Source organism: Pinus tabuliformis, chromosome J, assembly GCF_031772625.1.
Source record: "Pinus tabuliformis cultivar Carrire ecotype Pingquan chromosome J, CPIR1, whole genome shotgun sequence".
Classification (NCBI taxonomy): Eukaryota; Viridiplantae; Streptophyta; class Pinopsida; order Pinales; family Pinaceae; genus Pinus; species Pinus tabuliformis.
Genome location: NC_142295.1, coordinates 800,935,402 through 801,223,759, shown reverse-complemented (window position 1 = coordinate 801,223,759; position 288,358 = coordinate 800,935,402). Strand labels below are relative to the sequence as shown.

Genomic DNA, 288,358 nt, shown 5'->3' with positions numbered 1-288,358 from the left:
TGAGATAGTTATCAATCCTTTCATACTAAGCCCTAGGGGTTTGCTTCAACTGATAGAGGGCTTTCTTCAACCTTTATACATGTGCCTTATGATCTTCAACTTCGAACCCCTCATGTTGTTCTACATAGACTTCCTCTTTAAGCAAGCCATGCAAGAAAACTTTTTTGACATCCATTTGTTGTAGGCTCCAACCTTGTTAGGTAGCAAGGGCTATGATCGAGCAGATGGTGGTATATCAGGAAACTGATGAAAATATCTCATCATAGTCTACTCCTTCCTTTTGAGAGAAGCCTCAAGCAACAAACCTAGCTTTAAACTTTTCAGCACTCCCATCAACTCCATGTTTGATTTTGTAAAGCCATTTTGAAGTGACCATTGACTCGGCCCTGGGTCTAGGAACCACATCCCAGAAATCATTCTTCATGATCGACTCATATTCCTCATTTGTCACATCCTTCCATACTTGGTGCTTCATGACTTCTTTGAATGTACATGGCTCAAATTGAACTATGATACTCATAGCAGCTAAGTATCCTTGGTATTTGTTCGGCTTCTTGCTTTCACGAAAAGTCCCCCTTAGTGCAAAATGTCTCTGAGCATCTTCAAGAGTATCTTTGAGCCACAACAGTTTTTTTTTAAGAAGAGGGATCACAAGGAGGTGGATCAATGGGATCCATTGAACCTTCAACATTGGGCATCGAGTCATCAATCGGAGGTTCATCCTGCTTTCCTGTGTCATCATCACTATCCTCCCTAGGGATAGGAATATCTTGGACTTTCCCAAGGGCATAATCTTCATCGAAAGTGAAATCATGACTTATTTCCACTTGTCTTTAACCAGGCACATAAATTATATATGCTTTCGAAGTTTCACTATAACCCAAAAATGTTCCTTTCTTCCCAAATAATCTAGCTTATTTCTTTTCTCTTTCGACACATGAAAATATACGGGATAGCCAAATATTCTAAAATGAGAAACTTCAGTGTTGACTTGATGGGGATTGACCCAGGATCAGAGTTAATTAGCCAAACAAATCCCTACACTACTGGCCCTTTCGACATCAGCCCGTGGAGTGCGCACTGAAGTTTCACCCGAAGCAGTATGGGGGGGATGCTAGAACCAAGTTTCTGCACCCTTGAGATGTCTGAGGTGTCAATTTAGTCCAACTTTGCGTACCTTCGCGCAGGTCACTTCACACACTTTGCTTACTTGTGAGACCTTTGCGATCTGCTATAATCTTCTGCGTGCAGCCCTAACCAGGGGTTGAGATGCTTTTGCACTACTATGGTAGTGATCTGCATTATTTCCCTAGATTATACCACGGATCTTACTTATCTTCTTAAAGATTTTAGTTAACTCCGCGTAAATAGATACCTTATCTCGCATTCACTTAATTAACACAATCATATATGTTCGTGCATCATATAAACAATAGAAATACAATTCATTCCCGATACATTCAATACAGAAAACATGAAATAAATACACAAGAATGATATAAAACTTCTCTTTATTAATGCTTCAATAGTTACAGACTCACCCTGCCCTGCGCACTCAGCTGCAGGGTCCCGCACACTCAACTGCGGACTACTAGGCCTCTGCGCACTTAGCTGCAGAGCCTTCTCCTACTCTATGACCCAAAGACTCGACTTTACCCTTAGATCTTCCGCTATGCTTCTATTCCATGATCATTAAATTCATTTTTCTACAACTTAGAGCCTCGCTCTATTTATACAATCCCATGGTCCACGGACCATGGGTAGATCTCTATAGCCGACATTACATTACAAAATTAAGGGCAGACAACCCTATGACTCATTTACAAGCTACGCACTCCGCGCCCACAAAATGCGGAGTCTTTACATCAAAGATACAATTTATGACCAAAATCTGGGCTCTAAGCCCCAAAACTTTCCTTGGAGGATCTTGTGCCCAACAGACGCGGGACACAAACATCATGACTGGCCCTTGAATCACTCTGTCGGTGCAGAGATCTTTGCGCGAAGGCCTCCCAACTCTGCCTGGACTGTTGGAAGATCGACAGCGCACTGAGCGGCTACCTGCTGCACTTCCTGGACGCGTTGTTCAGAAACCGTTTTAATTGAACTGCTTCCCTAAACCTGTTCCTGTGTGCCCTGCATATGCGTGAACTTTGCTTCAATAGAGGCTGTAATGACGAATGCTTCATCAATCCATGGTTGTACGCGCGCCTTCAAAACGGCTTCCTTGTGTCGAGCAGCATCCACCTACTCCTTGAGCATTTTTACCTGCTACATCCGTGCGAGCCTCTGTGTAAGGGAAACCGTCTGGGTGGTCCCTTTTATGTCATCATATTTATACCGCAGCTCGTGCTCCTCTGTTTCTAAGCATTGTATGTTCAGGTCCTCCTGTAGAGTGGTGAGAACCTCGAACGACTCTTCAAATAGCCTGGTGCAATCTTTCACTTCATTGTTGACCTCTGCAATGGTTGTTGTTATCACGCTAGCGCGTTTTTCCTTAACCTCCGGCGGTGTTGAAGGTTGCGCCTTCAAGTATAGCTCGGCTATCTGAAGGTTCAGCGGGAGCCATCTCTTCCTTCGCCTCGTGCAACCCTACTATTAGTTTCTGGATGTGCGCCTCTGTTGGTTCCTCTACTTGGATGGCCAGCTCCAGGACCATCTGGAAAGCTTCGTCGACCACCTACACAATCTATTGGTTCTACACCACTACCTCGTCGCACTGCAGGCTCAACTGTTCGATGTTGATGCGCTGCTCACTCATGACCTGGAGCGTGCGACCCTCCCTAGCTCGTAGTTTTGTAGTAACTTCGTCCTACAAAACATAGAGTGTCTCCCAAGGGAGCGCAACATGTTTTTCCAGATCCCCTTTAATCCACTGACCATAGGCCTGTCGGCCTCATTTTTTGTCAAGAGTGCTCTCTCTGGCAGCACTATGGTATTGGTCATGTGGGCGCACAGCGTTCCCTCAGTTGCTATCGTGCCTAGTGTGAGGCTGGTTGACACAGTACCAGCCTGTGGAGTGCGCACATGCAACTCCTGTATCTGCGGTCAGGGGGCCCCCAACACCATCTAGTGTTCCTCCGCAAACTACTGGAGGGCTTCCGCGGTGACGTCCCTCACCATCTCCCCAATGTCATGTAGATCCCCCTCAGTGAGGGTGATCAGGTCAAAAGAAGTTTTTGAGGCCTTCGACATCCTCCGCGGCCCCACCTACTCTCTGGGCATTGTCGCTTCAACTATGTGGACGTTGTCTGCGGGTCCGCACCAACTTCCTCTAGATCTGTTTCCTGTTCGGGTGAAGGCGACTTCTAGCCTTCGCATTCCTTCTCTGTTGCCTTCCGTTCCTCTTCTGCCCCCTCACAGCGTCGCACACCTCCTGCGCCTTGGCTGTTGTTGCTTCGTTCCTTCTCTTCTCTGCCAACTGCGCCATTCGTTGTTTTTCCTCCTCATTTTTCCTTTGCGCAACGGATTTCTCCACTTCCACCACAGAGCTAGCTAGAGCACGCCACTTTAGTGGCCACACTCAAGGACGGTGAATATGACATCGTCCGTCACCAAATAAGGTAGCTCCTTCCATTACTTCATGGGGTCCTTCCTCGCCTTGATGTACACGTGATGAAAGTCCGCCTTGAACTCTGCAATGCTCTACAAACTTTTATAAACCGTGGGCGATAACCACAGCGTGTAGTTAATCCCAATTCTGACGTTCATCTCCATGAACACCTAGAATATTTTGTTGTCTCTGATTCTCTGCGCATCTTTGGTTGCCCATAGCGAAGTGTACTTCGCTACCTCCAGAACATCCTGTGCAATCGCTAGGAATTGGCTGTCCTTGCGCAATTCCTAAGCCAACAGCGCTATGGATAGCAGAAACCATGCATAGTGGAAAGTGTTCCCCTGCTTCTGTGCCTCGCGGCAGTTCTCCAGGAACTCTCTGCACAAGTGGTCTACCTAGTTAAATTAGACCCCTTCTGCGCATTGCGCAGCAAGTGCAATCACTGGTGTGAGCACCTCATCTGCGCAGCACTTCCACATAACCTTCCTAGCCAGTATTTGCATCGCGAATTTGACCACCGCGTTGTTGATGCTGGAGATCGCGTACCCTCTTTTCTTCTTTTCCAGCTTGAATTTCTTCTTCATGGCCTCCACGATGGCCAAATCATCACTGTTACCCTCCGATCTATTCGTTGGATCCTCTCCTTTGCAAGGAAGCCAGGTAATTATGTGAATCAGATGATCCGTGATGGGGATGGGCTCCTCCAGCCACAAACACCCATCATGCCCCAGGCAGAGCAACTTCCTGATGACGAAAATAGTTACTGGGGCACAATGGTAATGCGGCACCCAGAGAAAGTTTAACAATCTTGCTTTCTCTACACCTCGCAATCACTAGCGCGGCTCCAAATCTATAAATCCCAGCAGTGTGTTTTTCTTCTAGCACATGAGCTGTGTGGTTGCCAAATGTGGGAATTTCTCGTGGTCTGTGAGATCCCAGTCTTCAAATTTTAATACCGGCACTCGCCCCAAGTGTGCTCCGTAAAAAATGATGTCATCAGGGAGCAGCGGGGTTTGCAGAGAGCTATTGTTCTCATCTATGTCCTTGGGAACCCTTGCTTTTCCCTTCTGCGGGAAACCTGGTTAGAGGGTCTGCATCCTGGGTTTCCACCTTCATCTCTACGTCCTCTTCCCCCTCTACCAGGATCTCTTCAAAGTCTTCCTCCTCCTCATCGGCTTCCAAATTAATAACCTTCCCCTTTTCTTCCATAGTAAGCCTCGTTCTCAGCAGGTTTCCAGGGGACACAGACACCGGTACCATATGCTGCTTATCTTTCTTAGGTCTCGACATGCACGGTAATTTAGGGATTTCTGCCACTATCCTGACACTTTATGGGGCTTCGCTTATCGGCAAGGCCTACGCAGCCTCCTCAGCGGTCATTGCTCCAATATCCATGGCTTCCTCAGGTGCTTCCATACTGCTATTCAACAATTCTCTCAACGGCTCGGGTAAGTGCTCAAACAATGCCTTCGAATTCAAAAGATCAAACAAATCTGGCTTCATGAATCTCTAGGCGCGCAACAGCTCAATTCTCAAATGGCCAAGTGTTGTTTGCTGGGCAGCCCTTTGTAATTTATAGCACCTTTTGAATTCGAATTCGACTGTTCCCACCATTTTCGGTCCATTAATGCTCCCTTGGTGGTAGATTTTCCAAAATCTAGCCCATAAAGTTCGCCTTAAATGCTTGCCACCTGCTCCATTTGGTCTCAAACCAAGCATCACATCATGAATAGTGATTGTAATGGTCACTTTCCAGCCAACCCACATGGCATCGTAGCTACCCTCGCGCTATCGCGGACCCTGTGACACTTCACTACTATGCGCATTCCTGTCATCGCGCAGCTCTCGGGCAGAGTATTTTATAGTCCCACGCCTCCTTTCAGCTGCTTGGAGCTCTAAGACTGTGCTTCCTGTGGCTAGTGAGATGGCCAGGCCACCTGTGCATAGCTTCAAATGACTGCCATTGATTTTTCCTGGAAATAGTTCTCTGTTTAACTTTACCAACTGCACCGCGCCACCATCTGTGATCTCCTTAATAACATACGGTCCCAACTAATGAATGCTGAGCTTCCCTCGGAATTGATCAAACTTACTATCATATAGCAACACCAAATCATTCGCCTTGAAGGTGTGCAACTTAATATGTCGATCGTGACAAGCCTTTTCGCGCTGCTTTTGCACCTGCTGGTCGAATCCAGCCAAAAATCGTTCTTCTTCGAGCTCCTCCAACTGTGCAAGCCTTTCCTCAGGGCTCCGCAATCTGTCATACCTATGAGCGTCGTTATGCACAGACTAGGCATGGTGTATTCCATAGGCATTACAGCTTCCACTTCATAGACAAGCCGGAAAGGTGTATGTCCTATCATTTTCTTGCATTTCGTCCTATAGTTCCATAATATTGCGGGTACACACAAGTCCCAATCACTTCGGTGTGCATTGCATACCTTGGTCAGCGTAGTCTCCAGTACTTTGTTAAATGTTTCCACTATCTTGTTAGCTTGTGGGTGATACGGTGTGCTTTTATGATGATACACCTAAATATCTTCTGTCAGCACATTAATAGTCTCGTTCAGGAAATGTGTACTGCGATCGCTCATCAAGATCTTCGGACATCCGAATCGCGTCAATACATGTTCAAACAAAAAATTCGTAGCCGTTGTGGCCGTGCAATCTTTCACTGGTTGCGCTTCTACCCAATGAGTCAGGTACTCTGTCACAGTGATACTATAACTTCCGCCTATTTTTCCTTGAGGTTTGATAGGTCTTACAAAGTTGATTGCCCACTTTTCAAAGGGATACAATGTCATTTACAGATTCAAAGGCATCTCATCCCTCCGCAATGGTTTACCTATTCTTTGACATACATCACAGGCCATGCAATGTGATTTTGAATTGTGATGAAGGTTCGGCCACCACAACCCTGAGCAGAGAATCTTCTGCGCGGTCGCTCTCCCTGCATAATGTCCTCCCACAACGCCCCCATGAGCATCCACGAGGATATTGCTTCGTTCAAATTCAGGTACATACCTTCACAGTATCTCATCATTCCCCATCTTATATAGGTGCCCCGCAATGACAGAGAAATCTGTCGCGTGCACCACTAGTTCCTTCTTCTGTTGGACAGAGTACCCTTTCGGCGTAGTTCTAGTCATGAGAAAGTGAATTATATCTTCAAAATGTCCATCCACTACATGCACAGCAAAGAGTTGCGCATCAGGTAATCCTTCCTCCAGACTAGTAGGTTCCTCTCCTATCTCAATGCGCGACAGGTGATCTGGTCCCACGTTCAATCGTCCAAGCTTCACAACAACTTCAAAATCATATTCTTGGAACAATAAAAGCCATCTACATATGTGCCCCCCAACACAGGCTTATTGACCAAGTATTTCAGCGCAGAATGATCTGTATACATCTTGAAGTGTCCCCCTAGCAAGTATTGTCGATATTTCTGAAGCGCATACACCATAGTCAATCCCTCGCGTTCAGTGGTGGAATAATTCATTTCTGCTTTATATAATCTGTGACTTGCGAACATGATAGGGTGATCCAAGTCTTCTCCACCCTCTTGTGTTAGTACTACACCCAGCACTATACTCGATGCATCAACATGGACATGAAACTCTTTCTTCCAGTTCGGGAAGACCAGAATCGGTGCAGTGACCATCTTTTCTTTCAATACATCTAGGATTTTCTTACAATCATCGTTCCAGTAGAACGTGACATACTTTTTCAACATCTTTTCCATTGGCACGGTGATTTGGGCATAACTTTTGATGAACTTATTGTAGTGCCCCGTATGCCCCAAAGTAGCACACAGTTGTTTCACACTCCGCGGTGCTTGCAAATTCAAAATCATTTCGATTTTCACGAGTCTACCATCAGCCCTTGTCTACAAACCACATGCCCCAACAGGTTCCTAAAAGGAATTAGAAACGTACACTTCTTGAGGTTGAGCGCGATTTGGTATCTTCGGCATGTATCTAGCATCAAGCGCAGGTTCTCTACATGGCACCTAACTAGCCCAAATATAGTCCAGACGTCAAAATAGACCTCCAAGAATTTATGAATATATTCCCTAAATGTTGCAACAACTACACGCGAAAATATAGAAGGGGCATTCTTTAATCCAAATGGCATGACAGTGTATTGAAAGCAACCCCACCTAGTGGTGAAGGTTGTCTTGCTCCTATCCTCCTACGTGATTTTGATATGGTGGTACCTTGAGAACCCATCAATGAAATAATATGCTTCCTGACCACCTACATTGTCTAATACCTCATCTGTGAATGGAGTTGGGAATGGATCATGTACACACGCATCATTCAACTTTCTGAGATCCATGCATATTCTTATTTCTTCCAATTTCTTCTTCTCTTGTACAACCATCGGGCTTACCCAATCAGATTCCTCCACAGGCTCAATGTGCTTGTCGCGAGCATCTTGTCTAGTTCTACGTGGACCTTCTCCTTGTGTTTCGGATTTAAGCGATATGGCCTCTACTTAACTGGCTTCGCGTCAGGTTTTAATGTGATCTTCATTACCCCTAAATCTCTGGTTATTCCCTTCAAATCCGTAAACTTGTTCGAGAATAAGTCCTGATATTCGTGGATTACTTCAGTGACCTTACCCATCGTCGGGTCATCCCAATAGTCTCCAATCTTCACAATTTTAAGTTTTTCCTCCGTACCAATATTCACCTGTTTAGTCTTCACCGACGCAGTTATGTCAAGGTTCTCAATATGTGGTCCCTGAACCTCGCAGTGGCCTTCCATCTCTGGAATGTTAATTTTCCGCGGATCTTTGTCTTCTTCTTTAGAAATTACATTATAACATTCTAGCGCATAGCTCAGCTAAGTAGCCCATTCAGGCTGAATCGATTCTACCGGTTCCTGTGGTATCCTAAAGATCGTTGCTTTTGCCTCTTGTAATGCTTCATCAATATTGTCCCATTCATCCTCAAAATTGAAGGTCATTGTTACACAGCAATTTGTCACCGTTTGTCACCGTCCCTGTTACCCCTCACCTGTACACTGGATGACTCATTCCGGGACCTGTGAGAAGTGACATGATTTGAAACCACTTGCATTATATTCCTCTGAGTATGAGTTTCATTTGCCCTGAAGACATCTCCTGCAAAATACTCATGAAAACAGCTCTTTTTGCATTAGCGCGGGTCCACAGTTCACTGCCCGCGCCAATGAGGGAAATCCTCTAACAAGGGCGTGCCATTGGTGCTCTGTCTCAGAGTCGCACTCGTGCCAACCGAATTGAGTAAAGTTTTCAACCACCAAACTCCCGAAGGTTCTCTTTAACCCATTCACAAACTAAATCTATGTTGAGCTAGGATGGTTTGGCTTCAAATCTCCATAGAAGGGAAAGTGGTTTGCCACCTTTCATGGAAGTTTCCAAGTGATAAATCCAATCCCATGAATAATGTGGTTGATCCTATCTCTTCCCTCTCTATCTATAAAAGCTTGTCTCTATGCCTTGAGCAAGCTAGTTACAATAGTTACAGTCATAATAGTCAGTAGTTCCAGGAGTTCAGGAGTTTGAAGCTGCAAGAACCTTCTTTGCATCCATAAGGCCAAATCTAAGTAAGGAGATTCTTGTCACCCAAAGAGAGAGAGGCTTGTTCCTCATCCCAACAAGCTTTGCAAGACTTGTGTAGCTGACTACCCAGCCAAAGGAGGATTTGACGTCAGAACAATGGTTGTATTCTTCTTTGTTATTCATTAATAATAGATGACTATCATTATGGTTCCACTCTCATTGTCTCATGTTTGATGTTGAGTTATATCTTTTCTGACCGATATATAATTGCATCTACTAGATTTTACGCTTGTTTTCATGTTGTTCTTTGCATGTGCAGGTATCCTATCACGGAGATCGTGCGGATCGTGACCGGCCAAAGCAAAGGAACGAAGGCGACATCTCTTCGACGAACACTAGCGTTGGAATCCAAGTAGGTTCTCACCATCTACTTTCTATTTGCAATTAGGAACTTGCGTGATAGCATTGTGTGATTGTTGCTAGACCCGGTCTGGGCTAGTAGGGATCGTCTTTGTCCGCAGAGAGGATTTACCTCCACAACAATTTGGCGACTCCAGTGGGGAGATCTTGTTGTTTGATTTGTAAACTTTAGACGGATCCTGAAGTACGGCCAGGTAGCCTTCGAAACGTTATTGCTTTGCATTAGCGAAGTAGATCAACGCCACTTCAGTCAATCTCCGATTTGGTTTACGAACTAAACAACTTGGAGTTTGTCTTATCTCTTTGCTTGTTCTTTCTTTGATTGCTTAGATAGCTTTCTGGGTCAAATTTCTTGCTGTTTCTTGCTTCCTGGTTTGCCTAGATACTGTTCTCAAGCCCTGGGTCACTTGCTTTTGTTTTGATTTAGTTAACTTGATTAGCGCGCTTTTTAGCCTAACAGTCACGCTATTGGCGCAAGTTGCTCAAAGACAACCCGCGCCAATCCTATAAAGGCGCGAGTTGCAGCCTGACAGTCGCGCCAGGCCTGTCAACTTTTCAAGTTCGCTTGTCCTTAAGCCCTCTGAGCTTGGATTTGTGTCTGGCTGTGTCTTTTTCAATTACTGGAGTGTGTTTGATCCTGATTTGACTGGTTTTAGACCTTCATCATTCGGGTGTTTGCTTTTTTCTATCGGTTTCACATTTTAGCCCTAGGGCATCTAGTGGCTTTGTGCATCGAGCCTCCCGGAGGTGTTTTGTGTTCTTTGATCATCCGGTCAACATTGTGGTTATTCCTTTGCATTCGCTCAGTAGTTGTCAAAGTTTTTTCTTGTTATTCAAGTGATTTGCTTCTTTTTCGCTTGGGTTTCAATTGGCTTCGTTTGAGCTTGGATCACATAGCTCATAAGAGGTCTTTGTATTTTCTTTCTGGTTTGAAGGACTGCCTTGGTATTTCGGGGACTTGATTGTGTTCTCATTGAGTGAAATTTGTCTCTTTTGCTCGGTGTTATTATCTCTCAAAATTTGTTTAGTGCACTTTGCCATTGAAAAGAAAATAAACAATTTTTTTTGCGTTGAATTAGTTAATTGAAATTAGAAGCTTTTCATTGATTAGTGATTTAAAACAAGAGAAAAAGTTTCGTTTATTGCCATTAGCTGCATTAGAGTGGTTCTTGATTGTTTGTGGTCATTTTGTTTGTTTGAAAAATTCTCAACTCTCTCGTAGTTAGTATTCATCGAACGAAATGATATTCTTTGGCATATAGCTTGCATTTAGGGAATTGTGAGAGATTACATACGGTAGGACCTAGAAATCGAAACTTAATTAAAGATCAACCGTAAAATGACTGAGTGAACTTAAAAACGCATTAGAACATAATGCTCACTGTTTAGAGGTCTAGGCTAGAGACGTGCTCCGGTGTCGTTAAACCTAGTCACTTTTGTTTCACTTAAGGATGGGTGATTCCTCCTTCCGTGACGCAACAAGTGGTCTAGCATGGACTTGAGCTCCCACGTACCGTCGAGTATATGGGGAGACCCCACTAGGTTATCATCCTTTATCCACAGGAAGTTGTGTCTGCCACCTTACAAGCCGTAACGCACCGAACACAGCATTCGGGAAGATTGACTGCCGTACGGGAAGTCCTTGGTTTTCATATGACTGCCAAGGTGTATATGCAGTTTTACGGATTTGTTTGGTAAACCCTTTGCCTAGTCTCTCCAGAGTAGTCACTTTTGATCCTTTTCAGACTCCTTAAAATAAAAGGCTCACTTGAGCAGTTTGTCACTTCGGGCTCACAAAACATTCGAAGGCGACTAGAGTCACCTTTTTGTCCTTTTCTCGACTCTTAAAACATGAAAAGGTCAAGTTCAGTTCCTTTGTCTTAAAATTTATTCGGCCGCGTTCACATTTACCCGGTTAGATCTTGTTTGCGTTAGCTTGAGTAGGCTTCTTTTCGTTCCCGATCGCAACCTTTCCGGGGTTCACCAACCCAGGGATCCCCTCTGACGGGAACCCTGGTCATTTCGCTCCTTTTGGAAAGGTTGGTGCTCCTTATATGGCGACGTTGTCCCTCCCAGGGTTAACTGTTGGGTTGCCGGTTTTGTTGTTCTCAACCTCTTTGGTCCCTGCCGTCTCACCGTCTAGTCAATCCATCCCTCCACCTGAACAACATCATGTTGATTCTAAGGTGGATCTCTCCCCTTCTACACCCACTTCTACGTCCTCATGTTCTACTTCACCTGGTGAAAGTCTAGATTCGAGTAACCAGGTGGCTAAGAAGAAGAAGAAGACGAAGAAGAAGAAGGCTCCTAAGGGAGAGGTTACAAGTGCAGCTACCCCCTCGAGTACACCTGAAGTCGAGCCCCCTCCCGCTCCTTCGCGGAAGGTCAAGTTTCCTTGTCGATTGTGCAAGGAGGACCATCTTCTTCGCGATTGTCCTGGCATTCCCAGGGTACTAGAAGTATGGTCTCGCGATCCGGCCCGCCCCTCATCATCCTCTGAAGCTCACGACGATGCTACCTTATCAGTTGGGAATGGTAAGGGAAAAGGGAAGATTCGAATCCCCTGTAGACTTTGTGAAGGCAATCATCCCCTTCACCTTTGTCCACTCATGGATAAAGCCTCCATTGTCTTGGAAAGTCTTACAGCTCCTTCACCCCAACTTCCCATTGGTTATCAACGTCTCTCTGTAGCCGCAGATCGTTCCCCTGCTGACAAAGAAATTGATTCATATTCTTCTCTTGTCCAGCCTCCTCTTCCTGACCCTGGCTGTGCCCAGCCTGTTCCAGACCAACCATTGGTCAGAAAGAGTGTCGACTCGAGTTCACCACCTGTCGATCACTCTGTTTTGGACGAGCATCACGCCCATGTTCTTATCGTCTCTTCAGATTCTCCTGAGCCCCGAAATGACTCTCCTAACCCAGCTGCTCTCGAAGTTTCTCCTTCGCTTCCTTTAGCACATGGGGGCAATTATACGATTCCCCCACCAAGTAGTCTGGTCGCTTCCTTTGATTGGAATCGCCTGATCGCCGGTCGCCTTCCATCCCATATGCCTTTCCAGATCACAGTCCATGCATGTGCTAAGGCAGTACCTGGCACTGTTTTGGATGAAGGGGCGTCTGTCAGTCTTATGTCGTACACTACTTGGCAAGCTTTAGGTTCCCCGCAGCTTGGGCCAGTCACTCAAAATCTGTTGGCCTTCGACGGAGGAGCCTGTCCATCTCTAGGAGTTCTCCTGAAGTTCCCTATTACTTTGGGAGGCAAAACCGTCTATATAGACGTCTTGGTTACCCAAGGTGTTTTAGACTTTAGTCTTCTCCTTGGTGCGACTATGTTTACACCATGGAGGCCCTCGTTTCTTCGCTTTTCCGTGTGGTTTGCTTTCCGCACGATGGAAGAATTGTGACTATCGATCAAGTGTCATTCGTTAGTCCCCCGATACCTCCTACGCTGTTGTCGTCCCCTCCTAGTTTTCATCCACCAGTTGCATCTACCCCACCACAGATCAACTACGTGGCCACCTATCCCGTGCCTAGATCCAGTGATGCCGTCGTCGTGCATAGTGTCCTAGAGGCATTGGGCCCTGACTTCCAAGATGTTGGCCTTCCATCAGGAATGGCACTCTTGGGAGCCTCAACTTCCTATTCATTATGATGAAGTTCGGGTCTAGCATAGTTCCTTTCCGGTGTCAAGCTCCTTAAAAAATGAAACTAGGTTTGGTTGGAGCATAGTTCATTTCCCTGTGTCAAGCTCCTTAAACAATGAAACTAGGTGTCGGAGCACAGTTCCTTGTCTTGTGTCAAGCTCGTTAAAAAATGAAACAAAGTGTCCCGAGGATAGTTTTGATATTGTGGCGACCTCGTTAAAAAACGAAACAAGGAGTCAAGCATAGTTCCTGATCTTGTGTCCAGCTCATTAAAAAATGAAACAAGGGTTATGAGGATAGTTCTTTTACTATGTCAACCTCATTAAAAAATGAAACCACACCCCTTTCCCAATCGAGTCTTTGATTAAGATCTCGTAAAATCCAAGTCGAGGCTTTCCAAGATCTCGAAAGTGAACCTTCATTCCATCCACCTCGTTGAATGCAATGAAGCTTGGGGGGCATGTACCTCGATTTTCGTTATTATGCTGGGGGCATGCAAACTTATAACAAGCATAGTTTTTCGTTTTAAGCTTGTGTAAACATGAAACCGAATCCAAGCAGAGTTCTCTATGGTTCAAGCTTGTGTAAAAATGAACCCATACTCGATTTACATCTCCTGATTTCCGTTTATCCGCTAAATTCTGCTAGATGAGCCTTGGTTGTTTCATTCCATTGCCACCATCTCTTTGGTTGATCATATGCTTTCACTTGATTGTTTATCCTTTCTTGAGGAACCGTAGCGATGAGTGGTTTTACTAGCCAGCCTCTTAACCATTACATGTTTTGAGCAGTTCTGCCATTGCTGGAACCAGTTGCTACCCTTTATACCACTCGTTCCTCTAGGACGAGTCTCCTTTAAGCTCTTTTCTGACTCGTAAAATATGAAAAGATTCCTGAGTATTTTCCCTTTTTGACTCGTTAAAGAGAATAAAAATGGAGGTCTGCTTTTAGCTCTTTTCTGACCGTCTAAATATGAAAAGATTGCCGAGTTATTCCTCTTGACTCGTTAAATGGAAATAAGAGGCGGTCGTCTTTAAACTCTTTTCCGACCGTGTAAAAACGAAAAGATCGTCGGACCCTTGTCGTTTCAGGTTCGTTAATAGTTACGAAACGACGTGATGTTGATCGCTTTTTTACTTTTTTCAGATCGATGTCACTATAAATGAAAAGTACTCCTCGATCGTAATGGTCGGGCGGTTCTTTCGAGCATTGTTTTATACTTTTTCGGGCTCAGGAGACACAACTTTACGAAAAAGGATCCCCCTGGAGTTTTCTTTTCTGCTGTCTTTTCAGACTCTCTAAACAGGAAAAGACGCCGAGTTCTTCCTTTGTCAGACTCGTTAAAACTTAATGACATCGGACTCCGTCGAAATGACGCTCACAAGCACATGCTATCCCCATCAAGCTTGTTAAAAATAACTAGGGTACTCGCCAGAAATGGTGGGGAAAATGGATCCATAATTGTCGTCGTGTCGGCAGTATGTCGCTCTTGAACATGGCACTCGTCTGCGTTCGTGTCGGGGTGGGGACATCTCATTTTGTTTTACACTAGCCTCCGTGGGTTTGGGTTATCCTATTCAGCCTCTCATCTGCTCATTGCCTTGTCACCATGACCTCTGCTCATTTGATGTCAAATACTGCCAAATCCACTGTCGTGCCGCCGATATGTTCAAGAGAAGTTGGCCTCTGCAGCAATACAACCTCCTCTGATACCTCACATAATTTTGCATCACCACGACATCTTTCCTCTGTCTCGTGTCAATGATGTGGGAAACACTATGGCCCACCTTTGATCAAGGTCACTTCCTGTCGACTTCAACTCATTATCCAGGAAGCTGATCTAGAGACTCCCTTCCGGTGCCTTGGAGCCTGCATGCCTCAATGGCAGGTTCTTCGTGTTCGACGAGAGGTTTTCATCATTGGCCTCCGATCGAATGATTCTACGGGTGTTCGACACCAGCTCATTGATTCACACACCGTAGATTGTACCTATAGTACCTTGAGGGCCATTGTCATTATTGGTGGTACCTCTCGCGTCTGTTAACAGTTTTCATTATTGACTGGTAATCAGACGATGTTCATGCATGTTCGACTTCAACTCATGCATTCGCATGCTTGAACTTGTACTCTGTTCAGGTCGAGATGGAGCGCAAGACCCTGGATTTTGTCTATTGGAATCCAGGCTGCGATTTGTGGCTTATTATGATCATTACATGACTCATTCACTGGATGGCTGCGACCATGCCTGAGTCTATTTATCGATCCTCTCTGGATGGCTGCGCCCATACCTTGGATCTAGATTATTATGTACTCTATTATGGATGGCTGCGCCCATACCACTTCTATCATGTACTTGAGATATCAGTTGTACTTCTTTACGCAGGTTCTCCGGCGGCCGTGTTTTCAGTCACGCATGTTCTTGTAAAGCATTTCACCCCTCTCTCTCTCAGGCCTCATGCTTTAGGGGGCATCTGTTACACAGCAATTTGTCACCATTTGTCACCGTCCCTGTTACCCCTCACCTGTACACTGGAGGACTCATTCCGGGACCTGTGAGAAGTGACATGACCTAAAACCACTTTCATTATATTCCTCTGAGTATGAGTTTCATTTGCCCTGAAGACATCTCCTGCAAAATACTCATGAAAACAGCTCTTTTTGCATTAGCGCGGGTCCACATTTCACTGCCGGCGCCAATGAGGGAAATCCTCTAACAAGGGCGCGCCATTGGCGCTCTGTCTCAAAGTCGCACTCGCGCCAACCAAATTGAGTAAAGTTTTCAACCACCAAACTCCCGAAGGTTCTCTTTAACCCATTCACCAACTAAATCTATGTTGAGCTAGGATGGTTTGGCTTCGAATCTCCATAGAAGGGAAAGTGGTTTGCCACCTTTCATGGAAGTTTCCAAGTGATAAAGCCAATCCCATGAATAATGTGGTTGATCCTATCTCTTCCCTCTCTATCTATAAAAGCTTGTCTCTATGCCTTGAGCAAGCTAGTTACAATAGTTATAGTCATAATAGTCAGTAGTTCCAAGAGTTCAGGAGTTTGAAGCTGCAAGAGCCTTCTTTGCACCCATAAGGCCAAATCTAAGTAAGGAGATTCTTGTCACCCAAAGAGAGAGAGGCTTGTTCCTCATCCCAACAAGCTTTGCAAGACTTGTGTAGCTGACTACCCAGCCAAAGGAGGATTTGACATCAGAACAATGGTTGTATTCTTCTTTGTTATTCATTAATAATAGATAACTATCATTATGGTTCCACTCTCATTGTCTCATGTTTGATGTTGAGTTATATCTTTTCTGACCAATATATAATTGCATCTACTAGATTTTACACTTGTTTTCGTGTTGTTCTTTGCGTGTGCAGGTATCCTATCACGGAGATCGTGCGGATCGTGACCGGCCAAAGCAAAGGAACAAAGGCGACATCTCTTCGACAAACACTAGCGTTAGAATCCAAGTAGGTTCTCACCATCTACTTTCTATTTGCAATTAGTAACTTGCGTGATAGCATTGTGTGATTGTTGCTAGACCCGGTCTGGGCTAGTAGGGATCGTCTCTGTCCGCAGAGAGGATTTACCTCCACAACAGTCATCACGAACCCTTCGCGCAGAACATCCTATTCACGTCTCGTGGTGGAGCTTTGTATCTATATACCATTTCATTGATATAACATCCAAGGTATGACAGAACAATTGTACCCACTCAGGTTGTGGCTTTTCCCTATAGGCTTGCGTCCATTTGGCCAGATTCATGCGCCGATCATCCAATACATTGTACTTATCTGTCAGTCGCACCCTAGGCTTCCCAGATCGTAAGCACATCATTCCCATACATTTGCGCCAGTTTTCAAAGCTCCCCTTTTGCATACCCCACCACCTCTCGGGCGTAGCACACAGTACCCAATCCAAGGCCTGGAAGCGTTGCTTTTCCCGTACCTCCCTTTCAAATTTATTCAAGGAGGTGTCTACCTCACTTAGGCCATCATAAGTAGGTAGATCCCTCACTTTTGTCGATATGCAGCGCAGTGACCTCGTCATCATATTACAATTAAGCGTGGTTACCTCGTGTAACTGATTCTGCCATCGCTCTGTCTCCTCATCTGAATCTGAAGTATAGGAGCTTTCGCACTCCCATGCAAGTCGTCCATCTGCAGTGGGATTCACCTAATCCTGGTTTCACATTGTTATCTTATAGATGCAGTCCAAATCATCATCACTTTCATAGTCGCGCACCGGCTCTGTATAGCGCGATCCTTCAGCAGGGTCCAAGGGTATAACTATGCGTAGTGACTTCTTCTCAAAAATCATCTTGTGCTTCTTCATATTAATCACCCCATTCATGTCAGTGGCCCAATCAATTCCTAAGAGTGAGGGATAGGTATTGTTGTCATCAACAATATCTATCACTTAAAAGTCTTCTAGCACGCTTACTCCCTCAATATCCACAGTGATTCCCTGCAATCGCCCCATGGGTATTATCTTCTGTTGGTTCACCATTTAGCGTTGAATAGGAGACCACTATAGTGTAGGTCTCCCCATTCGCGCCCATGTCTATTTTGGCAGAACGTTCGCATCTAATCCTAAATCCAGAATTATTTGGTCCATCTCATATTCTCCAATTTGCACGGTTAACCTCATTTCTCTTCCCGTCCGTGTCTTATGCTTTCCAATCATTCTGACTATGTGCGGTTCTCCTAGCACAGTCCCAGCGCATTTGTTAATGAGTTCATGTAACCCTTTGATCGCCTTACTGTCGCGTAGTAACTTCATACATGTTTCCAAGAACATTGTGAGCATGGATGGATCCATCTCTGGCTCCGGTCTATCTTTGCTTCCTAAAGTGGAGGCCTCCGCGAAGCTCTTCTTAGCTTCCATGAAGGTTTCCCAAGCGCGCTTCAAATCAAACTCCGCTTCTTTTGCCGGATCTTTGCAAACCCAACTATCCTCTGGTTGTTTGCCTTTGTCATCTCCCGTTGCGATTCCACTTCAGATCACAATGTTCACATTTGGATCTTCCTCGCGCGGCTCAGACCTCATCATCTGCAGGTTTTGAGTCGGGGGAGGCAGTAGTGCTCCTTTGTCGCGTATCCTAGCTAACAACGTAGAACAATCTTCGGTCTCATGATCAAACAAGTTGCAATACAAACATGACAAACGGGTTGTGTTTGTACAATTGTGGGCATAATGTCCTGGCCCTCCGCAATTGTAGCATATCAACTATCTATGACCTCTTCCAGGTCCTCCTCCACCTCAGCCTCGTCCGCGCCCCTGAAATCTTGTTCGTGCCACTCTTGCATTCTGGTCTAGGGGTCGCGATTTGACCTGAACTCTGTAGGTGGGAGTTCTATCCATCATCAACTCAGAGCTTCTATAAGTGCACTCATCGTGTCCCACCGACCTACAAAAGTTATAGAACAATTGTTGCGAATTTTGTGTATACTTCTGTAACAAATGGCAGTTGTCTATAGCATGTTTTCCTCCTATTTTACAAATCGTGCACCACAAAGTAGGCGTTGCACTAGGCCCTGGTTTTACTTCCAGCCTTAATGGCATCGGCCCTCCTCCTGCGAGGTAATTCGCAAAAACTGGGCAATGGTATTTATCATGACCTTGACCTTTGCATTTTACACACCACACCTCCTCGCGCACTTCTAGTCGAGTTGTCCTATCCTGTTTCAGACTCTACATCTCCAAGCATAAATTCTTCAGGTAAGCGTGGATCTGCTAAACTCCCAAGTTAGGATCCTGCATCAGGGTCTCATGCAGCCTCATCACAATCTCTAAGGCCTCTACCTGAGTCGTTAACTTCTGTTGCGATATCGTGCTCCTTAAAAGTGGTGTTAGTGACGCTACAAACCATTCACGATTTTTCCCATCTGTCAGATTCATATTATCTTCATGAATCGTGCATTTTAGTGTCTGATCCGGCTCCCAAGGAGTCTCGCCTAGTAGCATCATGGTTTCTTTGAATCCAATGATCGACTGTGCTTTTGACTTTAGCCTGCTAAATTCTCTGTTTAGCGCTGCTTGGATATCCGCAATTCCCGCATTTGGATTATCATTGGAGTGTTTAATATACTAGCTCAGTGCGCGACCCTACAGGGTGCTAACCAGTGTCGCTTTCTTTATATTGTCATCTGTAACTCCTTGTGCCTGCCATATGACTCTTACAACGAACAAAAATTGGTTCGGATCCTCATTTCCCACTCCCTTGAACACAGGCAACTTTATCGTGCTTTCCATATTGAATCACGATGGTGGCATAGGTGGTACGGGCGAAGATGGAGGTGATGGCGGCGAAGTTGGTGGAGGTGTGGGTGGGGGTGGCATTCATGGAAGTATTTTCCTTATCAAATGGATCACACTTCACAGCGAGACCTTCGCGAGTTCTTCCTCGTCCCCTCGCGGAGGTGAAATCAAGGGGTTGTTTTCTGGTACCTTATTTCCTTCATTCCTCTACGTTTTTCCACTTCGCGTAGTGCCGAACATCAAGGTAACTGCAAAACCCTCTTTTCGCACAATAGCATTTTAATCCAAGTATTCAAAGACTTTATGTACTTACCTCGCAGTCCTTTGAGAAAGTGTCGCTCTGCCTTGCTGTAGCTAACCAAGGTGTCAACTGTGAAATCAGTAATGAATCCTCTTATAATCCAATCGAGCCAATGAACAACAGCGTGCATGATCTTATCCTCTGATGCTTCCAACCTTCGCACTAACTCTGGGGTCCACACAATAGGACCGTCAAGTTTCCACCTTCCTTGGCTATCTGCTAGCTTCACGATCCACTCATACAACTTAGTAGGGAAAGATGCAAAGAAGATTTCGTGGATCTCTGTGTACAGGTAGCAGTCTAACCACTCTTCTTTTGTTAGTCACGGGTTCCTGTTCTCCTGCGCCGCAAACTCGTGAATTCTTCTGTCCAACCAACCTTCAATTTCCTTCTTAGTTGGATTCCAATGATACGACATCAGACATCTCTATGCAGATTTCGGTCCCGGCAATGGAACCATTTGTTGGCTTGATGGGGCCTGACCCAGGTTCGAAGTTAATTATCCAAACAAATCCCTACACTACTATCCCTTTCAGCATCAGCACACAGAGCACACACTGAAGTCTCACCCGAAGCAGTATGGGGGGATGTTGGAACCAAGTTTCTACACCCTTGAGATGTTTGAGGTGTCGATTTAGTCCAACTATGCCTACCTTCGCGCAGGTCACTTTTCGCACTGTGCTGACCTGCGAGACCTTAACGATCTGTTATAATCGCTTGCGCGCAGCCCTAACCAGGGGCTGAGATGCTTTTGCGCTGCTATGGCAGTGATCTGCACTATTTCCCTAGATTATACCGTGAATCTTACTTATCTTCTTAAATATGTTAGTTAACTTCGCATAAAAAGATATCTTATCTCACATTCACTTAATTAACACAATCATATATTTTCGTGCATCATATAAATAGTAGAAATGCAATTCATTCCCGATACATTCAATGTAGAAAATAGGAAATAAATACACAGGAATGATATAAAACTTATCTTTATTAATGCTTCAATGGTTACAGACTCAACCTGCCCTGCGCACTTAGTTGCAGGGGTCCGCGCACTTAATTGCGAACTACTAGGCCTCTACGCTCTCAGCTGCAGAGCCTTCTCCTACTCTACGACCCAAAGAATCGACTTTACCCTTATATCTTTTGCTATGCTTCTATTCCATGATCATTAAAATCATTTTTCTACAACTTAGAACCTCGCGCTATTTATACAATCCCATGGTCCGCGAACCATGGGTAGATATCTATAGCTGACATTACATTACAAAAGTAAGGGTGGAAAACCCTATGACTCATTTACAAGCTACGCACATCGCGCCCACAAAATGCGGAGTCTTTACATCAAAGATACAATTTATGACTAAAATCTCGGCTCTAAGCCCCAAAACTTTCCTTGGGGGATCCTACACCCAACACTCAGATTTCTTACTAGTGAAAACTTCTTCAGGTGCCTTGAATTCCAATGTTTGATGTGGGCATCTATTTTGAACATACATTGCGGTGTTGATAGCTTCTCCCCATAAGAACTTCAGTAAACCTTAGTTATCAAGCATGGCACGGATGGCTTCTATGATAGTTCGATTCTTCGTTTTAGCAATTCCATTTTGCTCAGGAGTATATACAGTAGTGGTCTCCCTCTTAATGCCAGCTTCTCCATGGTAGTCATTGAATTCATTTGACTTGTATTCAGTTCCATTATCAGTCCTCAATATTTTGATCTTCTTCTCTATTTCATTCTCGACCAGGGATTTGAAAGAGCGGAACCATTTGAACGCTTCATCCTTCTCCTTTAAGAAATAGATCCATGTTTTGCGAGAGAAGTCATCCACAAAAATTGCATAGTACAAATATCCTCCCACAGACATTACGGGCAACATACCTGATAGATCATAATGGACCAATTGAATAATATCGGTAGTTTGACTTTTACTTGAGGGGAATGGTCCCCTTGTATTTTTTCCAGCTACACAACCCTAACATACTCCTTCATGATCTAAGTTGAATTTGGGCATACCTGTGACCATCTTCCCTACATCAGGTAAGGCTTTGTAATGAAGGTGGGAAAACATTCGGTGCCATAATTCGGATTGAAGAAAAGTATCGCAAGTCATTGCTCCAAACGGACTTCCTCCAACCTGATAAAGACCTTCAACCCTAAATCTGAGAGTGAATGCATATTTTGTTGCAAGTAATGCTTCCATGTTATGTGTAGTTGTCATTGTGAGTTCCTAGGCGTCAGTCTAGAAGGTGTTGATTCCAATGTATGAGTTGGAATCATTATCTAGAGATGTGTCAAAGTAAGTGTATTATGTCCTATATATTGTAACTGTTGTGAACAATAATAAAACAATGTGTGGCTGATTTGTGTTGTATGCAACCATTGTCTCTCTCACTGCTCTCTTTAAATTTCTAACATGGTATCAAAGAAGGTACTGGCTTAACTCCTTCACGAGAGGACCAGGAAAATGTGAGAAAGCCTTGAGATTATTTCTATGTAAATACATAGTGTAAGAGAGTGTTTGATATATTGTCTTGTGTGAGTAAATTTTAGTTTTTGCTTCTAAATCTTTTCATTGTGTGTTTGAGCTAGATTGGATCTCAGGCTAGAAAAAAATACTTGATGTTGTGCTCCCAGTAGCTTATAAAACTTGTCAATAGCAGCGTCCATAATGGTGGCCCAATCCATGCATATTTGAAGGAGTTGGTTCTCGTCCCTACACTAGCATTGAGTTTGACCTAAATTTCAAGTGGGATCTCCTAAATCCAAATGAGAAGGTGGTATTTGACCCAATTCCTACCCCTATGAAACTTCATCCATAGCGATACACATATAGCAGTGCTCTCACTAAGTAATACACGTATGAGTTAGGAAAATGGTCAGTCAAATCTAGTGATACCAAGAAATCCACTGACTCCACTGTATCAATTGTTGCACGAATGACCATGTAGAGGATCTTTCATAAGTCGATTGGTTCAAGCACCATTCCAAGGATTGTGGACCAAAGGCCACAGATCTGTCGCTAGCCATAACATCAAAGGGTCACAGGGCATTCATTTGCAAATAAAAGATCACGAGATCGAATGTGGGATGCATCGGTTGGCATACCAATCACATGCTTGTTTCTGCAAGGTGAACGAGGAGGACATAAGTTGCATAATGGGATCTGAGTATATTCAAACTCAGCAACATGAAATAATGAGTTGCTTGCATTGTGTGCATTGTTGGTAGCTGTGGGGAGGCGGATCTCATTTTTTTTACGTCTGCAGGGACGATATTTTTGCATCATCTTGTTGCGGGCTCACTAAAATCAGCGTGGCAGAGCTTGGAAAATATGGAATAGAGGGCATGTGTAAAATAAATCAGAACTGCCTGAAAGATACATCTGCAGGGATCTATGCTAGAGAAAATCCAGATCTTTACTTAAGTAGATGTCAATGGCAATCTAGTTCTATGCATTGTGTGCCATTTGGGCATTCAAGGAGCCTCTAGGTGCGTGTTGGTATGACAAAGTTCGGAAGTTAGCAGCAAATGAGCAGGGTATGATTCTCATTCTCTGCTTTCACGCTTGTGGGCATCTGGGAATTCAAGGAGAAAGATAAAGCATGGAATTTATATGTCTAACTGTTATCTGATTGTTCAAATCGTGGTTTTTGTGGTAGTTTTCTATTCTGGTTATCAAATAAAAAATAAAAAATAAAGAAGTGTTGGTGGTTCTTACATTGGAAGCCCCGGTATTCGAAACATCAATTCTTGTAAGGTAAAGTTGTTTGATCAACTCTTGAGCACATTCAATATCCAGAACTCCGTCCTATCCACTGAGGATAGCCAAAAGCGAAATATCCAACAGATGGTGGTTGGCCCATAGGATGGTTCATTACTTGATGGCTCTTACTGCGGAAGCCCCGACGAGCCAAGTTGTCAATATTGTTGATCCTACAAAGTTCATCAACGACGGTCAGAGGCAGTTACGTTTTAAATGGAGGTCAAGTGACAGATCGAAGATGTGGTGGTGAAAGAGCAGTGTTTGCGAGATTTCAGAGTGGATGTGGGTGTTGATGAAGACCAGTCAGACAAATATTTATTTATTGTTGTAATTTGTGTTTTTCTTGTTATCCATGTAAGCATTAAGGGAGGGTGTTGGAAGTAATCCTTCCATGTCATCTGTAGTTGTCATTGTGAGTTCCGAAGCGTCAGTCTAGAAGGTGTTAATTCCAATGTATGAGTTGGAATCATTATCTAGAGGTGTGTCGAAGTAAGTGTATTATGGCCTATATATCGTAACTATTGTGAACAATAATAAAACAGTGTGTGGTTGATTTGTGTTGTACACAACCATTGTCTCTCTCACTTCTCTCTTTAAATTTCTAGCATCTTTCAAGTTCCTTTGCCAAACATAAACCTTCCCATCAATGAATGTCGCCTTGAAACCTTTATCTTCCATCGCAGAAATAGAGACCAGTTTCTTTTTCAGATCAGGGACATACAACACTTCTTCTAAATGAAGGGTTTAACCTTGATTTAGGTGAAGAGTAACAGTCCCATTTCCTTTCATGGGATAAGTGGCATTATCCCCAAGTATAATCTCCATATTTGTCTTCTTTTCAATTATGTTTGAGAGGGACTCATTGTACCCAGTAAAGTGCCTTGAGGCACCACTATCAATCAACCAATGACTCAATGTATCCGAAGGAGAGGCAGTGATGAGAGCAGAAATAAGATAGAATTCTTTTTTCTTTTCTACAACATTAACTTCTTCATACCTAGAGTTTCTCAACTTCTTGTGAGGACGACCATTTCCACATCGAGCAATGAGAGCATTCATCTTTCCTTTGTTGTTGAACCTATTGTTCCTTTGATTACCATTTCCTTTGTAGTTGTTGTTATTGTTGTCATCATCTCTTGGAGTATCCTTCTTGTGAGGACACTCTCTAGCAAAGTGGCCAACCCTGTTGCAATTGAAGCATATTCCTTTTCTTCCTTCTTTGAAATCTGGTTTGAACCCTTGACCTTGTCTTCTTGGACCAACATTATTCTTCCTTTTAGCATGAGCGGAGAAGGCGGTAGGATTGTTTCCATTTGAGGGCTTGTCTCTTTCCATCATCCTAATTTTTTCTTGAGTGTATCTAGCCAATAATTCATCAAATCCCGAAATCTGTCATTATTGAGGATGGTAGTGTTTAACACATTTCATTCTCTTGTAAGGCCTCCAAGTGCAATAAGTGTGAGCTCCCTATCACCAATAACTTCTCCAACAAATAGGAGATCATTTTTGATATTGATAATCCTCGTGAAGTAAGATTTAATGGATTCTCCTCTATCCATCTTGATGTCTTTCAATTTGCTCTTGAGAAAGAGAAATTGATTTGCATTATTTACTTTGAACATCCCAACTAGCTTGGCATACATCTCCTTAGATGTTTCCAAATTAGAAATATAGGCAACCAAAGGCTTTTGAATAGAATCAACAATAATTTTCTTAGCTTTAACCTCACCTTTCCTATACTTTATTTGTGCAGCAGCGGAAGCATTTGAAGGAGGCTACACTACTCTTCCTTTGACATAGTCCATGGCATCATTTTCTTCCAAAGTCAAATCTAGAGACATCTTACATGCATGATAGTGAATTTTTCCTTAAGCTTGTCCTCGAATTCTCCTCTATCCATCTTGATGTCTTTCAACTTGTTCTTAAAAAAGAGAACTTGATTTGCATTATTTACTTTAAACATCCCAACAAGCTTGTCATACATCTCCTTAGATGTTTCCAAATCATAAATATAGGCAACCAAAAGCTTGTGAATAGAATCAACAATAATTTTCTTAGCTTTAACCTCACATTTATTGTACGTTGTTTGTGCAGCAACGGATGCATTTGAAGGAGGCTCCACTACTCTTCCTTTGGCATAGTCCATAGCATCATTTTCTTCCAAGGTCAAATCTAGAGACATATTTCGTGCATGATAGTCGAATTTGTCCTTAAGCTTGTCCTCATATTTGAAGTAAGATGTAGTCGTCACTGGGATTAGTTCCAAGTCCTTGTCCAACAACTTCCCTTAGTGATTTCTTTTCCTCTCTCTTGTTTGGGCTTTGTCTTCAGTTGGGATCTGATACCATGTTAATTTTAGATAACAATGGTATGTTCTATGCTTAGCACAATTTACTTCAATGTTCCTTTAGCGACTCAATGACAATTTCCAATTATTTCCAGTAGCAATCACATTGACAGTAAATGTAGATAAAACATAAAAACATATGCAAAAAACAACCCAAGACAAGAGGACACCAGATTTGGAAGATGCCAAGGAAAAACCCCAATGTGGGGAAAACCCTTTAATCAAATATTCTTATTATTATTCAATAGTTCAGTAGATAAAAAAAGTACATAGATCAAATTCCATTGGCCAATACACACTCAAAACAACACTGCCAAAATCAGTAGTCAAAAGAATTCAACTTTAGCTCTAACTAGAAAGTCAACATTGGTCAATTCAGCGACAAAACTTCTCCCTTGCAACTCGGTCAAAGGTACTCAACTTGTCCTCCAAGAAGGGTCAAAGTCATCCCAAAATAGTCCACCCAACCTTAATCAAACTCGGCCAAAATTCAGTCAATGTTGCAGTGAACGCAAGTCAAACTGCCCCAAATACCTCGATTTATGTGCCAGCAAGTACGGCCTCAAGAAATCAGAATTTTTCCCAAGAAATTGCAGTCAAATCAGCTCAACCTAACCTTGGTCAACACAAGTCAACATTGGTTTGAAATCTGGAATTTCGGCCCGCTCTTTGTCTCTGAAACTTTCAACCTCCTTGACACGCATGTGAGAGAGAGAAGATCCCAAGTTGTACAAACCAATATGATGTGGAGAGAGAAAAGGATGTTTGAGTGACTAATGTGAAAATGAGGAGAGAGGTCACCCTTATTTATACAATTTGTTGTGGGTGAGGAGACACATCCATTAGGATTCTTGAGCCTACATTTGACTGAGGTCGGCCTTGAAAATTTGTGCATGAAAGAGAATAAATTCAAAATTCCACTTCTTATCTGAATGAGATGATCTTTATATCAAACTTGGACCTCTCAAAAAGAGGAATCCAATGTAATAATCATCTGCATCATATGAGTTGTCCAGAGGTGGAATTTGGTCCTAGTTGCTAATTTTAACAACTTATCCCTGACAATGGTGCCAAAAATATTGTGGCATTGATGGGACAATGAATGAGGGATGAAAAATGATATGATAAGAAATGATGTCATGACAACCAAGGACAAAAAAAAATATCCCTGACAACGGCACTAGAAAATGTTATCGCTCAAATTGTACAGGCACCGCGATAACCGTTCAAGATAGGGGGTTGTCACTCTAATCCCCGCCCACTCTATTCTATATATCTCCAAACAGGCTATGGTGGGTAGTCCCTATGGAAATGAGGTGAAGGAAAACAAGTTAGAGACCAACTTGTTTGGGAGATACGGATGAGTGGACTAGCTACTTGGTTAAAATTAGCAAGATTAATGATTAGATTAGATTTTAAGTATGAGACCAATGCCTTATGGAGTCACAATTCTTGCTTAATGTAAATTAATGTCAAGTAACCGGATGGACGCCCGCTGCTTGATATGATAGACTAACCTATATGGGATGCAAGTCCTAAGAACTAGGTGTGATGCAAGAATGTTGGTAAATTTTAGATTAAATGTTTATTCTAAGTTGAACCTCTCCTTTAATTGTTTTGAGAAACAATCTTCAAAGTAGGTTATGGGATGGAAGACAACGAGAAGCAGGGAAAGACCTGATTAACGATACCTCCCCTTGTGTTCCAACCACTTAGTGCCTCTGGCACTACAGAGACTGTGCCTTTGACGATTGCAAGGTCATTATGTTAACGACTGAGAAGGGTTGAATCCCTCAAGCTAATTAAAAAAGGGTTGCCTTAGGAGTTTATCAACCTAGCTTATACTAGGAGGTAAGTTTTTAATGCAAGTTAGATCCTAAAATGTTCATGCAAAGATGATGAGTGAAATTACTTGAGTTAAGATTGTTTAATTGTTTAAGTACTCAAATTATGATTACTCCTTATGACAACAGTACTTAACAATAATTAGAGGAAAATATTAATACAAGGCAAGCACTTAAGGATACAAGTGTTAATGAATCAATCCACACAATACTCAGAATAAATTATCCAATTTTTCAATTAGAAAATGATTACACGATGCCAATAAAATTTACTCGAGATGTTCTTATCACAATATCAATTAGATTCCAAGTTTCAAAGCAACTTAACCAACAACAAGATCATAAATTTAGAGCTTAAATGTATGAGTGCTTTAAGTGTAAAATTCAAAATTCCTTGTAACTTGAAGCAAGACAAACAAGTGTTCGATCTCAAATACCCAAATTAGCAATAATATTTCAGGAAATTCCAGCACTTATTAGACTTATGACAGCAGCAACAAAATCACTTTAGATCATGCAATTTAACAAATATATGAAACAAAAAATTCCTTGAATGAGCAAATGTAACTTTATAAATTTAGCCCACTTTAAAATGGAGTATTCAGTGATATGTCATATCTGAAATAACTTATTACAACAGTAAACAAATCATCAGATCAGCAAGTTAATGATGCTACAACAAATGCCCAATATGCCCAAAACTAGGAAAAATTTATCAAAATTGAAAAAATCAAGTTTTTAGGGCTTTTAGAATGTGATATTAAGAAAATATCATATCTGAAAAACTTGTTACAACAGTGAGGAAATCAGAAAACTAGTGAGCTATTAGTGCTTGAACAAATGCCAAAAAATGCCCAAAACTTGAAAAATTTTGTCAAAACTGAAAATTTGAAATTTTAAGTCTTTGAGGTGAATTATTCAGAAAAAATAAAAAAAAATAAAAAAAAAAAAAACAAAAAAAAAAAAAAAAAATAAATAAATAAATAAATAAAATTCAGATATGATATATTCAGTGATGCTGTAAAATTCCAACAAGAAAAAAATCATATTTAGGCTAGATAACCAATGCCCAAATGGCCAAAATTTAGGAAAATTCAAAATTTTCAATTTTGAGTTATTTTGACCAAATTAAATGTGATTTTAAGGCTTATATATCACTATTAAAACTAAAACTTACAACAGTGGTAAAACAATGAAAAGCTAGAGTTCAGATAGCAAACCAAGAGACCTTGGGGCCTTGTAGATGGCTATGAAAACTTGCAATGAAGACCACCTGAAAACACAATGTTAACCCCAAAATCATTGCAAAACAAATTGGTAAAGATAAAATGTCAATCCCTTGAATAAAATCTTGTTGGCAATAATATCTAGCCCGTGTATGGCTTATGGCCTTCTTAATACTTGCAAAATAGGTCCCAAACACTAGCCTTTTAGGTTGGGTAAGAGTTAGGACCTTCAGAAAATGGGTTTCTTCCCCGATTTGAAAATAAGCAACCTCCAAAAATAGCTTGAAAACCCTAGATATTTAGGGTTTTTGAGGTCTCTAATGTTACTTTCTTCCTCAATCTTGAAACAAATTTAGAATAGAAACCCAAATATCCAATATAAAAATAAATTAAAAAAAAAAAAAACAACAACAACAAATTTAAATTTCAAAACCTCAAATATATACAAAATTTCAAAAAACCCAAAACCCCAATTAGCAAAAATAATTTACAAATTATTCACAAAATTTACAAATGTACCAAGGGTTTTGAAATAAATTTTTCGAGAAATAAATATTTTTTATGAAGTCTTTTCTTTAATGAATGGCTAAAAATACTTTAGAAACTAATTGCACATTATAGCCTTAGCAAATATTAAATCCACAATACAAATATTGGGATCCAAGCAAAATAATTCTTGCCCATGTTTGTGAACTTGGAGGCCAAGCACTGAAGTCCCTGCAAACAATATGTATTTATCTCAAAACAATATGTTAATCATATGGGGAATCAAACCACTTAAGATCATCTCAAAACTATCAATAGCATGATTGTATCTCCATCTAATGAAAACAGATCTTACCAATAATCAACACAACATAGAAAATCTCGTAGTCAGTACATGCCACAAATCATGAACATGGAAAACCTTGAAATTGCACCCCAAAGTCTTTATTATGATAGAAAAGATAGTTCCTAGCGGGACAATAGTTTATGTGAAAGATTCAGAAGCAATTTTCTAGCCAGAGATCATCCTGCTAGAGACTCAAATGACTATCTAGTTTATAACTGAATCCTTCAATTGAAAAAATAATGGCTAGCTTCTTTGATCCTTGTCAAAATAAATTCGGTCGTTGATAAACTCTTGAAGATCTTTTAATCTTATGCATTGAAATTTTATTTTTGAAGAATTTTTTAATTTTTCATTTAACTCCACATTTATTTAGCTCAAAATAAATTATTTTGAGTTAATTTCCTCAAAATTTTGAGTTTGAGTTAACCACCAATGTCCAAGAGTCCAAATTTTCTTGAAATATACAATAATCTCTTGGTGGAGGACCTTCAAAAATAACTTCTTTAAAACCAACGAATTTTTCCACTTAGAAAATTAAATTTCCTAACACAATTTAATTTGACTCTAATTAATAATTTTATGGCTTAGGATTTATTTAATTTTTTGCCAGAAAAATCAATTAATTTACACATGAGGGGATTTAATATATTTTCCACCCTCTAATACATAAGAGTTTTATATTTACAACCCTCAAAGGGGGAATACACATTTGGTGTAAATCCTCAAGATGCATTCCCAATTTTGCGACACAACATAATCTGGTAGACTAGTTGGTAAATTAAGTCCTTAATTTACTTCTTTAATTGTCAACGAGGATTCGTGTTCTTTGAAGTGTATGTGCACTATATATGCTAGGATTTATTTTGAAAATTTAGTGATCTAAAAATGAAACTAATTTTAAAGATGAATGAATTTTTTTTATACAAATTGGAGAGAGTCAACGCACATGTTCTTTCAATCTAGAAACTTATCTAAATTGAACATTTTGAAAATAAATAATCTTATCTATATTACAGAAATCCACACTCAATTCTAACTATAAAAAAGGAAATGCTTGAAGATTAAACATGAAAAAAAATGATCTAACTTAACTGTTACATAATTGAACTCATTCTGCACTAATTACTAAAAAGAAATCTTTATGCTAATTGACAAATATGAAAGATCCGATAACAAAATTTAAATTGTGAAAAGATAAAGTTTGCTTCAAACAGGGAATGATAATGAAATACAAAATGCAAAACTTTAACTCAACACTGATTACTAATGCGCACATCCACCTAGCTATGAAACCAACTCACAAAAAGATAGAAAAGATAGATCAACGACTTAGAAATCAGCCTCTTTGAGGGGGCAACCTCCTTTACATTACACAAATGAATAATTCTTCGATGATACAAATGACAAAACCTTCTTTCTATATATAGGAGTCTAAGAGGTCACAATATAATCAAAGCCAACATAACAATAATAATATAAGGGCAAAAAATTAACAATAGTGGGCTTTTATGGGGCACAAAATTAACAATAGTGGGACAATAGGGGCACAACAATAACAATAAGAGCTACAATGACAATAGTAATGGGGGAATCACTAGTGTTATAGGGACCTAACATGCCCCTCTCCTTTAAAAAAGTGTTGTCCCCAACGCTTGAGTAGTTCTTGATGCTTCTGTATAAAATTCTCATCCTCCCATGTGGAACCTTCAGTGGGTAAGTTCTTCCACTTGATGAGATACTCTTAAAATTGATCAATTTCATAGCTATTGAGTTCTTGTTTCTGTGACTGCTTCAGGTTCCAATATTATTTTTCCTTCCTCGTCAAATTCTGGCAATATTGTTTGAACCGGGAGTTTGTCACCTATAACCTTCTTTAAGCATAAAACATGGAAAACTAGGTGCACTCGAGAAGCTACAGGAAGCTCCAATTTGTATGCCATAGTACCTATCTTTTGCAACACCTTGTACGAACCATAATACTTTGGTGATAATTTATCATCCTTCTTAGCTTACTTGAGGGACATTTTTTTATATGGTTGTAATCGTAGGAATACTCAATCACCTACATCAAAACTTCTTTCGTTGCGATGTTGATCTCCCTGTTGATTCATTCTATTCTACGTCGAAGTGAGGTTAACCTTTAAGAGTTGGAAAACTTGTTGTTGATGCTCGATGTGATCTTCCACCACTTGAACCTTAGAAGTTTCTCTTAAATATGATGTGATGGACGGTGGATGATATCCATGAAATGCCATAAATGGGGTCATTTTTGCTACAATATGGAAGGAATTGTTATACCACCATTCAGCCAGAGGCAACCATTTGACCCGTTCTGTATGTTTATCAGATACAAAGAAACAAAGATATCCTTTCAAACATTTGTTTACTATCTCAATTTTCCCTTCAAATTGAGGATGATAAGATGATCTATGAGCTAACTAAGTACCAAGACAAGAAAATATTTATGTCCAAAAATTTCTAGTGAAAATGGGATCTCTGTCGCTTACAATAATCTTTGGATTTCCCTATAGCGTTTGAATTGTTTCCATAAATGCAATAGAAACTATACTCGCTTTAAATAAATGAAATAATGCACAAAAGTGTGCATACTTGGTAAGTTTGTCAACTACCACCATGATAACACTCTTTCCTTCAAACTTGGGTAAACCTGTGATAAAATCCATTGAAACCTCCTCCCAACGTTAGTTTGGAATGGATAAAGGTTGTAATAGACCTGGGGTCTTAATTGTTTCAATTTTATTTTGTTGGAAAACCAAACATTCCACAACAAACTTTTGAATATATGATTTAAGGTGTTGGGAACAGGTCCCCTAGGGTCATTTTTGGGGTTAAAAGCCCAAGTTTTGGGGCAGAAAGCCCAAGTTTTGTATAATAAATGTAAAGTCTCCACATTTGGTGGCCGCGGAGTGTGAAGATGTAAAGAGTAAACAAGGGATCCTGCCCTTCTTTTATGTAACTTGTGTCGGCTTTAAGAGATCCACCCATGGTCTGCGGACCATGGGATTGTATAAAAACGGAAGTCTTAGAAGAGTCTAAGGCAGTTCAGTTCAGTTGAGTCTTGATATGTTTTGAGTCATTAATGGGTTTGTGAGAGCTAAGAGCGAAGAGTCTTAGCGTAGGAAAGAGGCTCTGCAGCTGTGTGCGTAGAGGCCTAGGGTAGAAGTTTGCAGCTAAGTGTGTGAACCCCTGCAGCTATGTGCACAGGGCGGTTAGAGTCTGTAAAGAAGATCTGAAGCATAAATAAAGAGAATTATTCTGGAATTATCTGTGTATGATTTGTTTTACTTGTACATATGATTATGTTATGATGAATACTAGGTTTATGTTTTAATGTTGTATTGATGCGCAAATCCATATGTTTTGCTTTGTTATATGAACGCAAGTAAGAATATTTGTTTACGTGAAGATCATCTCAACGCCTATGAAGTTATTCAATACTTAACCTAATCTGGGTAAAAACAAAAGTAAAGAGTAATTATAGAGGTGTGTAAGTGTCTGATCCACCTATCTAGGGTATGCGAAGGACGATCATAGACCTTTGCAGAGGTCTAAAGGATGCATACGAGAAGTATATTGATAAGCCCTAAAAGGCTTATCGACTGCCGCGAAGGAAGGTTTAGGGTATAAGACGACATCACTACCATCTCTGGGTGCGGAAACTTGGTTCCTACATCCCCCCGATACTGCTTCAAGTGAGACTTCAGTTTTCACTCCATGAATTGATGCCGAAAGGGCCAGTAGTGTAGGGATTTGCTTAGCTAATTAACGCTAGACCTAGGTCAGAGCCCATCAAGCCAATAAATGGTTCCGTTTCTAAGACCAGGGTCTACATAAAAGATGTGTGATGTCGCATCACTGGAATCCAACTAAGAAGGAGATCGAAGACTGGTTGGATAGAAATATCGACTAATTCATGGCGCAAGAGAACAGGAATCCGCGATTGACAAAAGAACAGTGGTTGGACAGATATATGTACACAGAGATACACAAAATCTTCTTATGTTCCTTCCTAGTCGAATTATACGAGTGGATCACGAAATTGGCAGATGACGAATGAAGGTGGAGACTTAGCGGTCCGGTAGTTTGGACCCAGGAGTTAGTGCAGAGATTGGAAGCCTTTGAAGACAAGATCACACGTGTTGTCAATCATTGGCTCAATCGTATCATAGGAGGGTTCATGACAGAGTTCGTCGTCGATACTTCGATTAGTTACAGCGAAGCAGAGCGCCGCTTATTCAAGGGACCATGAAGTAAGTATTAAGGTCTTTAAATACTTGGATTAAGATACTCTTGTGTGAAAAGCGGGTTATGCAGCTACCTTGATGTTTGGAGCTACATGAAGTGGAAAGATCTTCAGGGATAGAGGGAAAATAGGCCCTAAATATAGACCGCTAATTTGACCTCCTCTGAGTGACGATGAGAAAGCAGCACAGGCTTCTCCGCAAAGCGCTTTTCAACTAATAAGACAAGGGTTCCCACGAATAACCCTTCCACCCACACCACCTCCATCTTCACCTCCACTGCATATGCCTTCACCCACACCACCGCCACCTCTGCCACCATCCAATATGGCAAATTCAGTAAAATTACTTGTGTTCAAGGGGTCGGGAACTAAGGACCTGGACCAATTTTGGTTCATCATGAAGCTTGAATGGGAAACTCAAGGTATTACAGATGATCAAATGAAAAAAGAAACGTTGGTTACTGCTTTACAGGAACGTGCGCTAACATGGTACATTAAGTACTACATTGATAATCCGACAGCTGCATTAGCAGATATTCAGACCGTGCTGAATAAGGAATTCAGCAGGCCTAAACCTAAAGCTCAATCAATTGTGGGATTCAAAGAGATCATGATGAAGCTTGGCGAGACACCTTGGGATTTGGATTAGAGGTTGAAGTGCACAATCCACGAACCCAACATGAATCTTACGGATGGGTAGCAATGTGAATGGTTTGTGGCTTCAGTCCTGCCTCATCTAAGGGTTGCTTTGTCATAGCAAAATATTGGAACCTAGGCAGAAGCCTTGGAGATTGCAATGAGATTGCACGAGACACCGATGCAAGATGCTAATTTAGGGGTTCAGCAGATTCATGCGTAGTTGCAGAACCTGTGCCTAGAATTTCAGAGTCTGAAGAAAGATAGAACAACTCGGCCAGAGGTGTGCAAAGAAGTTTGGTGCCTGAAGTGCAAAAGTCAAGGGCATGACAAAGATCATTGTCCAGTCTTCGCGAATTATGTTGCAGCAGGGGGACCAATGCCTTTGAGGCCGGAAGCTCCAGCAGGGACAGGTACAGAGCCTACGCTATGGTGTGCTATCTGTCAGGTAGCTGGAAAACATGCAATACACAATTGCCATTTGTTGCATAAATTTGTACAAACACCGCAACAGCTCTTCTACAACTTCTATCAATCGGTAGGTCATGATGAGCGTAATTGTTGTAGTTATGAGCTAATGATGGATAGAACGCCCACATATAGGGTGCAAGCAGAAACCCAGCCTCGGGACCAAGGCGTTGGGGGAGCGCGAGGTGAATATCAGGGACGCAAACAAGGCTGAGGTGGAGGAGGACCTGGAAGAGGTCGGGGTTAGGTAATTTGTTACAATTGTGGAGGACCGGAACACTACGCACGAGACTGCCCGAACCCAACACGTCTATCATGTCGATACTGTACTCAGTTTGACCATGCGACAGAGGATTACCCTTTATTATTAGCTAAGATACGCGAAAAGGGGGTGCAGTCTGAGCAGGAAACTCAGAACCTGCAGATGATGATGGTTGAGCCTCATGAGGAGGATCCTAAGGTAAATATTGTGTTGCGAAGTGGAATGACCACTGGCGAATATAAGGGGAAGCAGCCTGAAGAAGGTGAATGGATCCACAAAGCGCCAGAAAAGAAAATCGGGTTTGATCTAGGGCACGCAAAGGAAACATTTATGGAAGCAAAGAAAAGCTTCGATGAGGCCACTACCTCAAGAAGTCAGGATAAGCCAGCTGAAGAGATGGACCCTTCCATACTTACTACTTTCTTGGAGACATGTATGAAGCTGTTGCACGATAACAAGGTTGTTAAAGGACTACAAAAGCTGATAAATAAGTGCACCAAAAAGAAAATGCTCTTGATGGATCGCGCGTAGTCAAGAAGATTGGTAAGCATAAAGCGAGAACGGGGCGTGAGATGAGGCTCACTACGTAGATAGGAGAATATGAGATGGATCAAATTATTCTAAATCTGGGGCCGGACGCGAATGTTTTTCCTAAACAGACATGGGAGAGGACGTTGCAGTGGTCTTTGATTCGGTTAAGAATGGAAAATCAACAGAAAATCATCCCCATGGGAAGATTGCAGGGAGTGATAGTTGATATTGAGGGCGCAAGCGCATTGGCTGATTTTGAAGTGATAGAGATTGTGTATGACAGCAATACCTACCCTGCGCTCCTTGGGATTGATTGGGCTACTGACATGAATGGGGTAATCAATTTGAAGAAGTGGGAGATGATATTTGAGAAGAAATCTTTCCACGTAGTATTTCCCCTGGACCCTGCAGAAGGACTGTGCTATATTGAGTCGGTCCGCGATTATGAAAGCGATGATGATTTGGACTAGATTTATAAGATAATAGTGCAAGATCAAGATTGGGTGAATACGATAGCAGATGGATGCATTCCTTGGGACCGTGAAAGTACATCAGATTCAGATGAAGAGTTGGACCACTGGCAGAACCGACTGCATGAAGTATCTACGTTGCGTTGTAATATGATGACCAAGTCGTTGTGTTGTGTATCATCGGAGGTATGGAGTCTTCCCTATTATGATGGTTTAACAAATATCGATAAATTTTTGGATGTATTCGAAAGGGAAGTGTCAAAGAAGCACCGCTTCCAGGCCTTAGACTGGGCACTACACACTACACCTATGAGATGGTGGGGTATGCACAAAGACAGTTTTGATGATTGGCACGTGTACAAAAATATGATGAGATTGGATTTTGGTCACCCACAAGTTTGGCTAACAGAAAAATATGATGGAAGGAATGACCCACACGAACACTTGGCCAAATGGACTAAGGTTTATGGAGCAGAGCCTCAGCCTAAATGGGTGCATATGTTTTATCATACTTTGGATGTAATACCGATGAGCTGGTACTTGGAAACAGAGCTCTACCATGGCACGAAAGAATGGGACGTTTTGAAATAGGGATTCTTGTTGACATTTAGCTTTGAGGATAGGTTTAAAAGTATTGATAAGGCATTTCAAGAAGTCAAGGCAGCAACCTTCAGAGTACCGTAGGATCACTTAGACTTAATTCAACTGGATTGGACCACCCAGCTACACCACGCATTGGAGTGCTACAATGTGATTGTCGAAGAAGAGGACGAGGACCCGAGGAACATTAATATACTAGAGACTGAAGGTCACCGCGAAGATGAAGGACCGCAAATCGAAAATCCAGATATCACCGCACCGCTAAAAATAATACAAGTGAACATTGGAGCAGAGGCAAAGCCAAAATTTGCAAAGATTGGGGACTACTGGGATGACGCAACAGTAGATAAGGTCACTGAATTTCTCTGCGAATACCAAGACTTGTTCCCTACGAAGTTCTCAAACCTAAAGGGGATAATAGGGGACCTGGGAGTTATGAAAATTACGTTGAAACTAGACGCGAAGCCAATCAAGCAGAGGCCTTACTGCCTCAATCCGAAGTATAAAGAAAGGGTCCGCTTAGAGTTGGATAAAATGCTTGCAGCGGGTATTATTGAACCAATAGAAGAGTCTGATTGGGTGAGCCCAATAGTAGTTCAGGAAAAGAAGTAGAAGGATGAAATAAGGATATGCGTAGTTCTCAGGAAGTTGAATGACGTCTGCATACATAATCCTTTTCCAACTTTGTTCACCGACGAAGTGCTGGATAATGTAGGAGGACAAGAAGCATATTTGTTCACGGATGGATTCTCGAGGTACCATTAGATCAAGATCGGGTCGGAGGATAGAAGTAAGACGACCTTCACCACGGAGTGAGGGTGCTTTCAATGCACTGTAATTCCTTTTGGACTGAAGAATGCGTCGGCGATCTTTTCGCGCATAGTCATCACGACGTTTAATGACTTCATTCACAAGTTTCTAGAGGTATACTTTGACGATTGGATAGTGTTTGGGCTGGTGAAATCCCATGTAGCCAACCTACATGCTGGAGGTATCAAATTGCGCTCAATTTGAAGAAATGTTTGTTTTGTGTTCCTTTCGGAATATTGTTGGGCCATGTGGTGTGCAGACAAGGATTAATGGTCAACCCAGCTAAGATAGCAGTTATAATTAACTTAGAGGCACCAAGAAGTGTGAAACAATTGCGCGCAACGTTGGGGCATACGGGATACTATAGAAATTTCATTGAGAAACATGCCCAAATTACCGCACCGATGGAGAAGTTTCTAAAGAAAGATGCTACATTCTACTAGAATGAAGAATATCAGCAAAGCTTAAATGTGTTAAAGGAAAAGATGATCACCATGTCGATCCTAGTCTTCTCAGATTGGAAGAAGGAATTTCATGTGCATGTGGACGCATCCTATATTGCGCTCGAGGCAGTACTAACACAGGCCGATGAGGGAGAGTTAGATCACCCTATAACGTTTGTGAGTAGGAAGTTGTCTAAAGCTGAGAAGAATTATTCAACGACAGAGCGAAAAGGCTTGGCTATGGTGTACATGCTCCAGAAGTTCAAACACTACTTGCTAGACGGACACTTTAAGATGTATACAGACCATTTTGCATTGAGGTACTTGGTTCACAAGCCTGTGTTGGGAGGGAAGATATGCAGATGGTTGCTACTGTTTCAAGAATATGATTTCGAAGTTATTGTGAAGTCAATACAATTGAATGTCAGACCGGATCATCTGTCACGCATTAAAATATGAGAGGATCCTACTAATTTGGAGGAAGTATTGCATGACGTGCAGCTCTTTGCAGTGCATGTCACGGACAATCACTTTGCAGATATCATACATTTTCTGATGACAGGGATAGCTTCGAGGGGTATACTAATCAACAAAAGAAGGAGTTGGTGGTGCGCGCGACAGACTTTTCTGTCATTGCAGGACAATTATATAAAATGGGGTCGAATGAAATATTGTGACGTTATGTGCCTGAGTTTGAACGAAGCAGCATCCTCACTAAATCTCAGGGAGGAGTTGCAGGAGGACATTATGCATGAAAAGCAACAACGCAGAAGATTTTACGCGTTGAGTTATGGTGGCTGACGCTTCATAAGGATTCCAAGGCTTATTGTAAGGCATGTGATTCATGTCAGAGGACGGGGAGGCCATCATAGAGGGATGAGCTGCCTTTGAATTCGCAGTTGTCATTACAGCCATTTGAGAAGTGGGTGATTGATTTTGTAGGACCAATTCAGCCTCCAAGAAAGAAGACAAGTGTGGTACATCATCACCGTGACAGAGTATTTGACCAGATGGGCAGAGGTGCAGCTTGTGAAGCACCGTACCGGGGAAACAGCAGCAAAGTTCATCTTTGAGTATGTGCTGACTAGGTTTGGTTGCCCGAGGATTTTGATGGGCAATCGTGGTACGCATTTCCTTAACGAGATGATCAGCGCGTTGATGGAGGAATTCCAAGTTTATCACCAAAAGAGTACGTCATATCACCCGCAGGCTACTGGGACGGTAGAAGCATTTAATAAGATATTGGAGAACACGTTGAGGAAGGTTTGCAATGCACAAAGAAATGACTAGGATGTGTTGTTAAAATTGGAAACTAGGGCCAAACTCCATGTGGGTCACCTTATTCATGGCTGATAATATTTTTCCTAGATTCCTCTCATCGAGAGGCGTAGGATTGATCTAAAGGTCATCCGATTCCGATAAGTATTTATGGAGATATGAATTTATTTTGATTATGGAATAATTATCAAGCCGACTAGCAACTCATGTAGGCTCAGAAGCCCAACAGACACATCTTTCATCATCAACATTTGTATATAAATATAGGAGGTCTTTTCCTCATTTGGACAAACACTTCTCATCCATCTCTCTCTCCTTTGTGCAAAAAAGAGTCTCTCTCTCTCTCTTGCGCAGAGAGGTCTCTCTCTCACACATGGGAGGAAGGACGCAGTTGATGTCGGTGATGCCGATGATGTTGATGCTGGGGATGTCGATGATGCTGATGCCGGTGATGTCGATGATGCTGATGTCGGTGATGTCGATGATGTTGATGCCAGTCATGCCGATGATGCTGATGCTGGTGATGTTGATGATGCTGATGCCGGTAATGTCGATGATGTTGATGCCAGTGATGCTGATGATGCTGATGCCAGTGATACCGTTGATGTTGATGCCACTGATCTAGGGTTTGTTGCTGCTAATATAAATCAAACTTTTGTATTATTTCTCTCTGCTAAATTATTGAAGATAAAAGAAGATTTGATCAAAGGGTTTCCCCATATTGCAGTTTGTCCTGGCTAGCCACCACATCTTGTGTCCCTTGTCTTGGCTTGTTTTCTGTTGATCGTTTAATGTTCTATCTGCACTTTACTTATGTACATGTGATTGCTAATCTGTGGATAATAATAAGAAAGATAAGTAAACTGCTCTAAGCATAGAACATACCATAATTTAACATGGTATCAGAGCTGAGGTGAAGACAAAGCCCAAGCAAGAGCAAGAGAAATCACCGAAGAGAAGGTTGGGAAGGCTATCTAAAAAGAACTATGGGGTCCTCAACACTCTTCCCCGCCGAAGACAAGCTCCGTGAAAAGTCTGACTATCACAGATGGAAGATGTCTCTCGATCTGACTTTAGAAGATCAAGAAGTGTTGGACCATGTGAGAGGTAATATTGTTGAGCCTCCATCAAATGCATCCACTACTGCCAGGAACAAATGGAAATCCGGAGAAGTCAAAGCAAAGAAGATCATCTAGGACTCTATCGACAAGCGCTTGGTGGCCTATGTTTCTGAACTGAACACCTCCAAGGAAATCTACGATAGACTGGATGTATTATATGTACCTGATCTCAAAAGGAACCTGGTGTCCATTTCGGCAATGGAAGACAAAGGCTACAAGGTGGCTTTCAGCGATGGCAAGGTATGTGTATTGAAAACAATATTAAAGATGCCTTCACTCTTGGGTTTTGAGTTGATTCATTATATCAGGTTGGTGGAAGTCCGCTAGGTGTCATGTCCTGTGACACATCTCTTCAGTCCGAACTTTGGCATCGGAGATTTGCCCACCTTCATTATAAAGCTCTACCCGATGTAAGACAAATGCTGACAGGGATGCCCGAATTCTGAGTAGAGAAAGAAGGTGTATGTCTGGGATGTGCCGAAGGAAAGTTTAAAAGGGGATCATTCCCCTCAAGCCAAAGCAAGACCTCCAATATATTACAGTTGGTTCACTCAGACATATATGGCATGATGCCTGTGAACTCCATGGGAGGATATTCATATTACCTTACTTTTACAGATGATTATTCTCGAAAGACTTGGATATAATTCTTGAAAAAGAAGGATGAAGTGTTCTCCTGGTTTTGACACTTCAAAGCCTTGATCGAGAATCAAACCGAAAAGAAGATCAAGATCTTAAGAACTGATAATGGGACTGAATATTAATATAATGAGTTTCATGACTTTTGTAAAGAGGCTGGAATTAAGATGGAGACTACTACACCGTATACTCCTGAACAGAATGGTGTGGTGGAAAGGAAGAACCGTACGATTGTGGAAGTTGTCCATGCCATAAGACTTCCGAAGTTTCTATGGGCCGAAGCCGCAAACACCGCCGTATATGTACAAAACCGATGCCCTCATCAAGCATTGGGTTCCAAGACTCCTGAAGAAATATTCACCGGTAAGAAACATGACATATCTCATTTTAGAATTTTTGGAAGCCCTGTATATTTTCATGTGCCAAAAGAGAAAAGGAATAAATTGGGTGCATCTGGAAAGAAAGGAATCTTCGTGGGCTATCGTGAAAATACTAAGGGCTATAAAATCTGTGTAGCCAGTCCAAGTGAAGTCATGATTAGTCATGATGTCACCTTTGATGTAGATATGGCTCTCAGCAAGGTGAACAATCTTCCTACTTTAAGGAGCTCTCAAGACGCTGACACCAAGGAACCAAAAAAAAGGGATGATGTAAGAATGCCCGATGTGGATGAACCCATGGATCCTATTGATCCACCTAAGCCTTCCTCTTCTAGGAAGAGGCCCTCTTGGCTTAGGGGGCTACTCGATGATGCTGAAGGACACACTGCACCCCAAGGAACCTTCCGTGAAAGTAAGAAACCTAATAGGTATCAGGGATACCTGACCATCATGAGAACGATCATACAAAATGAGCCTTCATTATTCTCAGATGTCGTCAAGCATCAAGTATGGAAGGATGCTATGACCAAAGAATATGAGTCTATTATGAAGAATGATGTCTAGGAAGTAGTTCCCAGACCCCAGGACAAGACAGTTGTCACTTCTAAATGGCTTTACAAGATAAATCATGCAGCAAATGGATGTACAGAAAAATATAAGGCTCATTTTCTCGCTTGTGGTTTCTCCCAGAAGGAAGCTATAGACTATGACGAGATATTTGCACCTGTTTCCATATATACCACCATCCACTCGATCATAGCCCTTGCAGCTTCGCAAGGATGGAATCTACATCAGATGGATGTCAAGACCACATTCTTGCATGATTCGATCAAAGAAGAGGTCTACGTGGAGCAACCCGAAGGATTTGAGATTTATGATCAAAAATCTCATGTATGCAGGTTGAAGAAGGCTCTCTATGGGCTAAAGCAAGCACCCCGAGCATGGTATGAGAGGATCGATGGCTACTTGATGAAGTTGGGATTCACTAGGAGTGAAGTTGATCCTAACCTTTACTTTAAGGTTGAAGATGAAAAACCTCTCATACTGGTGTTGTACGTGGATGACCTCTTTCTAATAGGTGCAGACCCTCTCATTCACAAATCTAAGAGAGAGTTGGCTTCTGAATTTGAAATGAAAGACCTAGGACTGATGCACTATTTCCTAAGACTTGAAGTCTGGCAGAAGCCAAGGGAAATTTTCCTATCGCAAGGAAAATATGTGGTGAAGATATTGGAAAGATTCGGTATGGTGGATTGCAAGCCTGTAACTACCCCAATGGAGCTTGACTTTAAGAAGTTAAGTGGTAGCACTGCTGGACCTATTTTACGAAATGCCACCAAGTATCGTCAACTCGTCGGAGCATTAATGTTCTTAGTGAACTCCCGTCCAGATATATGCTTCGCAGTCAACACGTTGAGTCAACATATGGTTGAACCTCACCACATACATTGGATTGGTGCCAAGAATCTGTTGAGATATCTTCGTGGCACAATTACTTATGGGTTAAGATACACTGTCAGAGATGTGAGACTACTTGGATACACTAATGTTGATTGGGCAGGCAGTGTGGTGGATCGTAAGAGCACTTTCGGGTGATGTTTCTCCTTGGGATCTGCTTTGATATCCTGGATGAGCAGGAAGTAGAAGTCGGTGGCTTTGAGCACCGCCGAGGCAAAGTATATCGTTGTTAGCATGGCCACCTGTGAGGCAATCTGGTTATGAAAGCTCTTCAGTGAGCTGTTTGGATTTACATTGGATACCACTGTGATCCTAAATCACGTATCTCATAATCTCTCCAAGCATATTGATATCAGGTACCACTATATTCGATATATGGTGCAGCAGGGAGCTATAAGGCTCCAACATATCGGTACAGGTGAATAGGTCGCTGACATTCTGACAAATCCCCTAGGAAAGGTCAAATTTTTTACTTTCTGAGAACGACTTGGTGTCATTCAGAAACCCTCTGAATAGGATATTGTATGATGTATGGAGCTCTTGGAGCTCTAGGGGGCGCGGGGTACTTCTTGGAGCGACATATGACCACAGGGTGACTCACCATCCCCTAGTGGTGTACGTGTACAAGGTAAAAGAATCAAAACTTTCCCTGTAACACCCTGTGGCAACTATGTAACATGATGATTAGTTCTCCTGTGACGTCTGGATGATGTGTTCTCCATGACGATTGTGTAGCAAGATGATTAGTTCTTCTGTGAGGTCTGGATGATGTGTTCTCCATGACGATTGTGTAGCAAGATGATTAGTTCTCCTGTGAGGTCTGGATGATGTGTTCTCCATGATGATTGAGTAGCAGGATGATTAGTTCTCCTCTGAGGTCTGAATGATGTGTTCTCCATGACGATTGTGTAGCAAGATGATTATTTCTCCTATGAGCTCTGGATGATGTGTTCTCCATGACGATTGTGTAGCAGGATGATTAGTTCTCCTATGAGGTCTGGATGATGTGTTCTCATTGACGATTGTGTAGCAGGACGATTAGTTCTCCTATGAGGTTTGGATGATGTGTTCTCCATGACGATTGTGTAGCAGGATGATTAGTTCTCCTGTGAGGTCTGGATGATGTGTTCTCCATGACGATTGTGTAGCAGGATGATTAGTTCTCCTGTGAAGCCTGGATGATGTGTTCTCCATGGCGATTGTGGAACACGATGATTTGCTCTCCTATGGGCCAGAATGATTAGTTCTCCGTGGCATCCATTGGACAGGATGATTTGCTCTCCTGTGGACAGGATGATTAGTTCTCATGTCGAGGCATCCTACCCATGCAGTCTGGGACTCATGGCAAGTACCTCTCATCTGATCAATGATCATGGAAATGAGGATAGGGACCATAGTAGTACCGATGGACGCATCACTGTATCTACCGTACTCCATATGCTAGGATGACCTTTATTGATCTGGGATTAATGATACTGGTCTGGGACTAGTGATAGGAGTTGTACCCACTATGACACTGACTTCGGGTCGGTCGAGGACTGGTCTGGGACTAGTGGTACACACTCTGAGACTGATTTCAGGTTAGTGGAGAATGGTATGATACATCCTCGATCACTTATTTTTCGTATTCTTCATAGTTCAAGCAAAGCAAAACAGAGCAGAGCATAGCAAGGCAAAGTAGATCATAGCAAGGCAAATCAAAGTAGAGCAAAGTAGGGGTCAAGTTGTTCAGGGCAGTGCATTTGATGGATGAATAGTAGTGACAGTCAGACGAATTGCAGATGGAGTTCTCCCTAGTTGAGAGGGAGTGTTAAAATTGGCAACTAGGGCCAAACTCCATGTGGGTCACATTATTCATGGCTAATAATATTTTTCCTAGATTCCTCTCGTCGAGAGGTGTAGGATTGATCTAAAGGCAATCCAATTCCGTTAAGTATTTATGGAGATATGAATTTATTTTGATTATGGAATAATTATCAAGCCGACCAGCAACTCATGTAGGCTCAGAAGCCCAACAAACGCATCTATTCATCATCAACATTTGTATATAAATACAGGAGGTCTTTTCCTCATTTGGACACACACTTCTCATCCATCTCTCTCTCTCTTCTACGCAGATAGGTCTCTCTCTCACACATGGGAAGGAAGGATGCAGCTGATGCCAGTGATGCGATGATGCTAATGCCGATGATTCCAATGATGTTGATGCCAGTAATGCTGATGATGCTGATGCGGTGATGTCGATGATGTTGATGCCAGTAATGCCAATGATGTTGATGTCGGTGATGCCGATGATGTTGACGTCGGTGATACCATTGATGTTGATACCGCTGATGCCGATGACATTGATACCGTTGATACTGATGCCATTGATCTAGGGTTTGCTGCTGCTAATATAAATCAGACTTTCGTACTATTTCTCTCTGCTGAATTATTAAAGATAAAAGAAGATTCGATCAAAGGGTTTCCCCATATTGGGGTTTGTCCCTGACTAGCTGCCACATATTATGTCTCTTGTCTTGGCTTGTTTTTTGTTTTTTGTTGATCGTTTAATGTTCAATCTGCACTTTACTTATGTACATGTGATTGCTAATCTGTGGATAATAATAAGAAAGATAAGTAAACTTCTCTAAGCATAGAACATACCATAATTTAACATGTGCGCTTACCCGTGGTGCTATGGGCTTATAGGATGACTTGTAAAAAGCTAACTCGACAAATGCCTTTCAGGCTGGTTTATGGTGTAGAGGCTGTGATGCCGATGGAGTACATTGTACCTAGTCTGCGCATAGCGGCATTTACAGGAATGGCAGATCGCAGAGCCCTGGAAGAAAGGCTCACGCAGCTGACAAAGTTGGAAGAGGATAGATTTCTTTACTGGATTCCATCGGCAAGTTCAAAAGGAGCGCGAAAATGCATGGCACGATCAGCACATCAAACTGCACACCTTCAAGGTAAATGATTTAGTGTTATTATATGACAGAAAATTTGATAAAATTCCAAAGAAATTTCGAATGCATTGGCTGGGGCCCTATGTCATCAAGGAGATTACCGATGGTGGAGCAATTCAGCTGGTGAAGTTGAATGCAAAGCCATTTCTAGAGAAGGTAAATCGCAGTCGATTGAAGCCATACACTAGGGATCCGATCAGATGACTATATGGTGGAAGCACAGTCTTAGTGCTCCAGACAGCTGAAAGGAGGCATGGGACTATAAACTACACTGCCCGGGTTGTAGAGCTACACGACTAGGGGACTGCATGGAAAGGAGGAACATCACAGTATCAGCAGAAGCACGAAGGGAGTTGCGCTATAGGAGGAGAGACCGCGTAGGGCAGCCAGAAAGTGACCGTTATGGTCACTATTCATGAGTTGACAGTGAGAAAATGGCTAAGTGGAGTGGGGGGCAACATTTAAGTCAGAATTTAAGAGCGAGATCTTTGAAAATCTGCTGCCAATCTAGCATTTATGAGCGGATTTTTGGGGGAACGATCAGATTCGAATTCGAATTTGCCTATAAATTACAGATGGCCGCCCAACGAAAAACACTTTTCATTCTGAGAATTGAGGTGTTGAGCTATCAAGCGCGCATGAACCTTGAGAATTTCGAGGCTTTGGTGGCTAGTTCAGTATTTGACAAGTTGCCTAAAGCAACCCAGGAGCTTCTTACTAGCCTCATGTCAGCGCCCGTGGAAACTGCAAGTGCTGGAGGATCAATGGCATTTGAGGGAGCTGCCCCAGAGATCGTGAGTGTGTAAATGCCCACAGAAGCGCTGAAGTTGCCAAGATCACCCAGGTTGAGGCCTACGCCGACCAGAGGGTCCTAAGACAAAGAAAGACAAGTAGAAAGTAACACAGCCAGTGTGCGAGTCACCAAGAAAGCACCAGAAGAAAGAGAAGCCTACCACGCAGGAGAAAGGAAAGGTAGTAGACCCAGAATTCGATGAGGGTGTGGAAGACGCTAGTATGGGAACATAAGATATCGATATTGAGCGGGTAAACCCTATTTCCAAGTTACTAGAATACATTCCTCCGCGCCGAGGCAAGGTGAAGGTCCCAAATGACCCGAATGAGGGAAAATTCTTACTTAACACACCGTTGCTGCCAGACAAGATCACATTGAAAGGTCCGCACTTGGCACACGTGCCACATCTGAATTTAGAGGATTGGGACTTGGCGGATACTGAGCGGTTCCCCCACTTGACAACTAATACGGTTATGACCTGTGTCTTCTATAAATACTCTGGTGTGACCGCGTTGGAGCCGAGGCAATTGATTAAAGGGGTGGACAAGGCAGGACTATTAAACCTGCTATGGGTGTTGTATTACAACTGCGCACCCATAACATTGATCGTGATCAAACAGTTGTTAGGTATGGCGCACGATGAGTGCCTATGGTTAGGAGAACCGATATCGATCACTGATATGCTGATCCACAGGATCACATTGTTACCACACTCAGGGTTGAATTCGGCCAAGGCATTTGGCGAAAAGACAGGTGAGTGTGACCTCGCCAAAAGAATGAAGGACAAGTTTAATCTTTCTAAGAAGCCGCGCGGATACTCCATATCAAGCATAACCGACCCTGTGGTCAAGGTAGCCACCCAGATTTTGGCTAGGAAAATAATGAGGAAGTGTCGCGCAGATGGAGTGTCGGCACCAATTGTGTCAGTAGCGGCCCAATGTGTAGAGGACGTACAATTCAATTGGGCATGCTACCTCTACAGTGAGTTCCTCACGAACTGCAGAGAAGCACAAGACCATAGTAAGACCTTCCATTATGCATGGCTTCTGTTATCAATCGTATTGGTCATGTGGGAATTACCAGAGGACAGTCAGTTTCCTCCGATCACATCAGATCTACCAGAAGCAGCGAAGTTCGCTTCACTCTGGGCCACAAAGGACCGCGAAAGGTTCAAGGACAGGGAGATCTTTTGGGTGCTAATGGAATCGAGCATCTGCGCCGCAATAAACCGCAAGCCGCGGCTATCACCAATTGTCTTTGAGAAGTTGGTAGAATATGTGGAGTTCAAGGCGGACTTCCATTGTGTCTCCATGCGGGCACGGAAGGACCCTGAGAAGAAGTGGTATGATCTCCCATACCTCGCAACAGACGATGCAATCGCAACGGTCCTCGATCGTTGGCCAACAAAGTGGCGCACGACCTCAGATTTGTCAGCAGGGTCCAGTAACTCCAAAGGAAAGCAGCAGAAGGAAGAGGCATGGTTGAAAATATAGTAGCTGGTCGAACGGAGGAAAAAGAAGGGTCACAGAAGAAGTCCAAGGCCAGTAAATCATCGCTTGACCTGATCACTTTGATGGAAGGTGATCTAAATGACATCGGGGAAATAGTAAGGGACGCGACTGCGGAAATATTGTAGCAGTTTGAGCAACAGCAGAAACAAGCCCTGGTCGCCATTCAGGCGGGTCTGCGCGAGCTACAAATCCAGGCTACTCAGAACGATGTAGGGCAGGGAAACGCAACATCGACTAGTTTGGCGTCGGGAACCTCGGAAGCAGCGGAGATGGTTCACTCTATGGATCCCCGGGATGTCGCGTTGTCGGATGGAGCATTGACTGCAGAAGCAGAAGCTGTCAGGGCCACCGTCAGCACTCTAAAAAGGATTTGGTTGAACTTGCTCGCGCTTCCAAGTGAAGCCCTTCACACCCTGCAATACGTTGTGATTGCGGAACTTTGGGCCCAAGAGCAGCGTGCGTTGAATGTGATCAGCGAGCAAAAGGTTAACAATGCCCAATGTTTGTAGAGAAGAATTCTGTGATTGATCTTCTTAAGAAGATTCAGGAGAAGAACGAGCGCACCACATCCGTGGTAGCTGAAGCATGCAGAACCGTTCCGGAGCTACATGTCCTAGAAGATGCACCGCTCGACGCCAGGACAGAGCTGGATAAGGTTCAGTTTGAGCTGAACCTTAAAATTACAGAGCTTGAGTTGAAGGCCCGGCCTTAGACTCCACCAAAGGTCAAAGAGTAGCATGAGGCCACTATCAAAGATGCAGTTGCAAAAGTCAATGTCGCAGTGAAGGATTCCACTGCGCCCTTCGAATAGTCGCTCAAAGTAGTTACCAACCTGCACAGATTAGAAATCGAGGCGAGGGAATTACAATAGAGGTACGATGAGGTCAGAGAGACGATGTGCACTGTCACCATTACATAGAGATTGGAAAAGTTGTAGGAAGAAAAGGCATTGAAGGAATAGGTGGACGCAGCACAGCATAGGGAGGCCATCCTGAAGGCCAAATTGGAGCCTTGGCTAGATGAAGCCTTTGTGCTCATAACCACCATTGAAGAAAATTTGGCGAACCTGCAGGCAAGACAGCAGCAAATCACAGCAAATAGTACAAGACCAGCAATGAAGCAGCTCGTGGAACAGGTTAAGCAGACGACGACGCAGTGTGCTACCAAAGTTGTAGTGGTACAAGTAGAGATGGGAGGTCCTCACGACAAGATCTCCGTGCCAGCATAGTGACTCAAGGGCAAGTCACCATATTTGTGTTGGGGGCCTGTTGGGAATGGGTACCCTAGGGTCATTTTTGGGGTTAAAAGCCCAAGTTTTGGGGCAAAAAGCCGAAGTTTTGTATAAGAAATGTAAAGTCTCTGCATTTTGTGGCCATAGAGCGTGAAGATGTTAAGAGTCAACAAGGGCTTCCACCATTCTTTTATGTAACTTGTGTCGACTTTAAGAGATCGACCCATGGTCCGCGGACCATGGGATTGTATAAAAAGGGAATTCTTAGAAGAATCTAAGCCAGTTCAGTTCAGTTCAGTCTTGATATGTTTTGAGTCATTGATGAGTTTGTGAGAGCTAAGAGCGAAGAGTCTTAGCGTAGGAAAGAGGCTCTGCCGCTGTGTGCTCATAGGCCTAGGGTAGTGATCCAAAATGGATCCAAAAACCCTCTAAGTCTTCAAAATATTTTAAAAGATCAAAACTATCGCATGAAGATGAACTCTTAAAACAGGGGGAAAACACTATCGGCAGCGAAAAACATGAAGAAATAAGTGAAAACAGGGTTATCGGAGGTTTAAAGTAACTTTGAATCGGAGTCGTCGGATCTGGCCGATCAATGGTCCAGATCCGATCAGCGAATCGCAATTGCCAGTGGCAAAGGGAGGCTATCGGTGGAGACCACAAGGAATATGCAACAGCGATCAATGGGGTCAACAAGGACCGTCGATCAAGCGTGTAGATCGATGGCCCAAGTTGAATCGCGATATCGCAATCAGCGATTGCAGAGGAGCGGGGCCGATATAAATATGGCTTGCAATAGCTGGACCCGATAACCTTATAAACGAGATTTGATATAATTTCAAGTCCGGTAAAAGGACTTTTTTAATGTAAATCACGATTTTTGTTAAATAAACAAAATACAAAGGATAAAGCGTCGATGCGATATTATGGGCCCGAAAGGGTTTATTAACATTGTTATATATGATTTCAAGTCTAATAAAGCCATTTTACGAGGTTTTTTAATGTTTTTAATACAAAGGGAAATCACTATATGAGCAGGATTTCGGGCGGGGCAAGGGCAGTAATGGTTTGGGCCGAGCTCCGCCCGATCCCATACAATGGCTGCCACGTGTCTAGGTTGGGGAGAGAGAAAACCACCCTCATTAGGCAGTTAACCACCATACGAAAGGGCCGCCTGAAATGAACCATAGACGTTGGATCTAGATCTCCCAGATCAATGGTGGAGATGCGATGTTGGTGTGCAAGCGGACCCGATAGGAGTTATAAGGCAGATTCATAATGTTTCAAGTCCAATAAACGGAAATTTGGCGGAATTCCAGAGTTTTGAATGTATTTTTCTGTGTAAACAGAGAATGGTTATTTTGGGGATTTCAAAGGCCCGATGACCCATTTCATTACAGTACAGGTGGCCACCAACCCTAGAAGCATTTAGCAATGATTTCTAACGCTCAGAAAGGGATCTGAGCAGACAGAGGTCGGGAAGCCAGAGAGCCCGAGAAGGTGAAATGAACAGACAACACAGATTGGCTTTAAAGCCACAAACAGAGAGCAAACAGAGGCAGGCAGTGCTGAGACAAAGCAACAGAGACAAAGAGTCAGTGAAGAGAGTTTGTGTACTCAGAAGAGACTTGGGGGATCCAAGTAAAGCCTTATTGTTCTTGTATCTATTGTGTGAGACTCAAATTGAGCTCACTATTGTAAAACTTTGTTTTCGAAGACATAATAGAGAGGTCACCACTGAAGTTTGGACCAGGAGATGTAGCCCAGGAGTGTTGGGTGAACTCCTTATTAAACTTGTTGTGTTTATGTGTGTTGTCTATTATGTTTCTTTTACTGCTTCATTGTCTATGTATTTCGCAATCTTATCGATCCATTTCACAAAGTAACATAGGCACATCCATGCACATGAGTCTGTAATACCTTAATAGTTGTCCAATATCATATATCAGATCAAGTGGTAACAAAGCTTTAGGTTTTCTAAGGTTAGACAAGCTTGTGCTGGATTGTTCAATGCTAACTAGGTCAAAGCTCAAATTAGGAGAAGGAGAACTAGTTGAGACTAACCCGGAAATAGGAAGAGTCTATCCCAAGAGGAAAATGGCAAAAGAAACTCCCTTGGAATCAGACTCTCAGTTCATGGACAGTTTCATGACCATGAGAGCCGTGGTAGAAGAGATGTATAGAGAATTTAAGAAAGTTCGAAGTGAAAATACTTCAACCTCCAAACAAGACAAAGGAACAGAGGAACCTCTTCTAGATGGTCATTCAGAAGGCAAAGGAAAAGGGAAAGAGCCTCCTCTATGAACACCTCCTTCTAGCCCTTTGATTAAATTAGATGTAAAATTTGATTTGCCAATATATGATAGAGAGTTAAATGTAGAAAAGCTAGATAACTGGATTAGATAGATTGATGTATATTGCAGGGTGCATAACATCGATTCAGAAAGGAGAAAGATTTAGCTGGCCAGCCTTTGCCTTAGAGGAACTGCCCTAGTGTGGTGGGAAGGCAGGACATAAGCTGATTTGAAGAAGAATGGTAAAATTCTTTCTACCTAGAGTGAATTTGTTTCTGCCATTAAAAAAAAAATTCTATCCACTAGCTTATATGCAGCAAGCAATGATGAGTTGGCAAGCTCTTCGCCAGCTAAGAGGGCAAAGTGTACAAAGCTATACCCAGGAATTTAGAAAAAGAGCTTTAGTTCTAGGCATTTCTTTAGACTCACTTGAAACTTTGCTGAAGTATATAGGTGGTCTACACAGCTATTTGAGGCACACCATTCTCATGTTTAACCCTACTAGCATAGATGAGGTATATGTTCAGGCTACACATCTATAGGTTAGAGGCAAGAATGTGAACCCAGATATTGGGGGATCATCAAAACCCACTGCAAGAAAGAACAAGGAGAAGAAAAAGCAAAAATGGAAGGAGAGGAAGACAAACACTGTACAGAAAGACAAACCTTCATGCACTCACTGCAAGAAGGTTGGACATGATGATGAACATTGTTGGTCTTTGCATCCGGAGCTGAAACCCAAGAAGTTCGATGGCAAGAAGAAGAAGATTGCTATTGCTATTCAGAAATATTTGGGGTCAAACTCAGGTGATGAAACAATAGTCACAACCACAGGTATAAAAGATAAAAATTCTAAAGCATCTACTAGCAATTTTGCACAATCTATTGATAATGAAGAAAATGAAAGGAAAAGACATGAGCTTTTTCATATTAGAGTTATTTCCAAGCATCAAAAGATTGATACTTTATTTGACAATGGTTCACAAGTAAACTTGATTTCTAAAGCAATTGTAAAGAAGTTGGGACTACTAACCACACCTCACAAGAAGCCATATCCATTAGGTTGGGTATGTGATAAAACAAAGCTACAAGTGATTAAACAATGTAAACTTAGGTTTGCTTTTGGGTCAACTTTTGTAGATGAGGTTGAGTTAGATATAGTTCCCCTAGATATATGTGGTATTTTTTTAGGAATTCCCTACTTGTATGATAGAAAATCCATTTTCTATAGAACTGAAAATAAGTATCAACTCACAAAAGATGGAATAGAATATATTGTAAGAGCTCATCAGCTCAAAAATAACTACACTCTCATTAACTCAAGGCAGATGAAAAGAATTGTAAATTCATGCAAGCAATTTTTATTAATGGTTGTAAAGGAAAAGACCCCTGATAAAACCAATGCATTTGAAGGTTGTGATGCTAAACAGAAAGTTAATTTCGAAAAAGTTGTTTCAGAATATGATATCCTATTTCAAAAACCTAAAGGTCTGCCACCCAAAAGGGAAATTGTACATGATATTCATTTGCAGCAAGATGCTCCATTGCCTAACATCGGAATGTACAGGTTATCCGCTTTAGAGAATGCAGAGATCAAGAAGCAGGTACAAGAGCTGCTCGACAAAGGGTTCATAAGGCCAAGAACATCACCATGTGGATCTCTAACCGTATTGGTGAGAAAGAAAGATGGTTTGTGGAGGATGTGCATTGATTATAGAGCACTAAATAAAATAACAATCAAGAATCGTTATCCTCTCCCTCGCATAGATGATCTATTAGATCAGTTGAAAGAAGTTGTTTACTTTTCCAAGTTGGACTTGCGTAGTGGCTATCATCAAGTCAAAGTTGCAGAACAAGATGCATGGAAGACTGCTTTCAAAACAAAGCAAGGGCTGTATGAATAGTTGGTTATGCATTTTGTCTTAACTAATGCTCCTACCACTTTCATGAGAGTGATGAATGATGTACTCAGGCCTTCTATTAATGATTTTGTAATTGTATATTTAGATGACATTCTTGTTTTTAGTAAAACATGGGAAGAACATTTGAAGCATGTAAAGCAGACTCTAGATGTTTAAAAAAAGGAAATATCTATGTTAAATTATCAAAATGTGAATTTGGTAAAACATCTTTGAATTATTTGGGTCATATTGTAGGGGGTGGTGAATTGAAGATAGATCCCTCTAAGGTTGAAGTCATTGTGAATTGGCCCAAACCCAAATCTGCTACAGAAGTTAGGAGCTTTCTAGGAGTAGCACAATATTGGAAAAAGTTTATTGCTAACTTTTCCTTGATTGCAGCTCCCTTACATGCTTTAACAGGATTGAACAAGGTGTTTCAGTGGGGAGGCAAATAGCAGAAAGCCTTCGACACCTTGAAAGAAAATATTAGTACAGCACCAGTACTAGCATTGCTAGATCTTCAAAGACCATTTGAGATTGAAACAGATGCCAGTGACTATGCCATGGGAGCAGTGTTGATGCAACATGGTAAAGCCATAAGTTATCATTCTAAGACATTTAATTTTGTAGTAGTTTATTATCCCACATATGATAAAGAATTGTATGCATTAGTACAGAGTGTGAAAAAGGTGGAAACATTACCTATTGGGCAAAGAAACAGTTATACATATTGATCATCAACCACTTCAATATTTACACTCACAAAATAAACTGCAGCAATAAAGACACTATAGGTGGATGGGGTTTCTACAAAAGTTTCATCTTGTCATCAGATATAAGAAAGGCATACACAATAAGGTTGTAGATATGTTATCCAGACCAATTATAAATGCATCTACTATACTTAAGCATAATTCAGTATTGCATGAAAGCTACATTGAACAATATGCTCAAGATGTAGATTTTAAAGATGTATATGCAACTTTAAGTCATGGCAAATAAGTAGAAGAATTGGATTATCATGTTAAGGACCAGCTCTTATATCATTTGGGAAAGTTATGCATTCCTCAAACTGAAAGAGTTAACATAATCCGAGAAGCACATACTTCTCTAATATCAGGTTATTTTGGTGTAAGTAAAACACTTTCACAGCTACAAAGGTTCTGTTATTGGCCAAGAATGCATGAAACAATGTCTAGATATAATAAAGGGTGTACCATGTATGCTAAAATCAAGCCCAACAATAGAAAACTAGGCTTGTACACTCCACTTCCAATTCCTTCTCATCCTTGGGAAAGTGTTTCCATGGACTTTGTTGGGGGGCTGCCAAAATCTAGAAAAGGTCATGACTATTTATATGTTATTGTACACAGATTCAGCAAAATGTGTATTTTAATACCTTGTAACAAGCATATTACAACTGAACAAACAACAATGTTGTTCTTTCAACATGTACGGGTTCATTTTGGATTACCCACTTCTATTGTCTCTGATCGAGATTCCCGATTTGTTGGGAAGTTTTGGTCAAGTCTATGGGAGATAATGGACACTAGATTGAAGAAGAGCACAGCATTTCATCCACAAACAGATAGCCAAACAGAGGTAGTCAACAGGACAGTGATCCAGTTGCTTAGGGGCTATTGCAGCAAGCATTCCAAGCTTTTGGATGAACATTTATGTTATGTGAAACATGCTTACAACCGTGCTAAACACTCTTCTACACAAAGATCTCCTTTTGAGACTTGTTTTGGTTTTACACCAAGGTCTCCCTTGGATTTTGTCTTTAGTAAAGGCATAGCAGTTGATGGACACGGTGATGTGGACAAAACAACCAAGTTCATTGAACAAATCCAAGAAATTCACAGGCAATGCACGAACAGTTGGAAAAGAGCCAAGCCAAGTACAAGGCAAGGAATGATAAGCATCGAATTGAGCATAGCTTCCAAGTTGGTGATCAAGTCTGTTTGTACATCAGCAAAGACAGAATGCAAGGTGAAGGTAAGAAGCTGAAGCCAATAAGGTATGGGCCTTTCAAGATACTTGAGAAAATTGGTGAGAATGCTTTTCACCTTGATTTGCCAGCTTACATGCACATCTATTCAGTAGTTAATGCAGAGAACTTGAGACTATTTGAACCTTCATTGATTGAAGATCCCAAAGAGCAAAGTCAGTTGCCTTCTATTGATGATCTGTTGCCTGAATATCTCAATGAGTTGCAGGAAGATACAGTTCTGGACAGGAAGGTGAGAACTACGTGCAGAGGGGATGTTGAGTACCTCAGAATTGGACTCAAAGGTTCAAAACCAAGCAGTGCAAGATGGATAGAGATTCAACAAGTGAAGAAGCCGTATCCTCACTTGATTGATGCTTAAAAACCAACTTTTAGTGGTCCAAAATCCTTTTCAATGGGAAGGTGTGATCCAAAATGGATCCAAAAACCCTCTAAGTCTTCAAAATCGTTTAAAAGATCAAAACTATCGCATGAGGATGAACTCTTAAAACAAGCAAAAAACACTATCGGCAGCGAAAAACATGAAGAAATCAGTGAAAAGAATGTTATCAGAGGTTTAAAGTAACTTTGAATCGGAGCCATCGGATCTGGCCGATCAACGGTCCAGATCCGATCAGCGAATCGCAATCGGCGGTGGCAAAGGGGGGCTATCGGTGGAGAACACAAGGAATACGCAACAGCAATCAGCGGGGTCAACGAGGACCATCGATCAAGTGCGAAGATCGATAGCCCAAGTTGAATCGCAATATCGCAATCGACGTTTACAGAGGAGCAGGGCCGATATACATATGGCTTGCGATAGCCGGACCCAATAACCTTATAAACGAGATTTTATATAATTTCAAGTCCGGTAAAAGGACTTTTTTAATGTAAATCACGATTTTCATTAAATAAACGAAATACAAAGGATAAAGCGTTGATGCAATATTAAGGACCCGAAAGGGTTTATTAACGTTGTTATATATGATTTCAAGTCTGATAAAGCCATTTTACATGGTTTTTCAATGTTTTTAATATGTTTTTAATACAAAGGGAAATCACGATATGAGCGGGATTTTGGGCGGGCAAAGGGTGGTAAATGGTTTGGGTCGACCTCCACCCGATCCCATACAATGGCTGCCACGTGTCCAGGCTAGGGAGAGAGAAAACCGCCCGATGATACGAAAGGTTCGCCCAAAATGAACCATATCCATTGGATCTGGATCTCCCAGATCAACGATGGAGATGCGATGTTGGTGTACAAGCGGACCCGATAGGAGTTATAAGGCGGATTCATGATGTTTCAAGTCTAATAAACGGTAATTTGGTGTAATTTCACAGTTTTGAATGTATTTCTCTGTGTAAACAAAGAATGGTTATTTCGGGGATTTCAAAGGCCCGGTGACCCATTTCGTTATAGTACAGGTGACCACCAACCATGGAATCATTTAGCAATGATTGCGAACACTCAGAAAGGGATCTGAGCGGACAGAGGTCGAAATCCAGAGAGCTTGAGAAGGTGAAATGAATAGACAGCGCAGATTGGCTTTAAAGCCATAGACAGAGAGCAAACAGAGACAAGCAGTGCTGAGACAGAGCAAGAGCGACAGAGAGTCAGTGAGGAGAATTTGTGTACTCAGAAGAGACTTGGGGGATCCATGTAAAGCCTTATTGTTTTTGTATCTGTTGTGTGAGACTCAAATTGAGCTCACTGTTGTAAAACTCTATTTTGAAAACATAATAGAGGTCACCACTGAAGGCTGGACCAAGAGATGTAGCCCAGGAGTGTTGGGTGAACTCCTTATTAAACTTGTTGTGTTTATGTGTGTTGTCTATTATGTTTCTTTTACTGCTTCATTGTATATGTATTTCGCAATCTTATCGATCCATTGCACAAAGTAACATAGGCACATACATGCACATGAGTCTGTAATACCTTAATAGTTGTCTAAGATCATATATCAGATCATGTATAAGTTCGCAATTAAGTGCGCGAACCACTGCAGTTGTATGCGCTTGTAAAGAAGATCTGAAGCATAAATAAAGAGAATTATTCTGGAATTATTTGTGTATGATCTGTTTTACTTCTGCATATGATTATGTTATGATGAATACTATGTTTATGTTTTAATGTTGTATTGATGTGCGAATCCATATGTTTTTCTTTGTTATATGAACGCAAGTAAGAATGTATGTTTACGCGAAGATCATCTTAACGCATATGAAGTTATTCAATACTTAAGCTAATATGGGTAAAAACAGAAGTAAAGAGTAATTATAGAGGCGCATAAGTGTCTAATCCACCTATCTAGGGTATGCGAAGGATGATCCTAGACCTTCACAAAGGTCTGAAGGATGAATAAGAGAAATATATTGATAAGCCCTAAAAGCCTTATCGACCGGTGCAAAGGAAATTTTAGGGTATAAACGACATCACTACCATCTCTGGGTGCCGAAGCTTGGTTCCTACATCCCCCCATACTGATTTGAGTGAGAATTCAATCCGCGCTCCGCAGATTGATGTTGAAAGGGCCAGTAGTGTAGGGATTTGCTTGGCTAATTAACATTGAACCTGGGTTAGGGCCCATCAAGCCAACATAAGGCCATCCCAAAAAAAATCATCCTTAACCATGTGGTAAGTTTTTAGAAATGTTGAGTGACCTCCTAAGGGAGAGGTGTGCAATTCCCTAAGAATATTTTATTTGAGTTGGGAATTCTTACATAGGTATAAGCGATCTTTGTACCATAACGAATCATTTTTCTAGCTAAATGTCTCAGATGTACTGGGATTTTGTTGTAATTTTTGAATGAGTGCCCACACTTCTTCATCATTCTTCCATTCATCCCTTGCTTTTTTTATCCAATCTGGTTGGATAATAGAAATGGTGCAAAGAAATGCTACCACATCCTCATCCTTTCTTGAGAGTGCATCTGCCACAACATTTTGCTTTTCTTTTTTGTAGATGATTTCAAAGTCATAACCCAACATCTTTGTGACCCATTTTTGTTGCTCTTCTGAAAATAATCTTTGTTCTAAAAAGTATTTAAGACTATTATGATCCGTTTTTACCTTGAAGTGTCTTCCCATTAGGTAGGGTCACCATTTCTTAAGTGCATGTAGTATTGCCAACATTTCCTTCTCATAAATAGCTTTGTGTAAATACTTTACTTTGATTGGACGACTTTCAAAAGCAATGGGTCTTTCTTCTTGCATTAAAACAACACCAATTCCATTTCCTGAGGCATCACATTCCACAATAAAGGTTTTTGTGAAGTCCGGTGTAGCTAAGACCGGTGTTTGGCACATTGCCTCTTTAAGATGTTCAAAGACCTTCGTTGCTTTTGGAGTCCATAAAAATGCATCTCTCTTCAATAATGTTGTTAAAAGTGCTGCTATTCTCCCATAATTCTAAACAAACTTGCGATAATACCTTGACAACCCGAGAAATCTTCACAGATGCTTTATGTATGTGGGTATTTTCCATTCCTTAATGATTTTAATGTTGCTAGGGTCTACCTTAACACCTTCATGAGATACAATATGACCCAGATATTCCACCTCTTGTACTCCAAAGAAACCTTTGGAGTTTTTTGCATATAATTGTTTCTCCTCCAATAGTTTGAGAAATCTATCAACATGTTGAACATGATCCTTCCAAGACTTGTTGTAGATTAGTATATCATCAAAAAATACTAACACAAATTTTCAAAGGAAGGGTTTGAAAATGGAATTCATCAAACCTTGAAATGTAGAAGGTGCATTAATAAGGCCAAAAAGCATGACCAAAAATTCATAATGACCCTCATGAGTTCTAAATGTTGTTTTCGGAATGTTTTCAGTCTCCATTATGATTTGATGATATCCTGAACGAAGATCCAACTTGGTGAAGTAAATTGATGCATGCAATTCATCCAATAACTCATCAATGACAGGAATGGGAAATTTATCTTTAATAGTGAGCTCGTTGAGCTCCCTATACTCCGGACACATGCACCATGATCCATCCTTCCTATGAACCAATGCTACTGGAGTAGAGAAATAACTTTGAGTGGGTTGAATTATACCAGCCTCTAGCATTTTTGCAACCATACGTTCAATTTCACTCTTTTGGGCATACGGATATCTGTAAGGCCTGATGTTTGGAGGAACACTTCCTGGAATCAAATGAATAGCATGATCATGATCACGAATAGGTGGGAGGCTTTTGGGAGTCTCAAATACCTTGAAATGATTGTCCAAGACATTTTGGAGATCTGGAAAAATAGATGATTTCGATGTGGAACCTCTAACGAACATAATTGTGCAATTATGCCTCATTCTTTCTTTAGAAGCATTGTCATTCCATTAGAGTCTATTATCTTTCCCGATTTCCCTGCAATACCCCTTAATTCAACTTCCTTTCCTTCTAAAGAAAATTTCATGAAAAGTTCTTGAAAATTAAAAGCTATTACCCAAGGATTGTAGCCATTGGACTCCTAGTACAACATTAGCACCACCCATTGGAATGGCAAGCATTGGGCTATTCAATACATATTTTCCCATGCATAGCTTGATATTATGGCACTTTCCAGAGCAATTTATGGTTCCTCTACTTGCAACCATCACTTGACACTCGCGTGTTGGATATAGGAAGCAATTCAATTCCTTGGCTATCTTACAATGAATAAAATTATGGGTATTGCTTGAATCAATCAACACTATTAGCTTTTTCTTCTTGATATGTCCTTCTATCTTGATAATTTGAGTGGTAATTCCGGCCAATGCATTACAAGCCATGGTCAGACTTGTTTCTTCTTTCTCTAGGGTTTATTCCTAGTGTATATCCTCTTCGTTTGACGTTTCTTGTTCCTTTTCTTCCTCCTCTTCACAATCTATGTAAAATAATTTCTTCTCAGCACACTTATGACCTTTAATGTATTTGTTATCACAACTGTAACAAAACTCTTTTTCTCTTTTTTTTCCAATAGTTGTGGTGTCAACCTTATAGGTTGTGGAAGGCTAAGGGAAACAACACTTCCATCTTTATAATTGTGAGTGGTAAGCTTCCTTGTTGCCATAATTTTGTTTTCCATTTTTCTTTTCAACCTGAATGCCTTCTCCAATGAATCAGGTTCCCAAAGGCGAACCTCATGTTGGATGTTATTATTTTAATTCCCTATGAACACATCAATCTTATGCTCATCTGGAATATCTTTTACCCTTATATTCAATTTTTGGAGTCCTCAATGTGCTCCACCATTGAACCCTTTTGTTTGAGATTTATCAATTGGCCAAAAAAAGTGTTGATTTTGTATCCTCATAATGCGCTATCATTTCATCTGTAAAAATTGCCCAAGTGACAATTTGTTTACGAAAACAAAGCCATCAATACCATACAAACCGATTTGGTTCCAAATATAAAGTTGCAATGTGTACCTTTTGTGTGTTTTGCACATTATGGAGATCAAAATTTTGCTCCATCTGTAGTATCCATGTTACGAGATCCTTGCCATCAAACCTCCTCATATCGATCTTTGGAACATTGTGGGTCTTAAATCCAATGTTAGAGTCTATGAAATCATGATTAACATTTATTTTGTTCTCATCATGAGTTTCCTTTATTACCCTTTCGCCATTAGTAAGCATTTCTTGTAGAAACTTTGTTAAATCTATCTTCAATTCTTTAATGTTGTCTTTAAGTTTTTCTTTTAAACCATCCATTTTAGCTTCTATGCCTTTCTTGAAACCATCCATCTTAGCTTCCACGCCATCCATCTTAGCTTCCATGTCATTCATATTAGCTTCTATGCCTTTCTTTAAACCATCCATCTTAGCTTCCGTTACATTTTGTGAGTGAATTTTTTTGCACTTGGTCTTGTAATTTTGATATATCATGTTGCATTTCTTCCTCTTCTTCATGAGTCATGCTAGAGCTTTGATCCAGGTGGCTCCAGAGAGACACACGGGACAAAGATGGCTCAAAAATCAAAGTGTTTGGATTATGCTCGAAACAGGTTCATGTTAAGTATCTTGTCATCGTAATCATGGAGGTGCGAACGGTTCATCAAACCGAACTCGTATGCGAAAGAGCTCTTCAAAGTTTGACATGATAGGAGAAAGTGGGGCCCACAGTGTGCCACATGACATCCTAGTAAGCAGGTGGGACCCACATGGCATCCCATCAGCCATTGACACTTAGCGTTCTTTCATTGGTCTCCTAAACATGCATAAGAGACAAAAATCATTTTTTATATGGTTATTAAATAACCATGAAACAAAATTCATTTTAATATAGTTATTAATGTAACTATATAAAAACAAGTAAATACATGGTTTCCGGATCGGTGGCCACAACCCCATCCAAACCCTTTAAACGGTCCTTATCGCAAATGGCAACAATGATATGGTTTTGGGATCGGCGGCAATAACCCCTGTTGAACCCTCCTCCACATATCTCGCATATATAGCAACCATATATATATATATATTGCATAACCATATATGTTATATATATGCCGCATGTAATATATCACCCTGACACCTTTTATCGGCGCCATATATATCGGCAATACTCCTTGTATCGTGTCGATTAATACGCCAACCGCCATGCCGATCGCCGATTTGGAACGCCGATCTCTGACACATGCGCCGATAAAAGTGCCAATCGCCGATTTTGATATATCGCCAATAACGATATCGGCGGAACCCCTAATATCACGCCGATTTAATAGCGTCGATCCCACGTTAATCGCTGATTGCAAAGGTCGATCGTCGATATTTTGGGAAAAGTGCCGATATTTATATGCCGATAGCAGTTAAAGCCATAAACTGTTAGCATGGGGTTTAAGGGGCGAGATGCCCAATGCGTACCCGACCCCATTAATACATTATTTCGGTTCAAAAGAAACTGTGGTGTATTACATATGGAGGGGCGGGATTTGATCCCCCGACCTCTCCTCAACGACTCCTATTATTTGCCATTATGACAAATTGCTTACCTTGATAAATCCGCCCAAGGCTTTTCTATTTAAATAGGCATTTTTACCAGTGCACACAGTTCGAGGAGGAGAGAAACTGCAGGCATGGATTTCGAGGCATAAGGCAGATTAATTAATATTTTAATGCAGGGACCATGAATTTTGCAAGGGGGCAAAATTTTCACTTTGTCAGAATTTGACAAATTTCAGATGGTTTTTACACCTCTCGTCGCCACGAACACAATGGTGTTATTCGTTTTTCATTAGAGGTCTGCATTTTCCAGTAATTTCCAAAATGCACGTGGAACCATGATTTCAGCAAAAACAGGGAGAAGAACAATGAGCCATGAAATTTTCCCAAGGAGATGTCCACATTCATGTGTGAGAAACCATCTTCACACGATCGATGCCTTGAGATCGATGGTCCGAGCAGCTTCAGCAGTGTGACATCCACTTCTTCAAATGGCCCTTGGTTGTGAGGTATATGATGTGTTCGTGTACTTCTTCTTTCTGCATTATACTGCACATATCCTTGAAGGAGTCTTTTGATTGAGAGTTCTAGTTGTGGAACATCTCTTAGAGCCACTCCTGCGTGAGGGAATTTTTCCTTATATGATCGCAACATCATCTCTTGTGTACATCACCATTATTGACAGTGCTTAATTCAGCGGCCTACACCATCTTGACACCGGGGCCCGGAGACGTAGTCCCTCCTGGACGAACTTCGTTATCAACGCTTATGTTTTCATGTGTTGATGATTGTTATGTTCCTCTTCTTTTCTGCATGCAAATGTATTTGTTAATGTTCTTTTAAAAATCGATTTTAACACATCACGAAAGTAAAAGGTCTTGAAAGGGTCCTTCTTCACACCCAGACCTGGATCAAATGGTATCAGAGCAGTCTTTGCATTGATGTGAATTGCAACGTGAACAATGGAACGTGCAGCGACAGAGGATGAAAGAGCGATGTACGAGACCATGCTCAACATTTCCAAAAGAGTGGAAATCATGTATGAAACTCTATAGAAAGAGACAGAGAAAAAGGAGCGATTGCAGCTCCAATTGCAAGCCACAGAAGAGGATATGGAAGAACTGAAGCAAAACAAACATAATCTTCAAACAGAGAATGATGAATTGAAGATGCGCTTACATGAAGAGAAAGAGGAAAAACAAAGTTTGCTACGACAACTACAAGCAAAGAACGAGGCCTTGGAAAAGCTGCAACATGACTCATGTGAGGTAAAAAGTAGTTCTCCATCTTCATGTATGTTTCCTAATGATGATTTCGTTGTGTTTGAAAATCACACCACGGCAATTGGCTCCAAAATATTAAAGAGAATGGGGTATGAAGGAAATGGCTTGGGCGTTAATGGCCAAGGAATTGTCAACCCCATAAAAGTAGAGGAATTACCCCGTCAAGCAGGACTTGGGTATGTCAGGAAAGAAATTTGGGAATGCGCTGAGACAGTTAGCAAACCACCAACAACGGATGATGAGAAACCCTCATCATATCTTTCCAAATTGAAAGAGAAGGTAAAAGATGTTGATTTCCTTTCGATTTCATCTTCTCATAGTATGATGTCTGTTGGAGATTTGGAGATCCCAATTACAGGGACAAACATGCGGCTCCTTACAAGGATGAGGCATGAGGAGAAAGAAGAACTTGGTGCTAATAACCAAGGCATCACTCAACTTTTGGAGGTTGTGCATGAACATTGATTTTCAGGCTCGAGATACACTAAAGGAGAGTGCTCAAAGGTGTCAGATTCGTCTGAGACATCATCAAGGAAAGAGAATGATGGGAAAACATCCACATCATCCCATGGCATTTTCCATTGCAGGGAGAGAGCTGAGGCAAGCTCTCATCGCCATACTGACATCAGAAACAGCAAAGGAAGGTATAACCATTTTCAATATTCAAATATTCATTTTGATTATGATCATGTTATTAATAATGAACGAAGATCAAGGCATTGAAAAACCTATACTTTTTGTGGTTTACCTAACCATACCTTTTCCAAGTGTTGGAAAAGAATGGCAGCACTCATGAGGCGTGAAAGACCCTCTCAACAGCATGAAAAGAAATAGGTTAAGCAGATATGGAGGAAGAAATCCTACTGCAGTCATTGCGATAGAAATGGCCATCAAAGAGCCACTTGCTGGAAGCTCCATCTAGAGCAGCGCCTTAAAGACAAAGCGTCAGTGCATGGACCAGGAAGAGCAATTGTTCGACAAGCAAAACCACCTCAAGGAGGTGACCCATTCACATTGATAAGTGAAAAATGGTTTTTTTGACATGTTGTCGTTTCATGGTCATTCTTTTGTAAATCATTTGTTGCATTTTAAAGTGTAAAAGTGATGATGTGTTTCCATCACTTGGTCAGCAACAATGATGTCTGGTCATGTTTTGAGTCGTATTTTGAGTTGCATGTTAAAACTCTGAAAAGTGATGTTATGTTTCCATCACTTGTCAAAACAATAATGTTTGGCCTTATGTATGTAAATCATGTGTTGCAGTGATGAGGTGTTTTCCATCACTTTTTGAAGCAACAATGATATGTTGGCCTTGTTGTCATAGATGGAGTATTACATCCATCTTGATGTAAACTTGACCACCGAGTATGTGTTATAAACTCGTGGCAAGTATGAGACATTTGGGTCTTTAGTTGGTCATGTCATTTAAAGCATGTAATTTTCAAAACAATGTACTACAGGTGGCAGAAGTAGCAGGTGTCAGCTCGTCGCTTAAGGCTCCAAAGAACAAAGATGAAGGAGATGGAAGCGAGACCTTTTTAGGACGCTTGTGATGCAGACAGGGTACAGCGAAAGTTGCAAATTATTTTTCATGCTTTTGGAGGACCAAAAGCTCCTCAATAGGGAGGATTGATCCAGGTGGCTCCAGAGAGACACACAGGACAAAGATGGCTCAAAAATCAAAGTGTTTGGATTATGCTCGAAACAGGTTCATGTTAAGTATCTCGTCGTCGTGATCGTGGAGGTGTGAATGGTTCGTCAAACGAGCTCGTATGTGAAAGATAGAGCTCTTCAAAGTTTAACATGACAGGGGAAAGTAAGGCCCACAATGTGCCACATGGCATCCTAGTAAGAAGGTGGGACCCACATGGTAGCCCATCAGTGATTGACACTTGGCATTCTTTCATTGGTCTCTTAAACCTACATAAGAGACAAAAATCATTTTTTATATGGTTATTAAATAACCATGAAACAAAATTCGTTTTAATATAGTTATTAATGTAACTATATAAAAACAAGTAAATACATGGTTTCAGGATCGGCGGCCACAACCCCTGCCGAACCCTTTAAACGGCCCTTATCGCAAATGGCAACAATGATATGGTTTCGGGATCGGCGGCAATAACCCCCGCCGAACCCTCCTCCACATATCCCGCATATATAGCAACCATATATATATATATATATATATATATATATATATATATATATATATATATATATATATATATATATCGCATAACCATATATGTTATATATATGTGCATGTAATATATCACCCCGACACCTTTTATCGATGCCATATATATTGGCAATACTCTATGTATCGCGCCAATTAATACACCAACCGCCATGCTGATCGCCGAATTGGAACGCCGATTGCCGACACATGCGCTGATAAAAGCGCCAATCGACGATTTTGATATATCGCCGATAACGATATTGACGGAACCCTTAATATCGCGTCGATCCCACGTTAATCACCAATTGCAAACGTCGATCATCGATATTTTGGGAAAAGTGCCGATATTTATATGTCGACAGCGATTAAAGCGATAAAATGTTAGCACAGGGTTTAAGGGGTAGGCCGCCCAATGTGGACCCGACCCCATTAATACATTATTTCAGTTCAAAAGAAACTGTGGTGTATTACATATGGAGGGGCGGGATTTGATCCCCCAACCTCTCCTCAACGACTCCTATTATTTGCCATTATGCCAAATTGCTTACCTTGGTAAATCCGCCCAAGGCTTTTCTATTTAAACAAGTATTTTTACCAGTGCACACAGTTCGAGGAGGAGAGAGACTACAGGCACGGATTTTGAGGCAGAAGGTAGATTAATTAATATTTTAATGCAGGAACCATGAATTTTGCAAGGGGGCAAAATTTTCACTTTGTCAGAATTTGACAAATTTTATATGGTTTTTACACCTCTCGTTGCCACGAACACAATGGCATTGTTCGTTTCTTCATCAAAGATCTGTGATTTCCAGTCATTTCCAGAATGCACGTGGAACCATGATTTCATCAAAAACAGGGAGCATAACCATGAGCCATGAAATTTTCCCAAGGAGATGCCCACATTCATGTGCGAGCAGTGATCTTCATACAATCAATGCCTTGAGATTGTTGGTCTGAGCAGCTTCAGCAATGTGACATCCACTTCTTCAGATGGCCCTTATTTGTGAGGTATATGATGTGTTCATGTACTTCTTCTTTCTGCATTATACTGCACAAATCCTTGATTGATGTTGATGCAGGATATTGTTTATTACATGTTGTCATGATTCCTTGTTTGATTTGATGCGGAATCTTCTATGTGATGTACTTGTTGTCATAACTCTTCATGTTAGGTTTTGAGATACCTTGTTGTATGTTCTTGGGATACTCTTGTTTTCATCATGCATGTTTTGTTTTGACATCCCTTTTGTGCCATGTCAGCGAGATGTTCATCATACATGTTTTTTATCATATTGATAGGAGTCTTTTGATTGAGAGTTCTAGTTGTGGAACATCTCTTAGAGCCACTCCAGCGTGAGGGAATTTTTCCTTGTATGATGGCAACATCATCTCTTGTGTACATCACCATTATTGACAGCACTTAATGCAGTGGCCTACACCATCTTGACACCAGGGCCCGAAGACGTAGTCCCTTCTAGACGAACTCTGTTATCAACGTTTATGTTGTCATGAGTTGATGATTGTTATGTTCCTCTTATTTTCCGCATGCAGATGTATTCGTTAATGTTCTTTTAAAAAGAAATTTTAACACATCACGAAATTAAAAGGTCTTGGAATGGTCCTTCTTCACACCCGAACCTGGATCAAGCCTCCAAGTTGCTTACTAGGTGTTTCCATTTTCTTTCTTCAGGGAATCAATTAATGGTAATTATGTTTCACTATGCCCTTTGAATTCATTCAAACTAATTTTTCAAGCCAAACTAATGCAAAAATTTAAAAAAAAACTACACATCTTTTTTCACTTTGTAGGAGCTCAATATTGTATCTGATGTATTTCTGAAATTTCAGATCTCGAAGGTCTGAAATTGCGAACTATGGTAGCCCTATGAGTCCTCTTTCTAATGCCACCAGTCTGATCGAAATTGGATTCTCCAAAAAGTGTTATGCCCAATCTCCCAAGATGAATTGATTAAGCACTTTTTCAGTAGAGCAAACTTGTACGAAGTTCCACGTGTCAATGTTTCAATCTTCGGGCCTAAAAACAATGCACAGAAAACCACAGTTTGTCCTCTTTCTATAACTTACGAAATTTCAATCTGATACTCAGAGATAAAGTTATGACGATTTTTCCAAGGTCACTTGTTTGGAATGTAATTCGAGAGCCTACAAAATCCCTAACTTCCTTGGATCATATCTCTGAAAATATAGCGAGACAATATCTAAAATTTAGACCTGAGAATCATCGAGATTTCGGCTCAAATGGGTTTTTATTTTAGTGTTTGAAACGACACATAAAAAAAAGTTATAGAGAAAATTCCACGATGACCTATTTTGGAGCAGCGAAACCCTAGAATCCAAATCTCTGATACCAAATGTTATGAAACCAACTCACAAAAAGATGAAAAAGATAGATCAACGACTTAGAAATCAGCCTCTTCGGGGGGGAAACCTCCTTTACATTACACAAATGAACAATTCTTGGATGATGCAAATGACAAAACCTCATTTCTATATATAGGAGTCTAAGGGGTCACAATATAATCAAAGCCGACATAACAATAGTAACATAAGAGCAAAAAAATAACAATAGTGGGCTTCTATGGAGCACAATAATAACAATATGTAGACAATAAGGACACAACAATAACAATAAGGGCTACAATGACAATAGTAATGGGGAAATCATTAGTATTATAGGGACCTAACACACCTCTAAAATGTATTATGTTCAGCATATCAGAAGTTAAGTGTAAATGAAGAAATAACTCAGAGAAACTAAAATTGAATGTTGAAACAACAAAGTAACGATGTTAAAAATGCATAGCGTAAATAAACTCCTTTTGGTATTTTTAATTTTATGAGTACTTTGTAAAAAGGACTAAAACGAAATAATTGTAATGAAAAGCGTCAATGCAAAACTAAAACAAAACCTCACGGCTCATAGGGGGGCCCTCTCGTAGTGCGGGGTTAATTTAATATTCAACGATTCTTCTCGCATGCATTTGGAGAATAACATGAACTTGTATTAAGAAAACATAGTATCAATTTGTCCACAAAAGGATTACGAACTTAATAATAATAATTGTCACTACTATCTATGTTCTTTGTCTCGCTTACTTCTATTTATACAAATGATAAAAACAACTCGGAAGAGTTTTAAGCCGATAATTTGTAAGCAAATCTAACACCTATGAGATCAATATCTAAGAGTCCAATCTCTTTATGACTTGCTATTGAAAAAACATGTCATATGAGATTTTGTGTTTTAACAGCTAAGTGCCTCACTCACTTAATTATCTACTTAAATGCATCACTCACTTGATTATCTGCTTCCTGTGTTTATCCGCAATACGTAGTTTACAAGTTTGATTCAGCCTTTGACTTCAAGATCTCTTATTTCACTTAGCTTTCCAAGGAATGTCAATAGGTGGTTATCCATCTAGGAGTTAAATGTCATCTTTTGACAATCTTCTTTCTTCTTCTGGGATGTTGCGACCTATCTAACAATGGATTTTGCTGCAGAAACGGATATTAGTTGTAGAATATACAAAATTTGGTAATTATGATATACTTTTGTCATAATTTCACTGAAAACATAGAATTTAAATATGGATGATCGTTACCTTGTAGGTATTGATCTTGACCTTAATATGCCGAAGCTTTTGTAGAAAAATAACAAAAAGGTGAAATATGATGGCAAAAAGGGTGGTCAAAAAGAAACATTTCTAGAATTCAACATTCCCCCACACCAAAGGTTTTCCATGTCCTCATGCACCAAAATTTCAAAAATTGGTTCTTCTTTCCTCTGTTAGTGAATAATCTCTGAGGCTTGTGCAATTACATCCAAGCTAGTATTCTCTTTCTTCTTTTTAATGCCAAACATGGTCCTTGGTTTCTTCATTAAAATTATGCTTTGCAATCCTTTGACCCTGTTTTTAAGAAACTTATTTTGAATTTTAAGTTTCCTATTCTTTTTGTACCAATGACAGAGATGTAGAAGTATGTTGTCATTCTGAGTTCTGAGTATGTCATTCTGAACCTTAGCTTCTTCCCTTTCCTAAATTAAATGTTTATTAAGAACCTCCAATTCATAAATATCTTGCTTCAGATTCTCTTCAATGTTGTATCCTTGTTTTGTTCTTGGTTCTGTTGCTGAGGTCTACCATGTTTCAAATTGAGATAACTTTGCTTTTTGTTGTACCTTTTTCTCTAGAGATTCTACATAATCATATATATGTTGTTGAATTTGATAAATTTATGGGGTTCGCCTTGTTGCACGGCTTATTGGACTCACTATTGGACTGTTTATATGAGGATGTGTATGAAATTATTCATCTTCAAGATTTATCGTTTCCAGCGATTGAGTGTTTGTAAATTTTGAAATTCCTTTACTCCTAAAACTTATTCGTGAGCTTCCAATGTTCTACTTTTCTACTCTACTATCCTCTGTTTTCTTCTTTTGTTCAGGTACTAGTTGACTCCGGCTAGCTTTCTTCCTTCTAAGGTCTTGCTTGCTACTTTGTTGTTCATACTTTTCAAGATATTGACACAGTGGAGTATTATCTTCAAATGGGTCCTCTAGAATTTTAGTCATATTTGGCTCCTGGATTTCTTCTTCGACTCTTTTCTTTTCAGGGTTATGGCTTCTTCTACTTCATTTAACCCTACTATTTGGTGTTTTCCTGGAGCTTCTATGAAATGACTTCTTACTAAGAAATCCTGCTAATTATCCCCTTTTGCTTGTAATTGTGCTTCAATCAATATATTAACAAGTCCATGATGGTACAAAGAGTTATTGATGGACCTAGATTCTCTTTGGATACTAATGGCCATTCGATTTAAACTCTGAAGAAGAAAGTAAGGAAGATTGATTTCAAACCCATCGACAAAGTGCATCATAAGCCTAGCATGATAGAAAAAACATTGTTCTAAATCTTCCTTCACATGTTATAATTTTTTGAATTACAAACAAAAGATTTTTCCATTTTCTTTTTAATGTTGTCACTGGAATACCTTTCTTGAAAATAGACAAGTCCATCCCTGGTCCCTAAAGAAGTGAACCTGCTCATTTTCTTTAATTCTTCTATTTTTGAACCAGCTCTCTCCACTCCTCGGTAATCATGTTGCTTCAGCTACAATTGACTATGTAATGATGAGTTTAACGTCTTATATTTCGACTTCTACTCCATCAAATGCTCAGCCAAGGCTTTAGTAATGTATGTTTCGTGCCCATCAAATTTTTCGAAGCACTAGAGCCAAACCATCTATTGCAATTGCTCCTTAACCCTTGGATAAGCTTGGAGGAATTTCACACCATTCGGTTCATAACACACAAGCGTACCCATAGCATGGAGAAGTCTTCGACCTAGAATGCTCTTTTCGACTGAGAACTGGAAGGGAATGAAAGGCTTTAGAACGAGTAAAATGACTATGGAGTAGGGTTGAAATGATGACAGAGTAAAACACTGATGGAGGAATTCGTGTTGCATCCGGCTTGTACTTGCACAACTTCCCATATCCAATTTTAAAGGACGTGTTATATGATTGATCCTTATCAGACCTTGATGTGACAAGTGACGCAATGATGAGGGGTTAAGGTCATAACAGTTAACACAGTTTATAAGATTCTCGATCTTTTGATATTTCATCCACAATTAAAATCTAAGTTATTAAATGAAATAAAATTCAAATATTCTTTCATGCCTTAATGTTTCTTTTGATATCCATCTTGCTGTTGAATTTGATTTTGATTGCAGAACTGCGAATTGGTTGCAAAATGATAAGAATTTTGTCTCTATTTTTTATTCTCGGACTTCCTTTATTGATTAGAAGAAGGCTTCCTTATTGTTCTTGTTGTTGTTGATGATGATGATAACTAATAAAAATAATGATCATAAATGTAGTTTTAGCACATGAAAAGAAAGAAGACAAAATACATAGGGAAAAAAAAAAGGGTTTTTGAAAATCTAAACTGCCAAGAAATCTTGGTTTTCAGTTAAGATTTTTTTGCATAAATATGCCAACATAATTGATTTTCATATTTATACTTTATTATTATTATTATTATTATTATTATTATTTTATTATAGTATGTGTGTGTGTGTGTGTGTTTTTCTTTTCTTTTTTATTTATTTTCAATAATTACAATGAAGTCAAAAGGTGAGGAGAAGAATCTTCTTCCTTAACTAATTTAAATTCAGAATTCTCTTGCAAATATTTGACAAATTCTTCCCTTGTTAGTGGTTTATGATACATTCTTAATCTATGACCATTAACAAGGAAAGTAATTTGTTCATCATCAGTATTTTTGATCATGACTGCTCCATTATAAAAAATAGTGTCAATCGCAAAAGAACCAAGCCAATGAATTTGAATTTTTCCTTGAAAATCTTTAAATTTGGAATCAAAGAGAATAGCCCAATCACTTTGCTTGAACTTTTTAGCTTTGATAAACTTGTCATGCCACTTAGATCTTTGTTGTTGAACTATGTTAGTTCTTTGAATAACATCTTGTTAGATTTCATCCAGCTCATTCAATTGAGCCAACCTTTGTTTCTGAGCTTCTGAAAGATCAAGACCCAATTTGATTGTTGTTCTCAATGTCTCCACTTGGAATTCAATTGGAAGCAATACTTTATTCCCATAGACAAGCTCATAAGGAGTATGCCCAGTTGTGTTTCTCCATGTGGTTTTATATGCCCATAATGCTTCTGGAAGCTTTTCTACCCGAAATTTTCTATGCAAATGCACAGTGTTGGCAAGAATTGCTTCAAGAAATTTGTTGGTAGATTCCACTTGCCCATTGGCTTATGGATTATATGGAGTATACTTCTGATGTTTGATTTTGTATTGCTCCATGATCTTTTGCACCAAATTTTATGTGAATTGACTACCTTGACCTATTACAATTTCTCTTGGAACACCAAAACGAGTGAAGGTATCCTAAAAAAGAAATGTAACTACGGCATTTTTAGTTGCAAATAAAATAAGTTTACCTTCTACCCATTTTGTAACATAATCCTTGCAAACAAGTATATATCATTTTCTGTTTAGATCGAGAATTTATTGGTCCATCAAAATCTAAAGCCCATTTTTCAAAGGATTCTACAAGTACCTGAGGTTGTAGAGGCATCTCATTCAATGGAATGGGTTTCCCCATTCTTTGAAACCTATCACATCATTTAACATATTCTTTGGCATACTGAAAAATAGATGGCCAATAATATCCCAAAAGAAGGATTTTGTAATCAGTTCCTTTATTGGCAAAATGTCCTCCACATGGTTCATCATGACAAGCTTTCAGGATTTCAGGGACTTCATCTTCTTGAACACATCTTCAAATAATCAAATCAAGTCCAGTTTTGTACAATTCCCCATCTATCCAGGAACAAAGTGCCCTGGTTTTGATCACATTTTATTTTTCTCTAGCTGATAGTTGCGGAGGTAACTTTCATGTAGCCAAATAATTAGCAATATCTGCAAACCAAGGTGTTTTAGTTGATATTACAAAAAGATATTCAGCAAGAAAGTTATCTTTGACATGAACAACCTCATTATTATTACAATCTAGAAAGAAAATCAACAATTGTATTTTCTTTTCCTAGTCTATCAAGAATAGTAATGTTGAATTCTTGTAGTAATAACAACCATCTTGTAACTCTATTATTAGTAATTGGTTTGTTCATTAGATACATAATGGCATAATTATCTGTATGAATAAAAGTTTCATAACCAGTAATGTAATGATGAAATTTATTAATGGCATGAACAACAGCTAAAAACTCATTTTCTGTTACAGTGTAATTTAACTCTGCAAGAGTCAAATTTTTACTTGTATAGTAAATGGCATAAGGAGTTAAATCTTTTTGTCCCAAGACAACTCCTAGAGTTGTATCTAAAGCATCAGTAGAAATATGGAAAGGAAGAGCCCAATTAGGTCCTCTTAAAATTGGTGCTTCAGTAATCTTTTGTTTCAATGTCTCAAATGCTTTCTGACAGTCAGGATTCCAAGCAAATTCACAATCTTTTGTAAGAAGTTTGAAAAGTGGAGAGACTATTTTTGTGAAATTTTTTATGAATCTCCTATAATATCCAGTAAATCCTAGAAAACTTCTTACATCCCTTTGGCAAACAGGAATTGAAATTTTAGAAATTACTTCTACTTTAGATGTGTCCACTTTAATTCCATCACTTGAAATATGGTGGCCTAAAACAATCCCTTCATTGAACATCATAAAACATTTCTCATGGCTTAATGAAAGGTTTGTCTCCTTACATCTAACAAGAAATTTTTCCAAATTTTCCATTTCTTCTTCAAAAGTATCACCATATACAGTAAAATCATCCATGTACACTTCCACACAATCATGAATTAGATCAAAAAAATACCTAAAACTGCTCTTTGAAATGTGGTAGGTGTATTACATTATCCAAAGGGAAGGACCCTATAGGCATATGTTCCCCATGGACATGTAGAAGTAGTTTTATCTTGATCTTGTGGTGCTATTTGGATTTGATTATATCCACTAAAATTATCTAAGAATAAAAAATGTTTTTTCCCTACCAAGGTATCTAATACTTGATCTATAAAAGATAGTGGAAAATGATCTTTTAAAGTAGTTTTGTTTAGTTCTTTGTAATCAATGCACCCTTTCCATTTTCCATTTTTCTTATGAGAAATCACTAAAGGTGACACCCATTGACTATCTGATATTGGATAAATGAAATTCATATTAAGTAATTTTTGTAATTCCTCCTTAACAATTTATCTCAGATTAGGATTCATCCTTCTCTGAAGTTATCTAACTAGTTTGGAATTTTCTTCAATATAAATATGATGCATACAAGTTTTATGATCAATCCCTTTCATGTCAGTGTATTCCCATGCATAAGCAAAGGAATATCTTTGTAGCATCTAAATCAATTTTCTCTTTTGAAATTATTCCAAATTATTGTTAATATTCAATGTTTTAGCTAGAAAAAATTCTACTTGAGAATTGCCAAATGTTTCCATAGAATGTAAAGATATTTGGTGAGATGATAAATATTCAATATTACAAGTTCCTAAAGACTTTGATCTTGCTCACAGTATGAAGAAGAATCATTATTATTCATTAAATTTATCAATTTATCTTTTTCATCTAATTAAGTATAAATTGGTTGCAAAACATCAAAGTCTTCATTATCATCATCTAACCAAATCTCATTTTCTATTTCAGTTATTGTTTTTGCAAGAGGATACAAGGTAAACTTCTTAGTGGAATTTCCATCAGAGATATACATATCACCAGATCTACAACTTATGAATGCATCAGTTGTAGCTAGCCAAGGTCTACCAAGGATCAATGGATGACCTCCTAAATTATTCTTGGGAGTCAAAATCATGAAATCTACAGGATATTCCCAAGAATCTAGAGAAACAGACACATCTTCTAATACTCCATCTAGTTTGATAACAGATTGATCTGCTAATTGTAATAATGTAGGAGTATATTGAAGATTAGGAAGCTTCAATTGTTCCATTGTTTGTTTACTCGTGATATTAATGGTTTCTCCTAGATCAATTAAAGTATTTGGAATCTCAACATTATTGATATGAATTTTCACAATAGGACTACTAGGATTTATATATTTTTTAACAATAGGTTTTCCCATCTTGATATCAGCAATTTTTCCTACCAATTGGATCTTTTTGATATATTTTCTTTTTCTTCCTGGTTTTCTAATGCATAGCTCCTTGATAGTTTTTGCAAATATTGGTATTTCCTTTATAGCTTATAATAAAGGAATTTTAATGAAAATATTCTTAAGTTCATCTAGCATATCATAATTTGGTAAAACAATTTGTCTTTCTATTCCTTTATCAATTTTAAGCCTTTCAGGAAAAGGTGGATCTTGCAAAGAAACAGAAAGTTGTTCTACTAGAGGAACTGTAGGAGCTTGCATTATGTCGTCATCCTTTAATAATATAGGAACATCTTCCTTTAAAAGAATGTTTTCTTGATCAAGATTTGCATATTTCTTAGGAACTTCATTCTTTTTAGATTTTTGGATGATAGTTGTTGGTGACTTCTTTGGTAAAACCCTACCAGATCTAAGTTGAACATCATTTAGACCTAATGGGGTAATCATACAAGCTTGAAAAAAATTTCCTTCGACATTATAAATAGCTTCTTGATTTTTATTGTTTGGATTCGGAAGTGGTTGGGCAAGTAGTTGATTGGGTTTTTGAGGAAATGGTAATGAAAGTTGTTGATTTGAATTTTGAAATTGAGGAAGTTGAGTTGGTTGAGGAGGATAATATTGTGGTGGAAAAGAAGGATATGGTTGTTGGAACTGAGGAAATTGAGGATATTTTCCATAAGGATTTTTCCAACCTTGAGCCCAAGATGGATTTTGAGATTGTGGGGGCCAAGGTTGCCATGGCATGGGTGCAATCCAATTGTTTTGTGGTTGTGCATAAGATTGGGTATTGAAACATTGAGCCATATTCGATTGTTGATTTTGCCATGGTCTTTTAGCAATAAAACAAAGAGATTCAGCTTGACTTGTCTTAGCATCTCCTTGGAAAACAGATTTAAGACCAGGTATTGAAGGACATCCTTTTGTATTATGATTTTCAGCACATATAACACAAATTTATGTACTATCAAGTGGACATTCTCTTAGGGCATGCTTTTTTCTATACTTTGGACAAAAAATAAATAGTGCAACATTTTTAGTTTTTTTCTTGTTTTGTATCTTAAGGGTATCTAGTTGTTCACTAAGACTCATTAAGATATTTGTTTTAAAATTATCAAACAAATTGTCTATTTCAGCTCTACTTACTGTTCCAGTTGCAGATTTATTAATTCTGCTCATCATAGGATCTCTTGGATTTTTGTCTATCCTAGCTTTACCCCTAGAGATATGTTTACATAAATCACAGATTTCTACAAATAAAAGTTGTGACACATCTCCCTTGCCCATTAAATTTAAAATATCAATCCATTCATCTTTAATGGATTTTAACAAAAGAGATTTCAATGTTTCATCATCCAAATTATGCATTTCAGCTCTTGATGTTGTAAGCATATCTTTCAACTAGATCTTCAAGGCTCTCGTCCTCTTTTGGCATCATCTTAAATACTTCATCTTTAAGGTTATGGGGAATACAGTAGTCCTTGTATTTTTCTAAGAACACATTTTTCATTTCATCCCATGTTCTAATTGTATGTGATCCTAATCCCATATACCATTTAAATGCTCTATCTTTACGAGTTGTTGGAAAAAATTTCAACTTTTGAGGATCAACTAAATAATCAGAATTTCTACATAGAACTTCAAACTCAAAAAGAAATGTTTCAGGATCCTCATGTATCAAACCATGGAAATTAGGGAGAATGGAGGGTGAGATGTTCTTCATTGTAGCGGTGGTATCTTCATCAAAGATGGGAAATCCATAAAGATTTGGTTCTCCCCTACCACCTCGACCTCCACCCCCTCCTCTATTTCCTCCTTTGCCTCTTCCACCTCCAATACTAAATTCACCACCATCTACATTATGCATTTCTCCTTCTCCTTCCCCTGTCATTTTAGATTCGTCAGAGCTAATATAAGGTTCTATAATATGATTATATAGCTCTTCTTATGGTTCCTCTACTAATGGTATATTAAATAACCTGAACACAAGGAAGAAAGTCAATAAAAGGAACCAAGGACAAGGACCTTATCTGGCGAGAGACGAAAGAATGAAAAGAATGAAATGAGATGAATGTTGAATGACGTAAAGCCAAAGTCCAATAAATTGGTTTGAGGTAACAACGCCTTAAATGTTGTCGCACAAAGTGCCTAGGCACCACGACAATGGCTCAGATCGGGGGTTGTCACCCTGATCCTCAATCTCTCTGTTTAAGTTGTCTCCCTATAACAGGCTAAGGGGGGTAGACCCTATGGAAATGGAATGAAAGAAAACTAGTTGGGAACCAACCATTTCGGGAGACACGGTGAAACGACCAAGTACTTGATTAAGATTTAGCAAGACTTGTGGGATTTGATTAAATGTAAACGATTGATTCCAGTGCCTTATGGAGTCAACGATCTTGCTAATGAAATTAAAACCAAGTAATCGATTAGCAACTGTTGCTTAGATGAATGACTATCTTATATGAAATGCATATCCTAAAACTAATGTGAGATGCAAGAATCTTGGTTAATTTTAGTTAAATTCTTATCTGAGTTTTAATCTTTCAATCCTTTCTATGTTGAACCTGATTTCGTAGTAATTGGCAGAGAGAAGTTAAAGTGAAGTACACTAAGGCATGATTAACGATACCTCTCCTGAAAATCTAACATACCCGGTGCCTCTAGTGCTGCAGAGAGTTGTGAATTTGACGACTGCAAGGTCACTGTTTTAAATAATGTTAAAAGCAGGCTTTTCAAGCAAAGATAGATAGATACCTATCTCTCTCTCGACCAAACTTATGTTTAGAAGTAAATTTTAGTTATGCAGAACTAACTTAAAATGCAAGTGCACGAGATGATGAGATGAAGTTAGACTCAAGAATTAAAAACACTTGTGTCGCAAAAGCCCTTAATCACTAAAATGAAATGTTCATTTTACTAGATGAAGACTTAAAGATAACCCCTTGAGATATCACAATTAAACCACAAGCTTTCTTCAAATCTTTTTGATACAATTATAGCTCAAAGAGAACAAAAACTTCTTTTCAATTTAATATCAATGCCAACAAATGCTCACAAAATACTCAACTTAAGAAACAAAAGATTTGCAATTCATTACAATACCACGGCAGAGTACTTGAAATATTCGCAAAATATTTAACATGCAATGAACATCAAATAATTCAATCGATTAATATGACGATCAATCTCAATAGATGCAAAATATTCTAGCAATTAAATTTCTAGAGATCTAAATACTTTGAAAAACCATGAAATTCAAATGCTAAGCAATTCACATTCCTAAAATTAAAATGATTTGTCCTTAGTGTCCCAAATCTAGGGAAATTTGCCACTTTCCTATAGTCAATCTTTAGATAGGAATAGAAATTAAGTGTATTTGACAATGGTGAAATAAAAATGTTTAATACCACAAAAATTTTCTTTTAGATATTTTACCCTTAGCACGAAAAGACACCGAGAATGAATTTTTAGTTTAACAATTTAATTATTCCTTCGAAAAACTTTTTTGATCTGCTAAGTTTTATGTGACCAATGATTAATTAAGATTTTTTCTTAATGTGACCAAAACAAATCAAAAGGATTTAATAACTTTATAATTTTTTAATGGGCCAAAGGCCACATAAAAAAATTTAAAGTCTTTTAATGTGAAAATTTATTTTTTGATTTAATTTTTTCGAAGTCTCAAAATCACATAAAATAAAAATGAAATTTTTTATTTTTTTTAGGGTTTTGGTTTTATTTTCATTTTCAAGAAAAAAAAAAAAGGAAAACCAATTAAAATGAAATTTGAAACTATCAAAAAAAATCAAAGTCAAAATTTGATTTTTATTTTTTTACTTTTATGTTTAGGGTTTTAAATAAAAAATCAAAACAAATTAAAACAAAAAGGGGCAAAAAAAAAAAAAAAAATCGAACTAAAACAAAACCTAACCTAAACGAATAGAAAACAAAACAAAATAAAGAGATTAAACAAAGCAAATCGATTTTTTTGAGTTTGCAGGTATGGCGGCAGAAGAGAAAATAGAGACGGCAAGGTAGCCGATGGGAAAGGGAGTTGCAAGCCGACGGGAGAAGGAGCTCACGCGGGCCAGGAAGAGTGGCACGTGAATGGTAGCAAGGAGGAAAAGTTGCAGTGACAGCAAGGGTAGGTCGATGGGCGAGAGGATGAGGTTTCAAGGATTGGCAAAGCATAGGAAAGGGAAATCCGTTGGGGAGTGTAGCAGTTTGGACGCGAATGGAGGCAAAGGTATAGATACTGGAAAGGAGGACACAACAGGCAACATAGCAAAGGTAGACGGAAAAGATTTTTTTGCAGGTTGAAGGAGCTGCGAAGAGGGAGGCTACAGCAGCATATGGTAGCGAGAAAGAAGAATTCGGGCAGTAAGAAGATAAGAACACAGGGATGAAGAGAAGGAAAACAAAAACGCAGGGAGTAAAAAATCTTGAAATTTTCCAGAGAAGAGAAAAACACAGCAACAGAAGAAAGAGGCTCAATAGGGCAACAGACAAAAGACAAATGGTAGCCAAAAAACTAAGAAAATTTCCTAGAAATTTCTGATAATGTATTATTCTGCTTAAAATTGGTCGTCGAAACTCTTGTAGAAAATCCTCATATCTAAACTTTGGAATCCTCAAACTGAAAATAATTTGGAATAATGCCTCTATAAATGATTTTGACGCCAGATCTTACCCTCCAAGGCCTAAATCTAGCTTCAAATAAAAATAGTTCCTTCATATTTGCACCCTTTACCTGCAAAAACGAAAACAAAAAACAACCCAAAACCTAGATATACAAAAATAAATAATACCCCAGAAACCCATGTCAGAAAACCAAAAAAAAATACAAATCTATGCACAAAAATGGTAGATCTATCAGATCTAAGGAGTATGAGTCCAACTCTGCTCCTAGATCTGATAATCTAAGGCTTTCAACAGCGAAATCTATCAATTTTCTACAAAAAAATTTTAAATTTTAAATTTTAAAAGAGGTGTTAACTCAAAACCCTTCACGTATCACCAGTAAAATCTTATGATAAGCCCATAGCTAATTTAGTTGGGCTTTTCAAAAAACAAGGATTAGGTGTTCACTGGTACAAATGAAAACTTCCCCCGACGCCCGAGGATCTAAAATCAAGATTTCCCTGCAAAACTTAATCCAGCCATCAAAATAGAGCGAAAAAATAATAATAAAATTCAAACAAATAGAGATATCTGCTATTACGTTCAAAATTTAAATTATTTATTTAAACCCCAGCGACTGAGCAAGAGACTTGTACTCAAATCACTCTTCAGAAGCTATCATCAATGGCTTTAGAAAAAATTATGCATGAAAACAACACCTCTTACAGTATTCCCATGAAAAGTAACACCCGTAGAATTTAAACCCAAAATCTTTCTTTATTATCTAGAAAAAAGATTACATGAGCTTTTTTCTTAGCACACGACTCTGAGATCGAATGAATCAATTAACAAATGACCTCTTATTTAAAGATAAATCCTCCAATGGTTAGTACGAGTGATCCGTGTCAAAGCAATCTCAACTATTGATTAAGATAAAAATTTCTTTTAATCTCATCCGTCGAAATATTTAAATATTTGGAGAATTTCAAAATTTTTAATTAAATGCATTTTAAATAACTCAAAGATGAAAGAAATTGAGTTAATTTCCCCAAAAATTTGGCTTTGACTTAACTCCCAAGGATCAAACTTTTAAAATTTAGCAAAATAATTAATTTACCTTAGTCTCGAGACCTTTTAAAATTTACTTTTTTAGGACCGACGAATTTTTCCTTTGGAGAATTTAAATTTACCTAGGACGTAGAATTAATTAAATTTCTCGCTTAGGATTTTAATTTATTTTTAGTCAAAAAAATTAATTAATTAACCTTTGAGGGGATAAACTATTTTTCCAACCCTCAAGGCACTTTACATCATAATTTTCATATTTTTTACATCATAAAGGGAAAAACCCATTTGTAATAGACCCTCACAAACTACCCATTTCTGCGACACAAAACCAAGCAATTTGTAATAAAATAACCTAACCAAATAGTTAGGATTATTCTCAAATCACTTTTACGTAGACTTGATCTATAACACTAAGACCCGCCTAAGATCCTACTGACAAAATCCATTCCAGCTTTGGGGTAAGACTGGAGGGAAAAACTATGTCAACCATCCGAGAATGAATCGATGAGACGAAAAACCTCCTAGAATGGAGATCGTCACTAGAAATGTAGGTTTACCTAGGTTGTTACATACATGAAACGGTTCTGCTAATATTATTTATATCATATACACGTAGAATGGGTATACATTATAACATGATGATCAAGGTGATGATGATAACTAGATGGCACAAACACATCGATCAAGCGATATGTACTGCTATGAAGTTGTTGACATGGAGTGGTCAACATTTGGCTCTACTTGGGGACACGTTGCTGCATCAGAGGAATGTGAGAATCCAGAATCCATCCATGCAACACACAAAAAAACATAAGTAGCGTCCATCCAAAAATCATCATATAAAATAACACATGAAAGATATAAGCTCTTCATTTATCAACTAGTCTAGTAACATGAAAAGTAAATCTAATCCTAAAACATAAATGAATTGCTGAAATGGTAAGTTGTAGGGTTAGAAATACAATACAAAGGATACCCCATGGCATCAGATATCATCTTTGAAGAATAGCTTGAGCATTTGGCCATTTGTAGGTAAGTCAAGTGGTTCACCATCCAATCTGCTAAGGTGGAATGAATTTGGCCCAGCAATGTTTCAAATAATGTATGGTCCTAGCCACAAACTGTCAAATTTCTTATGTTTTCCTAGCTTTTCATTCTTGCTATCCCATAGGAGTACCATATCTCCAACCTGCAAAGATCTAGATCGATATGATTTATCAAAGTTTTTCTTAATGTTAGACGGACTTTTACCTATATTATCAAAAGCTTTCCTACGAATTTCATCCAACTCCACAATCTGATCAATTCTATTTTGAACATCTTTATCAGTGGAAAAATGTTGAAGGATTTGATAAGATGGAAATTTAATGTGCACAGGTAAAGTTAAATCCAATCCATAAACTAATTCAAAGGGACTTCTACCAGTAGCTTTCTTTTTAGTAATCATATCTTCCCATAAAGCATACTTGATTTTATTGTCCCAAGATCGCTTATTATCTCCTATTATCTTCTTGATAATGGTTATAAGATCTTTATTACTTGATTCAGCAAAGCCATTACCCTCAGGATAGTAATTAGATGAATGAGATAAGACAATGCCATACTTGAAACAAAAAGACGAAAATTCTGAAGAACTAAAAGCCTTGGCATATTAGTAGTGATCTTGGCAAGGACACCAAATCTAGTAATGATATTATTTTCAATGAAATCCATAATGACATTTTCAATGGCATTCTTAGCAAGGTTGGCTTCTACCCATTTAGTGAAATAATCAGTGGCAATGAAAATCCATGAGTAGCCATTGCTAGAATTTTCATGAAACTTCCCAACGAAGTCCAGACCCCAATGCTGAAAAAGTGCTTCCACAACCACAAGTTGTAAGGGCAGGGCAGCAAGCTTATGTTTCCCAATGAACAGTTGGCAGGCTTGACAACCTCTAAAAAACTTATGCACATCAAAAAAAATCGAAGGCCAATAATACGCAGCTCTCAGAATTTTGTGGGCAGTAGCTCGAGCAGCATAATGACCACCACAAAATCCCGAATGAAACTCAGAAATTAACTTCTTGGACTCAATTTCATCAACACACCTAAGTACTATGCCCTCCAGATTTCTTCATCCAAGGCCATCCTTCAGGAGGCAATAATACTTAGTGGCTTTTAATCTAAGAGCCCTTCTCGTATGAGCAACTAAATGGTTAGGACATGTAAGATTTAACAAGTAATAAATAATGTCCTTGTACCACTCCTGCTCTCCTAATCTTTGCAGCTCAGGGGAAGATGAATCGTTAAGACAAATCAAACTAAGAGCTTTCTCATTACCTTCGGTCATCATTTTAGCCAAGCCTTGGCTTTTGACTAACTTGGTGGGTCTAATCTCTAAATCATATTCTTGGATTTTAGTAACCCACCTAACACGAGTCCCTAAGCAATCAGTTTGAGTTAATATATCTTTAACCGTAGAATGTGGGACAAAAGCAACGATTTTGGAATAGCCCACATAAGTTCTAAAATTCTTAAGAGATTTAACTAAGGCATAGGCTTGTTTTTCCATAGTAGTGTAATTTAATTCAAAATTTTGAAGCGCTCTACTCATGAAAGCAATAGGCTACTCGTGACCATTCTTATTTTTTTTGCAATAAGACACCAGCAATGGTATCTTCAGAAGCGAAAGAGAAAATCATGAAATCCTTCGAGTAATCAGGACTAACTAAAACAGGAGCTTTGGCAATAACACCTTTGATTTCTTGAAAAGCCTTTTTACCATCTTCTTTCCATAAAAATTTTACATCCTTCTTCAGAAGACTTTGAATAGGCTTAGCTACTTCTGTGTAATTTGGAATAAATCTTCTAAGAAAATTTGTTTTTCCAAGAAAAGACTAAAGGGATTTAAGATTATGGGGGAGAGGAATCTTTTGGATTGCCTCAACTCTTTCAGGATCAATCTTGATTCCATCTTTAGAAATGATGTGACCAAGTAATTTCCCTTCAGTTAAAAAATAGACTTGGCCGAATTTAAGAATATCCCATACTCTCTACATTTATCAAAAACTTGCCTAAGATGACCTATATGACTAATACCATCCTTAGAAAAAACAGTAAGATCATCCTGATAAATTTCGATAATCTTCTCAATTAAACCCTTGAAGGCATAATCCATATCCCTTTGAAAAGTAGCCCCAACATTGGTTAATCCAAATGGCATTCTAATATATTTGAAAGTACCCCATGGTGTGGTAAATGTAGTTTTGTGACGATCCTACTTAACCCAAACCTAATTATATCCGGAAAAAACATCTAGCAATGACATCATTCCAAAACCAGTTACTCTTTGCAACATAGTCTCCATGTTTAGCAAAGAGTAATTATCTTTTTTACATGCTAGATTAAGGTTCTAAAAATCGACATAAAGTCTAATTGTACTATTCTTTTTTCTAACAATCACCAGGTTGGAGCACCATGTTGAATGTCTCGATTGAGCAATAATTCTTGCTGCAAGCATCTTTGAAAACTTCTTTTGAACCAAAGGGGCTAACTTAGGATTTATTAGCCTAAGTTTTTTACGAAAGGGTTTAGCATTTTCATCTTTCAAAGGGATAGTGTGCTCCATGACATCGTCCCTATGACCTTTTAATTCATCATAAGAAAATGCTAAAACATCCCAATATTCACGAAGTAAATCAGTTAACTTTTTCATTTCTTCATCATTAGTACCCTTACCAATTTTGACAATCTTGCGATTGTTAGCACTGAGTAATTTTTTGAGGTTGCAGAAGAAAATCACCAAAATAACCACAAACCAACTTTGGAAGTTGGGATCTAGCCCTGCCATCTTCAGAGAGGGCTCTCTCTGTAAGATTTAACTTTGTTTGATTGAATATTAGACTAGTTATTAATTTTGGGGGCTTGATTTGTATTTGAATGGTTGTTTAATAACTAGATTTCCATTAGGCTATGGAGTCCGTTACATAAAATACAGATTAACTATAGTATCTACAGATAGATATCACAGGGAAAGTTAGCCAAACCGAATGGATTCTTTAAAGTATGTGAAGTGGAGAAGAAAAACAGATTAAGGTTCACTTTAAAATATAGAGCATTGTTACCTAAATTCTATATTCAAAAATCAGAAGAAAACATAGAAATTATTCATAGTCGGGTGCAGAGTGTAGATTTAAACAAATTATACCATTTATTTATCTATTGAATAATTCAGATTTAGAAAACAAATAAGTGTTATAGATAGAGAAGTATAAACACATAAGACAGATAGATGTACTTCACCACCAACTTGACACATGAATCCTGTGAAAGAGCTTCTGTATTACTTAGAAAATATGTTGATGCTTCAGAAATATACAATAGTATTCTTCGTACAAAAACCAACCTCTATTACTTCAACAATTGAAGTATTTATAACTAATTTACAAAAATATCCTGTCAAGATGACGAGGATGTATCTACAAAATAATAGGATTGAATTAAGCTAACTTATTACAATGAAATTAGGGAAATCGAACTGTCTGAAGTGGTGGCACTGAAATGAGGGAATAGTTGGTTATTTGGCATTGAAATTCTGTATGTGTTGTAACACTGAGTTGTGCCACCGAAATTACCTTTTACTCTAGTAACTCACAGAGTTTATCCCAGCGTTGTTCGCTTGGGATATTCATCTTCATCAACTTCCTGTACACTTCGTCGACTTCAGTATACTTGGCAAATGTCGGTCGGGTGATGAATAGATTTGGAATTGCATATTGAATATCGAGATCGTATGATAATGCTTCCAGGAACGCCTTTCCTGTCATACTGAGTCTTCCGGTTGTAACCTTTGAACTGTCCCTTGCTTTGGTCATAATCTTCTCACTGTAATCTGACCACGTGTTGAGCTTGTCGTTAATCACTAACAGGTTTGGAAGTCATTTTTTGTAGAGAGGCTCTAGATTGGCAAAGAATCTTTGTATACCTGTGTTCATATTTAGACCCTTCTATTCATGTTGTCTCATAAGATTTCTTTTTGTCATCACTTTCCTGACTTCCAAAATTGTTTCAGTCCTATCTTCAGTTTCCAACTCTTCCAATTCTTGATTGTTCTGGAGTTGAGAAATTTGATGAGCTCAGTGGCCTCATTGAGTTTATCTCCTAGTTGCTTTTTGACCTTCTCGATGGCTTCATTTGACCATTCAATCAACTCATGTTGCTCAAAAATAATTTGGATTGAAGGTCAGATATCCTCCATGCCTTCATTGATCCTTTTCTAGATATTTTCCTTTACTTGTGCCAATGTATTACCCATGGCACAGTCCTTTTCCATTTTCTGCAATCTTTGGGACAATGTCTAGGACTTCTGTGTTTCTGTCATGTAAGCATTTTCAAACCTTGTACTTCGCTCCTGTAAAAATTTTACCTCCATCTTCAACTTCGTTAGCTCTTCTTCCTGTATAGACACGTTTTCCATAAATTGAGCTAACTTAACTGAGTCATCTACAACTGATGTGGGAATCACAGTAGAAGACGATGTTCCTGTTGTTGTAGTTGTTGTAGGGACACCTATTTGTAGTAGAGATGCAATGGGAACTACATCAAGAGGAACAACTGCAAGTTGTGAACTTTGTTCCTTTTCTTTCATCAGTTTGTCCATTTCTGCTTCCATTGCTTTGATATGTGCACCTTGCTCCACTAGAAGCTTGAGCATCTCTTCCTTCTATAGCTTTGTTTCTCCAAGTCCCTTGGCCTGGGGGTCTTATGTTGCTGTCAGCTTCAATTTCTTCTTTAAGATTGTTATGTCAACATTTTTCTTTTTTATTATCTCTTCCATGGACTTTGAATTGTCTAGATCAAACCCTACATTGACCACCATTTCCTCCAAGTATTTGATTCTAGTATCTTTGGCAAGTGAGGACACTTTCTCCAATTTGAGCTGAGACTGCACATTATTTAAAGTAAGTTGTAGTTTTGAGGCAGTGATAGCAGTCTATGTGAAAGTAGAATACACCATCTCTCCTGCTTGCATGTGCATATCTATTTGATCTAAAGGATGGACATCCTTTGCCTCAAATTCAAAAGTGGTTTGTTTGAAATCTGTTGCTGACTTTGGTTGAGGGACCTGGGCCTGCAAGAATGCCATATGCATCCTTCCCTTCTCTGTATCATATGCTGAGATGAGTCTGTGCTGGATGGAGGAAGATTGCTTTCTGAATTGAGTTGATATATTATCATGAATGGCTTCATTCCTCTGCTTAATCTCCTTGTATCTCTAAAAAATGTCCAACTGCCTCTGCTCTGTGGATGTTTCTGGTGTCTGAGGGACAGTAGTTGGAATCTCTTTAGTAACTGAGGAAGATGGGGACTCTATGGTACCACTGTCCAACTTGAAAGTCTTCAAACCTGAGAGCACAATAGTGCCTTGTGTGTCCTCCAGTGATGGGAAGTCTATTTTAGAGCCTGAGCCTGCTTTAAGCTTCTTAGTATATATTTTGAATTCTTTAGCTGAGACTTTTGTGACTGATGGAGAATCATCCTCTCTTGGTCTCTTATCTGTTTTTTCCCTGGGTATGGGAGTCTCTGAAGCTGTCCTGGAAAGTACCTGCTCCTTGGCCTCCTGCAATGTATTTTCTACCCAAGTGTGCTGGTTCATATACTTTTCTATTTCAGGCCTCTGAGTATGCACATATGGTGTAGCTTTTTGTTCCACTCTCAACTTGGAAATTACCCCAAAGGGGTCATAAGACCAAGTGAAACTGAGAGGGAAGTTCATATGTTTCAGCAGGAGGTTTGCTTCCTCTCATGCTGCTCTATTGTTGCAGATGAAGGGTTCTATCTGTATTTTGATCTGAAACTGAGATTTCTTCTTGGCTGCCACAAAATGGATGTTATCAAAATGAATTATTTTCCTGATGTACTCCAAGGCAAATATTCTCATTGGAAAATACTTAGGCAGTTTGTATGGTGGCAGCTCTGAACCATACACTCTAATTTTTGTGAATGACTGGTAAAGGTACCAGTCTCCTGTTTTGACCTGTTCACTGAGCTGCAAAACCTTCTGAATGTCTTCACTAATCCTTGGAACCTATTGGCCACTCAGCAAAGAAGTTGTTGGATACACAAACTGGTCTATGAACTCTGAATTCCTGTGATTTTTTTCTGACTAAGGAAGTCCAGAAAACAACAGACTGAGGCTCTCCTTGTTGATCAAGTTTTTGCACTGAAAATGGAAACTTATATGTTTGAAAAAACATAAACATATATATGAGAATTGATGAATATCTGAACATTCCTTCAGTTAAAAACTAAAGGAATTGTTCATGAATTACATTTGCTAAGAAGTGACCATAGTCAAAGGTGACTGATGGTCCTTCTTCTGAAGAAAGGGTGGATAGAAAGCCTAGAATAGGCTCATCTACCCACTCATCTGAATAGTAACCAAGAATGGATGACAAGACAGAGATAATCTATCTTGTCCTTTGAGGGAACATAGAAGAGGGATATGGGGGATTTTTCTTAGGGAGTTGAGAGTCTTCAAGGAGGAAGATTTCAAAAATGGCAGCTCTCTGGGGAAGGTTAATTTCTGATAAATTTCTCTGAGAGCTTCAAGGGAGAAAGGGGAGAGGGAATCACAGTGGGGAACCTACAACATTTGATTTATGATGCCAGTTTTGATGATGAAGATAATTTCACCATTTGGGGAGATAATTGCCCTCTTGCTTACAAGGTAAGAGGCTTGGCATCTTAGAAAGAATTCTGGAAAATGATAGGATTGGGGGACAACAAACAGAGGAATTTTGGATTGCCAAAGGTGTATCTCATTGAATTGATCAAGGAAATTATCCCGAAACCAACAGCGTAATTTGAAGAGGTCGAATTCACACTGAGTTTCGGCAATTTTGTAGTCTCTGTCTGTTAGTGGGGTATGGTCTAAGTCGATAGGGGGAGTAAGCATTGGATTGACTATAGGGGCGGCTTTAGGTGCCATTATAGTTGCAGAATGAACAAAATAAGGGTGTACAGAAGGATTTGGCAATGTGTTCTATAATTGGCAGGAACTTAGAATGGCAGTCTTCTGTAATTTATCAAAAACAAACAACAGAAACACTGTTGTAAGATTAGATCACAGAGGGGTGGGAGAAATATTGAATAATCACAGAGCCAAATTCAATATTTTTCAGCTGCAACCCGGCCTTAACAGTTTGCTTAACGGTCTTAACATGGAATTAATTCTTGTAATGTCGCGGGCAAACAAATAGAGAATTTATGGAGGTTGCAACGATCACAAATGTGGCATCTGGGGATTGGTGGGCGAGTGGCACGGGACCATTGGCAAGAGTGGGGACAAGTGGTATGACGGCGGTGGTGGCAGAGATGGGACGTGGGGGCGACACTTAGCGAGAAGGCGGATTAAGGTGGGATGGCAATACAGCGTTCGGAGGGGTGGGGCAGGCGGTATTCGGTAAGTGGAGGGGGGGTCTCAAATCACATGACGCTGACACATAAGGGGGCGATAAACCGCTTTTTGCCCCCCCCCGAAGGTGCCGTTAAATGTTATTAGGGGGGTCTGAAGCCTATCGTGGGTCGTCGGATCAATGTTATGGGAGATCGGGGGGTCGTGAAATGGGAGGAGGTTAACACCGGAGGGCCCCTCAACATTATTTCGGGTGCATGCATAATAACCCAAAGTCCAAAACTTAGGACAATGAACCACTTTGACTTATTACATCAAAAAATCTTTATTTTCCTATTCTAATGTTATTCTATAGCTAATGTGGGTGCATTTAAACATGCAAACCCTATCAATGTTTCATTCTAGAGAGATTTAAAAATATTTATTTCAAACACTAAACTAATCTAATCAACTAAATTAATCAAGATTAACTAGTTGGATTAACTTTATTCACCTATTCTAGTTATCTAATCTTAGACCAAATTAAATTGTTTGGCTAAGTTATTCACTCTAACCTAATTAAGATAAATTGAAATCAGCTTGAACATGATTAAAGTGTATGTTTCAATCAGAAAGGGATCGTGGCATTTTAAACAAGTTGCACACAATTTCATAAATGTGTTCTTTACAAAGCAGGAAGGCTAGTAGTGGCACTTAAACTAGCATCACTTTCATATTTATTCATTTTTTGTGGGGTTCATTTATCATTTCTTTTCTTTTTTTCATTTTTTATTTTTTGTATTTATACCCTCTTTTCATTTTTTATTTTCATTTTTCTATATTTTTTTGGAAATCATTTGCAGAAAGCTATATTACTTAGAATCTGAAATATTGAAAGCAATTATTCAATGATCAATTGATCCCATAAATTATAGGACTCTAATAGGGATCACTAGATATACCAATGTTTACTTTGATGAATTCACCTGGATCCATTTTATTTTCCTCTTTCATCTTTGTGGCATCATGCTGATCAAAGTGTTGTTCTAAAGCAACAACATTCCTAGGAGTAGGATTTATAATATCTTCATGATCATCAGATCCATCCTCCCTAGAATCTATCCGAAAATTTTCAAACTCATCCAAATTATCAAGAAAACAAATCACTTGTTTCTCATCATCAAAAACTTGCCAATGCTCTGAATTATCTGGAACAGAAGGTCTAAAAATAACTTCCATTTTTATCTTATCCTTGATCAACCCATCAAATAACTGCAAAGTAGAAGCAGCTACAGCAAGCTCATCTGCCAAACTATTATGTTCTCTTGGGATAGCTTCAAGGTCAAGGGCATCCAAGCATTTCATAGTATCCCATACAGCATTTGATAATTCCTTAACCTTTGATTTTTATATGTAAATTTATTTTTAATTTGCATGATAACTAAGTCAGAATCTCCCTTGATACTAAGAAACTTAATTCTTAAAGTCTTTGTCAACTCAAGACCCAACAACAAAGCTTCATATTCAGCAACGTTGTTGGTTGCTTCAAATTCCAAGCGATAAGCAAATTTGAAAACATGACCAAGGGAAGATTTTAATACTATTCATGTACCTTTACCATGCCTAAACGATGCGCCATCAAAATACATGTACCAAACTTTATCCTTGATATCCCCAATCTTTTCATCAACCTTATCATCAGGACGAACTATGGAATTAGATAGAATAGCATCATTCCCAATGTCAGAATGTTCTTTAATTATCTCATTATGAGGTCTCTTAAGATCTTCAACATGGAATCTTCTCTCGGGCTCTTTGTTAAGTCTTACAAGCCCATCACGTCTAAGAGAAGGAATCGTAACATATGACCAATTCATTTGAATACTCCCTCCAAGATCAGAGACCTATTTTCTAGATAATAGCATACCCCAAGCATCAGGCACATCAAAAACAACAATGTCCATAACAATCATAATGTCAGGGTAAACTGATAAATGAACTTATAAATCCTTGATTAACCCATGAACTTCAATCTTCTTAGAATCCATGGCACATATATTGTAGTAAGGCCTAGAAACTCTTAAATTAAGTTGTTCCATGACCCTTTTGGTCATGACACAATTTGATGCACCAGAATCCAGCATACAATTATTCAATTTATATCCATTAACCATCAAAGTAATAAAGAATGGTTGATGATCCTTGTTATCTGAATCCCAACTTCGCAAATATATAGGAGCATCCTGATAGCCAGCTTCACGTGACTTCTGTTGAGACACATTCACTTGAGAAGCTTCAATAGCTTTTAGTAACTTAGCCCTTTGGTAAGGAAATTCCGCAATCTCGACGACAGGAACCCAAAATTTTGCATTGTTAATCCAACTTCCCAAATCGATATCTAATCCAGAGTTTGAACCAGGGTTAAAACTTCAAGGGGGAATTTGATCCCCACTTTGATCTATATCCCTTCTTTGATAAGTTAAACCCTTATCTTTAGTAATTTTCATGACTTGCTCTGGAGAAGGCTTTTCACCAAATAATTTAACCATCACATCCTTTTCATGATCAAAATTATTTACACTAAAACATGATGTGGAAGGCCTAACATCTTAACTGTTTTCCTTAACTTCCATCCAATCCTCCATAGAAAAAAGAAAACTCTTTACCCACTACATTTATTTGATTACTTGCCCCAAACATTCCATTATCCAAAATCCTTTTAAGTGCAGGGCAAGTAGCCTCCTCATGAAGAGCATCACAAGCCCGACAGTGAGGCGGAGCTTCATCAACCAAATTAGTAGATTCAAGCAGATTAGGCCGTCTCTACTCACTAGATTGACCTTTCTTCTGCCAATTATTATTTTGATTATTATTATTATTTCTAGGCTGGAAATTCTACGTTTGAGCTCTTTCCATTTGAACCAACCTAGTCTGCAAAGTAGTTATCTCCTTAGCATGTTTAGAGATTAATTTCGCTTGGTTAAGCGCCATGCTCTCAATTTTTTGCAATAATTTTTTTATAAGGTTGTCATCAGATTCTTTAAACTCTTTTCCTTTAGGTTCTTTCAATTTTGTTGGAGCCCTAACAAAACCTGGGATTTCAGGCTTCCCAAATGCCTTCTTATCTTTTTCAAGCTCTGCCGCTAAAACTTGACAATCTTTATAATTAGGAAGTTTAGCACGTCTTAATTCATAAGAGGTATCAACGTTAAAAGCATCAATATAGAAGTCCCAAAGAGATTTATCAGGAGGTTTATAATCTTGAGGTAATTCCTTAATAATATCATTAAACCTCTTATTAAATTCTTGTACAGACTCATTTGATTTCTTTTAATGACACTGATAGCTTTTACAAGATGCCTCTCTTCTCTCTTATCTCCATACTTTTCCTTAAAAGCATTAATAATCGATTGCAAAGAATCAAATGAATTATCAATTTTTCCTGTAAACCAATCCAAAGCATCTCCCTCCAAGGTAAGAACAAAAAGGCTCATTTTTACATCTTCATGATTATAATCAGCAGCCCTCGCATACTTACCTAGCTAAGAACCAAAAGCCTTCAGATGAGCATTAACACTAATTGCATTATTGCCTTGAAAGGAAGGTAATTTATCCATCCCATTGTCTGGAAGATCATTGGGATAACCTTGAATGTTAACAAAGTTACAAAGGGCCAACACGTCCATGATATCGTGCTCAACCGGGTTAGGAAAAAGCAAATGGATATGAGTGAGAGTTTCTTGCCTGAGATTAATAAGAAGGGTACGAGAAGAGAGTTTTTGTAATCATACTTTCAAGATTAGGAGCAGGATTAACCAAGTTGCTTGGATGTCTTCTAGTACACACTCTTGTAGAAGATAAAGGAAGAGGAGTCGCTACTCAGACAAAAATCTAACTTCAAATAACCTGAATGCAAGGAAGAAAGTCAATAAAATGAACCAAGGACAAGGAACTTATCCTGGCGAGAGACGAAAGGATGAGAAGAATAAAATGAGATTAATGTCGAATGTCGTAAAGCCAAAGTCCAATAAAATGGTCCCCGACAATAGTGCCTTAAATGTTGTCGCACAAAGTGTCTAAGCACCACGACAACAGCTCAGATCAAGGGTTGTCACCCTGATCCCCAATCTCTTTGTTTAAGTTGTCTCCCTATAGCAGGCTAAGGGGGTAGACCCTATGGAAATGGAATGAAAGAGAACTAGTTGGGAACCAACCAATGCGGAAGACACAGTGAAGCGACCAAATACTTGATTAAGATTTAGCAAGACTTATAGGATTTGATTAAATTTAAACGATTGATACCAGTGCCTTATGGAGTCAACGATCTTGCTAGGGAAATTAAGACCAAGTAATCGATTAGCAACTGTTGCTTAGATGAATGACTATCCTATATAAAATGCAGATCCTAAAACTAATGTGAGATGCAAGAATCTTGGTTAATTTTAGTTAAATGTCTGTCTGAGTTTTAATCCTTCAATCCTTTCTATGTTGAGCCTGATTTGGTAGTAATTTGTAGAGAAAAGGTAAGGTGAAGCACACTAAGGTGTGATTAACAATACCTATCCTGAAAATCTAACATACCCGGTGCCTCTGGCGCTACAGAGAATTGTGCTCTGACAACTGCAAGGTCACCATTTTAAGTACTATTAAAAGCAGGCTTCTCAAGAAAAGATGGATGGATATTTATCTCTCTATCGACCAAGCTTATGCTTGAAAGTAAATTTTAGTTATGCATAACTAACTTAAAATGCAAGTGCATGAGATGATGAGATGAAGTTAGACTCAAGGATTAGAAACACTTGTGTTGCAAAGGCCCTTAATCACTAAAATGAAAAGTTCATTTTAGTAGATGAAGACTTAAAGATAACCCCTTCAAATATCACAATTAAACCACAAGCTTTCTTCAAATATTTTTTATACAATTATAGCTCAAAGAGAACAAAAACTATTTTGCAATTTAATACCAATGCCAACAGATGCTCACAAAATACTTAGCTTAGGAAACAAAAGATATGAGATTCATTACAATTCCACGACGAAGTACTTGAAATATTCGCAAAATATTTAACATGCAATGAACATCAAATAATTCAAGCGATTAATATGCTGATCAATCTCAATAGATGCAAAATATTCTAGCAATTAAACTTCCAGAGATATAAAGACTTCGAAAAACCATGAAATTCAAGTGCTAAGCAATCAACAATCCTAGAATTAAAATGATTTGTCCTTAGTGACCCAAATCTAAGAAAATTTACGACTTTCCTATAGTCAATCTTTAGATACAATTAGAAATTAAGTGTATTTGACTATGGAGAAATAAAAATACTTAATACCACAAAAGTTTTCTTAGAGATTTTACCCTTAGCATAACGAACTTTTAGTTTAACAATTTAATTATTCTTTAAGAAAAAATCTTCGATGTGCTAAATTTTATGTGGCCAATGATTAATTAAGATTTTTTCTTAATGTGACCAAAACAAATCAAAAGGATTTAATAACTTAAAAAAAAATTAATGGGCCAAAGGCCACATAAAAAATTTAAAGTCTTTTAATGTGAAAATTTATCTTTTGATTTAATTTTTTCGAAGTCTCAAAGTCACATAAAATAAAAATGAATTTTTTTTTTTAGGGTTTTGGTTTTATTTTTTATTTTCAAGAAAAATGAACAAAAAAAAAAATCAAAATCAAACTAGAAAAAAAGGAAAACCGATTAAAATGAAATATGAAACTATATAAAAAAAAAAAAAAAATCAAAGTCAAAAATTGATTTTTATTTTTATGTTTTAAACTTTTAAATAAAAAATCAAAACAAATTAAAACAAAATGGGAAACTCATAAAAAATATTAAAAAAAATCAAACTAAAACGAAACCTAACCTAAATGAATAGAAAACAAAACAAAGTAAAGAGATAAAACAAAGCAAATCGATTTTTTGAGTTTTCAAGTATGGCGACAGAGGATAAAATAGAGACGGCAAGAGCGCTGACGGGAGAGGGAGCTGCAAGTCGATGGGAGAGGGAGCTGCAAGCCGGCGAGAGAAGGAGCCCATGCGGGCCAGGAAGAGGGGCACGTGAATGGCAACAAGGAGGAAAAGTTGCAGTGATAGCGAGGGCAGGTCGATGGGCGAGAGGATGAGGTTTCAAGGATTGACAACACAGAGGAAAGGGAAATCCGATGGGGAGTGTAGCAGTTTGGATGCAAATGGAGGCAAAGGGATAGACGCTGGAAAGGAGGACGCAGCAGGAAACAAAGAAAAGGTGGACAGAAAATAGTTTTTTGCAGATTGAAGGAGCTACGAAGAGGGAGGCTACAGCAGCATATGGCAGTGGGAAAGAAGAATTCGGGCAGCAAGGAGATGGGGATGAGCGGATGAAGAGAAGGAAAACAAAAATGCACGCAGTAAAAAATTTTGAAATTTTCCAGAGGAAAAAAACGCAACAATAGAAGAAAGAGGCTAAATACGACAGCAGACAGGAAACAAATCGTAGCCAAAAACCTAATAAAATTTCCCAGAAATTTATGATGATATATTCTTCTGCTTAAATTTGTTATCGAAACTCTTGTAGAAAATCCCCAGATCTAAACTTTGGAATCCTCAAACTAAAAATAATTTGGAATAGTGCCCCTGCAAATGATTTTGAGGCTAGATCTTACCCTCCAGGGCCTAGATCTGGTTTCAAATTAAAAAAACTCTCCTTTAGATCTGCACCATTTACCTGCAAAAACGAAAACAAAAAACAACCCAAAACCCAGATATACAAAAATAAATAAAACCCCAGCAACACAAGTCAGAAAACCAAACAAAAAAATACAAATCTATGCACAAAAATGGTAGATCTATCAAATCTGAGGAGAATGAGTCCAACTCCGCTCCAAAATCTGATAATCTAAAGCTCTCAAAAGCTAGATCTATCAGTTTTCCACACAAAAATTTAAATTTTTAAATTTTAAAGGAGGTGCTAACTCAAAATATTTCGTGTTTCACCAATAAAATCTTATGATAAGCCTAGAGCTAATTTAGTTTGGCTCTTCAGAAAACACGGATCGGGAGTTGGTTGGTCCAACTGAAAACTTCCCCTAATGCCCGAGGATCTAAAAATCAAGATTTCCCCGCAAAACGCAATCCAACCATCAAAATAGAGTGAGAAAATAATAATAAAATTCAGACAAATAGAGATACCTACTATTACGTTCAAAATTTAAATTATTATTTAAACCCCAGCGACTGAGCAAAATACCTGTACTCAAATCACTCTTCAAAAGCTATCATCAATGGCTTTAGAAAAATTATGCATGAAAACAACACATCTTACAGTATTCCCATGAAGATTAACGCCAACAGAATTGAACCCCAAAGTATTTCTTTATTATCTAGATAAAATATTAAACGAGAGCTTTTTGCTTAGCACACGAATCAGAGATCGAATGAATCGACTAATAAATGACCTCCTATTTAAAGATAAATTCTCCAACAGTTAGTTCGAGTGATCATTGTCAAATCAATCTCGATTGTTGATTAAGATTAAAATTTATTTTAATTTAATCCATCGAAATATTTAAATATTTGGGAAAATTCAAAAATTTTAATTAAATGCATTTTAATTAACTCAAAAGTAAAAAATTTGAGTCAATTTGCCCAAAAATTTGACTTTGATTTAACCTCAGGGATCAAAGTTTTAAAATTTACCTTAGTCTCGAGACCTTTTAAAATTTAATTTTATAGGACCGATGAATTGTCTTTGGAGAATTTAAATTTATCTAAGACCTAAAATTAATTAAATTCTGGCTTAGGATTTTAATTAATTTTTTGCCATAAAATTTAATTAATTAGCCTATGAAGGGATAAACTATTTTTCCAACCCTCAAGATATTTACATCATGATTTTCATATTTTTTTACATCATAAGGGGGGTAATAGACCCTCACAAACTACCCATTTCTGTGACACAAATATAATCCAGTTGACCAAGCAACTTGTAATAAAATAATCTAACCAAATAGTTAGGATTATTTTCAAATCACTTTTACATAGACTCGATCTAGAACACTAGGACTTGCCTAAGATCCTAGCGACAAAATCCATTCCATCTTTGAGGTAAGAGTAGAGGGGAAAACTCTGCCAACCATCTAAGAATGGATCGGAGAGACGAAAAACCTCCTAGAATGGAGATCATCACTAGAAATGTAGATTTACCTAGGTTGTTACATACATGACATGGTTCTGTTGAGATTATTTACATCATATACACGCAAAATGGGTTTACATTATGGCATGATGATCAGATTGATAATGATAACTGGACAACACAGACACATCGATCAAGTGATATCCCTTTTGCAAAAAAGGGGGTGTACTGCTATGGGGTCATTAACACATAGTGGTCAACATTTGGCTCTACTTGGGGACACGTCGTTGCATTGTTGGAATGTCAGAATCCAGAATTTGCATCCACGCAACACACAAGGTAACATAAGTAGCATCAATGTGGGTGAAATAATGTTGTTATGAAGCCATTTCAGGAGGACCGAAGGGCTGAAGGGACGTCGAGTACCTTGCTAGAGGGCCAAGGAGAAGAGGAGCTATTTGAGAGCTCATTGAGGGTGGAACAGTCCTCTAGAAAGGCTGTCGCAGGCCTATTCTAAGGGTTGTAGGATGTCGTTGTGATAAGAGGAGGGCAGAGCCATTGTTAAGGGCTAGGAAGCTGCCAGAATTACAGCGAAGGGGACAACCTTCCATTGGAGGATAGCCGCATTAATTAAGGGAAAATCTGGGTAGATTTTGGGGCTATTAGGGGACTGTGCTTTGTGCCCTAATCAGGCCCAGACTTGCAGCATATGAGCAGACCTCATACGGTGAGATTATGACAGAATTCTTGTAAATGTTGGGTCACAGTTTGTTGACCAGCTTTGGATCATTCTAGCAGCCTGTGGGAGCCAAGCGTTGGAGTTGTCTTGGATATGAAGAAACTCCAACTAGGAGCAGATCTTGCAGTGACGTGATTGGGTACCATTGATCTGATTGGAGGGCATTGTGTTGGCTACCCAAAGTAGCCCTAAAATAGCAGACAAGAAGGATGTTGTTGGTGCGTGATTGGGTGAAGTATCATAGCCTAATGAGTAGCTCTTTGATGGATGAAAGAGGCTACCAGAAGGTAGATTGGAGCTCGGGTATTGGCCAGCCTAAAGAGCAGTTTGATGAGCACATGTACATGCAGCAGAAGTGACTTGCAACATTGTTTGGTGGCATCCCTCTTGGATTCTTGATGTGTAGTGGCCTTGATGGACTAAGGCACTACTAGTGAGCAGTACAGGAGCGAAGGACGGGCATGACAACATATGACATCGAAGTTGCGCAACAAAGTTTGTCATTGTATCCTACATACCATAGACTGTTGCATTATTCAGATTTGGTTTAATATAACGAAGATTGGGATTGTATAATTTTGTTAAAAATCGTGTATATTTGTGCATATGTGATTTACTACTTTATATTTTCGTTGTGCAAAGTAGTTTATGGTTGAGATTCTTGGTTTCGTAGCGTCATTCATTTTAAGACTCTAACATATACCCAAGGTCGTGGAAATTCAACATGGTATCAAAGCATGTATGAGCTACTTTGGAAGCAAGTAAATCAGAGTTGTGTGCAACGATGTACAGCGTGAGAGGGAGTTGGTCACATTGTAAAGCATGAGAGAGAGTTGGTCACATTGTAAGTGAAGGGCTCACTATAATGTCGAAGTTGCAGACAGGTCTCTGGTATGAGGACAGGTTGGAGAGGTTGTCCAACTATAGTCCTTGGAAAGAAAGGATCAAGTTGGTATTATAGGTCAACAGGATCTGGGAGTTCGCCAAGAAAGAGATCAAGAAGCTAATCGACCCTAAGGAGCTGGAAATATATGAAGATTTGGATGCAAGGGCGAGATTGATCATCCTAGATGGTGTGAAGGATGCCATAATACCTCATTTGTCTGAGGAGAACAATGCACATGAGATGTGGATGGCTCTTCAGAATTTGTTCCAGAATAAGAACGAGAACCAGGTACTAGTATTGGAGGATAAATTGAAGTCCAACAAGATGATAAAGGGTGAAAGTGTGACCTTGTATCTGACGAGCTTATCTCAGGTCAAAGATGAGCTTGCTACCATCGGTGTGTCTAACTAAGATGGAGATATGGTAAGGATTGCCTTGAAAGGGTTCACCGAGGATTGGAAGCCCTTCATCAAAGAGATCGTTGTCAGGGAGAAGTTGCTAGACTGGGATAGGGTGTGGGATGACTTCATTCAGGAAGATTTGCAGGACGATGATCTTCATCCAAAGAAGAAGGCTTCAGATGATGAGATGGCACTTGCATTGTGAATGAAAGGTAAGAAAAAAAAGACTTGAGTAAAGTCAAGTGTTTCAACTATGGCGAAATGGGTCATTATTCGTCAAGATGTCCGATGAAAAAGATGGGAGATGCCGAGAAGAAGGGAAGTTGGCCATCGGTGTTGCCACCTCTACTGAGATAGATGATCTCTCCAAGGGATTGGAAGAGGAGGACTTTGCCATGGTCTCTCATTTCTCACAAGGTACTATCGATGAGAATGGATGGTACGTGGAAAGTGGTGCGACAAAGCATATGACAGGGTCACAAAAGGTTTTTGACACTCTAGTTGAATGGGACTCTAAGTTGCACATGGTGTTTGGCGACAAGAGTCAGTTGGAGATACAAGGATCGAGTGTTGTGCCATTCAGGATGGAGACAGGACATGTGATGCAAGTCCAGGATGTACTGTTTGTACCAGGACTCACATATAGCATGATTTCCATCTCAATGATCGAGAGGAAAGGGTTTGAGGTCTTGTTCCAAGATGGGAAGGAAAGATTCAGGCCTAGAGGCTCTAAGTTCGATGGGATTGTACTCTGAGTTAGAGAGCATGATCTCTACAGGTTGACGGGCAAGCATGTGGATCATGGAAAGAAGCAGCTGGAGCAGGTGTAGGTTCTAGAGAAGCAAGAGCAAGTGCAGGTGTAGTCTTCAGAGTAGCAGGTACAGGTTCCTGAGAAGAAGGTACACCTTTCGAAGAAGGCCTAGGTTCCACAAACTCAAAGGGAGTATAGTTCGAGAGGGAGCTTGTAGATTCAAAGGGAGACTCTATAGTCCAAGAAGAGCATGTGGTCAGTGGAGAGAAAGGGTGCTCTTACAATTGCCAAGAAGGAATCATGGAGAGAGTGGAAGACGTTATAGGATAAGAAGAAGAAGTAGGGTGCTTCCAGCTGTGAAAGTGACACTTCCGAGAAGGGTGTAGTTCACCGTACAAGGATTGTTGTGATTGTGAGCGCCAAGAGTTGGGCAAGTGTTGTGAGCAGTGATGACGAATACAAGAGACTTCCTACCCTTGGAAGTACCTCCCTCACTAAGAGAGAGTGTTGATTTGTGTAGCTTGGGAGGTACTCCAAGCCCTAGGGTTCAGGGTTTGGAGGGCAAAGTGCCACAAGGGTCACTTGTGGGCTTGGAACCCAAGCATGGGGTTTTGCACCCATCGGGATTTGGGTCAAAACCATGATGAATTTGAGCTTGGGAAAATTTGAGGTGATAGAGCTTGGAGAACTGATTCCAACGCTCTAAAGATCACTCAAATCAGAGCTCTAGAAACGAAGTTATGAATTTTTGAAGGTGACAAATAATTATGGACAGTCAAGTCATGTAGGCTTGAAGTGAATTCGTCCAAGAGACATGTCCCTTCATGAAGTCACTGGAGCCCCTTTATTGGCTATAAATAAAGGGTGAATGATATTCATTTAAGCATCCACTTCAGCAGCACAATACAAGAAGAAAACTTGTTGGAGGAGGTTATCTTTTGTTTTAGGCTACACCAAGGAGAGGCAATTCAGCATGCATAAAATAGGGATGTTCTAAAGCCATCTCAGGAGGACCGAGGGGCTGAAGGGAGGTCGAGTACCTTGCTATAGCACCGAGGAGAAGAGGAGTTGTTTGAGGGCTCGTTGAGAATGGAAGCGTCCTCTAGAAAGGCCACCGCAAGCATATTCTAAGGGTTGTAGGATGTCGTTGTGATAAGTAGATGGCAAAGCCATTGTTAAGGGCTAGGAGGCTGCCAGAATTACAGTGAAGGGGATAGCCTTCTATTGGAGGACAACCGCATTAATTAAGGGAAAATATGGGTAGATTTTGGGGTTGTTAGGGGACTGTGTTTTGTGCCCTAATCAGGCCCAAACTTGCAGCATATGAGCAGACCTCATACAGTGAGATTATGACAGAATTCTTGTAAATGTTGGGTCACAGTTTGTTGACCATATTTGGATCATTCTAGCAGCTTATGGAAGCGAAGTGTTGGAGTTGTCTTGGATGTGAAGAAACTCCAACTAGGAGCAGATCTTGCAGTGACGTGATTGGGTACCATTGATCTGATTGGAGGGTAGTGTGTTGGCTACCCAAAGTAGCCCTAAAGCAGCAGACAAGAAGGATGTTGTTGGTGCATGATTGGGTGAATTATTGCAGCCTAATGAGTAGCTCTTTGATGGACGAAAGAGGCTACTATAAGGCAAATTGTAGCTCAGGTATTGGCCAACCTAAAGAGCAGTTTGATGAGCCCGTGTACATGCAGCAAAAGTGACTTCCATCATTGTTAAGTGGTAGCCCTCTTGGAATCTTGATGTGTAGTGGCCTTGCTGGACTAAGGCACTACTAGTGAGCAGTATGGGAGCGAACGACTAGCATGACAAGATACGACATCGAAGTTGCGCAACGAAGTTTGTCATTGTATCTTGTATACCATAGACTGTTGTATTATTCAGATTTGGTTTAATATAACGAATATTGCGATTGTACAATTTTGTTAAAAACCGTGTATATTTGTTCATATGTGATTTATTGCTTTATATTTCCCTTGTGCAAAGTCGTTTATGGTTGAGATTCTTGGTTTTGTAGCATCAGTGATTTTAAGACTCTAACATAGACCCAAGGTCGTGGAAATTCAACGTGGTATCAAAGTGTGTTTGAGCTACTTTGGAAGTAAGTAAATTAGAGTTGTGCACAACGATGTACAACGTGAGAGGGAGTTGGTCACATTGTAAGTGAAGGGCTCACTATAATGTCGAAATTGCAGGAAGGTCTCTAGTATGAGGACAGGTTGGAGGGGTTGTCCAACTATAGTCCTTGGAAAGAAAGGATCAAGTTGGTCTTACAGGTCAACAGGCTTTGGGAGTTCGCCGAGAAAGAGATCAAGAAGCCAACCGACCCTAAGGAGCTGGAAATATATGAAGATTTGGATGCGAGGGCGAGATTGATCATCCTAGATGGTGTGAAGGATGCCCTAATACCTCATTTGTCTGAGAAGAACAATGCACATGAGATGTGGATGGCTCTTCATAATTTGTTCCAGAATAAGAACGAGAACCAAATACTAGTATTGGAGGATAAATTGAAGTCCACCAAGATGATAAAGGGTGAAAGTGTGACCTCATATCTGACAAGATTGTCATGCCCTAATACCTCATTTGTCCGAAAAGAACAATGCACATGAGATGTGGATGGCTCTTCATAATTTGTTCCAGAATAAGAACGAGAACCAAATACTAGTATTGGAGGATAAATTGAAGTCCACCAAGATGATAAAGGGTGAAAGCGTGCCATCATATCTGGCAAGATTGTCTCAAGTCAAAGATGAGCTTGTTGCCATCGATGTATCTAACTCAGATGGAGATATGGTAAGGATTGCCTTGAAAGGGTTCACAGAGGATTAGAAGCCCTTCATCAAAGAGATCGTTGCCAGGGAGAAGTTGCCAGACTGGGATAGGGTGTGGGATGACTTCATTCAAGAAGAGTTGCGAGACGAGGATCTTCATCCAAAGAAGAAGGCTTTAGATTATGACGTGGCACTTGCATCGCGAATGAAGGGTAAGCAAAAGAAGGACTTGAGTAATGTCAAGTGTTTCAACTATGGCGAGATGGGTCATTATTCGTCAAGATGTCCGATGAAGAAGAAGGGAGATGACGAGAAGAAGGGAAGTTGGTCGTCAGTGTTGTCACTTCTACTGAGATAGATGATCTCTCCAGGAGATTGGAAATGGAGGACTTTGCCATGGTGTCTCATTTCTCGCAGGGTACTATCAATGAGAATGGATGGTACATGGACAGTGGTGCGACAAAGCATATGACATGGTCACAGGAGGTTTTTGAGAATCTAGTTGAATGGGACTCGAAGTTGCACATGGTGTTTGGCAACAAGAGTCAGTTGGAGATACGAGGATCGGCTGTTGTGCCATTCAATATGGAGACAGTACGTGTGATGTGAGTCCAGGATGTACTGTTTGTACTAGGACACAAATATAGCATGATTTCCATCTCGATGATCGAGAGGAAAGGGTTTGAGGTCTTGTTCCAGGATGGGAAGGCAAGACTCAGGCCTAGAGGCTCTAAGTCCGATGGGATTGTACTCAGAGTTAGAGAGCATGGTCTCTACAGGTTGATGGGCAAGCCTGTGGATCATGGAAAGAAGCAGGTGGAGCAGGTGCAGGTTCCAGAGAAGCAGGAGCAGGTGCAGGTGCAGGTGTAGGCTTCAGAGGAGCAGGTACAAGTTCCCAAGAAGAAGGTACACCTTCCGGAGAAGGCCCAGGTTCCACAAACTCAAAGGGAGTCTATTTCGAGAGGGAGCTTGCCGATTCAGAAGGAGACTCTACAGTCTAAGAAGAGCGCGTGGTCAGTGGGGAGCAAGGGACAACTGCCAAGAAGGAATCATGGAGAGAGTGGAAGACATTACAAGATAAGAAAAAGAAGCAAGGTGCTTCCAGCGGTGACAGCGACACTTCCGAGAAGGGCATAGTTCACTGTACAAGGGTTGTTGCGATTGTGAGCGCCAGGAGTTGGGCAAGTGTTGCGAGCAATGATGAAAATGACGAGAGACTTCCTAGTCTTGGAAGTACCTCCCTCGCTAAGAGGGAGTGTTGATTTGTGTAGCTTGGGAGGTACTCCAAGCCCTAGGGTTCAAGGTTTGGAGGGCAAAGCGCCACAAGGGTCACTTGTGGGCTTGGAACCCAAGCATGGAGTTTTGCACCCATCAGGATTTGGGTCAAAACCATGATGAATTTGAGCTTGGGAAAAATTGAGGTGATAGAGCTTAGCGAGCCGATTCCAACACTCCAAAGATCACTCAAATCAGAGCTCTAGAAACGAAGTTATGAATTTTTTAAGGCAACAAATAATTATGGACAGTCAAGTCATGTAGGTTTGAAGTGAATTCATCCAATAAACATGTCCCTTCATGAATTCATTGGAGCCCCTTTATTGGCTATAAATAAAGGGTGAATGAGATTCATTTAAGCATCCACTTGAGCAACACAATACAAGAAGAGAACTCGTTGGAGGAGGGTATTTTTTGTTTTGGGCTGCAGCAAGGAGAGGCAGTTCAGCGTGGGTAAAATAGGGTTGTTCTGAAGCCATTTCAGGAGGACCGAAGGGCTGAAGGGAGGCCAAATACCTTGCTAGAGGTCCGAGGAGAAGAGGAGTTGTTTGAGGGCTCGTTGAGGGTGGAACAGTCCTCTAGAAAGGCTGCCACAGGCCCATTCTAAGGGCTGTAGGATGCTGCTGTGATAAGAGGAGGGCAGAGCCATTGTTAAGGGCTAGAAGGCCGCCATAATTACAGCAAAGGGGACAGCCTTCCATTGGAGGATAGCCGCATTAATGAAGGGAAAATTTGGGCAGATTTTGGGGTTGTTAGGGGACTTTGTTTTGTGCCCTAATCAGGCCTAGACTTTCATCATATAAGCAGACCTCATACAATGAGATTATGACATAATTGTTGTAGATGTTGGGTCACAGTTTGTTGACCAGATTTGGATCATTCTAGCAACCTATGGGAGCCAAGTGTTGGAGTTGTCTTGGATGTGAAGAAACTCCAACTAAGAGCAGATCTTGCAGTGACGTGATTGGGTACCATTGATCTAATTGGAGGGCAGAGTGTTCGCTACCCAAAGTAGCCCTAAAGCAGCAGATAAGAAGGATGTTGTTGGTGCATGATTAGGTGAAGTATTGCAGCCTAATGAGTAGCTATTTGATGGACGAAAGAGGCTACTAGAAGGTATATTGGAGCTCAGGTATTGGCCAGTCTAAAGAGCAGTTTGATGAGCCCGTGTACATGCAGTAGAAGTGACTTGCAGCATTGTTAGGTGGCATGTTAAAATTGGCAACTAGGGCCAAACTCCATGTGGGTCATCTTATTTATGGCAGCTGATATTTTTCTTGGATCCCTCTCATCGAGAGGTGTAGGATTGATCTAAAAATCATCCAATTTCGATAAGTATTCATGGAGTTATGAATTTATTTGCGTTATAAGACAATTCGTCAAGGTTGGCCAGCGACCAAATAAACCCCACATGTGCTCAACGTTTTAGTATAAATAGACGTGGCCTTCAAGTCATTTCAACACACTTGGGATCTCTTCCTCTATCTACTTGTCTTTGGTTTTAGTAGGAGGAGAGATCCTACGGAATAACGTTGCCCTGATCTAGAGGGTAGAAAGCCAAAACTGTCGAAAAAGCCGGAACTGCTGAAAAAGTCGCAACTGCCGGAAAAGCCGGAAAAGCCGGAACTGTCGGAAAAGCCAGAACTGCTGAAAAGCCAGAAAAGCCGGAAATGCTGGAAATGCCAAAACTGCGAGAAAAGCCAGAAAAACCAGAAATGTCGGAACTGCCGAAAAAGCCGGAACTGTCGAGACTATTGGAACTATCGGGAACAATCGGCACTGCCGGAACTGCTGGGAACAACCGAAACTGCCAGAACTGCCGAGAACTGCCGAAACAACCGAAGCATCTATCTCCGAAGGAGAGCAGCATGCAAGGGACAGCTAACTAACATTGGGACAGTTGTATGGTACTTAGCAGCAAATACACCAAGCATGCAATGTTACAGCTAGCATGCAAGGGATAACTAGCATGCAACAACAAGCATGCTAAGGACAACAAGCATGCTAGGGACAACAAGCAAGCAAGGTGCAGCCAACACATAGCTCAGGATGGCAACATGGTGCAGCAATGGCACATAATGCAGTACAGTGATGGGTACAGTCATGATTAATGAAGCGTGATGACATGCAGCATAGTGATGATGGGTGAATCATGGTGCAGCGCGGTGAGGTGCAGCATGATGACGAAATGCAGCACAACAATAAGTGAAGGAGTCACCTTGGAGAATTAGTTGAAGCAGCATGTCTTCAATTGATCTCATGTATCATCTTCTTAGAGATGATCTATGCTCTTATCTAGATGGGTCAAAGTGTTGACTTCTATTGTAAACATACTATCTCTCTCTCTCTCTCTCTGCTGAACTATTGAAGAACATATAAGAAGAATTGATCAAGGGTTTCCCTGCATTGGGGTTTGTCCCTGGCTAGCGCCACATCTCGTGTCCTCTTGTCTTGGCTTGTCTTCTGCAATTTATGTTTATGTTCTATCTGCAGTTTACTTTAATGTTGATGTGATTGCTAATCTGGAAAAGATGTGGAGCTAACTGTGAAAATTGAAATAAATTGCTCTAAGCATAGAACATACCTAAAATTAACATGGGATCGGAGTTGAGGTGAAGACAATGCCCAAGCAAGAGTGAAAGAGCAATCACCAAAGACAGTTGAGAAAGGACAAAAGGATCAGTGGATTCCTCATCCCTCTTCAAATTCACCAAGGGTGAAGTCGAAGCAGAGAATATTATCAGAATGACGCAGCAGAAATGGCCTACCTAAAGATCAGTTCATTGGAAGACCGAATCTCGGGGTGGAAGGAAGGGCAGATAACTAGTTCGGCCATTATGCGAAGGAGTGTCTGAATGGCAGGGACACATCACTTGATGATGATAACAATCATTCCAGGGACATCTTCAATGATCAAAGGAATGACAGGTAATGCAGGTCATCAAGGAAATGGTCGACTCTTCGAAGAAAGCAAGGAACCCCATGTATGAAGAATCAAATGTTGTTTCTGATAAGATAAATAAGTGTTATCTTGTATTGGCCCTCTCCTTCAGATTCTTTGGTAATATGGCTTATAGATTGTAGTGCTTCAAGGCACTTCATCGAATAGATGGGTGCACTCTCTAATTTGGCAGAGATGGAACAATCGTGGGATTATACTTGGAGCCGATGCCACCTATCCCGAAAAGGGCGTAGGGAATGTTAACTCTCAATTGAATAAGGGTAACTCGATTCATTTATAGAATCTCTTTTTTGTACCTGATCGCAAGAAGAACCTGGTGTCCATCTCGGAAATGGAAGTCAAAGGTTTCAGGGTGGCATTCATCAATGGAAAGGTACGTATTAAAAAATATAATTTTCAAAGATGCTTTTTCTCATGGTTTCAGGGTTGGCAATTTGTATCAAGTTGCAGAATGGTCCATTGGGGATCATGTCAATTGACATATCACATCTATAACACTGAAGGTCTACCTATGGGGCCCTACCTGATGTGAATCAAATGGTGATAGAGATGTCTGAATTCGAGTAGAGCATGAAGGTACATGTCTGAGATGTACCGAAGGAAAATAAGGGGACCATTCCCCTCATGCAGCAGGTCCACAGGTTTGGAACAACCCGAGGATTTTGAGATTCATGATCGGGAATCTCATGTATACAGGTGGAAAAAAACCCTCTATGGCTTGAAGCAAAATGCCCCGGGCATAGTATGAGAGGATTGATAGCTGTTTGATGAAGCTGAGATTCACTAGGAGTGAAACTGATCCAAACCTACCCGAAGGCTGTGGATGATAGACCTCACATGTGGCACCTTATGAGGACAACCTATTTCTGACAGGTGCAGACCCTCTCATTTGCAGAAGTAAGAGGGATTTGGATTCCAGATGTGGAATGATAAACTACAAGCCTGTGACTACCTCGAGGATCTTAACTTTCAGAAGTTATATGGTGGTGATGTCGGACCAGATTTGGGAAATGCCTTTGAGTTTCATAAACTCATTTGCGTTGATGTTCTTAGTGAACTTCCGTCCGGACATATGTTTTGCAGTTAGCATGGTGAGCTCATATTTGGTTGAGCCTCACTGGATTGGTGCCAAGAATCTTCTAAGATATCTTCGGGGCACAATCTCTCATGGATTGAGATACACTGTCGGAAATATGAAACTGCATGATTATTCGAATGTTGACTGGGCAGGCAGTGTGGAGGATCACTAGAGCACTTCTCAATGCTGGTTCTCTTTGGATTCTGCTTCGATATCATGGATGAGCAGGAAGCAGAAGTCGGTTGCTATAAGCACCGCCAAGACCAAATACATAGCTACGAGTATGATCTCGTGTGAAGCTGCATGGTTGCAAAAGCTCTTAAGTGAGCTGTTTGTACACATGATGAATACGACTGTGATTCTCTGTGACAACCAGAGGGGGGATTCGATTATTGAGGAATCCCGTATTCGATGATTGCTCCAACAGATAGACATCAAATACTACCTTATCTACGATATGGTAAGTCGATGAGCGAGGAGGCTCCATCACATTGAGACTGATGTACAAGTCGCAGACATTTTGTCAAAGCCCCGGGGAAAGGTCAAATTTGTGACTTTCCCAAACGACTTGGAGTCGTTGAGAGACCTTCTTATAAGGGTCCTACATGTTGCATGCATTGACCTCTGGGAGCTCTAGGGGGCTTGGGGTACTTACTGGAGCAACATACGACCACAAGGCGACTCACCCTCCCCTGGTGGTGCGCTATGAACAGGATGATTAGTTCTTCTGTGGACTGGGATGATTAGTTCTCCCATGGCAACTGTGGAACAGGATGATTAGTTCTCCTGTGGGTCGGGATGATTAGTTCTCCCGTGGCAACTGTGGAACAAAATGATTAGTTATCCTGTGCGCCAGGATGATTTGTTCTTCGTGGCGACTATGGAACAAGATGATTAGTTTTCCTGTGGCCAAGATGATTTGTTCTCCATGGCGACTGTGGAACAGGATGATTAGTTCCCCTGTGGACCAGGATTATTAGTTCTCCGTCGCATCCATTAAGAGGATGATTCGTTCTCTTGTGGACAAGATGATTAGTTCCCCTGTCGAGGCATCCTACCCATGCAGTCTAGGACTCATGGGAAGTACCTCTCATCTGATCAATGAGCAAGGAAATGAGGATAGGGACCATAGTAGTACTATAGATGGACGCATCACTATATCTATTGTACTCCCTATGCTAGGATGACCTTCATTGATCTGGGATCAATGAATCTGATCTAGGATCAATATGAGTGGTTTGAGACACTCTCTTGTGACATTGATCTGGGATCAATGAAACTGACTTCGGGTCAATAAGAGTGATCTGACACGCTCTCTTTCGATGAGACTGACTTTGGGTCAGTAGAGAATGGTATGAGACATTCTCGATCAATTCTTCTCCTTCATGGTTCAGCAGAGCAGAGCTCAGCAAATCAAAGTAGAGCAGAGCAAAGCTCAGCAGATCAGAGCAGAGCAGGGCACTGATGGCAGAGATAGTACAGTCGGAGACTCGGACATATGGATCAACGGATGGAGTTCTCCCTAGTTGAGAGGGAGTGTTAAAATTGGAAACTAGGGCCAACTCCATGTGCGTCATCTTATTTATGGCAGCTGATATTTTTCTTGGATCCCTCTCATCGAGAGGTGTAGGATTGATCTAAAGATCATTCGACTTCGATAAGTATTCATGGAGTTATGAATTTAGTTGCGTTATAAGACAATTCGTCAAGGTCGGCCAACAACTAAATAAACCCCACATGTGCTCAACGTTTTAGTATAAATAGAGGTGGCCTTCAAGTCATTTCAACACATTGGGATCTCTTCCTCTCTCTATTTGTTTTTGGGTTTAGTAGGAGGAGAGATCCTAAGGAATAATGTTGCCCTGATCCAGAGGGCAGAAAGCCGGAACTACCGGAAAAGCCGGAACTGCCGGAAAAGCTAGAAAAGCCAGAAATGCCAGAAAAGCCGGAACTGCTGGAAAAGACGGAACTGCTAGAAAAGTAGGAACTGTCGGAAAAGCCAGAAAAGCCGAAACTGCTAGAAAAGCCGGAAAAGCTGGAAATGCAGGAACTGCCAGAAAAGTCGGAATTGCCGGGAGTGTCGGAATTACCAGGAACAATCGAAATTGTTGGAACTTCCAAGAATAGCCGGAACTGCCAGAATTTCCGAGAACTGCCGAAACAGTTGGAGCATCGGTCTCCGAAGGAGAGCAGCATGCAAGGGACAACTAACTAACAGTGGGACAGTTGTATGGTACTTAGCAACAAATACACCAAGCATGCAATGTTACAGCTAGCATGCAAGGGACAACTAGCATGCAACAACAAGCATGCTAAGGACAACAAGCGTGCTAGGGACAACAATCAAGCAAGGGACAACAAGCAAGTAAGGTGCAGCCAACACATAGGTCAGGATGGCAACATGGTGCAGCAATGGCACATAATGCAGTACAATGATAGGTATAGTCATGATTAATGAAGCGTGATGAGATGCAGCATAGTGATGATGGGTGTAGCATGGTGCAGCACGGTGAGGTGTAGCATGATGACAAAATGCAGCACAACGATAGGTGAAGGAGTCACCTTGGAGAATTAGTTGAAGTAGCATGTCTTCAGCTAATCTCATGTATCATCTTCTTAGAGATGATCTATGCTCTTATCTAGATAAGTCAAAGTGTTGATTTATGTTGTAAACTTACTATCCATATAAGAAGAATTGATAAAGGGTTTCCCCACATTGGGGTTTGTCCCTGGCTAGCGCCACATCTTGTGTCCTCTTGTCTTGGCTTGTCTTCTGCAATTTACGTTTATGTTCTATCTGCAGTTTACTTTAACGCTGATGTGATTGCTAATATGGAAAAGATATGGAGCTAACTGTGAAAATTGAAATAAATTGCTCTAAGCATAGAACATACCTAAAATTAACGTGGCAGCCCTCTTGGAGTCTTGATGTGTAGTGGCCTTGATGGACTAAGGCACTACTAGTGAGCAGTACGGGAGCGAAGGACCGGCATGACAAGATATGACATTGAAGTTGCGCAACGAAGTTTGTCATTGTATCTTGTATACCATAGACTATTGTATTATTCAGATTGGGTTTAATATAACGAAGATTGGGATTGTACAAATTTTTTAAAAACCGTTTATATTTGTGCATACGTGATTTACTGTTTTATATTCCGCTATGCAAAGTAGTTTATGGTTGAGATTCTTGGTTTGTTAGTGTCAATGATTTTAAGACTCTAACCTAGACCCAAGGTCGCAGAAATTCAACATGCGGAACATAATTTCAAAAGAATGGATCTTAGCCCAAGCTTTGAAAAATGACTAAGTATGATGAACTCATGAATCCTTTTTGTTGCATAGTAAAATACAAATCAGTGGAAAATTGGGAAGAAAGAAAAAATATTTTTTGTATGAAAGAAGTTACAGATTAAAAGTGAGACACGAACATGGATCAACAAAAGGCACTTTGAACATTCTGGGAGGGATTCCAGATTGACAAGTTCAAATCAGATTTTGAATGAGGTACAGAATTATGCCAGCCTTCAGAGGAGCACTTACTTGAGAGTTATAACTGTTGTTTGCTGTTTTCTGAGGACAAGTCAGAGTCTAAACTAGCACATGTTCAAATATGTATGGTTCCAGGATCCAGTAACAAATCAGTAGTTATGGAGGATTTTCATACATATAGAGCACCCATATATGAGCAAATTATAGTAGCTGTTCTTGTATAATTGAGCAGATCTGCAGTTGAAGAGACACCAATTTGAAAGAAGTGGACACTGTTTTATTGTAAGTTCCATATCAAAAAACGATGGGAAATTTTGTTGGTCTGTGTCCCCTGATTTGACATGTCTAGATGCAGTTCTTGAACAAATTTATACAATACTTGAAGTGCTGTTTGAAGAGATATAACAGCATATGAGGCAATGTTTTGAAGACCAAACATGATGTCTACACGAGGAGTTAGGGCACGTCTGTGTTAAGAGTTATAACCAGCCGCCTGGGTGCATTTTGCAGGGCCGTTATGTGCATTAGCTACAGCAGAAAATGGTGGCACATGGAAAGGATTTAAGAAACAAGTGGCATTTAAAGACAAATTCAAATAGCCATTAATTTCAGGGAGCAACATGTGTCAGCTAACCCTTGAGACATGGTCAAACAAACTCTTGTGCACAAGAAACAAGGGTAAGCATACTTGGATCGCTTCATATCAGCTTGGTGACCACTCTAGAAGCCCTAAAATGTGGATCTAGCCCAATAGTAGAGGAGCGCTCCATTTTGGAATTGGTTTCTTTATGGTTTTAGTAAATGGATGATGAGCCTATCTTGAAGAGCACTCCCCCTATTTTTCGCTCCATTTCTATTTTAAAAGACACTCTTGAGGAAACATCAGAAGGAGAGGAAGACATGTGGCATACAGAACCCCATTTGACAAGGTCAATCATCATATTTAAGGCAATGCTCATAAGGAAAGAACATGTGGCAGCATGGGAGAGTCTAGCACATTCTACAAGGTTTAAAGAAGACCCTAGAAAAGGAGTGTTCCCTCTATTCAGAACATTTGGTTATTTTATGTAATATAATATTGTTATTTCTTGGAGAAGATAGTGGATCTGGAACCATTAATACTTTTTTATTGTAAGAGAGATCAAGCTCATATATACATAAAGAGAATCCCTCTCATTTTTTAAGCACGGTTGGATTTATGGAAGATCCCCTCTAAGCCTTGTTGAAGGGTTTTTTATTGTGTGGTTCTCTATTTTCTATAATCTTTCTTGGATTATTTTGACTTCTGGAAATTACTTGGACAGATCTGCTGGTTTTAACTTTTAAGCTTGACGAAGAGTATCTGTGCTCCAAACAGCCCTCCTGTTTCAGCATGTTGAAGTAAATCCACTTGATTAGATTGACCATGTTTGTAACGGCCTTGCCATGCCTTCTCCATACTATCCAAACCCTCTTGAATGTAATTATTTGACTCCAACACCTAATTGGAAAAGAACTTGTCTTGATCCACCATCCCATCTATTTGTAACGTTTATCTTACATTATTACCAGAGAAACCCCCTGTTATGTAAAAAATTAGTTAATTTTAGGTTTATTATTTAATTTTAGGCTTAGTTAGACGAAAGGGCACAATCATAAGATCATGCCCTTTCCCAAAGGGTGCCCATGGTGGTATATAAGCCAAGAACCCCATTGTAATCAATCATCATCTGTCAATTCATTTATTAATAAAAATATATATATATTTATGTTTATCAAGAAGTTTTCACTTCATCTGGTATCAAAGAGGTTTAGTTCTCAGTTTCTCCATCCAGTGACTCTGCTGTCCACTCATTCCAGCTGCATCCCAAACCTCGCATCCCCTTCATTGAAATATTCGTCCTATAACCCACGCATATCCACCTAGGGGTCCACGCACTTCCCGCCTTACAAAATCCTTCATCTTCTTTGCGTGGGCTCTGCGGATTATTATTTTTCCTTAAATGGGCGGTTACCCCTCGTCTTATCTTCGGCTAACTATTATTAATTAATTAATCGTTTCATTTCCGATTTTTTCCATTAGTTTATTGAACAATAACTCTGTGCAGTACAGTCTAATCGTGTTCTGCCTGCAATCTAATCTTGTTCCGCCCCCCAGTCAAGTCAATATAATAGTACGTCATAAAATATTGGTGCAGGTGTGGTAAGGGAAGCCCCGCGTGAGGATTTTTCTTCTCAGATTTACCTTTTTCAACGAACAAAGTGCAGGACTCTGTCGTGGACAATACAGTTGCTGCTCCCATTGCCTACCACTATTTCCAACCATATCTCAGATATTTCTGACACTCCCTTTCCGTTGCCTCGTCAATCATCCGCCATTCTAACCCGCGATTCCCGTCTTTTTTTAATTAAAATCGTGTCGCTCGTCCTCCTGACCACCCGCTTCACATATTCGCGTCGTTCTAGCCGCAGGCCAAACAATACAATTGCCAATCCATCGATCTGTAGCCATCGTTAAAAGCTGCAGTGATATTCACTAAATTGTGTTTTTTTGAACGGTCAAAAGGTTCTATCAGTCAACGTGATTGTTCAGGTAGAAATATATAATATATATTTATATTGGCAAATTATATATAACGGTTAATTTATATATATATATATATATATATATATATATATATATAATATAAATATATATAAGTTATATATATTACATAACTTAACTTAATTATAAGTTATATATATAACGTGAATTTAGTTAATTAATTAAAAAAAACAACTTATGTCATATAATTAAATTAATTAATTTAATTTAATTATTTATTAAAAAAAAGTTATTTAAGCTGGCAGATAAATACACGCCCCCACATACTCGCTCAATGTCGACAATGACGATGGCTGATTTTCAGAAACAATTGATTGACACAGAGCAATGAGCATAGGATAAGTAACAACCATGACGAGGTCAGTAAAAGATTAAATGAATTCCAGATCAAGCTTGGGGAGCAAGCTAACAAAATAAAAAATCTTCACAATACGACAAATCGAATAGAAACAAAGATGGAAAATCAACATGTCCAAACAGAAGTAAACACCAGAGATGCCTTAACAATGCTGAAACTTCTGTGTAAAAAGATGAATTGTACACCCGAACAACTACTAAAAGAAAATTAAGAGAATCAAGAACACATCTCATCATATTCAACAAAGTCAACAGACTCTCATGAAAAAGTTGAATCCCCAAAAAAGTCAGTGACACCCAACCAAGAAGTGAGTAACACAACCCATACAAACAAGCAACTCTGGGATACCGTTACCAATCAACACCCTTTTTTCGCTCAACCGTTAACAACATACCAGCGAAGGGCAAAAGTCGAGATGCCTAATTTCGATGGAAACAAAAAAAAACAATGTTGCATGGATAAATAAAGCAGAAGAATACTTTGAGATATATGACATCAATGATGATGACGAAAAGCTCAGGCATGCATCCATGAAAATGGAAGGAGAAGCATATAACTGGCATATGTGTTGGAAAAAGACAACATACGTCATTAGCTGGAGAAAATTTAAAGATGCATTCTTTAAAATATTCCAAGGTGTAAGAGAAGAAGAGTTCTTTTCAAAACTCATCAAGTTACGACAAAAAGGAAGTGTGGACGAATACACTCAAGAATGGGAGACCTTAGTAACACGAGTACCTGGGTTATCAGAATCTCATCTAATTCAATCATACATCTCGGGACTCAAAACCCATTTACAAGCAGAACTTGAGATGCATGACATTACATCAATAGAAGTAGCAAGACGAAAAGCAAAAACAGCCGAAAAGAAATCCGAACCAATATTTTGGTCAAAAGCAGAAAAAACATATGCAAGACGAAGGATACCCCAGTATGTGGACTCAAATAATACGAGATATGTTCCACCACATTGTCGTGAAGATGAAAAATCTAATGTGGAAATGCAAAGGATAAAAGAGGGTAAATGCAAGCGTTGTGGTGAGAAGTGGGACCCCAGACATAGGTGTGCTAAAGGAAAAGAACCCAAGAACCTATATAATTGTGAAGCAACTAATGAGTCAAACAGTGAAGATTCTGACATAGAAGAAATAGAAGATGCCCCAGAATTCTCACCAGAATTAGATGACGGAAGTATTCCACAAGTGTCATTATCAGCTATGACAGGTATATAACAACCTCAAACTTTAAAGTTAAAAGGACACATAAAAAGAACAACGTGGTGGTTCTCATAGACTCTGGTAGCACACACAATTTTTTAGATGCAACCATGGCAAAGAGACTCAATATCTTTTCATTTCCCTTACCAAACATGAAAGTGATGCTAGCTAACGGTAAGAAGATTGAAAATGTGGGGAAATGCCATAAGGTTAAATTGCAGATTCAAGACTTCAGTTTAGAGTCTCCGTTTTTCACAGTACCGTTAGGCAGAGTAGATGTAGTCTTAGGTATTCAGTGGTTACGAACTTTAGGTACTTATGCCGCCAACCACCAAGTACAATTTATAAAATTCAAATGGGGAGGTCAGAAGTACAAATTACACGGATTCCAAGCACCAGAAAATCAAGTTGTATCATCATCTCAAATGATGAAGCTAAGTCGAAAAGGAGCACCCGCTTATGTAGTACAATGTCACTAGTTAGAAATGTTATCTGCAAATATGACCAGTGAAGAGTCACGAGAGATACAAGATCTAATTCGGAATCATGAAAAAGTAATTCAAGACCTACCTATGAAGATGCCGCCTAATAGGGAAATTGAGCATACAATAGAAGTCAAGGCAAGATCAGACCCTGTCAACATCAAGCCATACCGATATCCACATCACCAAAAAAAGGGAATTGCAAGATTAATCCAAGACCTTTTAAAATGTGGGACCTTGATCATCTTGGAATATCTGATCAAGTGGAAGGACTTACCAAAGAAGACGCTTCTTAGGAGAATGAAGCATTTTGTCAACAACATCCGTCGTTGCGTATGCTTTGAGGGAAAAGCATTCTTTCGAGAGGAAGGCAATGTTATGTAAAAAATTAGTTAATTTTAGGTTTATTATTTAATTTTAGGCTTAGTTAGACGAAAGGGCACGATCATAAGATCATGCCCTTTCCCAAAGGGTGCTCATGGCGGTATATAAGCCAGGAACCCCATTGTAATCAATCATCATCTGTCAATTCATTTATTAATAAAATATATATATATATATATATATATATTTCTGTTTATCAAGAAGTTTTCACTTCACCCCCCTTGTACCAGAGGAGAGCCAGCATAAAGAGAGAGGAAGAGTTGCTGTGGTGACAATGGGAAACCTTCCTATGTTTCCCTAGGGTTCCACTTGTGTTTCAAGGTTTTATCACTTTTAAGTGCAGGTTTGGGGGGTAACAGATTGGAAAAAGCAATTGCAAAAGTTAAAAAAGAAAAAATGAATTAGTACACACAAAGTTGACAGTATGTGAAAAACAAATTATAAACTTTATTTAGTGAAATGAGAAGGATTACCAAATTGACAATTCAAAGAATACCGAGAGAATGGTTGATATATAGTGGACATAGCTCAACTGGCTCAAAATAAAGAATTCTTAACTGTTTTAATATGAGTCTCTACTGGGAGGTTGGGAATTTCCAATTTTTGGGATGTGGGGAGGATGATACACATGACATGCCCTATTTTCTTTTTCTTTTGTTGGAAGCTCCTCCTGTTAATTTAACATTTTGGAGATGAAGAAATTACTGGCAAACCTGTTGTTTTTCCTCTAGCCTTGTTAATTTTGTCTCTCTAAAGTAATTGGTTGTGGAGAACAGAACAGTAATCTGCTGAAATTTATTGCAGGTTAGACTTGGAGTGAACTTTTCTTCCAGGAAGAAATGGAGGAATTTCACAGCTGCTGCTGTATCTGTTTGGTATCAGAGCATCAATTATGTCTTAGTTTTAAAACATTATTTTTATTTGACATGCCAAAAAGCCACTGATTGCACAAAAGCATGAGGAACCAAGTCCAACAAAAAATCAGATGAACTCACAAACTATTACTAAATCTTAAGGCAGCCTTGTTTAAATGTCCAGCTAATAAATTTCCTGCTTCCCCTAATGGGTACACTTGAAATGCTGTTCGACCCTGTCTAATGTGTACTACAAGTAGGTGAAACACAACGTTAAAAGCATGAACATGCCCAGAGACATTACTGGACAAAATAAACATTACAGATTGCTAAATGACTTCATTTTCTATTTTAACTTGCATCTTGTCTCTCTCTTGTGCACAGACTTGGGGCATAACAATATATGGGAAGGATACCAACTTTACTGAATGCTGTGTCTAACAATCGTCTGTACTTTGAAGCAGTGAAAAGAAATATAAGAGCGACTGGGGAAAATCTGAAAGAAACCCAGAGAACCCTATATTTCACCTGGGAAAATTTGCAATCAAATTCCTTATCTCATCATCAGCTGCTCGATCTAAAGCAGTCCTTCCCTCAACATCAGTAACTGTGTAGTTAGCTCCAGCTCGCATTAGCTCTTCTATTTTAGGTTTGTCACCTTCAGAAGCAGCCAGTAGAAGTAATATGTCTACAGGGTGTATGTTCTTGTTCAACAAGGCTTCCATCTTGTCATATGAGCCTTCAACAGCAAGCATGCCCATATAATTGAAATACTGCACATAATTGCATCATGAAACATTAAATCTTAAAAGTCCATCCTTCTTAAATGCATGAAATTACTCAAGTCATTACATGCAAACTTGAAACACAAACATATAATCAGGGTATCTAAAACCCGAGAGAACTTGGAGGGCCAGGTTAAGGGGTTTTGAAATTGTCATTCATATAAATTACACTTATCACCCATAAAAATCACAACGATCAATTTCATTCAACTATATTCATGCCTGAAAGAACAGCAAATAGTTCAGTGTGTTACACCTCACATTGGATGAGGTTCCATATTGTGATTTTCATCACATTGATGGATATCTACAGCTGGTTCCTTGGAGCTTTTGGACCAACTTGGGGGGATTTATCTTCATGGGGCCCCTTTTCTTAATCGCCTTGGATCATTGATGGAGATATTCAATTTGGGGGAGTCTCACTTCTCTTTGGTTGGATGATTGAGTTTGCTGCTTGGTGGTCTTCTCACATGTGTTTGCCTTGTTGATCACCCTCGGTTGCATTTTTTATGGATGTGGAGCATGTTATCTCATTATGGTGGTTATATATATATATATATATATATATATATATGCTTCTTGGATATGGATGATGGTTCTAGCCTCCCAAAGGGCTTGATGATGATGTTAAAAGGTAGATGTTTCGTGATGTTGATGTTTCCTAGTGACTTGGAGTGTTGATGTATGATGTTGGTGTCACTAGGATGGGGTGTTTCACATGGTCCTCATGTGTTGGATGTGTGATGGGAGCACACTTGATGACTGAATGGGGTTAGGATTTCTTTATGTTCCCTTCTCTTCTAATGTCACTATGGTGGGATGTTTCATGATACCTTTGTGATATTTTTCTAGGTGATTTAACTTTTTATGATGTAACATTTGTTAGACATCACCTAGGGGGGAATGTGTTTCATGATGTTAGTAGGCTCATTGATGTGATATTTCCCAAGTTTGTGTTAGAAGGGGTGTACTACATATGATTTGATGGAGATCTAACCTTTTCCTAAGGTTAGATGGTAATTTTCTTGTGTAATAATTTCTTGTTGGTGGTGTGCCTTAGGTTGTACTTTATATTGATTTTTATCATGGTGGAGTTTTGCTCAAGAGAACATATTTTATTTACAAGGTACAACATTTTATTAGAGTGCTCCCCTCATTGACAGACATGTTCATGATGATTATGTTGATTAGTGGTTGTCATTGATTTCAACCCAAGCAGCACCAGGGGCTACCCCGATCTTGCAAGGGCATTTTGACTTGACAACTCATATTATTTTGCATCAAAGATCTTCTCGATGGATTCTACTCATCGAGATGTTTCCGTTGATATATGGTACGCCTCCCAGTTCTTCACAGTTTGAGAGTTATTTGCGTTTGAAGTTAGTAACCTCAGTTAGTGGGCTAAAACCCTATGGGGTTGTGGCATGGCACTCATAATTGGTTGTGGTCATTGAATAGTCAATAATTAATAATACTTTTTTGCTCCTAAAATCCCTCCAACGTTCACTTGTTGAGGACCCTCTCAACTCAAGACATTCATATAAATAATGACCCTCATATCCTCCTCTTGTAGGGATTTTGTGGCTTCAAACAGGTCATCGTGGCATTTTCGCTATAACTGTTTTTCTGTGAAGCTTCAGAAGCTGAAATTAAAACCCATTTGAGCCGAAATCTTGATGAACCTCGTGACCGAATTTCAGATCTTGGTTCGCTATATTTTCGGAGATATGATCCGAGGAAGTTAGGGTTTTTGCAGGCTCCCGAATTCCATGTCAAACAGGTGACGTTGGGAAAATCGTCATAACTTTCTCTCTGAGCATTGGATTCAAATTTTGTAAATAGTCACAGAAAGAGGACAAATTGTAGTTTGTTGAGTAGCATTTTCAGGGCCGAAGGTCGCAACAGTGACACGTGGCACTTCGTACAAGTTTGCTCTACTAAACCAGGCTATAATTAGGTCATCGTGGGAGATTGAGCATAACTCTTTCTTGAAGAATCCAATCTTGATCAGACCTGTGGGGTTGCAAAGAGGACTCAAGGGGCTACCACAAGACGAAATTTCAAACCCTGGAGATCCGAAATGGCATAGATACAACAGATTCAATATCGAGCTCCTAGAAGGCAAGAAAAAGCATGCATTCAAGGATCACTGCAGTAAGGACCACACATCAACTGTCAAGGGTAAGTCTCCTACAGCAAGGTATGTATGATTAAGTGTTTACATTTGAATTTTGAGTATCATCTTTGACATATGTTTTTGCAGGGCAACGTAAGTATATACAGGGTCTCGGTTATATCTATATGTCACAGTTAGTTTTGATACCACATTTCGATTGTCCTATTCTTGATACTACACATTTGATGCTACACCAAGTCTGCTAAATCTATATGATGTTGTATGTTCATGTTACTTGTCTTGTCATAGCTGATAGAATGGTCTTTGTTGTTACTTAGAACTTGGTTCATCACAAGTCTAGGGTTTTTCATCAATTTCTATTGTATATATCTTTAGGTCAGTTTTGGATATAGTCTTGCATAGAGTCCAGGCCTATATCAAGAGTAGGGTCTTTTTCTACTGCTGCAACAAGTCAACAACAAAAGTGACAAGAACATTTCAGGTATGCATTGTAATTTTAATTTGTATTTATTCATTATTATGCACTTACATGTGTTTTGCAGGCAGAGGTAACTTAAAGGGTATTTTGTTTTTCCTTTTGAGATTGGGTTTCGCTGGGAAAATTTGCATGCAGGTAGAAGAAGATTCAAGGACAACATCAAGCCAGCATTCAAGAGCTGAAGTATCAAACCGAAGGAAGCATTGGAGTGATACATCCTTTAAAGACATGACAGTCATCCATATATTGTGAAGAAGTGTCAAGCCCAAGCGTCGTCATTGTAAAGTTGTACAAGAGTCATTTGTAAAAGTGTCATCATTGTAAGAGTCATTATTGTAAAAGAATCAATCTGCCTAGAGTCGAAAAGGCATTTTTGGGAGGTCTAGGAGTCTCTGTTGGGATGATGTCATGGTTGGGTTGCAGGTTATAGTGTGATTGGGTGTTCGGTCAAAATCATTGTAAATCATATTGTATCGTGGATCATTGTCCCTAGTACAGGAATCCACACTCTTGTCTCATTTCAGTCATTATAGGGTGGCAGGGAGGTGCTAGGCAGGTGCATGAAGTCGCCTACAGGTTGGAGCCTATGAACACTTCAGGGTGGTAGGTTGGTCTAGGGTGTTGGGGCATCCATTCAGTTGATTACTAAAGAAACCAGGGCGTTGGGGCATCCTTCCAGTGGGAGCTGGAGAAGAATGCTTTTCTAGAATTCTAGGAAGTTGTTGCTTTCATTTCATTTGGGGTTGAACATTAAAGAATTTATTAGAAAAGCATTCAGTGGTTTTTGCCCCGGAGGGGGTTTTCCACCTAAAATTCGTGTGCCTACTGTGTTCTTTTATTTACTGTTATTACTGCATAAACATTAATAATAATTGAAGATTAACTAATGCTCTGAAAAGATTTAAATGTGCTAATTGACAAGGAACACTAATTCACCCCCCCTCTCAGTATCAGAGCTTGGTTCCTTCAATAGTAGTCTAACCACTGAAATCATGGAGTATACTAAGAATAGAGTTCCTTTGTTTAATGGAAATAACTATGCACTTTGGATTGGAATAATGCAGGTTCATTTGTTGGGCAAGGATACGAAGTATGGGAAATCGTTGACAAAGGCTTCACACCAACCTAGGATGAACAAGGTAAGAAAAATATGGTATATTTTGCAAAGGCTAAAGATCTTATTATCAATGGGCTTATCGAATCTATTTATCTTAAAGTATTGAGTTGCAAAACTGCTAAAGAGGTATGGGGCAAGCTTGAAAATTTATATGCAGGTGACTCACAGGTGAAAGAAGCAAAGCTTTAAATTTTCAGGGAAAAATTTGAGCTACTCAAAATGAGGGAAGATGAAGATATTGTTGCATATTTTCAGCGTGTTGATGAAACAACAAAGACATTGGAAGGTTTGGGAGAACCTATTGAAACGAAAAATGTTGTCTAAAAGATCCTCAGAAACTTGCCAGCAAGATTTAACCCTAAGGTATCTGTCTTGGAAGATAGATCGAATCTGACCAGTCTCAGCATAGATGAATTGCATGGAATTCTTACAGCATATGAAACGAGGATTGAAGAAGAGGATGGCACATCTCACTTAGAAATAGCATTTGCCGCATCCAAGGAGAATAGTAAGGACAAGCAAACTCCGAAAGCAAAAACTTGCAATTGTAAGGATGAGGAAAAGGAAGAAGATGACGAAGAATTCTCAGATAAAGAGTTTGCCTATTTCACGGGGAAATGAGAACAGGTATGGGAAAATTCAAAGGTAAACTTCATTAATATGTTTTGATTGTGGTGACGTTGGGCATTTTGCAACCAAATGTCAAATGAGGTTATTACGAAAGGAAAGAAAAGTCCTAGGAATTTCAACAATTAAGGCAAGAAGAAATGGTTTAAGAAAAGTTTCTTCTCCAAAGAAGATAGCTCCTCATTCGAAGAAGACAGTGATAACGAAGAAGAATTCAACGGAAGAGTATTGTTTATGGCCAAGCACAATAAGCAAGAGGCACCTAATGAAGAAGGAGACGAAGAAGAAGAAATGACTGAGGTTGAATTTCAAAACGAAGTGATCAGGGTTATCAAAGAGCTCAAGGCCGAGAAGAAGCATGTCAAAACTCTTGAAGACAAATTAAAGACAGAAAGGGAACAAGTCCTAAATCTTAAAATCAAGGTTGAAGAATACAAACGAATTGAAGAATTGCTCAGGAAAGAATTAAAGGAAAGCAACAAGGAAAGAGAAGCATTGGAAGCTGAAATCGTTTCTTTACGAAAGGAAGTAAAAAATGGAAAAACTCTTCAAAACTACGCCAACAGCTCAAAGACTTTGGATGAACTCATCAACAACCAGCAATCATGCAATGATAAGACTGGTCTTGGTTACAAAGAAAAATTCGAAAAGGAGTCAAGTCCTTCTATGACAACTAAAGAAGATGGATATGCAAAATGTAATATCCCTTATCAGGAATATTCCTCAAACACAAGAAAACTCCAAGCAGAGATGGACTGGGAGGGCATTTACCAGATATGTTGCCTTTGAAAAGAGGACGAGATCTGGAGGCTACTTGGCCCTTTCCAGACTCTGTCTAAGAGTATAGGAGAAAACACACAAATGGTATAGTAGCCAGGAAGCTCAAAGAGATAAAAATAACAATGGTCCAACATATAACAATATAACCATAAGCAGATACTCAAGAAATGCAGAGAGAAATGCTAAGCCATTTTATTATATTGAGTAATAGAATGAGTACAGGAGGTAATCAGAAAGATGGCACCTCGACTTGCACAAGGCAAGTGCAGAAATACACTCAGAATAGTAAAGGAATGGCCTCTCTCTGAACTGCGTCCAAGCTACTGGAGAATTGTCGTGCTGCTGCTGCTGCTAGAAATCAAATGAGGATTTGGGGATGTTCCCCTCCCTGGAAAATGCTGAAACTCTGGAATCGGATTCTACTTAGAAAACCCAGAAAAAACCAGAAAGCTTTTCTAGAATGGCCGACCCCCGAAAATCGCCCCCTTGAGGACCCACGCAATCCCTCAAGGCTCTGCGCTGCCACTGGAATAAACCCACCACAAATCTGCCTGAAACTCAGCCAAAATCCCCCAATATGCAAGAGTTGATCCCCTGCTCAACCTCCCAGCACAAATCCACCTGCAAAACCTCAATCCAGAACTCCTGCCAGAAAGAACTGCGTCATCCCTCTCAAGATTGCGCAGTCATCCCAGATGCTCAATCCTCCTACCAAAATGCTGATGAAACTACTGCAAAAATACTGATGAAAATACCTTGCCCGAGCAGGCACTCGAAGTCCCCCGGGGCTAAGGGTGAGATCTCCGAACGGAGACACTCAATGCACTAAACAGTGCTACAGACTAGCTAAACAGCCAGCGTGCTCCAAGTCGAAGTGACTAACTCAAATGCACATAATCGAATGCCAAAATGAGGAGGCTCCTCTCTCCTTTATAGCATTGGCCTCTCTCAATCCCAAGGCTCACCTCCTCCAACGTAGCTTTCCTCTTACCACGTGTTTCTCACCATCTGCGCAATCACTCCAAGTGTCTATGTGGGCCCCTCCTCTACGTGGTTCTTTGGCCCCCCTTGGCTCACCTTTTAAGTTACAATGTTGTGCTACTAGGGAGTGTCTTTATTCATGAAGTGAGTATATCCCTCCCCCCCACCTTTTTATTTATAAATAGCTATAGAAGGCAAAAGTGAGCAAAATCGAATATTCCAATTAGCCATAGCTAATTAGGAATATTACACAAAATCTACCAAGCAAGTAGATCTCCTAGCTAGATTGAGAGATCAAGACTCACAGGAAGAACCTTGGAAGACAATTCTTCGAAGAAGACTTCCTCCCAGGTATCAACCTATCTTTTATGGTCATTGTTATTCATGTGGAAGGTTTGGACATAGAGCTGCAGAATGTCGCCTGTATGTTTGGAATGACTATAATTCCAGGAGATCTCTCAGAAATGGATATTCCAGAACTCAAAAAAATATCAACATATATGATCATTTGAGAGATGATGTTGAATGTTACAAATGTAACAATTTTGGACATATGGCTAGGGATTGTGAAGTTCTAGATAGGTACAACTATTATTGGCAAAACCCTAGAAGCAAATTTGCAGGATCATGAGATAGACACCAAACAGAATCTTCTATGAATAACATCGAATGTTACAAATGTCATAACTATGGACACATAGCTCGTAACTACAAGTACAAGATGGAATCAACCATGAATGAAAAGCTTGACGACGAGAATAAGAAGGTTTGAAAGGAAAACAAGTACAGGATGAACAAGTACAAGATGAGCAAGAAAAGCAAGAAGGCAATAAGGTCCCAACAGTTATGCTTTCACAATTCATAATGGATTGTGAGGAATCAATAGTTTCTTCGGTTAATGACTCGAGTCAAGACAGTTTGTTAAATGACACACTATTCTGAACAATTCAGCTTATCGACTCCTAGAAATTTGAATATGAGGAGTCTATGCAACAGTATATGACACAAGTCTACAATTGACAAACAGGTAGTTTGAACAAGATGGCAGTTTCATTATATGTTCAGGGGGAGAAGAATAGTTGAAGTATTATAGATTCAAGAAAGGAAGCGCTGACAAGCAATCTCTATGTGAAAGTGGATCGAGATAACCTAACGATTATCGAGGTATATGTGGATGATATAATCTTTGGAAGCAATGATGACAGATTAAGTAAAGACTTTTCCACAAAAATGCAAAGCGAGTTTGAAATGTTTATGCTTGGTGCGCTGACATACTTTTTGGGGCTTCAGATTTCTCAGCAGGATAAAGGAATATTCATATATCAAACCAAGTACATCAAGGAAATGCTCAAAAAATTCTAGATGGAAAATTGCAAGCTAGTCCTTACCCCCATGATAACAGGTTGCAAGTTAAGCTTAGAAGATTTGGCAAAGGATGTGGACCAAAGGTTGTATAGATCCATGATTGGTAGTCTCCTATATGTGAAAGCCTCCCGGCCTGATGTGATGCATGCAGTTTGACAAGTAGCAAGATTCCAAGCAGTACCAAAAGAATCTCATATTATTGTTGCCAAAAGAATTCTTCGATATCTTAAGGGCACAACAGAATATGGTCTATGGTATCCCAAAGGAAATGATCTGGTTATCCAAGCTTATACAGATGCAGATTAGGCAGGAAGTGTTGATGATCGTAAGAATACTAGTGGAGAAACATTTTATCTAGGTGGTTGTCTCATTTCATGGTTAAGTAAAAAGCAGTCTTCAATCTCGTTATCCACAGCAGAAGCAAAATATATCGCGACAGCAGCTTGTTGTACACAATTTCTCTGGATGAAGCAAACTTTGCAAGATCTTCAAGTCAAGTTTGATGAGCCTATTCCCATCTTTTACGATAACACCAGCGCCATCAGTATCTCCAAGAATCCTGTGATGCATTCCAAAACAAAGCACATTCTGATTAAATATCATTTCGTTAGAGAGCAGGTCGCTGAAAGGAATATCAAGCTTGAATATGTTGGCACAAAGGAACAAATTGCTGACATCTTTACCAAACCATTACCTCATGAAGCATTTGAGTATCTTCGCCAAAAGATTGGGATTCTCCCAAGTTTTCATTAGACTCTTTCTCTTATCTACTCGAGTAGAAAGGGGGAGTGGAGGTGTGTACAGGTCCACAGGATGGTTGTTTGTCAGGGGGAGTTACCCTTTGCCATTGATGACAAAGGGGGAGAGAAGGCAGTAGGAAGAGGTGTCATGATCGCAAGGGGAGTACTTGTGTTGCCATCAATGCCAAAGGGGGATATTGTTGATCAGTGGTTGTCATTGATGTCAACCCAAGCAGCACCAGGGGCTACCCCGATCTTGCAAGGGCATTTTGACTTGACAACTCATATTATTTTGTGTCAAATATCTTCTCGATGGATTCTACTCGTCGAGATGTTTCCGTTGATATATGGTACGCCTCCCAGTTCTTCACGGTTTGAGAGTTATTTGTGTTTGAAGTTAGTAACCCCAGTTAGTGGGCTAAAACCCTATGGGGTTGTGGCATGGCACTCATAATTGGTTGTGGTCATTGAATAGTCAATAATTAATAATATTTTTTTGCTCCCAAAAACCCTCCAACATTCACTTGTTGAGGACCCTCTCAACTCAATACATTCATATAAATAATGACCCTCATATCCTCCTCTTGTAGGGATTTTGTGGCTTCAAATAGGTTATTATGGCATTTTCTCTATAACTTTTTTTTGCGAAGTTTCAGAAGCTGAAATTAAAACCCATTTGAGTCGAAATCTTGATGAACCTCATGACCGAATTTCAGATCTTGGTTCGCTATATTTTCGGAGATATGATCTGAGGAAGTTAGGGTTTTTGCAGGCACCCGAATTCCATGTCAAACAGGTGACGTTGGGCAAATCGTCATAACTTTCTCTCTGAGCATTGGATTCAAATTTTGTGAATAGTCACAGAAAGAGGACAGACTATAGGTTGTTGAGTAGCATTTTCAGGGCCAAAGGTCGCAACAGTGACACGTCGCAATTCGTACAAGTTCGCTCTACTGAACCAGGTTATAATCAGTTCATCGTGGGATATTGGGCATAACTCTTCCTTGAAGACTCCAATTTTGATCAGACCTATGGGGTTGCAAAGAGGACTCAGAGGGCTACCACAGGGCAAAATTTCACACCCTAGAGATTCGAAATGACATAGATACAACAGATTCAATATCAAGCTCCTAGAAGGAAAGAAAAAGCATGCATCCAAGGATCAATGCAGTAAGGACCACACATCAACAGTCAAGGGTAAGTCTCCTACGGCAAGGTATGTATGATTAAGTGTTTACGTTTGAATTTTGAGTATCATCTATAACATATGTTTTTGTAGGACAACGTAAGTATATACAAGGTCTCAGTTATATCTCTATGTCTCTATATGTCACAGTTGGTTTTGATACCACATTTCGGCTGTCCTATTCTTGATACTACACATTTGATGTTACACCAAGTTTGCTAAATCTATATGATGTTGTATGTTCATGTTGCTTGTCTTGTCATAGTTGATAGAATGGTCTCTGTTGTTGTACTTAGAACTTGGTTCATCACAAGTCTAGGGTCTGTCATCAGTTTCTATTGTACATATCTTTAGGTCAGTTTTGGATATAGTCTTGCATAGAGTCCAGGAATACATCAAGAGTGGGAGTCTTTGTCTACTACTGCAACAAGTCAACAACAAAAGCGACAAGAACATTTCAGGTGCGCATTGTAATTTTAATTTGTATTTATTCATTATTATGCACTTACGTGTGTTTTGCAAGCAGAGGTAAGTTGAAAGGTATTTTGTTTTTCCTTTTGAGATTGGGTTTCGCTGGGAAAATTTGCATGCAGGTAGAAGAATATTCAAGGACAACGTCAAGAGAGCATTCAAGAGCTGAATTATCAAACCAAAGGAAGCATTGGAGCGGGACATCCTTTAAAGACATGACAACCATCCGTATATTGTGAAGAAGTGTCAAGGCCAACAGTCATCATTGTAAAGTTGTAAAAGTGTCATCAATGGAAGAGTCATTATTGTAAAAGAATCAATCTGCCTAGAGTTGAAAAGGCATTGTTGGGAGGTATAGGAGTCTCTGTTGGGATGATGTCATGGTTGGGTTGGAGGTTATAGTGTGATTGGGTGTTCGGTCAAAATCATTGTAAATCATATTGTATCGTGGATCATTGTCCCTGGTACAGGAATCCACACTCATGTCTCATTTCAGTCATTATAGGGTGGCAGGGAGGTGCTAGGCAGGTGCATGAAGTCGCTTACAGGTTGGAGCCCGTGAACACTTCAGGGTGGTAGGTTGGTCGTGTGCCTACTGTGTTCTTTTATTTACTGTTATTACTGCATAAACATTAATAATAATTGAAGATTAACTAATGCTTTGAAAAGATTTGAAAGTGCTAATTGATAGGAATACTGATTCACCCCCCCCCCCCCCTCTCAGTATTTCCAACAGATTAATCTATTGGTCACTAATTGGAAGGGTGACAATCATTATATTTGAGCATTGACCTTTGTGCATGCTGCAGCAAAATCTAGCAGACCTAATGCAAAGCCTCACTAGGAAAATCCAGACCTTAGGGCAGCAACAAATCAACTTCCACTGTCACCTCAACATCGTTTCTCCAATTATTTAGTGGTATTTAACCACAAGGGAAGTTTCCCTAAAGGATCGTCTAAGGCATACTCAATCAAAATGACTCAAGGTGATTGGATGAGGTCTAAATATTGGGATATGGTACTGACAAAGCCAAGATGACTTATGTAAACTTTACTAAAGTTCAGGTACTCTATTCCTAGACCAATTATAGGTTTTTTATAAGTTATCATTTTGTAGATTTTCAATGATAAGGCAAGCGATTTCATATAACAGCTAGAAGAAAAGGTCCTTCAATGATAAGTCAACAAAGGAACAAGACCTTCAAATAGATATCAAGGATATAGGGTTTGCAATGAGTTTCTATGGCTGAAACATGAATAAAACAGCAAGAGAATGATGACATCAGCCCTAAAGATAGGATTTGACATGCAAGGAATGTTATATTTTGCTTTTATGTAATTATTTAATGCATTTCCTACATTAAGAGAAATAACACATCAAACATAAATTACTTTTTAGCAATATTTCACATAAAACCCTAACCCTAACCCTAAATATCTAGGAATTAGAAAGGAGAAGCATAAATTTACTGAAAAATGAGGTTTGATCAGCACTACTATGACTACTGCCTTGTTCTAAATGGGCAAATAGAGTCTCCTAGGGAAAATCCAATGGAAAAGGCCTTGTTGAAGTGGGTAGGATGACTAGGGCATCCACTTTTAAACCCTAGTGATTTCCTTGTGAGGGGGGGATTTTAAATTAAAGAAATGCACACTCAGAGTTCTCTTAAAGGATTCCAAGAAATCAATTTTACATATCATAGAGGTGCAAGATTTCAAGATAAATTCAGCAACTTATATCATGGCACATATAGAAACCCTACTACAAAAATACATGTAAAATGTAGAAAATACGTGGTACAAGAATAACTGCAATCAATCCTAGGAAACCACCTCAAAGAGATATTCACACCATAAAAGATCACATTTCGGATTAATTTGAATTTAAGACAAGAAGACTAATACACATTCCCAAAGATAGAAGAGTGTGATGAGTATGGATTATTTTGGATAGGCTACATCAATTAATGCTTCCTCAGTTATGCCCTTCCTAAACCAATATGCCCAAAGAAGGTCCCACTGGACTAGAGTCAAAACTAACCTCCCAAGTAAAGGGTGGGAACAATAATACAATCAAGATCGGCCAATCATCCAATTTTCCCTATGATCCATATTAGCATGCCCATAAAATTAAATGAAAGCATATGATTGCAAAAAATTGCTAAAGAACCTGTCGATAAATGGCCCACCTTCCTTCAAGAAGAAGTACCAAATGGGAGAGAGATATAACCAGAGCAATAGGTGGAAAATCCTAGCACAATGTTATGTGTTGATCATCATAGGGTTGTTGGCTTACCGGTTGTCCAAAGAGGAGAAAAAACTTCTCCTAGGGGTTACCCACGTTTTGGTGGGTAACATTTAGCTCCAACTTGTTGAATTTTGTAACTATGGTTGGCCTTCATGATGTATATTTTCATCAATGATACATTTCTAGGTAAAGCATGTTCTTCATGCTCAAAAGAAAATTTTATTATTGCATATTGTCAAAAAGAAAATTTTGAATTTTGGATTTTTATTTTCGGCTCCACAAGATGACCAAGTCGGCGCTCCTATGTTCAAGTCGGTCAGGCACCTTGGAGGCACCCATTCAACCCTCCTAGATGACTATATATAAGCATTTGGCCTCCATCCAAAGAGACATTTGGATCTCCTGTGCAAGATTTGTCTAAGGCAAGCAAAGAGCCTAATCTGAGGCTATAGAAGAAATTTAAGTAGTAGGACAAAGGGTTTATGGAGCAGGACGAATTTTTGTGCTGAACATTTATCTCTGTGAAGGGGGCGAAATCTATTGGGGCATCTTTTTGTGGTTAGTCCGAAATTCCTATGCATGATTTTCTGAGGAAGGGTCTAAACTTCTGTGAAGAAGAGAGGCTAAATTTCAGACCTCTATTACAAACTATTGACAGAGTTTTGTGGAGAGTTGACTTAGCATCTTGGTGGCTTGCTGGTCTTGCATTCTTTCTGGTTAGTTTATCTATGACTTTGATGTCTCTCTTGTTGAATTGATTCTATAAGGAAAGGATTGCAGGGATTTCCCCCATGTGGGTTTTCCTAGAGTAAAATGTTGTGCTCTTGTGTGGTTGTCTCTTTATGATCCTTATGGTATTTTTGTTTTACTTTTGAGCTCCTCTATGTAATTGCTTTATGATGGAAAACATAAGAAGAAGAAGATCAAATTAATAAATATCATAAGAGTAATTATATGTATCGAGGATGCCCTAGTTCTTCAACACAACTTGGGGACATGTGCCCACAGTAGAGCGCATGATCCATGTGCTTGAACGAGGGGCGCATGAGAATCCCGACAATCTTTGGTGCTCGCAGACCTAATGACCATACACTTAAAACAACTTGTTGATAGCAACTGAGCAGAGTGTTGTGTTCAAAATATAGCAATAAATTGATTCCTTGATTTGTCCCTTAATTCAAGGAGTCAAATTCGAGTTCTTTCTTGTGTGTGCTCGAGTTCCTAAAAATTAGGACGAGTTTTTGATCTTCTAGTGAGAGTTGATTGAAGAAAAGCACGAGTTATTGAGTTTCAAGTGGTTGACTTGAAATTGGACGAGTTGCATGAGTACTTAACTCATGCTAACTCAATCAATCACAAATGCATCTTCCTTAGTTAGAAAGTTCCCTAATTTTAGCCATTCAAATTGCATTAAATAGGAGGAACGAAGGCACTTTTGTATCAAAATTTTGTGAGCTTGTGAGAGAAAGGTGCCAAGCATTCTTGTGCGAATTATTGGAGAGGAAATCAATTCCTCTAGGAAGTGTGCATAGAAATAGGGGTTTCTCCTATTTAATAGGGGTTACTAGTGTGCATAAAAATTGGAGGAAGGATCAGGGATCTTGCTGGGTTGTTTCAAGCCTAGTTCAAGGTTGAGAGATCAGTTTGTATTCTTTATTGAAGCAAGGTTATTTGTAAGAGATCTATTGCTCATTCTTGAATAAAATTCTCAAGCAAGCGAAGGTTTTGCCAGTAGGGTTCCCTAGAAAAAATTGTTGTATTCTCTTGTGTGAATTGTGCATTTATATCTATTCTATTCCACTACAAATTAAGTAGAGAAATTTTGTGTTTATATGAAAAGAAAGTGTCTTTCAGAGTGTTCATATTAGCAGATCAGAATTTCGTGGATTTTCTACATGGTATCAAAGTTGTGAATAGGGATCGACTAGCACACAACCTTCAAGTTTAAAAGATGACACATGCAAGAGTAGGATTGAGAGAGCAGGATAGACTTGATGGCGCTGCAACTTTTGGTGTTTGGAACGTCCAGATAATGTTCTTGTTGGACGAGTTTGGGCTGAAGGATTATGCAGAGAAAGATGTTGCAAAACTTTCAGATCCTGACAAGTTAAGGCTTTTCCAAAGGCAGATGGCCAAGACCAAGAGGATGATCCTAGATGGACCCTAGAACATGTAGTCCCTCATGTTGCAGGTAAAGATATAGCTAAAGAGATGTGGTATGCCTTAGTCAAGCTCTATCAAGACCCTTCCGAGAATCGAAAGATGATTCTCAAGGAGAAGCTAAGAACAATCAACATGCACAAGGGTGAGAATGTGACTTCCTATCTCACCAGAATTCAAGGAGTCTGTGATGAGCTAGCAGTTGTGGGAGAGAAGTCGGTGAATGGAGAGCTAGTACGAGTTGATATAAACGGGTTTACCAAGGAGTGGGCTACTTTTGTTCAAGGGATTACTGGACAAGATAAGTTGTCGGATTGGGAATGCCTGTCGAGTGACTTCACTCAAGAGGAGCTAAGGCTCAATCTAGTTGAGGCTTCTAACAACAGTGGCAAGGGTTCCAAGGTTGAGAAGGAAGAGGAGAATCTTGCTCTTACAAGTAAAGCCAAAGGCAAGAAAGGCAAAGGGAAGGGCGAGAACAGTCAGAAGAATGACAAGAAGAAGGATGTAAGCAAGATCAAGTGTTTCCATTGCCATGTATTTGGGCACTATGCTTCTAAGTGTTCTAATAGGAAGAAGAAGGGATCGAATAAGGGGCTTGTAGTTGCATCAGCTGAGGTAGATGGGTTTGCCTCTCAATTTGAGAAGGATTTCTCATTGATAGCTAGCATGGCAAGCTCAGTAGGGAGCAGCTTGTGGTATATTGATTCAAGAGCCTCTTTCCATATGATTGGGAACAGGGAGTATTTCAGCTAGTTGGATGAGAAGGATTTGCAAGTGAATATTGAGCTTGGAGATAATGGCAAGTATGCTACCAAGGGAGTTGGTATTGTCAGCTTTGAGAGGGAGTCAGGTAATACTCTTCATCTCAAAGATGTTCTCTATGTTCCAGGGCTGAAGAAGAACCTGGTTTCAGTAGTTATCCTTGAGGATAAAGGATATGATGTTATCTTCAGCAAAGGTAAGGCTTACCTCAAGCATCTAGCTTCAGGGATAGTGAAGCAGATAGGTGTGAGGGTGAAGAATCTCTACAAGTTGCAAGTAGAGACAGATTCAACCTTGAGGAGCAAGGCAGGATGTGCAGATGTTGGTGAACTTTGGCACAAGTGCATGGGACACTTATATCATGGGGCATTGAGGCGTTGAGGATTCTTCAGTAGATTGCCACAGGATTACCAGCAGGTGGCGTTGACAAGAGTGGAGTGTGAAAGGGATGCACACTTGGCAAGTATGCCAAGTCTTCCTTCCATGGTCAGGGCAATAGAGCCAAAGGGATTTTGGAGCTGGTGCATTCAGATATGTGTGGACCCTATTCTTCTCCATCACTAATGAGACACAGGTATTATGTTACTTTCATTGATGATTTTTCTCAGAAAACTTGGATCTATTTTATGAAAAAAAAGACGAGGTCTTAGACAAATTCATGGAGTTTAAGGCCTTGGTAAAGAAGCAGACCGGAAAGAAAATCAAGTCAGTGAGAAGTGACAATGGTGGAGAATATGTCTCCAATGCCTTCAAGGAGTTTTGTGCAAAGGAAGGTATTGGGAGAGAGTTGATAGCACCTCATAATCCTCAGCAAAATGGGGTGGCTAAGAGGAAGAACAAGAGTATTGTTGGAGCGGCTAAGGCAATGTTGCATGATCAGGGACTACCTATGTTCTTGTGGGCAGAAGCGTGCAACACTACAGTATTTCTGCAAAACAGGAGTCCACACAGGGTGCTTGGACGAGTTACACTAGAGGAGGCTTTTACAAGCAAGAAACCTGATGTTTTACACTTCTATATCTTTGGCACAAAGGTCTATTGCCATGTGTTCAAGAATAACAGGAAGAAGTTGGAGCCCACAACAGAAAATGGGATTTTTGTGGGATATAGTGAGACAGCTCAAGCATATAGGGTGTATCTGCCAAGATTCAAGAAGACAATTCTTAGGCAAGATGTGAGATTTCAGGAGGATTAGGCTCTGAGAGTTTCCTTAGAGCGTGAGAAGATTATAGTACCTGAGGAGGAGCTACTCACTCCCAAACAAGACCCATAGCCAGCACCTCAGAGTCAGCCACTAACCCAGACACAACCAAGTGGGAAGAGGGTTGCACAGCAAGATTTGCAGCAAGATGAGGAGGAGAAATCAGGCCAAGAGAAGACAGATCAGCTAGAGCCACCCACCACAGGGAGGAAGAAGGCCTAGTGGACTGAGAGGTTGATTCAGTAGGCTTAGGAGCAGGTTGAGGCTCCTATCGCCATGTTTAGGCAGAGTAAACAACCACAGAGATACACAAGTTACATGGAACTGATGACAGAATTGGTGGACACTGAGCCTTCTTCTTATAAGGATATAGCTTCTCAGCAGGTTTGGCAGGATGCCATGGTGGAGTATTCCTCCATCATGAAGAATGATGTCTAGGAGATTGTTCCACGACCCGAGGGGAAATAAGTAGTTGGATCGAGATGGATGTACCAGGTGAAGCATGGAGCAGATGGGAGTGTGGAGAAGTAGAAGGCCAAGTTTGTGGCCAAGGGCTTCTCACAGATTGAGGGCATATACTATGATGATACTTTTGCTCTAGTAGCACAGTATTCATCCATCAGGACTATTATGGAACTTATAGCACAAATGGGGTGAAATATCCACCAGATGGATGTGAAGACTGTTGAAATTTCTAAGTCTAACCGTTAGAAATTTTATCTGTATTTTGTTGGTTTATTTCTCCTACTTGTTAATTATGAACAAGTTATTTAAACATATAAACATCGAAATAAACACAATACAGTGTCAACCATCTACAAATCAACAGCTGAAAGAAATAGCAAAAAGTGACAATGTTATTTTTGGACAACTCGTCCCCGGAAAAACCCAATGCGAGAAAACTGGTGCAACAATTCTGAGGGTTTATTTTATTATGCAATCTATCCTTGAGTACAACTAGGTGCCAAACTGGCTCACCCGACAGAGAAAAAATAATTGACAATAATACCTCTCTATTCGGAAGCGGATATTCAGAAAATATGCCCCACAAAACCCTCTCCAACACAATTGAAGCATTGCATCAGCCCTCTTGGCCTCTGCGTGAGCCTCAAAACCCTCTGCGTCAACCCTCTGAGGCACTGCGCAGCCTCTACAGCCTTCTACAGCACTCTTGCTGCCCTCTGCGTGGATGACACAAGCCCTCTGGCCTCTGTGCTGTCTCAACTAGCCTCTGCTTGGCTTGCTCTAGCTTCTGCGTCTGCCTCTGCGTTGGTCTCATGACACTATCTCTGCTTCTCTGTCCAATACTCACCGCCCCTCGCTGCAAACTGATCACTGATTCGACTTTGCTTAGCAAAACCCGCTCTAGTAAATCGAATGACTAATCACTCTAGTGTATTATCCAACTCACCCTCAAGCCTCTTATACTTTTCCTATTGGTCCTTCAACGGTCGAGATTACATCTCTAATCAACGGCTAAGATTAGATTTGGCTTGATCCATGTATTTGGAACCTTCTAACCCAGTTGTATATTAATACCCATTAATATTTTATTTTTCCTAAGTTTAGACTTAGGAACTCCATTAAAAATCTTAATTATTTTAATATCTCCTTAACCGGGAAGATGCCCAAACTATTTCTAGGTCTTGGAGATTTCATGTGCTTTAGCCTCTCCACCAATTTTCATGGCTAGAGCACATCCAATGATACCCCAAATTAACACTCCCTCTTAGCGAGGACTGTGCTCTAGTAATACTCCAACTGAGCATCACATCGATTATACGACATTGGTACCTGTGTTGATGCTAGGCCTCCCCACCCAACATCTTCTGCACTGCTGCATCCTATATTGTTGCCTATGGCCCTGCCACTGCCACTAATGCATCCGTACGGTAGCTCTCTCTGCATCCGTGCTGTTGCTGGTCCTTTCTCCCAACATTGCATCTGCACTGCAACCCCCTCTCATCATGTTGTAACGTGCTTCTGCAAACTGCTACTGCACTGCAACTCAATTATTGAGAAGTAAGTAAGTTGTAACTGATCTACCCAACTACTGACATCCCTGTCAAGCTAGAAACACTCCTGATGCTAAAGCTCTCTTTGTCGCTATCAAGTGCTCCTACTGCCTCTGCGCTGCTGCAACAACTCCTTGCCTCTCGCACCGCTACAAACCTCTCTGTGCCATCCTGCACTATTGCAACCTCCTCTGTGCCTCTTGCATTGCTGCAGCCTGCTAGCTCTGCACTACACGGGACCACTGCACTGTAGCACTCTCTGCTACTTCATCTGCATTTATTTCTACCGACATCTGCCAGTCCTGCTACTCTCTCTTTGGGCCTGTCGTAGCAAGGATCTAATCCAAGAGTTTGGGTACCTCAAGGACCTACCCCTCATCGCCTGTAGTCTTCCTGACTAAAGTTCGATGTCTCCCCACCTCTTCTCTAGAGGTACATGAGCACTCATGGCACAATCGTCATCCTCCTCTACCTCCTTTTCCACCTTCGCTAGCGCTGCCTTGGAGTTAGACGCCTATCCCTTGTTCTTCTTCCTCGGACACTAGTTTGCATAATGACGCAGTTCCCCACAGTTGAAGCACTTGACCTTGGATAGGTCCTTTTTCTTCCCCTTCTCCTGCTTTCCCGTAGATGCCAGAGTTGCATCCTCTTCCTCTTCTTTCTTGATCCAGACTCCTTTGCTACTACTTCCCGTCTTGCTCAGCCGTCTGATCTCTCTTAACGAAGAGTCGCCCACAATTCTTCCCAATCTAGAAGATCTGCCCTGCCTAGAATGCTCTGGAAAAATGTCTCCCACTCCTCGGAGACTGCGTTTAGAGCGGTCCTCACCATCAACTCCTGATTTGGCGTGGCCCCTATGGAAGTCATTTGGTCTCGGATCTCCTTCAATCTATTGAGGAAGTGATCTATCTGCTCCCCCTTCTGCATCTAGTATGACCGCAGCTAATTCTCAAGTAACATCTTCCTCTACACGGAAGTATGCTGGTACAACTTCTTCAAGGCGTCCCACATTTCCTTTGCTGTCTCCTTCTCGGCAATATGTTGGACCACATGATCCTTGACCCCATCAAGGATGATGCATTTCGCGTTGGTCATTGCCTCCTCGTACCTTTCATTATCAGCCGGGTCAACTGGGATCGTCGTTGTTCTCAAGGTGAAGGCCTTGATGCGATGTCTATCTAGAATGGATAGGATCCTGGCCTTCCAGACCACAAAGTTGGACACCCCATCCAGCCTGTCCTAATCCCTCAGCCCATTCATGGCCATCTCTCTGCTCTTTTTGTCGACTCCTCCGAGTCTCTCTACTTCCCTCTGAAAGTTCTCTCTTCAACTCGTGTTGAGTCTCTCTACTTCCCGCTTGGAAGTTCTTTGCTAGACTCCCTCTAAGTCTCAATTTCCCTTCTAGAAATCCTCCTATCAATCGTCAAGTCGCACCTCTCTGATCTTTTGTGCACCTGCAACACTAATCCGGATTCCTTGGCTAGTAATCTGCGATTCTGCCTCGATAGCGACTCCCTCTACCTTGGTTTTTCCCTGTTAGGTACTGTTCTGCCCACAATACGCCACCAACTTCACTCCTCACAAACTACCCATAGCTTCCTTAACCCCAGCAACCGAAGGAATAAGCCTCTAGGCTCTGCGCAATCCTGGCACTGGCCGAACTGCTCCGCTAGCCAACTACGTCAACCCTCCTAGTCTCTGCATGGCTCTGTTTAAGCCTCTTTCTGCCCTCCTCCGCCTTTGCGCTAGCCTCTCTCTGGCCTGCACTGATGACGTCAACTCTTGTTTTGTCGCTTTCTACAAGGAACAACTTCTGTCACTCAAGACAACTTTTTCTGTTGCAATTGCTCTGCTTCAGTTGGTGCCTTCAGCTCTCCTGTGATCTGCAACCACGCTCCTATACCATGTTGAAATTTCTAATTCTAACCGTTAGAAATTTTATCTGTATTCTTCTGGTTTATTTCTCCTACTTGTTAATTACGAACAATTTATTTAAACATATAAACATCGAAATAAACACAATACAGTGTCAACCATCTATAGATCAACAACTGAAAGAAATAGCAAACACACAAGTGACACCGTTATTTTTGGACAACTCGTCCTTGGAAAAACCCAATGCGGGAAAACCGGTGCAGCAATTCAGAGGGTTTACTTTATTATGTAGTCTATCCTTAAGTACAACTGGATGCCAAACTGGCTCACCCAAAGAGAAAAAATAATCAGCAGTAATACCTCTCTATTCGAAAGCAGATATTTAGAAAATCTGCCCCACAAAACCCTCTCCAGCAGAACTAAAGCACTGCGTCAACCCTCCTAGCCTCTGTGTCAGCCTCAAAACCCTCTGCATCAGCCCTTTGAGGCATTGCGCAACCTCTACGGCCTTCTGCGTCACTCCTACTGCCCTCTATGTGGATGACGCGGGCCCTCTGGCCTCTGCGTTGTCTCAGCTAGCCTCTGCATGGCTTGCTCTGGCTTTTGAGTCTGCCTCTCTGCCTCTGCGCTGGTCTCTCGGCACTATCTTTGCCTCTTTGTCCAGTACTCACTACCCCTCGCTAGAAACTAATCACTGATTCGACTTTACTTATCAAACCTCGCTCTAGTAAAACAAATGACTGATCACTCTGGTGTATTCTCCAACTGACCCTCAAGCCTCCTCTTATACTTTTCATGTTGGTCCTTCAACGGTCGAGATTACATCTCTAATCAACGACTAAAATTAGATTTGGCTTGATCCATGTCATTTGAAACCTTCTAACCCAATTTTATATTAATACCCTTTAATATTTTATTTTTTCTAAGTTTAGACTTAGAAACTCCATTAAAAATATTAATTATTTTAATATCTCCTTAACCGGGAAGAATCTGCCCAAACCATTTCTGGGTCTTGGAGATCTCATGTGCTTTAGCCTCTCCACCAATTTTCATGGCTAGAGCACATCTGATGCTACCCCAAATCAACCAACCTTCCTCAATGGAGTGGTTGAGGAGGAGATCTATATGGAGCAGCCAAAGGGGTTTGAGTAGTTTAGCAGAGACGCACATGTGTGTAGATTGAAGAGAGCTCTTTATGGGCTCAAGCAGGCTCTGAGAGCATGGTACACTTGGATTGACAAGTACCTTTGAGGATTAGGCTTCACTAAGAATAAGGTGATTACCAACCTATATTACATCATGGTTGGAGGGATTCTACTCATTCTAGTTCTCTATGTCGACGACCTTATACTGATTGGAGATGAGAGCATGATCCAGGATTGCAAGGAGGACCTTGCAAGGGAGTTTCAAATGAAGGAAATGGAACTTATGAACTATTTCCTTGGCTTTGAGGTTTGGCAGGGTGACGGTGAGATCTTTGTGGGGCACGGCGAGTACGCTACATAGATTCTCCAAAGATTTCAAATGCAGAATTGTAGGCCCATGGCCACGCCTCTTAGTCACGAACTGGAGGAAGGTGGATGCTAGTAGAGTGGAGCGAGTGGATCTCACAATATACAAGTAGCTCATTGGGTCATTGATGTACTTGGTCAACACACAACATGATATTTGTTATGCAGTCAACCAGCTGAGTCAGTTCATGGTGGAACCAACCAAAGTGCATTGGATTGCTACGATTCGCGAACCATGTATTGAGATGTCTCAGAGGCACATCAGATTATGGATTGTGGTACAGACAGGTTGATGGAGTGAGGCTTGAAGCCTTCATAGATGCAGATTGGGCAGGGTGCTCCACAAACAGGAAGAGTACTTCAGGTGGCTTCTTCAGCATTGGGTCAGTAATTGTTTCTTGGTATAGCAAGAAGCAAAGATCAATGCACTCAGTTCAGTAGGGGGCAAGTACACTGTTGCTAGTCAGGAAGCTTGCGAGGCTGTTTATATGAGGAAGTTACTTGTGGGACTTTTCAGACAGAGGATGGAGCCTACCATGATACATTGTGATAATCAGAATTGCATCAAACTCTCCGAGAAGCCAGTATTTCATGATCCCTCAAAGCATATCGAGATTCAGTATCACCACCTTAGAGATTGTGTGCAGAAAAGGATAGTGAAGCTATCGTACATTCCAACAAGGGAGCAGAAAACAGACATCTTGACCAAGGCATTGGCAAGAAGCAATTTTGTTCATTATAGAGATAAGTTGGGAGATGTACAGAATCACTTCCTCGCTAAGAGTTAGTGTTGAAAATGTAATGAGAAATTGATTCCTTGATTTGTGCCTTAATTCAAGGAGTCAAATTCGAATTCCTTTTTGTGCATGCTCGAGTTCCTAAAATTTAGGAGGTCCCTAAAAATTAGGACGACTTAGGATACAGTTAACTAATGTGTTGAAGTTGAAGGTCAAGTTTTTGATCTTCTAGTGTAAATTGATTGAAGAAAGGCACCAGTGATTGAGTTTCAAGTGGTTGACTTGAAATAGGATGAGTTGCATGAGTAGTTAACTCATGCTAACTCAATCAATCACAAAAGCATCTTCCTTAATTAGAAAATTCACTAATTTTAGCCATTTGAATTGCATTAAATAGGAGGAACAAAGGCACTCTTGTATCATAATTGTGTGAGCTTGTGAGAGAAAGGTGCCAAGCATTCTTGTGTGAATTATTGGAGAGGAAAGCAATTCCTCTAGGAAGTGCGCACAGAAATAGGAGTTTTTCCTATTTAATAGGGGTTACTAGTGTGCATAAAAATAGGAGGAAGGATAAGGGATCTTTTCGGGTTGTTTCAAGCCTAGTTCAAGGTTGAGAGATCAATTTGTATTCTCTATTGAAGCAAGGTTATTCGTAAGAGATCTATTGCTCATTCTTAAATAAAATTCTCAAGCAAGAGAGGGCTTTCCTGGTTGGGTTCCCTAGAAAAAATTGTTGTGTTCTCTTGTGTGAATTGTGCACTTATTTATGTTCTATTTTGTTGCAAATTTCGTAGAGAAATTTTGTGTTTATATGGAAAAAAATGTCTTTCAGATTGTTCATATTAGCAGATCATAATTTCATGGATTTTCTACATGTTGATCGTCACCCTTGTGGTAAAGGATAAAACAATACTAAAATAAAATGTTAGCCTAAACAAGCTAATCAATATGATATGCAAACACGTTAGCATGAAGAATATCAAAAGAAGGATGCACACATGAATGCAAGACACACAAATGTTATGCAACTATCTATACATGAATTCAGCAGGTGTCATCAGGGAAGAATGCTTTTAGGAGTTGCCCATTCACTGGCAAAGGGATGGTGTCTCCTTCCAGAGTTTCTAGGCGGTAAGAATTAATACCAGCCTTATTGGAAACTTTGTATGGTCCTAACCAAAACTTATCAAATTTAGTGTGCATTCCTAGCTTTTCCTTTCTCTTATCCCACAATAGGAGCGTACTTCCTTGCTCAAATTCTTTGGGCCTAGCCTTTTGATCAAGTGTACCTTTGATCTTCTCTTGGTTCCTATCCATTTGATTAAAAGCAAGGTGCCTAGACTCATCTAGCTCAATCAATTGATCAATCCTTGATTGCACGATATCATTAGTGTTCAATTCCAAGCATTGTAAGATTGACAATTGCAAATGTATTGGGAGCTTTGCTTCCAACTCGTACGCCAGCTCAAAAGGGATCTTTCTTGAATATGCTTTAACAATCATGCGATCAGCCCAAAAAGCATACTTAATTTTGCTATCCCAACTCTTCTTACTATCCCCGACAATCTTTTTAATATTTGTCATAAGGTTTTGTTGTTGGACTCGGCCTAGCCATTTCTCTGGAGATAATAATTAGAGGAATGGGCCAACACAATCCCACATTTACATTAGAAGGAAGCAAAGGAAATGGAACTAAAGGGTTTAGCATTATCAGTCATGATCTTAGATGACACTCTGAACCTAGTGATAATTATGTCTTCCCAGAAATTTATTACAACCTCTTCATTAGCCTTCTTAGTGGGTATGGATTCCACCTACTTGGTAAAATAATCTGTGGCGATTAGAATCCACTTGTGCCCATTACTCGAGTTATCTTTGAATTCTCCAATGAAATCAAGACCCCATTACTGAAATGGTAAGTCAGTAATCACAAATTTCAAAGGGAGGGTAGGAAGTTACTTCTTTCCAACAAAAAACCAACATGGTTGGCATGCTCTCACATGTTTATGTGTGTCAACGAAAATTGTAGGCTAGTAATTCTTAGTTTTTGTAGCATCGGATGGTGTTCTAGTCTCAAATTTTGTGGAGAGGCTAAAACACATGAGATTTCATAAACCAGAAATCGTTTCTGGAAATTCCACCTAGAGACAACTCAATTAAATTAATTGATCGATAATTAAAAGATGCCCAAGTCTAACTTAGGGAAATCGATTAATTAATAGGAATTAATTGAGAAAGGTGAGAATTCTCTAGAAACTCACATGGATCGACTCAGAGATGATCTTAGTCGTTGATGAGTATTTAATCATGGTCATTGGTGCGCCAACGAGAGATTATAAGAGGAGGCCGATGGGGTTGGAGATAGACACACAAATTGAGTCAGGATTGCATGTGGAGGATGGTAATTTCCCTCAGATATTTTTGCTAGTATTCCTCTCAAATTGGATTGCTAGATTAAGCATTCATAGATTGTACTCAAAATTTCATTGTTGCATAATAATAAAACACTCAGTTGTCGCACCAGCTTTCCTACATTGGGTTTTCCGGGGACAATTGTCCAAAAATAACTGTCATATTTTATCATTATGTGTGTGTGCATCTATATTTCTTAGTTTACAGTTATTTTCCACGGCGTTTATTTGTGAAGAAATTGCAGTGTGAGTTACTCGTTATTTTTCCAGTTACAAAATAAACTGCATAATAATTTTATCAGTTAGAAGAATAATTTCCAGTTGTTACTTTTTAAAGCAAATTTTAAAATGGTCAAAGCAAGTTTGATCAGAAAGGGAGCTTAGAGGCAGAAGGAGAAAATCGTTCAGATTTAAAAGGAGTTTGGCAGGTTGATTTCCAGGTTTGCGCAGGGCCTAGCCAGGCAGTGCGAATTGCTGGACAAGGGGTAGAATTTCTAGTCGTAGAGTGCAGGAAGGTTCGATTTGTTCGAGAAGTGATTCCAACAGGCATAGGTGAGAAGATTAGTATTTTCTCAGAGCAGATTCTTGATCTGGGCACAGTTAATTTGCAGCAGTGATTGCAGTAGCAGATTTGTGTCGGGTGGAAGAGAAAGTGCACACACATAGAGATTTTCTCAGAGGATTTCCAAATCCAAGTCATTGGAGGAAATCTGAATTTTCTAGTTGTCAGTAGCAGAAGCAGCAAGGAGATTTTCACATTCGAGGAGGGAGTGCGAATAGCAGCGCTAGCAATCGAGCATCAGAAGAGGAGATTCCTGTTTATAACCCAGTTGTGAGTTTGCAGAGATGGCCTCAGCAAGACTCCGTGATCAGGATAGATTGGATGGTGCTTCCAACTACGTTATTTGGAAGGTCAGGATGTCCTTTCTACTAGATGAGCATGGTCTAAAGGATTACGCAAAGAGAGTTGTAGTCGTACCTACAGACCCACAGTAGCTAGAGAATTACAGAAAGGAAATAGCCAAGACGAAGAGGTTGATCCTTGATGGCATTCGGGATCATATTGTCTCACACTTAGCTACCAAGAATACGACCAAGGAAATGTGGGATGGACTAGCAGCACTATATCAGAATCCTTTTGAGAATCGGAAGTTGTTCCTAAAGGAAAAGCTGAGAACCACCAGGATGCAGAAGGGAGGAGTTACTCCATACCTTACCAAGATTCAGGATATCCGGAATGAGTTGTCTGTCGTAGGTGAGACCCCACAAGAAGTTGAACTGGCACATGTAGTTGTCAACAACTTCTCCGAGGAGTGGACTACTTTCCTCCAAGGCATTACTGGACGAGATACTCTACCTAGATGGGATTGTTTGTGGTTATATTTCATGCAGGAGGAGATGTGACTTGCTCTAGTCAAGAGTAGTCTCAGCTGTAACAACAGAGGATCGAAGATTGTAAAGGAGAAGGAGAATGTAGCCCTTGCATCAAAGGGAAAGGCAAAGAAAGGACCCAGTCAGCAACAAGGCTCACAAGGAGGAGAAAAGAAGAAGGACTTGTTGAAGGTTAAAAGCCTCAGGTGTGGTGAGTTTGGTCACTACAATACTCAATGTCCTTAGAGGAAGAAGGACAAGAAGGAGAAGCAGGAGCAGGCAGCGGCTTTGGCAGAGATAGATCAGTTGTCCTCCAGGTTGGAGAAAGATTTTGCTTTGTATGCAGTTATACGTTTAGGAGAGAGGTGGGGAGACAGTGAGCTTTAGTCACCAGGGTAGCAAAGATTCGGGCAGGGTCCATCGAGGTAAGCATCGGACAGGTGTTTCATCTTGGATCATTACCCTTGCTACAAGGGACCACAGTATTCAGTGGCAGATGGATCAATGTCAGATGGCGCAATTAGTTCTTGAGGGACAGTTGTAGTACTAGTTGCATGTGAAAATTTCTAATTTGAAATTCTACTGCAGCAACTGTGTTAGGAAACCAGCTCACAAAAAGATAGAAAAGATAGATCAACACCCTAGAATTCAGCCTCTTCGAGGGGGCAACCTCCTTTACATTACACAAATGATCAATTCTTGGATGATACAAATGACTAAACCTCCCTTCTATATATAGGAGTCTAAGGGGTCACAATATAATCAAGCCGACATAACAGTGATAACATAAGGGCACAAAAATAGTAATAGTGGGTTTCTATGGGGCATACTAATAACAATATGGGGACAACAGGGGCACGATAATAACAATAAGGGATACAATGACAATAGTAATGGGGGAATCACTAGTATTATAGGGGCCTAACATGCCCCTCTCCTTCTGAAAAGCGGTGTCCTCAATGCTTGAGTAGTTCTAGATGCTTCTATATAAAATTCTCATCCTCCCATGTGGAATCTTCAGCGGATAAGTTCTTCCACTTGATGAGATACTCCGAAATTGATTGATTTCGTAGCTGTCGAGTTCTTGTTTCTTTCACTGCTTTCAGTTCCAATATGATTTTTCCTTCCTCGTCCAGTTCTGGCAATATTGTTTGAACTGGGAGCTTGTCACCTATAACCTTCTTTAAACATGAAACATGGAAAACTAGGTGCACTTAGGAAGCTGCAGGAAGCTCCAATTTGTATGCCATAGTACCAATCTTTTGCAACACCTTGTACGGACCATAATACTTTGGTGATAATTTATTATCCTTCTTAGCTTGCTTGAGGGACATTTGTTTATATGGTTGTAGCCGTAGGAATACCCAGTCACCTACATCAAAACTTCTTTCCCTGCGATGTTGATCTGTCTGTTGTTTCATTCTATTCAGCGCCAACGTGAGGTTATCCTTTAAGAGTTGGAGAACTTGTTGTTGATGCTCGATGTGATGTTCCACTACTTGAACCTTAGAATTTTTTCTTAAATATGATGTGATGGATGGTGGATGATATCCATAAAGTGCCATAAATGGGGTCATTTTCGCAGTAGTATGGAAGGAAGTGTTATACCACCATTCAACCAGAGGCAACCATTTGACCCATTGTGTCTGTTTATCAGATACAAAGCAACGAAGATATCCTTCCAAACATTTGTTTACTATCTCAGTTTGCCCATCAGATTGAGGATGATAAGATGAGCTATGAGCTAACTGAGTACCGAGACAAGAAAATAATTTTGTCCAAAAATTTCCAATGAAAATGGGATCTCTGTCGCTTACAATAATCTTTGGGTTTCCATGTAGCTTTTGAATTGTTTCCATAAAAGCAGTAGAAATTGTACTTGCTTTAAATGGATGTGATAATGCACAAAAGTGTGCATACTTGGTAATTCTGTCAACTACCACCATGATGACACTCTTTCCTTTGGACTTGGGTAAACCTGTGATAAAATCCATTGAAAACTCCTCCCAACATTGGCTTGGAATGGATAAAGGTTGTAATAGACCTGGGGTCTTAATTGTTTCAACTTTATTTTGTTGGCAAACCAAACATTCTGCCACAAACTTTTGAATATCCGATTTAAAGTCATGCCAAAAAAATTCCTTCTTAACCCTGTGGTAAGTTTTTAAACATCCTGAGTGCCCTCCTAAGCGAGAAGTGTGCAATTCCATAAGAATCTTTTGTTTGAGTTGGGAATTCTTACATAGGTATAAACGATCTTTGTACCATAACGAATCATTTTTCCAGCTAAATGTATCAGATGTACTGGGATCTTGTTGTATCTTTCGAATGAGTGCCCACACTTCTTCATCATTCTTCCATTCCTCCCTTGCTTCATTTATCCAATCTGATTGGATAATAGAAATGGCACACAACAATGCTTCCACATCCTCACCCTTTCTTGAGAGTGCATCTGCCACAACATTTTGCTTCCCTTTTTTGTAGATGATTTCAAAGTCATAATCCAACATCTTTGTGACCCATTTTTGTTGCTCTTCAAAGGATAATCTTTATTCTAAAAAGTATTTAAGACTATCATGATCCGTTTTTACCTTGAAGTGTCTTCCCATTAGGTAGGGTCACCATTTCTTAAGTGCATGTAGTATTGCCAACATTTCCTTCTCATAAATAGCTTTGTGTAAATACTTTGCCTTGATTGGACGACTTTCAAAAGCAATGGGTCTTTCATCTTGCATTAAAACAGCACCAATTCCATTTCCTGAAGCATCACATTCCGTAATAAAGGTTTTTGTGAAGTTTGGTGTAGCTAAGACCGGTGCTTGGCACATTGCCTCTTTAAGATGTTCGAAGGCCTTTGTTGCTTCTGGAGTCCATGAAAATGCATCTTTCTTCAACAATGTTGTTAGAGGTGCTTCTATTTTCCCATAATTCTTAACAAACTTGCGATAATACCCTGTCAACCCGAGAAATCCTCGCAGATGCTTTATGGATGTGGGGATTTCCCATTCCTTAATGGCTTTAATTTTGCTAGGGTCTACCTTAACTCCTTCATGAGATACAATATGACCCAAATATTCCACCTCTTGTACTCCAAAGAAACATTTGGATCTTTTTGCATATAATTGTTTCTCCTCCAATAGTTGTAGCACCCTGTCAACGTGTTCAACATGATCCTTCCAAGACTTGATGTAGATTAGTATATCATCAAACAATACTAACACAAATTTTCTAAGGAAGGGTTTGAAAATGGAATTCATCAAACCTTGAAATGTAGAAGGTGCATTGGTAAGGCCAAAAAGCATGACCAAAAATTCATAATGACCCTCATGAGTTCTAAATGTCGTTTTCGGAATGTCTTCGGTCTTCATTCTGATTTGATGATATTCTGAACGAAGATCGAACTTGGTGAAGTAAATTGATCCATGCAATTCATCCAATAATTCATCAATGACAGGAATGGGAAATTTATCTTTAATAGTGAGCTTGTTGAGCTCCCTATAATCCAGACACATGCGCCATGATCCATCCTTCTTGTGCACCAATACTACTGGAGCAGAGAAAGAACTTTGACTAGGTTGAATTATACCAGCCTCTAGCATTTCTGCAACCATACGTTCAATTTCACTCTTTTGGGCATAGGGATATCTATACGGCCTGATGTTTGAAGGAACACTTCCTGGAATCAAATGAATAGCATGATCATGATCATGAATAGGTGGGAGACCTTTGGGAGTCTCAAATACCTTGGAATGATTATCCAAGACCTTTTGAAGATCTAGAGAAATAGATGATTTCGATGTGGGAACCTCTAGCAAACATAATTGTGCAATTACACCTCGTTGTTCCTTCTTTAGAAGCTTTGTCATACCGTTAGAGCTGACTATCTTTCCGGTTTCCCTGCAATACCCCTTAATTCAACTTCCTTTCCTTCCGCACAAAATTTCATGAAAAGTTCTTGAAAATTAAAAGCTATTGTACCCAAGGATTGTAGCCATTGGACTCTTAGTACAACTTCAGCACCACCCATTGGAATGGAAATCATTGGGCTATTCAATACATATTCTCCCATGGATAACTTGATATTATGGCACTTTCCCGTACAATTTATGGTTCCTCCACTTGCAACCATCACTTGACACTCTAGTGCTGGATATAGGAAGCAATTCAATTCCTTTGCTATCTTACAATGAATAAAATTATCGGTACTTCCCGAATCAATCAACACTATTACCTTTTTCTTCTTGATATGCCCTTCTATCTTGATAGTTTGAGGAGTGGTAATTCCAGCGAATGCATTACAAGATATGGTCGGATTCATTTTTTCTTTATCTAGGGTTTGTTCCTGGAATATATCCTCATCTTTTGACATTTCTTGTTCCTTTTCTTCCTCCTCTTCACAATTTATGTATAATAATTTCTTCTTAGCACACTTATGACCTTTAGTGTATTTGCTATCACAACTGTAACAAAGCCCTTTTGCTATTTTTTCTTCCAATTGTTGTGGTGTCAACCTTGTAGGTTGTGGAAAGCTAGGGGCAACAACACTTCCATCTTTATAGTTGTGAGTAGTAGGCTTCCTGGTTGCCATAATTTTGCTTTCCATTTTTCTTGCTAACCTGAATGCCTTCTCCAACGAATCAGGTTCCCAAAGGCGAACCTCATGTTGGATATTATCCTTTAAGGTCCCTATGAACACATCAATCCTATGCTCCTCTAGAATATCTTTTACCCATATGTTCAATTTTTGAAAGTCCTCAATGTGCTCCATCATTGAACCCTTTTGTTTTAGATTTACCAATTGGCTAAAAAAGGTGTTGCTTTTTGTATCCTCATAATGTGTTATCATTTCTTCCGTAAAAATTGCCCAAGTGACAATTTGTTTACGAGAGCAAAGCCATCGATACAACACAAACTGAATTCTTTCCAAATATAAAGTTGCAATACGTACCTTTTGTGTGTTTTTCACATTATGGAGATCGAAAAATTGCTCCATCTGTAGTATCCATGTTCAGGGATCCTTGCAATCAAACTTCCTCATATAGATTTTTGGAACATGGTGGGTCTTCAATCCAACATTAGAGTCTATGAAATCATGACTAACATTTATTTTGTTCTCATCATGAGTTTTCTTTACTACCCTTTCACCATTAGTGACCATTTCTTGTAGCAACTTATTCAAATTTATCTTCAATTCTTCCATCTTATTGTCCATGTCATTCATCTTAGCGTCCATGCCATTCATCTTAGCTTCCACGCCATCCATCTTAACTTGCATGCCATTCATATTAACTTCAATGCCATCCATCTTAACTTGCATGCCATTCATATTAGCTTCCACGCCATTCATCTTGGCTTCATTTACCTTTAGTGAGAGTGAAATTTGTTGTACTTGGTCTTGTAATTTTGATATATCATGTTGTGTTTCTTCCTCTTCTTCACGAGTCATGCTAGAGCTTTCATGTTTCTTACTAGGTGTTTCCATTTTCTTTCTTCGGGGCATTAATTAATGCTAATAATTCTTCCCTATTCACTTTGAATTCCTTCAAACTAATTTTTCAAACCAATCTTATGCAAAATTTAAAAAAAAACTACAAACCTTGTTTTTCACTTTGTAAGAGCTCGATATTGAACCTATTGTATCTCTGTCACTGCAGATCTTGAATATCTAAAATCGCATCCTGCAGTAGCCCTTTGAGTCCTCTTTCTAACCCCGCAAGTCAGATCAAGATTGGATTCTCCAAGGAAGAGTTATGCCAAATCTCCCACGGTGACCTGATTATAGACTAGTTCAGTAGAGCGAACTTGTACGACGTGCCACGTGTCACTGTTTCGACCTTAGTATCTGAAACTGATACACAGAAAGCTACAGTCTGTCCTCTTTCTGATACTTACGAAATTTCAATTTGATGCTCAAAACAAAAGTTATGACGATTTTCCTCAGGTCACATGTTTGGAATGTAATTCGAGAGTCTGTAAAAACCCTAACTTCCTCAAATCATATCTCTGCAAATATAGCGCTACAAGCTCTAAAATTCGGACCCGAAGTTCAGAACGATTTCGGCTCAAAAGGTTTTTTTTGTTGTAGCTTCTAAAACGTCGCAGAAAAAAATTATAGCGAAAATTCCATGATGACCTGTTTGGAGCAGCGAAACCCTAGAATCCAAAGCTCTGATACCAAATGTTAGGAAACCAGCTCACAAAAAGATAGAAAAGATAGATCAACGCCTTAGAATTCAGCCTCTTCGAGGGGGCAACCTCCTTTACATTACACAAATGAACAATTCTTGGATGATACAAATGACTAAACCTCCCTTCTATATATAGGAGTCTAAGGGGTCACAATATAATCAAGTTGACATAACAGTAATAACATAAGGGCACAAAAATAACAATAGTGGGTTTCTATGGGGCATACTAATAACAATATGGGGACAATAGGGGCACAATAATAACAATAAGGGATACAATGACAATAGTAATGGGGGAATCACTAGTATTATAGGGGCCTAACAAACTGCTTTATTTCACCTACTTATTCTTCACCATAGGTTATTTATGAAATCCCTCCAACAAATATTAAAATAAATTCTACTGCAGTTATCACATAATTACACAGAGAAAATACATGCACAAGAACCAATCACATCAACACAGTTGTTTTTGGACAATTGTCCCCGGAAAAACCCAATGCGGGAAAACCAGTGCAATAGATGAGGGTTTTATTAATCTTCAGCAACAATCGCTTTTACAAGGAATGATTTTACAGAGAAACTGAAAGAAAACACCTGAGACTTTCCCTTGGAACCTTTCTGACACTTTGGAGACCCTTCTCCCACTCTTGCGTCACCTCTGCATCACTCTGCGTGGCTCTGCGTCCCTCTGCGTCAGCCTGCGTGAGGGCTACGTCTCTCCTCTAGACTGCATCTCTCTCTGCGTTATCTCTCAATGTCCCTGCGTCACCTCCTCCTCATCCTCTGACTGTTGTTGATGCCCTCCTCTTCCTCCACCCTGCAACTCTCCCTCTGAAATCGATCTCCTTCTCTTGAGAATCGATTTTCCTTGAGATACTGAGTATCTTTCGGTGTGTCTCCAAATGATCCTCAAGTCTTCTCTTATACTTTTCCTGTTGATGAATCAATGGCCGAGATTAAGTCTCTAATCAACGGCTAAAATAAAACAAACTTGATCCTCGTCTCTTAGAAGCTTCTTACCCTTATCTTTATTAATACGCATTAATATTTTTATTTTTCTAAGTTTAGACTTAGGAACCCATTAAAAATATTAATTATTTTAATAACTCTTCATCCGGGTGGAATTTCTCAAAACGATTTCTGTGTCTTGGAGATCTCATGTGCCTTAGCCTCTCCTCCAAATTTCAAGGCTAGAGCACATCCAATGCTATCAAAAATCAACATTGCTGTCAGAAGTTGAGGAGCACAGTGCAATTGCAATGCAAACAAACTCAGTGGACAGTGCAGAGACTAGTAGCAGTGAGTGACTCAGGAGACAGTGGCAGTCCATAGATACAGTTGATTCAAAGTTTGGATTTTAGTTGCAGTAGTTGCAGCAGTAGCAACAACATGAGATCAAATGCAACGCAATGGCAAAGTTGCAAGTAGTACAATCATACAATGCAGTGTTAGCATCAACGCAGATGCAAGGTGATGCAACTCAGAGTAGCAGATGAATCAGAGTTGTGCAGTAATTGGTGGGCAGTGGCATTTGTCACAGATGTCAGTGATTAGCAATGTGTAGAACACCTCCCTTGCTAAGAGGGAGTGTTAGTTTTTGTAGCATCAAATGGTGTTCTAGTCTCAAACTTTGTGGAGAGACTAAAACACATTAGATCTCCAAAACCCATAAATCGTTTCTGGAAATTCCACCTAGAGACAGCTCAATTAAATTAATTGATAGATAATTAAAAAATGCCTAAGTCTAACATAGGGAAATCGATTAATTAATAGGAATTAATTAAGAAAGGTTAGAATTCTCTAGAAACTCACATGGATCAACTCAGAGATGATCTTAGTCGTCGATGAGGGTTTAATCATGGTCGTTGGTGAGTCAATGCAAGATTATAAGAGGAGGTCGATGGGGTTGGAAATAGACACACTATTGGTCGAGTTCCTTGGCAAAGATCGAGTTTCCCAGCTGCAGTGATTCAGTAGAGAGGAGTTCGAGCCAGAGAGGGGACGCAAAGACAATGTGGCTAGAGGAAGATTTTCAATTCTGTGAGTCAGTGAGAGGAGGCTGAGTTATTTCTCCGGGAAGTTGCGCAAGGACTGAGCAATAGCTTTAGCAGAGCAGTTCGATTTAGCTGGAGAGGAGGTCGTTTCAGATTCCAAGAGGAGGTCGATGGGGTTGGAAATAGACACACTTGAGGTCGAGTTCCTTGGCAAAGATCGAGTTTCCCGGCTGCAGTTATTCAATAAAGAGAAGTTCGAGCCAGAGAGGGGACGCAAAGACAGTGTGGCTAGAGGAAGATTTTCAATTCTGGTGAGTCAGTGAGAGGAAGCTGAGTTATTTCTCCGGGAAGTTGCATAAGGACTGAGCAATAGCTTTAGCAGAGCAATTCGATTTAGCTAGAGAGGAGGTCGTTTCAAATTCCAGAGGCCGGAAAGATTTCCCAGAGGGCAGGAGAGACACTCCCTGAGTCAGCTGTAGGCAAAACAACTTGAGCAACAGCAAATCCGGATAGTGCGAGTTGTGAAAATTCGAAAACCCCGAATCCTACTGCAACAAACTGATGATATTTCTCCTATTTGTTAAATTACTTGCAGTTTTCTATGGAAAATATTGAAATGCATACACTGCAGCCTACACAAAATAAAATACTGCGGAAACTAAATATTGCACTGGAGAGAAATCAACACACACATATACACTGTTGTTTTTGGGAAAATGCCCCCCGAAAAACCTAATGTGGGAAAACCAGTGCAGTAGATGAGAGTTTTATTTATTATGCAATAGTAATCTAAGTACAAATCGTTAGATGCCCAAACTGGCAATCTGATTTAGAGAAATACTTACAAGGAGATAGTGAGAAAAATCTCACACTGTCACTGGCGATCCGAATCCAATCCGGGCTCTGGATGGTTGGCCACACACTGTCTCTGCGCACCCTCTGGGTCAACCTACGCAAATCTGCGTCATAGTCTCTGGGCTCTGCGTCACCTCCTCCTCTGATCTCCTGTTGGATGGAACTTCGATCCTCCCCAGCTTCTGGCTCTGGAATTCGACTTTCCTAGCTGAATCTCGGACGCCCTCTGAAGCTCTGCACTGCCTCTCTGAATCTCTCTCTGTTTTCTCTTCCTTAAACTCCCCAAATCTGGAAAACTCTCCTCCAGTCTACTATCCCTGCCCCTCTCTCACTGCTTCGACTTTACTAAGTCACTTCCGGCAACTCACAGCTGCTACTCAAGAAATCGACTTCCTAGCAAAATCGAACTACACAAGTGTGTTCTCCAAGTGCCCATCAAACTCCTTATAATCTCTCGTTGGAGCACCAACGACCAAGATTAAAACATAATCAAGGGCTAAGATTAACTGGGACTTGATCCTCGTCTTATTCTAGAAGATTCACACCTGATTTAATTAATACCCTTTAATTAATCAGATTTCCTAAGTTTAGACTTAGGTACCATTAAAAAAAAGATTAATTATTTTAATTAAATCATCTCTAGGTGGAATTTCCATAAACGATTTATGGGTTTTGGAGAATACATGTATTCGAGCCTCTCCACCAAATTTCGTGGGTAGAACATAACCAATGCTACAAAAACTAACACGAGTTACAGGTTGCGCAGAGGCAAAACAGAAGCCTGCACAAGGGGCTTAGATAGCTAGGTACGAGTTGTCAGATTGAGTTGGGATTGCTTGTGGAGGAGGGTAATTTCCCTCAGATATTTTTTCAAGTATTTCTCTCAAATTAGATTGCTAGATTAAGCATCCATAATTGTACTAGGAATTTCACTGTTGTATAATAATAAAACCCTCAAATGTTGCACCGATTTTCCCACATTGGGTTTTTCTAGGGACAATTGTCCAAAAACAACTGTCATTTTTTATGTGTGTGTGCATCTATATTGCTTAGTTTCTAGTTTATTTTCCGTTGCGTTTATTTGTGAAGAAATTGTAGTGTGAATTATTCGTTATTTTGCTAGTTACAAAATAAACTGCATAATAATTTTATCAGTTAAAAGAATAATTTCCATTTGTTGCTTTTTCAAGTGAACTTTCACAGTAATATCCTACCCTCGAGATTTTATGGTCATCTTAGCTGCAAAGTGCCCTCTACAAAATCCTACATGAAACTCCACAATCAACTTTTCTTCTTCTTGTTTGTTCATGCAACTAAGAATCACCCCATACTTTCCAACCAAGCCCATCTTGGGTTAGACAATACTTCATGGCTTTGAATCTCAAGGCCCTCCTTTTATGGTCAACTAATTGGGGTGGAGAGAATAGGTTCCTTAGGTAGTATATAATATCGAAATACCAGTCATCAAATTCAAGTTCATTAGTAGTGGCACATATTTGATCGTTTTCTCCCACCTCAAAGGCCTTAGTATTTTCTTCAGTTAACATCTCGACTAGCCCTTAGCCTTTGACTACTATTTTAAGTCTAACATCTAAGTCATATTCTTGAATTTTAGATACCCATTTTCCTCTAGATCCAAGGCAATCATGACCAGTTAACACATCTTTGACCGCAGGATAGGGGACATACGCGATAATTTTATTGTACCGCACATAGCTCCCGAAGTGCATAAGGGATTTAACTAAGGCATAGGCTTGCTTTCCAATAATGGTGTATCTAACCTCAATAACTCTAAGGGCCTTTCCCATGAATGCAATGGGCCTTTCATTCTAAGTTACCAGAAAACGGATACGGGAGTGGATATGGGTACGGGGTTTGAAACGGATACGGCAAATTTTCAAAAAATCTGGATACGATATGGCAGGAAACAGCACATATATATATATATATATATATATATTAAAAATAAAAATTTCATATTACCATTCATATTTCAGAATCTAGATTATCATCTATGATCTATCATGATTCATCATCATCAATTCAACATATGCCATAAACATTCAACATTGTCAACATCATTAACGATTATTAAAACATTCATGATTCAAGTTTCAAGTTTCAACATATCATCAAGTTTTTGTTTCAAATTTCAAACATCAAGTTATCAACATGACAAGTTACATGGACACCATCATTACCAAAATTAATAATGCATACTAATTACTACATAGTACATACTACAAAGTACAAAATGAACTATGACTGGCAGTCTACTATCATTACTCATAAATTATAATTCATATGGTTGTTCAAAAGTTTAAAAGTTGAAAGTTGAAAGTTTAATTCTCTGTAAATTTAAAAGCAGCTCCATTGAAATGGACATGGCAAGAATTTTGGGTGATGGGATGTCACTGGGGTTCACTATATCAACCGCTACTCTGGTTTATTTTTGTTTTTCTGCTAGCTTTGCTTCTTGTTCCAAAATTGTTAATTTTTTATGTAGGAAATGAGAATCAGTTCAACAGATGGGCTTCAAATATCTTGAACTGCAAAGGTTTTGGTAATTTTTTGTTTAAAATCCCATCATGGATCATGTTAGAAGCATCTAGAAATCGTCCTATCTGGTGGAGTCAGCTGCTACATTTATTTTACTTGATCTTCTTTCCTTGGTTCCAGAATCCACGGACAGGTGTCAGGTTCTAGTGGAGGATTCCAGAAATGGCTACATGTCCCATAAGGGTTGGATAGAAGTTTTGTCGTGAAAGTTTGCATGTGATAGACAAAACTATGTGCTTGCCTTAGCATATTTTGCCACAAAGCCTTACTTTAAGACAGCCAAGTATAATTTCTTGAGTGTATGACAGTGTTTGGAAACTTATTTGAAATTTTGAGCCTCTCTATATATACGAGACAAAAGAATGTCCCTCATTAAGCGAGAAATCTCAACATGTACATGCTATGCATGGCAAATAAATATAGTGTAAAATAACAAAATACCTTTTGTAAACTAAAAGTCGAAGACTTATAATCAAGCCACATTAAAATATATACGCTAAAGAGTTTACATAAGATTTGTAAGCAAGTAGATCGATAAAATTTGAATTGTGCCTCAAAGAAAAGCATAATATATTAATACATCCAAAAACAGTAAAACAGGGTTGATGAAACTTCAAGAAAATGGCAAGTAGTTAACTTTTTTTATATAACTCCAAGAACAGGTTTGAGGTTTCTCAATCGGAAACCAAGAGAGTGAATTTACTAACTTGGAAAGAACTTCATCGGGAACAAACACACGTTAATCAAAACTACATGATGGCATAGAAGTTGATAAATGACAAATGAAATCACAGTTAATATATTCAAGTATGCTCAAAAGCATATTAAGAAACTGGAAAAACAAACTTTAGGAAGCACATATGTCATAAACCTGTGGTTGAGATTTCAAGGTCACAATAGGTTAATGTTAGCAGAGCCTCGGAACTCCAGCAGCATAGATGCAAAAGCAGAATCAAACACAGGTTTGTGTGATGCAATTCAAGAAAGCGTGTTGGGAGACAAAAATATGGGTTTTGCAGCTTTTGGTCGGCCTTCAAATAAAACGAAATAAATCTGGTATTTGCAGACCTCAAAACCATTTTTTTGCTGTAAAACATCTAAAATTTTTCCAAATACGTTTCAGAATTTCAGAAAACATTTTCAAATTTTTAAAACGACACGTTTTTCTACAAAAACGTCGTTTGAAAAAAACGTCCTGTATCCAAAAACAAAAAACGGCACCAAAACGTTTTTCTGGCATTTTTCCGGCGTTCCATTCCTGGATCCGGATCTGAAACGGGAAAACGCCGTTTTGGGGGTTAGGGTAGCCGTTTCCGGCAACTTAGCTTTCATTCCCCTCGTCATCTTTTTGCATAAGGATCCCAACGATCATATCCTCAGATGCAAAGGAATAAATAATAGAATCTTTTGACTAATCTAGACTGACCAAGACAGGGGCATTTTTTATTCTTTCATTGATTTCTTCAAAAGGTTGTGTTCTCCTTTCATCCCATACGAAGGTGGCATCCTTCTTTAAGAATTCATTCATTGGTTTGACAATTTCAGCAAAGTTTAGGACAAATCTTCTTATAAAATTTATCTTGCTAAAGAAAAACCTCAAAGCTTTTTTGTCCTTGGGGGGAGAGATTGTCCTAATTGTTTCTATTCTTCAGAATCAATGTTGATGCCCTCTTTCAAGACCACATGCCTAAGGAGTTTTCCCTAGTCAACCCCAAAGAAGTCCAGATTCCATACTTCCTACATTGCTAAACAACTCTCCTCGGGTGACAACAATGATCTTTTCTCAATGTTCCACCAAGTTTCTAGGATAGGGGGGCGTCATGGTATGTGTGTGTGTAAACATTGTTCACATTCAAATTCAATAATGAAAAACATTGATTCATACATCATAAATGATTCAATGAAATAGAAATAGTAAAATATTGTATAATATTGTATAATATATTGGTTTAAATTCATCATTCATCATTCTAGAATCGACATTGATTTAAATTCATCATTCATTATTCTAGAATCTAATTCGTACTAAGAAAATAGTTGATACTAATGTTTGAAGATTGGAATAATAAATTGAAATTATTCAAACTCAAAAATAATAAAAAGTGACAATTCAAAGACTTGGCCTAAGTTCATTAATATCTAGAATCAGGACTCAAAAGTTAAAACTGAAAATGAACAATAGACAATGAACCAATGTTATCAAAAGCAGACCGATCATTGAACCAATCAACCACAAAACCAGGTACCAGACCAAAAAATACATAATATTCAAATTTTGAAAAAAATACTTAAATATTCAAGTGCATCAACCATTATACCAAAATATGCAAAGTTTCTCATATATATAGCAAAGGCGCATATAGCCAAAATAGCACCAAGTGCAATCCATCTTTGAACAAAAAATACATCAACAAAGAGGCTCTAGATGGCCTCTATAGTCCAAAAGAAACATGCTACAACAAATATCTACATATCATCAAAATCATTGCCTATATTCAGATCCTCATCATCAATATCACCCTCTAAGCATTAAAATAAGATAGAAAAGATTAACAAGTCAAATCGAGATTTTGTTTAAGTGACAGGAAGATTTTTACTAGCGTCATGATAGATAAGATAAGATAAGATAAGATAATTTTATTAATGTCCAGCAAATGACCATAAATAGGTCAATGGGACTGAAGGATACAACTAGTACGAGTACAATGTGGGAGTGCAAATGCAACTCCTAGAAAATGCCAAAGCTAAATCTAGGATAAAATGAAGTAAAGAAGGATACAATAATAGGACAACCTCATAAACATGTATATAATTGGATCATGTAGAAGGCTAAGTGAATAAGACCATGGTTGGAGGTCGATGATGTCAAGAATGACCTAGTTTGACAATCAAAGGTGAGGGGAACGACAGTGGCACTAGCTCGCTATCGGATTCCTCTGGATCCAACGAGGAGTCTAGTTGAATGAACCTGGGTGGGGTGTATGAGCAAGGGATACTCCTAACATTTGAGGCTTGTTACCCACCACCATTGGGAGACCATATAGGAGAAATTTTCCTCCTATTTTTGTCTTCAGCCAGTAGCCACTAATGTAGCCGATATTGTGCCTTTTGATCTATGCTCCATGAGCCAATCATATGTCCCCTCACCCATCTATCGAGAGCGTATGTTTGAAGGTGGGCCATCCAAACCTAAAGGTATGTCTTTCATTGTACAATCAGGTGCTTATGGTTGTTTTTCCTTGGGCACACTTGGTATGGATTATTGGGTGACTTGGAAGGATGAAGGGTTTGATTGGAGTCATGTTCCTTCACCTTATATATTCAACCCTAGTCCTGTGGGATCTCTCCTATTGGCTTATAGCTTCAAGATGGGCACTACTTGGGAAACCCTGATTTTGGTAGCGCGGTCCTGTTTTCCCGTTTCACATTTTTCACTCCCCTCCGTGCATTACATGCCCTATTTCATCATCTTCCCTCTCTAGGTCCACATGAAAACTGGGTCCACAAGGCTCTAGTACTCCCCCTCCCCTTGTCCACATGTCTGGGTCGAGCCTAGAACATTGTCCTAGAAGTTGATGCAGCAAAAAAAAGATAAAAGTATATCATTGCCACATACAAACAAAAATAATACCACAAAATGCAAAAGGTGGTCGAGATAATATATTAGCGCGTGGGCAAAAGCTGAACATGAGCTCTACCGCTTATTATTATGCCCATCACCCTGCTTCCTAGGGCCCCTATGAGTGCCCCCCGCATCTTTAAGGAACCCATGCATGTCCCAACCCCTTGTGGGCGATGAACTGCCCCACCTTAAGGGGTTAATCACTGCTTATAGCATGCATAGCATGCTCTCATCCCCTGGAGCCTCAAACAGTTATAATAAAAGAAAAATCAAGCAAAGGCAAAAGGAAAATGAAGAAGGGTGCAAAAGCAAAGGTCGAGGTAACTCATGTACCACAAACGCTCCCTCCTACATCTATACACCCAAATATGTGAACATCCCTCATCATTACCACCCTTGAACCCATGGCATTTGGCCTTGAGACCTCTGTGTCCCAATCCACCTCATCATTATCCACATGACCCCTACCACTTGAAGGATGTACCTTGGACATGTCTTTCCCTTTAGGGATTGGGAACATCTAATAGGGTTGTTTATTAGCCACTCCTAACTAGGTAGGTAACACTATTACATGCTCAAAGCCCCAAATTTGGAAGGGAAACCCATTATGAAGTCTCATCTGTGCCCCGGATTAACAAGTTTGGTTCACTTAGATATACTAATCAATTATTGTACCTGATGGTGAGGAGACACATTGGATCTTTTGCGTAATTGGCGGGTGGTTTCATCATGGGTTGGGCAACTTAACTAGGGCCCAAGCCTACCAGAGGATCATATTGACACTTGTAAGGGTTGCGTTGAGAGACATGGGTTTCCATCATGTGACAAAACATTATCTCATGCCATGGGCAGCGTCAACCCCTTCAGCGGCTTGTTCATTACCCCACATTATCCACGAGATGATGCACTAGGACCAACATTGCCCCCAACCGGCTTAGCAGTGTACACATGGTTTGGCAATTGATTCGAGGCCTAGAGGAGGTTTGTCTCACCCTTGAGACATGGAAAGACATGCACCATCATCAATGCCCTCATTTGGAGAAGTCTACAGGCTTATTTTTCATCTGGAGACCCATGAGACCAATACTTGTGCTCCAAAGCCACTTTGGAACACCACATGATGGTATAGATAGACCAGTGTTTTAAAAACCAGCCGGTTTGAACCAGTAATCGGTCAAACCAGCTGGTTCACTAGCCGACCAGGTCAAACCGGCAGAAAAGCCTGGTTTGACCTGTCCCTTCGCCCAGAATTTAGAAAAACCGGTCCTAACTGGCCGTTTATGGTCAAACCGGTCGGTTAGCACCAAGGCCGCAGAGGACCCATGCAGCGTGGTTCACGAAGGTTCTAGGGTGTTTTGGAGGGAAAATAAGGGTTGTTTTTCTCCAGAAACACCCTCTCCAAGCCTTTAAAAGGAGCTTGTCCCTCTCATTTGTCTCACACATCTCATTTGGAGTTTTTGTGAGTTTGATTGGGAGCTTGGAGAGTGTTGAGTTTTTGCTGGAGTAGTCATCTTGGAGGCTTGGAGTTGGAGTTTGAGCTATTTTGGAGATAGTTTGGAGTTGTCAGTGGAGTTGGCATCTTCAAGAGGAGGCTAAGGAAGCTACTTTGCATTTCTAGGTAAGGATTTTCATTTTAAAAATTCCTCATTTCACTGTTGTCCATGTATTAAATTTTTTTGTGTTCTAAACTTCTAACTTCTATCATCTATGCTATCAAATCTCTAGTTCTATGCTATCAAATTTTGTAGGCTACATGTGAGTTTGTTTTCCTAAATTTAGCTTTGGTTTTCCATGTTTCTGAGCTGCAATTTTTTTTTAACGGTAGATTTCTTTGCAAATTTTAATTATTTCAAGCCACCATGGCTCCAAAAGCCAAGAACAATGCATGGACTCATTGTGATTTGATTGATGGAAAAATGATATGCAAATTATGTCATAAACCTATTGGAGGTGGGGGTATTCTTATATTGAAACAACACTTGGCTAGGGTAAGAGGCCAAGTAAATCCATGTGAAGCACCAAATGAAGTGTTAGGTCCTATTAGTGCATAATACCTTTTCAAGTTTGAAAAGTTTCATGAGGATAAGGCTAGGAAGAAGGCCATCCAAGATGACATTGCAAGGACGAGGGAATTATTAGAAGTCGTGAAAGAGAGTGGGTATGATGATTATGAGATTCAAGACTCCTCTTCTATCCCTTCCACTAATGACCCCTTTCACTATGTTCATCCTTCTTTTGGCCAACAATCAAAAGGAAAGAAGAGAACAAACATCCAAAGTTATTTGTCATCCTCTGCCAACATTGCCTCTTCTAATCCCACTTCCTCCCAGCGAAGTCGTCAACCCACTTTGGATCAACATTGGAAAAAACAATGCAAAGAAACATCTTATCAATACATTGCTAGATGGTGGTATGATGTAGATATCCCATTTAATGTTGCTCGCTCACCTTATTACCAAGCTATGTGGGACTTTGTTATAGCTGCAGGAAAGAGCTTCAAAGACCCTAGTATGCATGACTTGAGGGGAGCTCTTTTGCAAAAAGAGATTTCTTCCATTGATAAGTATTTGGCTGAGTATAGAGATTCATGGTTCAAAATAGGTTGTTTCATCATGTCAGATGGATAGACCGATGGAAAGAACCGCACTATTATTAATTTCCTTATTTCTTGCCCTCAAGGAACCATGCTTTTGAGATCAGTTGATGCATCTGATAAGGTGAAGGATGCAACCCTTCTATTTGAGTTTTTGGATGACATTATTTAAGAAGTGGGGGAGTAGAATGTTGTGCAGGTCATCACCGATAATGCCTCAAATTATGTTCTTGCTGGAAAGATGCTTGAGTCCAAAAATAGGACCATATTTTGGACTCCATGTGTTGCACATTGCATAGACCTCATGCTTGAGGACATAGGAAAAGTGGAGGGGGTAAAAAACATTATAGAGCATGCCAAGTGCATTACAAAATACATTTACAACCACTCATGGGTATTGAGCCTAATGAGGAAAAATACTAGGGACAAAGAGCTTGTTAGGCCTACAATTATGAGATTTGCAACTCACTTCCTTGCATTGTAATGTCTCAATGCTCAACATAAAAACCTGCAGAAAATGTTTTCTTCTGATGATTGGACTGAATCTTGGTGGGCTCATAGACAAGATGGCAAAGACACCAAAAAGAAAGTGTTTGACAATTATTTTTGGAAAAGGTCTGCGGAGCTTGTGAAAATTATCGAGCCCCTTGTTAAGGTGTTAAGGACGGTGGATGGGGAAAATTTGGCCATGGGCTACATTTATGAGGCTATGGATCAGGCAAAGGAGCAAATACAGACAACTTACAAGGACAGGTTAGCTAAATATGGCCGTATGTGGGAGATCATTGATAACAGATGGAACAATCAACTCCATTGTCCTATACATGCATCTGGGTATTTTTTGAACCCAAAGTATCATTATAAAGCTCAGCTAGGAGATCTACAGGATGGGAAGGTCAAAGCTGGATTGATTGATTTCTTGGAGCACATGGTCCCTAGCCATGTAGACCAGTTGGAAATACATAGACAACTTACTCTTTTCAGTATGGCAGTTGATACCTTTGGCAAAAACTTGGCAAAGATGGCAAGAGATGTGGATCAACCAAGTAAGCAATTCCAATTTCCAATTTGTTTTTCTTTTCAAGTTAAATTGTTTACAAATTTACAATTCAAATTATCTATAAATACTTGTAATTTATAAATAAGTAATGAAATGAACTAAGTTACTAATTAATGTCTTTTTCTTTGCAGCACATTTGTGGGAGTCATTTGGCGACCATTGTCCTCAATTACAAAAGTTTGCAATTAGAGTCCTCAGCCAAACTTGCAGTGCTTCAGGTTGTGAGCGCAATTGGTTTGTTTTTTAGTGCATACACATGAAGAAGAGAAACCGTTTGGAACAAAAATGGTTAAATGATCTTGTCTTCGTGCAATACAACCTTCGACTAAGGCAAAACCAAATAATGAACAAAACACCTAATCTAGATCCCATTGTGTTGGACGATATTGATCCAACATCAAAATGGGTGGAGGAGACTAAAGATCTTGTGTTTGATGTTGATTTTGATATTGACATGGCATTAGCGGGGGATGAAGTAGATTTGGTGGCACCATCAGAACCAGGATCAGTAGCCACATCAAGGAAAGGCAAACAACCAATGGAAGGCACTAGTCGTGCAGCTCGACCAACTCGTGCTTCCATTAGGTCCACTTCTATTGTTATTGGTGGCAGTGCTACTGAGGTTGTAGATGAGGTTGAGGCATCCTCAGACTCTGAACTAGATGATGTCTATGTAGCTCCTGTTGATGATGATGATCATGTGTCTACTAGTGGTGATGAATTTGATGATTGATCATGTGTAGACTCCAGAGTCTAGAGTCTAGATTTGTAGTCTTGAAGTAGGCCAATGGCCTCATAGCTTGTAGCATTGTTTTTGGACTTTATAGGCCATTTAGAACCTCATTGCTTATGTATTTTGTCGATGATATGTATTGCACTCGGTGCTATTTTGATATATTCACCTTGACATGGTATATAAATGAGCAAACTTTGCATATTTTGTCTCTATTGGCTTGGAATCATGGTTTTAAATCTTAAAAATAGTTATTTTCATTAAAAATTAATTATTTAATGTATTTTTTTTAAAACCGGTTCATTTAGACCTGACCAATCCCAATTCGACCAATTCTGGTTTGAAACCCGGTTTATTAGGTGGACCAGTGCGGTCACCAATTCCAATTTTTAAGACTATGAGATAGAGATTAAGGGGCCACCCCCTTTTCCATCATTCATGGAGCCCTCTCTCTCGTCATGGCACCTTGAGGACTCAGTGAGGCCCTCGAATGGCCCTACTACATCATGAGTTCATAATTTCAGCTCTCTTATGGATGGCTTCTTCATCACTTTATTAGCTACTTGGTAGGCTTGCCACTAAGATTTGTTATTTGCACATTATTTTATAATTTTGGGTGCTCATTAGGCTAATTCCATTTAGGAGAGACTCGTATAAATAGAAATGTGTCTCATTTGTGAGAACTCATCATCATCACTTGGATTCTTCTCTTATAAAAGAACTCGCACTTTTCTTTTGAGATTATTGGAGATTCTTAGATGCATTTCGACGATTGGAGCTAACATTTTCGATCTTCTTTGGAGCTATATCATGATTTGTGGATGGATATATCATATTGTCATCTTGTAAGTGCTTCTTGTTGAATATTTTCTTGGAATTATGTCTAATGTATGGAATTGTTGCAACTAGGTTAATGCTATTGTGCCCTAATTGTTGAAAATCATTTTTGGAAAGCTTCTTGGTTGGCAATTGCATATGTTACTCATTGTATGAAAAATGATGAATGTTCCTAGTGGATGAAATTTTGTCTTTCTTCCATAAAACTCCATAAATCTTGAGTGGGTAAATGTTAAAGGTTGGTTGCTAGGGCATCAATCTTTAGCCTCCTTAAGGATGGTTTTGGCCAATTTTAAATCATCTAAGACTCCATAGCCCAAAGGACTAGGCACTAGTCCAAGGATTTTGGTGATCAACTCTTCTCTTCTCCATATTTTCTCCTCCTAAATTTCGGTCCCCTAAAGGTAGGGCGGAAATCTAGGGCTTGCAACGAAATTTTAGGGAGGTGATTTTTCAAGAATCCAAGGGTCCACACATCAAGCTTAGGGTCTAGGCTACCTATGCTCCAAGTTTGGTGGGCATCTGCCCGAGTTTCATCCATAAAATCTCTTGCCCTAGGTGCCACTCCAAGAGGGAAAACCTAGGTCTTTATCTCTCACCTTGGGGACTTCTTTGAGGGTTGTATGAGCTTAGTATTCATTGGAATAAATCATAAGAAGCCCTTTCTCCTCGCTTGCCTTGACCTAGCGAGTACCTTCGAAGTATTTTTCCCCACGCTTATTCATAAAACCCTAGGTCTAGCACAAACCTTCCTTAGGTCTTTCAAATAGAATGAAGATCATTTTAGAAGTGTTAAATCATTACATAGAGCTCCTTTGAGAGGTCCTACCTCATCCCTTAAAGTCTTGACCTTAGGAATACATATTACCATTGCATATCTCAAACCCTAGGTCTTGATCTTCTTTCCCCAAGGTCTTTCTTGGAGAGCGTGTTAGCTTCTTTGAAAAATTAAGCCTTTATTATGTCTCTCCTTGAATGAGCTTTGCAAAATCACTTAGTCCCTAGTTATTGACATATAAATTTCAAGTTATTTCCTACCTGCCGTGACTCCTTCCATCGGTGAAAGTCCATAAAGAGCAAGGAACATTGACTGAGGTGACAGTGGGTCATTGTCCCATTATTGTCACTTAGTTTAGTAGTTGTCCCTTAGGCTTCCCCTCCTAGGGCCCTACTAGATTGTGTGGCAACAAGGCCAAAGGAAAGAAGCTTTGGATAAGTCTTTGGCTACTCCGCAGGGGTTGGGGATGAACCCATTAGCGGGGGAATCGTTCGGGATAGTTTAGTACTAAACCCTCAGACGCTCTGAGTGTGAGTGAACTAATGTGTTTTTTTGGCACCTCACAACGATCTCAAGGGTAACGGTTGGCCTCCCAAAGGGAGTGGGCTAAGGGGAGATCCGAGGACTCATCGCTCCACTATCTGAAATACCATAGGACTCAACTTGTCACTTGTTGCTTCTATCAACCGAATCAACCTAAAAGTATGATGTGATCGCCCGAATCGTCTCTGAGTGAGGCGGGGTATGTAGGATCTAAGATTTGTGTCTAAATATCTCCCTAATGAAGAAGGCTAGGCATCTCTGGTCAGGGTACCAAAAGAAGGTAGAGAGGGATCGTCTAGACTCTCTATGTAGGCAATGATATCATCCTCTGATGTCATAATATATGCGGCACCAAAAAATGAGGTGCATCTCGGTCTCTAACTCCTGTAGGTGGCACAACTAACAAATCCTATTAGATCGTGGTATATGGTGATCCATCTCCATGTGAAGTTGATGGGACCTGTTACCCACCGAAAGTGGGTAACCACTAGAAGAAGCTTTTCTCCTATTCATCTCTTCCAGTCGGCAACCGGCAGCCCCTGAGAACCATGTTGTAGCCAATGTGACATGCCATCCATATCTCTGGCACTTGCATCAGTCATATGCTATGAAACCGGATTCATTGGAAATGGGCTACGTGTCTGAATCCCATGAATCGGACACGATTCGGTGGAGATTTGAATCCCAGAATGGGGCACGTCGTGTCCTAACATGACACGATCGAATCCCGCACGTGTCACGTTAGGACACAACATGTCACGATTTTGGGATTCGAATCCCAAAATTGGGAAACCCGCGGGCATAAAAAAGCATTGTTTTATCAGTCATTTACCATTTCTCTCTTTCAGTTTTGCATACATTGAGCTGTGGGCAAGGAGCTAAGGGTTTGGAGCAAGGAGCTAAGGGTGTGGAGTGTTCGGCAAGGAGATTCAAGAACCAGGTAAGTGCATTTCATCTCTATTTTTTTGCATTTCTATTACACCAATTCGTATATGAATTTTTTATACAAATTTGTGCATGTTTTGTTTTCATGGCTCAATCAAGGGCAGCAGTTAGGGGGCACAGGAAGGGGAAGAATGTCTCCATTGGAGATGCCCCTCCTCCCCCAATATCATCAGAGTCTACTACAAGTAATGTTGAGGGAAGAGGAGGACCTAAAGACAGCATTGAGAAATATCCCTTCTAGAAATATGTCACAAGAGAGGATGGAACAAGCACCAAGGGGAAGGGAGAAGGCAATGTGCAATGGAGATGCAACTTTTGCCACATTTCTTTCAAAAGCACATGTTACCGTGTGAAAGGCCATTTGTTGGCTTTACCAGGTTGTGGAATTGGAGCTTGTAAAGTTATTCCTTTACAAAAGAGGAAAGAAATGGAAAAGGAGTTCACTGTTGGTATGGCAAATGTGGCTGCAAAATCAAGAAAAACCAAGAATGAAGACCCCCTTCCATTTTTGAGAAAAGGCACCACCAAATTTCCATTTGAGAGTTCTATTAGGGGACAAGCAATAAAAAGAAGAGCAATTTCACCTGGTCCAATGGACAAGATTTTTCAAAAAGAGAAACGGGAAGAGCTTGATCTCACCATTGCCTTCTTTTTCTGTCAAAACTTCATATCATTTAATGTTGCACGCTCACCTTTATTTATTGAGATGTGTCGAGCTCTATCTCACGGGTCTCCATCATGGTATGTGCCTCCTAGTTCGGAGAAGCTTAGAACCACATTGTTGACGAAGGCAAAAAAAGAGGAGCAAAAAATGCTTGAGCCTGTTAAAGCATCATGGCCAACATCTGGGGTTAGCATTGTTTCTAATGGATGGACAGATCCAGCACGACACCCAAACATCAACTTCATGGTGTCTTCCTTGAATGGTCCAGTTTTCTTGAAAGCAATGGATACACTTGGAGAATATAAGGATGCACAATTTATGGGTGAGTTATTTATTAAAGTTATTGAAGATGTAGGTGTTGATACTTGTGTGCAAATCATTACAGATAATGCACCTGTTTGCAAAGCTACTGGCATGATTGTGTAAGCTAAATATCCACAAGTGTTTTGGACACCTTACATTGTCCATTCATTGAACTTAGCACTGAAATCCATTGCTTTTGATGTGCTTTGGATTGGTAACATTATTGAGGATGCTCGACATATCCGTAACTTTGTGCAAAATCATACAAATGCCCTCACTATCTACAAGGAGTACAAAAATCTATAATTGTTGAAGATTGTTGATACACGGTTTGCCTCTTCCTTCATGATGTTGAAGAGGTTGAGGGAGGTCAAGACCGCTCTTGGGGCCATGGTTATTTCTGAGTTTTGGTCTTTTTGAAGAAAGACAGATCAAGTAGACTCTAAAAGAGTGAAGGACACAGTGCTAGATGATGCTTGGTGAGAGAGGATAGATTTAATTATTCATATCATGGTCCCTATCATTTCTTTGCTTCGATTTGCAGATACAGACAAACCCATCCTAGGAGAGGTTTGTGAGGGATGGGATTCCATGATTGAGTCTGTGAGGAGCATTATTCTACAGAGTGAGTGCCCCAAGTATGAGACATCACCAGAGGCCTTCTGTGGTACTATACAGGATATTTTTGTCAGTAGATGGGACAAGAATTGCACACCTTTACATTGTTTGGCTCACTCATTGAACCCAAAATACTACAGCCATGAGTGGCTGAATGGTGGACCTTCCCGCAGATTCCCTCCTCACATGGATGGTGAAATCTCACAAGAGAGGAAAGATGCATTCAGGCGGGTTTTTAAGGATAGAACAAGCTTGATGAGGTGGAGGATGCCTTTGTAGAGTTTTCCACTAGCATTGGTCGATTTGCAGGATATGATGTGATTAGAGACAGGGGGGCTAAGAAGCCCTATTCTTGGGGGGCAAATCATGGGGCAACAAGCCCTCCTCTTCAGCAGTTAGCCATGGGGCTCCTCTCTCAGGTGACTTCATCCTCTTGTTGCGAGAGGAATTGGAGCACATATGGGAATTTGTATAGTGTGAAGAAGAGCAGGCTTGAGCAGTCCGGGGCAAAGACAATGGTGTATGTGCACACCAACCTTCGTCTTATTTACAGGCAGAGGGAAAAGTGGTTGAGGGGAAAGACAAAGATGTGGGATGTCTTTCCTGATGATATGGGTTTGGATAGTAGTGTTGAGTTGGCATTGGCCAACATGGATCTCAATGATCTAGTGCTAGAGCCTGTTAGATTTGATGACGGTGATATTTTAGAGGGGTCATCCTCCACACCAGGAGATGCAGAGGCGACTATGGATACAGGGGAGGAGGAGGATGCAGAGGAGAGCAGTGATGACCATGATGATGAGGACATTGATGCTGATTCTAATGATGACTATGAGGATTGTTGACTCATGAGTCATGGGCTACCTATTGCCTTGAGGCTTGTATACATGTAGTTGTTTTATATTTTCTATTTCTATTTACCATTGGCATTACACTACCTATGTAACACATTTTGATTTGATGATGGATCCCAGTTGGGATTTGAAACGTTGACGAAAAATAAGTTTTACTGTGGATTCTACGGTAACTATGTCTAAAACTACAGTTGTCAGTGTCTTTATCTTACTATCTTGTAAGTTGTCTTTCATTTATGAATCATGATTTATGTGACATGTATTTGAATTTTGTATGTACTATGCATGCTATAATGTTACTAACTTACTTTGTAAATAGTAAAACTAACATCTAGATGAAGATCTATGTTTGAAATCAATGAATTTGTATCATTAATGAGAATTTGTGTAAGAAATATCTAATTTTTAATATATATATATAACGAATCCTACGTGTCCTGTTCCAGGGGGTCAACGTGTCCGAATCCGACTCTCAGATCCCCGTATCCTACGAATCTCGAATCCCCGTGTCAGGTGACTTAGGTCATATGTTTCCTCTCCCATTTGTCAAGAGAAATTGTTGGAAGATGGGCTTCTGATCAAAAGGTACTTTATTCATTATGCAATCAAGTGTGTATGCTTGCTTGTAGTTTGGCATTTTGGCATGGAGGGTGACTTGGAGGAAAGAAGGGTCTTGACATGGCCTTGTTCCCTCACCTTAAATGGGGGGTTAATTTTCAATCCTAGTCCAGTGGGACCTCCCCTAAGGGCCCATGGCTTTAGGAAGGGTCACTACTTGGGAAGTCATGATTGAAATAGTGTAACCCCATTTATCCCTATTCCATACTTACCACTTTCCATCTTATATTATGAGCCCCTATTCCACCTCCCTCTTCGAGTCGACTAACCATTGGTTCATTGAGAATTCACATACACACATCCTCATACCTCAGGTAGGGCTTGGAAATGTACCCTAGGAGGTTGATGTAGTTGTAAGAAAAAGAAAGAGCATATGACGACCACAAGAAAAACAAAAGAAAAATCAAAATGCAAAAGATGGTCAGGACTTACAAATTGGCGTGTGAGCAAAAGCCAAGCATGAGCTCTACCTCTATCATATGGCCATCACCTAGTTCCTCGACCAATGTTGACCTATCTCATAGAAGAAAAGGAACCCTTGCATGTCCCAACCCCTGATGGGCAATGAACCACCCCATCCTAAAGGGGTAAATAATTGTTATACATCATACAAAGCAAGCTCTCATTCCTTGAGTTACGAGTAGTAATACAAAGAAAAAATCAAGAAAAAGTAAAAGACAATCATGGAAAAATAAAGACCGAGGTAACTCATGCATCCAGAATTGCTCCCTCCTCTCATCTATACACCTAGGATGAGGTATTCCATCATAGTTGGCCCCTTTGACCACAACACTTGGCGATGGAGTTCATTTCCCCTTTGTTCCATCAATTATTCACATGGCACCTATAGATTGAAGGGTGGACCAAGGACATGTCACTTCCTTTTAGGGGGTAGAGAACACCTAATAGGGTCATCTATTAACCACTCCTACCTAGGGAGGTAACACCATTACATGGCCAAGACCCCGATTATTGGAGGAGAAGCGACATATGAAGTGCTTTTGTGCCCATTTCTTTCAAGTTTGGTTCACTTAGATGCAATAATGATTAATGTACCTGATGATGAAAGTTGAAGCATTGGATATTGTGTGTAATTGGTAGGTGGTTCCATCTATAGGTCTCGGCAACTTAACTAGGGTCCAGGTCCTCTAGAGGGACATATTGACCAGTGTTTTACAACCAGGACCAGGACTCCGACCAGGCCGAGGATCGACTCCGACTCCGACCAGGATTCGGTAATGACTCGGCCTAGTCGATTTCAATGACTCGGTCGTTGTAAAAAATACATTAAATATTTATTTTTTTTATAAAAAAACATAATTTTAAATATTTTAAACATAATTTTAAAGATTTTCATTCATGTTTCCAAACACATAGCATTATAATATAGATGGAAGACAACATATGATCAAAGTAGGCTCATGAACCAATCCATTATATCAAAATGGTACCCAATGGCTACATAGTCAACTGTCATACATGATCAAAGTGAAAGACTCAAAACAAAATACAAATAACCAAGGAGGCTAGAAATGGCCTCTACAACAAAAGTAAACTGTGATGCTGACCAGACTCCAATACTAGTACTACTGGCTACTGCCAGAGGAGCCAAGATCATCTCGACCAAGCTCTGGATCAGAGTCAGAAACCAAGAAAAGCTAAACATGGAAGGAGGGAGACATTTTATAGAAATGTCCATGGAATGAACAAACAAAGTGGCCTCTAAGAACCAACGTCATCTTCGTCCAAAAAGGTCTAGGAAGGCAATCTTATTGGAAAATGAAATAGCAAGATAAGGATATCTCCTTATCTACCTCATCCAAAAGCAAAGTCCTCCAAAGTGCAGATCCGATGAAAGGAGAAAACAAGTCCAAAAATGCTCTCCAAATGTAAATGATGGACAGCAAACTCAGCTTGGATGATACCCTTTGTAAAACTAAAGCATTCTACCACATCTGTTGTTAGTGCAGCAAAAAGAGCTCTGGGTTCTAAATTCTAACATTCATTGCTTGATGTTTGAAACAGAACAGATTGTAACAGGCATAGATTTGAGCTGTAATTTGTAAATTAAAAAACAAAGACTTGCATAAAGGAACAGAACATTGATGCCAGAGGAACTGAAATCTTAATTGGTAATTCTTTTTAACTTTCTTGGGATTCTCCTATAAGCAACTATAACTTCCATAAAAAGCTTTAGGAAGGAAAGTTCAATGAGTATAACAGGATGCACACAGAAATTCACGCATTTCAATGAAGGAACTGCTGTCATAAAATTGCTGCAACTCACAACATGCAATATGATCCACTGAAAAAAAACATGATTTACGCTGCCCAGCCGGTTTTCATTGACCCGGCCTGGTCATGACGGACTCGGCCTGGTTGACCGAGTCAGCAATGACTCGGCCTGGTCATTAGATGACTAGGCCTGGTCATTGTTGACTCGGCCAACCTAGCCGGTTACTTGGCCTGGTCGTAAATTTTTTTAATGACTCGGTTTGACCAGGCCGTTTCCGAGTTGACCAGGCCGTTTTGTAAAACAGTGATATTGACACCCATAGGTGATGTGTTGAGAGCCATGGGACTTTGAACAGTTATAGAGCATCACTTGTATCCATGGGCACCTTCAGCACCCACAGATATTTTGCAATTTGCCCTATATTATTCATGGGATGATGCACCTAGACCAGCATGCCCCCAGCCAACTTCTCAGTGCTCAGGCCTAGATGAGGTTTGTCTCATGCCTTGAGACATGGGAAGGCTAGCATCATCTTCAATTCCCTCAACGTTGGAGCATATTCATGCTTATTCATCAAGTGGAGACCCATGAGACCCGGTTTTGTGCCCCAAACCCACATTTTGGGGCTACAGGATGATTTACAAACGGATTTAGGAGCCAACCCCTAATCCTTGATTTTAGGAGTCCTCTACATTTGTCTCGGTACTAGAGGAGCTCAACGCATACCCTAGAAGGGCCTACGATAGAATCACGTCAAAATTTTGGCCCTCTCATGGGAGATTTTATTATGTTTTCCATTGGCTACAAGGTCGGCCTATGACCTTGGCTAGTTTTAGCCCATTATTTTATGATTTTTGGGGCTTGTAGGCCAAATTAGACATTAGAGGACACGTATATATTATAGATCATTTAATTTGATCTCTCATCATCATCACACTTGGAATTTTGGCCTCCTTGAGGAACTTGCACTTGCTCTTTTGTGGACTATATTGGATCTTGGATGCATTTTGATGTTTGGCACTGATTTTTGAATATTCTTTGGAGATATTCTTTGGATTAAGGGAAGGATTTCTTGCACATTGTCTTGTAAGTACTCTTAATTATTGAAGATCTATTTCTATGTCTAATATATGGAGTGATTGATGCTAGTTCATGCTAAATTTTGCCCTATTTTTATTGAAGATTAATTGAATACTAGCCAGATGAATATTGCATGCACTACTCATACATGACATGTTAAGAATTGTCCTAGTGGTGAACTCCTAGTAGCTCTCCCATAAAACTCCATTATTTCATTGAGTGGATAAATGCTTGAAATTTGTTGCTAGGGCATCAAATTTTGGCCTCCTTAGAAACAAGGTTAACTAATCTAAAGCATCCTTGACTCCATATGCCCAATGAACAAGGCAATAATCCAAAACGTTCGTGATCATTCACACTTTTTCTCCATATTTATACTCTCTAAATTTTAGTCCTTTCAAGGCTAGAGAAAGAATCTAGGACTTGCCGAATTTATAGGGAGGGATGATTTTGGTGGTTGAAGAGACTAAACATCAAGTAGATAGGGTTTTCCACAAAACCTATCAATTTGGTGGGCATCCACTTCAATTTCATCCATAAATTCTCTTGCCCTAGGTGTTTGCCCTAAGAGGGAAACCCTAGTTTTCTTCCCTCAACTTAAGGACTTCCTTGAAGGTTTCATGAGCCTTGGCTTAGCTAATATACATTGTAAGAAACCTTTTCTCCTTGCCTTGACCTTGAGTTGCTCCAACACTCGTCAAACTAATCAAACCCTAGGTCTGGTGCCTCCATTTCTATGTATATTCATAGAAAATGAATTGCTTCCTTATGAAGCCTTGAACCAATATTGTGTCTTTCTTGAAGACCTCATGATGAGATCATTTCACACCTTAAACTAGAATACCTATTATAAGCGATCTCTTTCCTACCGGGACTCCTCCCATCGGTGAAAGTCTGTAAAGAGCAAGGGGTTTTCGCTATGGTGGCAGTGAGCCACTACCCCATTGTTGCTTTTAGGTCTAGTTTAAACCTTGTAGGGTTTCCCTCTCCAAGGCTTGCTAGATTTTGTGGCAACATTTTTTGGCATTGTTGTCAGGGAACATGAAACATGTCATGTCCCCATACAACAATATTGATCCTAATTTCGCGACTAGATAGGAAGAACAAAGCCCTAGTTCTTCATTGAACTTCAATGTTACAATGCTTGTAGGGTGAAGCAAGCATTCTTTAAGGCACCTTAAATTCACCCTGGCGACTCTACACTTGATTGTTATGCAAAGTTCAAAGGAATGGCTCCTTGGAAGTTGTGTGAGATATTCCCTAACATCCCAAGATTCAATGGTAATCCATTATTCGTACTTGATCATGTAGCAAAATTCATCTCATATGTTTCGAGAGAAAATATCACTCACCAAGATACCTTGGTGAAATTATTCATTGATTCTCTTGGAACATGTCAAATCAATGAACTTTGTGACCCTACTAGCACCACTTCATTTGAAGCTTTGATTGGAAGATTTCTTCAGTATTGGAGGTCACAATTCATGACTGCTGAAGATGCATGCAACATCCTCACCATAAATCAATTATGTCTTCGTCTTTCTAAAAATGCAAATCAAGGCAACCAACGGTGTCATTCCATCCCCAAGGAGATCCTAGAGTTGGGTACACCAGAGGAGGCTAGGGATATAGAAGATCATGGTTCCCTAGAAAATTAAGCAGATAAGGGATATATGGAAGAATTTTGGGTTGCATATTAGGGAATTGACTATGATAGCAAAGAAGAGGAAAGCTCCATGGAGCCCCTCGTTCATGATGAAGAACGTGATAAAGGTGGTTCTTTGCAAAAGAAGTTGAGGTAAGCCCCCCCCGCTCTATTTCATGGATGTGATGTTTGAAGGGGACCCCATTGATTCCCCAGAGTTTGAAATTTGTGCCTTCTTGCATAGAATCAAGGGGAAGTGGGATGGAAGCAACCATCATTTTGAGAAGTATCCAATTTGCGATACTAATGATGAAAATGGATCTATGGAAAGTAAGGCTGAGACTAGCCCTACCTTTACCAAGGATGTTATTTCTCATGATGTGCCTTTTGAAGACCTTGAAAATGACGTTGAAAACATGCATGGCAAGGATCATGACAAAAATGAATCCTTGGGGAGTGAATTTCATGTAAACCCCACCATAGCTGATGAGTTCTGTCAGACCAGGAGGTAACTCCTCAAATGTGATTGATTTATTCATTCAGGTTGTTCATTATTATATACAAGAGGGAGTGACTGTTCAGTTCATCTCCAGATGACTCTCCATTTCCTCTATTATTTATATACACTAATTACAGTTGTTCACACAATCCATATGATTAGGTGTCAACATTCCCCCCCTTAATCTGAAGGGATGTTGGTGAGTCCAAGCATCGTTCTAAATCTTTCAAGCTTTTCTCTTCCAAGCGCTTTGGTGAAGATGTCTGCAATCTGTTCATTAGTGGAACAATGGCGGAGATGGATTGTTTTGGCCTCAACATGATGTCGAATCAAATGATATTTTTTATTGATGTGCTTCGTTCGATCATGGAACTTTGGGTTCTTGGCCAGCTTTATTGCCGAGGTATTGTCAATCATGAGTGGAGTCGATTGTACTTGTTTTACCTGCAAATATTCAAGAATTTTCCTAAGCCACACAATTTCTTTTGTTGCCTCAACTGCTGTCACATATTCTGCCTCTGTTGTGGAATCTGCTGGAACTAATTGTTTGCGTGATCTCCAAGAGATAGCTCCTGATCCAAGACTCAAAGCATAACCTAAAGTAGATACCCCAGTTTCTTTGTCTCCATCGAAGTTTGAATCAGAGTATCCAATCAAGCTGAAGTCGCCCACCTGTGTATACTTGATTCCAAAGTCTTGAGTTCCCTTCAAGTACTTTAGAACTCTTTTTGCAACAGACCAATGTCCCTCACAAGGCTTTTGCATAAACCTAGAGAGGATTCCAACAACAAACGAAATGTCTGGTCTGGTAGTAGTTAGGTAGTTGAGACTTCCTACAAGTTGTCTATACTTTGTTGCATCCTCAAATTCTTTTCCTTCAATGGATGTGAGCTTTAAGTTTTGTTCCATTGGAGTAGTCAGAGGATTGCATTCAGTCATGCCAAACCTGTTCAACAGATATCCAATGTACTTCTTTTGAAAAAGGAATATGGACTTCGGATGTTGAGTTACTTCAATACCAAGATAGTAATGAACATAGCCCAAATCAGTGATTTCAAAACCTTTCCTCAATTCCTTCTTTATGGATGTAATGTAGCTCTCATTGTTCCCTGTCATCAAAAGATCATCTACATATACCACAAGATATACAACTGTTTTGCCAACCTTCTTGACAAACAAAGTTGCATCATCAAGATCATAATGTTTGAAATTGAGTTTCAGAAGATGCTCAGTTAGTTTTTCATACCAGGCTCGCGGTGCTTGTTTGAGGCCATACAAGGATTTCACAAGTTTGCATACTTTATGTTCATGTCCTTTTACAACAAATCCTTCAGGCTGGGACATAAAAACATTCTCTTTTAGATCTCCATTCAAGAAAGCAGTTTTTACATCCATTTGATGGACTTTCCAACTGTTCTGAATTGCTAGGGCAAAGAGTGTCCGAATGGTAGCCCATTTTGCTATGGGGGAAAAAGTCTCCTCATAATCAACCCCTTCCTTCTGTGCAAAACCTTTTGCCACAAGCCTGGCTTTGTGCTTGTCAAGTGAGCCATCAGCTTTCTACTTGTTCTTGTAAACCCACTTGCTGCCAATTGGTTTGGTTCCCAATGGAGTATCAACCAACTTCCAATTGCCATTATTTATTAAGGCATCATACTCCTTTTGCATTGCTTCTTTCCATTCATCATGAGAAGCAGCTTCTTTGAAGGAAGTTGGTTCAAAATTTGTAGACAAATTCAATTCACAATCATAAGAAACATCCATATCAACAAGTGAATCAGAGTCATCTACATCACCTCCATTTTGTCGGTTTGAATTTCTAGTTCCTGTCTTTCCAACCTCATCAGGATGAACACTTTCAAGTGTCTTTGTCAGCCACTTTGGGGGACCTTTCTCAGATGGTCCAGGCTGCTCCGTTGATTGAGTTGGGACTGAATCAAGATTGAGTCTCCCAATTCTGTCAATCACATCACTCAAAGTATCATCCGTTGTTGGAGTTTCATGCCCAGGAGAGAGTGCTTTAGAAGAAGGTTCCACAGGTTGATCTAGTATAGAAATCCCCCCTTCAAAATGTGGAATATGATTATCAAATTCTTGAAATGATTTTGCATTTGTGAATCTATCCAAGCGATCAAGTTACCACTCAACAACATTGTCAGTTTTGGATGATTCAAAAAAGATTACATCTCTAGATACAACAAACTTTTTATTGACTTCATCATAGAGACGGTATGCTTTGGAGGTGTTTGAATACCCTAGGAAGATACACTTATGACTTCTTGCACCAAGTTTGTTTCTATGTACCTTTGGTATCAAGGCATAACATGTGGAACCAAAGACCCTGAGATGCTTTACCGAAGGAATGTGCCCATACCACATTTCATAAGGAGTCTTGTTTCTAATAGCATTAGATGGACATCTATTCTTTACATATACAGCACATAGAACTGCATCAGCCCAAAACATCAATTTTACATTTTTTAAAAACATCATGGAGCACACCATATTTAAGATTGTCCTATTCATTCTTTCAGCTACTCCGTTCTGTTGGGGATTATAAAGCACAGTTGTTTGATGTTTGATCCCATGTTGGTGAAAATAGTTTTCAAATTCATTTGAAGTGTATTCTTTTCCATTATCAGTGCGAATAGAGCCAATATGAGATTGTGCATCATTTTCAATCCATGTATGAAATTTCTTGAATGTTTGAAAAGCATCAGATTTGTTCTTCAATAAATAAACCCAACACATTCTGGTGTAGTCATCAATAAATGTCATCATATATTTATTTCCATTTGCAGAAGAAACAGGCATTGGACCACATAAATCTGAATGAATGAATTCAAGTTTTCTATGTGCTCTGGAATGTGAATCATGAAAAGACTGTTTGCTATGCTTTCCTAGAATGCAAGCATCACATTGCTTAAGTTTCCTAGGAATTGTAGGCAAACCAGTAACACCATTTTTCTTCAACAAGCGGAGGTTGTCATAGTTCAAGTGTCCAAATCTAGCATGCCATAATAAACTTGATGGAAATGTACCTTCTTCATAATGAGAATTGTATGAGAAATTTTGTGCACGAGCAGAGGTACCCTACAGCTTGAGAAGCCTTTCTTCTTCTATCCCCGTCATGACAAGTGAGTGGTCTGATGCTTTTCTCACCTCAAGCTTGCCATCAAACATATGAATGGAGTGTCCTTGCTGGCGGATGTGGACCAAGGACAACAAGTTTCTCCTCAGCTGTGGGAGATATAGAACATGATGCAGAAGAAAGTCTGGAAGACCAGACAATTTAAGCCTGATTGTGCCAAGCCCTGATGGCTTGAGTTTTGATTTGTCTGCAAAGTATACTGCTCCATCAACATTGTCAGTAAATTCTTCAAAAAATCTCTTCTAAAATTCATGTGGCAAGTTGCTCCTGAATCAAGCAACCAATCATTTTTCCAAGAAGCAAGTGAAGCATTAAATAAGTCTTCATTTACTCCAATATTATAGTGTGCCACAACATAGTGAGTGGATTCAGGTGCTTTACCTTTCTCTTTGTCATTAGTTTTACCTTTGGGTTGGTTTCTTTCCTGCTCAATTCTGTCCCAAGGCAACTTGCATGTGGATGCATCATGTGATCCATCTCTTTTGCAACGTATGTAGTGCAAATCTGACTTTTCTCCTTGAGAGTGTCTGCCCCCCTGCCTCTGAAATTTCTTCCTCTTCCTCTTCGACCACCTCTTCCTCTGGAAGAATCTTGAGCAAGATTCTTTTCTCTATGTGCAAGGCACACAGCCTCTTCAGAAGACTGAGGAGTTGTCTTCTTCCCAAAAGCTTTCTCTCTTTCAGCAAATTTTTTCACAAGGGAGTCAAAGGTAATATCTTTGAGGTTTCCATTTGCTTAAATGACTCAAGATAATTTAAGTGGGATAAAGTGCCTTGAGAAAAGCTATGAAAGGAATATCCAGTTCAACATTAGTGACTTTGATATCATGCATAATAGATTTTACTTCTGATGCAAGAGCAAGAGGATCATCATTTTGTAATTCAAGGGTGAACAGTTTAATCATGAGTTGAACAACTTCAAGTGCAGAGTGTGAGTCATAGAGTTCCTTCAGTTTTGGTAAGGCTTCGAAAGAATTTTGAAAATGGCAAAATATGGTGACTCACCTCTTCATTTACTGATGCTGCAATCAATGCATAAGCCTTGTTGTTCTTATTTTCCCAAATGGCGAATTCCTTGTCTGAGGTAGGCTGTTCTGGCTCTTTGTCTCTGTTTCCAACACACACTCCTTTCCACAGCTCATTAAAAATGAGAGTGTGTTTGATTTTCTGCAACCATTCTGGATAGTTTTCCTTGCCGGTGAGAACCACTCCCACAATAGATATCAATGAATGCATTTTAAAAATCTGTGTACTGTAAAAATACTTTTGCTGCCAATGTAAAAAAAAATTGCACCTCTAGTGTTAAAAAATGCAGTTCTGGTGTAAAATTGGGAAAAAAAATTCACTTTGATATATAGGATAGAGGTATTTTATGGGGGAGGTGGTTTATGGGGAAGGGTTTATATGTGGGGGAGGTAACATATGGGGAGTATTTAATAAAGGTCATGGAGTTCCTTCAGCATAGTAGGCAGCGGATATTTTATAACAATGAGGTGCAACCAGCGAGGAAGGCATAGAGACCACGTGTTGTGGAGGAGCAGCGCAGCGTGGGAGGAGGGGCTGTATGATCCGAGGAGCAAAGCAACTTATGGAGTGAGTAGAGTTGCTGGATAGTGTGGGAGCGACAGTATAAGGAGGAGCAACGCAGCGTGGGAGGAGGGGCCATATGGTCCGAGGAGCAGAGCAGCATATGGAGTGAGCAAAGTTGCGAGACAGCGTGGGAGTGACGATATAAGGAGGAGCAACGGCACCAACGCTTATGGAGGAGCGGTATGGAGGGAGGGTTGAAGCCGAGGGGTGACTTCACCTTCGTATTCAGGAAATGAGGTGCGCATACCAGAATGCTATGACGAGGGCATATTCGTATACCAGAATGTTGTGAGGAGTCTCCAACATTCAACAGAGTCACCAGCACTCAACGTATTCAACTTGAGAGATATGAAGGCCGGAGGCACAGTCGAGGTATGCCTGGAATATGAGAACAATTACGCACAGCTCAGAGAGCGTAGAGAATAGAGGGACAAATATAGCAGAAAACTGATACAAGGAGTTACAACACAAAAGCTAATTTTGGGAGTTGGCTCTGGTACCATGTCAGACCAAGAGGTAACTCCTCAAATGTGATTGATTTATCCATTCAGGTTGTTCATTATTATATACAAGAGGGAGTGACTGTTTAGTCATCTCCTGATGACTCTCCATTTCCTCTATTATTTATTTACACTAATTACAGTTGTTCCAATCCCTATGATTAGGTGTCAACAAGTTCGATGATGAGTCTCATGAGTACCTTGAGGAGGATGATCATGTGTATTCCCCAAGAGTTGACATTGGAGCTTACTTGCATGTTGAAGAAGGGAAATGGGAGGTTAGTGGCCCTCGTTTTGACAAGGATCCCATCTATGATACCAGTGATGAAACTAATATGGACCTCGCTTTGCCTTACTTCCCTTATGATCGGGGGGATGTGCTTGAATCATCCTTAAATCCTCCTACTATCATTCCCCAATGTATGAGTTTTGAGGATCATCAGCTTATATCGATGGTTGGTTGAGTCAAGGAATTCTACGTTTGGACTCTGGAATTGATTGAGGTGTGGTTATGCAGTTCATCATATTGAGTTGGATGCATCCTGGTTTTGAGAGCCTTAGTGGCTTCGAGAGCTCGGTGGCTCTAGTTATGGCTTGGTGGCCATGGAGTTCTGGTGGAATTCGGTTTGGAGATAGTCAATGAGTCCTGGAAGTGGACACCCAAAGAGCAACAAAGCTCCTAGAGCTATAGGATGAGACCATTATTGGCTGGCTATAAGGCGCCCTGGAAGGTGGGCATTACCGATTGACTCAGGCTACACCACTTGGGTGCAGGTCAGGGGAACATGAGCTCATGGCTAGAGACTAAGGCTGTTGGGGTTGGTGCCTTGGCCAGTGTTTGTTATTTGATGTTTTGTTTACAAAATATTGTCTATGGAGTTGCAATCCTAGCTCGGGGGTGACTAGTGGTTGAGACTTATGAACCACGTGGTCTATCGCTGGGTGGAACATGGAGAGCCCACAGCCAATTGGCCTTCTTTTACAAGATAAGTGCCTATGTTCATGTGTATTCATTTATATTTATGGTGAAACCCTAGTTTCAGGGTTTTGTGTTCCTTGTCTTTAATTAACTTGTATTTCCACTATGCATTCATAGGTACATGAAATATGTGTGTGTGAATACTGCATTAATGGCATTTAGCATTGCATTCATGCTAACCAAAACTGCCAGGTACATGAGCCATTATGGCAGGCTTACAATTTCTCACTTCCACAATAAATTTACTCAATTTTAAAGAATTTTGTGTCTGTTAGTGTTGCCTGATTAAGGGTTGGGGATGTTACAAGGTGGTATCAAAGCCTAGGTTGCAGCACTAGGCTTCAATGGGTTGAAGAACCTATACAAGGCAATGTTACAAGTTGCCTGCAAATTGTTTGATATAATTCATAAGGACCTGAAGTGAGAAAAAAATCGTTGAATTTGAGACAAGATCCACAGGGGTTGAGAATAAAAAGGAACTAGATTATGATACAAGCTCGGAGATTGCAGATTGATGGACAAATTTTAGCAGTAAAATATTAAAATTGCGCAACAGAAGCTTTAGTTGGACGGTAGGAGTTTCCAATAGTTACAATGGAAATCCCCGTCAATTACGATGGAAATTTTTGTCCAATCGAGTTAAATTACCGTCGGAAGGTAGAGTTCCTGGAAGGGTGAAACTGTTGAGGAAAGAAAATATAAACATATACATATATATATAATAAAATTATATATATATAAATAAATTTAAAATTTGTTCTGATGTCAGCAATGAGTTGGACAGGTCACGTGTCAAGGTGACATCAACAATGGTGTCACTTGGAATTGTGACATCAGTGATCAAGTGGCAAAACCAAGGCCATTTGATCAAGATGATGGCGACCATACAGCTCATCGGGCGCAGAAGGTGGAGTTAAACCCCGTACAAGTTATGACGCAATGCGAGATCACAGTCATCGATCTCAATGTTTTAAAAAACGGCCTCGGGTTCAGAAATAGCCGAAGGTCGACTCCGACTCCAACTCCAACTCGGTATCGACTCGACCGATTTGATTTCAATGACTCGGTCGTTGTAAAAAATACATTAAATATTTAATTTTTTTATCAAAAAACATAATTTTAAAGATTTTTATTCATGTTTCCAAACACAAAGCATTAGAATATAGAGAGAAGACAACACATGATCAAAGTAGGCTCATGAATATATCCATTATATCAAAATGGCACCTAGTGCACTGTCCAATACATACATGCTATAGAGATCAAAACAAAACTCATAACCAAGGAGGCTCTAAATGGCCTCTACAACAAAAGTAAATTATAAAACATCATTAGTCACCAATACTACTGGCTACTGCAAGAGAAGCCAACATCATCTGGCTCAAATTCTAAATCAGAGTCAAACAGGGAAACCCATGGCTCCTCCTCCTCCTCCTCATCACCATCTCCAACTGCAACTATAGAAGTAGTAGCACTAGCAGGCACAACATCTGCACACTGAGATAAACGAGATATGCGCTTTCGTCGTGGCTGAGTAGAGGAAGTTCCTGCAACTGGAGGACTTGGGGCTAGGCCTAGTACAAGTGGATCTGCATTCAACTGAACATTATGTTCAACTAATGCCTCCATATGTAAATCCAAACCAAGACCAATATCCTCATCAGAATCAAACTCTGTTGGATGACTCTCCACTACCCAATCTGATGCTGGATCAATATCTTCCAACACAATGGGATTTGTATTGATGCAGGAGCATCCTGCTCAAGAAAAACATTGTATATTTGGTTGACTTAGGGGATCTAATGTTTTTGATTTCTTAATAGGAAATTTTGTATATTTTAATAATTTGAGTGAGAAATATGTGTGTGAGGTTTTAAATTTAAATATTCTCAATTATGTGAGAATATGAGAGATGTTAGACTTGTGAAGATCTCATAAAAATCTTAGGGATTAGGAGATCCTAGAATAGGGAATTCGCTGAATTAAAAGTGGATTTAGAGGATTTTTAGGATATGGTTGAGTACATTGTGGATCTGAACCAAAAACTGTTGTAGAATCCTTTTGTATATATTTGTAAGCTTCAAAGGCATTGAAAGGTAGAGAAGAGGTGTGAGAGAGTACGAGTAGAGAGCGAGTGTTAGTTAGATAGGAAAAAAAAAGAATGGCCAAATGCATGATAAATTAGGCCATAAAGAAGATGGACCAGAACAAATGTTTCTGAGTATATGTATGTGCAGATTTTGTAAATGAAAGGAAGTTTTCATTGTGAAATTGTCTCCATATATACGGTTGAGTGGAAGAATTCCAATCTGTATGCATAAATACTATGAATGTAATGTGCGATTTTCTATCAACTTTTCCCTGGAGTGCAAATATTTAAAGGCATATGTGTATATATTCTAATTGATGTCATTATGCAATTAGCTTGTGATCTCAGAGTGAACAGATGCAGGTCAGAAACATAATTGGACTAGGAAGAAGGAAGTGCCATCTAACATTAAACCGAAAAGCTTTAAAGAAGCAAGCTCATATATTAGATGTTGGGGTCGAAATTGATGCCTAGTGACTACTCCATTTGGATTTGAAGTAAAACTCTGCTCAGTGATATCGAAATATTGCCCAGTTATTATCTGTTTGAAAGAGAGTCAAGACCTCATGGTTAGTGATGAAATAAGACTGTATGTTTATACCTAACACCATAATTCTCAGATCAAAGGTTGAAGCTACATTCAGTTATGAATGAGAATTTACAAAGTTAGTCTCTGTATCGAGTAACTTTCATGAAGTCGATATTGGTTATGTGAACTCGATGAGATCAAGGGAAAGGATCTCATGGTAATCAATAAGGAAGGAATCTGTGATAACAAACATCAAGCCAAAGGAAATCGTGATCTAGAAGAGCAAAGGATGGAATTGTGAATACGTTGAGATGGTTGCGCCATGGGTCGCGCCTGAGGCAAAAGGGTCGTGCCAAAAAACAGAAAGGTCGTGTCGTGGGTCGCGCAAGACAGATCGGTCGCGTCGGGTGACAAAAGGGTCGCACTAGCTTACAGAAGCGTCGCGCTTGGAAAAAAAAATGAGATAGAAGTTTCAAGCAATAGAGGGTCGACACACTCATGTGTTTTCTTAATCACACTCAAGGATTTTGTATAGCGCAAAACACTGAACACCAATCCTTCCTTGTTTATGTTACTGAAATGAGGGCAGTTTTAATTAGAAAGTGAGGGATAGGAAGGGTTGAAGTCTCTTTGTTAAGACTTGTAGTGTAGTCTTAGTGTTTTAAGGCTACCGATTGTGGAGTATAGACCTGGTAGGTCATCATGTATCAAGTCTTTTGTTCAGCAATTGGTTGCGTCTTAGTCGGAGGTTGTATTGGACATAGACTAGATCATTTAACCGTTTTTATTTCAAACGGTTTCTCTTCTTTGTGTGAATCCTCTCAAAGACATACCAATTTCGCTCACACCCAGCAGCACTGCAAGTTTGAATCAAAATACGGATTGCAAACTTCTGTAATTGAGGACAATGGATACCAAAAGCCTCCCACCATTGTAATGCAAAAAACATAGTAGTGTAATGAGTTAGCTCAAGTTTCAACAAATTATATCCAACTTTCAAATTATAAACAATTTAACAAAATAAGAATTTGAAAATTAAAATTCTTGTTTACCTGGCTCATCTGCTTCCCTTGCAATCCTTGCTAGGTTATTGCCAAAGGTACCTATCGCTCTGCTGAAACAAGTGATCAGTCGGTGTATCTCCAGCTAATCACTCTCCTTAGGGATCATGAGGTTAATGCAGTGAATCAATCCATCTCTAACCTCCCCAAACAAAGCTTCTCCCTCCAGATCTTTATAATGATACCTTGGGTTCAGAAAATACTCAACTGCATGTATAGGGCGATGGAGTTGATAGTTCCAACTTTCATCAATGATTGCCCAAATGGGCCCATACTTAGCCACTCTATCCTTGTATACTGCCTTTATTTTCTCATTTGCTTTATCTATAGCCTCATCAATGAAGCCCATAGCCAATCTTTCCCCATCCACCAACCGCAACACCTTAACCAGCGGCTCAGCAACCTTCACAATCTTGCCAACTTTTTCCAAAATATTTCTTCATTAACTTTCTTTTTCACATCTTTGCCATCTTGTTTGCGAGACCATTGGCATTCATTCCATTCATCAATGGAAGACACCCTTTGCAAGTTTCTATGTTGGGAAAGCATAGATTGCAATGTCAAAAAATGAGTTGCAAATCTAGTGATGGCAAGCCTAATAATATCCCTACCCCCTGTACGTTTCCTCATCGGGATCAAAATCCATGAGTGATTGTACATATATTTTGTTATGCTTTTGGCATGCTCTAGAGTATTCTTGACCCAATCTATTTTGCCAATATCCTCAAGCATGAGGTCTATGCAATGTGCAGCACATGGGGTCCAAAAGATGGTTTTGTGTTTTTCCTCTAACATTTTACCAGCAAGAACATAGTTAGAGGCATTATCTGTGATGATTTGAACAACATTAGCCACCCCACCTCTTCAACAACCTCATCCAAAAGCTGAAACAATAAGTGTGCATATTTCACCCTATCAGATGCATCAACTGATTTTAGAAACATGGTTCCCTGTGGGCAAAAGATAAGAAAGTTTATGATGGTACGGTTCCTTTGATCAGTCCATCCATCTGACATGATGGTACATCCTATTTTTGCCCATGAGCTTTTGAAATCTTTCAAATATTCATCAATGGAAGAAACTTCTTTTCGCAAAAGAGATCCCCTTAACTCATGCAAAGTAGGGCCTTTGAAGCCCTTTCCAGCAGCAAATATGGCATCAAACATAGGCTCATAATATGGTGAACGAGAAGCATTGAAGGGGATATCAGAATCATACCACCATCTAGCTATGTATTCACAAGCAGTCTCTCTCAATTCTTTCTTCCAATGGTTATCTAAAGTGGGCTACATATGACATCGACTAACTTGAGGACCATGTGCATCTTTGGAGAGGAGGGTGTGAAATAACTTTTGATATCATCCCTCTTTTTCATTTTACCCTTACCCTTTTCTTGTATAGACTCCAAAGAGGAAGGAACATAGTGAAAGGGGTTGGATGCATTAGTGCAAGGGATAGATGAAGAGCCCTCATAATCAAAATTAGGGTTGGCAGCAATCATTTGTTGTATAATCCTCTTCCTCCCAATTTCAGCCTCTATTTCTTTAGTCCTAGCTTTTTCTTGCTCAAACTTCTCAAAGTTATTTAGCAACTCCTTCCTAATCCCAATTTGTTATGATGGTGCTTCACATGGAGTAATTTGGCCTCTAATACTAGCCAAGTGTTATTTCAGCCTATGAATGCCCCCTCCACCCTCCTTAATTTTTCTATGACAAAATTTGCAATGCATTTAATTATCAATCATTTCATCATATGCCCAAGCAACATCTTTCACTCTAGGAGCCATTTTTGGACTTGGAAATGAAAGGAAAAAATCTGAAAATGAAAACAAAAAAAATAGCATTGCTTCAATGTTCATTTCTTTTACAAAAAAGACTCTTTTCAATTTCCAGATTTGCACAAAAAAAAAAAAAAACAAGCAAAAATAGATTTTAGAAGTGAAAAAAAAAATATCTCTAGGCACAAACCGCCTCCTCAATGCTGCTCCAATGGCTGCCCAAGAAGCTCCTCATTGTTGCTCCAATGATTGCCCAAGACTCCTCACTGTTGCTCCAAAAACAAACTCCACAACTCTTCACAAATTCCTCACAAATGCAATGAGATAGCCGTGAGGAAATGTAAGGGGGTTGGGTAGCTTTTATAAGCTTGGGAGAGGTAAATGGACCTCAAAAAAACCTAAAACCCGATTACAATGCAGTGAGGGGTCTGTTTTTGCCCCAAAAGTCAAGTTGGGCGTGTGTGGGCGAGACTAGCCAAACCGATCGGGTTATATCGGGCTCGACCGAGCCGACCGGTTTGTTACTAAAGCATCCAAGTGGTTCGGTAACAAACCGGTCATCGGTCTGTTTTCTCTACCGAGCCAAATCGGCCAAGGGTCTGGCTTGGTCAACTCGGCCGAGTCAGCGCCGACTCGGCCATTTTTTAAAACAAAGGTCCAAAGTACATCCTTCAAGTGGTAGGTGTCATTTGAATAATGATGAGATGGATTGGGGCATAGGGGTCTTAGGGCCAAATGACATGGGATCAAGGGTGGTAATGATGAGGGATGTCCACGTATTTCGGTGTATGAAAGCAGAAGAGAGCAATCGTGGTACATGAGTTACCCCGACCTTTGTTTTTCCACCCTTCTTCATTTTCCTTTTGCCTTTTATTGATTTTTCTTTTATTATACTACTCGGGGCTCTAGGGGATGAGAGCATTATGTGTATGATATAGTGAATACCCCCTTGAGGTGGGGTAGTTCATCACCCACTAGGGATTGGGACATACATGTGTTCCTTAATGATGCAAGGGGCACTCATAGAGGCCCTAGGAACCAGGGTGATGGCCATAATGATAAGAGGTAGAGTTCATGTTCGACTTTTTCCCATGTGCTAAATTTTATTGTCCCGACTATCTTTTGCATTTTGTGGTATTATTTCCTTTGTATGTGGCCATATTATGCTTTTTTGTTTAGCTACATCAACCCTCGGGGCATCATTCCAGGCTCGAACTAGACAAGTTGACAAGGGGAGGGGGAGTACCACAACCTTGTGGACCTAGTGGTCGTGTGGACCCAGAGAGGGGAGATGATGAAATAGGGCATGTAATGTGCAGAGGGGAGTGAAAAATGTGGAACGAGAAAACAGGACCAAGCTACGAAAATTGGGGTTTCCCAAGTTATGCCCATCCTAAAGCTATAAGCCAGTGGGGAGATCCCACGGGACTAGAGTTGAGGATTAACCCCTCATTTAAGGTGAGAGAACAAGACTAAAGTCGAAATCCTTCCTCTTTCCAAGTCACCCAATAATCCATACCCAAGTGTGCCCAACAAAAATAAGCATAAGCACCCGATTGCACCATGAAAGACATACCTTTAGGATTGAATGTGTTATGCTCTTGACCTGCGAGAAGATACTAGAATACCAAATATGCGAAGAAATATAACCCAGAACACAGAACAATGAGAAATAACAGCATGTATTTTATTATTCAGAAAGGAAAACAATGTTCACTTGCCTCTTCAAGGGGGCAACCTCCAATAGAGCAGGGCTCGATTACAAAATAAGACACGACGCTCCTCAATGGGGAGTCTCTATCCTTTATATAGGATTCATACATCCAATACCATGGGTCAGCACCATGGTTCTTATTAATACCATGGCCCATTTGCAACTAACTGTGGTCCCTTCTTCAAACGCGGGTCAACCACTTACAACTATTAATATGGGCTTTATTGACTCTTTAACTAACTATAACTATGACTCGACCCTATTACATAAATAAGGGGGTTAGGGTTGGACCCTAACATGCCCTCCCCCATAAAAATAGCCTTGTCCTCAAGGCTGAAGCTGCGGAAACTGCTGAAGAACAATGGCTGGTTCCCAGGTCGCATCTTCTGGAGAGGTGTCTTTCCACTTGACGAGGACTTCCTTGATTGTGCAGCCGCACAGGTGCCGTTCTCGCGTGTCAAGAACCTATTCAAGTTGGAGCCAGATTGAACCTTCTTCATCCAATTCCGGTAGACTGGTTTTAATTCTGCAATTGTTCCCCACCACTTTCTTGAGGCATGAGACATGGAAGACAGGATGGATTTTTGCAATGGGTGGCAAGGCTAGCTTGTAGGCTACTTCTCCGATGCGCTGAAGTATTTGATACGGTCCGTAGAATTTTGGAGATAATTTCTGACAACCCTTGTCTTTGAGTGATGTTTGCTTATATGGTTGCAGCCTCAAGAATACCTGATCCCCTTCTTGAAATGTGCGCTCTGAACGATGTTGGTCTGCCTGTTGCTTCATGCGATTTTGAGCTTGATGGAGATTATCTTTGAGGTGGGCAAGCATGGTTGCACGGTTCTGTAGGAGTTGATCCACTGCTTGTACCTTAGAGCATCCCGGGATATAAGAAGTAGGTGAAGGGGGGAGTTGACCATAAACTGCTTCATATGGAGTCATCTTGGTGGTGGCATGATAGTTAGTATTATACCACCATTCGGCTAGAGGTAACCATTGTACCCATAGATGTTTCTTTTCTGAAGTGAAACACCTGAGGTAGGTCTCCAAACATTTGTTGACTACTTCAGTTTGACCATCCGTTTGGGGATGATAGGAAGTACTGAGTTGTAGTTGGGTACCTTGTAGTCTGAAGAGTTCCTGCCAAAAGTTACTCGAGAAGATCGGGTCACGATCAGACACAATGGAAGTGGGCATGCCATGCAATTTGAAGATCTGGTCCATGAAGATTAAGCACCAAAGCGGGTGTAAAAGGGTGGGGTAGGGTGCAAAAATGAGCATACTTAGAAAGTCTGTCCACAACCACCATGATGACTGACTTGTTGCCTGACTTCGAAAGACCAGTGATGAAATCCATAGAAACCTCCATCCAGATTGAGGCAAGGATGGGCAATGGCTGTAAAGTGCCTGGGGATTTGACTGTTTCTCCTTTGTGGCGCTAACACACATCACACTCAGCTACAAAAGTAAGAATGTCCTTTTTCATGTCTGTCCAAAAGAATGAATGTCAAGTGCAAGCATAAGTCTTCTGAAAGCCTGAATGGCCTGCAGTGGGAGATGAGTGCAACTCTGCCAAAATGTGACTTTTGAGGGTGGATGTTGGTGATATCACTACTTTGTCCTTGTAGCGAAGAATCTCATCCTGCGAAGAGTAGCCCGGTGTGGAATTTGGATCTCACTGCAATTTATTAATGAGTTCGGAGAGCGAAGGATGTGAAAACCATTCCTTGCAAGCCTCTTCAATCCACTCTGGAATGGGAAGAGAGATTGCTAGCAGGGTGCTTTCCTATTAATTTTAGGTATGTTCTATGCGAGAGCAATTTATTTAAATTTTCACAGTTAGCAATCACATCAGCATTAAGATAAACTGCAGATAGAACATAAACATAAATCGTAGAAGACATGCCAAGACAAGAGGACACAAGATGTCGCGCTAGCCAGGGACAAACCCCACAATGTGTGGGGAAACCCTTGATCAATTCTTCTTTTATGTTCTTCAAAGTTCAGCAGAGAAAGTGAGAGAGATAGTACATTTACATCAAAAGTCAATACTTTGACTTATCTAGATCTGAGCAAAGATCATCTCCTATAACGATGATACATGAGATTAGTTGAAGACATTATGCTTCAACTGATTCTCCTAGGTGATGGCTTCACCTATCCATTTCGTTCATTTGCTGCACCTTACCATGCAGCACCATCATGCTGCTCATGATCACTATGCTGCCCATACATCATGCTGCCCATGATCTCATACATCATGCTGCCCATGCATCATGTTGCTTCAAGCTGCCCATGCATCATGATCTCATTCATCATTATGTTGCTCATGCATCCTCATGCTGTCTTATCCATTAGCATGCAGTCTCATTACGCTGATATTATCTTAACATGAGATTAGGACCATATCTATGCTTCCATTGAGTGTATAGCATCAAGACACAAGACTATTAAATAACAAGTTCGAATATTCTTTGCTGTAATACCGAGATCAATTTTGTGGCATGACTGTCTTACTGTTCTATCTCCATCCGAAAGACTGCCCAATACTGGAATGCTGAGATTATCTATACACTTCAGTTATCCGAGTGTGACTGCACCTAATACTTCATTCTGGATACCCTCATATCTGGTTGTAGCTTCTGAACAGCGTGTCAAGACATCACATGAACAGCGTTCATATCTAGTTGTAGCTTTTGACTGCGGCTCTTGATCCAGCTGTGCGTGTATTGCGTTCCAGATATGACTACAGTTATAGTGTGTCAAGATATCAATGCGGCTACCATGTGGACAGCAGCTAAGTGCTCCAGCTGTGCGTGTATAGACTGCGTGTATATATATGACCTGTGTGGTATATCTGACTGCGTTTGAGAATAGCGTATACCCAATAGTGTATTTGTACAGCAGATTAAGGCGCGGTTACCGTTCATATCGTCTACGCTGCTAGATCCTAGCTGCGGGTGCGTGCCATGCTACGTGTTATCTACACTGCCAGATCCAAGTGTATGTTGGGTGTATACGTAATGACCAGCGAATAAGGTTTCATCATATTGCTGTGGCTACTCAACTCAAAGCAGATACCCGAGTTATGCTTTATGTGAACAACATGTATATATATATAACATTGGACAGCGTTGATATATGTTATATGAAACAGCGTGTACATATATATGAACTGCGTGATAATTATTCCCGGCATATAAATGCCATGATCAGCATTCCATGACAGCGTATAGGGTCCAGCGTACAAGGTTTTGCATCCTCATAAGCTTGCGGCTTACTGCGGCTAGGGCATTACAGCAGTTAGGGCATCATAGTGGTTAGGGCATCATCTTTAGCGTGAGTTTCTCTTGGTGTCTCACTCCTTCTCCAAAAACCCAAGACGTGGAGATGAGGAGATCACTCAAGAATTGTATGATAAAATGACATCAAATCTTCTTCAATTTATACTAGAACGTATAGGATGAATAGACATGACGTTTGGGCTTCTTGAGCCTACATAAGAGCTGGTCAGCTTGATAATAATTACATAAACAAAATAAATTCATATCTCCATAAATACTTATCAGAATCGGATGATCTTTGGATCAATTCTACACCTCTCGACGAGAGGGATCCAATAAAAATATCAGTTGCCATAAATAAGCTGACCCACATGGAGTTTGGCCCTAGTTGCCAATTTAACACTCCCTCTCAACTAGGGAGAACTCCATCCGTTGATCCATAAGTCCGACTGTACTATCTCTACCATCATGCCCTGCACTGCTCTGCCTAGCTCTGTTGTCTCAGCTAGCTCTGCTCTGCTCAGCTCTACTGGTTCTGCTCAACTCTGCTGGTTCTACTCAACTTAGCTCTGCTCAACTATGAAGAAGAAGAATTGATCGAGAATGTCTCATACCATTCTCCACTGACCCGAAGTCAGTCTCAAAGTGCGTACCACTAATCCCAGACCAGTCTCAACCGACCCAAAGTCAGTGTCATAGTGGGTAACACTCCTACCACTGGTCCCAGACCAGTGTCACAGGCTCAGAGAGTGTACCACTGGTCCCAGACCAGTCTCAACCGACCCAAAGTCAGCGTCATAGTATGTACCACTCTCACTGGTCCCAAACCAGTCCTGCACTGACACGAAGTCAGTCTCAGAGTATGTACCACTGGTCCCAAACCAGTCTCAACCGACCCGAAGTCAGCGTCATAGTATGGTACAACTCCTACCACTGGTCCCAGACCAGTATCACAGTCTCAGAGAGTGTACCACTAGTCCTAGACAAGTATCACAATCTCAGAGAGTGTACGACTGGTCCCAGACCAGTCTCAACCGACCCGAAGTTAGTGTCATAGTATGTACCACTCTCACTGGTCCCAGACCAGTACTGCACTGACACGAAGTCAGTCTCAGAGTATGTACCACTGGTCCCAGACCAGTCTCAACCGACCCGAAGTCAGCGTCATAGTATGGTACAACTCCTACCACTGGTTCCAGACCAGTATCATTGATCCCAGATCAATGGAGGTCATCCTAGTGAGGGAGTACGGTAGATACAACGATGCGTCCATCGGTACTACTATGGTCCCTAACTTCATTTCCCTGCTCATTGATCAGATGAGAGGTACTTCCCATGAGTCCCAGATTGCATGGGTAGGATGCCTCGATAAGAGAACTAATCAATCCTGTCCTCACAGGAGAACACATCAATCTTGCTACAATCACCATGGAGAACACATCAATCCAAGCCTCACAGGAGAATACATCAATCCTGCTACAATCTCCATGGAGAACACATCAATCCAGGCCTCACAGGAGAACACATCAATCTTGCTACAATCGCCATGGAGAACACATCAATCCAGGCGTCACAGGAGAACACATCAATCCTGCTACAATCGCCATGGAGAACACATCAATCCAAGCCTCACAGGAGAACACATCAATCCTGCTACAATCGCCATGGAGAACACATCAATCCTGCTACAATCACCATCGAGAACACATCAATCCAAGCCTCACAGGAGAACACATCATCCTGTTCCACAAGAGAGCGAATCATCTTGTCCCACAAGAGAGCGAATCATCTTGTTCCAATGCGCACCACCAGGGGAGGGTGAGTCACCCTGTGGTCATATGTTGCTCCAGTAAGAACCGCAAGCCCTCAGAGTTCCCAGAGCTCAATGTATGCAACATGCAGGACCCTAGTACAAGGGTTTCTTGATGACTCCAAGTCGTTCGGGAAAATCACAAATTTGATCTTTCCATCCTCAGTGCGATGGAGCCTCCTTGCTCATCGACTTACCATATCCCAGATAAGGTAGTATCTGATGTCTATCTGCTGGAGCAATCGTCGAATACGGGATTCCTCAATAATCGAATCCCACCTCTGGTTGTCACAGAGAATCACAGTGGTATTCATCATGTGTACTCACTGAAGAGTTTCCACAACCAGGCAACTTCATACGAGGTCATACTCGTAGATATGTATCTGGTCTCGGCAATGCTTATAATAGCTGACTTCTGCTTCCCGCTTAGAAGCAGAATCCAAAGAGGAATAGCACTAAGAAGTGCTCCAGTGATCCTCCACACTGCCTGCCCAATCAGCATTCAAATAATCATATATTTTCGGCAATGTATCTCAATCCATGAGAGATTGTGCCCTGAAGACATCTCAGAAGATTCTTGGCACAATCCAGTGAGGCTCATCCAAATATGAGCTCCACATGCTAACTGCAAAACATATGTCCGGACGAAAGTTCACCAAGAACTTTCCCAAGTCTGGTCTGACATCACTACCGTATAACTTTCTCAAGGTAGTCACAGGCTTGCAGTTTATCATTTCACATCCGAAATCCAACTCCCTCTTACTTCTACAAATTGGAGGGTCTGCAACTGTCAGAAATAGTTCGTCTGCATAAGGTGCCAATATGAAAGGTCTATCATCCACAACCAACGAATAATAGTTTGGATCGGTTTCACTCCTTAGTGAATCTCAGCTTCATCAAATAGCTATTAGTCCTCTCATACTACGCCTGGGGTGTTTTGCTTCAAGACATAGAGGGCTTTCTTCGTTCATGAATCTCAAACTCCATGGGTTGTTTCAAACCTGTGGACCAGCTACATGAGGGGAATGGTCCCCTTGTAAGATTTTCCTTTGGTACATCTCAGACATGTACTTTCATGCTCTTCTTGAATTCAGGCTTCCCTGTCACCATCTGACCCACAGACCCTCGGTGCTATGTGTCAATGGACATGGTCCCTGGTGAACTTCCTGTAACTTAATGCAACCCTGAACTCAAAAGCGTCTTTGAAAATTCTATTTTCAAACACGTACCTTTCCATCGACGAATGCCACCTTAAAAACTTCGACTTCCATTCCTGGGGTTCCTTGCTTCCTTGAAGAGTCGGTCGTGTCCTTGATGAGCTACATCTCTGCCATTCGGACACTCCTTCGCATAAGGGCCGAACTTATAACCAAGACATCTGCCTTTCCTTCCACCCTTAGATCCAAACTTCCCAATGAAGTGATCTTTAGGTAGGCCAACAAAAGTTCTGTTGCGCCATTCTGATAATATGCTAAGCTTCGACTTCACCTTATGTGAATTATGAGGAACCCATTGATCCTTCCGTCTTGTCCCAACTGTCTTTGGTGATTGCTCTTTCACCCTTGCTTGGGCATTGTCTTCACCTCAGCTCTGATCCCATGTTAGTTTCAGGTATGTTCTATGCGAGAGCAATTTATTTAAATTTTCACAGTTAGCAATCACATCAGCATTAAGATAAACTGCAGATAGAACATAAACATAAATCGCATAAGACATGCCAAGACAAGAGGACACAAGATGTGGCGCTAGCCAAGGACAAACCCCACAATGTGTGGGGAAACCCTTGATCAATTCTTCTTTTATGTTCTTCAAAGTTCAGCAAAGAAAGTGAGAGAGATAGTACATTTACATCAGAAGTCAATACTTTGACTTATCTAGATCTTAGCAAAGATCATCTCCTATAACGATGATACATGAGATCAGTTGAAGACATTCTGCTTCAACTGATTCTCCTAGGTGACAACTTCACCTATCCATTTCGTTCATTCGCTGCACCTTACGATGCAGCACCATCATGCTGCATCATGCATCATCATGCTGCTCATGATCACTATGCTGCCCATACATCATGTTGTCCATGATCTCATACATCATGCTGCCCATGCATGATGATCTCATTCATCATTACGCTGCTCATGCATCCTCATGTTGTCTTATCCATTAGCATGCAGTCTCATTACGCTGATATTATCTTAACATGAGATTAGGACCATATCTATGCTTCCATTGAGTGTATAGCATCGAGACAAAAGACTATTAAATAACAGGTTCGAATATTCTTTGTTGTAATACCAAGATCAATTTTGTGGCCTGAATGTCTCACTGTTCTATCTCCATCCGAAAGACTGCCCAATACTGGAATGCTAAGATTATCTATACGCTTCAGTTATCCGAGTGTGACTGCACCTAATACTTCATTCCGGATACCCTCATATCTGGCTGTAGCTTCTGAACAACGTGTCAAGACATCACATGAACAGCATTCATATCTAGCTGTAGCTTTTGACTGCGGCTCTTGATCTAGTTGTGCGTGTATTGCGTTCCATATATGACTGCGGTTATAGCGTGTCAAGATATCAATGCGGCTACCATGTGGACAGCGGCTAAGTGCTTTAGCTATGCGTGTATAGACTGCGTGTATATATATGACCTGTGTGGTATATCTGACTGCGTTTGAGAACAGCGTATATCCAACAACGTATTTGTACAGCAGATTAAGGCGCGGTTACCCTTCATATCATCTACGTTGCTAGATCCTAGCTGCGGGTGCGTGCCATGCTGCATGTTATCTACACTGCCAGATCCAAGTGTATGTTGGGTGTATACGTAATGACCAGCAAATAGAGTTTCATCATATTGCTGTGGCTACTCAACTCAAAGCGGATACCCGAGTTATGCTTTATGTGAACAACGTGTATATATATATAACATTGGACAGCGTTGATATATGTTATATGAAACAGCGTGTACATATATATGAACTGCGTGATAATTATTCCCGGCATATAAATGCCATGATCAACATTCAATGACAGCGTATAGGGTCCAGCATACAAGGTTTTGCATCCTCATAAGCTTGCGACTTATTGCGGCTAGGGCATTACAGCAGTTAGGGCATCATAGTGGTTAGGGCATCATCTTTAACGTGAGTTTCTCTTGGTGTCTCACTCCTTCTCCAAAAACCCAAGATGTGGAGATGAGGAGATCACTCGAGAATTGTATGATTAAAATGACATCAAATCTTCTTCAATTTATACTAGAAGGTATAGGATCAATAGACATGACGTTTGGGCTTTTTGAGCCTACATAAGAGCTGGTCGGCTTGATAATAATTACATAAACAAAATAAATTCATATCTCCATAAATACTTATCGGAATCGGATGATCTTTGGATCAATCCTACACCTCACGACGAGAGGGATCCAATAAAAATATCAGCTGCCATAAATAAGCTGACCCACATGGAGTTTGGCCCTAGTTGCCAATTTAACATTTCCTCCTCAAATTGGCGTGATAAAGCATCTGTTACGACACTTTCGCACCATTTCTTGTAAATTATTTCATAATCATATCCCAACATTTTGGCTAGTCATTTATTTTGTTGTGGTGAGGATAGGCGTTGCTCCAAAAAATATTTAAGGCTTTGATGGTCTGCGCAGATTTGGAAACGCCACCCCAATAAGTATGGTCGTCAGGTATCCACTGCATGTAAGATGGCCATCATCTCCTTCTCATATGTAGATTGTCCCAAATTTGTTCCACTTAGTTGTTGGCTAGTGAAGGCCAAGGGTCAACCTTCCTGCATTAAGACAGCCCCAATCCCCATACCTGAAACATCACATTCAATCACAAAATATTTGGTGAAGTCGGGTAGTGCCAATACGGGAGTGGAACACATGGCATGTTTGAGAGCTATAAATGCCTGTTGCACTTCATCATTCCAGAGGAATGAATTTTTCTTGAGAAGGTGAGTGAGGGGTCTAGCAATGTGACCATAATTGCGAACAAATTTGCAATAGTAGCCGGTGAGACCCAAAAATCCTCTCAAACTCTTCAAGGTCTTTGGTTGAGGCCAATCCTACATTGCCTGGATCTTTTTGGGATCCACCCTGACACCTTCACGCCCCACAATGTGGCCCAAATACTCGACTTCTTTCATGCCAAAAGAGCACTTGGACAATTTGACAAATAATTTATGCTTCCGGAGCAGTTGCAAGAGCAGGTCTACATGCTGAAGATGTTTTTCCCAGGTGAGGCTATAGATGAGGATGTCATCAAAGAAAACAAGGACAAATTTTCTGAGATATGGTTTGAGCAGGTGATTCATGAGGCTCTAAAAAGTGGATGGGGCATTACAAAGACCAAATGGCATGACTAGGAATTCATAATGGCCTTCATGAGTTCTGAAAGCAGTCTTTGGAATGTCTACTTATTTCATGCGAATTTGGTGATAGCCCGAGCGAAGGTCGAGCTTAGTAAAGAATTGAGCCCCATTTAGTTCATCTAGCAAATCATCAACAACTGGGATGGGAAATTTATCTTTGACCGTCAGCTTGTTGAGGGCCCTGAAGTCTAGACACATACGCCATTCTCCATCTTTCTTGAGCACCATGACCATAGGCGATGAATAAGGACTAATGCTAGGACGAATGACACCAACTTCCAGGAGTTCCTTGATGATTTTTTCAATTTCATTCTTTTGGGCGAAAGGATATCTATATGGGCGCACATTTGGTGGTTATGCCCCTGGGACCAAAGTAATGCTATGATCATGTTCCCCTCTCGAGGGTGGAAGCTCATGAGGCTTTTCAAAGACCTGCAGATGGTTGTTTAAGACCTGTTGCATCTCAGGATGAAAATGAACAGAAGTGGGCTCGAAGGCCTCGATGACATTAAATTGGGCTATAACTCCATGGTGGCCCATTTTTAACAACTTTTCCATCCTATGCAAGCTAATGATAGAAGGAGCACCTGCCTGGAGTCCGCGGAGGGTATGCGTGTGGTCATTCTGCTTAAAGCTCATATATAACTCCTGGAAATCCATTGTGATTAGGCCGAGTGTGCGCAGCCATTTAGCACCCAAGACAATGTCACACCCACCCATGTTGATGGCAAACATGTGGGTCTTTAGGTGATAATCCCCCATCTGAAGTTTGACATTTTCACAGCGGTCGTCACATTTCATTGTTCCCCCATCAGCAATCTGGACCTGGAAATTAGACACTGCTCTGACAAAACAATGCACTGCTTCGACGACTCTTTGATGGATAAAGTTATGCATACTGCCACTATCAATCAAGACTACTACAGGGCGATGTTTAATAAAACCTCTGATTTTGAGAGTTTGGGGAGAAGAAATGCCTGCCAAAGCATGGAGCGAGATAACTAGTTCTTTTGGTGTAGCTAGGAGCTCATTGTCCGGCTGGTTGTCCTCATCTTCCTCCTCTGGTCCCTCAAATGGTGGGGCTTCCTCAAATGAATTGTGATCAGTAGCATCAATTTGAAAGAATTTGGGTTCCTTGCATTTATGCCCAGGGGAGTATTTCTCATCACAGTAGTAACACAATCCTTGCTTTCTTCTTTCCGCCATTTCCACTGGTGACACCTTTTGGACCTTAAGTGTTTGGGTAGTGCTCGGAGCCTGGGTGGGGCATCCCTTGGCTAGGAAATTTGGACGAGTCAACTGGGCCGCTAACGCACGTTCTACTTCACGAGACGTCGTGCAAGCTGCCAGCCATGTGATTGGGTGGTGCATCCGGACGTGGGCTTGTATGGCGTCTTTGAGACCACTGATAAAACATTCCAAGTAGAATTCATCTGCTAGACCTCCTGTGCAGAAGGCTAATGCTTCAAAGGCTTTAATATATTCTTGTACTGTGCCTGTCTGTTTGAGCTTAGTAAGACGACCCAAAAAGTTAGATTCATGATCAAAGCGATCAGAAAGGGCTTTTGAGAATATCTGCCAAGTCATTGGCCTTGCATAGCATCGTTGATGCCATTGCCACCATTGCCATCTTTCTTGGTCCAAGTAAAGGCTTCCCACACTTAGCTTAGTCTCATCATCTCTGATGTGATTCAATGTGAAATATTGCTCCATTTGTGATAGCCATATGGCCGGATGAGAGCCATCAAATTTATACATGTCCAGCTTGGGTGGTCGAGGGTGGGACTGTTGGTGGTTTCCATAGAAGTGAAGAGAATGGCTAGATTCGCCCTCATGGTTTTCATTAAAAGCATATGCCTCCGATTGTAACCCCGACTTGCCCTTTGTGATTGCGTCACTTAAGGACTGGATCTGCTTCGTTAATTCATCCAACTTTTGTTCAAGGGTGTCTATCTTCTCATTGGCCATAGCTTGAGCTCTGGTTTGTACCATGCACAGATCCAGTGCACTTGTCGTTATTGGAAAAAAAATTGGGACCACCCGAAAATTTGAAGCTGACAAGTGAATGGTACCACCTTGCTCAGCCCGTCGTCCTGATTCTTATGGGCTAAGTCTCCTATAAGCATCCCGGGAGGGCCTCTTAAACAACCATATGCAGGTCTTTGACAAGCCTCATGAGCTTCCACCCTTGAGAGGGGAACATGATCATAGCATTACTTTGGTCCCAAGGGCACAACCACCAAATGTGCGCCCATATAGATATCCTTTTGCCCAAAAGAGTGAAATTGAAAAAATCATCAAGGAACTCCTAGAAACCGGTGTAATTCGTCCTAGCATTAGTCCTTATTCATCACCTGTGGTCATGGTGCTCAAGAAAGATGGAGAATGGCGTATGTGTCCAGACTTCAAGGCCCTCAACAAGCTGACGATCAAAGATAAATTTCCCATCCCGGTTGTTGATGATTTGCTGGATGAACTAAATGGGGCTCAATTCTTTACTAAGCTCAACCTTTGCTCAGGCTATCACCAAATTCGCATGCAAGAAGTAGACATTCCAAAGATTGCTTTCAGAACTCATGAAGGCCATTATGAATTCCTGGTCATGCCATTTGGTCTTTGTAATGCCCTATCCACTTTTCAAAGCCTCATGAATCACCTGCTCAAACCATATCTTGGAAAATTTGTCCTTGTTTTCTTTGATGACATCCTCATCTACAGCCTCACATGGGAAAAACATCTTCAGCACATAGACCTGCTCTTGCAACTACTCCGAAAGCATAAATTATTTGTCAAATTGTCCAAGTGCTCTTTTGGCATGAAAGAAGTCGAGTATTTGGGCCACATTGTGGGGTGTGAAGGTGTCAGGGTGGATCCCAAAAAGATCCAGGCAATGCAGGATTGGCCTCAACCAAAGACCTTGAAGAGTTTGAGAGGATTTTTGGGTCTCACCGGCTACTATCGCAAATTTGTCTGTAATTATGGTCGCATTGCTAGATCCCTCACTCACCCTCTCAAGAAAAATTCATTCCTCCGAAATGATGAAGTGCAACAGGGATTTATAGCTCTCAAACATGCCATGTGTTCCACTCCCGTATTGGCACTACCCGACTTCACCAAATCTTTTGTGATTGACTGTGATGCTTCAGGTACGAGGATTGGGGCTGTCTTAATGCAGGAAGGTCGACCCTTGGCCTTCACTAGCCAACAACTAAGTGGAACAATTTTGGGACAATCTACCTATGAGAAGGAGATGATGGCCATCTTACATGCTGTGGATACCTGGCGACCATACTTATTGGGTGGCGTTTCCAAATCCGCACAGACCATCAAAGCCTTAAATATTTTTTGGAGCAATGCCTATCCTCGCCACAACAAAATAAATGGCTAGCCAAAATGTTGGCATATGATTATGAAATAATTTACAAGGGCACGAAAATGTCATAGCAGATGCTTTATCACGCCAATTTAAGGAGGAAAGCACCCTGCTAGCAATCTCTATTCCCATTCCAGAGTGGATTGAAGAGACTCGCAAGGAATGGTTTTCACATCCTTCGCTCTCCCAACTCATTAATAAATTGCAGGTAGATCCAAATTCCACAGCGGGCTACTCTTGGTAGGATGAGATTCTTCGCTACAAGGACAAAGTAGTGATATCACCAACATCCACCCTCAAAAGTCGCATTTTGGCAGAGTTGCACTCATCTCCCACTGCAGGCCATTCAGGCTTTCAAAAGACTTATGCTCGCACTCGACATTCATTCTTTTGGACAGGCATGAAAAAGGACATTCTTAATTTTGTAGCTGAGTGTGATGTGTGTCAGCGCCACAAAGGAGAAACAGTCAAATCCCCAGGCACTTTATAGCCATTGCCCATCCCTACCTCAATTTGGATGGAGGTTTCTATGGATTTCATTATTGGTCTTCCGAAGTCAGGCAACAAGTCAGTCATCATGGTGGTTGTGGACAGACTTTCTAAGTATGCTCATTTTTGCGCCCTACACCACCCTTTTACACCCGCTTTGGTGGCTCAATATTTCATGGACCAGATATTCAAATTGCATGGCATGCCCACTTCCATTGTGTCTGATCATGACCCGATCAGTAGCTTTTGGCAAGAACTCTTCAGGCTACAAGGTACCCAACTACAACTTAGTATTTCCTATCATCCCCAAACGGATGGTCAAACTGAAGCAATCAACAAATGTCTGGAGACCTACCTCAGGTGTTTCACTTCGAAAAAGCAACATCTATGGATAAAATGGTTACCTCTAGCCGAATGGTGGTATAATACTAACTATCATGCCACCACCAAGATGACTCCATTTGAAGCAATTTAGGGTCAAACTCCCCCCTTCACCTACTTCTTATATCCCGAGATGCTCTAAGGTACAAGCAGTGGATCAACTCCTACAGAACCGTGCAACCATGCTTGCCCACCTCAAAGATAATCTCCATCAAGCTCAAAATCGCATGAAGCAACAGGCAGACCAACATCATTCAAAGCGCACATTTCAAGAAGGGGATCAAGTATTCTTGAGGTTGCAACCATATACGCAAACATCACTCAAAGACAAGGGTTGTCAGGAATTATCTCCAAAATTCTACGGACCGTATCAAATACTTCAGCGCATCTGAGAAGTAGCCTACAAACTAGCCTTGCCACCCACTGCAAATGATCCATCCCGTCTTCCATGTCTCATGCCTCAAGAAAGTGGTGGGGAACAACTGCAGAATTCAAACTAGTCTACCAGAAAGTGGTGGGGAACAACTGCAGAATTCAAACTAGTCTACCAGAATTGGATGAATAAGGTTCAATCTGGCTCCAACCTGAACAAGATCTTGACACGCAAGAACGGCACCTGCGCGGCCGCACAATCAAGGAAGTCCTCATCAAGTGTAAAGACACCTCTCTAGAAGATGCGACCTGGGAACCAGCCACTGTTCTTCAGTAGTTTCCGCAGCTTTAGCCTTGAGGGCAAGGCTATTTTTATGGGGGAGGGCATGTTAGGGTCCAACCCTAACCCCCTTATTTATGTAATAGGGTCAAGTCATAGTTATAGTTAGTTAAAGAGTCAATAAAGCCCATATTAATAATTGTAAGTGGTTGACCCGCATTTAAAGAAGGGGCCGCAGTTAGTTGCAAATGGGCCATGGTATTAGATAGATGGTATTAATAAGAACCATGTTACTGACCCATGGTATTGCATATATGAATCCTATATAAAGGATAGAGACTCCCCATTGAGGAGCGTCGTGTATTATTTTGTAATCGAGCCCTGCTCTATTGGAGGTTGCCCCCTCGAAGAGGCAAGTGAACATTGCTTTCCTTTTTGAAGTCAGCGGAGACATCTGGCACAATAGCGGCTACACTGGTGGTTGTCAGGGGCTGTTGGTTGTCAACTAAAGACAAATCTAGGAGAAAAAATCTCCTATGGGGTCACCCACTAGTGGTGGGTAACATACCTCGCGCTCAACTATGGCTACTCATCCCTCGTTGTGTGGAAGACCCACATGAATTATGGAAGGCCTAGGCAAGGCCCGACAGCAAAAAGGAATAACACATGGGTTCCAATAGTTGAGAGAAAAGCTTGGAAGGCTAGTTTGTGTCCAATGTGAACCAAGGAAACTAACAGGGTACAGTTAGTTACCATCGAATGAAGGCAAAGGAAAAGGAGCCTCTATGCCAAAGGATAGTTATAGATTATTACAAGTGATATTATATGCGAGAATACAGTTACAAAATGACGTTAGAAGCAGATTCAATTGGTTCAGGGGCGTGAAAACAACCGAAATCCTTGCCAGTTCGTTCAAAAATATGCAAGTTTTTAGGGGCATTTACTTGCAAGGCATTTTCAAGGCCCTAAACAATGTTTTTAGGAGATGACAGTTATTGTACCGATGTTACAGATAGTTATAGTGCAAAGAGAAAGTGCTCGGAGAGAGCTTTCTAACAATATATTGCAATTGCGAATTAGAGTTAATATGAAGGAGTTATGACTAAACAATATGAAGCTAAAAATGGGGTAAATTGGAACTTTAAAATAGCATAACTTGGCAACTAGGACTCTCATTGAGGTACTGAAGCAGTCAATGGAAAGCTATGGGACTGTAGAATTCCGCCATCGAGTCAATTTTGAAATTTGAACAAGTGATTGCTCAAAAAAGTGAAAATAATGTGCTATCGTTGAACATGAAAATTGGGGGTAAATATACTAAAACTACTGAAGGCCATAACATTCATGCCAGAAGTCGGAATTGGGCAAATGAGCAGTCAAAAGAGAGTTGTTTACAAGGAAAGCACAACTACCGAACCAGAATTTTGATTCGAGGGAAAATTCTGTTGAAATTCTAGGAGAAATACATAGGAGTTTTAAAGGGAAAGAATGGCTTAATCTGCTGAAAAATTTTATAGGGCATAACTTTTAGCCCACATATCAAAATTGCACAAATACGCAGTCAATAGAAAGTTATTGATGAGGAGAACACATTGGCAGACCCAAAATTCTGAAATTGGTTGAGAATTCAAACAGAATTCCTACTACAAGTGTTAAACAGGGAATATACATAATGGCAACTAGAAGTGCAAAAGATACCCAGGGACCTTATAGTGAAGAAGAAGAGGCCAGGCTATAAATATCAGCACGATTAATGCTGAGACCGAGTACAATGATCATGGAATGGATAGGCTAGAGGAAAGGGATCTAGAAGAGACCATGATAATCCTCAAAATGGAAGTACTTAGCTATAAAGCTAATAATGAGAGGCTAGTTAAGGAGCAACAGCAAATTAACAACCAAATCTTGCAAAGTTTGAACAAAATTCAAAGAGAATTCGACTAGCAAACTGAGTCCAAACAAGGACATGGGTATGATGCCAAAAGCAAAGAAAGAGGTGTTGGAAGCTTAAGGCATTCCCGGGGTGTTGCTCAGCAGTATTACCAATAAAGAGGTCAAGCAAGAGGGCTTACACTACCTCAAAATCAAACAGCAGCCCAAGTATATCACCATTTAGAAAGTCAAATATACGATTAGACAGGGATGATTTACAAGGTGAGCTTAGGAAAATTAAACCTCCCACATTCAACGGAGAGCATAAGAAAGGAGAAGAAGCTAAGGCTTGGTTGTTGGAGATGAGAAAATACCTATGGTTGTAAAATTATTCTTCAGTAGAAGCCAAAATTGATTGTCATTTACCACTTGAAGAGCAAGGATAATTCATGGTGGGAGCAGCTCAAGGCAATGAAGCACTTGGAAGAAAGGAGAAATACATGGAAGAAATTCACAAAGTATTTCCAAAGAAAATATTTGTTAAAACGTCACTATGAGCAAAAAATATAGGATCTCTTTAAGCTTCAATTGGAAAACAGGACCATGGAGGAATATGGTCAAAAATTTACTAAGCTACGGAGGTATGTTAGCTTCATTAAAGATGAAAAAGTTAAAATTCAAAGATATGTCAGTGGGTTACCATCCTTTTATGGAGATAGGCTTAAATTTGATGAGCCCAAAACCCTAGAGGCAACCATGAGGAAAGCAGAGCGTTTGTACGAGCAGAGCAAGAACAAATCAGTTCTGTAGAGAACCTTGGGCAACAAGAAGAGGAATTTCACAGAGCAAAGGAAGAATGGGTTTAACGCTCACCTTTTAAGAAGGATTCCTAGGGAAACCAACAAATAATACTAGTACTTATTAACTTAATGAGCCGGAAGGGGGCCATCTCTTGAACAAGAAACTTTAGTTTCAACCCATTAAATGTTGGTGTTATGAAGGAAACCATAGATACAGGGATTGTCCTCATAAAGCCGGAAAGTTTAGGGTTGTGCATAACATACAGGCAATAGATATAGTGGAAGATATGGGCAAGGGCATGCCTATAATTTATGTAGCACTAGATAACAGGTAAGTTGAGCACCAAGCACATATGATAGAAGTTGAAGGTAAGCTTAACAATCAACCTATTGCTATTTTAGTTAAGTCAGGAACTAGTCATAGTTACATTGATCCGAAATTGGTTGAGAAATTTAATTTAAAGAAAACTAAACATTGCAAAGCATGGTTAGTACAACTAGCCACAGGTGCAAAGAGGAAAATCACAAAGTTGGTCAAGGAATGTCTAATTGATGTGAATGGATTGGGTACAAGGGTTGAGTTGAATGTAATTTCATTGGGATCATATGGCTTTCTAATCGGCATGGATTGGCTAGAGAAGTACCATGCAATTCGGGATTGCTACAGAAAGTCCTTTATTTGTAATGATGATGGGGGATAGTAGAGGCAGGTCCAAGGAGTCCCTAGGCTAATATCCATCAAGGAGATACCAGCTATGCAGTTAAGAAAGAATTTTGGAAAAGGATGCGATATTTTGGCAGCTCATCTAGAGGAACCCAATCGGGATCAACAAGCAAATTTAGAAAATTACCTAGTATTAAAGGAATTTGCAGATGTATTTGCTGAAATTTTAGGATTACCTCTAAGAAGGGATATATATTTCTATATTGATCTAGTACCAGGAGTTGTTCCGATATCTAAAGCACCATACAGAATGAGTACTCCAGAACTCAAGGAATCGTAGATGTGGCTAGAGGAATTATTAAAGGGATATATACGCCCCAGTGTATCACCATGGGGTGTGCCAGTGTTGTTTGTTAAAAGGAAAAATGGTACATTGTGGATGTGTGTGGATTTCCGACAATTAAATAAAGCTACTATTAAAAATAAATACCCATTGCCGAGGATAGATGACTTATTTGATCAGCTTTGGGGAGATAAAATATTTTCTAAAATTGACTTGAGATCAGGGTATCACCGGTGGTGGATTAAATAAGAAGATATCAATAAGATAACTTTTCGAACTTGTTATGAGCATTATGAGTTTGTAGTGGTACCTTTTTTATTATACAATGCACTGGGCGTTTTTATGTGCTTGATGAATGGTGTTTTTAGAGAATACCTGGACAAGTTTGTAATTGTTTTTCTGGATGATATTTTGGTATATTCTAAATCTAAGTAGGAGCGCACGAACAACATATAAAGTTGGTTCTACAGGTACTCAGGGAGCATCTGTTGAATTTCCATGACCTTGGGTCTAGGTTAGAATCTTAGAATCTCTGACGCTACCAAACCAAGAATCTCAACATAACTACTTTGCACAGCAGAACAATATAAAGCAGTAAATCACACGTGCACAAGTATACACAATTTTTAACAAAATATTGTACAATAATGTACAACCCAATCTTCGTTATATTAAATCAATCTGAATAATACAAGAGTCTACGGAATACAAAATACAATGACAATCATGCTGCAGACTCTATGTCGTGTCTTGTCCTATCGGCCCTTCACTCCCGTTCTGCTCTCTAGCTATTAAAATTGGCAACTAGGGTCAAATTCTACTTTGGACAGCTCATTTGATGAAGATAATTATTGCATTAAATTCCTCTCTTCAAGAGGACCAAAATCAATCTAACGATTGTCAAATTTGGATAAGTAGAAGTGGGTTTTTGAATTTGTGTTCTCTCACACAAAAATTAACAAGGTCGGCCTTATCTCTATGTCGGCTCAACAAGTCCATTAGACACGTCCCTTGACCCCCTATCAAATTGTATAAATAGAGGTGCCTTCACCCTCATTTGGTCACACATCTCATTCATTTCTCTGAAATAGCCGCAGATGAAAGAAGGTTTCCAGCGAAGGTAATGAGGGCAAGTTTGGGATCGGTTTAGTCTCCTTCATGGGCTGCGTTCCACAGGCAAGAGGCCGAAATCAGTTTGGGCTTGTCTATACAATATTATGGGCTCACTTATCTTCATTACAGGACCGAGATTGAGCAGAAAGTGAGCCGCACTTATCAAAGGCTGTTGGATGATGTTTTTGGCACACGTATGTATGGGTTTCCTCCTCAACTGTTATCCGCACTCCTAACAGCAGGTACAGAAGGCCGCAGAACTTATGTCTCTTGACACAGAAGGTAGAAATTCTGGTTGTTGTCTCTTCTAGGCCACAGGCCTAGTCTCCTTGATTTAGATTGACAAAAAGGCCTACACTAGCTCAGATCTACTGATTGGATGTGAACAGAGACCCTAGAAGAAAGGTCGCAGCATTGAAAGGAAGTCTGGAGGTATTATAGTCATGAACCTATGAACCCTTACCTAAATTCAGTCTATGCTTTGTCTACCATTGTCCACTGAACAGGACAGATTGTGAATGCCATAATGCATATTCGATTGGGGTGCTTATTTGGCTTTTGAACAATGGTCCTAGTTATCACATTGACAAGTCAATGTTGACACCGATTGTACTCTCTCATCCTCTGCTAAATGTTTGATAATAATAATAAGGAGAATTGATCAAGGGTTTTCCCCATCTTGGGGTTTTTCCCTGGCTTGAGCCATATCGTTGTGTTATTTTGCTTTGGCTTGTCTTCTGCACTTACATTTAATGTTCTTTCATTAGATACTGTCATATGATGATGGTTAAAGTGATTGATAATGGGCTTATGAAATAACTAACCTAAGCAAAGAACATGTTAACTAAAATTTAACATGGTACCAGAACTATGGAGAAGACAAAGCCCAAGCAAGAGTGAAAGAAAAAGCAATCTCAGGAAAAAGGTTGATGCTTCGAGGGTTTTGGATTATGGAGGCTCTTCGATCTTCATTGCACTGAGGAAACCCTGGGAGGATGTCTGAGACATTTCTGAGTAAGCATTTCTGGGCTAATTCCTCTTGATCTAAAGTCTTTTTTTCTTTGGAAATTCTGATCTGAAGGTTTGAAATCACCTTTCTAAATTTAAATCTGAGGATTATAGCTTATGGCTCGGTCAAATTAGGCCCCACAGAAATGCGAATTTGTCTTAGTAAATCATCAGGACTCTTCCTCAGAGGAAGATGAGAATACTCTTCAGTCACCTTCAATCAAAATTCAGATCTGTTTAAACTCATATTTGTCATTTTTGTGATAGACCTCGATAATCTCTTGGAAAGAAGTTAAATTATATATATATATGAATCTGAATCTCATGGAATTGACTTGAAAGAAGAACTAAATCTACAAGAAGCCTGTACTTATTTGCTGGGCTATACCTATGTGTCTTCATCAAACCCCTGTGGCTCTTGATTTAATCTCAAAGACCAGCAAAGGAGATCAACGACAAATAATGTTGGTTCACTTTGCTTGGCTGGCGCAAGGATATCATAGGCATCCCAGGTCATTCAACCTCCTCTTTTAAGCTAACGTAGCTCATCTGCATTCTTCTGAAGATTCATTTATCCATTTTACTCTGCCTTCATCTGGGCAGATCTAGTCTCTTCATTTGAACCTTCAAAATGGACCCTAAGCCAGATCAGTTTAGTCATATTATGAAGCAAAATTTATACAGGCCTTAGTTGTATGATCGACGATAATCACTGAAACTCTGAGCTTATTGGAGTTATGTTTTGACCCTAACCAGAGACACTTATTCACTGAACAATTTTATGAGGATGCATGCGGCCTCTTGTCAAGGTTTTGGTCCGGTGCACTGATACAGATCTGAAGCATGTCGTTGATTGACATTTGCCCATATTCTTTTCAAGAACAGAGTGTGGAGTATTCAAGCCTGAGACAATGTTTTTGAGAAGAATTCAGGACTGTCTAAACTTTTATCTAGCGAAGAACTGAGTTAATTTTTGTGCATTGTTCAAGCCTATTTTTGTCAAGGCAGAATTTGTTAAGGTTCTGTGTCAGTCTCATACAGTAATCTTAATATTTTCATGGCATTTATTTGTGGCTCCTTCATTTGAAAGAGGAATTTTGAAACGTATCTTGTAGCCCTAGCCATGCAAGAGTCTCAGCCCTTATTTCATGTTACTTGATCTCTGAAGTTTGGCATTTGTTTGCTCAAGGCTGCCTGTGCAGAATTTGTTCAGCAGGTCTGAAAAATAAGTCAATCATGAACAAAGTGGTGTGACAGTGATCGGCTTGATATGTACCTTCTCTCATAATCTGCTCAAACTCTATGGGTCATTTGGCATTGGACCATCTGTGCAGAATTTATACCATTCCACTCATCCTCACAGGAGCCTTTCATGGAGAGTACTTAATGCCTTGTCAGTCTATTTTGCATCCAAATGCAAGTCTGGCTGGTGTAGGGTTTAGATTCTACAATATATCATAATCACCCTCCTCCTTCTTCTATGGTTTCTATTACTGAGCAAAGCAATCCAGGATTTAGAAGATATCTACTCATTGGCTAAAGAAGATGATGTTAAGATATGCTCCAGTTTGTGGATCAATAGCTTCCGATAACCCATGAAAGTGATAACCAGCATGACTGAAGGAATTCGAGTTACAGGTATTGACTTATCAAAAGGTCTGTACTGAGTTCCACATGAATGATTTGGAACATCTTCTGGCTTTGTGAAATGCAGTACTGAACTTCAAAGTTCCGTTGGGGTAAGCGCCTAAATTATTATATCAAAGACTGCATCTATCCTACAGGAAATTGAAAATATAAATTATCCATAAAATGTTGCTTATGGAACCGATACATGAAGTTCATTTTTGTTTTTAGGCTTGGGAAGACTGCACATTCAGCACTATGATTCATCAGAAAGAACTTTGTTGGTTATCTCTGGTATTTTAAGGGCAACTTGAGTAATATCGTGGATGATGTCAGAATTGGAATTATGATAAATACTCTTGTGAGAATTATCACCAGTTAACTAAGGAGTGCAAATGCATGCCAGATTTTGTACAATGAGCAGAAGATTTTAATTGTGGTACCTTGGCCACATTATGCCAGAATCTTATAAAGAATAGTTTTATAGACATGGATGCCTGAATGAGAAAGACTCTTCCTTATCATGGATTGAGTAAACTGATACGTTAGTAACTGTTATCTAGCTATGAAGGATCATTCAGCTGTGATAAGATAATCTCATGAGAGGATTTCTTCTCCCTGGTTGAAGAAGAACTTCAGAATTATCTTATTTGACATAAAGCTTCCTAATCATATGGGAAACTCATGATTGAAGCAAAGCTTCAGAGGAAACTATAAAATCCCTAGATTAATAGTAGATTGAAGATAGTTCAATAATTATGTTTTGGACAAAGTTACCCTTCTCAATATTCAGAGGGAGCTATGAAGTTGGACACAGCTATTGATATTGCCTGTCCAACAAGATGGTGAACAAAATTTACAAAGAACATCTTATTCAGATAGTATGATCCAAAGTATACTGCAGAGAGTTGTTGGTCGGGCTGTATGGTAAATAGTAGAGAGCACATCTAAGTGTCGCATCTCTTGAGGTCCACCTTCAAGGACTAAAGTCAGCTACTTTGAAAGAGAATGCACAAAAGCAGCCTGCATGGCCATTTAAGTAAACTCCACAGCAGCCATTTATGCATACATTGTTGTATATTACAGAGTAGGATTCAGAGAATCCTGTGTTTTACATATTAACAACAGATACCACTTTATATGATACAGCAAAGGACATTCATGTTTATGGAAGAGCACCACCAGTATTATGGTATATTCGATTACATTAATAAATTATCTACAAAGTGGATGGATCTTATGATGAGCAGGCTGCCAGATGAACACTTTGCACTCTGGAAAGACAAGCTTAGGCTTGTGGTCTCCCTGTGTAAGAGGGAGTAAGAACAGTTAAATATCTTCTTCATCAAGATATGCAAGAAGCAGAGGATTGCCAAGTACTGCTAAGATCTCTGCTATAAATCAGTAGGTCTGTAGAAAGTTGTGTATACATCTATATGTTGTTGGGTGGAGCTGTGAGGCTTTCATTAATGATTCGGTCTGCAATATCATTAATTTTCAGAAAGCAGACTGGCTTTATCCCCTATATGAGGGAATCTTTGGTTAAGATTGAACATTGAGCTCTAGGAGCTCCTGGGGGCTTGGGGTACTTATTGAGCTATGAGCGACCATAGGGTGAGTGGTTCACCTTCCTCTATTGGTGCACTGTGTACAGGGTGAGTGGTTCACCTTCCCCTGTGATACCCCATGATGGTTGACATGTGTGTAGGGTGAGTGGTTCACCTTCCCCTACGATTGCGGACACATGTATGTAGGGTGAGTGGTTCACCTTCCCCTACTGTTGATGACATATGAATAGGATGAGTGGTTCACCTTCTCCTATGGCATATGAGCAAGATGAGTGGTTCACCTTCTCCTATGGCATATGAGCAAGATGAGTGGTTCACCTTCTCCTGCAGATACCCCAGTGAGAGATGCATATAGGCATCTGTTGACATGTCAGTGGGACGTGGTTCATCCTTTCCCCACATGTAGGATCCTTCCTATGATTGATTGTTGTGACTTGTGTTTGTAGGATGTGGTTTATCCTTTCCCTACATGTGATTGTAACTTGTGTTTGTAGGACGTGGTTCATCCTTTCCCTACTCTCGGTGATTTGCATACGTAGGATGTGGTTCATCCTTTCCCTACGTGTGGTTGTGATGTGTGACTGTAGGATGTGGTTCATCCTTTCCGTATGTGTGGTTGTGAGCAGGATGTGATACATTCTTTCCCTGCTATTGATTCAGTATCATCCTACCTATGTAGTCCACAACACATGGGAAGTACCTCTCATCATTTCCCTATGTGTGGTTGTGAGCAGGATGTGATACATTCTTTCCCTACTATTGATTTAGCATCATCCTACCTATGTAGCATAGTTTTAAAACTCCGACTCCAACTCTGACTTGGCCGAGGATCGACTCCGACTCTGACTCCGAAACGGTAATGACTCGGCCGGCTCGATTTCAATGACTCGGTCGTTGTAAAAAATACATTAAATATTTATTTTTTTATAAAAAAACATAATTTTAAAGATTTTAAACATAATTTTAAAGATTTTCATTCATGTTTCCAAACACACAGCGTTATAATATAGATGGAAGACAACATATGATCAAAGTAGGCTCATGAACCAATCCATTATATCAAAATGGTACCCAATGGCAATACATAGTCAATTGTCATACATGATCAAATACTCAAAACAAAAAACACATAACCAAGGAGGCTAGAAATGGCCTCTACAACAAAAGTAAACTATGACCAGACTCCAGTACTAGTACTACAGCTACTGGCTAGTAGCTACTGCCAAAGGAGCCAAGATCATGTCGATCAATCTCTGGATCATCATCAGAGTCAGACAGGGAGCCCCATGGCTCCTCCTCATCATCATCATCTCCAACTGCAGCTGTAGAAGTGGTACCACTAGCAGGCTGTGCAACTCCAGCAGATGCAAGCTGAGATAGAGTAGATATGCGGCTGCGCTTCTGTCGTGGCTGAGCAGAGGAAGCACCTACAACTGGAGTCCTTGCTGGCTGTGAGACTGAGGCTGGTGGATTGGGATTTGCATTCAACTGAACAGCATGTTCAAGTTCAACTGATGTCTCGATATCTAAATCTAAATCAAGATCCTCATCAGGATCAAACTCTGTTGGACGACTCTCCACTACCCAATCTGATGTTGGATCAATGTCTTCCAACACAATGGGATCTGAATCAGGTCTTTTGTTCAGCAAATGGTTTCGTCTGAGCCGGAGGTTGTATTGGACATAAACTAGATCATTTAGCCATTTTTGATCCAAACGGTTTCTCTTCTTTGTGTTACTTGGGAGCAGGAGCGGGAGCGACATTTTCAGAAGCTCCTGGTTTGGGAGCGAATCCCAGAGGAGTTCGACAACCGATGTCACTAACATCAAGGTACATAGAGGGATTGGTGCTCTTGATTAAATACGAGTTCCATACCCTAATACATGACAAAATTCAATGGAAACATTGCAATCCTCCAATCCTGAAATCCTGAAAAAACTTATAAGTCTGCTGGATTTTGAATGAAATCTAAAATTCTACTTTCTCCATATGAAATCCAATGAGGTCGAAACCACTCTCAAACATCCTGAGTCATTTCATGGTAATGTTAAAAATTTAAATAAAAGGATGAAAATGAAGATTAAGGAGAATGTCACTTTTACTTTAAGAATTTAACATTACCATGAAATTTGCATAGCATATCGATAGTAGAGAGCATTTGAGTGTGTTAATAGGGTTTGGGAGGGGGAAATGGACCCCAAATAACATTTAGCTAATTCATAAAACACCTTGAAGTCCAAACCAATCAGCAAACCCCTTAAAATTTCATTAAAATAATGCTAAATCGTTGTTTTAGTGGGTTACAGGCCATTGTTTGTGACTCGGCCGAGTCAGTACGGGAAACGGCCAAGTTGGCCGAGTCATGGCTGACTCGGCCAACCGAGCCATTTTTTGTACCGAGTCACTCCAGAGGGCAATGGAACGGACCAACTCGGCTGTTTCCGATTCGAAATGGCCGTTTTTTAAAAAGATGCTATGTAGTCCAAGACACATGGGAAGTACCTCTCATCTGGCCAAAGTACCTCTCATTTTGGCAGTTTTTCGGGTCCTGAACTTCCGGAGCCGTTTTGAGGCCCTAAACGACGTTTTTTTGGAAAACTGGGAACAACATTGGTCATTGACCAATATTGATCATTCAAAAGTTGTAGTCCTCGGATAGATCTTTCTAATGAGGTATTGTGCGCGTCAAACGGAGATTGTATGCCAAAGTTACAACCCCGGGAAGTTGATGTACCAATTTACCCAAACGGGGCCCATAGTTTGGTGCTTCATCTCCTAGGGTTAGGTTTTTGGATGTTTAGGGTTTTTCATTGTTTCTCAATAATAAATAGGCCTTTGAGCCTCATTGTAACACAGTTTAGAGGCATATAGCCGCCACATCTCTTCTCAGAGATAAGCTACCATCGCCCGAGCTAGTCTTATTTCCATTATGTTTGTAAGCATATTTTAGTATTTGCTATTAATGAAATGAAGTGTTATTTCTACTGCATCTTTGTATTTAGGGTTATATCTGTAATTTTTTGCGTTCCTGTTTAAATCCAGATCAATTGTCCACTAAACAGGAGAGATTGTGACTGCCAAAATGCATATTCGATTGGGGTGCTTATTTGGCTTTTGAACAATGGTCTTAGTTATCACATTGACAAGTCAATGTTGACACTGATTGTACGCTCTCATCCTCCGTTGAACGTTTGATAATAATAATAAGAAGAATTGATTAAGGATTTTCCCCATCTTAGGGGTTTTCCCTGGCTTGAGTCCTATCTTTGTGTTCTCTTGTCTTAGCTTGTCTTCTGCACTTACATTTAATGTTCTTTCATTGGTTACTCTCATGTGATGATAGTTAAAGTGATTGCTTATGGTCTAATGGAATTGATAATGGGCTTATGAAGTAACTAACCTAAGCAAAGAACATGTTAACTAAAAATTAACACTAGCTGCCCCTTAGTCCATCAAAGGGCAACACATAGAGTCTCCAGAAGGGCTACCACCTAACATTGTTGCAAGTCGCTTCTGCTACAATGAACAAAGGTTGATCCAATATGCTCTCAACGTTGGCCAATACCTGAGCTCCAATCTGCCAATCTAGCAATCACTTTTGTCCATCAAAGTGTTGCACATTAGGCTCCAATCTTCTAACCAACCTTCAGCTATCAACGTCACTTTATAATGGTTGTCAAGGGCTACTTTGAGCTTGTTACCCACCATTTTGTGCGTGATATCCCTAGGAGAAATTTTTATCTCCAAGATGGTCCTCAGCCGGCAGCCAACAGCCCCTTGCAACCACCAGCTAACTCATTGTGCCATCTTATCCGCCACTTCAGCCAGCCATGTGGTCCCTCGCCCACCTGCCATGATTGAATGTTTGAAGGTGGACCTCCTGAATCTAAAGGTATGCCTTGTCATTTGGAAATTGAGTATTGTAGTTTGCTTATCATGGACACTTCTGGGCTTGGATTAATAGGGGAATTCGATAGAAAGAATGGGCTAGATCTGTGGTTTTGTCCCCTAGACCCCCTTTAGGAATTAACCTTGGATTCTAGTCCCGTGGGATCTCTTTTACCGACCATTTGGTTCTAGGGATGGTATTTCATGGGAAACCCTGATTTTGGTTGTGTGGTCCCGCTCCCTTATCCGCTTATATTACCCTCTTTCTATTCATTATTACCCCATCCATCATTTCTCCCGCTTGGGTCCACATTCATCCATCAAGTCCACATAGGGTTAGCTCGCCCTTTCCCCTTTCCCACACCTTGGGTCATGGGTTGATGCCGCTGAAAAAAAAGTTAAAAGCATATATGGCCACATTCATACAAAAAGTACCACAAAATGCAAAAGATGGTAAGGACAAAAACAATTAGCAATTGGGCAAAAGCCAATACATGAGCCCTACCCCATCATCATGGCCATCACCCTTGTTCCTACAAATCCTATGAACCTTCTTCATCATATAGGAACCCATGATTGTGCCAACCCCTGGTAGGCGATGAACCGCCCCACCTTAAAGGGGGAAACTCACTGCTACATCTTGTACATCATGCTCTAACCCCTTGAGCCCCGAGCAGTTAATCAAAGAAAATCATAAAAAGGCAAAAGGCAAAAAAGAAGGGTGGAAAAATCAAGGTCGGGGCACCTCATGTACTACAATTTCTCCCTCCTACACATTAGAAACCTACGTGTGGGCTTCTCTCTTGTTAGCTACCCTTGTACCCTAGCATGTGACCCAAGGATGCCCCTTCTCATTCCCTACTTCATTCACCTATTTGCCACATGCCACCACCTTTTGACAGATGTACCTTGACTATATTATTCCCTTTAGAAGTAGAAACCACAAAATAGGGTCCTTGGTTAACTCCATTTGGAGTTTAAGAGACATTGGCACATCCCGAAGCCCATTATGGAAGGGCAGGCCATTATGAAGTCCCCACATGTGGTCCATGATTAGGTAAGCTCATTTATTCGATTTCTCTAATGAGTCGTCATACTGGAAGGCGAGGGGACGCATTGGATCTTATGCAGGATTGCAGATGGTTTCCATTGGGGGTTTGGTCTCCCTATACAGGGTCCTAATCCTCCAAATGGCTACATTGGCACATTTAGGGTGAGCGTTGAGAGCCATGGGCCACCACAGCAGCAAATTGCACTCCATGGATCCCCACAGCCATTCAGAGATTGCTCGCGGTTCACTTATTGGATGAGGAGGATGCACTTGATCCATCATGCCCAGCCAACCCCAAATCTACACTATACACTTGGCAGATGATCCAGGACTTCCACGATGATGTGGCATCACCTACACCATCATCCTAACCCTTGAGGGTAGCCTACAGGCATCTTCGATTTGTTTGGAGACCCATGAGGACACTTGTGTGCCCCCAGATGTCATTTGGAGCACCACAAGTTATTACAAGGGGTCACCCCCTTGTCCACTGCTTTTGAGGGTCCTTCTCTTCATTATGGCACCCATGGACCTCATTAGGCCTCTTAGAGGGCCCTACGACATGCATAGATTATTATTTGACCTCTTGAGAGGCTTATCTTTTCATTTATGAGCTAGTTTGGTGGGCTTGTCACCAAAAGTTGTATTATTAGAACATTATTTTATTTTTGGGGCTTATGTAGGCCAAGGAGGCTAATTCGAACTCCTAAGATGTGTATAAATACAAGTGAGGTGAGATCATTTCTCATCATCACTTTGGTTTTGGATCTCTTATCTCTCTCTTGATATTTTCGCACTTTTTCTAAGGATGAATTGGAGCTTTATGAATGAGTTTCGATGTGTGGATATTGGTCTATCTTCTCTTGGAGCTTTTTTATTGTCAATTGTGAATGGTTGGATATACTCTATTACATGTAAGTACGCACTTTTGATGTTATTCTTGTTTACTTTTGTCATATATGCTGGATTGGGATTTTCGCTATTCTAGGGCTAATTGTTGCATGCATTTACTACTTAATATTGTAGAATTTGTTTTTATTATAGCATTCCTCCAACGTATGGGCCATGTAATGTGAGCGAAATCTCCTAGGGGTAAAATTTGACCTTGATAAGCCATTCCTCTTGCATATCGAAGTATAAAAGCTGCGAGGTTGCTTCCTCTTGACCTTGAACGAAAATCGAAATAATCTTAAGGCCTCCTTGACTAGAAACCAAGAAAACATACTCTTACTCAAGACACACTCCATTCTCCCAAAGATTAAGGCACTCATCCACCAAGGGTGATCATTAAAATCCATATTTCTTCACATCCTCCTGAGATTATCCACACTAGGGTGACTAGGACATCATTTTCCCAGCAAGTTAGCCATCAAAAAATATTTGATCTCGTAGGGTCTTCTGCGTTGGCCTTTCCTCTAACCCTCCTCCAAATTTGAAGCCATTCCGACGGTGGAGTTGGAAGAAAAGTCAAACCCTAGCTCCAGGATCAAAACTTGCCCTGACATCCCCAAGGCCAGTGCCTCATAGGGTCAAAGAAACATCATCCAGTGAAAATACTTTCTTTGATCTTTCTCACCTTGTCTAAGGTAAGAATATCGTTGATTGTTGCATACCTTCCTCATACACTAGACCGAGTCCACTTGGCCCCATGTGGTCCCACTCCACTGAAAATCATTATTTAAAAACCATCCGGGATACCAATTCCAACAAGGATTTTAGGGTTTGGGAAAGTCCTTCACTAGCCTATTCTCATACACCTAAACCACCAAAATCCTCTCTTCCCTTCCCTTGAATCTATACTACCTTACTTAGTGGGCGGTAACATTTTGGCGTCGTTGCCAAGGACATGAGACGTGTGTTTTGTTCCTCGTACGACATATCCACATATCAATATTGGCGATTCCACTAGAAGAACGGAGCCCTACTTCTTCATTGAACTTTAAAGTTAATGCTTGTAAGGTGAAGCATGCATCTATCAAGGCACTTTAATTCACCCTGGCAACTCCATTATAATCTTAACATGCAAAATCATAGAAAATGGAGATTTCTCTTGGTCCTATACTTGAAAAACTCAATAACCAAGAGATTCAAGAGCTACAAAAGAAAGTGGTAGAATATGCAGAATCTTTTCAAAATATGTTGGAGAGCACGGATATGGAATTCATGATCAGGTTTTATAGGTCGCAAGAAGTACAACTCAACATAGTAAGGTGTGCTTATGAAGAAGATCATAGTCGTCTCTTTCACCTTGCTCACATAACTTGTGCTGTGAACATTTTGGATAACCTCATAATAGGGTGAAAGAAAATACCTCCTCTGAGGATGATAAAGAATTTGTTAAAAATTGCAACTAGGGCCAAACTTCATGTGGGTCACCTTATTCATGGTTGATTATATTTTTCTTGGATTCCTCTCATCGAGAAGTGTAGGATTGACCTAAAGATCATCTGATTCTGATAAGTATTTATGGAGATATGAATTTATTTTAGATTATGGACTAATTGTCAAAGTCGGCCAGCAACTTATGTAGGCTCAGAAGCCCAACAGACGCATTTATTCATCATCAACATTTTGCATATAAATACAAGGAGCATTCTCCTAATTTGCACACTTCACTTCTCATCGCACATCTCTCTCTCCTGCGCAGAAAAAAGAGTCTCTTCTCTCTCCTGCGCAGAAAGGTCTCTCTCTCACACGTGGGAAGGAAGGACGCAGTTTTCTAGGGTTTACAAGCTGCAGATTGAAACTTTGACCAGCATTTACCAGCGTTCTCTCTCTCTCTGACTGCGCAGTAGGTGAAGCTGACTCTCCTTGGAAGGCTGCATTTTTTGGCACAAGAATCAAGGTGATCCGACCTTCGATTTGACAGATATTAACTGCCCTAGTTTAGGGCTAATGCTGCTGATATAAATCAGACTTTTGTACTATTTCTCTCTACTGAATTATTGAAGATAAAAAAAGATTTGATCAAAGGGTTTCCCCATATTGGGGTTTGCCCCTAGCTAGCCGCCACATCTTGTGTCTCTTGTCTTGGCTTGTTTTCTGTTGATCGTTTAAATGTTCTATCTGCACTTTACTTAATGTACATGTGATTGCTAATCTGTGGATAATAAAAGGAAAGATAAGCAAACTGCTCTAAGCATAGAACATACCATAATTTAACATGGTTTCAGAGCTGAGGTGAATACAAAGCCCAAGCAAGAGCAATCACCAAAGAGAAGGATATCTAAAAAGAACTATGGGGTCCTCAACACCCTTCCCTACTGAAGACAAACTTCGAGAGAAGTCTGACTACCACGAATGGAAGATGGCTCTCGATCTAACATTAGAAGAACAAGAAATGCTGGACCATGTGAGAGGCGGAGTTGTTGAGCCTCCATCAAATGCATCCGCTGCTGCCAGAAACAAATGGACCAAGGGAGAAGTCAAAGCAAAGAAGATCATCCGGGACTCTATCGACAAGCACTTGGTGGCCTATGTTTCTGAACTGAACACCTCCAAGGAAATCTACGATAGACTAGTGAGTTTATTTAAAGTTAATGATGCAAATAAAGTTCTGATTCTTAGAAATAAGCTGAAGGAAATTAAGAAGGGCAAAGATGAAAATATGCAAGCATATTTCTTAAGGATCACCGAGATCAAGAACGATCTCCTATCTATTGGGGAAGTAATTCCTGACAGGGAAATGGCACTCACAACTCTTGGAGGACTACCATCTGAATGGTATATATTCAGGACTACTCTCCTCAACAATAATGTAATTCCTGGATTTGAGGAATTAATGGCTAGATGCATTCAAGAAGAAGCAAGAATGGAAGAACAGGAAATGCCCACACTTAAAGGTCATCCCGCTACCTTTTCTTCTCATGCTAAAAGAAGAAACAATTCTGAGGCTAAATCCAAAAGGAACACTGGACCAAAGGGTGGAAAAGGACAATGTTACCATTGCAATAAACTAGGTCATTATGCAAGGGAGTGTCCTGATAAAAGGAACTCACACCGGGATGATGATCAAAATCCCTCTCAAGGCAATCAAAGAAATGGCAGGTCAAATGGCCGAGGTAAAAGGAGTGTTGGAAATCAAGGAAGAGGACAACCATTCAAGAAGGCAAGAAATTCCAAGTATGAATCTAACATTGTTGACAATAAGCAAGATGAGTATTATCTACCAGCTGCTCTATCTACCACTACTCCCCCAGACTCGCTGGGAAATAAGCTTATTGATAGTGGTGCCTCAAGGCACTTCACTGGTTACAAAGAAGCTCTCTACAATCTGGTATAGAAAGAAACCAACTGGAAATTGTTCTTGGAGACAATTCAAAATATCCCGTGAAAGGCATAGGAAATGTCACTCTTAAATTGAATCAAGGTAATACCATCCACTTACAAGATGTATTATATGTACCTAATCTCAAAAAGAACCTGGTGTCCATTTCGATAATGGAAGACAAAGGCTACAAGGTGGCTTTCAGTGATGGCAAGGTACGTGTATGGAAAAAGGACTATAAAGATGCTTTTACTCTTGGGTTTCGAGTTGATTCATTATATCGGGTCGGAGGAAGTCCACTGGGTGTCATGACTTGTGACACATCTCTTCAGTCCGAACTATGGCATCAAAGGTTCGCTCACCTTCATTATAAAGCTCTACCTAAAATAAGAAAAATGGTGACCAGAATGCCCAACTTCAGATTAGAACAAGAAGGTGTATGTCCAGGATGTGCCGAAGGAAAGTTAAAAAGGGGACCATCCCCTCAAGTCAAAGCAAGACCTCCGATATATTGCAGTTGGTTCACTCAGACATATCCGATATGATGCCTGTGAACTCCCTGGGAGGATATTTATATTACCTCACTTTTACAGATGATTATTCTCGCAAGACTTGGATATATTTCTTGAAAAAGAAGGATGAAGTGTTCTCTTGGTTTCAACACTTCAAAGCCTTGATCGAGAATCAAACCGAAAAGAAGATCAAGATACTAAGGACTGATAATGGGACTAAATATGAATCCAATGAGTTTCATGACTTTTGCAAAGAGGCTAGCATTAAAAGGGAGACCACTACACCCTAAACTCCCGAGCAGAATGGTGTGGCGGAAAGGAAGAACCGTACGATTTTGGAAGTTGTTCGTGCTATGCTCCATGATCAAAGACTTCTGAAGTTTCTATGGGCCGAAGCTGCAAACACTGCCGTATATGTACAAAACCGATGCCCTCATCAAGCATTGGGTTCCAAAATTCCTGAAGAAATGTTCACCGGTAAGAAACCTGACGTATCTCATTTTAGAATTTTTGGAAGCCCTGTATATTTTCATGTGCCGAAAGAGAAAAGAAATAAATTGGGTGCATCTGGAAAGAAAGGAATCTTCGTGGGCTATAGCGAAAATACTAAGGGCCATAGAATCTATGTAGCTGGTCAAAGGGAAGTCGAGATTAGTCATGATGTCACCTTTGACAAAGATATGGCTCTTAGCAAAGTGGACAATCTTCCTACTTTAAGGGGATCTAAAGAAGCTGACACTAGGGAATCAAAGAAAAAGGAAGATGAGGCAATGCCCAATGTGGAAGAACCTATGGATCCTATTGATCCTCCACCACCTGAGCCTTCCTCTTCAAGGAAGAGGCCTTCATGGCTTAGGGGGACACTTGATGATGCTGAAGGACACACAGCTCCCCGTGGAACCTTCCGTGAAAGTAAGAAGCCGAACAGGTATCAGGGATACCTGACTATCATGAGCACGATCATCCAAAATGAGCCTTCATCATTCACAGATGTCGTCAAGCATCAAGTATGGAAGGATGCTATGACCGAAGAATATGAGTCTATTATGAAGAACGATGTCTGGGATGTGGTCCCCAGACCCTAGGACAAGACAGTTGTCACTTCTAAATGGCTTTACAAGATAAAGCATGTAGTTGATGGAAGTACGGAAAAGTATAAGGTTCGTTTTGTTGCTCAAGGCTTCTCCCAGAAGAAAGGTATAGACTATGACAAGATATTCGCTCCTGTTGCTCGATATACCACCATCCACTTGATCATAGCCCTTGCTGCTTCGCAAGGATGGAACCTACATCAGATGGATGTCAAGACTGCATTCTTACATGGTTCGATCAAAGAGGAGGCCTATGTGGAGCAACCCGAAGGATTTGAGATTTATGATCGAGAATCTCATGTGTGCAGGTTGAAGAAGGCCCTCTATGGGCTAAAGCAAGCACCTCGAGCATGGTATGAGAGGATCGATAGCTACTTGATGAAGCTGGGATTCACTAGGAGTGAAGTCGACCCTAACCTTTACTTTAAGGTTACGGATGACAAGCCTCTCATACTGGTGCTTTATGTTGACGACCTCTTTCTAACAGGTGCAGACCCTCTCATTCACAAATGTAAGAGGGAGCTGGCTTCTGAATTTGAGATGAAAGATCTAGGACTCATGCACTATTTCCTAGGACTCGAAATTTGGCAGAAGCCAGGGGAGATTTTCCTATCTCAAGGAAAGTATGTAGTGAAGATACTGGAAAGATTCAGCATGGTGGACTGCAAGCCCGTAACTACCCCGATGGAGCTTAACTTTAAGAAGTTAAGCAGTAGTGCTACCGGACCCGTTTTACGAAATGCTACCGAGTATCGACAGCTCGTCAAAACATTAATGTTCTTGGCGAACTCCCGTCCGGATATATGCTTTGCAGTAAACACTTTGAGCCAACATATGGTTGAGCCTCCTCACTCACATTGGGTTGGTGCCAAGAATCTACTGAGATATCTTCGTGGCACAATCACTCATGGATTAAGATACACTACCGGAAATGTGAGACTACATGGGTATACTGATGCTAATTGGGCAGGCAATGTGGAGGACCGAAAGAGCACCTCCGGGTGTTGTTTCTCTTTGAAATCTGCCTCGATATCCTGGATGAGCAGGAAGCAGAAGTCGGTGGCTTTGAGCACTGTCGAGGCAGAATACATTGCTGCTAGCATGGCCTCCTGTGAGGCAATCTGGTTGCGAAAGCTCTTCAGTGAGTTGTTTGGATTTACATTGGATACCACAATGATTCTATGTGACAACCAGAGCGGGATCGGTTTATCAGAAAATCCCGTATTTCATGATCTCTCCAAGCATATCGATATCAGGTACCACTATATTCGAGATATGGTACAGAAAGGAGCAATAAGGCTCCAACATATCGGTACAGATGAACAGGTCGCCGACATTCTGACAAAGCCCCTAGGAAAGATCAAATTCCTGACTTTCTGAGAACGACTTGGTGTCATTCAGAGACCCTTTGATGAGGGTCAAGTATGATGTACTAAGCTCTGGGAGTTCCAAGGGGGCACGGGGTACTTCTTGGAGCAACATATGACCACAAGGTGACTCACCATCCCTTGTTGTTGCACTTTGTACAGGGCAAAAGGTTCAACCTTCCCCTGTGACACCCCGTGGCGACTATGGAACAGGATGATTAGTTCTCTTGTGGGCCAGGATGATTCGTTCTCCGTGGCGACTATGGAACAAGATGATTAGTTCTCCTGTGGGCCTGGATGATTTGTTCTCCATGGCGATTGTGGAACAGGATGATTCGTTCTCCTGTAGGCCAGGATGATTAGTTCTCCGTGGCATCCACTGGACAGGATGATTCGCTCTCCTGTGGACAGGATGATTAGTTCTCCTATCGAGGCATCCTACCCATGCAGTCTAGGACTCATGGGAAGTACCTTTCATCTGATCAATGAGCAGGGAAATGAGGATAGGGACCATAGTAGTACCGATGGACGCATCATTGTATCTACCGTACTCCCTATGCTAGGATGACCTTCATTGATCTGGGATCAATGATACTGGTCTGGGACCAGTGAGAGTGGTACACACTCTGAGACTGACTTCGGGTCAATGGAGGATGGTATGATACATCCTCGATCATTTCTTCTTCTTCATAATTCGAGCAAAGTAGAGCAGAACTGAGCAAAGAAAAACAAAGCAGAGCAGAGCAGAACTGAGCAGAGCAAAGCAAATCAGAGCAGAGCAAGAAGGGTCAAGCCATACCGGACAGTGCATTTGATGGATGGACAACAGTGACAGTCCGACAAATTGCAAATGAAGTTCTCCCTAGTTGAGAGGGAGTGTTAAAATTGGCAACTAGGGCCAAACTTCATGTGGGTCACCTTATTCATGGCTGATTATATTTTAATTGGATTCCTCTCGTCGAGAAGTGTAGGATTGACCTAAAGATCATCTGATTCTGATAAGTATTTATGGAGATATGAATTTATTTAGATTATGGACTAATTGTCAAAGTCGGCCAGCAACTTATGTAGGCTCAGAAGCCCAACAAACGCATCTATTCATCATCAACGTTTTGCATATAAATACAAGGAGCATTCTCCTCATTTGCACACTTCACTTCTCATCACACATCTCTCTCTCCTGCGCAGAAAGGTCTCTCTCTCACACGTGGGAAGGAAGGACGCAGTTTTCTAGGGTTTACAAGCTGCAGATTGAAACTTTGACCAGCGTTGACCAGCATTCTCTCTCTCTCTGACTGCGCAATAGGTGAAGCTGACTCTCCTTGGAAGGCTGCATTTTTTGGCACAAGAATCAAGGTGATCCGACCTCCGGTTTGACAGATATTGACTGCCCTAGTTTAGGGCTGATGCCGCTGATGCTGCTGATATAAATCAGACTTTTTTACTATTTCTCTCTACTGAATTATTGAAGATAAAAGAAGATTTGATCAAAGGGTTTCTCCATATTGGGGTTTGTCCCTGGCTAGCCGCCACATCTTGTGTCTCTTGTCTTGGCTTGTTTTTTGCTGATCGTTTAAATGTTCTATCTGCACTTTACTTAATGTACATGTGATTGCTAATCTGTGGATAATAAAAGGAAAGATAAGTAAACTGCTCTAAGCATAGAACATACCATAATTTAACAGAATTTGATCCCATGAGCCTCCACATCACGCAAGAAAGAATGGACGAATATACTAAGTCATGCAAGGAGGTAGAAAGGGAATATAATTCTAATGAAGTTTTCTCCTGCTTATATGATGAAAAAGTGAAGCTTCATAAGATGAAATGTGAATATAAAGAGAACCCCACTAATGCTCTCGTCCTAAAAACATACTACCAGAATCATGTAACAAATACCTTAGCCACTGTTCTTCAAGAGAAGAGAGATGAAGAGAGGCCCCGCTGGTCAACCAACCAAGATGAAGATGACCTTGAGGACCTCGGTGATGAGCAAGGAGATGAGTACTCATTGGGGCTACAAGACGAGTAGGATGATTTTGAGAGCACATGTGTTGAGGACAATAAAGTTATGGAAAGTAAGGTCGAGACTAACGTTACCTTTCTCAAGGATATCACTCCTGATGACTCTCCTTTTGAAAACCTTGAGGAAGGTGATCCTGTGAGCTCCTTGGAGATTGACATTGGAGATTATTTCCGCAATGAAAAGGAGAAATGGAAGATTATTGGAGCCCAATTTGATTGTGCTCCCATTTATGATACTAACAAGGAAGATGAGATTGATATTGGTTTTTCCTTCATCCCAGACATTACTTGCAATGACATATCCATAAACGCCCTTGGGAAGGAGAATTATTATTTTCCCTTGCATGAAGAAGGACAGTTGGAAGCAATTGATTCTCCTTTTAACAAAAGCCCAATCTTTGATGCTTATAATGAGGAAAGAAATGAGGCTCCCACCTGCCCACCTTATGACTATGAATTCAAATCACTTGAGCCTTTATATTGTGGGGAAGGAAATCTCATTGAATATGATACTTCGCCCTCCCCTTTGCCTTTCCCTCTTGTTCACCACCTTGAGTCTTCCTCAAGTAATTATCTCATCTCTTTTGATATGACCTCGAGTAACCATGTCGCTTTTCCCCTTTCTGAATATGGTGTCAAGAAAGAACCCTTCATTGAATATACTTTATCCCATTTGACCCATCCTTAGGATTATGATCACTCTGCTACCTCCCCTCTCTGATGTGACCATCACATTGAGCAACCTATTTGTTGCACTCCTTTTTTCTCACACCCTTCATTCCCCTCTCATCACAACCATGTGATATCCTCAAATCATGATATTACAAACAGTGATTGTGATGAGGAGTTCTTGAGAGTGATCATTCATTCCACCATTGTGTACCTAGAAGGAAAGATTGGGACCTCTAGATTGACCAGTATTCTTTCTCCTAGGACTTCCCTTTACCTCGGATGGAGATCATGTTTTCCTGCCTCCCACCCGCTTCATTTGCCATGTGACTATGTCCACATTCGATTTGGGGTTGCTACATGAGTAGTCATATTAATAGGCATCTGTACATTGATGTGATCATATATTGGTTGAACTGGCTTTATAATTACACTTAGTATTAGCCTTACTATATGCATGTTAGGGTAGGGATGCATTGCATGTCCATTTTCTCATTAGAAATAGCATCATATGATTTTTCTCATGGTACATAGATGCATATTTGCATATTTTATTTTCGGTTGATTTTATGGCCTAACATATAGCATGTGCAATTATGAGACGTCGTGAAAGCATGCTACCACGTGTTTTTCCATGTATTATATGTGCAAGTGACAGGTCTACAGTAACCAAGAGATTGTTGGAGTTCTTGTTGACACCTAATCCTCTGCGGTTGGGTGAACCTGGAATGTGAACAGTCATCAGAAGATGAACTAAGCAGTCACATTCTTGTATATAACAATAGCTACCTAATGTAATAAATCGAATCAGTTTTTCTGAGTTTTCTGCCAAACTGGAGTTACTCCTGGCCTGACATGGTATTAGAGCCAGTTCTAAAAATAGTTGTAACTCCTGATCATTTCTGCCACTGCCTCTGTCTTGATCATTGCTGCCATTGCCTCTGTCCAGAGCACTACTCTGCCTCTGCCTCTGTCGCTCTCTGAGCAGTCAGACCATGCCATAATTTCTTCCTCGCCCTCTCTGGTTAAGGTGGCACGCAGGCTTTGTATTTCATTCGGAATTACTTCTCGTTTGTCACGGTATGAGAGGCCACCCCATTTTTGACATTTTTTGTGTTGTAACTCCTCTCTACTACCATTATTCTCTGTCAAATCTCTGTCATTCTTCTCTGTCCTAATTGATCGAACACTGAACGTTGTCTACCTAACGCTGAGGCCGATATACCTGTGCATTGAACGTTGTTCTATGGGGGATTGTCGTGCCTTGATTCAAGCCAGTTGGTCAAATATAACTGTGCGTTGAATTACCGTGGTGTGTTGTGCATTTGAAGGGCCATGACTGTCATGAATGGTAGATTCGATAAGCTGATACAACGAAGGAGAACGCTATTCTATGACGATTTTGAAGGGCCACATGAAGTTCCATCAGCGTCAATAGTCCTTCCTGTTGAATGGTAGATTCGATAAGCTGATACAACGAAGGAGACCAGTTGTAAAAGAATACGTGTCCACCAACATCAGGATATTGCAAGCTCTGAATGCCAGCACTACTGTCGCTCTGAATGCCAGCTCTTTTTTTTCTGGAGCCGAGAAAGAGCACTACTGTGCGTTTGCATTAACGCTTGAATATTAATGCGCAGTCGTATTAACGTTTGAGTGCAGACGGCAAGTGGTATTATCGTTTTGAGTTTTGAATTCTCAGTGCTGACGGCAAGTGGTATTATCGTTTTGATGTTTGAATGCGTTTGCATTATTAACCCTTTTGAATTAAAGCTGAATCCGCTCACTATATTCAAGTATTGAATGTGTATTAAAGCAGAGCGCATCCAGGGAAAACACTGTGGGTATTAACGTTGAACACTGTGGGTGTATATATATATATTGTCCAAGTCTGTGGTATATATATATATATTGAATGGTTTTCTTGTTTAAAAGAAAATGAAAGGGGAGGATATTTTATAAATTTTGGAGACATTTGAAGAAAACTTAGTGCATAAAGAATTTGAAATCTATTGCCCTTTTGAGTACAACTTCACTGTATATCAGCAGAAAGTTTTTTTTTATCAGCAGAAGTTTTTTTTTATCAGCAGAAGTATTTTTTAGAGAATGCATTCAATCATCTCTATGGTAGGAATAGTTCTCACTGGCAAGGAGAACTATCCTGAATGGTCCCGGATGATAAAACACACCTTCATCTTCAATGAGTTGTGGAAGGGAGTGTGTGTCGGAGAAGGAGACAATGACCCAGTGCAGCCTACATCAGACAAAGAGCTCGTCATTTGGGAAAACAAGAACAGCAAAGCCTATGCATTAATCGCAGCATCTGTAAATGAAGAAGTAAGTCGCCATATTTCATCATATTCAACTGCTTTTGAAGCTTTACAAAAGCTGAAAGAACTCTATGACTCACATTCTGCACTTGAAGTTGTTCAGCTCATGATTAAACTCTTCACTCTTGAACTGAAAAATAATGATCCTCTTGCTCTTGCATCTGAAGTAAAGTCTATAATGCATGATATTATATCCACTAAGGTTGAGCTGGATATCCCTCTTATTGCTTTTCTCAAGGCACTCTATCCTACCTACTCCAATTATCTTGAGTCTTTACAAGCAAATGGAAATCTTAAAGATATAACCTTTGACTCTCTTGTGAAAAAGTTTGCTGAAAGAGAGAAAGCCTTTGGAAACAAGACAGCTCCTGAATCTTCTGAAGAGACTGTGTGCCTTGCTCATAAAGAAAAGCATCCTGCTCAAGATTCTACAAGAGGAAGAGGTGGACGAAGAGGAAGAGGAAGATACTTCAGAGGCAGGGGGGGCAGACATTCTCAAGGAGAAAAGGCAGATCTGCATTGCATTCGCTGCAAACGAAATGGATCACATGATGCTTCTACATGCAAGCTACCATGGGACAAAATTGAGCAGAAAAGAAACCAGCAGAAAGGTAAAACTGATGATACAGACAAAGGTAAAGCACCTGAATCCGCTCACTATATTGAGGCACAATGTAACATTGGAGTAAATGAAGATTTGTTTAATGCTTCACTTGCTTCTTCGAAAAATGATTGGTTGCTTGATTCAGGAGCAACCTGTCATATGACTCATAGAAAAGATTTTTTTGAAGATTTCACTGACAATGTTGATGGAGCAGTATACTTTGCAGATCAGTCAAAAATCAAGCCATCAGGGCTTGGCACAATCAGGCTTAAACTGCCTGGTCTTCCAGACTTTCTTCTGGATCATGTTCTATATCTCCCACAGCTCAAGAGAAACTTGTTGTCCTTGGTCCACATCCGCCAGCAAGGTCACTCCATTCATATGTTTGATGGCAAGCTTGAGGTAAGAAAAGCATCTGACCACTCACTTGTCATGAGGGGAATAGAAGAAGAAAGGCTTCTCAAACTGCAAGGAACCTCTGCTCATGCACAACATTTCTCATATATTTCTCATCATGAAGAAGGTACACTTCCATCAAGTTTATTATGGCATGCTAGATTTGGACATTTAAACTATGACAGTCTCCGCTTATTGAAGAAAAATGGTGTTGCTGGTTTGCCTACAATTCCTAGGAAACATAAGCAATGTGATGCTTGCATTCTAGGAAAGCATAGCAAACAGTCTTTTCATGATTCACATTCAAGAGCACATAGGAAGCTTGAACTCATTCATTCAGATTTATGTGGTCCAATGCCTGTTCCTTCTGCAAATGGAAATAAATATATCATGACATTTATTGATGATTACACCAGAACGTGTTGGGTTTATTTATTGAAGAACAAATCTGATGCTTTTCAAACATTCAAGAATTTTCATAAATGGATTGAAAATGATGCACAATCTCATATTGGGTCTATTCGCACTGATAATGGAAAAGAATATACATCAAATGAATTTGAAAACTATCTTCGCCAACATGGGATCAAACATCAAACAACTGTGCCTTATAATCCCCAACAGCATGGTGTAGCTGAAAGAATGAATAGAACAATCTTGAATATGGTACGATCCATGCTTTTCTTCAAAAATGTAAAGATAATGTTTTGGGCTGATGCTGTTCTATGTGCTGCATATATAAAGAATAGATGTCCATCTAATGCTATAAGAAACAAGACTCCTTATGAATTGTGGTATGGACATGTTCCTTTGGTAAAACATCTCAGGATCTTTGGTTCCACCTGTTATGCTTTGATAACAAAGGTACATAGAAACAAACTTGGTGCTAGAAGTCGTAAGTGTATCTTCCTGGGGTATTCAAACACCTCTAAAGTATACCGCCTCTATGATGAAGTAAATAAAAATTTTGTTGTATCTAGAGATGTCATTTTTTTTTAATCATCCAAATCTGACAATGTTGTTGAGCGGCAACTTGATCGCTTGGATAGATTCGCAAAAACGAAATCATTTCAAGAATTTGATAATCAGATTCCACATCTTGAAGGGGGGATTCCTATACTAGAACAACATGTGGAATCTTCTTCTGAAGAACAATCTCCTCTGCATGAAACTCCAACAACGGATGATGCTTTAAGTGATGTAATTGATAGAATTGGGAGACTCAATCTTGATTCAGTCCCAACTCAATCAACAGAGCAACCTGGACCATCTCAGAAAGGTCCCCCAAAGTGGCTGACAAAGACACTTGAAAGTGTTCATCCTGATGAAATTGGAAAAACAGGAACCAGAAATTCAAACCGACAAGATGGAGGTGATGTAGATGACTCTAATTCACCTGTTGATATGGATGTTACTTATGATTGTGAATTGAACTTGTCTACAGATTTTGAACCAACTTCCTTCAAAGAAGCTGCTTCTCATGATGAATTGAAAGAAGCGATGAAAAAGGAGTATGATGCCCTCATAAAGAATGGCACTTGGAAGCTGGTTGATCCTCCATTTGGAACCAAACCAATTGGCTGCAAGTGGGTCTACAAGAACAAATACAAAGCTGATGGCTCACTTGACAAGCACAAAGCTAGGCTTGTGGCAAAAGGTTTTGCACAGAAGGAAGGGGTCGATTATGAGGAAACTTTTGCCCCCACAGCAAAATGGGCCACCATCCGGACACTCTTTGCACTAGCAGCTCAGAACGGTTGGAAAGTCCATCAAATGGATGTAAAAACTGCATTCTTGAATGGAGATCTAAAAGAGAATGTTTTTATGTCCCAGCCTGAAGGATTTGCTATGAAAGGACATGAACAAAAAGTATGCAAACTTGTGAAGTCCTTGTATGGCCTCAAACAAGCACCGCGAGCCTGGTATGAAAAACTAACTGAGCATCTTCTGAAACTCAACTTCAATCATTTTGATCTTGATGATGCAACTTTATTTGTCAAGAAAGTTGGCAAAACAGTTGTATATCTTGTGGTATATGTAGATGATCTTTTAATGACAGGGAACAATGAAAGCTACATTGCATCCATAAAGAAGGAATTGGGGAAAAGTTTTGAAATGACTGATTTGGGCTATGTTCATTACTATCTTGGCATTGAAGTAACCCAACATCCAAAATCCATATTTCTTTCTCAAAAGAAATACATTGGAGATTTGTTAAACAGATTTGGCATGACAGAGTGCAATCCTCTTTCTACTCCAATGGAACAAAACTTAAAGCTCACATCTATTGAAGGAAAGGAATTTGAGGATGCAACAAAGTATAGACAGCTTGTAGGAAGTCTCATCTACCTCACTACTACCAGACCAGACATTTCATTTGTTGTTGGAATCCTCTCCAGGTTTATGCAAAAGCCTTGTGAGGGACATTGGTCTGCTGCAAAAAGAGTTCTAAGGTACTTGAAGGGAACTCAAGGCCTTGGAATCAAGTATACACAGGTGGACGACTTCAGCTTGATTGGATACTCTGATTCAGACTTCGATGGAGACAAAGAAACTGGGGTATCTACTTCAGGATATGCTATGAGTCTTGGATCAGGAGCTGTCTCTTGGAGATCACGCAAACAATCAGTTCCAGCAGATTCCACAACAGAAGCAGAATACGTGGCAGCAGCTGAAGCAATGAAAGAAATTGTGGCTCAGGAAAATTCTTGAAGATTTGCAGGTAAAACAAGTACAATCAACTCCACTCATGATTGACAACACCTCTGCAATAAAGTTGGCCAAGAATCCAAAGTTCCATGATCGTACAAAGCACATCAATACTAAATATCATTTGATCCGACATCATGTTGAGGCCAAAACAATCCATCTCCGTCATTGTTCCACAAATGAGCAAATTGCAGACATCTTCACCAAAGCGCTTGGAAGAGAAAAGCTTGAAAGATTCAGAATGATGCTTGGACTCACCAACATCCCTTCAGATTAAGGGGGAGAATGTTGACACCTAATCCTCTGCGGTTGGGTGAACCTGGAATGTGAATAGTCATCAGAAGATGAACTGAGCAGTCACATTCTTGTATATAACAATAGCTACCTAATGTAATAAATCGAATCAGTTTTTCTGAGTTTTCTACCAAACTAGAGTTACTCATGGCCTGACAGTTCTCATGACCTCCCATTCGAGTAGCTTCGCCCACTTCTTCAAGAGATCAAGTCTCAGTTGGAGACAGATATTACCCACCATGTTGTGGGTAATATCCCTAAGAGAATTTTTTTTCTCCAAGATGGTCCTCAGTCGACAACCAGCAGCCCCTTGCAGCCACCAGCTAGCTCATTGTGCCATCTTCTCCACCACCTGAGCCATCCAAGTGGTCCCTCACCCACCTGCCATGATCGTATGTTTGAAGGTGGGCCTCCCGAATCTAAAGGTATGCCTTGTCATTTGGAAATTGAGTATTGTAGTTTGCTTATCATGGACACTTCTAGGCATGGATTAATGGGGGGATTCAACGGAAAGAATGGACTAGGTGTGTGCTTCTGTCCCCTAAAGCCCCTTTAGGAATTAACCTTGGATTCTAGTCCTGTGGGATCTCTTTTACTGACCATTTGGTTCTAGGGATGGTATTTGATGCAGGAGCATCTGACCCTTTTCTAATTTAAAGAGGAATCCAACAGGAACGATGAAGACGTGGACAGTCAAGCTGGAAAACAGGAGGAAAATCTGCTCAAAAAACAGATTTAATGAGGATTTGACGGATGTATTATCTGCGTGCATGCATTATGGAGCTTTCGTTGGAGGAAAATATGGATCGGATCTTTCCGATCTAACATTTCTTGTGTATATATATATGTAGAAATACAGAGAGTGATATATAGACGTTTTTGAGAGTGAGGAAAATGTAGTCGATTGTGAGCTTGGTTTTAAGGCTGAAATGCCTTAGCCTGGAATGTAATTTGTTCTGTATATATATGAAACGTGTTCTAGTATTGTATACGCTTGTGTGTGTTTTATAATTTGTATATGCATGTGTTGTGAGTCTGTTGATCGACATCAACCGCTTACAGGATCGACATTTCTTGTGTATATATATATGTAGAAATACAGAGAGTGATATATAGACGTTTTTGAGAGTGAGGAAAATGTAGTCGATTGTGAGCTTGGTTTTAAGGCTGAAATGCCTTAGCCTGGAATGTAATTTGTTCTGTATATATATGAAACGTGTTCTAGTATTGTATACGCTTGTGTGTGTTTTATAATTTGTATATGCATGTGTTGTGAGTCTGTTGATCGACATCAACCGCTTACAGGATCGACAGCGATTTAAATATTGTTTAATTGTTATGTATAGAGGTCGATTATAATCGTGAATTGCAGATTGGCTTGTTGAATAAACGTCGTCGGAGGGTCTTGAACAGCGAGATGCCAGTCGGACGAGAGATAGTCTTATTGCAATATATCGAGGCGTGAATTGACGCTGTAGAATCGACCTTAATTAAAACTATTATTCAATCCTGTCGAGTTCTGATCTCCGACCAGTCAGATTGGAGCTTTGATCGTGGAAAGGAGAGGCGGTGTTGAAATAGCCAATTTGTGGTTGCCAATCAGTGGGATTGGCGCCACGAACTTCTGATAATTGAGATTGGAATTGTTAAGACCGCTGATGGATGGAGATGTGCATGCGACTGCCGGCGTTTATAAAGTCGACTGTAATTATTTTAAATCCAAATATTTCTGTGTGTTGTATTATGATTTCCCACTGAGTTTTATTGCGTGACACATATCTTGTATGCATGTAGCGATTATAAATGGCGTTTAATTGCTGTTGTTAACTGGATCAAGGGGATGCTCGATTTTAGTGAAGATCCGCGTCAATATATTAACAAAGGTTTTAAGCTTAAAACGCTTCCGTCGAGACTTGTGGGCCATAACCCACAGGCGCAGGTTCGAAATTTCTACATGAAAGGGGATTTTGGGCTTACCCCAAGATTTCTTTTCATCAAGAGGTATCAGAGCAGGGAAAGGATTTCCTGCGAGAAGGGAGAAGAGTGCAAATAGAAGGAGAAGAGGTACAGTTGTGTTAAAGCTGGAGCGTTTATGATCTTACCGTCGTGCAGATGGCGGCAGCGGAAGGTGAGAAGATTTGCAGCAACCTAGAGCAAGGTGTGCTCAATTGGTTCCAGAGAAGAGAACCAGAAGGATGCCAAAAGACCGAGTGCGGAGGGCTTGGTGAGGTATCGTGTAACAGAGGAGACTGTTACTGCAGAGGTTGGTTGCAGCTCACAGAAGATCATGAAAGCAGTTCTACTGAAGAGATACAGTGGGTAGAATTGTTGAGGACCAGGAGAAGTATATGACCAGGAGGTCATAAAAAAAATTTTACCTCGGGAGTCTAATGCAGGAGCATCTGACCCTTTTCTAATTTAAAGAGGAATCCAACAGGAACGATGAAGACGTGGACAGTCAAGCTGGAAAACAGGAGGAAAATCTGCTCAAAAAACAGATTTAATGAGGATTTGACGGATATATTATCTGCGTGCATGCATTATGGAGCTTTCGTTGGAGGAAAATATGGATCGGATCTTTCCGATCTAACATTTCTTATGTATATATATATGTAGAAATACAAAGAGTGATATATAGACGTTTTTGAGAGTGAGGAAAATGTAGTCGATTGTGAGCTTGGTTTTAAGGCTGAAATGCCTTAGCCTGGAATGTAATTTGTTCTGTATATATATGAAACGTGTTCTAGTAGTGTATACGCTTGTGTGTGTTTTATAATTTGTATATGCATGTGTTGTGAGTCTGTTGATCGACATCGACCACTTACAGGATCGACAGCGATTTAAATATTGTTTAACTGTTATGTATAGAGGTCGATTATAATCGTGAATTGCAGATTGGCTTGTTGAATAAACGCCGTCGGAGGGTCTTGAACAGCGAGATGCCGGGTCGGACGAGAGATAGTCTTATTGCAATAAATCGAGGCGTGAATTGACGCTGTAGAATCGACCTTAATTAAAACTATTATTCAATCCTGTCGAGTTCTGATCTCCGACCAGTCAGATTGGAGCTTTGATCGTGGAAAGGAGAGGCGGTGTTGAAATAGCCAATTTGTGGTTGCCAATCAGTCGGATTGGCGCCACGAACTTCTGATAATTGAGATTGGAATTGTTAAGACCATTGATGGATGGAGATGTGCATGCGACTGTCGACGTTTATAAAGTCGACTGTAATTATTTTAAATCCAAATATTTTTGTGTGTTGTATTATGATTTCCAACAGAGTTTTATTGCGTGACACATATCTTGTATGCATGTGGCGATTATAAATGGCGTTTAATTGCTGTTGTTAAGTGGATCAAGGGGATGCTCGATTTTAGTGAAGATCCGCGTCAATAAAATAAAAAAGGTTTTAAGCTTAAAACGCTTCCGTCGAGACTTGTGGGCCATAACCCACAGGCGCAGGTTCGGAATTTCTACATGAAAGGGGATTTTGGGCTTACCCCAAGATTTCTTTTCATCAGTATTTCATGGGAAACCCCAATTTTGGTTGTGTGGTCCCGCTCCCTTATCCGCATATATTACCCTCTTTCCATTCATTATTACCCCATCCATCATTTCTCCCGCCTGGGTCCACATTCATCCATCGGGTCCATATAGGGTTAGCTCGCCCCTTCCCCTTGCCCACACCTTGGGTCATAGGCTGGAATGAAGCCTGAAGGTTGATGCAGCTGAAAAGAAAGTTAAAAGCATATATGCCCACATTCAACAGGAAAAGTACCACAAAATGCAAAATATGGTCGAAACAAAAACATTTAGCACGTGGGCAAAAGCCAATACATGAGCTCTACCCCATCATCATGGCCATCACCCTAATTCCTACAGGTTCTATGAGCCTTCTTCATCATATAGGAACCCATGATTGTCCCAACCCTTGGTAGGCGATGAACCGCCCCACCTTAAAGGGGGAAATTATTGCACATCATGCTCTAACCCCTTGAGCCCCGAGCAGTTAATCAAAGAAAATCATAAAAAGGAAAAAAGCATAAAAGAAGGGTGGAAAAATCAATGTTGAGGCACCTCATGTACCACGATTGCTCCCTCCTACACATTAGAAATCCAAGTGTGGTTTTCCCTCTTGTTAGCTATCCTTGTATCCTAGCATGTGACCCAGGGCTGCCCATTCTCATTCCCTACTTCATTCACCTATTTGCACATGCTACCACCTTTTGACGGATGTACCTTGACTATATTATCCCCTTTAGAAGTAGAAACCACCAAATAGGGTGCTTGGTTAACCCCACTTGGAGTTTAGGAGACATTGGCACATCCCGAAGCCCATTATGGAAGGGTAGACCATTACAAAGTCCCCACATGTGGTCCATGATTAGGTAAGCTCATTTACTCAATTTCTCTAATGACTCGTTGTACTGGAAGGCTAGGGGACGCATTGGATCTTATGCAGGATTGCAAATGGTTTCCATTTGGGGTTTGGTCTCCCTATACGGGATTCTAATCCTCTAGAGGGCTACATTGGCACATGTAGGTTTGCGTTGAGAGCCATGGCCCTCCACGGCAGCAGATTCCACACCATGAATCCCCACATCTATTCAGAGATTGCTCGTGGTTAACTTATTGGACGAGGAGGATTCAATTGATCCATCATGCCCAACCGGCCCCAGATCTACACCATACACTTGGCATATGATCCAGGACTTCCACGATGATGTGGCATCACCTACACCATCATCCTAACCCTTGAGGATAGCCTACAGGCATCTTCGATTTGTTTGGAGACCCATGAGGGCACTTGTGTGCCCCCAGATGTCATTTGGAGCACCACAAGTTATTACAAGGGGCCACCCCCTTGTCCACTGCTTTTGAGGTTCCTTCTCTTCATTATGGCACCCATGGACCTCATTAGGCCCTCTTAGAGGGTCCTACGACATGCATAGATTATTTTTTTTGTAAACTTGGTAGGACTACATCTTTAGCATGTCCAACTTCTCACCCCGATTGGGGAGGATAGCACAAGATTTGAACCCAAGACTTCCGGTTCGGTGAGACTTCATTTCCACGACCATTGCCAATTGAGCTACCCCAAGTAGACGACATGCATAGATTATTATTTGACCTCTTGAGAGGCTTATCTTTTCATTTATGAGCTAGTTTGGTGGGCTTGTCACCAAAAGTTGTATTATTAGAACATTATTTTATTTTTGGGGCTTATGTAGGCCAAGGAGGCTAATTCGAACTCCTAAAACGTGTATAAAGACAAATGAGGTGAGATCATTTCTCATCATCACTTTGGTTTTGGATATCTTATGTCTCTCTTGAGGTTTTCACACTTGTCTAAAGATGAATTGGAGCTTTATGAATGAGTTTTGATGTGTGGATATTGGTCTGTCTTCTCTTGGAGCTTCTTTATTGTCAATTGTGAATGGTCATATATACTCTATTACATGTAAATACACACTTTTGATGTTATTCTTGTTTATTTTTGTCATATATGATAGATTGGGATTTTCGCTATTCTAGGGCTAATTGTTGCATGCATTTATAGCTCAATATTTTAGAATTTGTTTCTATTATAGCATTCCTCCAACATATGGACCATGTAATGTGAGCGAAATATCCTAGGGATAAAATTTGACCTTGATAAGTCATTCCTCTTGCACATTGAAGTATAAAAGTTGTGAGGTTGCTTCCTCTTCACCTAGAAGGCAAATCGAAATAATCTTAAGGCCTCCTTGACTAGAAACCAAGAAAACATACTCTTACTCAACATAAACTCCATTATCCCAAAGATTAAGGCATTGATCCACCAAGGGTGATCACTAAAATCCAATTTTTCTCACATCCTTCTAGCATTGGCCACATTGGGGTGACTAGGGCATCATTTTCCTAGCAAGTTAGCCATCAAAAAAAAATCGATCTCCTAGGGTCTCCTGCGTTGGCCTTTCCTCTAAACCTCCTCCAAATTTGAAGCCATTCCGACAGTGGAGTTGGAGGAAAAGTCTAGCCCTAGCTTCGGGATCAAGACTTGCCCTGCCATCCCCAAGGCTAGTGCCACATAGGGTCAAAGCAACATCATCGAGTGAAAATACTTTCTTTGATCTTTCTCACCTTGTCTAGGGTAAGAATATTGTTGATTGTTTTATACCTTCCTCATACCCTAGATCGGGTCCACTTGGCCCCATATGGTCCCGCTCCTTTGAAAAATCATTCTTCAAAAACCATCTGGGATACCCATTCTAACAAGGATTTTAGGGTTTGGGGAACTCCTTCACAAGCCTATTCTCATACACCTAAACCCCCAAAATCCTCCCTTCCCTTCGCTAGAATCTATAATGCCTTGCTTATTGGACAAGAAAGCTCCATCTTTCAAACATTTCTGGGAAAGGCTTAGTTTGGGTCACTCATATCTATTGACTTATCATTCATTAGTGACTCCAATACATATTGGATCTCCTCCCATCGGTGAAAGTTCATAAATAGAAGGGAGGCTTAGTTGAGGTGACAGTGGGCTAAATCTCCATTTGTTGCCCTTGGCCTAACATTTCCCCTTTAGGGATTCCCCTTAGGTGCCCTGCTAGTTTGGGCTGTAAGTTGTAACAGGGCCATCAACACACTGCCCTCCACCAGTCCAATGATGCCCAATACAATCACTTTGAGATCTGCTCCTCAGAAAGGCTTCTAAATTCTAACCCTCCAAGTGAACCTTTCTAATTGGCTCCCACGGGCTGCAATTATACATCCACTTCAGCAAACAATACAACATAAAATCAACCTCATCATACCTCCAGTCTGATGTCACTCTGCTGTAGGAAGGTTGGCTAGTCAGGGGATGACAACAGTCACGTCAACCTTCACTAACTCCTCAAAATAACCTCCTAACAATTGTGATTGTCCCTTCCTTGATTGTTGCCCACTTGTTCTTGAATTATGGGTTGTTCTAGCCCTCTAATTAGGCCTGTGGCACCTTCACTACAATGATATATGGTTGCGGCTATCTCTGTTTCAAGACCAGACCTACGGCTACCATAATTGCAGACAAACTACCCACAAAATACTTAATAAACTGACCCAGACTTTCTCCTTGAGACAGCAGTTTCCTCTACTCCTACTCAACCTCAGGAAAACACAAGAACAAACTCAAACTTCCTTCTCTTTTCCAACTTCGGCCTCCCTTCTTGAGTTGCGACTATCTCATATTGATTTGCTATGAAATGTTGCTCTTGGATGTGTCTCAAAGAACTTCACATCACCTCCTATTTATATCCATAAGAAGGGCTTCCTAGGACGTCAATATTGGGCTTGCACAACTGTCATAAGCCTTCTAATCATTAGGCCGACTTGACCCTACATGTGCAAAACCCAACCATATACTTCAAAAATTCATAACTCCATTTCTACAACTCAAAATCGGATGATTTTCGTTGCGTCAGATTCGTCTCGACGAGTACTATCATCCTCATCCATCACATGTCAAAATGTGTCCATGGTTTTGGCCCAAATCACAATGGGTGCAAAACCCCAACCTTGGGTTCTAAGCCCACAAGTGACTCTTGTGGTGCTCCACCCTCCAAACCCTAAACCCTAGGGCTTGGAGTACCTCCCAAGCTACTTAAAATTCAACAGCATAATTTATATGCTAAGCTAAGTAAATGCTTGTTTTACCAAAGGCAGATACATTACTTGGGTCACATTATCTCAGAGGATGGAATAGTCGTTGATCTGAGAATGGCCAACACCTAAAAATGTAATAGAGGTGAGGTATTTTATGGGCCTAGTTGGTTATTACAATAAATTTATTGAAGACTTTTCCAGGATAGCACATCCTATTACTTCATTGCAGAGAGATGATGTAAAATTTGAATGGTCACCTAACTGTGAAGAAGCCTTTCCGCATTTAAAAACTTCGTTGACCAGAACTCCAATATAAACTTTGCTGACCAGAACTCCAGTATTAAAAATTGCAGATATAAATGAGGATTTTCTCGTATGCACAGATGCATGTAAAGAAGAACTAGGAGGAGTGCTCATGCAGAAGGGGCATGTAATATGGGTTGAGTCCAAAAAACTAAGAGCACGAGAAGAATTATGTTGCCCATGATTTGGAGCTAACAGTTATAATTCATGCAATTAAAATGTGGAGACATTACCTCATGGGTAGAATGTTTGATTTATAGATGTTGGAATTTCTAATTCTAAACCATTAGAAATTCTTCTTGTACTACCTGGTTTATTTCACCTACTTGTTTAATTACTTAACAAGTTATTTAACCATATAAATACTGAAAATAAACAGTACAGTCTCAACATCTACAGATCATCAACTGAAAGAAAACAAGCACATAAGTGACACCATTATTTTTTGGACATATGTCCCCGGAAAAACCCAATGCGGGAAAATTAGTGCAACTATTCAGAGGGTTATATTATTATGCAGTCTATCTGAGTACAACTGGGTGCCTAACCGGCTCACCCGACAGAGAAAAATACACGGCAACAATAACTCTATATCCAGAAACAGGTATTCAAAAAACCTATCCCACAAAACCCTCTCCGACACAAATGAAGCTCAGCGCTAGCCCTTCTGGCCTCTGCGTCAGCCTCAGGACCCTCTGCGTCAGCCCTCTGAGGCACTGCGTAACCTCTAGGATACTCTGTGTCACTCCCTCTGCCCTCTGCGTGGATGACGCAGTCTCTCTGGGCTCTACACGGCCTCTGTTGGGCTCTACGTAGCCTAAACTGACCGCTGCTCTCGCTCTCTCTGCTTCTGTGCTGGTCTCCCAGTATTGTCCTTGCCTTTCTACCTCATACTCACTGCCCCTCACTGCTGATCATTGATTTAACTTTGCTTAGCAACCCCGCTCTAGAAAAATGAATGATTGATCACTCTGGTGTGTTCTCCAACTGACCGTCAAGCCTCCTCTTATACTTTTCCTATTGGTCCATCAACGACCGAAATTAAATCTCTAATCAATGGCTAAGATTAGATTTGGCTTGATCCATAACTTTTGGAACCTTCAAACCCAATTGTATATTAATACCCATTAATATTTTATTTTTCCTAAGTTTAGACTTAGGAACTCCATTAAAAATATTAATTATTTTAATACCTCCCAAACCGGGTACAATCTGTCCAAACCATTTTTGGGTCTTGGAGATCTCATGTGCTTTAGCCTCTCCACCAATTTTCATGGCTAGAGCACATCCGATGCTACCCCAAATCAACACTCCCTGTTCGGATTACAAGAAACTCTCCTAGGTTGTAGCTCAGAGATGCCTGGTAACATATAAATTCAACTATTGTTGCAAGGTTTAATGGAAGGAATGATGGTTTGGTTCAAGCCAGATAACCACTTCTACTTTGTTTCACTCCAGACATGCATGAACACCCTCAGACTACAAGGCTTTAGACCACCAATGCTCACAGTTTAGATATTAGGTGAATATGGAGAATACTAACCACACCAGCAGATACACAAGACCATGTGATGGCCGACTGCAACTAGTACAGAAACCTGCAAATCTAATCTATTAATGCAAAGACAGGATGACAGCTCTCCTGCATTAGATAGAAAGAAACCTGAGTAACCTATTCTGTGATGCATTCAACATTCTAACACAGAGATAAGATGACAGTTATCTAGTGTTAAACATTAAGAGATCAAGAACACAGCACATCAGGCACAAGCTTAGAATAGAGGAAAATGGACAATGAGCAATTAACAGCAAAAGAAGCTTGTATTGTTGAAAATGAAGATGAGACGCTGCAAGCGACAAAGTGTCTACAGTCTCCAGAAGTTGAACCTTACATCCAATGCCAACCCTGATTACATCTTTCTTCTGGATATTTATAAGTTTACATTACAATGGCACCTGGCCATTTAGGTATGGAGGGGTCTTAATTGACCACCAACTGCATTTAACTGTCTAATGGAGTCTCTGAACGAGGTTGCTTGCTTCACTGTAAAAATCTGATCTGTACAACTGTTGTGTTGTCCTTTTGGCGGTTGGAATGCTCACAGCAGTGAAGTCCATGACTGATAAATTCTGTTATAGAGTCGTGCTATGTCTTTTTCTCCTTTTGGCCATGCTTTCTGTTTAATATGGCGCGATGTGAGCCGTTGGATTGGCGGGGCTGGTCAACAATGGGGATGCAGTACGATGGGTTACGAGCGTGCAAGGCATATGGGTAAGGTTTTATGGTTAGTTTAGCTTTGCGCTTAGGGCTGAGGCCAAAGGGAGTTTTGTCGGATTTGGAAGGTTCGTTTAGGAAATGGGGAAGGTTAAAGGTAAGAGGGGTGAGGGAAGAAAGGGAAAAGTGACCAATGTAAGCCCCTTTTGGGACACAACCAAACAGACCAGTCTTCTCTCTGACATTAGAAAGTCAGCGCTGCATAGCAGAGCTAACACTAGCTCCTTCTGGGGATGAAATCCTCCCTGTGAGGTTTCAAGAACCGTAGACCACTACCTTTCATATAGAAACAAGATCAGCAAGATTTCCTAGTATTCCATTGGGCATGGAGTCTAATTAAGCCTACACTAAAAACTATAAAAGAACATATTTACAATGTTGGGGCCTAAAGGCCTTAAACAACATAAACCTTCAAAAACCGCCCATTAATTGGGCCATCAAAAATTGTTTCTCCTTCCATACTTTGCAGCATGAAAGTGTTGTTCCCCTGGACCTGAGCAATGACAAAAGGTCCAGTCCACAGAGCATCGAATTTTCCATGATTGCCTTTCTTTTCTTTCAACGCATCCCATTTAAGAACCAAGTCTCCAATTTGAAAATTGTCCATCTTTGCCTTTCTGTCAAAGGCTTCTTTGATTCTCTTTTGATGTGCTACAGACTTTTCAATCAATTGATCTCTGATTTGATGCACTTCAGCCAAGTCACTAATCCTCTTTGCCATGTCATTTTCCTCATTCTACTCTTCCTGCAAGAATTTGGCCACAAGGAGGGTCAACTGGATTGGGAATACAGCCTCAGTGCCGTATACCAGCTTGAACGAAGAATTCCCTGTGGATTTCTTAGTGGTCACCCTGTCAGCCCACAATCAGTGTTTTTAAAACCGTTTTCAAAAACCGGTTACCGGTCAAACCGGCCGGTTAGCAACGCTGTCGGTCCGAACCGGCCAGAAAACCCAGTTTGACTTGGCATTTCACCTTTTTTTGGCCCTAACCGGTCAAAACCGGCCGGTTTTAGGCACGCCCACCGTAAAGTTTAAAAATCATATTTTTCACTGTGTTTCAGGGGTTTTGGGGGGAAACTAAGGGTGTTTCAACCCTAACAATGTTAGCAATTAATGGTAATGTTAAATTCTTAAAGTAAAAGTGACATTTCCTTTAATTTTCATTTTCATCATTTTACTTAAATTTTTAACATTACCATGAAATGACTCAGGATGTTTGAGAGTGGTTTCGACCTCATTGGATTTCATATGGAGAAACTAGAATTTTAGATTTCACTCAAAATTCAGCAGACTTAATGGTTTTCAGGATTTCATGGTTTGGGGCTAAATAATAAATGCAATCGGAGCTCCAAATGATGAGCGAAACTCCTGATCTAGATGCCATTGTGTTGGACAATATTGATCCAACATCAGAATGGGTGGAGGAGACTGAAGAACCTGTGTTTGAGGCTGATTTTGATATCGACATGGCTTTAGCAGGGGATGATGCAGATTATGTGGTGGCATCAGAATTAGGATCAATAGCAGCATCAAGGAAAGGCAAAGAACCAATGGAAGGCACTAGTCATGCAGGTCGACAAACTCGTGCTTCCATTAGGTCCACTTCTATTGTCATTGGTGGCATTGATACTGAGGTTGCAGATCAGGCTGAGGCATCCTCAGACTCTGAACCAGATGATGTCTATGTAGCTCTTGATGATGATCCTATGTCTAGTAGTGGTGATGAACTTGATGATTGATCATGTGTACACTGTAGACTTGTAGTAGGTCAATGGCCTCATAGCTTGCCGCATTGTTTTTGGACTTTATAGGCCATTTAGAGCCTCATTTCTTATGTATTTTGCTATTTTGTTGATGATATGTATTGTACTCGGTGCCATTTTGATATATTCACCTTTACATGGTATATAAATGAGCAAACTTTGCATATTTTGTCTCTATTGGCTTGGAATCATGGTTTTACATCTTAAAAATAGTTTTGTTTCATTAAAAATTAATTATTTAATGTATTTTTTTAAAACCGGTTCGTTTAGACCAAACCAGTCCCGGTTAGACCGGTTCCGGTCGGTAAACCGGTTCATTAGGTGGACCGGTCTGGTCACCGGTTCCGGTTTTAAAAACATTGCCCACAATGCAAACTTCAGTTTGGAATCCCAGTTCCTTTTGTTGTCTTCCAGCAGCTTTTTGATTATCCTTATCAGGCTCTTATTGGATAATTCTGCTAGACCATTGCCTTGAGGGTAATATGAGATGGAATGCACTAACTTAATGCCCATCGAGTCACACACGTCCACCAACTCTTTTGCCCTAAAGGCTGTTGCATTGTCTGTAACCAATTTGTGTGGACAGCCAAACCTGGTGAAAATGTTTTCTATCAAGAACTTCATGACAACATGGTGATCAGCTTTCTTAGTAGGGATGGCCTCAATCCATTTAGTGAAGTAATCAGTGGCTACAAAGATCCATCTGTGCTAGCCACTAGAATGTGGATTAATTTCACCTATGAAATCCAAACCCCACTGCTAGAAAGGGCCACTGGCATGTATTGGCTTCAAGGTAAGGACTTCAACTGTTGTTTTCCTTCAAACCTCTGGCAACAGGATCTTACAAATGAAAAGACATCAGAAAACAAAGTGGGCCAATAATAACCAGCTCTAAGGATCTTGTGGGCTGTGGTTTTCCAATAGTGATGTCCTCCACAGATGCTGGAATGAAACTGATGCATGACCTCCACAGATTGTTCTTTGTCCAGACATCTTAAAAGGATTCCAGATGGATCCCTCCAATAAAGCAAATTTTCATGAATACAGAACATGCTGCTCTGAGCTTAATAGTCCTAGCTTGGCTTGAACTAAAGCTTGGAGGGACTTCCAACTTCAGCAAAAATTGAGCTATTCTAGAATACCATTCACAAGAAGCTAGATTTTCAGCCAACAACCGGTCATGTCCTTGTCCTACTGTTGCTTCTTCTGTCTGTCCATCCTCTAAATTTGTACCCATGCAGTTTATGTCAAGCATTTTGCAATTTTCTTCAGCCATCAGTTGAGCAAGGCCCTGGCCCTTGACAAGCTTAGTGGGCTTCAATTCTATGTTGAATTCAATAAGCTTTGCAATCCATTTAGCCCTTCTTCCATCAACATCTGGTTGCGTTAGGACATCCTTTACTGAAGCAGAGGGCACATATGCAATTACCTTGGAGTGCAGAATGTAGATTCGGAAAGCTTTTAAAGATTTGATAAGAGCATAAGCTTGCTTTTCGATAATATCATACCTTAGTTCAACATCCCTTAAGGTTTTGCTGAAAAATGCCACTGGATGCTCTGAATCCTCATCATCTTTCTGCAATAAGACTGCTGCAAGGGTGTCACAGGAAGCAAAGGAGAAGATATGGAACTCCTTGCTATAGTCTGGGCTGATTAAAGTGGGAGCTTCCATAATAGCTCTTTTGATGGCTTCAAAAGATCTTCTTGTTGCATCAGTCCATTTGATCTCTGATCCCTTTTTCAGCATAGAGGTGATGTGTTTTACCAATTCTGCAAAATTAGGAATAAACCTCCTTACAAAATTTATTTTGCCCAAAAAGGATTGGATGTCCTTTTTTGATCTTGGAACAGACAAGGCTTGTATTGCTTTCACTCTTTCTGGGTCAATCTTGACACCCGCAACAGAAACAATGTTTCTAGAAGCCTGCCTTCTTCTAAAGCAAACTGTGACTTCTTAGGATTCACTGATATCCCAAACCTTCTGCACTTCAGAAACACTTTCTTCAAATGCTGCAAATGATCTTGATGGCTGCTAGAGTATACTATTATATCATCCAGGTAGACAAGGACAAACTTATCCTTCTCTCCTACAAACGCTATATCCATGGCTCTTTGAAAGGTGGCCCCAGCATTCATCAGCCCAAAGGGCATCTTAGAGTACATAAAAGTGCCCCAAGGAGTGGTGAAAGCAGTCTTTTCTTGGTCATCTGGATGTACAACAACTTGGTTATACCCTGAAAATCCATCCAAGAAAGACATAACTTTGGCTCTTGAGACTTTCTGTAGCAAATGTTCCATCTTTGGCAGGGGATAGTTGTCCTTTCTGGAACATTTGTTCAGGTTCCTAAAATCAACACACAGCCTGATTTCTCCACTTTTCTTCCTCACCACTACCAAGTTGGCTACCCACTTTGAATACCTCAGAGGAACTATGATTTTGGCAGCCAACAACTTCTTGATTTCTTTTTCAATCAGAGGGAGGAGCAAAGGATTAATGGGTCTCAGCTTCTGTTTGAAAGGAATGGTGTCTTTCTCCAATGGGATCTTATGCTGGATGATATTTGTGTCATAAGTTTTAGGATCACTGTATTCCGAGGCAAAGACATCAGCAAATTGATTCATTAAGGTGCAGTACTCAGAACTTTGTGTAGCAGACAAATGGGTGGATAGATTTATATACTTTGGATGATCTAGGCTCCCTATGTTATGCCTATGCACTGCAGACTGATTTTCTTTTTGGGCAATCTTATGAGGCACATCATTATGGTCAAACAGCTTCTCTAGAGGCACTAGCCCTTTAGGTATATGATTGCTAGGCAACTGTACAATGTTGTCTTGGCCAATTTTGTTCCTTAGCTGGGGCTGGGGACATTCCTCCAAGGTTTCATTCTCTTGATCAATTTGCATTTTAGAGAATTCATCAATGACTTGCAGAAACCTATTTACTTCATCATCATCCTCAAAAACTTTCTAGTGTTGAACATTATCAGGCAAGGATGGTCTATATTTTACCTGGACTTGATAAGCCAATCTAGGGGGCATGGGAGGGATGAACATGCTAGCAGACACAGCAAGGGAATCAGCAAGCTGATTTTTTACTCTAGGGATATATGAGATACAAAAGTTGTCAAAAGAGTCTTTGAGTCTCCATACCTCATCTCTGTACGCTTTCAGCCTTGGGTGCCTTGCTTGGAATGTTTTGTTCACTTGTTGAATGATGAGATCAGCATCTCCAAACACCTTTATGTCTTTGATTCCCATGTCTTTGGCAGCGTTTAAGCCCAATATCAGAGCCTCATACTCTGCTATATTGTTGGTGACTTGAAAAGTCAGTTTAAAAGACAGATGTGTGCTTTCTTGTTTTGGAGACACCAGCACCACTCCTGCTCCTGCAGTTTCCTTTGAACAGGCTCCATCAAAGAACATATCCCAAGCCTGTGTCCCTTCCTCTTCCATGGCCTGGCATACTGGTTTCTTGAGCTGCACTGAGGCCCTCTGGGATTCTTCAATTTGGAGAATACATGCTCCAAAATCAGTGTCCATAGCGTAAATGGGATGATTAGTGGGATTCTTCTCATCACTGATGATATAGGCCAACTGGGCTTCCCTGTATAGTCTTCTACTTTCTCCTCCAAAAACTGGGACAGTGGCATAAGACAAGTCATTTTGCAATGTCCCACCCAACCTCTTAATCCACCCTCTGGAAAGTAGCATACCAAACTTAGGGGGAACATCTGCTACCACAATATTCATCATCATGCTAAGTCGATGATTAACCCCAAACATTTCACCTTCCTCGAATCAAAGGAGAACAAGTCATGATAAGGTCTGGTAATATCAAGGCCTAACTCTTCCATGATAGCTTTGGGCATCAGATTATGGCTGGCCCCTGTGTCCAACAGACAGTTGTGGAGGATTTTGTCATGAATGGTCAAGGAGACATAAAATGATGGGGAATTGTCATCAGCAAGTTCAGTCATTGGGCTAAGCACAACTGCAAGTTTATCATCTTGTAAATTCACATAGTCATTGGATGCTTGTGTGGCTTTCAGCTCAAAGGCATCAAGGATGGACTTCTTAAAGACCTCACTCTTTGCTAATTCTATCAAAGGCACAGATATTTTTAACTTTTGGACTTCTGATTCAAAACTGAAAGGGGAAGGAGACTTGTCAGGGCCTCTTACCTCTTGAGCTGATGCTTTCAGGATGGTGGGATCAGCTTCCAGTCGCTTCTGCTTGATTATCTGCTGCTCTGTGGGGACAACAGCTCTTTGGGCAAGATTCTCTTTTACATAACTCGTTCTTGACCTCAAGTTATATCTCTGCTGGTCTTCAGTCTGCAGAACAGCTTCTCTGTCCCACTCTTGACTGGTCTGGTCCTTGAGTAATGACTCCTCATAGGCAGCTAATGTAAAAAAGGCAGCACTTCCCTTGTCTTCCATGCAGTGAATCTCATCTTCTTCATCAAACTGCTCCTGCTCCATGACTATGTTTTGGAAAGGAATCTTAGCCCTTTTTTCTTCACTGGCCTCTTTGCCCCTCTAAATGATCTGCAATTGTTCATTTGCTCTTCTGTATGGATTTGGATTTCTAGGAGCAAATGTATTAGGAAGCCTTGCTTTCCCAGGACTCTGCTCAACCTTCAGCTTGGAGATTTCAGCAGCCAGTGACTCTATCATTTTAGTCATTTTGTCTATTTTGGGTTCTAAAGATGAGGAAGAAGAGGAAGACTCACCTCTCTGCCTCCTATCAGCATGTCCTTTGAGTTTCTCTGCAGCCATGATATTGGATTCCACCTCCAAGGCTGCATCTTGCATTTCAGCTAGAGAAGCACATCTTCTCTCTCTTAATAGCAGGCAGAAATCAGAATCAAAGGCATTGGCATAGGTGAGTTTTGCAGAGGTGGGGGTAGGCTTCACTTCAGCTGGTATCTTGCTATACATATGATTGAATCTTTTATTAAAATCAGACAATGACTCCCCATTTTCCCTTTTCAGGTTTCCAAACTCAGTATGGTAGTATAGCAGGTCTTTCTTATCTCCCCAATGCTTTAAAAACACATCATCTAATGCTTCAATGTCTGCTATAGACCTAGGGGTCAGCTCTTTGAACCACTTTCTAGCCTCTCCATCAAGGCTTTAGACAAATACTCTCATCCACACATCATCTTCACTGATATCTAGGTTATCAGCATAGCTATAAAAAGACTCAAGGTGTTCTTCAGCTGTTACTCCCTCTATCCCAGTGAACTTAGGCATGTATTTCTGATATTCTCCTGCAGGCATGGCATTCAAAGGAATAGGCAGGACCAGGGGTCCATACCTAGCAGCTATGATTCTTTCCATTTTAGTGGGTGCTTGTGGACTTGCCATGACTGGGGTGGATGGAAGAGTGTTGGCAGTCTGAAAGGTAGGGAGTTGAGAAATGACTGACAGGGCTAAAGGAATATGATGGACTGGAAGGGAGGTTTCCTTTGGGTTGAGATCCAAAGGAGGACCTAAAGGAATGGGAGCTTTATGATTCTCTGAAAATATTTCTTCATTGCTAGTACTAGAGGCTATATTTTCAACATGTAGATGCTCTGTTACAAGCCTTTCTGGCAGAGATACATAAGATTGTTTAGGCTTACCTGATCTTGATGCTCCCTTTTGTGATGTCTTTCTCTGCTTGACAATCTTCTCAGGGTCAGGTACTGGGTCAGCTGGTGATTTCTGAGGATTTCTCCGAGTATGCCTCACAAACTGAGCCAGAACTATGATGTGGAGTTCCCAAGAGGTTTGGCCTCCAGTAGAGTCGCTAGATAGATGATTACAACCAAAAATGTGTCCAGAGTTTGTCTATCATCAAAGTTGGATCTGTGTCGTTCTCCCAGGGAAGCTGAGCTTCAATCTCCTCTCCCCAGCAACAGCGCCAATTATATTCGGATTCCAAGAAACTCTCTTAGATTGTAGCTTGGAAATGCCTGGTAACATATAAATTCAACTATTGTTGCAAGGTTTAATGGAAGGAATGATGGTTTGGTTCAAGCCAGATAACCACTTCTACTCTGTTTCACTCCAAACATGCATGAACACCCTCAGACTACAAGGCTTTAGACCACCAATGCTCACACTTTAGATATTAGGTGAATATGGAGAATACTAACCACACTAGCAGATACATAAGACCATGTGATGGCCAGCTGCAACTAGTACAGAAACCTACAAATCTAATCTATTAATGCAAAGACAGGATGACAGCTCTCCTGCATTAGATAGAAAGAACCTGAGTAACCTATTTTGTGATGCATTCAACATTCTAACACAGAGATAAGATGACAGTTATCTAGTGTTAAACAGTAAGAGATCAAGAACACAGCACTTCAGGCACAAGCTTAGAACAGAGGAAAATGGACAGTGAGCAATTAACAGCAAAAGAAGCTTGTATTGTTAAAAATGAAAATGAGACGCTGCAAGCGACATAGTGTCTACAGTGTCCAGAAGTTGAACCTTACATCCAATGCCAACCCTGATTACATCTTTCTTCTGGATATTTATAAGTTTACATTAATATGGCACCTGGCCAATTTGTATGGAGGGGCCTTAATTGACCACCAACTGCATTTAACTGCCTGATGGAGTATCTGAACGAGGTTGCTTGCTTCACTGTGCAAATCTGATCTGTACAACTGCTGTGTTGTCCTTTTGGCAGTTGGAATGCTCACAACAGTGAAGTCCATGACTGATAAATCTGTTACAGAGCTGTGCTATGTCCTTTTCTCCTTTTGGCCATGCTTTCTGTTTAATGTGGTTGTTGGGGTTCGACTGTTATCAGTCAAGCAAAGCTGGTCATCTCCTTCCTCGGGCAACAGAATGGACGTAGGACGTAGGGTGCATGGGTAGGTGGACAGTTGGGATGAGCGAGAGAGATGACCGTCGAATCGGGGAGATGAATGGCGGAGATGGCTCGGTGAAGGCTATCGGCCGAAGTGGGAGTGGGGTGTGTCAGGGCCGTTGGATCTTTCAGCGGACAGATCAAACGGTCATCGGGCGATGGAGTTGCGCGGGCGCTAATGGGTGAGGGTGGTTTACTTGGGCGGTAATGGTTTTCATCGCACCGCTTTCGGGCGCTAAGTGGTAATTGCTCAGGGTAGCGTGATTCCACACAATGAACGACACGTAGCAGCGGATGAGAGAGAAAAACCGCCCTCATTGCACGCTATCGTTCGATCTAGTTGTCCGCGTGATATGTGCGAAGGCCATCAGATCTTGGTGGAGATGATCTGACAGTGGAGAGTGGCCAAGCGGGTCGCCTTTATCGGGCGCGATGTGAGCTGTTGGATTGGCGGGGGCTGATCAACGGTGGGGATGTGGCGCGATGGGTTACGAGCGTGCAAGGCATATGGCTAAGGTTTTATGGTTAGTTTAGCTTTGCGCTTAGGGCTGCGCTTAAGGTTGAGGCCAAAGGGAGTTTTGTCGAATTTGGCAGGTTCGTTTAGGAAATGGGGAAGGTTAAAGGTAAGAGGGGAGAGGGAAGAAAGGGAAAAGTGACCAATGTAAGCCCCTTTTGGGACACAACCAAACAGACCAATCTTCTCTCTGACATTAGAAAGTCAGCGTTGCATAACAGAGCTAACACTCCCTCTTAGCGAGGATTGTCCGGTAGTCATGGATCAAGCCAAATCTAATCAACGGCTAAGATTAGATTTGGCTTGATCCATGACTTCTGGAACCTTCTAACCCAATTTTATATTAATGCCCATTAATATTTTATTTTTCCTAAGTTTAAACTTAGGAACTCCATTAAAAATATTAATTATTTTAATATCTCCCAAACCGGGTACAATCTATCCAAACCATTTATGGGTCTTGGGGATCTCATGTCCTTTAGCCTCTCCAACAATTTTCATGGCTAGAGCACATCCGATGCTACCCCAAATCAACAATAGACTGATCATTATGGGTTACGAAACTTATTTGAGCAGCGAAATTTAAATGTCCGACAAATTAGTTGGCTAGAATTGTTGTTTGAGTATGACTTTGAAATTAAGTATATTAAGGGAAAATAAAAAAGAGAAGTTGATGCACTCAGCCGGAGAGTGCACACCATGCATGCTATAGTAACAAGTAGTTGCAGGGCCGATTTGATGAGCAGAATTATAGAGGTTGGAAATTCAAATTAGCAGTATATTGAAATTAAAGGTAATCTACAACAAAGTAATGTACAACGGAAGTCCATGGATTACGAAATTCAAATTAGCGGTATATTGAAATTAAAGGTAATCTACAACAAAGTAATGTACAACGGAAGTACATGGATTACGAAATGGGAAAAGATGAAATTCTTTAAGGTCGAGTTTATGTGCCAGACGTACCCGCAGTGAAAGAATTAATTTTAAAGGAAATGCATAGGGTATCATATGTTGGTCACCCAGGTTACCAGAAAACTCTTACAACAATTAAAAAGTAGTACATTTGGCCAGGTTTAAAAAGAGAAGTGGTTATTTATATAGCCAGATGCTTAGAATATTGGAGGGTTAAGGATGAGCACAAGCACCCAGCTGGCTTGCTACAGCTGATTCCCATCCCTCAGTGGAAATGGGATGTGGTATCAATCGATTTCAATACTATTTTGCCGAGAACAACAAAAGGACATGATTATATAATGGTGGTGGTGGATAAACTCACCAAGGTTTTCCATTTTATTCTGATAAAGTCAGTGCATAAGGTAGCTAACATAACTGATATCTGCATGCAAGAAATTCCCAGGCTTCATGGAGGGCCTAAGGCAATTATTTCAAAATTCAGACAAAGATCCAAAGTTTACATCTAATTTTTTGAATGGTTTTATTTAAAGGATTGGGTACAAATTTGAATTTTAGCACACCATACCACCTAGAGTCTAATGGACAGACAGAGTGACTTAATCAAATAATTGAGGATATGTTGCAGATGTATGTGATGGACAAGCCATCAAGATGGGAGGACTACTTACATTTGGTAGAATTTGCATATAACAACGGGTATCAAACATCGTTGAAAATGAGCTCGTTTGAGGCCTTGTATGGCAAGAGGTGTAATACTCCCGTGAGTTGGAGTAATCCAGTGGATAGGATTATGGTTGGTTCGGAATTGCTCAGGGATATGGAAGAGAAGGTGGTGAAAATTAAACAAAAACTTAAAGCTACCCAAGACAGGTAGAAAATTTATGCGAATAAGCACAGAATTAACAAAGAATTCAATATGGGGGAACATATATTCTTAAAAGTGAAAGCAAAGAAGAGCTCAGTGAGATTGGGTAGTTGTGCCAAGTTGGCAGTAAGATACTATGGGCTGTTTGAGATCCTAGAGAGGATCGATCCAATTGCATATAGGCTTGCATTGCTTGCATCTATGCATGTTCATGATGTGTTTCATGTTTCTTTGCTTAAAAAGTATGTTCCCGGTACTAATCATGTGATTGATTGGCATATGATTCAAGTGGAGCCTGAGGGAGACTTCTTGGTCCATCCAGTGCAGATTTTGGACAGGAAGGTCAAAGTTCTTCGGAATCGAGCCATCAATATGGTAAAGGTACAGTGGACCATACTCAGTCCTGAGGATGCGACCTAAGAGCATGAAGATGTGATGAGGGAGGAATACCCTCATCTTTTTTACTGATATATTGTATATACATGTATATATGATGCACTGAGGACAGTGCCTAAATAAGGGAGGGAGGAATGTAATACCCCTGCCCATTTATGATAATGTAAATATGCATGCATATGATATTAGGCTAGTGAGACAGATGTATGTGACTACTAGGCTACTAAGCTGAGGTTATTTTGGAGGCCTGCATGCCCATGTAAATATGCACACGTGTTTTCGAGATAGTGTGCCCAGGTAGATATGCTTTTAATGGTTGTGAGGTCAGATAGCCCATTAATGTAATTGTGATGTAAATATTGTACATATACATATATTAATAAAATTAGTTGGTTGCAGAGCCCACTCCATGGTAAAGAGTATGGGGGGCGCAACTCCATGGATAAGGCAATAGTTGTGTGGTGTTTTGGTGAAATGGCACCCAGGGCCCACGTGGCTTTGGAAGATGCCACATGGCGAAATAAAGTCATGCATATCGGAAGTGTAGTTTTGCCTATGAAAGGATTTAGTCATTCAGCCATTCAAGGTTGGATGGTTGGTTGAGTCAGGGAGTCCTGGGTTTGGACTCTAGAACTGACTGAGGTGTGGTTATTCAATTAATCCCATTGAATTGGATGCATCCTGGTTTTGAGAGCCTTGGTAGCGCCAAGAGCTTGGTGGCTCTGGTGATGGCTTGGTGGCCATGGAGTTCTGGTGGAACTCGTTTTGGAGATAGTCAATGAGTCCTGGTCGTGGACTCTGCCACTGATTGGGGGTTATTTGGTTTTAGTTGGTAAGGCAATTGGACAGCCAAAGAGCGACAAAGCTCCTGGAGCTACAGGTCGAGACCGTTTATAGCTGGTTGTAAGGCGCCCTGGAAGGTGGGCACCACCGAGGAACTCGGACTGTGCCACTTGGGTGTAGCTCAGGGGAATGTGACCTCGTGGCTAGAGACTAAGGTTGTTGGGGTTGGTGCCTTGCTATTGTTTGTTATTTGATGTTTGGTTTACAAATTATTGCTTGTGGAGTTGCAGTCTCATCTCAGGGGTGACTAGTGGTTGAGATTTATGAACCACGTGGTCTATGGTCGGGGGGATCGTGGAGAACCCGCAGCCAATTGGCTTTATTTTACAAGATAAGTGCCTATGTTCATGTGTATTGATTTATATTTATGTGTTGTGTTGTATATTGAATTTATGGTGAAACCCTAGTTTCAGGGTTTTGTGTTCCTTGTCTGTAATTAACTTGCATTTTCGTTGTGCATTCATGTGTACATGAAATATCTGTTTGTGAATACTGCATTAATGGCATTTAGCATTGCATTCATGCTAACCGGAACGGCCAGGTACAAGAGCAATTATGGCAGAGTTAAAGTTCTCTCGCTTCCGCAATAAATTTATTCTGTTTTTAAGCATTCTGGGTGTGGTAGCATTGCTCAGCTAGGGACCGGGGACATTACAAGTTTGGCCCAATATTCAAAGCAAGTATGGGAGAATGAAGACCCCTTTAGGATATGGTCAGGTTGGATTTTGCAAACTTACATTTTTCAGGATCTAATCATTGTTTGGATACCCTTTGGATAGATGTGCATAAATTTTGAATTTGAGGCAAACCTGAAAATTTGTTATTTTTAGCATTTCCATTTTTAGTGGGCTAGTATATCTAAAAATTTATGAGTGATCCAATTGATAGGATGATTACATATTCGAGGACCCTGTTGAGAGATTTTCCTATAGTTTGAATTTCAGCTCATTCAAAGGATGGACTATTTTTAGCAAGGGGACAAGACCTTTCGATACACAGTATGGCATACAACACGAGACTACCAATGTAAGATTTCAAGCCATTCTAAGCATTTTGAAATTTCAAGGACCAGCTGTGTTTTGGCATGGTTGAGAGGGTACTTGGTCAGCCCCAATTTAGTTTACTTGCTATTTTGGGATGTTATGGAATTTGAGAGGTTCTCATATGACCTTAGATGGCATGCCCTCCTTGATGAGTCCTTTACCACTTCATTAGGCCTCATTCATTGCTATATAAAATTTAAAAGCCTACATGCCCATCTAGAGCCACTTACAATTGTGACCTTGATTTTTAGAGGAGGTCCTGACCAAGGTAAGTTTCCTTGCACTTTCATGAGCCCACAATTGGTCACTAATTCCCATGATACAAAGCTTAACTATAGGGGTATCTATTCTTACAAAATCCTTAGGGCCTATCTTACACATGAAAAAAGTAAAAAGTGCAATACAGGAAGAAAGTAGCCATATAAAATATATTTTGTCTGGCAAGTGATGATTATAAAAGGAGCGTGAACCTTTGGAGGAGTAATTTCTTCATAAGCATGCTATTTTCTCTCAAAGGAGGAGCACTATTCTTGCAGACTACTATTTTTACTTCTCTTCTATATCTATCTATCTTCTATTCTTATACTCACCCTCTTCTATATGTTGTACAACCATTGAACTTTTGAAGAGGCAAGGGGTTTAGTTTTCATGAGTGATTGGAGCCCTAGAGAATATTGATTTTTGCGTCACCCCTCTTCTATATGTTGTACAACCATTGAACTTTTGAAGAGGCAAGGGGTTTAGTTTTCGTGAGTGATTGGAGCCCTAGAGAATATTGATTTTTGCCTCACGCCCTTCATTGCCTATTATTTCATTGAGAGAATGTTATTGAGATCTAGCATTGAGAGCATTGTGATTGCATCTATCCTATTCTGCAAACAAGAGTCGTGTACCTTGGAGAATCTTTTTATGTCTGGTCCTATCGAGGATCTTGTTCATCCTACAACCGCTAGGTAATAAAAACAATCACGTTTCTTTTGGTCACTATCTCTTTCTTTCCATGTGTAAGACTTCTATAATTTTCGTAAACTTTTACCTGATTTCAATTTCATCTTGATAGAATTTAAGTAGTAGGAATTGGATAAATTTGTGCTTCCAATTCACTTTTACCTCTTCATATTTCCAACTCCATAAGGAAGTGATTGATTTGTTATAATCATTAAATTATTCTCATAAAAGCAAAACCACTTATTTATCCAAAATTCCAGCATCTTAGGCCTCTTAGGCGTGTAGATTAAGTATTCTTAGCTTCTTTTTGTCAGTTTTCCATTAGAAAACAACAAGATTAGCTTGCTCTTTTTCTCATTTTTCGTGTAAAAAGAGAGAAAACTTTTTGATTTTCATGCACTAGGAAGCATTAACTTAGATGCCACAATTGCCAGGTTATCTACATCCCCAAACTTGCCCAAGATTTGCACCGGGGACTTCCACTTGATCAGGATTGCATGTCTCCAAGATTTGCCGCCACGCAACAATTTTTTTAATGAATAGAAACTAGATGTATTCAATAGAGCATTGCATACGAAACAATCTAAGCTCCAGAATTCCAATATTACAAAAAATATGTGAGCTCAGAAGAAGAAACAAACCCGGAAGATAATATCTCATGATTTTCAGAGGTCATTCACTTTCTTCTCAACAGAAGATCAGTTATTGTCCAAGCAGCCAAATTGTCACCTAGAAGAATAAATGAATGCATGAATTATTCGTCTTGCTTCAGACCATTTTGTCTACCAGATATTCAGATAAAAATGTACCGGGTAAGCTGGATATTCTCTTTCTTTTGTTAGTAAATATCCCTTTGTTGATGAAGTGGGTTTTATTATAGCCTTAGGTATCACAATTGAATAATATCTATTCCACTAAATTCACAGTAAATATCCCTTCGTTGATGAAGTGGGTTTTATTTTAGGATCAAATATCACAATTGAATAGTATCTATTCCACCAAATTCACCCAGAATTCACTTGCATGTCTTTACTCCAAGACTCCAAGATTTTTGCCGCTACGGATCAATCTAAGCTCCAGAATTTCAATATACATAAAATATGCAAGCTCGGAAGAAGAAACAAATCCGGAAGATAATACATCAAAACATTTCAGAAGTTATTCATTTTCTTCTCAACAGAGGACCAGTTATTGTCCAAGCAGTCAAATCATCACCTAACAGAATATATAAATGGATAAATTATTAGTCTTGCCTCAGACCATTTGGTCTATCAGACATTCAGATAAAAATGTACCGGCTATGCTGGATATCCTCTTTCTTTTGTCAGTAAATAGCACTTTGTTGATGAAGCGGGTTTTATTTTAGGCTTACATATCACAATTCAATAGTATATAATCCACCAAATTCACCCAGAACTTACACCTGGCCTGGGCTAGTCCATTAAGATATGCCACCGAATTCACCCAGGACTTACACCTGGGCTCGTCCATTAAGATATGTCGCATCAATGGGCTATCAAGGTCACTGAGATTTGTCATTTTTCTCCAAGATTTCTGCTCGTATGCATTATATTTTTATGAATAGAATCTCGATGAGTCTAACGCTGTTTTTCTAGATATTGAACTCGCACTGCATATGAAACAACCTAAGCTCCAGAATTTCAATATTACATAAAAAAATGTGAACTCAAATGAAGAAACGAAACTGACTATCAGAGTTTATTCACTTTCTTCTCAACAGAGGGTCAGCTTTCAGAAGGCATTTCCTTTCTTCTCAATTGAGGGCCAGTCAGTGTTCAAGCACCCAAAACAACAACTAGCAAAATAAATGAATACATGAATTATTCTTCTCAATTGAGGGTCACTATTCAAGTAGCCAAAACAACAACTAGCAGAATAAATGAATGCACGAATTATTTAGTCTACCCTCAGACCAATTGGTCCCTCGGTTTCAGAGGTTATTCACTTTCTTCTCAACAGAGGGCCAGATAGTGTTCAAGTAGTTAAATCAACAGCTAGCAGAATAAATGAACACATGAATGATTTACTCTGCCCTCAGACCAATTAGTCTATCAGACATTCTGATATAACTGTGCCGGGCTATTTGGATATTCATCCAGTCCCAGATGCGGTATTTAAATCCAATGGCCACCACATTACTGTGGCAACATGAACGAGGTCTGAGTACTGAAGGTGCTTTAAGTACTGAAGGCACATTGAGCACAAAATGTGATAGGATTAATTCAAAAGCCTGCCTGATTGACTCATACGTGGCCTCTCACTATCATATCATACGTATGGGTATACAGTTATCAGGTAGCAATGCAAAATTTCAATTTAGATGACAGCTATGAGAACATAATAATTATCATATTACTGTAGCAACCAACTAACCAACCTGCTCAACATCATCCCGATCAAAATCCTCTCGCTTTTGGGTGCCATAGATTCCTGCATCCTCTGCATCAACACCACGTTTCCCGAACTTGAACCAACACGTCACTTGCCCTCTACAACAACTTCCATTTCCCAACTTAAAACTGCTTCTCAATTCCCCTGCATTGCAGCTGTCCAGTCTTCTTTTGCCCACAAATGGCAGCCTCAACTGTTGGTGCGAGGAAGCATACTTAGGGGGTATATCTCTGGTTGAGGTGACCACAAGGCTTGAAGGACCCGCACCTGCTTGAAGCTGAGCACAAATCGCCATGGACACTATTTGGTGGGATAAGAACGATTGGACCGAAATCCGGTGATTTGAAAGCTTCAGAGCTTTATATTTATCGAGATGAATATTTAAATTAAAAATATTGATAATATGGAATGGAAATTAAATTACTGTATTTTACAGTGAATATTTTTTCCTGAAATGTTATTACTATAACTTTCCAGGTATATTCAAAGCCGGGATGCAACACATATCACAAATTTATAACTCAGCGAGAACTTGAGTTTTGTTACTAATTTATAACTTAGCAAGAATTGAGGATAAGGTGGCTTACTATCTGAGCTTTAATATGATAGTCAAAAGTAGGGGAGCCTATTTCTTGAGTTTTATGGTAAAGGGTTAAAATGTCCCTGTGGTAAAAGTAGGGGAGTCTATTCCTTGAGCTTTATAGTAGGGGAGCCTACTCCTTGAGTTTTATGGTAAAGGGCTAAAAATGTCCCCGTGGTAAAAGTAAGGGAGCTTATTCCTTGAGCTTTATGGCAAGGGGTTAAAGATGTCCCCATGGTATTTGAAACTAGGTAGAGGGGATGACATCCCATAGCGTCAACCACTCTCTTATGAGATGTGTTCTATCAATTTTGTTATGTATATAGCAGAGAAGTGAAGAGAGATGCTCCATAGTTAAACACTAAGCATTTCTACAATCAATGCATCACCCTATAGGAATAAAGGCATTTCATAAGTTGATCACTCCATGGACATATCAATACATGAACTTAAGTATCAACATTTCTAAAATCAATGCATCACCTTATGGAAATAAAGGCGCTTCATAAGTTGATCACTCCATGGACATATTAATACATGAAGTTAAGTATCAACATTTCTACAATCAATGCATCACCTTATGGGAATAAAAGCATTTCATAAGTTGATCACTTCATGGACATGGATACATGAAGTTAAGTATTAGGAGAATGAAAGAGATTTTCATAAAATAGATCACTCCACGACCATGAATATATATCAAAAACTATCGAGGCTCCACAAGGATAAGGTAGCCTACTCCTTGAGTCTTATCATAAGGGACAAGGATAAGAGAGTCTACTCTTTGAGCCTTATCACGAGGGGCCAAAGATGTCCCTCGTGGGATTTGAAATTGGAGAGGGGATGGCATCCCATGGTGCCAACCACTTTGTCATCCTACAAGATGTGCTTTATCAATTTTGTTATGTATATCACAAAGAAGTGAAGAGAGATGCTCCATAGCTAAACACTAAGCATTTCTACCATCAATGCATCACCTTATGGGAATAAAGGCATTTCATAGGCTGATCACTCCATGGACATATTGATACATGAAATTAAGTAAGAATGGAAGAGATATTCTATAAAATAGATCACTCCATTGCCATGAATATATTGATACATAAAATAAGTATTATGGAAAATGGAAAAGATATTTTATTAGCTCGGTTATATGAATTAAATGATTGGTAAAAATTGAATAGTATTAATTTATAATAAACATCAAAACACTTACTTCATGGTACATCTTATATCACCAAAATGAAAAATAATTATAAAAATTAACTAAATTATAACTCTATTTTAAATTTATTATTATTACATTATTAATTATAAAAAGAATTAATATATGATTTAAACAAACATATATATATATTAAAAAGCACGTAACAAGATTCTTAACTATGAAAATTCAATTTCATTTTACTCAGTGAATTCTTAATGTGTAAATATGCTTTATTACAATACCATAGGCCAATATCATAACTTATCAATACAACATGCCCAAAAAACCATAACTCATTTTCTATGACACTTGTTCATATGACATTTAAGCAATTTAATTAAAATGGAAGAAAAAGCATATCTACTTTTAAAATGAATCTCAATCTTTGATTTGTAGCTATTATTAAGAATATCCTAAAGTATTTTATTGAGGTTAAGTCCCTACCATCCATCTAATAATTGTTAATAATTAAATTAAAATTATGAAACCCTATTCGAAAATAAACATGTATATCCTCATAATAAGTGAGCATATTTGGGAAAGAAGAACATATCATTTGTATCAATTTGTTGTATTTCCTAATTTATTAAGTGTTGAGAGAGATGAAATGTTTTGATATGTAAATATTATTTTAACGATCCATTTATTAAGTGTTAAGAGGGATCAACTCTCTTGAGTTGCATGCTCTGAAAATTTATTTGAACATTTGAATTCCATAAACTAGACATTAGCAATTCAAACTAATCTTTACTAGATTTCAGACCTAAAAATATATTTAGAAAAATGTGAAAGACAAATTAAAAAATAGTTAAAGTACACAAAATGTTTTAACCATAAAAAAATTATTTTTAATTACTTCATATAATATATACATAGTTGACAATTAAATATTTTATTCCACGTGGACTTTGAAATATTTTATTTTCAAATGTTTTATATAATAGATATATAGTTGAAACTTAATATTAGAATACTCAGTATAAACTATGGGGAAAGGTACATTTTTTTTTTGTCAAAGCAAATTAATCGTTGGTCAAGCAAAAAAACTGAACACACAAGTATAACAAGAACCATGAAGTGAGATGTCTTATTTGCACACATGAATTGTGTGCATATATTTTTTAGTTTATTTGGTTGAAATAATATGTATCAACATGCAATTATTTGAAAAAAAAAAAAACTCGGTTGAAAATTTATATGAAGCTATATTGAATCTTTGTTTTTTTATATTATAATAAAATGATTTTAAATTTAAAAAAATTATCTTAAAATATTAAACATCATACTTTTTATATTTTATGGTTTATTTATTTATTTATTACATATCTTCTGTAGATTTATTATTAAAAATATAACAATAATTTATAAAACTGTGTAAACTTTATATATATTGAAAATTCCTTATTAAATAAGTAGTTTCACATTTGTTAGTAACAATCTCAGATCTTACTATTTACATTATCAGATTGTGTTTTGTAACTTGATTGATTTTCTCATTTTATTTATAATTTATATAGAATAATTTTTTATTATTAATTTTTTTTAAATGTTATATATCAATTTTATATTAAGAATTATTATGAATTGAATAAATTACACTATCACTTTTATTAAAAAATTAATTGAAATTTTTTATTTGAATGTATATGTCAAGTTGTTATAAAATTATTTTATTTAAAATAAGTATTGAAATATTTTATTTTATAAATAATGTTTAGAAAAATACTTTTCCTATATATAAATATATATTAAATTAATATGAAAATATATTAATTAAGCTGTAGTCTACCTGGGTTATGCTTTGGAAGTTTTTCCAATTTATTTTCTGATGTAATTTTGGAAGGTTTTTATACATTTTCCTGGAAAATATATGATATGATGGTGTCAGAAGTCAACTATGCCAGCGATAGAGTGTGCTAGTAGCGCTAGGGCTTTGGTTTTCACCAGTTCCTTGGAGGACGTCGTCGTTGTAGGTTTGGTCACTGTAATCTGCATAATAGAAGGTTATGAGCCAAGAGTTGAAATACACTTGGGCCTCTTTTGAATCGAAAGTGGGCAACCACCACTGTCTTCTGAAGCAAGAATTCCCTTCCGTTGCATTCTATCAAGTGCTTGCAGGGTTGAGATATGGCTTTGACCTGTGCTCTTCATCGTCATTTGGGCTCCAACCAGGTCGGGCTCCTTGGCATTGGGGACGGCTGGGCAGCAGGCGAGCTGCAAGTTTATTCCTTCAAATGTTTTAAACAGGGTAAGGGATGTGTTGAGGCTATCCCTGGGAGAATTTTGCTCGGGAGACAACGCTCGCCCGACCGTCCTTGGAACGCTCTTTCGTTCAAATTTTATTGCGAGCCTTTTCCATGCAGAGGATTGGGAAAGGGATGAACAAGTTTGTGAGATGCCTCCATACGAAGTGGTTGACAATTTTTCTAACCGAACTCTTCTTGGTCGGTGGAGAATGTTAGCAAATTGTATGACAAAACTCCCCAACCAGACTTGGTCTACAGGCCAGCCCTGAGGCATGGCAAATGCGTGAGCGGGAGTTGTTATTGCAAAATGTTCGCCGAAAACATTGACTGAGATTGTCATTAGGGTTTCACTAATGGTTTGGACTAGGCTAAGCAAGGCTCTGACGATGTGATTTTTAAAAACTTCCCCATTTTTGTTAGGCCCCTGTATGGTCATTTTTTGTCTCTTGAGGTAAAGGAGGCAGACATAACTGGTTTGGTAGCTAACAGCGTCCATCAGATTACAGGTATTTCGGTGGGAGCAAGCTCCTCTATGAAAGGAGGTTATTGAAGATGGCCAGTGATCTCAAAGATTATGACATTAAAAAGGACGCCACTATCTCCCTAGTGGTTGGTATGCAAGGAGGTGCCAAGAGAGGTGGGGATCTTCTGCTGCCAAGCCCATGTCATTTAAGGAAACCCTGAAGCTGGAGCCAAGTCCTCGGGATGTTAATGAAATCATTAATAAGAAAAGAACAGATTTTGAAAGTCGAATGATTATGTGTCGTTTTAACGGCTTCTGGCCGTTGTCATGGCTTCAGGCCTTTGTCATCTACTCTACTCTATGAGGCTGGGTTCATCAAAACTGCTCCCAGAATATTGATTCATTGTTATCGTCAAAATTATTTATTTTTTTTTTTTTTTTTTTAATTCAAGATCCTGAAGAGTGAAATAGGGTTCTAGAACAAGGTCTCTGGTTTTCGGGTAGAGCAGGTCTTTTAATCGAACCACGGTTTTCAAAGTTCAATCCGCTTACCATGAAGTCTTTTACGGTTCTTGTTTAGGTTAGGCTCCCAAACTTGCCCCTCCAATGGTTCTAGCCATAAATCGAGGACATCGAAGACTCCATAGGTCACTTTATCAAGGTAGATGGTGAAAGGTTGTCAAAGGACTTCAAGGACATTGAAGACTCCATAGGTCACTTTATCAAGGTAGATGGTGAAAGGTTGTCAAAGGACTTTGTAATTTTTGTTGGCATTTGTGAGGAAGTGGACCTTTGTGAAAGTTTCTCAGACAAAATTTTCCTCAATTGGGGAGACAAGAAGTATTCCCAACCTTTAAAGTATGAAAACACTACATTTAGGGGTAGAACTTGCCAACAGCCTGTGCACCTTCAATATGTTTGTCCCTTCCAAAAAGGCACTGTCAGATCATAGGAAAAGAAGAGAAATAACAATGGCTGGTGAGATCGAAAGACAACAGCGAGTGCCAAGAATTCAGCAGATAAAATCAGACTAGCTCCCAGTAGCAAAAAATAGCAATGAACAATGCAACACCTCAAGATTCAAGGAAACCCGTAGTGGTATCGACTCAGACCTTGGTGAAGAAAATTATTGAAGGAGAGACCTTTATCCTCAACATTGCTTGTATCTTATGGGAAAAAGCGGAATCATGAATCAGAATAGTCTGATAACGAGAAAGACATGACAACTCTGGTTGGTTTGAAAGTGATGGCAATCTCTCAAGAATGTGAACAATCACCTTTAGACGTAATCACCTTTAGACGTTGTTGTAAAAAATAATTCTGTAAGATGGATTGATGTTCGTAGGAGAAAGGGAAAAAATAAAACCCATGATTCACCTTGGTCTTTGAATCTAGGGAGGTAGAAGGGCTTTGTGATGTAATTTGTTTGTTGAGAATTAATAGAATTAAATTTACAAAAAAAATTGAAAATATATGATATTTTTAATATTTAATTACTTTATCTCTTATAAATGAAAATACAATATTGTTTTCACCTTCAATTATTATTATTATTATTATAAGTTATGCACTTTGCATTACATCAAATAAAGATTACATAGACCGAAAATTTTCTACAACTAGTTTGTTCGAAGGAAAACTAATAAAAACAAGTTGGTTGTGTCAAACCTTGACATACATCGACATGAGAAAACAAAAAAGATTGTTAATGCTACAAGCAAAAAATCAATTATCCACGTTGGTTGGTCACCACCATCATTCGAGGAGGAGATGTTTGTTGATCTCCTAGCTAGAATGATTTGTTGGAGCTCTATACCATCAATTTTTTCTTCCATGCAACACCCCCTCTCAGGTCTACCCAAAGCAACCATGCCAACTGGGGTAAACATGAGGAGAGATGTTACTACAATCAGATTCGAACTCCTATGTCACCTTAACGAAGTGGAATCGACTGAACATCACATACAGTCATCCAACATCATCAACAGAACCCTCAAGAGAAAAGTCAGTCAGTCAGACACTTTGTCTCTGGGTTACACTCCTATTCTACAGCTTTTAGGCCATAGTCGCTCTCATGTTATGGGCAAGGGAGTGACCAGAAACCTAAAGTCGCTTTCACAGGGTTGTCTGCCAGTGACTGTGGACCCAAATTGCTAGTTCTGTGCCAGCAACCCTGAGATTTAAGCTAATTTTCTAGCCCATAATCCTGGCCTCTGCCCAGAACATGTTGTAACTTCCAGAATTCATTAAAAACATAATAACAATGTTGATCAATAAAAAAATCACCCTCAGGACTAGACCTGAGCATCCCTAATCGAGACTGAGATTCTGTCAAACACTTCGCATCAGTGCAACCTATGGGTATAGGATACAAGACAGAGTATAAATCACTGAAACAACTTATAAAACATAACCAGAAGGATCACTTCCTTCTCCATTGAACTACTACGTCATCAATTAGGTATTGCATCCATCCATTTAACAGTTACAAGTAAATATATTAAATAACCATGACATGAACCAGTGATTCCACCATGCTTATAACCAGCGTAAAACCATATAAATATCAGAGATATGACAGCCATTAAATCCACATATAAATCAATGCAAAAGTAAGAGAACTTAGCTTTAATTAATCATAAGCAAATCCGACCAAGTTTGGGACTTCCACGTACCACCCGATCATAGACATGGCTTAACCAAATCTCTCTTTCAGCGAGTCACCCCTGTGCCATATTCCAAACATGAATGTGGGATCTCATAAAACAACCAATTCAAGAGCAACCAAGGGAATCCAAAGGTTAAACCACCTCCACCCTCATCGAACCTTTCACACCAAAATCGGTGCTCCGATCACAACCGAACAGAGCTTGGAATGCCATCCGGAATCTATCACTATCCTTGAGGAAATTTTTGTCTTCTTGTCTCTCAGGCTTTATTGCAATCCAAACCCGGATCACTAGGCCCTAAATCGAGACAGCTCCCTCAAGATTTGTCGTGTATCCCGCCAAAACTGGTCAAGGGATTCCTAGGCCTTTGGGAATGAACCTTGAGACCACCTCCACCTCGGATTCCGAAATCCATCCGGAAAATTACATAGTTCTAAAACCGAAATAAACATCCCAACATACCATGGCATCCAGAAAAAGGCTAGGCTAGGCTGAAATCCATTGTCATAACCCAGCAAGACCATGCCACTGACAACAAGAGAACCATACTCCAACATGCAAAGCCAAGCATGTCCAAACCAGCGAGGAAATCACACATGCAAAATGTTACTTGCAAGTATTCCTGCTGAAACTGTTATAGATCTAACCCAAAAATATTATAGATCAGATATGAAAACTGGAGTCTCTAGGATAGTATTTCACTCTCCTTGATCTTGTTATTTGGTATATAGCTCTGATACCACTTGTTATAGCTCTGATACCACTTGTTGTAGATCTAAACCAGAATTATATGATAATGCAAACAAACCCATAAAAAATAAGAGATAAATAGATAGAAATGCTTCTTTATTATCAAAACCCTTAAGGTAGGGCAACACCATATATTCACTCCTTAAGGAAGGAGAACACTCCACAAGCCATATGTCTGTTCATACAACAATCCTTCACTATATTCCTTGACATGGAGTTTCTAGCCTCTATATAGGCCTCATACATACAATACCATGGGTCATTACCATGGTTCCCTCATACCATCAACTAATACCATGGGCCTATTAAATTATTATTAACTACTTGTGGTCCCTTACATGATATGGGTTAACCACCTGATTTATTACTATGGCCCATCTCATTATTACATTATTACCTTGGGTACCTCCCTTGGTACCCCATATTATCCCCCCTAGGTATATAACAGAAACTGCTTGATCATGCTTTCCTTTCCTTGATGCTTGCTTGTTTTTCCTTTCCTTTCCTTGCTCCAGACTAGATTGCTCCAAGAAAACTCTAAGTGACCAAGAGAGTGTAAGAGAGAGAGAGTAATGAGAGAGCTCCAAACTTGAACTGGAAAAAAGATACCAACTTATCCTCAGGAGCCTTTTTATGAATGAGGCCTCTATTTTCCTTATTTTCCATTATTTTCCTTCAATTTCCTCCTCTTATGCAACCTGTGACTTTTTACCTTCCTTTTCTCATAATTTCCTTTATTTTCATAAATAAATGTGTCAAATATGCATTTTTGCTTTTTAATGTCTTTGCCTTAGCCTTTGCCAATTTCCTTAGCCAAAAACACACATCCAGTGATTCCCACTAGGATATATTTGCCCAACATTCAGCTTGGAATAAGTGTCCCTTAACCACGGTCTTATTTTTCCTTTATTAACTTTTATTACATGAACTTTTCACCAGGGTTGTTACAGAACCCTCCCCCTTGGGGAACACCGTCCTCGGTGTTAAACCACACCAAGACCTCAGTAAAACTGCTGAAAAACAAACATGCTACCTATGGAGCTTTATAACTTAGTTCGTTGTAATATTTACAATGAAGAACTTGCTCAAAAGCAAAACATCACGACAACATGACAATATAACAACCATAATAACATGACACCCATACCACTTATTGGAGCTTTATAACTTAGCTCATGGCGGTATTTACAACAATATACATATACAAATATCAAAACATATGCCAAACATAAACCAACATCAAACCAAAATTATTTTGCCTCAACCGATAAACAATGAAGGATATAGGGCCCACATCTGATCTGCCATCTCCTATGTAGCTTCTTCAGGCCCAAAGTGCTTCCACTACACTTCAACTTGCTCTATTGCTATGTTCCTGAGCATGAGATGTTTCGGCTGCAATATGCACTGAGACTTTGGTTGGAACTCTCCTTCTTATTCCACCTACAATACAAACCAATCAATAACATGATTAACATCCTTTATGTACTTCTTAAGCAACGAAATATGGAAAACATCATGGACTTTCACTGTTGGAGTCAGTGCAAGTCGATATGCCACTAGTCCAATCCTCTCAAGGATCTCAAAATGCCCGCAATACCGTGGTGCCAACTTGGCACATGAACCAATCCTCAAAGAGATTTTCTTGGGCTTGATGCGAAAATACACATGCTCCCCAACCTGAAACTTTTTGAACACCTGTGTTGATATGCATAAATCTTTTGTCTATCATGTGTTGCCTTTAGATTCTTCTTTATAACCTGTATTTCCTGTTCCATGTCCGCCAACATGTCTTATCTAATAATTACCCTGTTCATTGGATCACTCCCGCTGATGGGAGTGTTACAACTCCGTCCATACAATGTCTTTAAGGGACTCATCCTCAATGACTCCTAATAACCAATATTGTATGTGAACTTCACCAATGGTAGATACTCTTCCCATTTCCCCTATTGGTGCATCACGTACATCCTCAGCATATCTTCCAAGATCCTGTTGACCCTCTCTGTTTGACCATATGTCTACGGATGATAAGTTGTATTGAAGGCCAACTCTGTACCCAAGCCTACAAATAGCTCCTTCCAAAACTTGGAAGTGAACTTTGCATCCCTGTCCGACACAATCTTCTTTGGAACACCATGTAGCCTCACTATCTCTCTGATGAACACCTATGCTACCTCACTGGTTGAATATGTAGTCTTCACTGGAATGAAGTGAGCTACCTTGCTCAACCTGTCAACCACAACCATAATAGAATCATGTTGCTTCACTGTCCTCGGAAGACCTGTGATGAAATCCATGGAAATGACCTCCCATTTCCATTCCAGAATCGTAATAGGCTGTAGTAGACCACTTGGATGCTTGCATTCCGCCTTTACCTGCTGATAGTCTAAACATCTAGCCACAAACTCAACCACTTCCTTCTTCAGATTCGACCAATAGTAAAACTTCTTCACCGTCGTCAATGTCTTTTGATGTCTTGGATGACCTGAATACAGTTTTACATGAAACTCCCTCGAGACAAGCTTCTTGAGTTCACTGCAATTTGGTACATAGATCCCGTTTCGAAATTACACCAAGCCATTTGTTGTGAGACATTAGTATGCATCCTGATCACTTGTACCTGTACTTGCACCTGCACCTGTACTCTGTTGTAACATGTGCATAATCTCCATGTATTTGTCATCTCGTTGTCCTGCCTACAAGATCCTATCATGTAACATTGTCCCATAGCAGCTTATAGTTGCTATATAATTTCCCTGTACCTTCCTGCTAAGAGCATCTGCAATGTGGTTCTCCTTCCCTTTGATGTATCTGATTTCAAAGTCAAACTCACTAAGGGTAGCCAACCATCTAGTTTTCCTAGCATTTAGATTTGGTTGGTCAAACAAATACCTCAACTCACTGTGATCGCTCGTCAATGTAAACCTCCTACCCAAAAGATAATGTCTCCACATCTTCAATGCATGTATAATCGCTGCTAGCTAAAGATCATACGTCAGATAGTTTTGCTTTTGTTTATTCAATTTCCATGACTCATAGCACACTACATATCCTTCTCGCATGAGAACTACACCAAGTCCCCTTTTGCAAGCATCTGTACACACCACAAACTCCTTGCCCAGATCCGAAATCTTTAGCACTAGTGCATGTGCCAACAACTTCTTAAGCTACTCAAAACTATCTTCACATTCCACCGTCCATTCAAACTTCTTGCCCTTCTGCTGCAATGATGTGATAGAATATGCAATGTGTGAGAAGTTCCTGATGAAATTCCTGGAGTAACCTGCCAATCCCATGAATGATCTCACCTCATCTACATTCTTAGGAGTTTCCCATTCCATGATGGCCATTATCTTTTCTGGATCTACTGTTATGCTTTCCTTGGAGACGGCATGTCTCAAGTAGTGTACCTCAGTCTGAAAGACGCTGGACTTGTTAAGATTTGCATACAACTGATGTTCTCTTAGCAATATCAACACTGCTGCTAAATGTTTGGCATGTCCTTCCTCATTCTTAGAATATACCAGTATGTCATCAATGAATACAATAACAAACTTGTCCACATAAGGACACAACAGACTATTCATCAAACACATGAATGTAGCTGGAGCATTAGTCACACCGAATGGAACAACAAGAACCTCATAATGCCCATACCTAGTCTTGAATGCAGTCTTGAAGATATTCTCTTCCTTGATGCGTACCTGATGGTATCTCGATCTCAAGTTGATCTTAGAGAACATTGTTGCTCCCTTTAACTGATCAAACAAATCTTCAATCCTCAGCAAATGGTACCTGTTCTTGATCATTACCTTGTTCAATTGCCTGTAATCAATGCACAATCTAAGAATACCATCTTTCTTCTTTACGAACAATATTGGTGCACCCCAAGGTGACACACTGGGTTTGATGTATCCTTTGTCCAACATTTCCTTTTGCTGCAACTTCAACTCTACTAACACAGGTGTGCTCATGCTATTAGGTGCTTCCGATGATGGAGCTACCCCTCATACCAACTCAATAGAAAAGTCCAATTCCCTGTGAGGCGGCAACTCTGAAATGTCCTCGGGAAATACATCCCGAAATTGCTGCAATACTGGGCACCTTCTCAACACATTCACATCCTCAACCTCCTTACCCTTGTCACTGGATATGTGTACTGCAAACATCACACAAACTTTTCTGCAACTATGCTTAGCCTGCATAGCGGTAACCATCATCACTGATGTAGTTTATTATTACCTTGCAAGATCCTATGTTCCCCTCTATCATCCACACACTCAATGGCCTTGTCGAAGCAACACACTTTGGTTGTGTGAAGGTCAAACCAATCCATACCCAAAAGCATACTATACAATCCCAATGGAAATATGTTCAAATGTGTTGTTGTAGGCATACCATTTAACTCAAATGCACAAGCTCTTACCCAATGGTAAACTCGCTTCTTTGTACCTGTATCCAACTGTACCAACCAAGATTTTGCATGCACTTCTTTTCTCAAACCACACTTATCCACCAAGTGAGGAATAATATAACTATAGTTAAATTCAGAATCAATCAAAATAAAAACAACTTGATCACAAAGTTTACAGTCCATCTCAATATCGATGCTTGATGATCTGCCTACCTGTTGTCCACCGCTGCATAAATCCGAGGAATGCTATGACCAACATCACCAACTATATGCACCTCCTGAGAACTATAGACCTGGGGTCTACCACCACTCTGATACTGCAGACAATTCCTCTTACGATGATCCTTACCACATATCCAACACTACAATGGTTCCCTACCACTACCTCTAGCTTGTTGCTCTCCATGTTCTTTCTCAGCTGTATTGTATCTCTTGTAAGGAACTACATTATCTTTCTCACTTGCATCTTGAGGTCTTCCTCGCTTTGGTGGCCATTTCCCTTTAACTTTGTCGTTTCTCTTCAAGTCATGTTTCGGATCAACTTTGCGCTTCGACTACTCATAACAATGCTTCAACTTTTGGATGGCCTCCTCCAACGATCTAGGCTCATCGAACTCAATCTGGTCTCTATATGCAACTAGAAATCCACTGATGAATATGTGAACATTGGCCTTCTCTTCTCTGAGGTAAGGCACATATCTCAATAGCTCCAAAAATTTACTAGTATACTCCTCATCTGTTATAGAACCCATTCACAACTCATAAAACTCCTTAGCTCTGTCATCATAATACCTCTAAGACAAGTACTTCTTCTTGAAGAGCCTTTCAAACACATGCCAAGTCAAATCATCCTCATGTGTGTTCTTGACATTCTTTGCGTCTTCCCAACAAATATCCACTTTACCTTTGAGACTAAAAAGGGCTATCCTTGCTTTCATGTTTTCTGAGTAATCATGCAATCTAAATAATTTCCTCATGCCAAGAAACCAAGCCTTTGCATCTTGTGATTTCTTCATCTCTCCATCAAAGGTAGGTGGCTTTGCCTTCTTGAACTCATCCGACAAGTATCCCCTATCATTCCTCCTGTACGGATGATAATGATGACGATCATGATGTCTATCAGAACTAGAACTAGAGTAATACCTGTGTTTGCCACCCTTCCTATCTGGAGTGCCCAACATCTTGCGATCTCTAATAGTGTCAGATCTATCTGACCTATGTCTACTATGAGACCTGCTGCCATATGCCCCATTAGTTTTGTCCTCATGTCCATGGCTTATCCAAAGAGGTCCCCGTCGCTACAAATCTGACAAACTCTAAAATAATATCGCATTCACCTTTACTTGTTTCTCTTGTGCCTACATGATTTTGTCATTGTCTACTTTGCAACTCCTTATTTCTTCCTTCAGGGTTCTCAACGTGTCTGCCAAGTCAGAAGAGTGCCCCACACCACGTTGCCCATCTGATGTGTAGGGAGATTCTATGTAGTCTACCACCTTGTTATCCATTTGATCTCTTTCCTGCAAGACATATTATGTCAGCTAAACGAAATCGCCATAAATCAACATACCTTAGCATACTCAGGGAGGAGACCTTGTCTGCAATATCATCAAATCAACGTGATGCATGTACAATCATAACCATAATAACATATAGACATATATCAATAAGTGTATCAATGCATAACCATCATACTAACTAGGGTCCAATCATCAATGCAAGGCCATATCAACAATGCATGATATGACCTCATGCATGACAACAACCAATACTCTAGTATACACATTGCCTCGTGCAACTATCTGCTTTCATAAACAATGCCTAATCAACTACACATACACATAACCACATCTATTCGAGCATAAGCGATCAATTCTTGTAATCAACCTGCAAGACTGATGCATGTAATCAAATAACCAAGAATGGAACCCAACGCACAAGGATGTAATCAAGCTGCATATAATTGTATAACCAGTCATATACTCATGATGGCGCATTCCATAAAATCGACATCAAGTTCTTCATGATAACCTTATTACCACCATGATTAACATGATGCAGTGCACCAAGCACATGGAACGCAAGTGTAACGGCCACACACACAATTGACATGCATGCATAACCAACACATTCACCCATATTTATAGCACCATATATGACCCATAGAGAGCGCAACCATGCTCTGATACCAATCTGTAACACCCCCTCCTAGGTCTACGCAACGCAACCATGCCAACTAGGGTAAACATGAGGAGAGATGTTACTACAATCAGATTCGACCTCCTATGTCACCTTAAGGAAGTGGAATCGATGGAACATCATATATAGTCATCCAACATCATCAATAGAACCCTCAGGAGACAAGTCAACCACTCAGACAACCTGTCTCTGGGTCCCACTGTTATTCTGTAGCTCTTAGGCCATAGTTGCTCTCATGCTATGGGAAAGGGATCGGCCAGAAACCCAAAGTCGCTCTCATAGGCCTACTTGCTAGCGGCTGTGGACCAAAATTACTAGTTATGTGCCAGCGACCCTGGGATTTAAGCCACTTTTCTAGCCCAAAATCCTAGCCTCTGCCCAGAACTTGTTGTAAGTTCCATAATTCATTAAAAACATAATAACAATGTTGATCAATAAAAAATCACCCTCAAGACTAGACCTGAGCATCCCTAACCGGAACTAAGATTCTATCAAACACTTGGCATCAATGCAACCTATAGGTTTAGGATACAAGACAGAGCATAAATGACTGAAACACCTTATGAAACATAACCAGAAGGATCACCTCCTTCTCCATTGAACTACTACATCATCAATTAGGTCTTACATCCATCCATTTAAAAATTAAAAGTAAATATACGAAATAACCATGACATGAACCAGTGATTCCACCATGCTTATAACCAACATAAAACCGTATAAATATCAGAGATATGACAACCATTAAATCCACATATAAATCAACAAAAGTAAGAGAACTTAGCTTTCATTAATCATAGGCAATTGACTAGGTTCGGGACTTCCACATATCACCTGACCATAGACATGGCTGAAGAAAATCTCTCTTTCAGCCAATCACCCCCGTGCCATATTCCAAGCATGAATATGGGATCTCATAGAACAACCAATTCAAGAACAACCAATGGAATCTAGAGGTTAAACCACCTCCACCCTCATCAATCCGTGATCACACAAAAATCGATGTTCCTATCACAACCAAACAGAACTTGGAATGCCATCCATAATCCATCACTTTCGAGGAATTTTCCATCTCATTGTCTCTCAAGGTTTACCACAATCCAAACCCAGATCACCAGGCCCTAAACCTAGACTTCCCCCTTAAGCTTTACCTTCTATCCCGCCAAACCGATCAAGGGGTTCCTAGGCCTTTGGGAATGAACATTGAGACCACCTCTACCCCGGATTCCGAAATCCATCTGGCGATTCCAAAGTTCCAAAACCGAAATAAACATCACAACGTACCATGGCATCCGGAAAAAGGCTAGGTTAGGCTGAAATCCACTGTCATAACTCGACAAGACCATGCCACCGACAACAAGAGAACCATACTCCAACATGCAAAGCCATGCATGTCCAAACTTGCTAGGAAATAACACATGCAAAATGTTACCTGCAAGTATTCCTATTAAAACTGCTTGATCCTGCTTCCCTTTCCTTGATCCTTGATTGCTTTTCCTTTCCTTTCCTTGCTCCAACATAGTTTAGTAAAGCTTGCTACAGTGCTGCTACAGTTCCGCGCGCTACCCAGTGGCCTCTTGCTTGGTATTAGAGCCCTGTTCAGATCTTGAGTCTATAAACTATATACAGAGCCTAAAGCCAGCCAGGAAGCCTTCGAAAAGCTGTTGTTATACAATAACTGATTAGATAAACGTTGCTTTAGTCAATCTCTAGTCTAGTTTATATTAAAATCATGTCAAACTTCTTAAGATCATTCTCTAATATAGATATACGCACTATTTCTGAAGTCGATTCGCGCTCAATAGAAAGTGATCATGTTGAACATGAAAGAGTCGACGATCCCGAGAGCTTGAACCCCCTTGGTTTGAGTTCAAAAGAAATTTATCAAGTTCCATCTATGTTTAGTCTATCACGAAAAAATTGGTTGAAAGAAGTTGAATTGAAAATTAAGATTTCTGGTCCTTCTGTACAGATAGTTGGTTTGAGTTTATTTTCTGAAGATGAAATCAAAAAATTCAAAAAATATGTTCAAGAGAAAAAGTTTGCTTATTTGCATTTTGGAGGGATAAGGATAGGTCTGGCCCCACTATTTCGCCACAGACTCAATACTCCATGTATATCTGAAGTCTTTGACACCCGTCACCAGAATTATGACCATGCTCGCATTGGAACCATATTAGGAAATTTATCCTCAGGTTGTCAGTATGGTACCATTTATCCAGACTATTCCATCAGTCTGTTTGATGTTCATTTAAAAGATTGTTGGAAATTATTAGTTGGAGTCCAAGGTCTTGAGATGGTCGAAGATAGTGAATATCTCTCTGTGTTAGTCCAAACATCTTTCCAACTCACAAACACTGTACATCCCAAGCTAAAGCAACCAGTGTTAAAAGATTGTGTAACCGTAGGAGTCAGTAATGCTCAAGTAGAAGGTGTTCCTTATGACAAAGAAGCCCTTCCCAGTGACTGGTACATTCAGTATAAATCTTTAGCATCAACAGACACTCCAAGAAATAAAACAAGAAGAATGTCTGTAAGTGATGGTCGTGTCCGCATATTACCTGATAGATCTTCAATACCCAGACCAATATTTATGCCACAAAAGCATGTTTTACCAGCCATTTCAGAGTCTGAGCAACCATCAACTAGCGGTCACAAGTCTTTTTCACGAAATGTATATAGTCATCCATCAAAAGAAACCATTGTATCTACTCCATCAAATCAGTTATATATTCCTAAAGAGAAGCCATTTCTTGCTGTAAATAAGATGTTCCGTACATATGTGTCTAATATCCCACCTGTAGAAGAATTCCAGTATGCCAATCATAGATACGTCAAAGGAGGAAAATGGCCACCAAAAACCAAGTTTTGTACTTCTTCATCTCAGTCAAGACAACCACCCACAAGAGCTGATTGTGCACCACTCTTAGAACATAATTCCCAGAATCCTACTGATCTTGAACAGGTCTATCAGATAGGGAATTATCTCACCACTTGGTGTGCACATGCTGAAGATGTCCTTGATGATTTAGGTCGGCAATCAAATTTGATTAATGCAAATCTTAGGTTTCTCTATGAAGAGCAACAGTCTGAGAAAGCCGAAAAGGAAGAGAGGAAGAGAAGAAGACAGAAGAAAAGGGTCAAAGAAATTCCTAAATTCAGATTTGACATGAGCACTCCCAATTATTGGGATAGAGAAGAAGAGGAGGAAGACACAGAAGAAGCAATAACTGCCACTAGTGCAGAAGATTCAACCTCAAAAACCTCTAGAAAATTGACCAGGGCAAAGGAAGAAGCATACAAAGCCGAAAAACAATTTGCTTCTAAGAAAGAAATTATGACTCTTGATCAAGCAGCTTTTAAATTCCCTTCCTTTATTTTACCTTCTATAAACAACCAGAATAAAGCTCATGTGTTGAAAGAAGTCTCTAAATACCCGCGTGTAGAAGAAGATTTGTATGCTGCAAATTCTAGTGGGTATATTTTAGATCTTGACAATTCATCCAATCCAGGAGAATCAATCCGGATATGGACTAGTGCTCTGTATCAGATGCAGGTCACCACAAAATTAGATAATTTTTCTATAATGGTCCTAGCCGAAAAAAGAATGGCCGACATTGTATATGATTGGTGGATGGGACCATCCGATGAGGAAAGAAGAGCAGTCATGGAAGCAGGACTGGCCACTTTAGAACTTTTGTTGAAAACACAATTTGTTCCAGAGCCAGTAGATGAGAAAAAATAGCTGATAATAGACTTAAGCCGTATGGAACTAAAAGATTTAAAATATCTTGATCAGTTTGGTAAAGATTTCATGGCAAAAGTCTTTAAGGAAAATCTTTCTAATGACACTGCTAAAAAAATATCATTTTTGTCTAAACTTCCAGGTAATCTAGGAGATCTTATTATGAAAGATCTAGATGTACAGAATAAGAAAATAGATCAAATATATTGGGTTGATCTTCTTTTCAGGTGTACAGAAAAGGTTAAGTATTTGTGCTGGCAAAAGAAAGCACACGATATTACACCTAGTTCAAATGTCTGCAGAACAATGCTACCCTGGACACCCTTTAAAAAGAAGAAGAAAACAAAAAGGTATGGAAAATTTAGACCCAAAAGAGTCTCCAACCCAAGGAAGCCTTTCTAAAAATTCAAATTTTTGAAAAAGAGAAAGAAACCAAGAAATAACAATTGTTGTTTCATTTGCAAACAAGAAGGCCATTTTGCACGCAAATGTCCTAATAATTCCTCTTCTAAATTAAAATCTTGTGTTGAGATCGAGGAATTCAAGGACGATTGGTCTTTAGTTGATTCAGAAGACGAAGTTTCTGATGTATATATCTTAACAGAAGCTTCAGAAGATGAAGATAATGGCCAAGCTACTGTACAAAAGATGAATATTTGTAATTATTTTTCTGATGATGACGTTTCTTAAGAATTACATTATAGTGATCAGTCAAATGAAAGTGAGACAGAAGAAACTGAAGACACCACCGATGTTTCAGATGATGAGTCAGATTCTGAAAGCTTGCAACAAACAGGTAAGCAACCAATCACAGTCTTGCCTGAATTAAATTCCTTCTGTCTTTATCAAAAGAATACTGCTGCTTCTACAAGTTTCAAAATTCCCAAAAATAACAGAATTGAAGAGCAAGCTCTATTAAAAAAGATCATTAAAACAAATAGTCTCATTTATATCCCAGTACAAGTCCAAGTTAGAAATGAATGGATAAATGTTGATGCATTCATAGACACTCAAGGATCAAATAATCTCGCTTGACCATCTTTATTTAAATCTCTTTGGAAGCCACTCCAAAACATTCTTGTGTCTGAAACAATTGGGGGATCTGTTCAATTGACCCATTATGTTGATAACATCTCTTTGAAAGTTGGGGGAATATTGTAAAAATTTCTGCTATTTCAGCATTTTGATCCATTTTCCAGTTTAATGCTTGGAATGTCTTTTATTAACTCTGTGCTCCCAGTGACTATCAGCGAAGATAAGCTGATAATCAATTTTAAAAAGAAAGCTATCGCTGTGCCTAGATTATCTATGGCAAATTCTGAGGCACGAAAAGAAAATAGTCAAAAGAAAGTAGGAGCAAGAAAACCTCTTAAAGACTCCAATAATTGACAAGAAGTTTTGCAATTATATGAAAAAATAATGGAGTTAAAAAACAAACAAAAGGCATGCATTGATCAAAATTGGTCTGCTGAGCAGATTTCTGTGCATGATAAATTGTTAGAAAGTTGCTCAAACAATCCTCAACAATTCTGGACAGTAGAAAGCCCAAAGCAAGAAATAATGACTCTACATGATAATGGAGTCAAAGGAAAACTAATTCCATGCACCCCCACAGATGAACAAAAAGTCAAGAGACAGATAAGTGAGCTACTAAGTATGAATCTTATTGAACCTAGTATGTCTCATTACTTTTGTTCAACGTTTCTGGTTAGAAACCATTCAGAAATAGTCATAGGTAAGCCTAAAATGGTAATTAACTACAAGCCTCCGAATGCTATCACTCAGGGTTTTCATTACCCTTTGCTAAGACCAAAAACTATTATGCAAAAGGTTCAAAACAGTAAAGTATTCAGCAAGTTTGACATGAAGTCTGGATACTATCAGATATAGATCCAAGAAGAAGACAGGCATAAAACTGCCTTCACACGCCTTGTAGGTTTTTACCAGTGGAAGGTGGTACCCTTCGGCCTAAAAAATGCCCCTGCATTCTTCCAAAGAAGAATGGATTTTATTTTTGGAAAGTATGATTTTATTGTAACATATATAGATGATATTCTTGTACATAGTCCAGATCTTGAAACACATCTCAAGAATTTAGAGATTTTTCTGAGTGAAGTTCAAAATCATGGTATAGTCCTTTCAGAAAAGAAAATGGTTTTGTTTCAAGATAGTATAGACTTTTTGGGGATCAATGTCGTTAATGGACAAATACAAATGCAGCCCCATGTTCTTACTAAACTGTCTCAGTTTCCAGATGAATTAAAAGACACTAAAACAATTTAGAGATTTTTAGGTGTCTTAAATTATGTTCACAGATATATTCCCAGGTTGTTCGAAAAAACAACCCCAATCAGAAAACATCTCAGAGAAGGATGGTCAACAGAAGCTACTGCAGTAGTTAAAGAGCTTAAATCAGAATGTCAACAACTTCCAAAATTACAACCACCAGGTGACGGACTTCTGATTTTACAAACTGATGCTTCTAATAGTTTTTGGGCAGCAGTTCTTTTTGAGAAAAGGGAGAATGAAGAAGGAAAGGAAGAAGAAAAACTTTGTGCATATGCCTTAGGTGAATTCTCTCCTAGTCAAAAGAATTATTTTATTGTTGAAAAAGAAACTTTAGCAATTTTTAATGGGATACAGAAATTTGAACTATATCTGGCACTAGTAAAGTTTCTTATAAGGACTGATTCTATGAACTTCAAGTATTTCTTGTCTGCCAAAATTTCAAGATAGCTTGCTAGAGGAAGATTGCTCTCATGGTAGATTTGGTTTCAACAATTTGATTTTGATGTTGAATGGATACCAAGCAATTTTAATTTTTTAGCAGACTCTTTAACTAGAGATATGAATAAAGCTTTTGTCACAGCACCAGGAAATTTCTTCATAATATCAAGAAAAGGCCTCCAATATGATAATTTCAGCACATTTGTAGACAGATTTAGGGTTCTTGAAAGCCATGCGAATCATTTGACAGAAGAAATCAAGAAAATTGTGGGTTTGCGTCTGAGGAGGAATCAGTGGATTCGAAGATGCCAAGCATGGCAGTCTAAAAATGTTGGTATGTCTTTAGGCCTAGACGCTGATTTGGTAAAGGTATACCCTTTGCCCAACATGAAGGTAAAGATTTATTTCAAAAGTTTATCAGATCTATGGTCTTCTCAATTCACTGACAATATGATTTGGATCCTCAAAGCATTAAATTATTATCAGCTAATTGGAGGAATAGACTTTGCTCTAAGCATATATATAGGAGCTCAAATGTTGGATTTAGAAGCTATTCCAATTAAAGCAGACTTAGAAAAATATCTTTTTTCATTAATAATTCTTGGTATTTTTGAGGAACTTGAAGTATCTTTTCTCCAAAGATTTGATGAAAACTATGCTCCCAATGACACCTTTCCCCAATATGAATTTTTTGAAAATTTTGTTGATTGGGAGATTAAAGAAGGATTCTGCAAGAAAAAGCCATCTACTAGGACATCTCAGTGCGTCCAGAGAACCCTGCAATATCTAAGGACTTTCTCATCTCCTTGGGATTACCAGAGTTTACAATTAAGAGAAAGTATTTCTCCAAATCCTTTTTCACAGGTTTTCTGTCATGAGATAACAGTGGAAATCAAGACCAGTAATAATATCGAAAGGATTAAACAACTGGCTCTTTGGTTCAAAGAATTTGGGATGTTGAAATTAATAGAGAAGTGACAGGTTTTACAGCAATTGGATGAACTACAAGGCGAACCAAAAGTTTTAAGATTCATGGTTAATCAAACAACGCTAATCACAATAAGCATTATTTCAAGAAACTCGAATAATAATGTAGTTCATATTATTAGTTTACTGCTATCAAAGAAAATTTGTACTTCAATGATTTTTGAATTGGGATGGAAATCAAAAGCATACATTAATGAAAACTGTAGATTATGGGTCCAACATGCAATTGAAACTTCCACTAACATGTTTTATATCTTTAAGTGGGAGCTTCTAGATGGTATTGAGTTGGCAGTTCAGCCTTCTCCCGTGTTCAGGAAAGTTTTTAAAGATTCCTTTCTAGATATTGAATCAGTCCAGTACCTTTTCTAAACAAGTGGGAAAAGCAAGAAGTGATGTTTACCCCACAGCGACAGAACCTCCACAAAATAAAAGTAAATCCGGACCAAGGACAAACATCAAAAGCATCTCTAAACAACAGTGAAACAGTATCAGCAAATGCCAAAGGAAAAGGTAAAATTGAGGAATCTACTTTTCAAGACATATGTGTAGATGCACAGGATCTGCATGATATCATTTGGGACAAAGAGTACTCAAAGATGATGGAATATGACTACCTCAAGATGCATGAGAAAAAGACCTTTGAAAGACAACTGTCTTCTGATGACGATGATTATGATTTTGACCAAAGTCCGAAAGGATACTGGTAGAATTATTGTACTAGAAAGATTGAGTAGACACCGTCGGTTAAAGGAAATGCTAACAGGACCCTCAATTATTTCCCCTTTGTGTCATATCTTAGATAGGTTTAGATTCCTTTAGGAAGTTATAAAAGAGAGATCAATGGAAGGAAGCCCACAAGTTTGGACGAAGTGCTTCTTGATCTTGATCTTGTATTGTAATCTTTCAAGCTTTGTAATTTGGATCTTTGAATTAATATCGAAGCCTACTGGGCTGCCTGTCTAAGGATAGTTTCTGTCATCCAAAAGAACTTGGAACTGTAAGGCGAAGGCGTTTGAAGACCCGTGGAGAGAGGTCATAGTTGCACGTGCATGTTCGGTTGAGGAGAAGAAACCCACTTCAGATCTGTTGTTCAATAATCTTCGAATTTGATCAAGAAGTAAGTTCTAATATCAAGGCTTTCTATTGTTGCGTTGTGCTTGCTTTGCTTAGCCTCCAGTTAAGTGGTCACATAATTTGTGTGCTCAGTTTAGTAAAGCTTGCTACAGTGCTGCTACAGTTCCACGTGCTACCCAGTTGACTGAGAGTGAGAGAGAGAGAGAGAGTAATGAGAGAGCTCCAAACTTGAACAGACAAAAGGCTACCAACTGATCCTCAGAAGCCTTTTTATGAATGAGGCCTCTATTTTCCTTATTTTCTGTTATTTTCCTTCAATTTCCTCCTCACATGCAACATGTGACCTTTTACCTTCCCTTTCTCCTAATTTCCTTTATTTTCATAAATAAATGTGCTAAAAATGTCTTTTTCCCTTTTAAGGCCTTTGCCTTAACCTTTGCCAATTTCCTTAGCCAAAAACACACATCCAGTGATGCCCATTAGGATATATTTGCCCAACATTTAGCTTGGAATAAGGGTCCCTTAACCGTGGTCTTATTTTGCCTTTATTGACTTTTATTACATGAACTTTTCACCATAGTTGTTACTGAACCCTCCCCCTTGGGGAACACCATCCTCGGTGTTGAACCACACCAAGACCTCAGCAAAACCGCTAAAAAGAAAACATGTTGCCTATGGAGATTTATAACTTAGGCCATTGCAGTATTTAAAATGAAGAACCTGCTCAAAAACAAAACATCATAACAACATGAAAATATAACAATCATAATAACATGACACCCATACCGCTTATTGGAGCTTTATAACTTATCTCATTGTGGTATTTACATCCATATACATATACATATACAAATATCAAAACATCAACAAAACATATGCCAAACATAAACCAACATCAAACCAAAATTGCTTTGCCTCAACCAATAAACAATGAAGGATATAGGGCCTGCACCTGATCGGCCATCTCCCATGTAGCTTCTTCAGGCCCAAAGTGCTTCCGTTGCACTTTAACTTGCTCTATGGCTATGTTCTTGAGCATGAGATGTTTCTGTTGCAATATGTACTGAGGCTGAACTCTTCTTCTTGCTCCACCTGCAATACAAACCAATCAATAACATGATGAACATCCTTTATGTACTTCTTAAGAAATGAAATATGGAAAACATCATGGGCGTTCACAGTTGGAGGCAGTACAAGTCGATATGCCACTGGTCCAATCCTCTCAAGGATCTCAAAAGGCCCGCAATATCGTGGTGCCAAGTTGGCACATGAACCAATCCTTAAAGAGTTTTTCTTCGGCTTGATGCGCAAATACACGTGCTCCCCAACCTGAAACTATTTGAACACCCGATGCTGATCTGCATAACTCTTTTGTCTATCCTATGTTTCCTTTAGATTCTTCTTTATAACCTGCATTTCCTGCTCCATGTCCACCAACATGTCTGGTCCAATAAGTACCATGTTCACTAGATCACTCCAATTGATGGGAGTGTTACAACTCCGTCCATACAATGCCTCGAAAGGACTCATCCTCAATGACTCTTGATAACCATTATTGTATGTGAACTCCACCAATGGTAGATACTCTTCCCATTTCCTCTATTGGTGCATCATGTACATCCTCAACATATCTTCCAAGATCCTGTTGACCCTCTTTGTCTAACCATATGTCTACGGATGATAAGTTGTATTGAAGGCCAACTCTATACCCAAGCCTGCAAATAGCTCCTTCCAAAACTTGGAAGTGAACTTTGCATCCATGTCTGACATAATCTTCTTTGGAACACCATGTAGCCTCACTATCTCTCTCATGAACACCTATGCTACCTCATTGGCTGAATATGTAGTCTTCACTGGAATGAAATTAACTACCTTGCTCAACCTGTCAACCATGACCATAATAGAGTCATGCTGCTTCACTTTCCTTAGAAGACCTGTGATGAAATCCATGGAAATGACCTCCCATTTCGATTTCGAAATCACAATAGGGTGTAGTAGACCACTTGGATGCTTGCATTCTGCCTTTACCCGCTGACAGTCTAAACATCTATCAACGAACTGAGCCACTTCCCACTTCAAATTCGGCCAATAGTCAAACTTCTTCACCGCCATCAATGTCTTCTAATATCATGGATGACCAGAATACAGTTTCACGTGAAAGTCCCTCAAGATAGGCTTCTTGAGCTCACTGCAATTTGGCACATAAATCCTGTCTCAAAACTTTACCAAGCCATCTATTGTGAGACAATAGTTTGCATCCTGATCACCTGTACCTGTACTTGCACATGTACCTGTACTCTGTTGTAACCTGTGCATACTCTCCATGTATTTGTCATCCCATTGTCCTTCTTGCAAGATTATGTCTTGTAACTCTATCCAGTAGGAGCTTATAGCTGCTATATGATTTACATGTACCTTCTTACTAAGAGCATCTGCAACCCGGTTCTCCTTCCCTTTTATGTATCTGGCCTCGAAGTCAAACTCAGTAAGGGTAGCCAACCATCTAGCTTGCTTGGCATTTAGATTCGACTGGTCAAACAAATACCTCAACCCACTGTGATCACTCATTAATGTAAACCTCCTGTCCAGAAGATAATGTCTCCACATCTTCAATGCATGTATAATCACTGCTAGCTCAAGATCATGTGTCAGAGTTTTGCTCATGCTCATTCAGTTTCCATGACTCATAGCACATTACCTGTCCTTCTTGCATGACAACTCCACCAAGTCCCCTTTTGCAAGCATCTGTACAAACCATAAAGTCCTTGTCTGGATCCACAATTTTTAGCAGTGGTGCATGTGTCAACAACTTCTTAAGCTGCTCAAAACTATCTTCACATTCTTCCGTCCATTAAAACTTCTTACCCTTCTGTAGCAATGATGTGATAGGGTATGCAATGCGTGAGAAGTTCCTGATGAACCTCCTGTAGTAACCTACCAATCCCATGAGTGATCTCACATATTCTATATTCTTAGGAGCTTCCCATTCCATGATAGCCCTTATCTTTTCTGGATCTACTGCTATGCCTTCCTTGGAGACAACATGTCCCAAGTAGTGTACCTTAGTCTGAAAGAAGTTGCACTTGATAAGCTTAGCATATAACTGATGCTCTCTTAGCAATCTCAACATTGCTGCTAAATGTTTGGCATGTTCTTCCTCATTCTTAGAATATACTAGTATGTCATCCTTGAATACAATAGCAAACTTGTCCAAATAAGGATGCAACACAATATTCATCAAACACATGAATGTATCTAGAGAATTAGTCAAACCGAATGGAACAACAACAAACTCATAATACCCATACCTGGTCCTGAAAGTAGTCTTGAAAATATCCTCTTCTTTGATGTGTACCTGATGGTATCCCGATCTCAAGTCGATCTTAGAGAACATTGCTGCTCCATTTAGCTGATCAAACAAATCATCAATCATCGACAAAGGGTACATGTTCTTGATCGTTACCTTGTTCAACTGCCTGTAATTAATGCACAATCTAAGAGTACCATATTTCTTCTTTACAAACAACATTGGTGCGCCCCAAGGTGACACACTGTGTCTGATGTATCTTTTTTCCAACATTTCCTTTAGCTGCAACTTCAACTCTACCAACTCAGGTGTGCTCATCTTGTAAGGTGCTTTCGATGATGGAGCTACCCCGGTTACTAATTCAATATAAAATTCTACCTCCCTGTGAGGTGGCAACTCTAAAATCTCCTCAGGAAATACATCCTGAAACTGCTGCAATACTGGGTACCTTCTCAACACATCTGCATCCTCAACCTCCTTACCCTTGTCACTGGAAATTTGTACTGCAAACATCACACAACCTTTTTGATCCGAATTGGATCCATAAATAATTGTCAAAGAACCATGACTGTATCAGGTCGGGACAAATCTCTAAAAATTCCAAACCAACGATCAAAAACACCCTAAACCAGTGGCAATCGCAGCTAGCGTGGAATGATGAGGACCTTGGTCAAAGCGCGCTAACTAAGGCCCATGGAGACTGTGCGGGAGGTCAAAGTATCCCCTGGGAGCCCCGGATCGGGAAAATAAGGAGCTTTTTGATGCGCGATGAGCGCTA

The 288,358-nt window shown here is 40.0% G+C and overlaps 1 protein-coding gene across 1 annotated transcript; it reads right to left on the bottom strand.

Moving 5' to 3' along the window:
• Nucleotides 1–118,410: 118,410 nt before the first annotated feature.
• On the bottom strand, nt 118,411–261,561 carry GDC1 (Ankyrin repeat family protein). Its single transcript, XM_089378503.1, has 2 exons — nt 261,196–261,561; nt 118,411–119,056 (listed from the first exon to the last, which is right to left on the bottom strand). The coding sequence occupies exons 1-2, from the start codon at nt 261,502–261,504 to the stop codon at nt 118,808–118,810; spliced, it is 558 nt and encodes a 185-aa protein (XP_089234629.1). The 5' UTR covers nt 261,505–261,561; the 3' UTR covers nt 118,411–118,807.
• Nucleotides 261,562–288,358: the final 26,797 nt, after the last annotated feature.

Bases quoted from the DNA above. Each gene is read 5' to 3' on its own strand.
- GDC1 (XM_089378503.1), bottom strand. From the start codon at position 261,504: ATGGCGATTTGTGCTCAGCTTCAAGCAGGTGCGGGTCCTTCAAGCCTT. The intron at 119,057-261,195 runs GTTGGTTAGTTG...AATTATGTGCAG, and splicing joins ATCGGGATGATGTTGAGCAG to TATTTCAATTATATGGGCAT.